The sequence below is a fragment of the Cygnus olor genome, chromosome 4 (genome assembly GCF_009769625.2).
Source record: "Cygnus olor isolate bCygOlo1 chromosome 4, bCygOlo1.pri.v2, whole genome shotgun sequence".
In the NCBI taxonomy this organism is placed as follows: Eukaryota; Metazoa; Chordata; class Aves; order Anseriformes; family Anatidae; genus Cygnus; species Cygnus olor.
In genome coordinates this window covers 27,296,529-27,584,886 of record NC_049172.1, presented here as the reverse complement: position 1 = coordinate 27,584,886, position 288,358 = coordinate 27,296,529, and the positions used below count along the sequence as shown (strand labels likewise).

Here is a 288,358-nt window from a genome sequence, read left to right as displayed (position 1 = left end):
CTCATTTTGTAAGGAAGATTTGTGGAAAAGATGAATGGCTTAACTGTGACTCATAGTTAAAGAGATCATGGCTGGAATTACATGTAATTATCATTTCTGAGAAACAGAGGTTTCTCACCTCTAAGTTTGGACAAAGTGTCAAGGATTCTTGATTAGAAATCTGCCACCTTTACAATGCTGTGGAAAGCAGAGGAAGTAAAGCGGGCAGTCAAATCAACCTTCATTAATCTTGTATGCTTTAAGGTTACAGCTCTTATATAAATAGGATATTAAGATAAATTACTACGAGTCAGTGTTCTGCCAGAAAAACAGTCTCAAATTCTTTTGCTGGCATACAGCTTTGTCTGTTTTAAGCCATAAACAAACTGTGCTATATAGTATGTTTATGTCCCTCAAGCAGATGGCACTCTGATTACTCATATTTGTAATAGACTATTTCTACCCCCACCCCCACCCTTAAGAGAAAGCTAATGATGTGAGATAAATTTTAAGCATCAAAGCAATATTTTAAAATTGCCTTTGGTTGGTGAACTAACTGTGGAGGATTTCTTAACCCCCACTACTCCCATATAATGTGGAAACTGAAAGAAGCTCTTTAGGTCCATTTTCATTGCATAGTATTTCCTCATTATATCATCAGCTGTGTTTTCATTAAGTCTGAGACAGATACATTCAGCTGCACAAATCACAGTCTCCCTCAAATACAATTAGATTTAGAGCAGAAGAAAAAGAAGGAAGATAATGTAATTCAAAATGTCTTTCCAAATTGGGATAAGTGTCTTAGAAAATATCCAGCCTTCAGAGTCAAAAGTTGTTTAAAATGTATTTCTTTAGCATCCTAAATGCTTACCGGTCTTAGAGAATAGTACCAGGAAATATTTTAGATCCAGCAGCATGCTGAATTTGAGGATAATTTGCATCTATAAATACTCTGAAGAAAGGAAGTGTCGTTAACTTTTGAGGGAAAGGTTTCCACATGGACCCTGTAATACTCTATATGTTGGTCTCTTGTGGACACCAAAATCCAATATCTGAGGACTCTTGTGACTATATTTTTGCTTCATAAAATTAGCTTCTGAGGTGTGATGTTAAGTGTAAATCTTTCACTGCCAAAGTCAATGATGCAGAAAACTGAAATGCATGATAGGAGTTGTATCAGGGCAGCTGAACCAAGGAAAATAGTGTCCAATTCCAGTAACAGTTTCTGTTAGCTCTGAAAGTGAGCAAAAATAAAGATTCTTGCATTAGAAATATTAAAACCCTATGGTCCTCTGTGATGAAGGTGGTATATAAGGTATAAAGAATCAGGTGCCATACTGAAACAACATTCAGGTTTAGGTCAATCAGATAGAGTCTCCATTACTCCAGGTAGAACTTATTTAGATCCAGGCAATAGTCACCTATTCTTCAGGTACAGGAAATTGTCAAAAAAGTTTTGGTTTCAAAGTTTCTAGCCAATTTTTTAGAGATTAAAAATAATGTCTAGCAAATGCACTTGATATCTGTGATTAAGAAGATTAACCCACCTGATGCATCAATTTATGGAAGTTCACCACAGAGACAGCCTTAAGAAGAGGTAAGAAGGTCTGGGGGTTGGCTTAAAACTCTGTAGTAATCTGCTCACGGAGAGAAATTATGGCCAAGCAAAAGGTGAGTCAGTGTTCAAGTTTTGATTAAAAAATAAATAAAAAAAATATTAATACAAAATATAAAAGGTATTTGATCAAATCTGAAATGAAATAAAATCATCATGCCTAAGGGCCATAATCATAGCAAATACAAATAAAGGTATGAAAGCGTACGCAATCAGACTCTTACTGCCAAATTTTGGCACCAGCATTGGAATTTCCTAAGCAGTGTTTATCATTGAAAATATTGCCACAGTATTACATTTATTAAAAATACCAAGAGCAATCATTCATCCAATTAATCACTTTTCTTTCTAACATAATAAGGAGTACAATATGTTTAAGTGCAGAATAAGTAATTTAATCAACTGCATGGAGAGTATTCACTGAATCAGACTGGATCCACCAGTCTTATCACGTGTGTTTTTCATTGTCATTTCTTTGGTTGTTTTAATGTACATGTTTTTCTAATGCTTGTACTAAGATAGATACCAAATTAACTTGGTATCTATCTAGGCCTTTATAGTCTTACATACAACCTCAGTAGTTTAACGTTATCTTTTTTTTTTTTTTTTTTTTTTTTTTTTGAAGGCCATTTCACGAGAGTTTACAATATCCTAAGAAATTGACTTTGGTTGATCAAGCACACACACTGGGAAAGAGAGAAAAAAAAAAACAAAACTAACTGTCCCAGTTTTCACTGCAACTATGAAACTATGAAATTCAGAATTCAAACACTCCATGCAATGATCACTCAGAAAACAAAACTCTGAACACAGTTAAAAGTCCAGAGTATATCAGCTGGATAGATTATTTTTTTCAAAACGGCAGAGATGCCATTTTGGATACAAAGTCTGTTCTCTTCCATTACTTACAGCAAGAAAACATGTTCTATATGATTCCAGTAGGTTCAAATTTAGTATATGTTTCAGAATTGTTTCTTAATTTCCAAAATAAAATTTTCCAGCTAGACAGTTATTTTTTCATTGCTTTTTTTTTTTTTTTTTTCCAAATCAAAACATTTTGGAAATATTTTTCCCAAGGAGAACATATATATTATTACAGAATATAATATAAAATAAGTTATGGAACTATATCATGTTGTATTTTGTCTAATGGTAGAGAATAATTAAGCTATAAATACATATTTAGATTATATTAAGTGGCATATTTTCCAGTTGGTGCACAGTAAATTAGCTGTAAAAGTCCTATTAGTGTTAAGTAGAAGCTGCATTACTAAATCTGTTTCCATCACTCCAAGGTTTACCACTTAAGTTAGCAGTATGCAGGAAATTCAATGAGAGGAATTGTACTTCTCCCTATATATAGATTTCAGAGTTAAAAAAAAACTCAGTATATGCCAATACTCATTATTTTCAAGCATGATGTTTAACACCTGTTACATATGTATTGTTCTGTCAAATATAACATAGCTCAAACTTTAAATTCAAGTTAGCAGATAAACTATAGATTGAGACATACCATCAGCTTCATAATGAAAATCCTAGAGGAGGCAGTTTCAGAACCCAAGTCTGCTTGTTATCCCAATTTCTTTTGCAAGATAGATCTGTGCAACCAGACAGGACTTCTGTTTACCTATTACCATGTCAGATGTTATCATAAGTTTTGCAAAAACATCACCTGTGTAGAGGAGAGATCATATAATTGCCCAAAGCAGAACTAAATCACAAGTCTGTGCCAGAGATCTTTCACAAGTCTTAAAGAGCATTTTTGACTTTCATGTAAACCATGGTAAAAGTTTTCACTTCTAAGTCTGTAGACAAGTCTCAACATTAAATCTGGTAGGAAACCAAGTTCTAAGAACTCTTGCAATAGGTACTTGGAAATAGTATATCCATGTCAAGCTTCATACCAAACCTGAGACCAGTATGTACATGTGTAAAGTCAATGTGCATAGATAAAATAACCAGCTGGAGAACTGGTGGCACTGTAGCCACAGCTACATTGAACTCAGTATCAGCAAATTCACAATTGCTTCCATGACTACTGTACTGGGTGTTTTTCTAGGGGAGTATTTTAAAGGAATAATTGCTGTGGTTCCATTAAAATAAGGAAACCTAGTACAAAGACTCTGTCATCTTGGTGATTTACTCAAAAACAACAGATCCAGAATTTTAAAGTATTTTTAATAAGACTTTAAAAATTCAATGAGATTTTTTTAATTAGAAAATTCTGATTTATTTAGCTTTATCTAATATCTAATAGCACATCTGTTGGTTCCACCATAAAATGGAAGGAATCTTCATTCACTAGTTTTACCACAGAGACAATAAAGTCTTCAAAATTGTCAATGTATGGAACAGACTCTGCACTTAAATTAGAATCTATCATCATTTCAGCCACATCAAGACCGACATCAATAATTAACCATACTTTAAAAAGACACAGCAACTCAAGTTCTTCCCCCCCCCCCCCCCTTTTTTTATGAGATATTAGCTAGGAAAACTTTAACATCCTTCCAAACTAGCTATGAATATTTTAATTGCCGAACAGCATGTCCAGTAAACTATTGTGACAGAAAAACATTTTCATTATATGCGTATGTTGTATAAAACATGTAAATACTTCATTTGTTAAGGAGGCTAAAGACTATGTCCCCAGTTCATTACTAGCTGTGGAGTGTACTTGAATAAAAAGACATAAATTATGTGTGACAAGAAGTTGTTGAAGGAAATGCCTGCCATCTCTTTGATCTTGGCCCTGAACTCCACGGAAATATCCTAAAAACTATATAATAATAATAATAAAGAAAGTGTGAAGTAAAAGGAACAATGAACCAGGCTGCGTTATCATTGTTGTGGCACTACATAGGAACAGAAGTGCTGAGAGTCATGACACCACAGCCAGGGTCTCGTACACACAGCAATGCACATGAAAAAGTAGCTGAAGCTTCTGAACTTTCATTCTGGTCCTATTTCTTCATATGCAAAGCTCTGGACTTTGGTTGATCTTATAGGAAAATACAGTTGTATTTTAGTAACATTGTGAGCAACTTCAACTTCTGAAAGAACTTCGTAGATAATAATCTCAGATCACGCAGTTTCATCAAATTTGTATCCATACAGGCTGTGATATGACTCAGAGATTTCAAAAACAGAATTACTGGAAAATGGCAAAGGAATATGAGTATTTATGTGTGTGCGCACAAAACTAAAGCAAATAAATATCATGCAAGGAAATGCACATCTATATCCTTCAGGCCCATAAATGCTTCATTATCTTAAAGCAGGACATCAAAGAACTACAGGTCCCAAACACGACAAGTCAACGGCAATTATATTAATATATCACAACATCCATGTGAATGAAGCAGAAAAGGTATATTTTTTAAGTTTCCATTTAAATACTTTCTATAAATCACCCTTTTATAAAGTAATATCTAAAATGCAAAAATTAAAAACTAACAGTCACAGACAAACAGCAGTATATACAACATTGATATAATGAAATAACCAGCCACAGCCCATGTTATACTTTGCAAACCTAGTACAAAAAATAGTCTTATACTAGTGTCCAAAGTTTAGATTTTTATTTTTAGAAAGATTGAACTGACAGGTCTATAATAAATTCCTAGCATGGAAGCTTGCTTTTAGTTCACTTAAGGGCTGTCTATTGCAAACTTATTGTAAACTTATAAGTCAACAGAAACACAAGTAGATAAGTATGCATTAATATTCTCTTTAAAGAATACTGCAGATTTGTCACAAGAAGATGTACAGAATCTATTTCAAATAATATTTATATTTCTCTTTGTCTATTGCAGATTTTATCTGGAAAACTTGAAATTGCTAGCACTCCACAAGTCTGTGGAGTCTGCCCAAGACATTAAGTCTGAATGTCACCTTGTTAGCTTTTTGTTCTTTTGAGAAATAACGATCAGGTTCTTCCTAACACTACATCATTTGCTATTCAAATACCTTGATGTATTTTTCTGCAGACTAGCAACTACAGTAATGAAGAGACACCTGGAACTGACTTTCATTTACTGGAACAGACAGGCCTTTATGGAAAAAGCCTCAGGGTCTCAAAAGACAGCTATTGCAGGTCTTCCTCCCCAGATGTATCTATTCAGCTATAAATGCTAACTAGAGGCATCTCCTGTGCCTCCCATGACACAGCTACTCCAAGCTTCATACCAAAGCTGTAACCAAGTCCTTTTTGATACACGTTGATTAGTGCTGCTTGTCAGCATCTTTGATGGATATACCCTTGGAGAGAAATGCAGACATATGGCAAGAACATAGATGAGGACTGGAATCACCTGCAGCATATCATTGCTAGGATATGAACCACTGAACATTAGACCACTGAAGAAACTGCCCTGACACACTGACTCATAGCACAGTGCTCACAGGAATGTCACTCTACATTCTTTAAAAATAAACAATGTTCACATATATTTAGTTATCAATTAAAAGGTACATACAAAAAATATTACATACAGTGGGATAATTTTTTCAGGTGGGACTATCTTCTGGGAAAACAAGCAATGATAATTTTAGGCCTTTGTAGACAAGCATATATTTTTATTGCAGGTAAATACAGAAGACTTAAACCTGCTGATTAATATTGATACTTACTAATGAAAATTCACAATTTACATGGAGCATGCTTAAAATAGGCACATTTCTCAGTTTGTTATCTTACCATAAAATTCATCCTTCCAGGTTCTGCAACAAAGGGGAGTTTCAAGCTTCAGGATGTGGAATACAGGAACTTCTTAAAAAATTCTATCTCCTAAAATGTGTCCTTCTGGAGAAGTGTTTCTAGTGATAAGCTGCACTCATTAATGTTTCTCATGATTGTCTCTAATAATGTAAAGATTGTCTCCCTTTTAAGTAAAATGTTGTCCTGTGAAAATGTATTTTACCATTTCTGTTATAGCATTTCAGGGGGTTCTACAGTCCAAGCTTTTAAAAATAAGACTTAGTTTTGTGTTTCCATCGCCAAATTTCCTAATGGACTGAAGAAAATTTTTATTCTTGAATGATTATTCTACCTACATGCTTGCTGTACATTCTTCTATATGAAGAACTACTCAGACAAGGCAGGTATACAAACTGTCAGAATAAATGTCATGTACTTTTGTAAGAACAATAGGTTGAACAGTAAGTACACTTCACTCTTTTTAAACCTAAGGGGAACTTTACATTTAATGAGTAAATATGAAGTCTATAATACTTCAGATTAGAAAACAGATGGAGAATAGCATTTTTGGACTTTACACTGGGAGTTTAAACTTATCACATTGTTAAAAATGAGACTGCACACAGCAATAGGAACAATAGTATTTTTCTTTTTTTCTTTCTGTAGCATATGTAGTGTGCAAACAATCGCATAAATAATGCGTTGCTGGTGATTTCTCATTCAAGAAAGCCTTCCCTGTGCAAAGCTTACTGAGAAAGATAGACTGTAAAACTCTTTGCAAAATGGGAAAATTATAGTTTGTATATTATATACAGTGTTTTGCCAGTAGTGAATCTGTTTTATTTTTTCTGTGATTTTGGTAATTGAGAAATGTTCTGGCTCAACAACACTAAAGGCACCACAATCCTACATTTATCTACATCATGGGGAGACAGAGCACAAACCTTTTCATTCCGCCCTCTTTCATGTCTGCCTCACACTGCCTTCAGTAAAAATGAATCTCAGCTGTAGAAGAGCCCTCTCTGATGAGGTAGCTCCATCTCCAAGTTCTAACGCTAAAAATGACAGAAAAAGCTATAAATACCATTTTCATGTTTAAAGAAACCTTTCACAAAGGTTTGTAGATTGAAAGCAATGCTTCCACTGACAGCAAAGAACCATTCCTCTAAAAAAGATGTTGGTCAGACATCAGGTGGGAACAACTTCATAACATTACCAATAGTCCACATAGTTCAAGGGCTTTAAGAAAATTCTGATTTTTAGAGACATCCAAGTACCCACTATTTCTGAGCCTTCAATAAGTCTCCAAACCTCTACTCACTGAAAGAAAGAAAAAAAAAAAAAGGCTTCATGATTATTTACAGCAAAAGAAATTTTAATATAATTATTTTAAAGTAAATTATATATATATTGATTACATAAATTAGATATAAACAAATTATTTTGCATTCAAGCAATATTTTTAAACTTTGTCTATTTGATGAAGACATATGACACTTTCTCAGTAAGTTTATTGGGATCTATGAGAGCACCATTTTCTTAAGAATCTCACCCTTTACATGTTCTGAGTTGCTTAGATCCAAATTCTTTCATATTTAATATGCATGAAGTTTTTCTGTTTGTTTTCAACGTCTTTGCTTTCAAAGCTGTCCAAATAGTTCTTTGTTCCATATGTTTCCATTTTATGACAAATTAAGAGAGGAGCATAGAAAGTTATACCTATCCTATCTCTGGTCCCTGCTGCAAAAAATGCATCTCAATTACATATCCACTGTGCATATTCCAGCTGTTTCCACACTCAATACTAGAGTGAGAACCAGCCATAAAACCTTCCTCCCTATACACTTCCCATGTAAAGAAAGTCCAGTTCACACAACTGTGATGGAAGAAGTGCTCTAACTAATGCTTTATATGCAGTATTCATACTCAGAGAATCCTAAATTAAGCTGAAGCAGGCAACAGAATATCAAAACACAAGCTAACTGAGGGAGCTGCTTAATTCAGTCCCCTGTTATCACAGCTGACTGCATCATGTAGTCTTGACATAATCATTACTTCTCAGTTCTAAATACTATGAAACAATAGAGTGTCTAAAGATATACCCATAGACATGTAGCAATAGACACGTAGCAGCCTGGCAATTCTATGGGTAGTTTAAAAAAAAAAAAAAAAAAAAAAAAGATTCAACTTTAAAATAAAGGAATACATTTGGTTTCCTAATGAGGTATAACATACTCATTTCTTGGACTAGAAATGCTTTAAGGTTCATGAGGGTATTTTGATATTATTCAAGAATGATAATTTAAGAAGTGGTTTGTCACACTGAATAATTTTGTAAAATCCTTGTAAGATAACTGGGATCATAATAACGTTGCAAGTGTAACTGTAATTGATATTTAATCAGGGATATAAAGCATAATGTCTTGGGAAATATTCATTAGCTGCTTTGGGTTATAAGAGGCAAATTTAAGAAGAGTTTTATACAGCTTTTTTTCCCAAGATGGCACCTTTTACATCTGTTGGACATCTTGTTTTTGTTTTTTTTTTTTTGTATCAAGAAAGTTGTGAGTATTCAAGAAAGTACGGATAATTATCTGACTTTTGTTTCTTTGGTCTTAACGGGAAACTATGACACTTCACTCCTGGTCTTTCTTAAGTCAACCATAGGTCAACTGAACAAAGATATTACATCTAAACTAATCTCAGTCTAATTTGATGGTCAACACTGATACATGAAGTCATTATCCTTGCATATGCATCAGTTCTAAGGAAAGGATGACAGCTTTAATTTTGCTGCATATTAATGATGGTAAAATGTAAGGACTGGGAATAAAGAGAATAAGCATAGTGGGGCTACCTTTACAAATGCATTCAGCTCTGATGCAGAATAAAACATGTCTATTTGCACGAAATATCTACTGCTTCTGATATATGTTGAGAAGCAAAAGCTGTTACATTGCTGTACTGCTTACCAAAACCAAAACAAAAAACAACCAAACAAAAAAACCCTGTCATCTGACATATGGTGAGTGAGGATCTTCCTCTCACATAGTTATAGATATTTTTAGTAAACTTAATTGATACTCCCTGACAAAGTTATACTGCTTCTCCCTTGTACCTGGCAGTAGAATAATATTTTTGTAATGCATTGAGCACTAGATCTTTGCCAATAATTAACTCTTGACTGAAATTGTCAAATAGGAAAGACCAAACCAAGCCATTTTTTAGATTTGCTAACATTTTTTTCCTAGAATTTTCAGCAAAGTCACTTTTAATTAAGAATGTGCAGGCATTTTAGCTGGCTTTACAAATGAAAAGGGAGTGTCACAGCCTTTTTCAACATCCTCACCTCTGCAATAAAGAGAGAAACAGACCCTGGTACTAAAGTCCCAAGTTAATTCAGAGTAGCAGTTCAACAACACATTAATATTGTTGCTGGATTTAGGTCTGTGATTCCCAAGCTATGACTCATAGCCAGTTGTTTGCTCACAGGACCCTCTGATATTGCTTGCATCTTCCTCTTTTCAAATGTATGTGATCCCTTAGGCTGACTGGTAAAGCAACATGAGATGCTGCTCAGAGCATCCTATTAGCATGGAAAAGTTGGAGATCACTTCTTGAAGCATCAGAATTCATCCCAGTTAGCAAAGCAGAAAAAACATTATAATGCTAAGTCGAGATTTTTCCATCACCCAGTAAATCTTGCAGCAGCAGGTTAAAGTATGTTGGTGAAGTATGTTTTTAATGAGTCTTGGAGAATATATTGATGTCTGGCCTTTGTTACCATCACAGCTGAAAATTTTATTGCAACCAAAAATAGAAAGCAAAAAATCAAATTTCAGTTGATTCCTGTACATATGTATTTCTAGCAATTACTGTTGCATTAGTAATGCATTAAAAATTCTCCACAAGTATTATATGTTGCTGAACTTAGTTAAATACTAAGCTTCTCCTCATTGTAATGCCATTAAGAACGGAAGTGTCCTTTGATATGATAAATGGACTCATGCAGATATTCGTGCAAAGCACTATGTTCCCGCATTCCTGGTACTTGCACTTTTTGGTGACATTTACCTTAGTGTATTGTTCTGGGTTCACTAACTAGTGAAAAGAGCTTAACCTGGCCTCAGTAACTTCTAACCTCCTCAGCAAAGAGAATCAGTACCAAACTGCCCAGCACTTCAGTGAACGTATTTGTTAGCTTTTATTAAGCAAAGTTATCCCACTGATAGTACTGCAAATCTACTGACTTATGTTGTGCCCATGGGAGGAAACTGTTCAATTAGTGCAAAGAAAGTGATTCTTGCCTTGATAAACTCAGATCAAAGAGACTGTGCTGTGGTCAAAACCTAACTAATGGCTATGGTGACATACCTCAAAGAAATATACTGGGAAGTTCAATGTAACATTGTTGTGCTTTCATGTTCAACTTTTATTTTAAATCACCTCTGCATTACTTCCTTCCTCATTATGCAGTGGATTTTCCAATTTCTTTTTAGCTTGCCATTGTTTCAAGACTGATTTTTATAGGTTGTCTTTTCTTGTGGGTCCTACTTTCTTCCTGCACTCTCAAGAGATCTATTATGGCATGAAAAAGGCATGGAAAAGTTAAAAAAAAAAAAAAAAAAAAGCTTCCAATGTGAATTTCACATTGGCTGCAAGGTATAGGTGGAGTTTCCAAAAATGTTTCTCTTCAACCTACTCGAAATAATTTGATGTCATGAGGTTTTGAAATTACTGCTAAAGTGGAGCTCCAGTGACCAGAACACAAAGCTGAAAGTTGGTCATTTGGGCTATATACAGGGCCTCCACTTGTCAGGATGCTGCCTGAATGTCCAAGAAAAGCCATAGGAAAATAACAGAAAATCCCAAAATAAAAAACCTTCTATCATTTTCTCCATATACCTCAGTGACTTCCTTCTCTCTTCCACCCCAAGAAATCAAGTTCTGAAAAATGCTGCTTTTCTTCTGCATCAAATGCAGTTCAGGCAGTTTTACTATGCAACCACATGTAAGAGCTCTTGAGGTACTGTGCTATCGTCCAAGTTGTTTGTTACAGCTTTGAATTTGCCAAGACTGTGATTTTCTATGGAGGGAAAATAAATAAATAAATAAATAAAATCTATTGAATGACTATTTAAGACCAGATGGAATTTTTCATTTTTTTCACTTATCTTTTTCTTTTGAACCATTCTGAGAAATGATTTTGCAAAAACACTTCTACCTGCCTTCTCTCTGAGGTGTCCTGCTTAATGTGACATATATTTCAGCAGCTCTCTAACTCCAGGTCTCTTCTGGGATGGGTATACACTTGCCAGTAACAGACCAAATGGCACTTATGCAGGGACCTCAAAAGTGTGCAAACAAAATATGTTCCAGGTTACTGCTTGATCATTTATTTGTCTAAAATGACATTTTATTAATAAGAGATTAGTCACATTTAATTTGAAAACATAAAACATCTGATGTAAGGGTCATGGCAGGTCCTATTTCATATGCATTATTTTTTGACCAGGAATCCAAACTCACAGGAAATAGAGAGTTAGAAACATATATTCAAATTTCCTATTGCAATATCATACTCTTAGATAGCTGTTAATATCTTACGTACCTCAGAGCAAATTCTACTGTTTATATCTCAACCCCCGTTTGAAAATATCCCCAAAATTTTCCCCAAACTTTTCTGGCCTTCAGGTTGTAATAAAGACCTGTGCCACCTTACGCAATTTCTCACCTTCCTGCATGGCTTCCCTAGGACAAATGTCATGAGAAGTTAGTATTTTTGTGTCCTCACCTCCTTCTCCAATAGCTGAAGCATGCTGCTATAAGAAATTTATCTTTACTCAATTGTCTGGTAAGAAAAGCTCAAGTTTAACAGTGTTAATCATTTAGTCAGTAAACGTTTGAATGAAGATTAATGATCCCATATAAAGCTGAAACAATAAGTGCAAACGCTAACAGTTTGCTTCATTTCTTGTTACACTGATGATTTAATAGAACTATACAAAGTTTCAAATTAATTTCTTTTCAGAATTATTGTTTAACACTTTCTGCATTTTCTCCCTTATCCAGCCAAGCCCAGGTGGTGGTGAGTCCTGCCTGCCAAGAGTGACACCAGCTGCCACTCCTACACTTTCAGGCTACCACTGTGCAGTCTGGTGGCGTAAGAGACCACGTCGGTCTGGGGTTTAGACCACTCAATGAAAAGAACCCTCTGCAACTGCTTTGTGATGACATCTCGCATGCAGCTGGACATGGATAATCTTCAAAAATAGTGCTTGTACAAAGTTGTGGTTCATTCAGAAAGTGGATGGAGCCACTTGAAAATATGCTACTGCAACATTTTTTGCTTCAGTTTAACAGTGAAGAATAATATCAAAACTTTATCATGACAAATGCCCTCTAAGTAACAGTGATTAGTTTTCTGAATATGCGTTATTTTGGCTTACGTGGTTGACTTAGTAAAATAACCATTTCTGGAATAATAAATCAGAACTTCTACTTCCCATATCAAGCTGTACTTGATTTTGACATTTATGTTACTTGGAAATAGTTGAAATCAAATTATTTAATTTCCTTCAACTTTTTTTTTTTAATGTCAAGCATTAAAAGATATAAATATGGCTTGCTTGCTTAATTTTGTAGAATGATCAGTAGAAAAGAAAGATCTGCCAATTAAGCAAAATCCTATGCCCTATAAAGACAAAATGCAATAACCAAGGTAAACATAAATATATATGTTTCTTTTTTCTAAGTGGAATTTAGCTATTACAGACAGACAGACTCTCTTCTGAAAGACTTCCAACAGGAAAATGTCAAGTCCTCAATACTGCATGGAAAACAAGGGATTCCTATCCTTACAGAAGAGATGTAACTAGATCCAAATATTGATTTTTTTTTTAAATTATTATTATTTTTTGAGTCAAGACTTACTGTAGAAACTGAGAAACATCAGAATTTTGTATCTGCACCTCATCTCTCATTTCTGCCATTTAGAAAGGATAATGAGTGTCTCAGCAGAAAAAAACAGAGGATCAAAATATTTTAATATATTAATTACTTTAAAAACTAGTTCAGCCAACTTATTTGTGTCTAAGCACATTTTAAACAAAGTGGCTATGAACACACACAATGGAACACATTATCATTATGACAAAAAATCCCCAGTGTTTCCCTGTTTATGTTATTAACGGTGAAAGCTAATCTCTGCTTTCCAACAATGAAGCCCCATCAGGGAACAATCTCTTCCCCATGTAACAGAGGCAATAAAATGATCAGGTAAAAAATCTAGTCAAAAAAAAAAAAAAAAAGAGAGAGAGAGAGTTTTTGCAGCCACAATAATAGGACTGAGAAATGAAAAAAAAAAAAATCAGAAAATAGATTCAATTATTGAGAATTAACTTTAACGTATTAAAAAAAAAAAAAAGTAAAGCTGTCTTGCTTTCCTGCATCAATGGTAGTCTCCTGGAGTCAAAGCACATATCATGTAGAAATCTGTTAACATTTCAGGGCCAGAGGGAAGAAACACAGCATGTGCTCATCAGAACATCTGGAAAGTACAGAGCACAGAGAAACAGAGGTAGTTAGTAGCAAACAGGTATTAAGTATTACTGCTACTAGGGAGAGAGAATTTGAGGCTGTCAGCTTTTAATTTGCTTGATCTTAAACTCACTGAAGTCAGTGAAAATCTCTCCACTGATTTCTGTGGGATCTGGAGTAGTTGGCAACTATGTCTTGGCTGTAGGTTATTGAAAAAACAATAATTTCTTAATTCCTTGTAGACAGAATTTTCTGTATGAGCTTTAGGGGCACTTGATGTTTCTTGAGTTTGAAAGTTGTCACTGAAGAAACACATACTTGTTAAATGTACTGCCTCGGAATATAGTCACTGAACATCAAACAAGAATTGAAGGATTTGAAAACAAAAAAAAAAAAAAAAAAAAAAGAGGAGGAGGAAAGCATACAGGTCATTTTTCCATTCTAATTACTGAAAGATATGTCATTACAATATTTATATTGTGTTATTTATGTACAGTGTATGCAAGGATGCATTATTTAGAAAGACATGGGAATATCACTAGTTATAACCATAACACTTTGCTTATCAGTATTAAACCCTTGCTCATGAATCAACACCTTTTTTATTATATGCTCTGTGTAGGTGTTGCACAGAGAAGCTGTAGAGAGATGTATCAAGCACCTTCCTAGCCTCCAAACATTTCAAAGCCTCCTATACTTTCAAAGTATTTGTATCTGAGAATCAGTTCTCCTTTGAGAGATATTTTCTCCACCACTATTTTGAAGACGTGTTACTTAAATGCTATAAAAGGAAGATATACTGGAGGAAGCAATGAGGAAGTGCCTAGAAAAATCTCTGTGGTGAGATCAAGAATATGATTGCACAAGCTTAGTAGTAATTCTTGTCATTCTTATTTTAAATAGGTATTTCTTCAACAATATGTATATACATGTAATATTTCTCTATTTTTGCCACCTGTCATTTTACACATGTAAAATCATGTTCAGTTATTGGAAGAGCAGCTATATGCAAACCCATGTTTTACTTGTTATTGTTGTTGCTTTTAAAGCTAATTTTTCATAATGAGCTTTTAAAACGGCTTTACAAAGTAGTCAAGATTTCAAGTGAGGAAGAGACTAGCAATTTCCACTTGAAACCAAGAAAAAGAGCATTATGGTTTTACTTGGCATGCATCAGTATATATTTGAAATAGCAAATGTATGAACAAGAGTGAACCTGCAAGAATAAATAAAGCCAATTAATTTCTCAGAGCTCTGCAGAGCACCTGGGATCGCTGATTACATCTCACTTAACACAAGTCACATAAATTTTGGCCATTTCCTTGGCTTAGGCTATTGTGCTTTACTAAGACAGTAGAGAGCATCCTGTGGTTTATTCACTCTGGGGCAAATCTTCCTCTTTAGTTATCCAAAGCTAAAAACATCCTCAAACATACAAAATTATATATGATAATTCTCTTGTCCTGCCTGGACGTTTTGTCTATGGCCTGTGCCAAATTTAAAGTCTTCCTCTGGGTAGCACTTACTAATTTCTGTTATTATTATTTTTAGTACACAAGGAATCTTTTGCCCTCAGCTGGCTACAACCTCATTTTAAATCTCTCCTCTCAGCATCAAGGTTTTCCTGACATTTATTTGTATCGTTCTTTATTGTGCAAGAGAAAGCACAGAAACTTCAGTAGAGGCCACTGTCATTCAGCTGATGAATCCATTATTTCAGAGCTCCTGAGCTTCCAAGTAGTGACAAAGACATGCTGTAGAGAATAATGTAAAGGTGACAAATGTTCACATACAAAAATGAATGATTTCTGCACCTGAAAACTAATAAATCTATTGGATGAAAAGTCTAAATATTTATATGCATAGGGTAGAAGTTCTGAGGACATAAAGCAGAGATAGAATGTGTACAGATACATAAAGTGACATATTTGGTATATACTGTAAAGGTCGCTTGTGTTATTTAGAATTGCCTTTTCTTAAATATGCTTTGAGACCCGCAAAGAAAAACCTGCAGAGAAGTTCTGAATGGAAGATCTGCATTGTTTGCAGAAAGTGAGAAAAAGGATGGGCCAAACAACATGACGTTTCATAGAGAGCTTCTAAAGAATTCATCTGGTATATCCTAATTCTTAAATCGGTATGGCAAAAACCTTTTCCCTAACTTTGAAAAGAATATATACAACAATGTGAAAACTTCATTTTTACATATATATATATATATACATATATATATATAATAAGTGGAAATTTTTCCTTTATCTTTAGCCTCAGTTATGACTCTGGTTCAGGCAATATCTCAGTGTCCCATATTATAACAACAAGAGATTTAAAGCCAGAAGCCCACCCCATCTTTTTTCATGTTTTTTCATTCACACGTATGTGTGCACATGCGCAGACATATGCATACTCACACAGAGTGTAATAAAAAGGGCACCATCAATTTCTTTGTCATTCTCCAAGCACAGAAGTTGCAGATTTCAAGACAGAAAGGCAAGATCTGAAGAACAGAATGACCAAGAGTGTTGACAGAGCTAACAGCAAGAAAATGCCTAAAAATGAGTGACTATGTGGAAATGAATGCCAGTGACTGACTGCAGGTGTACATATGAAACTTAAGACCTTTCCTGGGCCTGAAAGATTTAGAAGCTTTTTCATTCGGTTGTCTGGTAAACAATTATTGATTAAAAATGAAAATAATAATAAAAAATCCTGTTTGGCATTTGAACCACAGAGAAGAGAGAATTCTAACAACATCTTGTATAAAGAAAAGATACAGCCCAAGACCTAGTTTTGCTAATTGTCTGAAGTGGTGACTACTTTTCCTATGTAAGAAACCTTTTTTCTTTCACTTTTCTCTCCTAAACTTTAAACAATAAAGATTAAAAATAAAATAAAATGCTGTCACAGCCCTACCAGGAATTAATGATGAAGAACAGAACGACAAATTTTGTCATTAAGCGTTCACAAACTCAGATGAAGTTATCACTGACCTTAGGTTTTCTGTCTGGTGTTGGTTTACATGGCTTACAAGGGTAATCACAGAATCGTCTAGGTTGGAAGAGACCTCCAAGATCACCTAGTCCAACCTCTGACCTAACACTAACAAGTCCTCCACTAAACCGTATCACTAACTTCAACATCTAAACGTCTCTTAAAGACCTCCAGGGATGGTGACTCAACCACTTCCCTGGGCAGCCCATTCCAATGCCTAACAACCCTTTCGGTAAAGAAGTTCCTCCTAATATCCAACCTAAACCTCCCCTGGCACAGCTTTAGCCCATTCCCCCTCGTCCTGTCACCAGGCATGTGGGAGAATAGACCAACCCCCACCTCGCTACAGCCTCCTTTAAGGTACCTGGAGAGTGCGATAAGGTCACCCCTGAGCCTCCTCTTCTCCAGGCTGAACAATCCCAGCTCCCTCAGCCGCTCCTCGTAAGACTTGTTCTCCAGACCCCTCACCAGCCTCATCGCCCTTCTCTGGACTCTCTCGAGCACCTCCATGTCCTTCTTGTAGCGAGGGGCCCAAAACTGAACACAGTACTCGAGGCGCAGCCTCACCAGAGCCGAGTACAGGGGGACAATCACTTCCCTAGACCTGCTGGCCACGCTGCTTCTTATACAAGCCAGGATGCTGTTGGCCTTCTTGGCCACCTGAGCACACTGCTGGCTCATATTCAGCCGACTATCAACCAGTACTCCCAGGTCCTTCTCTGCCAGGCAGCTTTCCAACCACTCATCTCCCAGCCTGTAGCTCTGCTTGGGATTGTTGCGCCCCAGGTGCAGGACCCGGCACTTGGCCTTGTTGAACTTCATACAGTTGACCTCAGCCCATCGGTCCAGCCTATCCAGATCCTCCTGCAGAGCCTTCCTACCCTCGAGCAGATCGACACACGCACCTAACTTGGTGTCATCTGCAAACTTACTGAGGGTGCACTCAATCCCCTCATCCAGATCATCGATAAAGATATTAAAGAGGACTGGCCCCAGTACTGAGCCCTGGGGGACTCCACTAGTGACCGGCCTCCAACTGGATTTGACTCCATTCACCACAACTCTTTGGGCCCGGCTATCCAGCCAGTTTTTAACCCAACGAAGCGTACGCCAGTCCAAGCCTGAGCAGCCAGTTTCTTGAGGAGAATGTTGTGGGAAACAGTGTCAAAAGCCTTACTGAAGTCAAGGTAGACCACATCCACAGCCTTTACCTCATCCACTAAGCGTGTCACTTTGTCATAGAAGGAGATCAGGTTCATCAAGCAGGACCTGCCCTTCACAAACCCATGCTGACTGGGCCTGATCGCCTGGTTACCCTGCAAGTGCCGCGTGATGACACTCAAGATAATCTGCTCCATGAGCTTCCCTGGCACTGACGTCAAACTAACAAGCCTATAGTTCCCTGGGTCTACCCTCCGGCCCTTCTTGTAGATGGGCATCACATTTGCTAGCCGCCAGTCGACTGGGACCTCCCCTGATAGCCAGGACTGCCGATAAATGATGGAAAGTGGCTTGGCCAGCTCCTCCGCCAGTTCTCTCAGTACCCTCGGGTGGATCCCATCCAGCCCCATCGACTTGCGTACATCCAAGTGCTGTAGCAGGTCACCAACCATTTCCTCGTGGATAGTGAGGGCCACATCCTGCTCCCCATCCCCTTCCACCAGCTCAGGGTACTGGGTATCCAGAGAACAACTGGTTTTGCCACTAAAGACTGAGGCAAAGAAGGCATTAAGCACCTCAGCCTTTTCCTCATCTTTTGTAACTAAGTTTTCCCCCCGCATCCAGTAAAGGATGGAGGTTCTCCTTAGTCCTCCTTTTTGTGTTGATGTATTTGTAAAAACATTTTATGTTATCTTTAATGGCAGTAGCCAGATTGAGCTCCAGATGAGCTTTGGCCTTTCTAATTTTGTCCCTGCACAGCCTCGCAACATCCTTACAGTCCTCCTGAGTGGCCCGCCCTCTTTTCCAAAGATTATAAACCCTCTTTTTTCTCCTAAGCTCGAGCCACAACTCTCTGTTCAGCCAGGCCGGTCTTCTTCCACGCCAGCTCGTCTTTGGGCACGTGGGGACCGACCGCTCCTGAGCCATTAAGATTTCCTTCTTGAAGAGTGCCCAGCCTTCCTGCACTCCTCTGCCCTTCAGAACCACCTCCCAAGGGACTCTGCCAACCAGTGTCCTGAACAGCTCAAAGTCAGCCCTCTGGAAGTCTAAGACAGCAGTTTTACTGGTCCCCTTCCTGGCTTCGCCAAGAATAGAGAATTCTACCATTTCATGGACACTCTACCCAAGACAGCTCCCGACCACCACATCTCCCAGCAGTCCTTCTCTGTTTGTGAACAGAAAGTCTAGTGGGGCACCTCCCCTGGTAGGCTCTCTAACCAGCTGCGTCAGGAAGCTATCTTCCACGCTCTCCAGAAACCTCTTAGACTGCTTTCTCTGGGCTGTGTTGTGCTTCCAGGATATGTCTGGGAAGTTGAAGTCCCCCACGAGAACAAGCGCTGACGATTTCGCAACTTCTGCCAGCTGCCTGTAGAACTCCTCGTCCGTCTCCTCATCCTGGTTCGGCGATCTATAACAGACCCCCACCAGGATGCTCGCCTTGTTGGCCTTCCCGCTGACCCTAACCCACAGGGACTCAACCTTATCAGTCCCAGCCTCAAGTTCCACAACATCAAAACACTCTCTAATACGGAAAGCCACACCACCACCCCTTCTGTGCTGCCTGTCCCTTCTGAAGAAGCCTATAGCCAGACATTGCAGCACTCCAGTCATGAGAGTGGTCCCACCACGTTTCCGTGATGGCGACCAAGTCATAGCCTGCCTGCTGCATGATGGCTTCCAGCTCCTCTTGTTTGTTACCCATGCTGCGTGCATTAGTGTAGATGCACTTCAGTCGGGCCATTGCCTTCTCCCCAGGCCTTGCCACTGTTCCCCCATCACAGCTCCAACAAACCTTATTTCAGCCCCGTCCCCCTTCTTACCTAGTTTAAAGCCCTCTCAATGAGCCCTGCCAGTTCCTGGGCTAGGATCCGTTTTCCCCTTAGAGATAGGGACCTGTCTGTGGCCATCAGTCCGGTTGCTGAGTAAAGCACCCCGTGGTCAAAAAAACAAAATTTCTGTGTTGGCACCAGTCTCTAAGCCACATGTTAATCAGATGGGCTTTCCATGTCCTCTCTGTACCCCCCCTTCCACTGTAGGGATAGATGAAAACACCACCTGTACTCCCGCTCCATCCACTAACCATCCCAGTCTCCTAAAGTCCCATTTGATAGCCTTCAGGCTTCTCTCTTCAATATTATCACTGCCAACCTGGACTATCAAGAGAGGATAGTAGTCAGAGGGGCGGACCAGGCTGGGAAGCTTTCTGGCAGCATCCCTGACCCTGGCCCCAGGGAAGCAGCAGACTTCCCTACAGGTAGGGTCAGGCCGACAAATAGGGCCCTCTGTTCCTCTCAGAAGGGAGTCACCTACAACGATCACCCTTCTATCTTTCTTGGTGGAGGCAGTCTTGAGGCGTGGAGTCGACTTCCTTGCCCTAGGCATCCTCCTGGGTAGACTTTCTACCTCATCCTCACCCACAGGTCTCTTAAGCTCCAGGGCCTCAAATCTGTTGTGTAAGGGCATCTGGGAAGGTGGGGCCGGTAGGGGGGGGATATCGCCTGCGAGGTCAAGCAGGGACCTGTCTCCATTCCTCCTCAACGCCTAGGTCCCCTCCCTCTGCCCGACAGCAATAGGGCAGGGGGTCCACCCCCATTTGGGGTGTCTCACCCTGGTACCTCTCCTTCAGGCCCTGCAGGGAGTTGCTCCACCAGTCTATCTCCTGCTTGCACTCCCTGATAGCGCTCAATCTCTCCACCTCCTCCTTGAGTTCTGCCACGCGGCAGACCAGGTCATCCATCTGCTCGCACCTCACACACACAGTCCCTCTGCCTCCCTCAGATGGCAGCAACAGGCTCAGACACTCCCTGCATCCAGAGACCTGAACTGCCGCATTTTTGAGCAGGCAGTCAGTCTGGGTGGTTACAGACTTTCTAGAGAGAGCACTCTGCCTGGTGTAGACCATTGCAGGTCGACAGCCGTTAGAGAACTTGTTCGTATGGGCGGGGGGGAACGCTGTGCCCTCCCTGCTCGCCCTGCCTGCGCAAACTGCCGCACCCCGCCCTTCTTGACGCGCCACGCCCTGTTCGCCGCGCTCCCTAGGGGCTGCTTTTGAACGGCCGTGGAGAGGGCGCTACTGGCTCCGCCTACGCCTCGTCAACCTTCCTGGCGAGAGCTGCCTGGTCCTGGCGGCTCCCTCGAGTGGCCTCGATGCCGGAAAAAAAGCCCTGCCTGTCCTGATCTCCCGCTCCGCTGCAGACTGCGTCTGCCCCGGAGCCGATCGCCTCGGCAAGTCATAATAATCCCACATATCAGAAAATTGTTCTTCCGTGTGCTACCTGTAACTTCCTGAATGGTTTAACTTTTCCTCCAGTATAGTTAGAAATGAGAACTAATGGCAGGTCTCCTTTGCTCTGAAGGCCATTTTCCACTCATGCATATTTTAGTCATTAAGAAAACAGTGGGGTTCATTTAGCTGCTGAAAAAAAAGCTGCTGACAGCAAAGTCATTCAAATGTGTTACAATTGTGCATTATTGAAGATGGTAGCAGGGTGAGACTAGTGGATTGTCAGAAAATCTCCCACTTCTGCTCTTGGTCTAGCTCTTCTGATTAGCGCAAGTATCTTTTTGCAGTGCAATCGAGAACATCTCAAGAACTCTTGCAGTCAAAATAATTGTAAACACTCAGGTCATTCAGCAGCTTTAAATAAAATATTATTTGGAATAAATTCTATTACAGAATTCAGAGAGGACCCAGTGCTGATTTTTAGGTATATCAAGGGGTTGGAGATGTGTAAGGTAGTGAAACGATAAGGTATCAGATAGTGTTTGAAGAACTACACTATTACTTTTTCCTATCACTGTCTTGTCACTGTTCAGGGAGATTACTGAATGCCGCAGCCACTGTCCATGGATATCTTTGATTACCTTCAAAATCATCTGAAATAGGCATTAGTCTGCTGAGAGTCCTGGCACAGCTTTACAGAAAAGTAATTTTTCTTCAATAAAGACATGAGCTGTCCAGCATTAGTACCATCAATTGATGTATCAGATACTGTCATTCAGTATTTTCAGCTTCTGAGATTTGATTCTACTGATCCGAAATTCTAACAATGATGGGGCAGACAATAACGTCTTTTGATAAAGGTTCTATTTTCCCACCTGCAACAGATTGAAATGCTTTTAACTTTACAAATGTTTCTATGGTCACAGACAATTAAGAGTTCGTTGGTTTTTTTTCACTTTGTGTTTTGAACCCCATTATGTCATATCAAATAAGACGCTGTCCCATGGGTGTTTATCACACTGAATAATCAGGTCTTGATGATTTTTGGATGCTCTCTGTTGTCTTGGGAAAAAAAAATCCCCAAGTTTGTCTTACAGTGACAGATGGTTTGGTTAATAAATGTGGCAACAACTCTAATGGTGTCACAGTCCTGACAGCTGGTACTTCAGGGCACACTGTATGTAACAACATTGAGTCAATCAGCACAGAATTATACATCTATGTACCTGTAATCACCTTTTCTTCATTCTTTCTGAGTTGTCATAGGAACCAATTGCCATGGCCCATTTCACAATAGGTCTGTTTTCTGAAACCCCTTGGTCTGAAGAAATTTCCTTCTCTTCAGCGATATCAGAGAACAAAAGAATTAGTAGCTTATTTAAAGGACTTCTTTTATAAACTTGGAGGAAGAGTAAAGGTTACAAGCATTTCTCTCTCTCTCTCTCCCCTAGTAAAATTACAGTGATCCTTCATGGTCTCTTCACTCATTCTTTGCAAATGTCTTCCTCAGCCTTAATGTTAAGACATTTCCTCAGAGCAACAGCCTCTTCCTGACATATTTCTGAAAAATGAGGAAAGCACAACAATTGGATAAAGAGCGGAAAATGGAAAGAAGTGATTCACAAGTAGACTAGGCTTAACAGAAAGAGACAGGAGAAAACTTCAGGAAGCAAATGGTAAGAGGCTAAAGGAGAAAGAATGTGTCAAAGTTTGAGTTTGGGGATAAGCAGATGGGCAATTATAATGAATTAATTACCAAACACAGAGTTCGAAGACTTCAGATAACAGATCAGAGTTAACCTTAGCTATTTTCAACAACTTTATTTTAAACAGATTTTTCTTAATAGAAGGAAAAAGGTGTCTGTAATGCAGAAGAAAAAGTTTTCTGGTTTAGATTTTTAAAGCCAGCTTTAGAAAAGCTCTGTTTCTTCCTGTCATTTTAAAGCAATAACAATGGACTCTACTTTTCAACATATAAAGTGGGACAAAATGTACACATGGTCTGATAGCATGTGGCAACAACCTAGACACTATACCCTTGAACAAATGTAGACTATAAATCTAAAGGAAGCCTTGTAAAGAATATTTTCCAAATATGCTCCCACTTCTGTCAAGTTCAAAGAGAAGGTGAACAGGAAAAGAATTTGGTAGATTAGGAGCTGGGTTGCACACCAGTAAAGAAAAGTAACAGAGACTGTAGGAGGCTGTAAATATTTGAATACCAGTCTCTCAGAAACAACAAATCATTTCTAAAACTGAATGGATCAATCCTCTCTCCTCACCTCGCCTCGCCTCTTTTCATGATGTCTTTAATTTTGCTTTTTAAGCCATAGCCTTACTGACTGATAAATAAAAACTCTACAATAGCCCTTATATAAATAAAATCGTCACCATTGCATTTCTCTTCAGGTTTCCAATGCCTGCCCACTGAGTCATGACTCCACATGTTATACCACAACATAATCAGTAACTTGGATAAGGAAAAAAACAAACCAAACCAAACCAAAACCAACCCAAAAAACAACCAATACTATCTATGGTCAGGGGATGGCCCAGATGACTTTTAGAGGTCCCTTCCAACCTCAGCCATTATCTAATGCTTTAAAAGAAGCTGTTACTCTTCCACCACTACTATCTCTTACGTTCAATTCCAGTTTGTAATACTGTACATGGATAAAGTGATTGAGGTCAGGTGGTTTTTCTTTTTTGGTAGTTTTGTTTTGTTTTTATGTCAGCCTCCCTTACCTTTCTTTTTGAAACATTCAAAAGTACTCTGAGCAATACAATATGCTTTAGGTATCTTCTGTTTCCTCTTCTCTTGACAGATTTCTGCAAAATGGCCCATTTTCAGGAGTTGGACTGGATTATTTAATAGGGGTTTTCTATCATCATTTCTAACAAAGATACATCATTGTATATCTAGAAAACAATGCCAGTTGTATTTAATCACATTCCCTTTTCTTGCACAAACATTAAATAAATTACATACCAACACTAAGAAAGTCATGAAAAGAATACTTGCACTCATTCACATTTCATGTTCTCATTATATTTCCCAAATCCACAGTGAGAAACTATTGTCATGGAAGATGAAAAAATAAATGAATAAAAAAATAGGTGATCAGATGTGGAACTGCCTGCTGTTTTCTGAGCTGTACCTGTCATTATATTATCTGTCTGAAGGAGGAACAGTTACCTGATAATCCTTCCTGTAGCTGAAAGTGGTCGAAGTTCAAAATGTGTATTGCACAATCACAGGGAGAAATAGCTATCTCTGCTTATTGCACTTCATCTTTCCATTAAAAGTGAAAACTCTGCAAATGCTATAAACGAAATTTTGATATACTATGATTCATTGAAGCCATTTGCTAAGATTAAACTGGAATCTAAATCTATCATTGTTCACAGAAAACTACAGGGAAATATCTCAGAAACGTAGTCCATACCTTACCTGTTCAAGTGATTGAGACACTCTCTAAACCAGCCTCTGTAGCTACTCTAACTCAAAGCTACAACAAATCAGAGGTGCAACACTTTTAGCAGGTTTACAGAGACTAAGTACACCTCGTACACCGGTGGCTGATCCACCTCGATCAAGTTCTGTCAGCTCCCTCCCTCATTTCCAAGCCTTGCTGTAGGATTCTTCACTTCCTTTTCCCCCTCCAGTCTTTTTCCTTTGCTCTTCAGGATACAAAAATCACTGAGGTGAATCCTGAAATATGATTTTAAATTATAGGAAAGCATTTACAACAGATGAAATGGGAAGAGAAAAGGGTTGAGCCTGAAATGAGACACTGGTTAATCTAATCTATTGCTCACCTCACAGGAACTGCATATCTTGGTTAAAGACATACCAGGCTCTGCTGCAATTGCTTTCATTCAGTCATACTCAAGGAACAGGAAGTATCATAGCATATTTACAACTCACTTCTTCATGCAGGGGATCACATAGTAAAATATGCAAGGAGATAGCCTGTATTACTTGTTAAAAGCTGCAGTTCAGAAAGTATTTTCTAGTTTTATTCCTAAAACTAGTCTGTGTAACACTACCTACCTACCTACCTAAAAGGATGCTGATTGTCCTCTTTGCTTTCAGCTGTTAAGTCACATTAAAAGATGCTAAATAATGCAGAGGGTTTTTGTAATATTATGCTTCAAATTGCTGTCATTGTTGCAGGAATTCATTTGGTGGTAAATAACAAAGGATCTCACTCAGAAGAATGCTATTTTAGTCTGTCTGGATGAACATCTGTTGTTCCTCATCCCTCCTACCTGATACAACACTGAACTGTAAGTACTCAATTTACAAATGCACCTTCCGAAACATTCAGGTGTTAACTGATTAGATTTTTCTGAAAGAAATTTGCAGAAATGACTAAAAATACACTTCCCACTCCCCATTCCAACCCCTGTCTCTTTCAGTGCTATTATTTGATGTAGGAACATTTTTTTTTTCAAAGCTCTGTTAGTTTTAATACATATTTCATGTTGGAGAAAATGTGGTTTTGTTCTCTTAAAAATAAAATTAAAAAAAAAAAGGAGAGAGAGCAGGGAAATGACATTTTTGCCATTCATGAGTTAGGGGTCATGGAAAGGCTCCGAAAAGACCAGGCTCTCTCTTTCCTTGACAACAAAAGTCTTGTTCTCAGAGATCTATGATTTTTTTTCTTGCACCCAGAAAAGCGTGGAAAACTCCACTGCAGAGAAAAGCCAAAGCTTTATAACCACATATTGGCAGGTGAAAAGGTGGGGGCTTTTTCTTGCCTGTTAGTCTTGGCAAAGAAATGAAGTGGCTATCTAAGAAGGATCACAGCAGAGTATTGAACCTTTCACACTTAGCAGAGCCATGAGTTTACTGACTGAAGCCACTTCTTTCTTTGTAATACATCTGACTTTGACAAAGATCATGAAAGATTAGCAGCTGGAACAGGATTGAAAAAAATAACAGCTATACATTTTGCTTCATGTTTTTTTTTTGTAACATTCAACTCTAAGGAATGTCTTCCTTTTGTAGTACACAGATGGCAGATGGGTTCTCAGAAGATTTTTTTTCTCACTAAATATCTGAAATAAATAGTAAATAATGTCATTACCATTATGCAAAGTCATGCAAGGCATTCAGGTACTTGAAAGTAAAACAACATAGCACTTTAAAAGCCTTTTGGAGAGTTCACTTTCATCTATACAACATGAAAACAAAATCAATTCTGCTTAGAAATAACATAAGTGATCTAGTAATTGAGGCAATCTTTACAATACAGTTTGTGCAGTGACAGGAGAAAATGCAAGATATTTTTTATTTTCTAGAAAATAGCTTAGAGGCAAAGTGAGCGTAGCCCTTTGAGACCTGCAATAACCTACAACGAGGGCAATAGCCATCACACAGAAAATATAACAGATGGCAGCATGGTTGCCTTACTCTCAGATACAGGTTACTGAACAGATGCCTTTAGGGCTTAATATTAGATTTTTTCCCCTTTCTTGTAGACTATGGCATAGCTTTATGCATATGCTGTTTATAAAACAAATGTAACACAACATAGGGAAATGAATAAAGTTACAAATGGCAAAATGTCAACAGAATTTCAAATTTACGGAGGATAATGGGATTATCAATGTTGCTAGTATAGATTGAAACATAACCTTACCCTTTGCAGTACACTGCATCTATCACACATTATTTTGAGCTATGGTACCATAGTTCAAAAAGCAGACATGTAAAATCTGTTACAAATCCTCCCTTTGCGTCGCCAGAAAGGTCAGCTACCTGACAGGCAAAAAGTCACCTTTTTTGCTTACCACCTTTAAACACTCAAAGCAGCAAGTGTAGAATAGGGAGGAAAAATGTCATACAGATTTAACAAATAGGGAAAAAAGTTGTGATACGCAGCTAATACGAGGATTTCTACAAATATCTGAAACATTAAATCACACAGATAAATAGATCATCCATTAGTGGAAGAGAAAACAGCAGACATAGATTATTTCCATCTTCTCAGGCACCACAGAATTCACAACTGAACCAAGAAATCAGAAATATATGATCAACATGTCAACTTGCTTATTCAGATCAGTCTCCTAGCACGGATTCAGTCTTCATGGATTGCTGGAATACATTATAGGGACCCTAAGGCCATATCAGGTTTTTCAGGTCCTGAGTCTTTTCTCCAGGTGACAAGACAAAACTTCTGTCTTCTGTAAGACCAGAATTTCCTCCTATGTATGTGTACAAAAACATATTTGAGGAAAAATGCATGTCTGTGCTGAGCTTCTTTTGAGACAAATTGTAACCATATCCAGAAAATAAAAGAATCACCTCAAGATAAAACCAATTTTACTTTCACAATGGGATGTTTCAATATTAAAAATAGTGCATTCTTCAGATAGGTCATTTTAGTAAACGTTTCTTAACTAGAACTGCATTTCTTCTACCATAACTTCATTCCTTAACCAAGAAAGAATAATGTTTAACAAAGAAATGAGCTTCCTGGTTTTAGAATGAAGGCACATTTCTTGCAGTAAAGAAGTATTCAGGTGGAAAGCATAGCAAGATGTGGGTATTACTGTCACTGTCACCATGTTCCCTGTAGAAAAGGAAACTATGTTCTTATTGGCCTAATTAAACAAACTGAAGGAAAGACAAGGGGATAGTGAAATATCTGAAAGCAGATATTGTGCGTCAGAATACTTGATGTAGCTTACACTGCTTTGTTGGAAAAGTGGTGTCAGAAAAAAAACACAGGGAACTTTTCTTAAGTTTCACAGAAATTATGACATGATACATATTACTAGGGAAACTAGGAAGACCTTCAGCTGAGGCTGAACAGAAGAGGTTTGCTTTTATTTTGATTTGAAATCTTTTGACCTTATATAAACTATTTTCTCTGTCTGGATTCTCCTTCAGCAGTATGGGTACTTTCCAGAACTTTATGAAGTGGTTGGACAGTGCGGTATTCAAGGTTGGTGGAAATCCATAAGAAAGGCAGATTTCAAAAGCTGTCTGAAAAAAACTTCAAGCTATCTAGGGGTAAGGAAATACTATTAGCAACAGACCATAATAATTACTATATGAATCAACAAAAACAGAATTTTCTACTCCAGTAGAAATCACTCTAGTCAGTTGTTCATCAAGTTTGATTTACCAAAACATTAGCTGCTGCTGGAAGCCAATTTCTTTCCCTGGAAGCAAATGATGGACACATCATTATCATGGTCATCTTACTGGATTTATTAAAACAAAATATTACACAAATGAACTGTAATAACAGAAATTAACTGAATAAGAGAAAACCCATCCAACTGCAGGAAGAGTGGTACGTAGCTACAGATTATGCTTCCTTCTTCCTTTTCTCTTCCACCATCTCCAAATATTCTATTTCCATAGTAAGCAGACTGACACTAACAGACTGAGTTGTTAATAAAAGGCTTTGACTTTAACAAAAGTCTTTCAGATAGATACCCTAGCAGAAAGGCTGCATCATCAGTTGGTTAATCTAGACAGGAAAGGAGGATAATTCACAGAAATCAATATGGTTTTGTGTTCCTCTCCATCTTCATTAATCATCACAATAATGTAATAAATAGCACAGAGTGATATAGAAAGATTAAGCTGAAGTAGAAGGAGATAACAAATAAATAAAAATGAAACAAGAAGACTGATCAAACTGATCTGTGGCCAATCACATATTAAAAAACAAACCAAAAAAAAACACATTAAATTGAATTTTGAAAAATGCAGGCTACTTAATCTTTAGATAAATCAGGAATACATATTCCATGGAAATAGCTTAGAAGTAACTGAATGCAAATGATTAAAAATAACTGACAGCTGAAAGAGTTTTAGTCTGAAGTTGTAAAAGTCCTGTTCAGATATGCCAAAAGAAAGTTTTAATGGTAACAGAATACCATGTTTCATTTCCAGGCATAAAACTACATTAAAAAATAATAATAATAAAAATAAAAAACAGTAATTGGAAGGTATTTAGAGAAGAGAGAAGAGTAACCTGCATGATTATTAAGAAAGAAGGAGAAGGACAAAAGTGGAAAGAGCTGACACTCAAATTGCCAAGTTAGGACTTGATAATGCTCTCAAGGGTGCCAGTTAGGACATTGTAAATATTTGGAAGGTACAAATCCCAAAGCAGTGTAGCAGACCTAGTGGGATGAACAAAAGCCTGTAAAGGGAGTTGAGTTTCCCATGCAGCTGGATTTACTTTGAATGATCAGATCCATAACCAGATTGCTAACAATCCGGACACAGAAAACACAGCTTCCTTCTGCCTCCTTTTGAGTCAGAGGTGTTTTTCATTTGCGTAGCAAATATTCCAAAAGATCTAAAGCTTGCTAAGCATCCCTGTTCTTTCTATGCTTGCTTACAGAAAGCTAAAAAAGGTGCCATCTAATGTAGGAAACTCCTTGATTTGACATTCAGACACTATCCTGCCTTGAGTCAGCAATATAAATAAAATTTGGGGTATATTCTCAAATGAACAAATTCCATGGTTTGTGACAAAACTCATCACCAATTACATTCCTCATCTAGTTGAAGAAAGGTAGACTGAATTTTCTGGAGAAGTGCAGTAGTTGACTTCAGCCTGCAGGGACGACTGATTCTACATTTAAAGTATGACAGGAGGCACATCATAAACTGTAACACAAATTTAAGATGTTTACAAATGATTTTCTCCCATCTACTCACCATCTCCTATCCAAAGCATGTAGTAGATTGCAGATTGCAAATTACTGGGGGGGGGGGGGGGGGGCACACAACATCTAGCTAAAAACGATTGCTTTTTTTCTGTTCCATTTAAATCCACTCAGTTATTTGTTACCAAACTGTTTTAGTGCTCTGCTTCTAAAGAAAATAATCTAGTTGTCTTCTGAATCCATTTCAGCTTTTCAGCGTTAATTGCCTCTTTCCCATATGTTCATTATACTGTGCTTCACAGGTTTTAGTTTACTCTATTTCTCTAGATTTAGGTTGTGTTTACTTCGTTTCTTCATTCATTACTAGCATATAGAAAGTAACATTTTCAACAGTCAGCCCTTCACATAATCAGTGTAGGGGGGTATTATTTTGAAAATCATAAGGTAAATATTAAATGTTTTCTAAAACTACATATTGGACCAATCTTCTATTGGGAACAACAGTAAAGTGGAAAGAGTGTTGCATTTATCTTTGAATTTACAGCATCCTCATAGTGTGGGTACCGTGAAAACTGCACTTGCTATTGCAGCCTGGGTCCTTATGCTTGCTCCTATCTGGCACTCCTTATCTACTGGGTAGGAGTCATGGCACAGGAAACCCTCAAATGTATTTTACAGGTATATTCCAGTAGTAACCATAAGAATTTTACCTACTTCATCAAGATTATGCTCAACAGATCTCATCACTACATATTTTGTAGGCCACACTGCATTTTAGAGGCTATCACTTAAACTGAAATGTGATGACTGTAAAAAAGTATTTGTGCTTATATTGTGTAGGAAAAAATGTAGATTAAGACAATCCACATGCGTTCATATATTCTGGTTTTCTCAGTTTATTACTGCTTAAATGCATTGTTCCACCTATTATTGTTATTATTATTATTGTTGGTGATGTTGTTGTTATTATAAACTAACAGCATTTAACTATTTTATGTTAAGAAAAATACAGAGCAGAACTCAGATTAATAGATTTTTTAGTCCAAAGGGATCTGTATAATCTTTTAGTCTGACCTGAATAAAACAAAACTTCCTCAAATTTCTACCTCTAGTCTAAATCATCTAGTTGAACTGAGCTTCTCCTGAACTGCAGCAGCTATGTAGAAGGACACTTACATGGCCCCTGGCTACTGGTTCCAACAGCTACATCTTTTCACTATTAAAATTCTACAATATTAAACAAGTTGGAGTTTGTATTGTTTGAGCCTCTTGTCATCAGTTCTTATAACTAATTAGTTACAGAACTTAACACTAGTGTTCCCTGGGGCAAACTCGTGAACAGTGATTCTTCTTAACCTATCATTTGCTGCAAGTGCTGATGGCACATATCCAGATTCATTCATCCTACAGATCACTCAGATCACACAGATACACAGATCCTACAGATCACTCAGATACTCAGGCTGACAGAACACCAAGGCCTCAACAGTGTTCTGAAGCCTGTGGCTGAATGCACTACAGCCATGTTATAATAGTCATCTTACTCAATATTCCATTATTTGTATATCCATATTTACATTCGTGGGGTGTTTGGCCAAAATGTCACTCTGACTCATGAATCATTTGCAGACTTTCTGTGCTCTTGGCAAAAGAATAACCAATTACACACACACACACACACAAAAAAAAAAAAAAGGGGGTCTTCCCTAACAAATAACAAAGAATTAATGGAAAGTAAAATGAGAAATGTCAATTAGCTTGAGAATATACCAAATACACATCTATTATCTCTACCCAGTCAAACTTACAATTTCATCAGAAATTATGAATGTTTTGCTAAAAGAGTCACATCATTATCAGTCACACCATTCCCCACATTCCCTTCCCCAGGAATCAATGTTTGGCTGATAGGTCTATAATCAGACAGGTTATACATTACTCTTCTGAAGTGTTGGTTCAACCCCTTTTTCTTTTAATGTTCTGGGTATTCTTTATTGCACAAAGATTTGGTAAGAAGATTGTCACGTGTCTACAGTTTACAAGTCCATTCTTTTAAACCTCTCCATAAAGAGACTTAATTTGTCATGTGTGAGGAAATGCAGATAAATATTCTCCTTAGCTATTACTGTATTATCACCATTTGCATCATTACTCCTTAAGAATAAATAACTTGACTTTTCCCTAAAAATGCATAACAAAGTAAAAGTGTTGAAGGAAGGTTTCTGACTTTTTACAGTAACTGTGGACAGCTCTACTCTTTATGACAAAATCTGCACTATTGTAAGGGTTTGGGTTTCACCAAAAGTATTTTACATAACCTTTTTACATTTTCCATTCCTTTTTTTATATGTTTACATATAAAAAGTGTTTGATACAACAATTCCTTTCAATTCTCCTATAAGGCAGTGTATTTTTATTTTAGTATGATACTGATTTTTTTAATGATACTGAGACCTTGTATAGTTACTGCTACATTTCCCTTTGATTGTTGAATCTTTTAAAAATATACTTCTTGTCTCTCGGGGGGGGGAAGGTTACTTTAAATATGTTATGGCAACTTCGGAAACAAAACCCTCTACTGACTTTACACCCTGTAAAACCGCAGGGACCACCTTCACTGATTTTCCTGAAGCTGTATTTAAGCTGCTGAGAAAAAACAAAACAAAACAAAACAAAACAAAACACACTTTCTGTGGTTTGATAAGATCCATCATTGAAACACATTTTCGGGGCAGCAACTAATCTGACAGTGGAGAATTTTGCTCATTGACTACAGTGGCTTAAGTTAAGATTTGGTCCTAGAGCATTATCTTACATTCTTTGGATGAAAGCAGGAAAAGCTTTATGGTACACTGGTACATAGAAACAAGTGTCAGCTGCTGACCACAATTCAAGTTTTTTTTGATACATCAAAAAAAAAAAAAAAAAAGAAAAAAAAAAAGGAGTGCTTTCAATAAATTAGAAATAACTCTTACTTTTGAGTATATCTCTGAGAGTCTACCTACAGGTATGAGCACAAATATATATATATATATATTTTAATTTATTTATTCTGGGTTCTATGTAAACTCTAACCTGTTTCACTTCAGACTGCACACAGATAAATCATTTTCTGCAGTGGAGGATTTTTCAGACCGGTCTTATTTAAGAGGTGTTATTGAACTTCAGAATAAGATGAATATACCTCTAGTATTGATAACTTCAACAAACACCTTATTCTGCAGTCATTACTGTTGATTCTTTACAGCTTGTGTGCTTGTGCAACCATATATATATATATAAAAATAACCAAAGGAAAACTATGTTCCTTCTTCACACACCCTCAACGTGCAAGCCCTTCTTTTGTGTTTTTGCTTCAGCTGAGATCACTTTCAGGGCAGATAAATGGGGAATGAATCACACAATTCAGCAGCCATTATAAATATTTCACCTATATTTAGAAGAACAAGATACCATCTTCCTGTGCACACAGGCATTTCAGAAGTTACTTTGAGGCACTATCTCAGACAATATATTAGTAGCTGAAACAAAAAGGAGATGAAGTAGATCTACATGTACAGTTTAGCTCAGACTTAGAATGTTCTTTGAAGACGTGCTGATTGTCCTCACAGCTCCTCACTGAGATGTGTCCAAAACAAGGACCTCATCCTGGGGCACACAAACTGAATTTCTTTTCAGTAAATGCATATAACAATATACATTTAAATGTTAGGATCCATGAATTTAGAAAAGCCATCATTCAGACTAGTACAGGTTATATTTCCTCACTACACCTGGAATTATATGTGCAAAATCAGCCATGCACTATACTCAGTGGTCTCAGAAACAAAAAAAAAATTGGAAATATGTCCCTGGACTTCGGTAAGAATCTACTTTTTTTCTTCATACATAAACCCATAAACCTTTTACTTATTATCCTCTATTGTGAGACTAAGCACAAGTGGGGCTGCTATAATCTGGCACAAGAGTCACAGTCATTATTTTCTGGTTTTGCTGTTAGTGTTGGAGAAGGAGCAAGTTTGCCTTCCTGCTCACTAGCTTGGTGTGTTTACAGGGCTCATCAAGACTCATCAAGGCTCATCAAGATCCCTTAGCAAGAGCTCATTAAGAAGAGCACAAGTTAACATTATCAGTGGCTACACATAGGACTACAAACCAGTCTTGAAGGTTTCATGCACCTTTAATGTTATGGACAGATATCTTAATCATATCTATGTTTATTCTGCTTTCCCTTAATATGCCTAGACTAGAAAATTAGTAAAATAACCTGCTAGTGGCATCACAGGTGGACATTGTCTAAATGTTTTTTTTCTTCTTAAGTGAGACACTAAAGCTGTTGAAAAAATATTTGTTAAAGGTTCATCATTCCCCCTTGAGTTGGCATCTGAAGCTTCTCACAATATTAACGTCAGCCTTGTAACTACTGTCATATGTTGCGTTTCCCTATAACAGTTTTAAAGAATTTACATCAGCAATACAGTAATCTGCAATGTTAGGTACCACGGTAAGAACAAGGTTCAGTTTGACATATCCATGTACCCTTCTGTGTTTTCCTTTATGCTGTCCAGGTAAGTACTTCTCACATATGCACCAGAAGAAGTATAGTTTGAGCTAAGACAAAGCCCCTGAAGATTGGCACTATCAATAGTAAATAATTCTGATAAGTAATAAATCAATTACTTAAAATATGGATCCAGGGAAAACAACTTCTGAATACTAATACAGAACTCTCTTGGCGAAACTCATTTTTATCTCCGTCAGACCCATTCAGATTGATGCCATCTTTCCTGTTACTAAAAGGATCCATATATTCTTCTGACCACCAGCTCTGACAATTCTGCTGAGAGCTATTTTTCCCAGTATGTCATTATAAGTTTGCCTTTAAAATGAGTTATAAGTATCTAAGCCTGAAATATGCCAGAACGGCAGTTAAGGAAGTTCAGAGGAAGAGAAAAAGGTGCTAAGCCTGTCAAGCTGAGACAGCAGAGTATTATGAATGCAGCTACCTAGCAAATCAGTCACAGGAGGAAGCTAAGCAGAAAGCAGCACTCTTCTTGAACGCCACAGTAAATCTGAGTGGGGAGTATCGACTGTCCACTAGAAAAAAAGTTTAGAAACTTTTTACTGAGACCATCAAAGAAATTATTACATGGTGAACCCAAAAATACCAAGGTCAGGTAATTCTTTTTTAAAAGTTCCAGTCAAGTTTTCCCCCCACATTTATAAATTTTCTGTAATAGCACAAAATTTAAAGTTGCACAGTGACTCCATTTTGAAAACTAACTGAGAAGCAAGGGATTCAGGTGCATACAAGTATTCAGTACCAAAGTTCAGGTCTAAGTAACTGAAGAAAAAATGCATAAAACTGACATGATTTTTCTATCTTCAGAACATGTGTATCCGAATACACAATCTCTTTTCAGATAATACATCACCTCTGATTGGAAATGGAGGTCTGATTAATGATATTTGTTTATTGTGGGCTTAACACTTGTATAAAATGGGTTGATGACTTCACGCTAAGTTAATGTAAATAGATGATCATGGAAAATTCCTTTCAACAATTTCAAGCAATGTCTTTGCTTATGACCTCAGTAAACCTTCAAAAATCGTCATAACTATAGAAAATAGAAAATTCTTTTACTCTGATAGTGTTTTTCCAGATAAACACATTTATAAATAACAGCAAATTTGGGAAAGCAAGCCTTAGCCTATAGATTAATCTCTTCATCTCCCTGGACTTCCCCAATGGGGAAAGGTCTGGTAGATGTTCAGACATAACCCATTCCAAAGCTCCCATAGTCCGACTTTCTCATTAGATTAGATAGATTTTCTCATTAGAGAAAGTCAGTTAACCAGTCTTCAGAGTTCAGCTATGCATCAAGATTGACCTGCCGAGGCTTTCTTCTTCATCTGTCTTAAAAGAGAAAACCAAACTGATCAGGACCATTGTAGTGCCTACAGCAATTTTAGGTTATGGGCAGGAAAAAAAAAAGAAAAAAAAAAAAAGTACAAAGCTACATGCTTTAGAAAGAGCAGCTAAGGAGATTTGGCTTTCCTACTGATTTTTGTCTACTGCTTCTCTAGCACTAGAAAAGCATAAGTAGAAAGCATGCCCTGATTATTGCTATAACAGCAAGATGCTGGTGTTTTCTTTGTGGCTAAGTCTTCACTTCATACATCCAGATTGAAGAATTCTGAGTGTGAAATATACTGCCCTCCCACCTTTCTATAGACCTAAATGTGATAAAATGGTGCATTAGACCCTTTCAAAAATTTCAAATCAAAGTGCTCTAGATGAGAGATGAATTAGACCATCTGGCTTAGGGGATTTAAATGACTACTCAGTCACATTTGGTATTTAACTATAATTAGACCAATATATCTGAAACTTTTTCCTAGATCAACAATCATGTCACTACCCTCTTCATCTGCATTTCTGTCCTTGCATATCAGTGTTCAGTCCCAGAAGTACAGCTCTGCCATTCCCTTACAGTCAACAGTATAGTTTCCCAGGAAGAATTTATAAGTCTGAAAAGTATTTTCTAAACCTCCTGTTGGCTGCAAAGAGGAATAGGATCAAGCTTCACATGCAGTGCTACTCCATCATCCTGCAGCAGAGCAGCATGGGGGATAAAAAGACCACTGAGTCCTGTTCACTATGGACAGCTGAGGACAACCATGGTGTTGATTTATAGCTGAAGGGTCATGGGGCGGGGTGCCTGTGGACTCCAGAAGTGGCATCTGATAGCAGATGTGGATCACATATATTAATTTCCATTTTTTATTTGATTTTACTGCACAGCCACCTTGTCACAGTGGGAATAAATATAAATCTTCCTGTAATGGATACACATTGCTTCTCTGTATATATTTCAGACCCTTTTGTAAGTAACTTATTAGATAGCATTTTCAAATTAACAGAAAGAAAAAAAGTGATTTAAAAACACTTTTTAGGCCACTTTCTGTATTTTTTAACAGAAATACAGATGTAAAAATGTGAGAACTTGCTAATTCTTGTGTGTTTAGGATTAGCTACAATTCTCTTACAGTGAACTTGCAAATGAGCTCCTCAAGCCTGTGAAGTGTTTAGTGATAAAATGCTTGTTTTCATTAATTTGTTTGGTTTTGGTTTTTTGTTTGTTTTGTTTTATTTTGTTTTTGACTGCAAATCATATGAAAGTGCCTTAGACCCAGTAGGGGATTTTTTTCAGGGTGGTGAAAGAATTAAGAAATTTGCTCTACTATCTGTCCGATGGCTACTCATCAAGCTCCTACGAAGGAGATTTAGGTTTTGACTAGCATTAAAAAATCTCAAGGTGAAGGATTCTGAACTTGAAGCAAACATGAACTTGAGCATTTACCTTACAAGTAAAGTTATTCGACACATCCTGTAATACTGAGGCAATAAGTGAAGGCTACCTTTCACACAGGACAGATTCTTCAGCTCTTTCTCAGAAAAGAATGCCATTTACCAGATGACTAAGAATTACTCGCAAATTGTGTAAAGGCTTCTGCATTTTACTTCTGAATCACAACCAATTGTGGAGAATAGGCAATATATAATAATAATAAATCTGTACGGTAGCCCGTAAATCACTCTTTATATTGGAAATAATACTGAAAGTTTCTTCTTTCGTCCTTGAGCTACAACATCTCATTGTAACTATAGAAATAATCAGAGATCCTGCATGCTGCCAGTACATCTCAGTCCCCGCCATCACTATCAAACATATTTTTTTCTGTCTGAAAAGTGAAGCTACTCAAATCCTGATTCCCTTTATTGCTTAGCCACAATTACTTTTTTTGTTGACATTTAGCATACAATAAATATTTGGGGTACTGCAAACAAGAATCATTCAAGTGTTTCTCTAATGCCTTCCTCAATACCGATTAAGAAGCTGCTATAAAGAGCCCATGTCTAAGAACTGAACTGTGGAGAGGTTTGCTCTCTCTTGTCACTGCATTTCCCAGTGACATTTGCTTCAATATTTCTGGGTGAAATCGAAATTTCTTTTGTAAGTAGCCCAACCTACAATTGTCTGCTCCTGGGTAAATGAAATAAAATGAAGATTTTCATCTCAGAATTATTTTAAGGTCAAATCTGTAGTGAAATAATTCAAGTATAAGGGAAAAGAAGGTAATTACTAAAATCACTAGCAGGCAGGATGCATAGGCAAAAAAAACACAGTGGCAGAGAAGACTTAGCAGTAAACTCGTGTGTCACAAAGATGGAAATATATGTTTTCTAAAAGAGAGAGAGCCACCTCAGCAGGAATTATCAATATAGGAACAATCATGATTCTAAGTAAAGTTCTGTTGGACAATAGTGATACATGGACTGTAGTAACACTCTACAAATGTAGCAGTTTGCTTATATTTTTTGAGTTAAAATTCATAAATGGCACATGCTATATAGACCAGTAGTTAAAACTCAAGAAAGGGATAGAAATTCTGTTTTGTGGGGAGGGAAGTCCATAGGTTCATAACCTCAGTGTCCGCTGATGATGACTCCTCAAACCCATGTTATCTCCCCCATCCCCCTATACTCTTTCTGATCCCACCTAACTGCATGGTCCATCCTCACTGACATGCCCCTTTCCTCACCTCCCATGTACCTCACCCAGGCATCTTACACCATGTGTTGCCATCGTTTCCACCTCCAGGACCTCCAGCACCCACTCTGGCTGGAGGCTCACTACCTACCACTTGGCCATCACTACCAGGCACCCACAGTTTTGAGGGTGACTCAAAGTACAACCACTAAAATAGACGTATGATCTTACATACACCCTCAGCTGCACTAAATGCCATTCAAATAGTTTGACTGAAATTAATACAACCGATATTCCTCATAAACATAGATGGATGCAGGAACAGGTCTTACGCATTTCTCAGGAGCACAGTCACTGTATTCTTATAGCATATAAAACGTGTCTTCTCTTAATACCACTGTGTAAAAGTGACAACACAGTACTGAGCTTATGATCCCATCCAAATTAACTAGTTTTTAAGCTAATTAGACAACTTTTATTTTTGCTGGGACACCACTCTTCTTTTCAAAAATGCAAAACCATTAAATTATAATTTACAGCTCAGCTTTCAAAAAAATCTATGTCTGAATAATGCATATCATTTTCTAATACTCTCATGATATAGGTGGGGAAGAAGGGTTGGCATGTGCTAAAATCTATCGAACAGATCAATGGCAAAGCAGTGAATAGAAAATAGCTTTCTCATTATGATTTCACAGACTCACGGAATGGTTAAGGTAGGAAGGGACCTCTGGAGGCCATCTGGTCCAACCCCCTTGCTCGTGGAAGGCCACCTAAAGCAGCTTTCCCAGGACCATGTCCAGATGGCTTTGAAAAAAGCAAAATATTAACAAAATCTAAAATGTTTCCCAAATAATGTAACTATTTACCAACGTATCTGATAACTTATTTTGCTGTGTTTGTTGTCATTTTTTTGTTTTCAATGCATTCACTAACTTGTTTCCCAGGCTCAAGATTTTAACAAGATTACTGGTCAATACGATCAGGAGTAGAACCCACATACAAAGAGAATATTGACAGGTTTTTCCAAGCTATCAGACAGTGCATATTAAATATTAATAAGCTAACACTTATACAGTATTTTGTATATGTTAAAAGCAAAGCGAGCAGTTATGCAACTACTTAATTTCACCAAAATCTAGAACTTATGCTACAAAATAAAAGTTTTCATTACCAAAATATCACTTATTAATTATTTCTTTGTGTAGAAACAGGGCCTCTCTATTCATGCACTAAAAGGGAGAAATCATATCTCTTTCTTAAGGAAAAGAATCCAAAACTCATCTTCTGACCAGCAAACACATGCAACATTCTGTTTGTTTTGTCATCTAGTGTTTCTTTGAGAGTAATCACTACCACAGCCATTCTAGAATCACCTCTTCATAGAACTAATTACATTCTGAAGTCATGGCATTTTCTTGCTCTACTGAAAATGTTCATTACTCACTATCCTCACAGATAATTTTAATTAGCTGAGAAAGAATAAATCCTAAGAACAAAACAATGTAAAACATCACTGTCATGTAAAATGTCTGTGGTCATTCCTCTCAAAGCAAGCAAGCAGATCAGAAACGGGAACTTAATTTGAAGTGAAGCAGAGATAGATGTAAAGACTTTGAGGTTTGCCTCTAAGAAGTAAAGTTTGGCTGCTACTGAAAACTTTTAGGTCTGGAAATTGTACGAGAAGGATTCCCAGATGAAATTTGCAGTACTTCCTACTGTTGGCAAGGTGAACAATAAACTGAAGCTATTTCTAACATTGCCAGCAGAGTCACTGTAGCATTATACTACTTCCATTATGTGATCTGGCAGATGATGGCAAGTATGGTTACCCACAGACATTTAAAAAATAATAAAGTATTAAATATACATTTTTGGATGTATATATTTTGTCCTATGGAAAAAAAATGGCAGAAAGAAAATGTCATAAAATCTATTTAAATTACTTTAGTTAAAAAGCCTTTTTTTTTTCCCAGAAATAAAAAAGACAAATAAATGAGTTTCAAATAAACTTGTAATATTTAACTGAGACTGTAATAAAAATCCAGGCTGTAAAAGGAGTGGGGTATTAAATGATTTCTCATGAAAAAAATAATGTTACATTAGAACAACTATAAAGGTCTTTTTCTTCACAAGCATGGTAGAGTAAATTATCAGTGACCCCTTTATGCCTGTCAAATGCTATTAATGTCATATAGCTTGGTGAAAGGAAAATTTACTTTTTTATATCTGTTTTTTTAATACCACTGGATGCAATCCTTAAGTAAGATGTTACACAGAATACAAATTCCAGCCAATAGGTCATGTTTTTTTCTTTTTTTCCTTGATTCAGATGTGTCTTTGTCAGTTCTAATATTCAACCAATAAAAGAAAAGGGCACTAAGCCATCTAGGAGATCTTGCCTAACTCTAGGTTTAACTTCCAAGAATTTGTAATGAAGGTCAACAATGGCAAGACCTGATTAATTTGGACTTTATAAAGAATCTGACAAAGTTCCACTCGACCAGCCTTCTTTCAAGAAATAAGCCAGAGGACTAAGCATGAGAGCAAAGAAAAAGTGATGTAAGAGGGAAAAAAATATGGTGTGAAGTACTTGTAAGAACATTTACTTTCTGAGTTAACTGCAAGTTCCTAGGGAGTATGAAGATGGCCATCTGCTTCTGTGAAGGATCATATGGAAACGATCTTATGGAAACTGCAGAAAGAGATCTGTTGAGCTTATGAGATAGTGGAACAAAGAGCAACTAAGGAGCTTCCTGACTGCTGCAGTAATCCTTCAAAAACAGAAAGTATTTAGTGGAAAAATAGATATGGGTAAGGAATAGATCCAAATACATGGAAAATTCACTTGTGCAGTAGGCGGTTATTAGGTATGAGGGTTTTCAACAGATAATAGCCAAAGAGAGCAGAACCACAATGTCTTCACAATGAAAAAGAAGTCTCCCCAGTAAAGTCACATTCAGAAGAGGGAACAACTTGTTACAGTTTGGTGTAGTAAGAAGAGGCATAACTGACAGTCTTGCTTGCTCCCTCTGTAGTCAAGACTATTTCTTCAGAGTATATGTTCATCACTTCCTAAGTCTGCTGAGAAGATGCCACTTGAAGGGTGACTCTTAGAAATCATGTATAGGGGCTCTCCTAGGTTCTTTCAGACAGCTTCTAGGGGGACAGTCAGATCTGCTATATGCTTGCTTAGCTCAGTGTAGATTGGGAGCCATTTACTGGTGCAGGACACATGACTGTTGGCTAGAAGCATTTCTGCAAAAAAGCAGAAATGTTAATGTCGTTAATGGACTGGTGTTTTTTTTTTTTTTTGTGGTGGTGGTGGTTTTTTGTTTGTTTTGTTTTTTATTGTGTACATTTTGTACAACTATATTCTGATTATCCATTTCTGAACCACTAATATTTAATTTAGACCTTGCCATGTATGTGAAATTAGTGTATAAAAAAAATGCATATTTTAGAGATGGAAAAAAAAAAATCAGGTCACACTTTCCAAACATGCATTTTTTAGTGAAAATTTTTAAAGTTACAAGCAGTCTATGAGGTGGATTATGAAAACCTGGAGAGGACTTGGGCCCTGAAGAATAACTATAGCCCACCTGGAATCACATAAATTCACATATCTCTGGGTAACTGTAGCTGACTTTTTTACTAAACACCACTTAACTTTCAGTTGGGATGATTTCAAATTTAAATTTGCCTTGAAACTACATCTTAGCTCATTTCTTAGCAACATAGCTATGAAGAAATTCAGAGCGCTCTGGAAGGTTCACTGCAGTGTTTCAATGCCGTAATCATTCCAAGATCAATATTTTAGCTGCTGGAATAAAGTAAAAGAAGTTACTGGAAGTCATAGCTTTCTAAGGGAAGTACCTGACTAGCTCTAATATCAGCATTCTTAATGAGAAAAAAAAATGTACTAAGTTTAAGACGGTGATTAGAATCCATAACTCGCAATATGTGATTTTTTCTTTTTTTAGTGTTTTTATCACAAAAAGGGTGTTCTGAAGAAGGAAAACAACATTTTTTGACATTTTTGTTTAAACATGCTGCAGTATTGTTTGTTCCATCCCAAGCGATGGTGACTGGAACCTCTTCGTATGTGAAAAATGCAGCTTTGGCAATCGACACAGATCATAGAAGGTTTGCTCCATGAGCAAAATGGAATCTCAGAAATATGGGATAAAGTGATGGCTACTGACTGATGCAGATACAGATCAGGAGACTAACAGAGCCTTTAGAAATCTTGTGGAGGTTTCTTGCCCTCAGCAGATGACAATTCTTCAGATTTCTGCCTTATTTTTTCTTCCCTTTTGTCATTTCTTTATTTTTTCTAACAGCTGGGCCAAGAATATTTGAAAAGTGAAGAAGCAACATTAGAAGTAAATCTCACAAGCACAACATTTACTTCTTTTTGAGATAGACAAAGTGATAGTGAAAATAAGTTTATTCTGTGTTTACAGTCCAACCAGCAGAAATGTTAAGTTGGCATGCCTGACAGAGCAAACGCCTTTTATGAAGATAAAGTAGAGAACCCAGAGAGGCCACAGCTGTGGGACTATCCCGTTTGTATAATCTGACTATGTAAAATGAGAAAAAATCTTTTCCTTTTTCTCATAAGATCCAGGGAAGCAGCAGCAGCACTACCATAAAGCCCTTAGGCTCGTGCAATTCCCCTTAAGCAAATCTTTACTCTGTGACAGAGCTGATCCCTTCATAGTCAGGTGTCAACACAGCTAAATTGGTTGCAGGGATGTGCTGGGGAGGATGGCACACAGATGGGATGTGCTGCTTAGCAGAGGCTTCTGAAAGCCTGCACTGCTCGTGATAGCAGCATTCGCACTGCTATGTCCTGCACGCCACAGAAGATGTGGGACGCATGGCAAGGCTTTTGTCTGCACATAAAAAGAGAAAAGGCCTATCCCTGTAGAGCAGCAAATAATAGGAATTTTATGCAATTTTATTCCTGCTGCTGAAGATTAATAGGCCTTTTTCTCCCCATTGTTATGTAGTGGTATTCAAAGAGCAGCGGAGTGGGAGAGAACTTAAGATAAATTGACCTCTAATTAACAGTAAAAGACATGTATTACAGACTTGAACAGGGTGGGGGGAGAGAAGAGGAAAAAGCTTGTTTCACTCACTTTCTCATAATAACTGAAATCTAAATATGGGCAGAGAACAGTTAACCAGGCAGCTAGTGCTTGTGGTGTAAGTCATATCTGTGAATCACAGGAGTGAACTGTAAAGTCTACTTGTTAGCTGCTTGACCTTAAGACATACCTTGTGCCAGTACTGACATTTCTTTTATCTTTTCAAAACCGATACAGGAAACTTAGTTAGACAGCAATGCTTTTTCTGCAATTGCTGATTGAAATGAAAATTACTACGCAAAGAGATAAAGTCTTAATGTAATTTCTACTACATAATAATCAAACTATCTTAATGGACAAGATATACAATTTTCAATGACATTATTCCAGTTTTACTTCAGAATTTAAGTAAATTACCATTGACATGAACAACAGCTCTGGACCATTCCCTGCACTCAGGCAAGTGTTTGTAATGAATATACCAGAATACATCTGGGCAAATAGCTGCTATAATTTTTTTCTTCTAAGGAACCCTTTAAAGTGTAACATTCTCAGCTTCTAGGCTGCTCAATGGTGTTATTGCCTGCAGATGCTTTCTGCTATGATGCTACTATGGGAGCTGCACAGCTCTCAGCACACAGAAGTAATTTTCGCTGTGAATGATATGCTACAGAGCTACAGAGCCTAACAAAAACGTGTGGGGGCACTTATGAGGGGAAAGAGCAGCACGAGCAATGAAATTAGAATTCTCAGTGCCTTATTTTGTTCTCAGTGACAGAATCAGTCAGCTGTTCAAATACATAGTTGCTGCCAACACCATCTTATTCTAGTTTTTCTCTTGAGCTTCTTTCAGCCTCTTTGCTTTGAATTTGCCCTACTTACAGCATTACTTCTCCCCAGCTCCCTCCCCTTGTTTTTTTGTTTGTTCATTCGTTTGCTTGCTTACTTTTAACTAATAAAATAAACTTCCCATGAGCAAAGTTTATATTCAGGTACATTTTGAACAAATAAATTAAAACTGTAGGTAGCTTTTCTTTGGAAAATATTCCAAGATAATCAGTCTTATTTAAACAGTGCATTTAAAGCTGCTCTGCTTTAAAAGGAGTCACCTTTCTTTATGCTAGCAAGATTTCTATGGACAGACCCTACAGTTCTTGCTACTGAAGGAAGCAGCCTTACTCAACACTTAATTCCCTCTTTTCATTGGAAACTAGTCTACACTTCTGAGTGTTTTGGGAAATTGTGGGAAACAAGGCTAACTAGATTGAATGACTCAGGTGTTTTGGCCTGTATTCACGATGTAGCATAGGTAGAAATTGGTACTAAATAAAAGGCTGATCATAAGCTATGGCTTCACGTTTGAATAGAAAGGATGAAAAGACCAATCTATGAATGTTTTTTGGGACATATCCTTAGGAGAACACCAAAACACTCAAATCCACATTTGATGAGAGCCTTCAGAGACATAGGCTTTTCAGAGAGAAAAAAAACCTTGTCACAAACCCCAGCTGGATCCCCAAGTTTTCTATTCCTGATTAGTACACGCAGGGCAAAGTGAGGCTAAGCTAGACACATCAACCTCCAGCAACTCTTAAGTTGTCTTCCTTCCACACTCCTGAGGCCATGCATCCACACAAGTCCTTAGCTGGTTATGTGAGATAGGCCATGTGTAATGTTTTCAAGCTGTATGCTTAACAGTCATGAACCAGTCACTTATTTTTTCAGTACAGAACGCCATTTAAACCCGCAGAACTACTCACTTGGCTTTTTAGTGCTTTTTCACTCAAGTTCACTTGCACATCAGGAAACAGGTATTATCAGTGTCACTTTACATAGTCCATCCTCTCATTTGAATTTACACTAACATATAAACTTGTAGCATCCATTTGGTAAATTAATTGCAATGAAGGCAAAGCCCAGTGACATTAACTTTGTACAAATCTTTTCATCACGCTGAACAAACATGAAAACTGCCCAACCCAAGACAAATACATACACTTACATATATGTACAACTCTACTTGCCAAGTAGTTGCCACAGAACAATCAGAATTCTTAGTTTTTAACTATTTCATCCTTGGTGGCCAAAAAAAATAAAAATAAAATAATAAAAAAAAGCATACCTCATATGATCCAAGAGTGTTTTTATAGTCATGTTTTGCTTTGGGAGATTTGGCTTGAATTTATACTTGTGACAACTTTAACGTCATCTGTGGGTTTTGTACTCATCAAGAATTAATATTTACACTAGCAAACAGATAAAGAACTTCAACAAAATACAGATTTCTTTTCTTAAAGCTTGTTTCAGTTGCTTATCACCAGGGCAGCACTAAGGAACATAAAGAAGTGAAGTAAAACTGAGCAAGCCCCAAAGACGTTTTGTATGCTATTCCAAAACAATCGATTTTTAATTATCACATGCTGTTAGATAACTGCATTATTCTCTACCAATAAAGAAAAAAAAAATGGATCAGCAGCATCGTGGCTGCAAAAACAGACTCTTACTAAAGAGCTATTTTGTTGTTGCTGTTGATTTTTTTTTTTTGAAAGAAAGCATCAGTAATCTTTGCTAGCTTTGAAAAAAAAAAAAAAGTTAATTATTCTTTTAATCACTACTTCACCACCTCAAACCGCATAAATCTTAGCATGGCCCTCTAGCCCCCTCAGGCACATGGACATACAGTAACAGAAGTGTTACTGTACAGTAGAAGAGATCCAGTTTCCTCTGCTTCACCAGGACTAAGACCAACAGGCAATGCAACCTCACCAAAAACTGTCATTAGGTAAGCATGTTATGTAAACAAACTATGAAATGGGAAAGGAATTTGAGGGTATTCCTAAAAACAGGTATCTGATGCTAATAAAAAGACCTATGGAACACACCTTCAATGCCAGATCTTTTTAAAAATGTTTAGCCAGATCTTTTAAACTGCATTTGTCTCATGAACAGTATGATGGCTCAAATTAGCGATGTGTTTTTGTTTGTTTGATTGTTTGTTTTAATTCAGGAGACTGCAGTTTGCTGGCAAGAATGTTGGTAGTTCACAAAGTAGCCATGAATGGTACTAAATGCTATGGGTAGACAGGGACATGGTGCCATCTCTCTGTCCATCTTTATTTTAACTGATAGATTTCAACTATCATGAGAAAAAATAAACTACCCTAGTTACAGGCATGACAGATTCGTAGATACCATTCTCTGAAATTTTAATCAAAATTTTCTGTGGGTTGATATGGAAAGCTGGTGAAGAGATATAAACCATACTGCTTTATCCAATATAGCACAGAAATTCTTTATCAAAATAGGCACACATATTTTATTTGTAAAACTCACCTTCAGGATGACAGACAGATGTTGTACGGTAGTCTCCTTTCCAGGATGTGGTTCAATTAGTATCTGGAAAACAACAAAAAATTCAAGGCGAGGTGTCACCTTTTAGTGTAGGCAAAACTGTTTCCCATTCTCGCCCCAGTTCCTTAAGTTCAAAGTCATTTCTACTGCCATTTCACCAGTTGAATCAACAAGTTAGCAAAATGCACTCAGCCCGTGCAACAAGCACAACCACATCATGTCAGTGGAGTTCTACTCATAACAAAGGGCTACGCTATTAGTTCAGCATGTACAGTACAGTAATTAATTTCAGGAGTGGGATTTTTTATTTTTTAACTTCTGATTTATCATAAATGATAAAATAGTTAACTAGTTAAGTTGGAGATTCTTCCTTACCAATTCTAATTGTTCTTCATGTTTATTTGGATCTGTTTCTTCAAATGGAAATTTGGTGACGAAGTACTTAGTGTTCAGTGAACTAGATGAAATAAAATTGTGGACACTTGTGGACAATTTTCTACTTCTATATTTAGATCGGTAGAAAAACACTAAAAATGATTACTGTATTTCAAGTAAGCTTGTGCTGCAACAGCTCTAAATCCAATTTTTAAAAACATTTAGTAATAACATATATATTCTTCTAATGAAGAATCCCTGTAAATACAAGCATTTTTAAACTTTCCTATAAAACATAAAATTAATCCACTTTCTGTTATAATTTTATTATTCCACCTGGGTACTTGACTCTTTCATACTTATAAAACTACAGTCCTTGTCTATGTGTAAAAAGCAAGTAAATTTTTTTTCTACTGTCATTTTGTTTCAACTTCCTCAGTCTTGTACAATAACCTAGTTTTTATAGAAGTAAGCTAATGACACTAATTCCTTTGGTTCTAAACTAAGCACATCTATATGGCTTGACCTGAAAAAAATAATATTTCCTTGGGAGATTATATAATAATTAATTTAATGGAATGCAGTATTCCTTACTTTTCAATGAATATGGGAATTACATTTTCACATATTCTCAGTTAAGTACAAAGATTAATCACTGGCTGAAAAATCTCCAAATTTATATCCATATCTTTGCATACTTATAATATATATGTGCACAACTGTAAGATCAAGAAACAAACAAACAAACAAAAAAAAACACAAAATGACAGTGACACCATAAAAATAATGAAGTTTTAAAATCAAGGATTCCCTGCTGCCTTCTGCCTGATTGTATTCATGGGGATACACTGTGCAAATTCTTGGATATGATGGAAAGAAGCTTTTGAATGGCATACTAATTTCATTATATATTTTTCGGCATTGCCTTCATTTGTTCTACCTGCTCCTGATTTCATGCATTTCTTTAACGCTGCAGTGCAGTAGCTCCCAATTCATTTGGTACCACGAAAGCAAATCCAGCTCCATAATATTGATCCACACTTACCTACATTTTCAAAGGAAGTCTCACATTAGTAATCTCTTCTCTAGCTTTTCCTCATGAATGAGAAACAATTTATGTTTTTGGTTTTGCTGCTTTAGATTTTGACCACAAAAATTCTCAAAGATGACCCTGAATCTTCATTGTCACTGTTCTTTAATAAGTTTAGCTATCTAGACTTATTTCGGACTTCTGTGATAGGTAGCTGTCATACTCAAGGACTAAAATCCAAGCCAGTCCTCCTCTTCCAGTTCAATGAGGAATTTTCAGGGAAGAAAGAATACAAACCTCTTTCATGCTCTTCCGCATGACAGTTCACTTTAGAAGGTCTTCGTACTGTAATCCCAATAGGCTAAATAAATTATGAATTCTCTTTTCATACTTTAATTCCCTAAGTCACAGGTTTTAATGAAATGCATTTTAACTTTGTCAGCTAGTGACCATTTGGCACATCAGGAAAGAAAAAAAAAAAAGTATGCTACATCAGCCAATAATGACAACATTTTATCTTTAGGTTCTTTATTTAAAATCAATTTATATATCAGTTAATTTCAGCCATAAGAAACTGTTCTCTGATAAAATCCCATTGTATCAGAATGGTAAACTCTTAACTACTTTTATTTAAGAAAATAATACAACTATGCCCCACAAATTATGAATTAGTTTGAAAGGAAGTATGTCTCCCTTCACTATGTAATGAAGACAATGTCACAAAGTACATAACAAATGTACAGAAAAATACAGAAAAATAAATTTTCCTTATGGGTTTTGCCTTAACCCAAAATTATTTACTGGAAATAAAATATTGATAAATGGTTTTAATACAAACAAATACATATTTTTGTAGGTGAAATGTAACTGAAGCATGAATTCTTCCTGTTTCAAAATTTCAAACCTTGTAAAAATTCAAAATGATGGGCTATGCTGGCAGAAAGTTGGTTACAAGAGTCTTTATTTTGCAAACTATACAGAAACGGTAAAAAAGAAAATGCATTATACTTTTCAATAATACATAGGATAAACATTAAATTTAGTATTTAATGTGTAGAAATTAATTCAAATAAACTGATTTTCCTTCTAATTAATGATGGGAAACCAGTGATCCAGTTTTGAAATTATACAACCTGTAGTATTACATTATACAGGTCATGTCAACTTTATTGTGGACAGAAAGCAATAGATATGATATGAATGAAGATGGTGGAGTCCCAAAACGTCTACACAGTTAATTAACATGCTAACATAAATACAGTGATTAAAGAAATTTTCTCTATAGTCAAATCTTAAGTGCTACTCTACACAATAATTATAATCTAGTCCACGTGGTAATTACGTAACAATAGAAAAAAAATTAAAACAATCCATTTTCTTCATTCCAGCAGCAGTACTTATACTGGTATTAATTTGGTAACTGGGTGTGCTTAGCTATTGCCTAACATCCTATACTGGTATGCATGCTAAAACCTCTCTATCTCTATTTTGCAAGGCACCTTTACAATATGTTCTCTAAGTTTCTGCACTAGTAACAGAAAACAACATGAATTTAGATAAAGATGCAAAACTATTTCCTGAATTAAGAAAATAAAAAGTATAATTATATGCTTCTTAAAAACTATGCTGTGGGCAAGTGTCAATACTCTGACTTACAGTCATGTATAAAGGTAATACAATTTTAAGCATTTTTTCCCCATGTAAAATACTTTATAGTAATCTGATTAGAGAGAAATACAGAGAAACAACAATGGGTGAAGTGATGTTTGAGTAAATAACAATAACGCCTACATGACTTTGACATGAAAGAAAGAAAGAAAAAAAAGAAGGAAGGATAAGAAAATTATTAAATTTACAGAGTTGGTGCTTGTCCATGCTACTGCTTTAGAAAAACCCTTTCAATAACCTAGCCACTTCATATTAAAAAACATAACTACAAATGCAAACACAAACAAGGACTTTGCTTCATTTTTCCCTTCTGTTAATTTTTCTCCATACCTTTGGTTAATTAAAGGCTGGTAAGATGCCACTTGTGCACCAGAGTTTTTCTACCATAATACATTTTTATGTATTAAACAGGCAATTTGCAAAGCCTGCAGGGCCTGACAAAAGTAAAATTAAGTTACATTATTTGTCCTGAAGAGGACACACAATTCCAAGTACGGGCAAATAACTCTTCACATAAGTTTTAAAAAGACTGGTTGTTTTTATAGCGTTTTGCACATTTATAAGTTCAGTAGCACATAACATTTCCTTCTTCTGACTACACTTCCAATGCATTTTCTTCAGCGTAAAGGCATTTAAAAACTCAAAAGCACGTAATATTTCTTATTTAAACAAAAAAAAGTCTATGACTCCAGCTGCAATGTTTGAAATAATCATACAAAATATACACATTTGTTAGAATCCTTTCGATCTTGAAGAGCAAAGGGATTTTATGAAATGTCATCTTGTGAATTTTAGAAAGGTACAATTCATTGACCCTCCTAATATCATCAAATATATCCATCATGATCATCGTCATCATCTACGTCATCATCTCCTTCGTCTTCATCATCATCTTCAATTTCATCTTCATCATTCATTATTTCATCTTCATCATCTTCATCATCTGTCCAGTCATGGAAATCACCAGATGCAAAATCACCTGAAGTCTCTAAATCAATAGCTAAAAAGGTATGATAGTTATACAAAAGACACAAAATACACTACATTATTGCTAAAACAATATATATCATATTTATAGTGTAATATGTATAAGACAGAAGAAAATTTAATTTCAAGAAAATTACTTATTTTAAACTAAACATTGTGACAGAAAGAAAACTTAAACAACATCAATAATCTTTTGTCTTAAAAGAAACCCACTTTAGTAGGGATGAATTTTTCAATGTTAAGAAAAGGAGATGAATTTTATGGATTTGTGGAACTATAATGAGTGCCAGGAAACACTGAAAGAGATTTAAGACCAACTTACAGTTCACAATAAGGACTAGTGATGATATATACCATACACCGTTCAGTTTTTACATATTATCTTTAACTATCTAGAACTGTACATTTATTCAGAAAGTATCCTGGATTAGATGGAAAATAGGCCTGAACAGGTACGCCAAATACCGTGTTAAATCTACCCTATGTTTCAGGCTATGTTCTTCTGTTGCAAAGGAACGGAAAAGGAGTAATGCAAAGAAAAATATTTTATTGCCATTTTTGATGTCTGGGACATAAAATAATGGCGCCATGGGAGTTCCTGGAAGTCATAGGGTATTGGAAGGGAAAAGCAAGGGAAGACTTGGTGTGCTAGGAACTTTTGGCAATTCCTTCAAACAAACTGAAAAAAATGTCAAATTGAATTAGCATCCTGATTACCCAAAGGGATTTCATCAAGCATTCTTGGACTTGTATAATGCTACTCTAGATAATTAATTTTCCCTAGGTTTATATACACTATGCCAAGCCCATATATGAGGTCTATTAACAGCTGACACAGTAATATGAGTTGCAAAAAATAATGAAGTAATAAAAATCACAGATTATATTTACATAAAATTAATGTAGTTGCATCCCACGCCTGTTCTTACTGAAGAAATGTAGCCTGGTTGGAAATCAAAGTAATACCTTTAAACCAAAGTCCATGCAAGGTTCATAACTTACCACATTCTGCTGCACCATTTGTTCTGGATCCTGTTACCTCATTGCCGTATCTGTCAACACACCAACATTGTCCTACAGTTCCATGGCACTGACTTGGTTTGTAATACCCATCTTCATCACATATGGGGATATATTGCCCTGTGATATATAAATATTGAATAAGAATATTAATAACTGCCCCTTGGCCAATGTAACAATCATAGCAGAAAATAACTACCTTTTGCTATTTCCACATTCCAGATTCTCCACTGACTGGCTTACAAGTGACAGATACCAGCCTTGGACTGCCTTCAAGAAAAAGAGTGGACAATCTTCCTTAAAATTTTTCATTGATCCTCTGATACACCTTCCTTACTCCTTGAATGTCTTAGTTGAGATCTTTGCTGCATGCTGGGGAAAGGGACATAGCTCACAACTCTGAATGGGATGTTCTATAATCAGCGGAGTGCAAACAAGTCTGAATAATAAGGATTAGGCTTCCCAGACTAACAAACTATCTGCTACTAGGCTTAGTAGCTTTTTTTTTTTTTTTTTTAATTTAGATATATATGTAATAACCCGTTTAGTTACCCACTAATATTTATTCCACCATAGAAGATAAATGTAGTGTAACACAGCACTTTTCTCAAGAATAAATGTGAAAAAAAAAGGTAAATTTGCATTTTATAGACATAATACCTATGCAAATTAGACTCTAAGCTAAAATGGTCCACCACCAACAGTACTAGAGACACAATCATGAACTTATTTAGTGAGGCAGTGACTTTCCTAAGGCTGAGTTAGTCATGGTTCCTCACTTGAAAGGAACAGAGACTTTTTAAAAGAAACATAATATTTAGACAAATGACAATGTACAAAACATGAATCTGAAAACATTTTGAAGTGCACAGTTATTGTTTGAAACCATCCTTAGCAGAAATACAGTTTTGATTACTTTGGGCCAAGCCTTTTATTGCAGCTTTCATACAGTTGAAAAGGGTAAAATGAAGATTTACCCTACATTTTAGTAATATTAATACAGCATAAACTGATTCACAACAAAGATTTAAATTACTTAAACAATATTACAGGTAAAGATCAGTAGAGATACTAATTTAGGAGTGCCTTAGACTGTCCCCTCTATAACTGTAAAGATCTACGTTCTATTAGGATAATGGAACAGACGTAATATCTTTTGGTAGGTAAGGTAATAAAACCAAGTTTAATAGCTTTCAAAAACTTCATAAATTTTGTTGCTAGAATTTACTGCGGTCTATCTTTGTTGGATTAATATTGATTTTATGTTGCTGTTTCACTAGGGTTATTTATGTAAGCAATAAAACCTTCAAAAGAATGATCTATGGCTCACCTAGGATCTTCTTTCCTCCTTGCTGCTTCTGAATGTTGCTGAGTTCTGTCTGGCAAGGTGGGTCTAAAATGACAAGAAAAATGTTGAACAGATTACACTGTATATGTAAGCATATGATTAGGTTTTCATGGTTTGCTACATTCTAAGATCTGGCTAACTACTGATCTTAAGAAAGGTACAGATCCTGCACTAGTAGTCACATCCTAAACTCTGAAAGAAAAGAATTACTCCAGCTTGTTACAACTCCAAAATTATGAAACAGATCACCATCATGGATTTGTGCTGAAGGCTACTCCCAGTTAACCCATCTGTAATTGGACATCTGGTTACTAGTCTGGAGGACTGAAGAATGCTAGACTGAAATAGTAACTCTATCATACACTACTTCATCAGTCTACAGAAATCTAAGGGTGACTTTGAAGCTTGACTCAAGTATTGGTTAGAAGTGGGATGGCTCTTTCATTCCTTCCCTTTTGTCTTTGTTAGAAGTCATGTTCAAGTTTTGTACTTCACATATTATACTAATAAAATAAGAATTTCTCCACTGAAATTTGCAAGACTGTGGTTCTATTGCAATAATTAAAGACAGAACCCCAGGGGTCCAAAGCCCTATGTTCAGCAAAGTTAAAAACTGACCAGACTTCAGATGTCTGTAAGATGCAGAAGTTATTAAAATTCAGTTATCCATTGTTCAGAGCTATAGCTTAGTTAAATTCTGAATAATTTATTTTTCTGCTCTCCATAAAAGCAAGTCTGACTATGTCCCATGAATGGGAAGGAAATATATATCTTTGAACACTAATACAGTGTACTACATTAGAGTGAGAGATGCTTTTGTGGTAACAGTTTGAATCAAAAGTAATACTATTCACGTGTATCTTTAACTTACACTGTTCCCAGACAACATTCTGATAACTCACTAAAAACTCACATGCTATGAATATTACATTCATTTTTTTCATTTTAGCAGACCAGTTATTTAGAATACATCTTTGCTATGCAAGTAACTCAAGGTTGCCTTCTGAAACTACTTTTGTCTGTGTACACAGGAAAAAACTAAGTTACTTAAAAGATCAGTAAGATTGGCGTAGCTTATTGACTAAGTACACACTTAGACCAGAAATCATTCACTATGTAGGGTAATGCAAAAAATCACTTGAGAGGTGAAAGTTCAAATCAGCCTTTCCTGAATTTTTCTAAAGGAAAACACCATTTAGTCAGATGAGAAAGAATTTAGGATGTAGCTGGGACAAGCACACATGCACAAAGAAGTTCAGGAATGGCAAGAATACATTATAAAACCTGAGGATATTTTTCTTGTGGAAATGCTCAAACACTAGGGACAAATAAGTAGAGTAACTGTGGATCAAAATATATTTCTGGTGAACACAGAGCCTCTTGATTGGCATAGCCTAGATATACCAATAGGCCTTTGGTTTTATTCATGAGCTCTTATCTAACTGGATAAATAGAAACTGGAACACAGTAATAACACCTCACTGAGAACAGGCTGTTAATTTCTTTTGGCTTTATGTTTTAAATGCTATATACATACCCCATACATTTAAAGACATAAAAGTTTAGAGAGCCCTCAACTCTAGTGGACTTGGTTTTCACATTAAATCTATAATTATTGTTTTTAGAGTTAAGGCAAAATATTGTTCACAGGAGTCTTAGCGCCAGAATAAAATTCAAGGAATGCCTTTACAGATAATGAGTAAATTTTCTGTGCATCCCCTTCAAAACAACTAGCACCTGGCATTGTTAGGTGGGTATTGTGTTTTCACTCTGAGTATCTGCTGAAGTTATATAAAGTTATACATTTCTTGGTGTAAGAAGTACTTTGATGATGACTGCGCTCACTATTATGCCAGAAATGTTCAGCACCTTTCAAAACAAAGGTTTCTGTCTTTCCTGATATTTAAAGAGTTAAGATTTTAATTGTGTTTAGTAATGTATTAGTTTTCCACACAGCTGTATTTACAACATTCTAATGATCAATTATTTCTCAAACAAAAAGTATTTCCAATTACTCTAAAATCAAATAATGACAGTCATTCATGCATAGGAGTACCACAGGCTAGAAGGATCTATCAAAGAAGATGGGAAATATGCTGAAGGAGAAGAATTAGTCTAACAAGAAAAATACATGTATTTTGTTCTATGAAAAAAATAATCTTGAATTAGAAACAGAGTTGCATTTATGAGCACTATCATTTAAATGTAAAAATGATGGCCTATGCCTAAACAAAAATCCTTTATTTTCAGCTATAAGTCTTTGTTGCTGTAATTAGAAACAGGAACACCACTAATCAAATGGTATCAATGCAATATGAGGAAGTTACCCAAAATTCTTCGCAGAGGTTAGGTCTTTGAGATTCACATTTAAGTTTTGCTTCTCACGATAAAAGTGGCAAAAAATTCTTAACAATGCTTAAATGAGAGAGTGGCATGATGAAAGCTCAACCAATTCCTTTCGATCCATAGCATATAATTTTTCATCTCTCCCCAAATGATAATTTGTATTTTCCAGTCAGTTCCTGATTTTGGGAAAGCTTTTTTTTTTTTTTTTTTTTGGATTTCTGAACTTACTTCAATACAAAGGCAGCATCACTGGATAACCTTTGGGAGTCTTGAGCTAAGGAGACTGATTCTGTACAAAAATCATTGTTACTGTCTCCCTTGAGACTGAAACGATCCTGACATCAGAAAAATCTTTCTGATAATCTGAATAAGAGACCTAATCATCTCCATCCTTAATTCTACTTAAACAAATCTGGCAGGAATTATATTTCTGACATTATCACTGCATTATTATGAGTGATTCAGGAACCATTTAACAGCCATCCACAGTTCTTCAGTGCTTGAAGTACTGATGCACACCAGAGCATCCCATGTTATTAATACTGGCCCTTGAGACATCAATATTCAGTTGTGTCAAGAGGTGATGCAAGGCTTGTATGATTAAGCTTTGGTTTACCAAAAAGAGGCACATTAAGAGAGCAACGGGAGTAAAACTGGTAGATTTGACAAAGAATGTCTGGAATTTTTAACAGAAATGCCTCAAGGAACTGGTACTCACAACGCGGGTCTCCAGCTTTCACAGGCGCTCCATCTTATTAAATTACAAAACAGTGATTTTTCCATCTATCAAGTAGATAATATTTGGCAGATCCCCTAGTTTTTGACATATGTTCTACTGCAGATAAGGCTGCCATGTTATGTCTTGCCTCTGCTCAGGGTCAAGTATTTATAATTGTTCTAGGACAATGGAGGTTCTAGTTATAGGGATTTGAAGCAGTCAATACTGCACTTCAAGAAATCTTCCTGGGAACTTCAGTCATGTGGCAAGACACATTACACCTTTAGAACCATCTATAATCATATTTAATGCCCTGTGGTCTCAAGAGACTGATGTAACAAATACAAATCACAATAATTATCGTTATTCTGCAAGATGGACTAGTTTCAAAGTCATGAAGTAGTCTTTCAACCCTGATAGACAGAAAAGCCTATAGGAAAAAGGCATCCAGAGAAATGCTAGACTAACAGACACATGCAGAAGCCTGCAGTAAAGAGATGCTTATGTTCCAAGCATTAATATTCCTGGTAAAATTGGTTACTCTCCTACTCTATTTTCAAGCAGTGAGTCAACAAAAACAAGGCTGTAATAATGATGAAGTACTGACAGAAAGAAATTCAACCTATAAAAAGGCCAACAGAGCAAGTGCCTCAGCATTTAGACAAGCACTGAAGTGTTAGGCTAGCATCAAAGACCTAAGAAAATAAGTTCTGAAGCACTTGCACAATTTGTAGGTGGAACTAGAGGGCAACATGGAACAAAACATACAGGAAGACAGCAGAGCACTGGCAAAGTGCAAATTCTGAAGTACTGCAGAAATGTATTATAGTGTCTTGGATATACCTCAGAAATGCTAAGCTACACTTAGAGAAGAATAAGGCCAAGGAAAAATGCAATGAGCACCACTGAGACCTAAGTAAGAATTTAAGCATCAGTCAAGGTGGGACTGTTGTTACAGGGAGATTTTTTGAGCAATACAGATGTGATTTTAGTATTCTAAGAAATTGCTTGTATTGACGAGAAGTTGGGAGTAATGTGCAGTAAGGGATCTAGTGTACTCTAACTCATCACAAGAAACCTAAAGCAAAAAGAAAGAATGAAGAAGAGATCAAATAATTGTCTGATACTGACAGTCTTGATCTGGTAAGCTAAAATCAAAGAGTAAGAGGTCTTTTCAGATGACAACTTCAGCAAATAAAAAACATATTTTAAAAATAGCATAATAGAATTTCTATCCCCCTATGATGCATATTGTTGATTAAAACCTTGTATTCACTTTGAACCTGGTTAATCAACAGCATTTCTAGTAAAACTGTGTATCTGCCAAGAAAACACCTACAAAGTTCGATGAATACAGATAGCTGTCTATATGACATGAAGCTTTCTGTTAATATCAACTTATTTTAGTGTCCATCAGAAAGAAGCCGCTGAATTTCTATACCTAGCCACTTCTTTGCGATTTACAGCAAAGGTCTTGTTAAAGACCTTATTTAGATTATTCAATAAAGTAAAAGCCAAATATGAAGATATTAAAAGATTTAGCAGAATGCTACAATTACGATTAGAGAATTCAGTGGGTCACGCATACTAGGAAGTTTGACAGTTGTGCAAGAAGTCTGACAGTTATGCAAGAAAACAAGAAATAACATAAGACGACTATAAGCATTTTCTCTCTTTACACCTTCAGAAAAAAAAAAAAAAAAAGAAGATAGATTTTGTTGACAGTGTTAATTCAGAGGGATGGAGCTCATGTTTAATGTGCAAGGATTGCCAGGACTTTGCAATGAATAAGATTTCACTTTATTTACAACATTGATGATACTTCTTCACTACACACCCAGAAACACCATGGTTTCAAAAGCTATCTAATCTGTTTTATATCTGTTTTATATGATGGGAAAGACGGAGGAAACAAGAGAAAAGCAAGGAAAAGCCTGACAATTTTGGATTCTGCAATGTGGAGAGTCGGTATCACTGGTAGCATGGTTCCATTTTTTTTAGCCGCTGGAGTACCATTAATATAATACAGTAGTGTTTAGATCAGGCTTTATACCATCATCAGATTGTAGCAGTACACTTGAGAAGGCATTTTAGAAAATAAAAGAATGTAAAATTAGTTGAAGCTAATTTATGGAAGTGTTCTCTTAATATTCAGGTTATACTCTACACACATTGCAAGGATCAGGTAGAACAGCCAACTAGTATTAGAACCCTGGACAGTATTAAACAACATTTTATGTGCTGTACTTTCTTTGACAATTGAAAAGAATTATGCTGTCCTCCAAAGAATAAGGGTGTTTATATATTAGGCTGAAATGATTGTGGGTTGTTTTTGTTTGTTTGTTTTAAAAAGACAACCAAACAAAACACATTATGTTCTTTACTTTAAAAACAATTTTGCTTGGGTAATGTTTGATTGACTAATTCTGGTAGGAGTACACTGCTTATAAAAATGGAAGCCAAAATATTGTGCTACTATAAAACAATGAAGGTGTGTTAAAAGATTAAATGTTAACTTTTAAAAGGCAAAATTACCACATAAAAGAGGGCAGTTAGTATATATCTAGGGAAGTACAGATTTATTTTTGTTCAGATTTACAGATGGTGTAGCATGATAAAATCTTTATTTCCACAGAAATCAGAGACAAACCATAAATATAGAGTGATAATGGGGATTTATTGTGAAAGTTTTAATGTCACATGTGAGATTCAAAAAATTAGATTAAAATTTTCAAATAGGCTGAACTGACTTTGAAACTTTCCACCAAATCAGTCTTATCTCCTCTACTGATTATCAGCAGAACTTTGGTCCTGAGTTGCTATTTATTCCTTTGAAAATCTCTCTCTCTTGTTAGTAAGAAAAATGAATTGGCAGTTCTGTCTAGTTTCAGCCAATATTTGATGAGGAAATTCACTAATTCATTACTACTAGTTTGAATATATAATTCATGCTATGACTCACCTAGATCTAAAATTGGTATATGATCCTCAGAAAAATAATGCTTATATGTTGTGTTACTTTGTTTAACTGAATCACATCAGGACATTTGCTGGAGATTCATCTAGGCAGAAAAACTCAAGTAGTTTTAGGTCCAAATGACTGTTTTTTTTATCCATAATGTTAAATCAGTTATTTTAATAGGTTTACAAAATAGAACATTAAGATGCCCTAGTTTAGCAATAAAAGGGCTTATTTTACAATATAAGCAAAGTAGATAGGGAAAGAAATAACATAAAAGTAATGTTGTTCTTTATTTTGATCTCCTTCCTCTGCATACTTACTCAAAGTTGGCATGAAAAACAATATTGCTGTAAAAGCTTTAGCCACTGTTCTGCACTTTATTTAGAATCTCTGATTTTCTGGCTAGCTTTTCATTTAACTTGTGTTTTTTGTTTGTTTGTTTGACTTCTTGTTAGGTATTCAAGGTAGATCAGAAACCTTTACAAAGATTCATGATACAGCATTTAAAAGCTTGTAGTTCACTGTAATCATCTTACTATGTTACGAAAAAGATAGAGCACTATTAAAAGATCAGTCATATACATATGCGGGTTGTTCCCATCTTTTACCTTGCTGTCTTTGGAAACAGTAGCACCACTCATTGTTAGATATCAAACTGTCCTTGTATGTGTCACAAGAATTGAAGAATGCCCTTGTGCATGGTTCATTCTTGTCAAGGTAAATACTTCCAAGTTCTGACTGGTCCAACAACAGGTCATAGTTCGTATCAAGCCTGTTAAACATCCAGCCAAGGGAGTCCTTGCAAATTGGCAAAATGCTGGTATCAAATCCTAGGAGGCAAAAAAAATAAAAATAAATAAATAAATCAGATAACAGGAAAGACAAAGCATGTGCTGAGCTCAGCCACCATAGAAGAATGCTGTATCATGGAAATTGCTTCAGTCGTACACAGTTAGAGTACATAAGCAGTGCACGCTACTGAAATACTGTGTATAAATTATATGTCGGCTTTATTTAAAAAAATCGTTAAATTAACCTGCTTAAAATTAATTTTACTATCAGCCTCAAAGCATTTAGAAATATGAGTCTTCTTGTCAAACATTATGCCTATAGCACGCATATTATGTACAGTAATAAATGATCCACTATGATTTTCTGGAAAATAATTATGTGATATTATAAATCAGGAGAGTGGAGCGACACGTAAGTGGCTTGCAATGCGTACAGAACTAAGAAAAGAATGAATCCCAAGTAACTCACTGGACTCCACCTTTTTCTTCCTTTTATCTTTACCTGATGTACTGCACATCTCAGGAGACCATAGACAAGGTGACCAATAAGAGCTGCCTCCTGCCATTATCAGATCTACTCAAACAGCTTGCATTTTCCTTAAATTGTTCCTTGGTAAATGGACCACAAGGAACAGGCTGAATTAATTATCCCTGTAGGCAGATCTCAGATCTCATGTCCTGCACCAACTGTAAAGTACAAGCAGACTTGCATATGGACATGGAAGGGAAATTCAGAAACTGCCAGGTCTCTCACACATGCAGATAAAAACTGCATGTAAAACACATTTTTTCCTGTTCATGTGCCACAGATCCTACCATGGGCTTATGGTGCATGTGGACAAGCAGTTGAATATATATCCTAATACAGAACAAGATTTAGTGCTTACTGAATACTACTCTACTAAAATACTGAATACTACTCTACTAGAATAGCTTTCCAGCTAAAACTGAGCAGTTAAAAAATGAGACACGATTATGGCTGTAGAAAAGTTGACATGAGAGTTCCAATTAGTACATATGAATTCCTAGCATCTACTACTGTTAAAATCAAGCCTGCTTTTCTTAGTTGTTGTTCTGAAGACAACAAAGAAATCTGGAAAATGGCTCTATTCCTAAAACAGGTCAAACTGTGTAACTCAGAAATTAGGTTTGGAAATCAATTGATTTTTCTTCATATATATATATGTATGTGGAAATGGCCAGGCTATGGTAGAACAACCATTTATTTCAGAAAAGAGAGTTCCCTGTGAAACTAAGACAACCACATAAACTCCCTGTCCCCAGGAATCCTAAATTAATGATGCCTTTTGCTTAACTTAATCTTGCTCCCTGTTGCATTCATTATTATTTCTGCTTGACAGGAGGAAAAAAAAAATCCCTTAAAGAATCTCTTTAGTATTGATCTTCTTGATTTGTTTACCACACTGTACAAACACTGTCAAGCATTCAACCAAAGGACACTAAGACAAAACAAATTATTTTCATGTGGATTATGAAGAGCGGAGACAGACAGGACCAGACTGAATGGATAAGGACATACTAGTGCATGTGTTTTTCACCTTTATCTGTAAAAGACATCAAAATTATTTAACAAGTGTTTCTGGTTTGAAAAATCCTGGAAGGTTCCTCCACCTTAAAACATTTTTTCTAAGGATGAATGTTCAGTATAACATTATTTTCCTCTAAGGCTCTGTTCCTTTAACACTTAAGAGTGTTAAAGTGCCTCTTAACACTTCTCAGGTACTTCACTTTCCTCTGCTAGTCATGCTTTCAGCTACAGATCCTCCACCTTGGATTCAGAAAGGGTTTGATATCAAACATACTCTTTCCTATCCTGCCTTTTGTGCACCTGTATGAAGGGAGGAATTATTGTTGTGCTCACAAAATTTTTCAGATTTTGGAATTCTGGCCAGCTCACCAAACTTTAAGACAAGTTGCAGAAAAAGAGCAACCATGAGGAGAAGACAGATTTTTTTGAATAAATGGAAGGTAGAATGGAAGGTAAGACAAAAGCCACTTCAAACATGTATTCAGGGATGGATCTTGTGGATGAAAGTAGATAACTGTGCAGAAGAGTATATCAGCATGTGGAATTTTAAGTGTGGGTTTACTGAAAGAGGTAGCACTTTCTTGCTTGAGATGCAGTATTTCTGGTCCTTGTTGGAAGTGCTCAAATCCTTAAGTACCTTGCCTTCTAGGATACTAGAAGCTGGTGTTATGTGTTTAATAAATTCTTCTAAGGAAAACAACAACAAATGAACACTCTGCTTATTTTATCTCTATTTGTCTGGTTCAAATTTTGCCCTAAGAAGAATACATTGATCAGAAGCACAGTGAAGGACCACTGAACATTTCAAAGGTTTCGTGCAACACTAAAGTATAGTTGGAATGATATTATATATCTGCAAAATAGTTTATTCGTGACTTTTTTCTTAATTTCCTAAATTAGCATTATCTACTGATTTAAATTCATTTTCTATTCTCATTCCTCAAAATTTTCTCCTTTCTACGTAGGTTTTAGATTTTAACAAAGTGTCTAGTAGTGATGTCTCACTGGGTTTACAACAAAATTTCATACAACAACCTTCTTGTGTTAGTTCGAAGTCTGAAAAATAAAGTTTACTCATATTAAAGCTGTGATAACCTATCTATTAAATAGCATCATGTACTGGAAAAAAGCATTGTGGTTTACAGGGTCTAGCTTTCTACCAGATAACTGTATCATTTAATCACTTCAAAAACTAATCATGCTTTACCTTGAAAGTAGTGTTTTGGTTTTTTTAGTTGAAAGTTGTTCTTTTTAAATTCTTTCTCTTCTGTGGTATTTACAAACTCTAGTATTTAGTGTTTTAAATAGAGAAAATAGCATCTCTGCTTTTATTTTGAAAAGTGAAACAAGCCAAACTTTCTTGACCGTCAATCACTGCAGTGTAGTGAAGGAAGTCTGAAATCTAGGTCGAATATTATTTTAGGTGAAATAAATAAAAATTGATAAAGTAATTCAGAGGTAGGCCTTGCACGTGTTGACAGAGACAAAAATGACCCTTGTTTGACTTAAAATGGCATTGTCCACCTACTCCAGAACGGTGAAAATACATAAAGGTCATTATCCTGAGTTCCATGTTCATAGTACCAACTGTTAAGAGATTACTGTGTTGAAGTCAAATTTTTGGTTCAACCTTTAAGAACCTTTAAGTAATTGGCCAAACTTAGGATAATCAGTAATGACTTTCTTCCTCAACTATAATATCGAGAAATTAATACACCTCTCACTCTTGAAGGTGATATACTTGAGAAAAAGAGTTAGCAGAGCTCTTAAATACATATCTAGAGCTAAACATCTGCTGACATGTTTTGACACCGTTTCCTTCCAGTACCTAAACAGGGCCTACAAGAAAGCAGAAGAGGGACTCTTTGTCAGGGACTGCACTGACAGGACAAGGAGTGATGGTTTTAAACTAAAAGAGAGTAGATTTAGATTAGATATTAGGAAGACATTCTTTACTGTGAGGGTGGTGAGGCTCTAGAACAGGCTGCCCAGAGAAGCTGTGGACACCCCACCCTTGGAGGTGCTCAAGGCCAGGTTGGATGGGGCTTTGAGCAACCTGGTCTGGTGGGAGATATCCCTGCCCTTGGCAGTGGGGGTGGAATTAGATGATCTTTAAGGTCCCTTCCAACCCAAACCATTCTATGATTCTATGACATGAGAGACAATATCATCAGGTGACCCAGAACTCAGAAATTAATTGCCCCAAATCATAGACAACATATATTATCACTTGAGAGCCAACTAGAATGTTCTTATGCATTTTTCACAGTTGTGACACAAAACAAAATGAAGAAAGTAAAGGGGAGGAAATAATACAGTAAAATGATAACAGTTCATTCCTGTTGATGTTAAGTACCACGACATCACACTGAGGAGAGCAAAATTGCTGCTCAGATATCTGAATTAGGGGAAAGATTTTTTTCTCTCTCATTTTAACTGCTTATGTGAAATCTATTTCCAAATATGCTAATGAAGTGGGCTTTTATGCAGCTATTTCTGAACATTGTTGAAACTCAGTGAAAGTGAATAGAAGAAGTATTAAGGGTTTAGCTGAATTTCACCTAATGCATATACTGCAAAAGAACTTGATTTAGAAAATGTGAAGTACCAGCATAAGTTTCCTTCCTCAGCCAAAACAATCCCAAGGGAAATATTATTGAGAAACACACCCCTCATCCATGGCTTCCATATTAGCATTCAAAACATTACATCAAAAGGAACAGAGAGAAATGCTCCTATGTTTTTGATTATTTTTCAGGGGAGAATTTCAACTCTTAGTAAACATAATATGCTTTTCAAGGTAAAAATATTGTTTGCCTGGTTATTACACTCATAAGTAATAAATCTTTGTGTACGTTGAGGAAGATAGCTTTTGTCATTGTTTATGTGGAAATTGAAATAGCATATATACATACAGTTCACACACTGCTTTATATAAAAGTTGTTTATACATACCAAGAGAAGTAAACAGTGTGATTCTTTCTGCTATCAGCTCACTGTAGAGCATAATGAAAGGCACTGACAAATCACACGTGAATAAACACACGTGTACTCTATGCTAGAGTGCAAACTGCCATCTAGATCATGGCCTTTACTTGTTCAGCTTGCAAGCTGCATAGCAAAAAGGTCTTGCACTTGTGATGGATTTGTCTACCATCTTGGTTATTAGAAAACTTTCAGTTAACAAAATCTCACAGCTGAGGCCTACAGTGCAAAAGCTGGGAAAGACTTTTCTTTCCCAATGTAGTTCTATCAGGACAGACTAGAGCTAGAAGGACTAAACTTTGGGGACGATTAAGCAGATGTGAATGCTTTCTGTCACATTTGCTGCTCACTAAAATGCTGATCTAGCTGAGAGTCATCTGGCTCCATACTACCCCAAGAGATAGCATTAGGCATAGTAGTCTGTCACCTGTCTACTCACTGTGATTACACAGATAGGAGTAGAGCAAGGATTAATGCAAGACATGGGGAAAGTACCAAAGGTCTTACAATATGCCTAGGGAAATTGACTCTCATTTTGCATCAAATTGTGGATGGGAAAGAAATAGAGCACAGCTGCAAAGTCCCTTAAACATTTGTGAAAGGTTGCATCCTGAAGTCTCTCCTTCTCCAGGGGGGAAAAAAAAAAAAAAAAAAAGGTAAAGGTTACCAGTTTGGTAACAGGTTGACAGCATGGATTAAATGTATTCTGTGGAACATATCAGACGGGTCATTTTATTAATGAAGTGATTGTTAAGGAAAAGATACTTGAGGAGGGAGAATTAAAATAAAATGCTAAAATAAGCATCTATGGATGTTTCATTGTGTACAGGGATAATTCTGTACAAAAGAATGAGTTGAAATAAAATGTCAGCCAACAATACAAATTTAGTTCATTCAAATTCTTAATTTTAGGTGAAGGTGGATTAATTTAAAATTCCTGCTCATATGTACTTCTGAGTATGCTAACCTGAAAATTCAGATAGTCATTAGAAGAACCTATTCCTTCCAGAAAAGGTGATGCAGTTCAGATAGTATGATTCAGTCTGCCAGCCTGTAAAACTTTCCAGTAGAGGATATTGGACATTGTCTGAGATAATCTCTGAAAGAAGCCAAATTCTCAGTAAGTCAGGATTTTCAAGACATCAAAAATGATGTTTAAAACTACAATCTTTTTATCTCTTAGAACTATACAGTGACTGTATGGGAGACTACAGAGAGCAGTAAGCAGTAGTTTACTGTTCTGTTTACCAGTTCTGTCTGTACATTGGGGTTTCTATATATGCTTCAGTAAAGACAACCAGGGAAATTTAATTTATCTCTGCATAATGACAGCTGTGTCATGTCTCTTCTTCAATGAGGAACTTCAGATAGTCAGAACAAAGTAAAAACCTCCAAGTAATATCTGAAATTATTGATTTTATTTACACTTTTCTCTACAAAATTAGTCTTTTCTTGCTTCGAGCTTATAAGGATATTTGACAATTCCAGTGTAATAGTATCTCTCCATACTAATTTTAGACGAGCCATTTGCAAGTAATTTTCTTTCAGGCTTATATTTTTTCAGTTATTTACAAAATTATTAGTGTATTTGAATCCAAATAATCATACTATTACCAAGCCATAAGAAGATTCCCTATTATCAGTAGCCTCTGGTCCTTCATCTCTTAACACAAGGAACAGAAGTATTCTTCAGAAATAGACTGCCTGTTAACTGAAATACTTATGGGACTATGGTATCTTTGTGCTTTGCATTTGATGAATTAATTCCCTAGAGTTTTATCACACAAAATTAGTACAGAAATAGAGTAATTATTTTAAATCTTTAAATAGACGAGTAAAATTTCACCTATTTTTTCAACTCTTTATTTTCTCATCCACAAGGGAATAATAATGGGGGTACTATTGTAGAATGGGGGTAAAGTGTTCTTTTCCCTTTTGTGTCATCTAGTTAGACCATAAATGGGTTGAGGACAAGATTTAAGGTTTTATATAGCATTTATAATAATGGTCCTTCTAGAGACATACAATCAGAATACACCTGAGCACAAAAGGGATTTTGGAAATAAAATGCTATTAATTATTAGAAATATAATAGTTTGCATAACTAGTAAGATTCAGACAAAAAAAATGTGTCAGTTAAAAAAACCTGTGTAACCTGGTAAAAACACAACAATGTAGGCACCTTATATTTTTAACTTGATATCAGAATATTGATGCCTCTAAAAGAACATCAACTTAAATACTATTGTTTGGGCTGTTTAGAAATACCAGTCGTGATTGTAACCATAAATGCAGAGCATTTAATAGGTGAAAAAACTCTGAACTGTACTAGCAAGGCACAATCAACTTTCACCATATCTACCTTGGGCAGAAGGACCGAGTCTTTTAATAAATACTGTTCCAAGTGCCACCAGAGAGACTGAAACAGGAAGAAAAATAAATGCAAACAGACAACCAGAAAGGATGTCACAAATTGCTTTTTAAAATGCAGAATGGTTTGTCAGCAAGGAAGGAACTATGACAAGAATAAAAGGCAGCCTGGGAGAAAGGGTGCCATGACAGATTTTTAACTCCCCAACAGGAACGAACAAGTCCAGGGTTCTGTTGGAATGATTAGGACTTTGAATGGGGAAGTTGCATTCAGGTATCTTTTCGTTGTAGCTATTCTTCTGTATAGATCTTTAAGATTCATATGCTAATACATAATTAAGAAGTTATTTGCATTTGTTTCTAGACCAAGCTGTCACACAACCCTAAAAGAGGGGGTGGACTCTGTTTAATCTTGATACACTTAGAAATTAAGACGCCTGGTGTTATGGACCCACTAAGACTTTGGAGACCAACTTTTGAGGGACCAACTTTTTTTAGGGATACTCCTTCAGAGTTAGCTCTTGACAAACAACTGTAAGAATTTATTAATGGTATTAGAAAGGATATTACCATGCTGAATGATTATCATTCTTTTTTCTTCTTTCTTTGTGTTTTTACAGGGATATAGAGATCCAGTATTTTCTTCTAAACCACAGGAATGTTGTTAATTACAGTATTTTTTGCTGCCTCAAAATGAGGAGCTTTCAAGGTCAGAAATGTACAGAAAACAGAAAAAATACAGAGTTGCATTAACCAAATCAGTTTTTAAACAGTTTTTATATCCCTAAATCCAAAAAGGTAATACCGATTGAAATACCAATATTTTACCATGAAATACTGATTGTATATTCATTCAGTCCCTTTCTGTCTACAGAAGGACTGTCAGTTTGCAGTAGACTGTCAAATTAATTAGATCAAGTAAGTACTGGCCAACTATAAAACTATAAATATCAAGCAAATAGGATCATTTATATTTGAAAACATTTGCTTCACAATTAGATATAAGCAATTTGAGTAACTGATTGTAGTACTGAAAAACTACACTCTGAATAGTCATTGTTCAAATGTCTTTGTGAAACTCTGCAATTTTGTCCAAAAGAAGAAAATATTAGGCAATCTGAACACCTAACATGAAAGCATTTTCTTAAATTTGATTTGGCTCATTTTAGTAAAAAGAAAACAAACATGCCAAAGCCTATCATCACAACTCCACATTTCCAACCTAGCATTCCTATAACAATTAGCAAACTTTTCAACATTCTTATAACAATGCTATCTCTGTTTTAAGGTTGATGAGGTATAATTCCTCGAAACAGAAAGCCAAATTTAAAACCAGCTTTGTCTTGAATTAATATTTTGTACTACATTCTAGATATTTGTGATTGATTTCTGGTACCATGTTACAAGTGTTAGTCAAACATTTCTGGCAGTACCATGTTCACAGGGAGCTTGAATACTGTAGTGCAACACAAACAGACTTTTCCACACCTTTTATCTCTTTACCTGTCAAATAAAAAGAGCCCTGAAAAGACTATTCTTAGCCATCCAAATCAACCGTTTTTGCCTCTCAAAAAATTGGTAGGGTGGGATCCAGTCTAAATTGTTCCTAAATTTCAGTTACCTGTAAACCATGTGTGAATTCTTTACAATGTCAAAGGAGAAAAATTCATGACTATGAAGGCTTCCCAAAAGGAAATTCTGAAAACTGGGCCAGAAACTTTTTTTTTCCCTCAATTGCAATAATTGTATTTGAAGATAAGATCCTCTTCTAAAGGCTTTTAATGGCAAATAAATCTCTCTACCTGCCTTAGAAAGATTCCTTTGTAAGATCAAGTCAGGTAGGAAAGATCCCCACAGACACTAATGTTTTGAATTGGATCATAATGTTTGCTACAGAAGTGAATACTCACAGACTTCCCAGACCAAAGTTTTATGCAATTGATCAACCTATGTTAAACACACCCAGGTATCTCACAACTGCTTTGATCTACATAATCTAAGCACATGGTTATTATTTTCTGCATTGAACATAATGTTCTTTGTTCATAAACATGAACATTTAGGATGTACTAGACATAAAATCTAAATTTTACATTAGGTAAAAAATATTCAACCTTCCAAACTTCACTGTTTTATTCTGTGACCACTTAACTTTGAAAACAAACCAACCAGTCTGAACATACAACAGATTCCTAGGTCAAAAACTTCACAAGGTCCGAAAATGTAAAGGACTCATACTTTTAGAGTCACACCTATTAAAAGTCTTAGATCTTTAGTCTAAACACAGTCCATAATTTCGATTATAAAATAAAAATTAGCAAACAAATTATAAAACAAATGTGAGTATAAAATGTACAGGTACATAAAAGTACTCGATGCTAGAGCTGAGCTTTAACTGAGTGATGAGCTAACATTAGCTATATTATTAGATACTTTTTTTTTTATTATTACTACACAGTAAAAGCTTATTTAATGAGCTTTACAGTTTGTATTTCTGTTGATTTCATTACTGGATGAGAAGAACAACACATGGCAGTTATGTGCACCATCCAGAACATAAGCTGGAAATATATTTTCTTAATATGTTTTTCTCAAGATCAAGAAAAAGTAACATCCCTATATTACCACCTAACATTCTTGCATTACCACCATACTTCAGAAAGAGTTTTTTCTCAGTGGTAAGAGAAGTAATTCCCAGATAAGACAGAATCATCTTTAATTCGTTGTGTTTTACAGAATTATAACTTTATCATGAAAAAAATCACAAAAGAAATGATGACTCCAATTAAAACAAATAAATGAATGTGGTGGGGTGGTGGGGTGGGGGAGCTGGCTACGAATAGCAATCAGGCAAAAGCTAAAATGTCTCAAACACTTAAAACGTTAATAATGAAGGAATTAAAGTAATCAGCCAGTGGTGGCCAAGTTCTGTGAAACTTGTTCTCTGGAGGAATTCATAGTTTGCTCTTCATATGAATGTAAGGTAGAGTTTAAGACTTACAAAATCTAATTTGACTCTCCTCCAGAGTAGGTTGTCACTCTTAAAACTAATATTGCACATTTTAAATAAATTTGCTATTTAAAATAAATTTGATAATTATATTTTAAAACTTCAAAAAACTTTTTAAAAACTTTACTGATTTCTACAAAAAAACGTCTGTTTACATATTTGTGATATTTAAAAAACAATCATTCCCCCTACTGTTTCAAATTCATTAGTACTCCTTAGTCTTTTCCAATTCGAAGTACGTCTTTGAAAATTGCTTTTTACATACAAGTTTCTTTTTCATGTGTTTTTCTGTACGAGTACTTACAGTGACATCAACTAGCAATCATGGGTCACACATAATTAGAGCTCCTGTACATTATTTCTCATGGCTAGCCATTCTGCAACTCACTTTTCTCTATGAAAAAGTTGCTCAAAACTCCTACTTGTTTCTTTTCTTTTTTCTCCTTATACAGCAGGTAATTATCAAGCACATATCCACTGTCACTTTTCACAGAATCATCTAGGTTGGAAGAGACCTCCAAGATCACCTAGTCCAACCTCTGACCTAACACTAACAAGTCCTCCACTAAACCATATCACTAAGCTCTACATCTAAACGTCTTTTAAAGACCTCCGGGGATGGTGACTCAACCAATTCCCTGGGCAGCCTATTCCAATGCCTAACAATCCTTTCAGTAAAGAAATTCCTCCTAATATCCGACCTAAACCTCCCCTGGCACAACTTTAGCCCATTCCCCCTCATTTTCTCACATACATAAAGCTTTAAATGATAGCTTTGTGACTGGTAGCTGCCACATATTTTCTATGAGTAAAAGTCTTGCCAAACAGCTTTGAAAGTTTAAAGTTAACATCATATATCCTTACTAAGCCATATGGGTTTGCTTCATAAATACGAAATTAACCTTAGGAAAGCACAAAGGTATGGCCTCTTTAAAACACACATAGGTAAGGCAAGTATTAGCAACAGAAATACAGAAGTATGGAAAAGTTTCAAAGGGATGACCAAATAACATAAGTAGAAATCACTTACTGGTTCTTTCAGGCCTCTGAATAATCCTAGTCTTCTTATTCTGAATTCCACTTTCATGAAGTGCCTTAAACCAGTCTCTCAACCTGTTTGCAACCTCCCTGAATTCGAGGTCACTGCATACTGGAAAACAAAATGCAAAATGTTAAATGTTTTTCCCCTGAGTGCCAAATACAACTTTTCAAATTATGCTTCAAGAACGTAGCACATGTAAAATAATATAAACATGTTTGTTCCACAGCTTGCTTTCCTTCATAAAATTTACTTTCATTACTTAGCTAGGCCTTCAAAGCCCAATTGGGGTCCTCGAAAATAAAATTATGATGTATAATGCAATTATACATCAATATCATCAACAATATCTAAATTAACAAAATCCCTTTCAAACTACTGCAAACAACTAGTTCTAATACAGGTATTTTCACATCCTGCTGTAGAAGAGGTTGCATGACAGAGTCCCAGGACAGTCTTTTAGAGGTTCATTGTTATGTTTATTGAGGCAATAGTACAGTCAGCCCTACCAAAACACATTGGAGATTTAGACAGATAATGCAGGAACACTTCACTTGATTCCCTACACTGGAGTGTGAAAAGAGGAAACAGGGTTGACAGATAAAGTCCTTCAAAAGTGTACTGAAAGCTTATCTGATTGAACGCAGTTTTGCGAGCCAAGGATCATGAGCACATAACTATAACAAGCAACAGTGCGACACATTGGTGTTCAAAAGGATGGCTTTGACCAGAAACAGCAAAGGCAGAAAAAGCACACAAAATTGAAGAGACTATCTGTAGCATCAAGAGCTACAGATAGGTAACAGACTGGCTGAAGTGTTGTACAGTACTGGTAGTTAGTACTGAGGCCAGCAGAAGAGACATGTAGTAGAGCTGTGCAGAGACAAAGCCTACTAAGCTGCTCAAGAAGATGGCAAAGAAAAGGTGTGCTTGGAAATATCCATTCCAGAAATCTGTTTTCCCATTTCAGGTGTTTGAGAGAAGCTGGGAGAAGATGAGAGAAGTAATAGGACCTGGAAGACTGCAAAAGCAGCAGGAAGGCAACTAGCAAAAAGGCACTGGATGAATTGCTTCCCTAGGTAACAAAATACCTCCACCAACTCTTGGCAACAGGTGTAATTTCCAAATGATATCAGCATAAAACTGCTCCAGGGGAGGTTCAGACTAGGACATTGGGAAAAATGTTTTTACTGTGAGTGTGCTCAAAAAGTGGAACAGGCTTCCCAGTGAGGTGGTGCCTCCGTGTTCAGAGGCATTTGGATAATGCCCTTAGTAACATGTCTTAATCTTTGGTTAGCCCTTAAGTGGCCAGGCAGTTGGACTAGATGATTTTTGAAGGTCCCTTCTAACTGAAATATTCTATTCTATAGTCTATTCTAAAACAGGATCATTTTCCGAGTCTGCTAGTAACTGACTAAGCTACAACCTCAGAAGCTTGTAACCTAAGGCAGCAAAGCTTCACAGCAATGCTCTTGAAAATAAATCTCTAGTTCAACTTGCTTTATCTTTATTATGTAGCAATCTATAATGTTTGATGATATTGCCTTCAGCACACTTTATTAAATCGAACACTGTGAAACACCTATTTTTATTTGAGTAAGATTGAAACGTCATTATGTCAACAACTGTCAATGCCTTTAAAACAGCAGGCATCCCTGCACTTGTTTATTCATCCTTTGCTTAAAACATCTCTCTTAGGACTTCGATTCTCTCCATGAAAGACTTAGATGGAATATATACATACATTTGCATATATTACGAACAAACTGACATTTTATTTAAACCCGTATTGTGCTTTTTTCTTGTGTACTGGAACCTTTTTTTTTTCTTCAGATAATTCAATAGAGAACTGAGAAAAAAATTGTTAACGACCCACAGGCATATATATTCAAAACTGTCATACTGTGACAACCAGATGAAAGTGGTCTCCCAAGCCAAGACTCCACATCATAATTCAAACTCATGGGACTTCTACACTTGCTACAACAACGACACCTTCCCTTACCACTCTTGCACCAGCTGACAGGCTAGCATAAAGAATCTGACATTAACTTGGAACACCCTGCCCCTTTTTAATTTCCCCTCTCATTACAGCAGAAATAACATAATGTTGTTTTCTCCTCTAACTACCCTCCCTGGGTTTAACAGAAAGACTTTTACAATTGAATCAAAGGGTTTGGAATAAAGCATAATCATTAGGGGTATCTAGCCTGCTATTTAACCACTTCCATTTATCTACTCTGCACAATGCTGTGTAACAATACCACAAGTCCCAGAAACAGCACAGCTACATTAGTGTGGTGCACTGACCTGGCTCTTTTCATCTTCGTCTAACTTGTCCATGTGCAGTGCTGTGTCGATTAACCTCTGATTCTGAGTTGTCCTACTCAGAGGCAGCATACGAGCATGTTTCTCACAACTCTCTCTCACACACACGCACACACGTATATGCATATAAGAGCACATGAGAGAGTGCCAGCTATAAGTAAAAGCTCAGATTGAACAATATTAACAGAAAGTAGCACATGACAATTGCATGATGGAGAGAATGTATGAATCCTCCATTTTGCAGAACCAGATAGATAAGACATACTGAAGATAATCATCTCCTAAACTCATTAAGCACTAATAAAAGCAAATAGTGTTTCTTTAATGACTATGTCTAAGAATAAGATATGGCTTGCTGTTTCAACATCTGGTACTAGCCACTGCCATGTACAATATGACCTAAAATGTAATTTTCTGTGCTCTTGTGAATTATATTCCTTTCAAAATGGAATGTACCTACAGCACATTTTGGGCATCACACACATCCCATATCAGATCTCAGATTAGGGGCATTCTTCCAACTTCAACTTCTAATAACCTTTTTCCCAAACTTTGGTTGATGCTTTAAATTATGGTTTCTAGATCAAAACAAAGATCGAGAAAACTATCGTATTTTTTGGTTAATTTTAATTATTTTGATAATTTTATCATGGGAATAGATCATTTTCAAAAATCAAGGCAATGCAAAACAAGTTGATTATAACTATCATTTGCCTATTTTACACCTCATAGCTACTCAAGTGCTGGAGTCAGCTCTCGAACACAGCAGGTAATTACATTTACTGTATTACCAGTTTAAATGCACAGTGAATTTTCAGTTCATGACACTTCTAATATGTCAAGTAAAAGCAGATGTCTTCTGTATGTGAAATATACATGAGAAATGCAGCAGAATTACACTGATCTGCACACTTAATAATTTACATGGACAAACAGTGTTCTCATCGAGGAATTAAATCATGGGTTTAGAACAACATCTAATATTTCAATATTTGAGTATCACTTTTTTTTTTAATCAAAGAACATTCATTTCATTTACTAACATCCCAGAGGAAGATTTAAATAGTAGAACCAGCAAGCAAATTATAATTTTTGCCATGAAAATTTCTATCAATCATTTCATTTCCAGGGGATGCTTAAAATATGTTGAAATTTTGAGTAAGTTAAATAACCACTAACCAATCATGCAATTTTACTTTGACTCGAGAGTAAAATCCATTGAATTTTTTTTTTTCTCGTTTTCCCTCCTTCCACTCTCCCCTTTTCTCTACTTTGGAATTTTCCATTGAGAAATTAAATTTCAGATTTCAGTATACTTCCTGTTTTTCAGAACGCTTTTCAAGATCTAGCTATGCTAACACTAAAATAGCAGCAGAAGAAAATTAAGAATGTATTTCTCATTTTATGATGCCTGTTAGGTGGTTTTGGTAGAATTACTTAAGGTTAATTCACTATATCTGCCAGTATTCATTCACTTTTATGGTTACTCCTGCATATGATCCTCTCTAAATATTCTGTTATATTTATTGAACCATTTCAGAAACATAAAACAATCTTATGAAAATAATTCCTATATACATATATATATAAGAATTGTATATATATATGTATATATACACGTATATATACATTAATCACTAAGAATCATATATATAAGAATTATTTTCTTAAGATTGTTTTATGTTTCTGAAATGCTTTTCAATATTTATATATATATGTGTATATATATATATATATAAGAATTATTTTCATAAGATGTGTATATATATATGTATATATGTAGTGCTTGCAGGGAAAAAAGGCCAATACTATCCTATCATGAGAATTAAAAGATTTAAAAAAAAAAAAAAAAAGAGAGACCTTATCAGAACATGATATTTTATACTGGAAAACGACGGAACAGAAAACAGATTTATATAAGTATGTAAGGAACACACAGAATCAATACAATCAGAACAGCCGAGGTTGGAAGGGACGTCAAAAGATCATTGGGTTCAACACAGGGTATTAGTTGGGGGGGAAATATCCTTAAAGTAGTACAGAAATGTCTATAGTTAGAGGTTATCATATCCGTTTGGGAGACAGGATACCAGCCATACATGCACAGACAAACTGAAGATTCCTAATAATTTCTAAAATGCCTTAACCACATTTCAAATTTTTGTTCCTGTTTTGACGTTCTTCGATTCTATGATTCTATGACATGTAAGAACCTTTCTATGATACTGACATGTAAAAAGGAAAGTAGCAGCAAAATAATCTTTAAAATAGTAAAATAAAGAATTCCCACTGAGAAACAGATCAGTAAGGTTTTTTTCAGCTTTCCACAAACATTCAGATGAACAGACCTAAAAAAAACTTCAGTCTAAGAAGTAGCTTTCTGAAAGTCATGAGAAGTGGCAAATAACACTGAGACATTATCACAGTTACAAACAAATATTATTTTTTTTTTTTCAGAGAAGCTGGGCTGCACAAAGTAACCCTGGGCTGTACAAACTAACTCTAAGCTATCCTTAGGTAAAATCTTTAGGTCACAAAAAAATCAGGTATAATTACTGAAAACATCTAAATTGGTTTTGATTTAGCTTGTCTCAGTACAGCACCAGCCACAAGGATGCTTGTGAATAAACGTTGTACTCTCTAGCCAAGGAGATCAGCCTAATGCTCTGTTCACTAGAATGCTATTCGCCAATGAAATGTGCTTGCTCAAGGTTATGCTATATTATGAAAAATTGTATTAATTAATGCACTCTAGAATATGTTTAGGGACTTTTCTTCCCAGTGATCAACTTGAAAAGATACATGTTGCTGAAAACATTGTATGCATTGATCTGTGCTGATTTAAAATAGGTCATGATGAAGTAATTCAGATCTATTCAGACTATTATTTCACCTGATAGACTAGGAGATGAATCTTTAATGGCGAAAGACAGACAGTAAAGGTCATAAAAGGTTAGACAGTAATCAAAAAATGCATATTAAATCACATGAATCCACTCAGGAACCTGCCAAGAAGTACTTCTGTTTTTGTCTAATGCCAATGTAAGGGATTCCTGCTATTACAATCAATTCTAGCAGCCATTAAGAGAATTAGTATGGGGTAAAATGAAGTCACCAGCTCAAAGGTTACTGGAGTCTCCTATCATGTGAAGTAATAAAAACTGACTGTCTTTTAAAAACAACTTACATGGCTATGCAAAAACATGACCAGATCTGAAAACTTGTAGGTACCCAATCCAGAAATGTCTTTCTTTATAATAAATATTATTTAAATGTTAGGTGGAACCAACTGTTCAATTTGTTTTCACATACAGTAAATATTACAATTTGTGTTGGCATTTGAATATAATTTACTGATTGGAAGCAGAATATGTGAAAATGCTAATCAGTATATGTTCTTTCAGTGCCTTCAACTCAAGCTAATTGATGAAGAAGTAAAAATAGTGCTACTGAAAGCTATAAACACATGCAGAACATATTTTGGGACTAATGTAGTGAATTGAATTCTCTAACATATTTAAACCAGTTTTAAGCTTTCTGACATAACAGAAAATAATTTAACAGTATACACTTTTTATATAGGTACATACACACACATAATAAAATTATCTGTAATTCAACAAGTGTAAATCATTACCATGTTGACAAAAGCACATTAAAGAGCACATAAAAAGCACATAATTGCATTATGGAGTAATTTTTGTTAAGTGAAGGGTCAAAACGTGATTTGGAAAAAAAAACGTGATAAACACACCCCACACTATGTAGCATCATTCACAATAATGCAGGGCACCATAAGGTTGGAGACAGAACCTGTGTCTCTGTCTACTTTGGGAAGAGATACTTTCACCTACATTTTCAGCAGCAGACTTCAGTTCAAAATTAAAATCTAAGAACAGAAGGCCTGACAATTGTGAAGGAAGCTATAAAAACCTAAAGAAATTATTAAAATACAATTTAATGGTATTTTGAGTGTAAAACTGATCCACTGATCTATCTTCTGTGTCCCACAGTCAGAATTTTTCTTAAGTCTTTACATAACAGATCATACCATAACTCTCTTCTGCTCCCAAATCTGCTAATGGCCAGTTAGCCTGAAAACTATGATTTACTGACTGTAAAGTTTTAGCAGCCAATGGGATTAAGTTGTGGAAGAAAGATTAACCTTTGTTTCAGAGTGAGATATGAAGAACCTTGCCCTGAAAGAAGGCAGAATTCCAAGACAGAATGTAGTACTTGGCTACCACATGATGTGTTTGTGCTTACCACAACTCCATCAGGTATTTCAAGGTACACATCCCTACAATTGCAAAAAAGTATCCCCAGCACATACAATCTCATGAATTCAGGCAGGACTATATTTAGAGATTCATGTACATAGTAAAATAACAAAAAGTAAACTTACAGAGAACACATGGACAATCCAAAAAACAGGATAACATCAACTCCCTCCTATAGCGAACTAGAAATTACTCCTACCTGAGATGGGTAATTTAACAATCAGTGTGTACTAAAGCAAGACTTCTGATCATCCCAGCTTTCTCTGTGTCTTGGGATCATTACAGATGATCACAGAATAATTTAGGCTGGAATTGAACTCCAGAAGTCGTTTAGCCATGCTAAAAGCAGGTCTAATTACACCAGGTTGCTTAGCGCAGTGTCCAGTCATTCATGTCCTGTGATTATCGTGCCATTCACATGAAGGTTCCTCACTATACAGAAGACTATCCCTCTTTAAAATCAACAATATACTACAATCTCATAACTCTAAACTGTTTTCTCCCAAAAGTACAAGAGCATTTTTTCTATGCTGTAACTTGGAGATTGCACCCAGCTGTCCAGGATTGCTAGACATCCAGATACTGGTTATAGCAGCAATTCCAATTCAATGGTGAGAATGCTTATTTAGAGCACTTCACAGCTTAGAGAGCCTGATGTTCTTTCAATGCATTACCTACCATTCATGTACTACTGTATGGCTGAATCTAATGCCCCTGAGATGCACTGATAAACTGCACATCCAGTAGCGCATATAAATGTATTTCTTTTCCAGAGAGCCCAGTGTGAAAATATGGTAACCCTAATACTGGCATTATAATTCAGTGCTGCCTTTAAACACAGCATCTATTCAAGTAAACTGGAACATTATATAAAAGACACCTACCCAGAATTAGTGCTCTCTAAGTCTTCCATTCTGCACACGTTTGTGAATTTAACCCTACTTAACTGATTCTTCAAACTGAAAATGCCAGGCTCCAGACTAAGGGTTAGTCCTCATCTGGGGACTCTGAACGTCTAAGAATACCAGAAGTAGGCCAATGGTCTAACAATTCCTGCAATAAATAGCAGCGTTTCTAGCTCAGTATCATCTCTGTCACAAATCCAAAGCACAATTTATGGTAAAGATAAATGCGTTTGCCAAAAAACAATATATTTGTCTGAAGGACAAAAAGCCCTTCAAGCTCATAACTAAAGGACGGGACAATCATTTAAGTTATCTTTTCACAGTCCCATGTGTAAAATCCGAACTTAAAAAAAAAAAGTTGTAAATTGAAAAGCTTCATATATATATTTCCATTTCTATAAGCTGATGGAGTTTATTAGCCATCTGTTACCTCTAGGGCCTATGATTTTAGGAAGATACCTTGAAATTAACGAATAAAAGCATTCTGATTTCCTTACTATTTAACTAAACATAATGAATTTTCTACTTCAGTTAGTCTGTGTTATGAGATAATTAATATAAATGCTGTAGATACCATATCAGAGAACTGCAGCTGCTTATTCCTACTGTCTCAAATTAATGTTCCATACAGACATTCTGCGCATGATTAATGTTTCATAAAATTTAAAATGATTTCAATTAAATTACATTTTCAAAAAATAAAACTGATTTTCTTGTGTCCTCACAATTTTAAAGACTCCAGATTTAAATATAATGACCACTTCTGAGTGCAGGAAAAATAGTAGTAACTACAAAATACAGAATTTATGTGCTAAAATACTATTTTCAACTTAAAATACGTAAACTTCCTAAAGCATTGTAATTAAATAAGATGATAGTAATTCCTTAATCTGTCAGAAGTATCCCAACTCTACTGTGTAATTTGTTAATTTATTTTCTAGAGGGCAGTCAATACATATGGCTTCCTTTGCTAACTACTACTAACCTTAAGTGTTGGTTATAATTTCTCATCATGCTCTGCTTTTTTGAGCAATTAACTTCTGAGGATTATATTGTTAATTTGTAAATTGCACACTTAGTAAGCTAGATAGCAAAAACAAAATAGCAAGGGGGCAGTCCACTATAATATGTTATCTTTCAAGATTTTTTCATGCCCATAACTTTTTTTGTATTCCTTTGAATCTAATATTTCATATAATATAAGATACCAAAAGTATCAAATAGGGATAGAACAGCAATCATTTTAGTGGTGAAAGCTTTCCAGCCAACCCATTCCCAAAGATGAGGTAGTTTTCCAAATTCATTTTCAAGGCTTCCTGAAAACATTCTACAGCACTGATATAAAGTCAGGACATTTTCTTCCTTTCAAGATCAAGATTGACAGTGTCCCATAATTATCTCTTTTGTATTTGATAAAAAGTTTTTCCAACCTTGTAGACAACAACAACAAAAACCAGATAATGCTCTATGTAAAGAAAACAAAACTAAATATGAATTATTCGTATTATTCCTATACTTCTAACCAGAAATCAGAAAAATTCTATGCTGATTAGAGGCTTCAAAGGTCTACCACACTGGGTGGAAGGAACTGATGGCCTTCCTATTGTAAGAGAAGATTACCGCTGTGCCTTGATAGGACTGCCCACTGGTTTACACCTTTTTGTCTGCAAGAAAGGACAGCAGAAGTGAAGACTAGACTAAAACACAGAGTAATAGAAGTTAACTAGAATGTGTTCTGCGAGTGTCTGGCATACAGGAATTTTGCATCACATTGGATCCTGGTAATGTCTGACAAATTTAAGGTTGGCATTGAAGCAATTTTCTTTTTGTATTTACATTGTGATCTAATGCTTTAAATCACTTTGTATGTGTTGTTCTCTTGTGTGCTCTTCTTGAATGCTTAACTACTAACATTATCCATAATCACTTAAGATTGTACATTACAGTTTTCTGTGGACCTGTCAGTGAGGTCTGAGAATAGAATCACTTCAATTTACCGAATTATTTGTGCCTTTAAAAGCCATCAGAGGTAGACAAGACAAGCTCTTTCTGTACTACTGAAGAAAACTATGGCAGTCAATCCATTACACTGATAATATAATAGCAGGACCCACTCCCCCGGCACAGGAATCACATGCACCGTGAGATGCAAAAACTACTACACTGTGGCAACAGCTCACTGAAAACAGAACTCTACTTAACTAAATGTAATCTGCAGCTGTGTCTTCACACAAATTTAGTAATCAGAAGTTGAAGGATCAATGAAGAAAGTAATGGTTTTAAAAATATATGATTAGGGTACAAATAACCGAAATGTTTACACATGCATACATGAAAATACGTTAGCTAAGTGCAATTATATTTTGCTAGTCTATGCACTGAACACTAAATGGATTGTTTGTGAATGTCTGATGTAGTTCAGAGAATTTTTATAAGCTATCTATGAATATTCAGAAAGACAGAAATTTATTTAGCCTTGGTGTGTTCATGCCTATAAATCTTTTTAAAACCAAAAATCCTGCACTACCAACAATGATCCCATTGAAATACAACTATTATTTTTGGAGAGGAAAGGAAAATTTTTTGAAAGTGCTGTTTTATAACTACGTAAGAAGGATATGAGAAGCACATACTGGTGTGGCACATAGATATGTGAAAATGTTAGAGGGTGCCTATACCAGTGCACTGGGAAACTTTGCAAGATAAAGAACTATAGTGCTTTTTCATTCAGTCTACAGCAAGCACTTCATGGAGAAAACTATTCTCAGAGGCATACCTGAAAGGGGAACGGATACTTCATGCCAACAGAGAGTCTGTTGATTCTTTAAACACAATCAGTTAAATGCCAGAACCCAGGGCAAACCAAGGACAAGAACCAAGAAGAAAACCAATGAGCTACGATATTTGACAGTTCAAATATACCCTTTATGTGATGGCCAGTATTCATTCACCCGAAGCCTGTAGTCCAGAAATAGAGACTACAGCTTGTTCAGTATAAGAAGAAATAGCTCCAGAGCAAACTAATAATGGTCAGTGAATTATTCTGCAAAGCATGACAACATTCAGAAAAGAAATACGCTTTGGGTGTTCTCTTAGTTTAAGGGATAGATTTAATACCCTTCTTCAGGGGAGATATAGAACTGCAATGCTGAAGATGAACTGGCTATCATAATAAAATGCTTCCTTATAAAGCAGTTATTAAGTAAATATGCAGAAGTTTACCATTAGTAAAACTTCCAACTTTCTACAGAAAAGAAAATGAGACTTCCAGAGGTTGGCATCCTTCTTTCAAGACAAAACTTTCAAGATATAATTAATGAAAAAATGGAAAAATTTCCACCAAAAAAGGTTTCCCTTTTTCATTTTTTTTTAACCTATTCTGACTGATGTGCTAAAATAATACAGGTTTTCTCTGAGCAGACTGGATTCTAACCTCAATGTTGCCTTTTTCCCATTTCAGATCAGAGTCCATGCATGTAGATACAATCCAGTTGAACCTAGCAACAGCATATCCCTTTTGGAAAGTTTAAACTATGTTTCTCTGATGTAAAATACCCTGTCAGTAAGCACCAAAATACAAAGTTCCTCATCTATACAGCCTTTCCAGTTAAACTGAACAAAGTCTAAAATCATAAGATACTTGTCATTTGACCCACTGCAGTGAATAACTCTCCTGAACTCTTTTAAAGTGCTCTTCCTTAAGCATTCACAGAGGTAATAAAAATTTGACAGCTAAGTCACTGAAAAAGAGAAACTAACTTACTTGGCTTGGCAACAGAAGATCCTGTATAAGTTAAAAAAATAAATAAATCAAAGCAAACAGTGAAGTTAATGTGCAAGGCAAGTAGAGACCTTGTAGCTTTCACCATTTGCTGTAACACCAAATATAATTTTGAGGGATTCTACATTTGTAATGTTGGCACTTAAGATTTCATAAGTCTATAAACTTTCTCCAGCAGAATGTATGGCATTTCTTCTGTTAAGATGAATGCTTGGTCTCCAAACGGCTCTGTGCTTTCTTCTGCTACCTGTACACATCCTGCAGCATCTAGGAAGTGTACAGCATTCCTTTGGAATGCTCTAGTAGCCATCAGAACTATGGTATGCATTACAATTTGAGCCCATCAGAAAGGAAAAACAGGCTTCAATCTGATGAAAACCTGAAAGATGAAGGAAAGATGAAGAAAAACTAAAGGACTCAATTAACTTCCTCTTGCAGGGAGAACAAGCTTAGTTGAGACAGGAAGAGGCAGAAGAAAAATTTGACTACAACAAATGCAGCAAAACAGTAACTTCCCATTATTAACAATGCCAATTCTATGGCTGCAGAGTCATGCATAAGAATGGCAGCTTCGGGTCAGACCAAACTCTATCAAGCCTAAAGTCTTGTCTCCACAAGAACCTTATCACAGATGCTGTGGAAAGAAGACAGTGATATTTTTGTGGTATGCTTTCTCCCCATTTGATCCATGAGATGCTTTAGGTTCACTGAATTTAAATGGGTAATGAGAAATCTGACCACTTCTAACTGCACATTTCATGTTTAAGGAAATAAAGACTTTATTTTTATGAAAGGACAAGGAAATAAAATATGCATGATAAAGATCCTCCTGAAATCTATTAATCATCTACTCACATCCCATAAGGGTAAACTTACAATGCACAAGTTGTGAATCCTATTAAGAAGTTGCTCTGTCACCTACACTACACCTACAATAGTAATATTACTATTTATGAGACTCCACTGTTTACTTGAGCCAGGTAAACTGTCATTTTCTTCTTGTGATAGGGATATGGCCTATAAATACTGGAACCAACTTCTTTACGACCTCTGACAAGATATAGTCTGTGCAGGTTATGAAAAAAACTAACAGTGACAACAGTACGTCAGACTCATCTAGCTCAGTACTCAGCCTCCAAGAATGGGCAAAGTGGATGTGTGGTGAAGCACATAAGAACATTTGCTTGATCTCTAAACACATGTGCATGAGGCTTTTTAAAGCCAGATACGAATTTCTGTAGAGAGAAAAAGTAAGAAAAAGTAATCTGGTTTCTCTTTTGGTGGCCTCAGCCCAAGGCAAATGTAATTAAAAAAATCCTTATCTTTTAAAATAAAATCTGAGGTCATGCTTTTAGATATAAAGCAAAAGATTACAATTACACTGAAATGCTAGTTTAATGTTAACCAGCTGTTAAGACACAGGATCCAGATATATTTTCTGATGTTCAGAAAAAATTCTGAAATCAGCTGTAAAATTCTTGCTCATTTCAGTACAGAATTCCATCCCTACTTTTCTGTTGTCTGCTCCAACTACCTGGTCCTCTGAAGAGGAAGGAAATGCTAACGTGATCAATAGACATTGTGGTGGTTGTTTAAACAATTTTGTTGGCATTATTCACAATCAAAATTCATTTTTTCTTTTTGGTTTCAAAAGTGAATGAATGCAGTACTACCTGAGAATTATTCAATCAGGACACTTCATAAACTACAGCCCATAGAAAGAAAATAAAAAATATAATCTTCCTGCTTAAAGAAATATCACATTACTTTTTGAAAAAAAAAAACTAAAACAATAAAATGTGTTACATTGCATACAAAATCTACAAAACAAGAATGTGCATTGTTTTCTGTATGGTGATTGAGGACCTTTCAAGAAAAGAAGCTCATGGACAATGAGAGATGCTAGGCAGTAATCTATTCAGTTATAATTTTGCTTGTTAATCATAAAACAGGAAAGATCTTTGAAGTAAATGGATGCACCGACTATCAGCACCTTTGCCTACAGCTGAAAAGAACTGTCAAATATCATCAGCTATGAACCTTTTCTCCACTGCATCTGAGACTGAAATAACTGTTACCCTAATAATGGCATCACTGTTCTATACTGTTTGCAAAATTCGTGGAACTGTTTACACTGTCAGTGGCATCAGTACTTGGTTAGAAAGAGTCTGAAAATAATGCATCAGTTGCCTTAAAAATAAAAAAATACGTATATATTAAAAAAATAATTATTCAGGTGTTCAGTGATAATGGTTTTAAGGATATTCTAGTAGAAGCAGTGAGAAATATTTACAGTGTGAAATTATGTCAATGTTTTATATATTCTTTTGTCAAAATTCTTTCTTTTTAATATTTTTCTAGTTATCATTCACATAGTGCTATATTTTATGTTAATGAACTGCAATTTCAGGCATGTTTCCCTTCTGCCCTTTGTTGGCAGTGCTCTTAGTATTTTCTATTTCTGAAATAACATCATTAACTACAGATAAATGTGCATAAATATATCACAGTGATATATAAATTTTGGTGGTCAAAAAAAAAAAAAAGTAAAAGAAACTAGAACTCTCAATTCTTCAACAGTGATTACCACCAAGATTAGCACGGTATGGTGGAATTGTGAGAAACTTTTGTATTCCGTTTGGGCCAGCTGGACCACTAGGCTGTTCAGGTAGTTTTTAAACATACTGGTAACTGACAGCCATATGTAACCCAACCATGGTCAAAAAAATGTGGCTTTGTTATCATAGTGCTGAGCTCAGAATGACATTGCTTTCCTGCCTGCACGGCTCATTGCCTTGGTTTCAAGATGCTGATATTGCACCTCAATGACCTGCAGACTACAGCAGAGTCCTGTTCAGCAAGGTAAAACTAAGGCATAGCAAATATGTACAGACAGAGATTACTAGATTCAGTAACAGGTACGACCACACAGAAAATTTCCTTGGAGATGAATGGATTCAAGTTTAAGACTTTTTACCACTGTTCTTCTTTCATTAAACAAGCAGAATTTCAGGTTCCAGTTCTGGGGGAAATTTTGTCACTGACTTCACTATGGCCAGTTTTTCCTTCAATGAATATAAAAAATCTCATTACTCCACTGTGTGAAGCCCACTCTTCTTCCCAGTTTGAGGCCTGTAATTTGGAGAGTATCATTTGCCTATCAGTTGAATACTTGAGTGGACTTGGCATTTATTCAGTTGGTGCTGCCTAGATCTATTACAAATGGACATCATCAGATATGTTGAGAATTAAGAGCCAAGACTGCTATTATTTCTCAAGATGTAAGCTACTTATAAATTGCTGGGTTAGTCTCATTTGATATTGAATATCTCCTTTAGCAACAATAAAAAGATTTCCATGGCTGCTCTTGGAATAATAAGAGTTGGTAACTATGACAAAGAATAAATATATTGTACACAACACAGAGTACCTTTGTTGCAATTTAAAGTCAATCATGAAAGACTAATTTATATTTTTATTGTTTTAAGCAGGCCTGCATATAGTAAGCACTTTGAAAAGATCATTAAGTATAGAGAATAATTTTATTTAAAATATAACTATACAGCAATTACGGAATTACAGTATTAGATCAGCAGGAAATTGCTTTAAGCTGTATCTGACAACCAAAATGTGACTATTCTGGAGCTTTTTTGATTTAACTTGATTTAATGTGCTCAAACTTGACTTATGAGCTTGGTTGTTTCCTATAATGTTAAGATACATGCAGGCTTTATTTATTGATTTATTTAACTTTTTTTTTTTTTTTTTTTTTTTTTTTACTGTAGCTCCTAGAATAAAAATCCAAAATGGATGAATTATTTGATTTTAATCACAGACTGGGATAGAAACAACAGGTCCTTTCAGTGCCCCTTTACCACAGACCAACACTACAGCACGTGCAGCAGAACAAGGCTATGGGTGTTACTGGTCCTTTTCAATGGAAAACTTAGTTTATATTTATTGACACTTTAGTTTAAATCTATCTGACCTTGTACAGAACCAGTTGAAGAGTATAGCATTCATTCTGCTGGCTCACCTCTGACAGCAGCAGTGGAAGGCAGACATATTCAGAGTATCACCACTATTTCTGTGGTGAATTTAGGACTGCAGCGTATGCAAAACAGTTATAGACCCTTTTAAGTTTTTGCCACGATTGACCTGTTAGAATATCAGACAGCTAGAAGTGTTATCTACTGATAATCATACATTAGTAAGCAAAAAAAAAAAAAAAAAAAAAAAAAGAGAAACTACAACTAAATAAATTTGCTGCAGGACATTAGGTAGCATGGCCAACGTTTGCCATTAGCATGATCTAGTTTAACATTCTGTGCAGGAAAATAAAAGTTCAACTCGTAATTTCTGAAACCAGCCAGTAACAAGTTATGGTTGATTTCTTTAAAATATATACATATATATTGAACCCTAATAGTTCCAAGTTGAAATGAGAAATTATAATGTGAACAAAGGCAAACCACCAAACCCAGAGACATTTCATTTGCAATTTCAAATGGTATCGTAACATAAAGTTAAAATATAAAAAAATACATTAAAGTGTCAAAGGTTACAAGAAATTGGTTTTATTTTACAAGTTAATAAGAAAAAAGTATTTAAAAATCACAGAAATTAACTTATTTTTATTACCGCTCAGATAATACAATTACAGGGTGGCCTTTAAATCAGTTCATCCAACAACTTTATGAGTTGTGAACTGTTGATTTTGAAAGAAAATGGGAATTGGAAAAAATGGAAAAAAAAAAGTTCAAATCTGTAAAGAGAGATGGATGCAGAATGATAAAGTCTACCAACATTAAAACTTTTAACAACTTGGTGATCAAAAGAATCAGCAAATTCACCAACTACGAATAAAGACTCCCTTGTTTAACAAAATTGATGTGTTTTAAGAACACGAATTTTTGAAGATTTTTTTCTTTGGCATCTAGAACAGGTAAGTTGTTGAGAAAGCTGGAAGATTCTGTTCATTTAAAAAAAAAAACAAAACACAACTACTTACAAATTAAGAAAGCTGCTTGGGAGAATATTTGTTAATATTCAGTATTTATTGAATAATATTTGTTAATGTTCAGTATCTATTCATCGAACACATCTCAAGATAAATTTTCAATTATTATTAACTATGAACTACGACAAGCAATTCCCTATTTTTTATTGTTATCAATAAGGAATGTCAACATTGAGATATATACAAACAATCAGAGCTAGATCATTTATTATGGTTAGCAAAAATTAGTACTGAAATAATGCTAAAGTTGACTACCAGTGGCTGATCGTAACTAAAAGCCTGTATCTGCTTGGGAAAATAATAAGAAACAACAATAAATATCAAGATTCATACTGATTACTTAAACTGAACTTTTCTAAACATTTAAAATAATAATCATAATAAAACATATATAATAGATTGTTTGAATCATAAGAAATATGATCAAAATATTCCCATTAATTCTTATAAGCCTAAGTGTCTTCTGAAAGTTTCTCCTGGTAAATTAAAAAAAAAAAAAACAATAAGCAAAATAGTCAGACTGTACATCACATAGCTGAGGCTATGAATTGCATATAGCAGCTACCTGCAATAATATTCTCATTATGCTAAGACATTAAAACTTCAACAGAAGGCACCTGGGAGAGGTATCTTTTAGTCTTCTACTGGCCCTACTGAAATACACTGGTAGTTTCACTTTTAATGTAAACATCTCTTTTGATGCAAGATAGTACATATCACATGTCAGAGGCGTACAGCAATCATTCACAAATCTACACTACTGAAGGAGAAGGAGGAGAAAACTTGCTTTGGTTGAAGTAGATTGTTTTCTAGATTGAACACATCGTTCATTGTCTGTAGTTATAACCCAGAAACAAAAAGAACCTAATATGGTACACGTTGTTAAAATCTCTAAAGTTAACTGAGTTTGAAGTTCTGATCTAGTGTCTCTCCTTTTGCAGTTGCACAGATGTAAATGAGTTATGTCGCGCAATTTAAACCTCGATCGGAACAGTTAATATTTAAACTATTTGATCAAAACTACAGAGTAAGGAACATTAAAATTTGATCAACTATTCTTAGAAAAAGTGAACAATCTAGATATACAGAGTCAAAGTCACTTGCAATGTTTTATGGGAAATGTATACTAAAATCTTTACAATAGTAATGAACCACTGTGGACTAGACATGTTTTTTGCATGTTTTCAGAAGGATCTTGTGATTAACATACATAGCCACATGAAAGCAGACTATGAAGAGCAGCAGCTGCTTCACCACATGACGGACTGCTGCACTGAAGGATACAACTATAACATATATACCATATAGAAAAGACTCTTACATCTTCAGTTCTTCACTAATAGTGAATCCCCACCATGAAAATAATGGTTTTTTGTTTGTTTGTTTTTCTATACAGAAAAATGATGCTGTTGTCTAAACTAGAGTGCTCTTTGCTTTTTGTTTTGTTTTGACAAGGTCTAGAGAAAAACAAACTGTTGGTTTTTTGTTTGTTTGTTTTCAACAAAATAGAGAATAAAAATCAAAATTAGAGAAAAGAAAGACTGGTACTTCAATGTCTCCTCTGTTCTAACTACAGAAAAGATATTTGAAGGGGGGAAGCTTCAGAGTAAATTTGTAAATTTTGCTGTGGATGCCTCAAGACACGTTATGCCATATTTGAGCAGATCTATTAAACAGGAAAGCAAGTTGACAGATTCATAAAACAGAATCACAACGTAGCAATCAGATTAAAATAATGCCTATTGACTTAGTAGTATGTTTCTTCCAATATGGGTTAGCATCAGCAATCTGCATCCAAATAGCAGTGTACAACACCTGGTATACATTAAACTTCAAAATGCTCCCCTTCCCACCATGACATTGTTGCATTAAATATCTAACACAAGTCAACAGCCCACCAGAATAAATGATTACTGAATGTCCAGTCACTACTTTCAGCTCAGATATGTCAGAGAGGTAGGCAGGTATCTTAGGAATTATTAAACAAGGAAACATAAAACGTGACATTTTCAAAAAACACGGACACTGATCATCTGTGAAGATGATCTGAGCAACAGCTCCCCTGATTATTCAGTTACTCAGCAGTGATGATAATCAGAGGAAATTTCCTGTGGATACAGGCAGTGGTAACAACCTGCAATTCACACTAACGCTCCAAAACCTCTCTGAGAGTTGGTCAACTAGGTATCTTGGGTATTGAGATTATATTTGTTTCTAATCTACCATCCACAAAAAATACATAGGTAAGCTCTTCAGCAGAAGTTTAGAACATAAACATATGACTGAATCTAGCCATAAAAAAAATATAAAATAAAATAAAAAAAAGAGTCCTGCTCTCCTCCCCTTTCTGCACTAGGCAGCCAAGCACCTGCTTGGTGGACAAAGAACTGGACACCTGATCCAGAAGCACAATTAAAGAAACATTTTCTTCCTGATAATATTTTTTTTTCTCCCCCTTCTAAAGTGTTTCCTTCCTTAATCCCTCACATTTTGAAGTGTTAAGAGCTAATGAGCCAGGCATTTTTGTCTGCACCTTTTCTTCTACAACACAGCTGTCCTCTTTAAGCATTTTGGCCTTGAAAAGTTTTCTGTGAAATTAAATATTTTTCAGTTTGCATGTAATTCTATACCAAAGTACCTCTTACATTTATCATACTATACTCTTACTGAGTAAATTGTGTTCTGGAGCAAAATAACATGTATTCTGTTATGGAAAAAATATTAAAATGAAAAACTTTTTTTTCATTGGCAATTGTACAAGAAAAATGAAGTGAAGGGAACCGTAGCAGAGAACAAGCTTTCCCTGAATTATGAGGATACTTGTAACACCAAAAGACAAAAAAATTACTACCACAATTGAACATTAAAATGTTCTTTGGCAATTATATTTTCATAAATACATTAAATGGTTTTCCTCCACCTTTCTCAAATTAATTAAAAGACTAATTAAACAGTTGCATGAAACTTCTAATGAAAATACCAATATTCAAAATTCTATCATGTATACAGTAAGTTGTAAAGTCGTAATATAGATAATTCTTCCTCTAAAAATTTTCAGTAATAACCAAACTATTTATGCAATCACTACAAATAAAACACGTAGATATGCATAATTTTTAGTTCATGTCTAACCATTTTCCCTTAGAGCACTGGAAGAAGCAATGAAACAGTCTTTAAGACAACATTCATTTTGGATGACCTGCTATTTCATGAATTAAACATATTAAAAAATAAATAAAAACTGCAGTTTAACACTGAGAGACTGATAGTAGAAAATAAGATATCACTGATATCACTAATCTTGAAATTAAACTTTACTATGGATTCTTGTTTGTCTTAATTAGAGTATTCATTTCTATGTTAGACGGTCCCTTCAAAACCTTAAACTCTGTATTTTGATTGCTATACTACCGAAAACACATCAGGCATTTGTACTTTGTTTTCATCATTACTCTTTGTCTTCCACTGCTAAAGGAACTTTATGTCATTCAGAAGAATGCTGATAAGTATTCATAATGTTTGATAACAGTTTTTTATTCACTTTTTGTTTATGTAATGGAATGACTCCTATGTCCACATGATACACTGGAATAAACCACTCAACTATATAGGACATGGGTTACCCCATTTCATTTTCTCAGGCATGTGTTTTTTATTTACCCTAAAACTCTGGGAATAAAAGAGGAATTTTCATAGGATTTCTGAAGATCCAAGCATATCAGAGCAAGAGTAGTAGTTCTAACCAGGCCTTTTTATGTTCAACTGTCCCAGAGGAGTGTAAAATTCAAGTCATAAATCATTAAGTTGCAAGTACCTGGGATGTATCAGACTCAAAGCATGCAAAGTGCAACTAATTTGCACATACACTGGCTTTGTGCTTAGAAAATGCAATCCAACTCCATCAGTGTCTTTGGAAATGTCTTCTTAATAGATATATGCATAAATATTTCCCTTACTTAAGTCCTCAATGGCAAAGGGGGCATTCTTTCAGTCTGAAGAAGTCTTCTTTAGAGGTAAAGTAAAAAGGAATGGCAGATGCAGCGAGTATTATCCTATGACATCTGCAGTAATGAAATTCAGTCTAATCTTATCCATATGCTGTTTGTAGTCACCATTATTCTACATATAAAATCATATGGTTAGCAATTTAATAATTACTTCCAAGGCTCCTTGTGTTCTTCGTCCAAACATCAAGAATAAATCATTATTAACAAGCTTATACCAGATTAATTGAATTTTACATCACAGAGGCTAAAACAGCTTGCAGAACAGCCTTTTCTTTCTATATTCATTATTTGCAAATGCATTTTATGAGCTAATGTTCTGGAAAATATCTTAGATATCTTGGGTTTCTTGACCACTACTAATGATTATACTTTTCAGTATATCTTGTATGTGGTTAAGTTACCTCCCAGAGTAAAACACAATTCTCAGTTCCACAGAATAGTTTCAATGTTCTTGTTGCTACAGGAAAAGGAATACTTGTGTTTGCAAGGTAAAGCTGAGTTTTATATTTTTAACACATATATGAAGCATTATAGACTTTTGCATTGTGTGCTTGTAAGCAAACTTTTTTTCCAACACATTCTTGGAACTCTGACCTAGCTAATATATAAGCCTAGAAGGACTGAAACCCCATAAATATCAAGCTTTCTGGAAAATGCATGGATTTACTTCACCATTTTAAAGATGATGAGCAATTTTTTTTATTTTTTTTTTTTTTGGTGATAAATATATTTTGAGCTTTAAATCACATTTTCATGATTACATTTTATGTTATATGCTAGGCCACACATTTCTCAATTTGTACGTAAAAATGTGAGGTCAGAATGTATTTTTCTGTGTTTTGGCTAAAGGAAGAATATATACATCTGCACACAGAACTACAGTGAACTAAGTTTATTACTCATTAAGTCTCTATATAAATTACATATATACGATACATAATGCTAACCATTTTGATAAGGATTATTATTCAATATGTATCAATACAGGATTTCTTCTGACTTGCATTGCAATCCTCTAAATGGTAAATACAACACTGTTTTTTCTAAAAAAAAAAAAATTGTCAGTACTAATAAATTCCAATACAAATCTGATTTTCAAAGCCACTTGATTTTAGTGGGTAGCTATTTTTTAAAGCTGACTGCTTCTCATTTACTATTCAGACTATCATAAAGGTGCCACATGCTAATGAGGCAGAGCTTACAGTTTGATACAACTGAACAACTGCTGATGCTTGCATACAAGGTGGGTTTCACACTTGATCTTGCAGTATCAGCAGGAACAATGGTTAAAACAGATACCATACTTAATTTCATGGATCTTGGTGCCTTCAGGGAAGAAGTTGGGTTTTTCATTTTCTGTGAAAGCTTTAATGTTTTATTTAGTGGATTTCTGACTTGTGAAGTAGCCCATTTCATGTAATTCTTGAAGCAGAAAAAAAGCAACGCAATTGGGTAATTGTGATAATTGAGCCACAAAATATCTATCTAATCATTTTATTAATGTATGCTTTCATAATGCTGATTCATCAAAGTACACTTTTTTTTTTCTTTTCCAAAAAGAAAATCTGCTTTCATGGTAGTGAAAGTCCTGGAGATACAAAAATACACCCCTTACAGTATATTTAGATTGAAGTATATTTAGATGATGCTGATAATACTGCATATTTGTGTATGTTTTCTTACTAAAATTTTGAGTAAATCTGCAGTAACCTACAAGAAGAGTCAAAGTTGGCAGGATTTGTGGAAAACTGTAAAATGGCAATTAGGCATTAACAACAAGGCTGTTTTTTATTATTATTATTTTTGGAAGCAAGAGGGAAGAGGAAGGTGCATTCTCAAAGACAAACACTCTGTTGCATGTAAGGTTTGCCCTGGCGAGGAGGTATGTTGTTAAATCTCCTTTTAATGTTGCATCATCTTTTCATACTTTTAGAAATTACCACAGCTTGACAGTAAGTAGGATAATCAGATGACATAAATGTGGCCTAAGTGTCATTGAACTTTCACTGCACAGCTAAACTTTTTCAGTGCATCACTGAAAAAATACTAGCCATATAAATTGTTCCATTAGTGCCTCAAAATATGACGCCAACCAAAAGAACGTGTCAGTTCTGAAAATGAGTTAAAATATTTAGGAAATAAAAATAACCATATGAGCTACATATGCCTTGGTAGAGCCATTAATTATGTTTTGATGAGAGAACAGGCTAGGATCAACATAATTTCAGAAGATATTTTAGAAGTATTATATTTCTCAGATATTTAAACTCTTCCCTATCTTAAATGCCATTTGTGACTAAGACAACTCTCAAGTTACTTTTTTGGTTTTTAGGTCTGAAGTTAGCTGCATTTTCACAATAGCAAAACAAAATACAGGATGTTGGATGTTCAAATCACTAGCATTGAAATGTCAGCTTCTTTGGAAACAGTATTCAACAAAATATATTAATTTTGTACCCATGAATCTCTCTCTCTCTTTTTTATTTTATTTTTTTTTAATAGTCAACAAATATACAAGCTTTCCATTAAGATATGTGACATCGTTTTGTGGGCATTTTACCCAAAGCAAATATTACTATCAAAAACTGGGGGCATAAATGCTTAATTACCATATTCACTTGAAATTTATCAGAACAAAATCTACCAGAAAATCTGTGGTGTTTTCCACTAATCTATTTACACACTAACAGTTCACAAAACACTTGCGGAAGACAGGATACATGTAGCTTCCCTTCAGCATTTTCTCCAATACATACTCAAAGTCTTTTTTATGGCATTCTGTCCTTCTTTTAATAACAAAATATTCATTTTTAACCATTTGAGCTACAGTAACTTTAAAATAGAAAATAATTTAAAAAAAAAAGAAATAGTAAGTCTATTTCTCTCCTGTTCACATGCTCAGCAAATGTTCTTTTTTTAGTGAAAACTTTTTTTTTTTTTTGTGGAAGAACTGATTATATTTTAATTATTGGAAGAAAGATGAAATTAGGTAAGTAAGACTAAATAAGGTAAATAAGAACAAGTTGACACCAGGTGAAATTCCTTTCTTGCATAAGTTATTGGCATATTTGCTTAGACTTACTGTAAGTAGAAATTATTTTTCATAACAGAGGTCTGCTTCAAAAATAAATGTTTATATTTTTTCCTGAGATCTAATATGAATCATAAAAAATGTAATAAAAATAATAATTAAGAAAGTGATATCGTATCCCATTTTATTTCTGTCATTTCAGTATAGTAACTACAGAAACATTGAAAAAAAAACAGCCAAAGACATAATTTTTAATCCCTGGCTTTTAAAGGATTTCAAAAAGAAAATGTCAAAATTTTCCCAAATTTCAAAAATTTTCACTTCAGATTAGAGATACAACTATTTAACAAAGAGCATACACAGCCCAATTGAAGTTGTGAAATAAATAGGAAATTAAACTACTAAAAATCCAATTGCTGTTGCTGAGAACTGGTTGCAAATGACACATTCTTTAAACACCAGTGGGTTTACATTTGACTTGAAGACAACTCAATGAAACTCACTGACCCAACACTCCTTCAGAATGCTACTGAACCATCACTCCATGCCTGAGTTTCCTAATGACCTCTTGCAGCTTCAGCATCCAATAAGCCGACATGATTACAGCACAAAATAGATTGGCAGTAGGTTATGATTGCCACCATAAGTTTTAGCTTCCAAAAATAAGCAGGAGGGGTAAATAACCTAGTTTAAAATAATCATCTGATAAAGAATGTATTTTTCTAGCACTTATTTCCCATTGATGAGCAATGAATCACTTTTAAATGGAACTGCATATCGATGGTATAAAAATAGTATCAGTGAAAAAAACATTACAATCACGTCAGTAATAGAGACACAAACACAGCAGCATGTTGTTGGCTTATTCAGACATTGCACAAACAGAAAGATAATGCAAATCCAGATGCTTAGCATATGATCTACATCTCTTTGGTTATTTACTCTGAATAGAACTACTGTGACACACTTGTAAAGCCTTTAATGTATCATAAAACTGGCAAGACCCCTTCATTTACATAATTAAGGCAATTATAGCCATTATAATGAAATGCAACACAATATTAATGGTCTGAACTGTATTTAAGCTTCCAAATTTATAATCCATAAATACTGGCTGGCATAGAGCAAAGAAGTCAAAGAACATATCCAAAAAAAAAAACCAAAACCATTCTCTTATGACTATCTAAAATAGTTCAATAGAGTTTATTGTTCTGCACAGGCTAAACTTTACTAACAATTTGCATGTTTTGGAGACTCTAATACTGAAATTGTTCATGGATTGTTTAATGACCTACATTAAAATTAATGATTATCAAACACAAAATTAAACAGCATTAATTATCTTCTTTCATCATGACGACTTGTCTAATTCTCCTCTCTTAAAATTGCAGCAGCGCACACAGAGAATATTCTTGGCTACAAAACCACAGGACGATACTGCAATATCATCTACTATGAAGATAAAACTTTTGCCTTCTTCAAATACATAATAATCATGAACTTTCCTTTTTTATTTTACACTACAAAACAAAGGGAAAGGAAATTTTAAAAATCAACCAGGCTAATGAAAACTTTCATAGTAAATCAATTAAAAGCAATCTCCTATAGAGTTTGTTTTCCCTCGTGAAAACTATATGAATAGAGCATAGTTTATTTCAAAAAGGAAGAAAGCAACTCTCAATGAAAACTCAGTCTTGTCATTGTAAGACTTTACCTTAAAAGCACCAGAACGTCTAAATCGTTCTGCCTGAACAGTCCATAAAAATTTAGGATTAAAAAAAAAAAAAAAGCCAATAAATCCTAATCCTCAAGTGCATCATCCACTACATGTATGTTAGTTCACTCTCATATACTTATTTGAAATGAACCAAATAGTTTTACCTGAGACAAAGTTTGGAAAGTTCACTCCAAAAGTGTTCCCTATGGACAGCATGGACAAGGCCAAAGAAATCCCATCTGTGTTTCTGTCCTCAAACATAACACTTTCATTTTCAAAGCCTTAGCTGGTACAGGACATACATTGGTGTCCGAGGATGAAAATACCCACACAGTGTGCAAAGATGTAGCACTCACACTATCTTAGGTACTTAGAAATGAGAACAACATATTATTCCAATGCTTTTAACAGGGGGACAGATCCATAATTACATGCCCATTTGCTGGTAACAGAAGAAATATCTCAAAGCACAGCACATGGGAGGCTAGGACTGCTCTTCACAGCCTTGACATCTGAAGAGTTTTCCATTTAAATGTAAATTTGGGTACCTGATATACCTGGGTTTGATAATATGTGTAGATTTGAGTATCCAAAATTTCAAAAGCAGTCATTAAAAATGGAAGGACTTGGAAATAACAAAGCAGCCCTACAGAAAGGCAAAGAGGAAGCTGTTATGGAGAAGGCTGCTGTTGCAAAGAGGCTTGGAGCTGTGAGCAAAGAATTATTTCCAGCAATAGGTATGTAATATCCCAGGTTTCCATTTAGTGTTAGCTTGTTGAAATGTAGACAACACTCAGCAAACAATCTCTTCTAAGGATTTCACTTAATCCTGAAAACAATAAGAAGTTCTTTTTCATAGAATCATAGAACAGCTTGGGTTGGAAGGAACTTTAAAGGTCATCCAGTTCCAACCTCCCTGCCATGGGCTGGAATGCCACTCACTAGATCAGGTTGCCCAGGGCCTTGAACACCTCCACGGATGGGGCATCCACAGCTTCTCTGGGCAACCTGTTCCAGTGCCTCACCACCCTTTCAGTGAAGATCTTCCTCCTAACATCTAATCTAAATTTCCCCTCTTTTAGTCTAAAATCATTCCCCCTTGTTCCATCATTATCTGCCCAAGCAAAAAGTTGCTCTCCAGCATTTTTATAAGACTCCTTTAAATATTGAAAAGCTGCAATAAGATCACCCTGGAGCCTTCTCTTCTCCAGGCTGAACAGCCCCAGCTCTCTCAGCCTGTCTTCACAGGAGAGGTGCTCCAGCCCTCTCATCATCTTTGTAGCCCTCCTCTGGACCCACTCTAACAGGTCCACATCTTTTTTGTGCTGGGGGCCCTAAACATGGATGCAGCGCTCCAGGTGGGGCCTCACAAGGGCTGAGCAGAGGGGGACAATTCCCTCCCTTGACCTGCTGGTCACTCCTCTGTTGATTTAGTTACCGTGGATCCTTTTATTTATATTCCTTATCCCCAAATAGTCTAATGCCTGTAAGAATGGAAACGAAGAAGTTTTTTTTAGCTTAAAGGTCATTTGTTAATGACCTAACCAATTTGACTTATCTTTTTTGAGTTATAAAGGCATTCAAAACAAAATGAATACACCCTTGTTCTTGTCCTGTTCCATGTAAAAGGTCTGAAGTTCTACTCATACCAAAAATAGAGTTTGAAATTACAGGAGAAACTCACACACTTGAAGCAAAAATAATAAATGGAGTAATCTCTTCAACCTAACAACAGGTCACACAGCTACATCTCCATTTCCCCAGCTCTTCAAACACAGCCACAGGCCCTCAGTATTTCTTATACATTTTACCTTCTGGTCTCATTAATCTGACTAAACTATTAGGTCCTTGAGCTTCCCATCTGCCAAGTCCATGTGTGCTTTGCTACATCACACACAGACAAGCCCTGGCAAGCATCCCGTACCCCTCTCATTACCAACCCTTCCCGGGTTACAGGGGAAGGAACCCTGCACACGTGGTTTGCTCAGGCACAAGCTAGATAAGGGGATCAGGGGATTGTGAGCATATAGGTCATAAACACCTTTTCATTCCAAATAAATTCTCTCTCATTTCACACCACACTGCATTAGATTACTACTAATTCAGGTGAAGAAGCCTTTTTTTTTTTTTTTTTTTTTTTTAAGTTTTAATATGGCATTTAATTAATAAAAGAAGATACTGCTGACAACTTTACTTTTCTCAGTGTCACTCAAGCAAAGACAAATTGTATTTAAGAATCAACAAAAGGTTCATAAAGAAAATCTATCTTAACATTGAAGGAATAAAATTTGCTCCATTAAGCTTCTGATATTACACAAACACAGTAATGAATATGAAATAAGTCTTTTACAGATAGAATAATATAGTATTATTGTGCTAGCAAATTCCCTTTATATCACAGATATGAAAATAATTTCTCGATACAAATGAATCCTCACTAATATTATTACTCTCCTATCTTAGAAAAAAACACAACATTTCTAAAATATAATGATACTAAAGCAATAAAATCTGATTAAATAATAGCGCTTCCTATTACAGATCAAGTAAAAATGGTCTACAAGACAACTTATATACATCTTAGAAAGAAAAGAAAATATATTCTTAATGGCCTGACCCAATATCAAAGCATAAAAATCTACAATGCATCAATTTTCTCTTTACTTTCAAATAGCTTTGCTGTACATATAACATATACTTACAGCTCACAATTACTGTAAAAGCACGTGATGAATTAAGCGAAGTGAAAAATAGCATTTCTGCTTGCATGCCTGGACAAATAGAGGTCTAAGATGAACTGCTTTGAGATTTGAAAGTGAATACTATGCATTATAGTATAAAAAGCAATAAAAGCAAAATGGACGTTTACTGCTAAGTCAATATCCTATAAAGAACTAAAATGGATACAATAATACGTTACTTCTGTAGTTTCTTTAAAATCACAAAAGTTTTCAAAAACATTAGCAGAGTAAGAATGCTCTCCTACAGAAAATGTCTTTTCCTCTAAAAAGGTAACTGAGCCACAGAGTGAGAGTCTATCTACATTTAAATAAATAGCAACATTCACACCAACCCCAGTAGTTAAGGCAAGAAAGAAAATAATAGCCCAGATCTGATTTTTGTGGTTAGACCACAAAGTGACATCACTCTCAGACAGTACATACCCAAATGAATGAGACAAATTTCTGGTTTTGAGTGCTTCCACTGGTAGTTGTACACATGCATTTCTGGGTTCATTAAAAATTATTTTGAGGGAAATTATCAAAAATTTTTAATGAAATTTAAGCAACTAAAGAAGTATAGAGAATTTCATTCATTTAATATTGCATTCTATAGAACTGCAGTAGCAATTATATAACAAAGTATTTTTATTGAATTACAAATACATAGTTGAGAAAAACAGTAGACTAGAAAGCTCACTATTACCTAAGGCAAATTTAACTAACGTATCAAATGTTCCTCTGTCTATACCTCCAAACTACTAAGTAAGACTCCTTCTTCCATTTATTGTGCATATTCATCTGAGGCAGTTAACAAGAGAGTAATTTCTCCACGATGAAAAACATCACACTTCTCTTAGTACTTCTTTTTATAGGGAAATCACATTTTCTGAAACAAGTATGGCTTTGTAAAATTAGATGCTATGATTAGATACTTTGTGAAATATTTTAAAACATACTAGTATATTTCTAAATACACCTCAAACATTACAGTGCATTAGTAAAAAGCACTACAAAGCACTACAACCTAACATATATTTCATTTGAAGGGTCACTTTATTTGAGGTTTGATAGTTAAATTTTAACCTTGACCACACAGCATGAATTTCTTCATCTTTGAGATGGGAATTTTGGCTTATTGTCTCTTATAATGGCTCTTCCTATTTCCTTCTCCATAACACAAATGCTGGTTTTGGCCCTAAATCTCTACATTTGTGAACTCTGGAAAATATTCAACATTCTCTTTGCATGCAAAGGGAGCAAAAGCTCTTTTTTGGCGTCTACACCTGTACTATATGAAGCATGGATGAGGTCACGCATTGAGAGGATGCTGGTATGTAAATAAAGTAAGAGGATTTGGGGGAGTGCTGTTTTGCTCTTTGTCAAAAAAGAAAAAAAAAAGAAAAAAAAGTTCCTATATTTGTTTTTCATGCATCGATGCACACAGAATGTAACAGATTCCACAATGTCTTTAATCCTACTGTTACTTATCATCATCTCCTCACAGCAATTAACAATTCGGCAGTATTCAGTGTAAAATAGGATGCAGCTGAGAGAGCAGCTATGTTCTATGATTAGTCTTTCAAATACGCTAACTGAAAATATTTTCAGCATGCAGTGTTGCCTTTTGACTTCCTTCTACCAAAAGTTTAGACTTAAAGAGCATAAACTTTATAGCAGCTTCCTATGTTACCTATATTGTCCTCCCTAGATGATCAGATATAGAGAAGCCCATTCTTTCACAAATATGCCTACCTCTGATACCTTATTGAAAATACCAAGTGATCTCTTACTATAGAATTTATTAGAAATTCACTCAAAATTTTTTGTGAGCAAATTTTTCTATTTCAGTAGCTAATGAAAATTAATATTTAATATATTACCCACTGTATTACACCTTTTTCAGTCTAAACTGCAGGACCTTCAACCAGTTCTGAGCTTTCTCGGTATGAGTGTACGTTTCAGCTGGACCTTGACTGTATATTGGGACAGAATCCCAACCTTGCTTCCATGAAGAAAACATCCAAAACATAAATCAGGAGGAAGCTATAGCACACATCAGTCAAATCCATAATATAGACTATATTAAGGTTCTGGGAAACCAGGAACCTGGGGATGTCGTGACACATTTATCAGCATTACTTTAGCCCTAGAAGATAGACATAGATCACTGGTTTCCAAGCTTTTTGGATTTAAGGAAAATTAATTTTTTCCAACATCAGTATAGCAAATTCCTGTAGAGTAAATTCTATCCAACTGACTACTGATTGTTTTTCTCAGATACCCCTAAAAGCAATTTGTCCAGAGTTAAAGTTGTCAACCATACACTCATCTGCCACCCTGGCATTCAAAACATGTTTATTGAGAACATTCCTGTAAATGCAGAAATGCCAGGTGTATCTTTATGGGGCCTATTTCTTTAGACTTACTGGAATTTTGTCATTTGCATTAGCAAATTTCATATCATATTACAGTGCTGTGAGATAGAAAGACGTATACTAGGAATTTGGTCCAGACAAGAAAAAAAGACAGTCCAGCAAGAAAATCTTACCTTCTGCTTGTTTTTCATATTATTTGTATTATATATATATATATAATTTATTTAGTCAGTAGGCCTCCATATAATCTACATAACAAGTAAAGGAGAAACAGAAGGAAATGTCTTGGCTAAATAAGGAAACCTTACTGATGCAATGAGTGCAGTGAATAATCTCCTTCTATCTCAATTTCTGAATGGATGAGGGACAATTTTCTTTCAAGGACTGACATATTCCTTTCTCTGCATCTTTCTGCAGCTTTTGAGAAATTTTAACTGCTACAGCTGACTCCAGAGGGCTATTGTCTGGATCCTCCTTTTTTATTTTCTGGAGGTTGGGGTGGGATTTAAAATTCAGTCCACCTCAGGGGTGGGGCATCCACAACCTCTCTGGGAAATCTGTTCCAGAGCCTCACCACCCTCTGAGTGAAGGAAGTTAACACAGCACAAGACAGTACAGTGGGCCAAGATACATTTTCAGAGTAATTCCATTATAATTAGAACTGACAAAGTCACTGAATAAAGCTGGACTAACATCAAAGTAGAGAAGTTTGTGCAAATTTTACAATAGCTTTTTTGCCTTCATGTTTTACTCATGCTGTATGAGAGAGAAAAAATGAAACTTTCCATTACGCATCTAGAAGTTTTTGTTAAGAAACATATTGATAAGAATATCTTTATTCATTAAAATGTCTCAGTTTTTGAATTACATCACATATAACAAAAAGTATGAAGTAACACCAACTGTCTCCTGAATGAGGGCCATTTCAATACATATTCAAAAATTAGAAATATAAAATGTAACAGGCTTCAATTTAACGGGTTGTGTTCACTGAATAGATTGTACATACTTATGTGAGAATATGAGTATATTGCTCTGAAGAGACACATTTTACATTTCATCAAAAATTCAAAATAACAAAAGCAACATTAAATAAACTAGAAAGAAAGCCTTAATGCTTCTGGGATCATGGCAAGGTATCTCTGATTTTCTTATGCAATTGCAATGATCACTAATGGTGTTCATTAACATCAAAGGAAATTCACACATCTGAGAAAAGCATTTTGAATATATTAACGTGCATTATAGAATATTACTGCTAAGCATGAAGTTCACTTGTGACTACATACAGTTTGTTCGACTTCTTGTTCTTGCAGTTTTTCATGCCCTTATTAACAATTTATAATTACAAAATGGAATATTTCTTTCTTTTAAGAAGATAGTAGAATTCCTGTAGCAAAGCCATGAAATGAATTAAGAACTTTTGAGAACACTCTCCCATCCCACCTCCTATAATCATATGTTAAAACTTAAATTTTTGTTTTCTTAAGAATGCGATGTTAGCAATATGTACTTTTGTTATACTGTATTTTCTGTTTGAGCATCTAGTCATAGGCTTCAAATCAAATCGATACAAATCAAACATGAATCAGTACTGGACTAGACAATCAGGAGGAATCCAATTAAGAATTTACTGCTACTTAATACTGACTGGGAAAATACATGGCTAAAAAAATCAAAAATTATTAAAAAGTGCTTAATGACAAAAGAGCAGTCAGTAAAACTATTTTTGTTCTAAAAAAAATCAAAAATTTTTTTAAGGAAACACCCTAAGTAAAAGGAAAATCTGTTAATGAGACAAGAAAACATTCTAATACAAAAGCCCTGTCTCCTTTGCCTCTACTTCCTTATTATTAACTAACTTAATTTTTCCTAAGGAAATTTTTCTGTTATTATTTTAACTTCAACTTGGCTGAAAGGAAATGAAGACTTAAGTGAAGTCAAAATAGCCAACTGCCAAGAGGTTCATAATACACTGTAATTTAGTGAAAGAGTAGATGAAGGTTGGTGAGTTGTAAAGTACTAAATGAAACCAAAGCCTCAAATAAATGTGCTGTTGTGGTAGCTGCAAAAAGAGTTTAAATTGTGAACACTAACATGGAAAAAGGTAAGTCTGTGTGTGTGTCTGTGAATGTCTAAAAATCAAACTTTTGAACCCTCAAGCATAAAGCTAGCTGCAATTGGTATGGACTGGCATAAATTCTGATAAAATCTGTACTAAACAGAAGTGGCATGTCACTTATTCTCCATTAAATAAAGAGACATGGGACAGAAATAACAAATAGGAGGATGAACACATGTGCCTTTGCACATAGACTATTTAGGCTGGGAAAACAGTGTGGTAGGGACTGATGGATCCTGATAAGAAGAATAAGTTTCCAGAAAGAAGTGGTCCATGAAAGATCCTGGGTGGTGGAAAGATCCTGGAAATGAGGAAAGATCCTGGAGATCAAAGAGGTGTATTGAGAAGAACGCTGGGGGATTCCCAAAGACCGTGGCCAAAACCACTTGAGATAGGTAACTGCAAGCAGCTGCATAGCAGGAACCGACATGACTTTCTACCTGGCTGTCCTAAGTCAGCAGTGATCTCTCTGCTTGGAAGGCACATTGAGATCTAGTGAAAGTAGCACTGGGTGTGCACGTGGGTGAGTGAGTGAGATGAAATCAAATACAGTGAAAGCTCTAATCTTGATGGTTCTTGAACAATCCTGATATCCAGATGCACTGCAGGTTTCCATTTACTCTATCTCGCTCATGGCAGTTACAGAACAGGTTAAACATCATTGCAGATGCTATGTAGCACAGATGCTAGTGTACGATCTCCTCCTCGTTTTAGATAGTGGAGTATGGAGAATAAGCATGCTTTATACCCAAGAGTAAAGCAGAAAAAGGGTTGACTTGGTGTTTGTTTTCTAGATAGTTGAGGATGGGTGGGAGGATTGACAATGGACTTGCTAGAAGGTAAAGCAGACAAGCTGTGCAGAATTAACAGTATCAAAGACTAATGTGATTTTGTACATCTTAAAAAAACAAGTGCAACATCTACATTTACCCTGTTGAATGTTTTCATCTCCTTATCCTGGTGATAGTTGGTAAGCCTACACTGTGCATCATGCATATTTGCTAGTATGATCATCAGACTGAAGATCAGGACTAGCAAAAACACTGTCCTTTATGATAGGTGAAAGACAGGGCTTAGACTGCCTCAGTGCAAAAGGATCATATGTAATATCTAGAGCAAAAAATGGTGCCCAGGTACTGCCAAGGGGACAGAAGTCTCCCCAGTCTTAAAAAATGCAGACAGTGTCACAGAAGCCTTCCTTGTTTCTAGTCCCACTTAACCAATAGAAAACAAACAAAACCAACAAACAGAAGAGCTTAGGAAAATGAAAACCAGTAGATTCCAGCTCAGTGAAATCCCTACATGCACAAATGTACAAGCCAGTTTGACCTGGATGCACCAAATCCCAAAGGAGTATAGACTTTCATAACAAGAGTATTTTGTGGAAGTTCATAGATATACTTGCTTCCTAGATACACCAAAAAATAAAAAAGGGCAGAATTCATCAATCTTAACAAACAAAATAAAATGTTTTGGAGCAGGGATATATTTTATGAAACCCTCACTTAAATTATCCTTGAAACTGAAGCATTAATCTTACTTTGCCTCTTTGGTTTTGTCAAATTTCTAAGCAATTCACAGGTGCATATACAACCAAGAACACTTAACAGACTTCAATTTAAAGAAAATAACTGGATTCTTAAGCAGAAAATTTGTATTCAGTTACAATTATGGCTGAAATTTCAAGTAATGATAGTCAGCTCACTTTCATATTTCTCATGTCACCTGTCCTTTAGCCTTGTAAAGAAATGATATTGGAATTTCAATATTCCAGTAAAATGTAGCATCTGGAAAAGCCTTGGTTTTTGCTTGCCCCAACAATCTGTTAGGACAGGATTAGTGTTAATTCCTATACTCACACAGGCTTTTTCTTCTTTCTCTTTTACATAACTAAGCATAAGTAATCTTGATCCTTTGGCAAAATAAATCTTCAAGAAGAGTTCATTCCTACCAGTACTAATTAAAAACAATTCCATTTTGCTGAAGCCAATAAAACTTATTTATAGGTTGTTTTCAATGTTAACACAGAGGAATACCAAAAATAGTCTGCTTAAGAAAACACACACCAAGATAAAAAATATCACCCGTAACAGGTGAAACAGCTTAACATAGAGAAAATGCTAATTTTATATTAGTAAAAAATGAGGATAATGATATCATATGCAAAATCTAAAAGAATGACAGACCTACTAATCACAGAGGGATACTTCTCAGCTGATTATCTTAATTTTAGTTCATGCCCACTGTTAAGCAAATATCCCTCCATCACTGCTGGAAAGGCAGAAGTTGTTGCTAGTGCAAACCACAACCTCATTAATACTATGATGTATGTCTTATCCAAGGGGCCACCTTAACTGCATATGAGTGTCTCTTCCACAATGTTTTTAATTCGGGCAGGCAATGAGAGTAAACAACAGCTTATTCTTTATTTATTTACAGTTAGTACATGAAATTGTAAATTAATGTTTTAAAAAATGTCAAGGCTATATCGCTTTGCAGAGAGTTTTCAGCATGGGGAATATTTACTTACGCAAATTTAATTAATATTTATACACAATCAATAATATTACAGAATACCAAGACTGACCTAAAGGGATGTTTCGGAAAAGTTTATTAATTGGCTTGTGTGCACGCAGCTCAATGTTCACAGTGCTCACCTTTACTCCTTGTTCAAAGAACATTCATTCATTTTTTAAACTAGGAGTAAAAATCATTTTGGCAGCAGCTATAATGGAAGTGATAATGATTCTCTGTCAAAATAAATTAAGAATAGTACATCAAGCTTAATAGATTAGCATAATAAAATACCAATGTTAACATAAGCCAGGAATGCAGTCCTGGTTTCTTTTGTCCTTAAAAGGTTGCTATAGGAAAAAAAAAAAAAAAAAAGTTCAAAAACTATGTGTGGTGTATTTCCAATGAAGATACATTGGAAATGTATGAGGATACAATTTGTGCATCACAGGTGTGACTAGACAGGAAGGAGAAAAAAAATACACCTAGAAAAGAAATTTAAAGAAATACAAAATGCTGACCTCCAATCATGCTGTTCTTGGCAAATTCGGGTCCATGGTGGCCTAAAACCTCATGCTATTATGGCTTTCTTTATGAGCACCAAGGATTGTATCTTGTTTTGTTTAACAACAACCTTCCAAAGTCACCTGGGAATCACTGAAATATATATATGCTTAGCCACATATTTTTTTTTCTCTAGCTGCACCAGCGGCTAAGAAGCAGTAGTGCAAAGCAACTGCATTTTTCTGCAGCCTAATCTCATGCATGGTCCAAAAGGAAGCTGATTTAATCCTATCCACTTTTCAAATAACTCACTTTTATATGACAGCCTTTACCAATATTTCTGTAGTTTAAGTGCAACTGCTTGCTCCTATAAGCTTTAATAAGGACTTTTTTAAGTTGCCTTTTTTTTCCTATTACACTTCATTTTATTGAAAATTCAGTTGAAAGCAGTAAGGAGCAAGGAATGATTATTTCTTTGTCTTAAGTGCAGCTACAAGTATCTTGAGGAGTACTAAAGAGTAATAAAAGAACAACAATAAGTCGTACTAAAATAGCTGTACTGAAAATCACAGTGGTGTATTAATGTAGGTGCAATTTCAAAAGCCACTGCAAAGAAAAGACCCTTGCATAAAACTTTTTTTTTAATAATCATTTGTGATCACTGTGCTGTTCTGTGAACAAAATCTTATTTCCTTCTAGAAATTAGATGTTAAAAATATCATACAAATTATCATCACTCACCTCTCCTATCTTTTCTCCCTGTACTTGTGGATTTGTCAGAAGGGCAAGGGCAACGTCCTTCGCATTTCACTGAGATTTGTTTTCCTGAGACACAAGCTTGATAGTCTAATTTGCACTGCAAGGAAAGAAAATCACTATCATTAACATAAACATCTTTTATAATATAAATTAATCCTTAAGTATTTTGAAGGAATCTTTAATAAGGTGCTTAAATGTCAGTAGACATAGATGATAGGAAAAATTCTGCCGTATGTGCTACCTTTGTACTAAGAACCTGATTAGATAAAGGTATAAGGTTCTACTCCCTAACCTGGCTGGAATTTCAGGCTCAATTCAAGTATGAATGCACTTTTGTTGTTAGACTGATTTGGTTACATATATCAAACAGAATTAGACTGTACTGGTTTCATTTTGATTATATGAGCAAATATACAAGGCATTCAATTCATTATTGATAGGAAGCAATTAATGGAGTTACTACAGGATTTATGAATTAATATCTACCTTCAAAATGACAGTATTCTAGTGAAAAGCAGTAAAAAATAAAATAGAAATCTGTGGTTGATGCTATTCTAGACAGTGGTAGTCTTCTCCAATATGGAAACAGATTCATTTTGTGTGGTTCTGATCTGTATATTTATAGCTCTGATTCAGAAACCATACACAAATTAACTAAATCTAACCAGGAAATGGTATTGTTGTTTCAAGAACATAAAACCACTATAGTTAATGTTCATATAAACATTATTAAAAATAACATTCTTATAAACATGGACATTCATATTGAAAAACCGCACTGTTATTCCAAAATAAGTTCTTGATATACAGATCTATCGGTAGGATCTTTTACCAACATACAATCAGGAAAAACACAAACAAAAAACAAAGGAAAAAAAGAGAATTAAGTATCTGCAGAAGGGAAGGAGAAAGGGAAAAGGGGGAAAGAGGAGAAGGGAAAGGAAGATGGTTATAGAGAACATTTCATCTTTGAACAAAGGATTGAAGATGCCTCATTAGTCAGATAAAGGACATAAAATAAAAAAGTGTAGGAGTCAAAACCATTTCAAGTGACCAATAAAAACATGAAAGTGTTTTCTATGCATCACACAACTTCAGAAAAACAATTTCGAAAGAACTTGTGCCTTATATTCCCTGACTCATCTGATGTTTTGCTATCCAATGTCAGTTTAACACAATTCTATTATACAACTATGAGGATTTCTGGTAAACCATAAAGTTTAAGTTTCTCTCTTACCTAAAAATGAGTAACGGGTTGGGGCACACATTACAGTTGCATAAAAGAGTCTGCTGAAAGATCACACAAGGTTTTCACTAGCATGCAGATGTAATTGCCTAAACTCAGCTCCTCCCTGGGATTCTACAGAACTTTATCAACCTTTAATACTGCTGCACTCCTAACCTTGTCACACTGTTATGCAGTTCTCCACCCAGCAGCAGCTGAACTTCACCACTGTGTTGAAATAATACCTTTTTGAACCACTTCCAATACCAAAAAGAAGAGATATTATAAGAGAGAGAAAAGAATACCTGAAAAATTGTGCATTTGCATAAAATAATCATCTCAGCTCAGTTCTGAACATGCCACCTTTTCCCCCAAAAGGCATAGATAAAGGGCAGCGAGGCTAAAACAATCTTTAATTATAATATTGTTGTGGTTTAGCCCGGCTGGCAGTCAAACACCACACAGCCGTTCGCTCACCCTCCCCCCTCCCTCTCCGGGATGGGGGAGAGAAACGGGAAAGTGAAGCCTGTGAGTTGAGATAAAGACAGTTTATTAAGACAGGGAAAAGAATAACAACAATAATAATAATAATAATAGTATTAATAGTAATAATGTGTACGAAATAAGTGATGCACAATGCAATTGCTCACCACCCGTTGACCGATGCCCAGCCTACCCCCGAGCAGCCGGCCACCCCTCCACCCTGGCTAGCCACCCCTATATATTCTTCAGCATGACGTCAGATGGTATGGAATACCCCTTTGGCCAGTTTGGGTCAGCTGTCCTGGGTCTGTCCCCTCCCAGCTTCTGCTGCATCCCTAGCCTGCTCGCTAGCAGGACAGAGAGAGGCTGAAAAGTCCTTGGCTTGGTGTAAGCACTGCTCTACAACAATTAAAACATCAGCATGTTATCAGCGCTCTTCTCATTCTAATCCAAAACATAGCACCCTGCCAGCTACTAGGAGGAAAATTAACTCTGTCCTAACTGAAACCGGGACAGATATATTAAAAAAAAAAAAGGAGAAAAAAGGAGAATAGATCTGTTCCAACTGAAAGCTGTACAAATATGACCGATGTCTCATAAAGGACCAGAAAATTAAAGCAAAGAAACCAGCTTTGCCTCCCCTACAGTAGTTGACTATGAAAAAAATGGCTCCATACAGTATGCCTGACTGTACAGGAAAGTGCTTGACTAGCCATGATGCCCACCAGACCTCTTTCCAGACAGCGCATGACCTAATTCATATTTTAATCCTGAGACAATCTTCAGCATTGGTAGAATAGATCATACCCTGAACTGAATAAATATTTATGTGGAAAAGAGATATCTTCCCTTTTTTAAGATCTGAAAATTTTATTGTTCAATCCTAGTATCTTAAAGAGTCAAATCTACAAATACTTCGCCTTTAGGCTACTTACAAAAAGAGCTTTAGGCATTGAATATTCCTGTTGGTGACTGAACTTAATGAGACCATCATTTGAAACTGGAATTATAAAACTTTTTTTTTTTTTTTTTTTTTTTAATATACTGAGAATCAGAACATGAGGAACTCAAAACACAAGAATACATTTTTGAAACTTAAGATTTTTTTTTTTTAAGACTCTAGTGCTTCTATTCTGTTTCACTCAAATGTTGCTACAGAAACTAGTAAACACTTCAAAGTTGCTCCAGCTAACAAGGTAAGTATGATGTGTGAGTTCAGTCATTCTGATTTATTTTTCTTTAAAGTATCTACTTGGTTCTATTTGAAAGTAACATTGCCCTCTTAAAATGTTAACAAAAACAATGCCTGGCACCTGTCACAGGACCTGATATCCCAGCTAGCGAGTGCAAGGTCAGTACATAACACTTTTAACTCTGTATTCCCATTCACAGCTGTGCTACAATTTTGCATTCACTGAACACATTCTGTGGACAGGCAGCCAGTAGAGTTACGTTCCCCATCTCCAGTAACAAAGCAAAATCACAGTCCTTGCATAAGTCAGAAATAAATCAACAGGTTTTTCTGACAATTTAGTATCAGCAGCTAATGACAGCAGGAATATAATTCTGGATTAAACCTCTTGCCTTTGTTCCACGAAACGACAATACACTGGGATATTGCAAAGGCAGCTCAATTAAACCAAGGCAAGTTAAGATATCCCTCAACATTAGTCTCAATGAACTGGCAGCAAAGTAAGTAACATAAAAAAGCTCCATTAAAAAAAAAAAATTGTGGCATATAGGACACAATGAAAAGTAGTCTTACACTACTAGTAGAGGAAGTGTTGGGAACATGATGAAATCATTAATTTTGTGGGAAAAAATATCGGACTACTTGAAACAGCAGAAAAATACATGAACATACAACTAGCAAGTATAATGCTATATATAGCAATAAAATAATTGCAATTTATTTGGCTTTATTATTTACATAGGGAAAATACGTCATCACAATTTTCAAGGAACTCATCTGTTGGATTTCATAATATTCCTTATTTAACTTGGTTTGATAAACTGTTAACTACTTGTGCTATTTTCACCACAATCCGATATATGCATGAAAAAAAATCCATTTTACTTATGAATATATCTAGTTTTTCTATCTTCTGATTCCTTTTTCCTCTTAGCATATCAGTTTTCTACATTGGAATTACAGCATGTCTCATTTTTATGTTTAATTCTAAGGACATTTCAACTGTTTGAATTTTCACATTTTGCTTCAAGACAGAAGAATAGCTATTTCTGACTTTAAAGCAATATGCTACACAGTGATTAAAAAAATGTTTCAATACAGACGAAGAATATGTACCATGTCAGGGTCTCTTGGCAATGTATTTCAGGATGAAAAGTTCCTCACTTCGGCACTGTCAAGGTTCCCACAGAAAGATGCAATTTGTTTACTTATATTCTGCCTGTTTGAAAACCTGCTCAGTTTTAAATAGACCCAACATTCTGCAACATTTGCCCTAAGTAGATGTTTAGTGAACTAGAGACAAGCAATTAAAATCTGTGGGAAGAACATCAAAGAATGTGTGTCGTCTTTAGACATGACTCATGCAGCTTTACTGTTATTACAGTAAAGATGAGAATAGTTATATTTCTGGAACAATTATGATGTATGTTATTTTGATATACATAAGCTCTGTTCTTCTAACTACTCTTACAGAGTTGGAAAGATTAAATGACAGTAATATATTCATTAAGCTCTGCTACATTCCATTCCAAAGTAGCTACCCTTCAACAGCTGCCAAACTGATCTCTCTACATTGCATGTACAAAGAACCTAGTTTCACCCCAAAATGGAAAAAAATATATAGTATTTTGTTTTCCATGGCAAAATAATGAAAAAAATGAAAATTCAAGGGAAAAAAAAAATGTAATTTTGTGTGCATTTCATTGGCAGGAATAAAAGGGCAGAACACATTTTATTTTTTACAGTAAGTTCCAAAACAATCCCAACTTGCCTTGTATTTGTAAACTGAGCTCCAAGTAAATATCATGCACTTCTATACATATATATTCACCTTTAAGAAATCCCCAAACATGTTCTTGTGACCAATTGATCTAATTTTCAAGTGTGAATGACAGTATGTGTGTGTATATACAGGAGGGACACTGAGAAAACCTGTGACTTGGGAAAACTTTTTGACTGAAAATACACAAGAAACCTCTACAGAAAGGAGTAGTATGTCAGCATGAGTATCACATATACAGAGGTAAAGCCTCTATGTAGAGCAAAAAAAGAATATTCAGAGAATATTTATATAGTCTAGAAGTTTTCAACTTAGAAATTTTCAAATTTCAGATTTTATATTTACACCCTTGTACACTTGAAGAACTGTCTTAGCAAACTTTTAGCCACTGAAAAATTTTAAAGGACAGAAAATGTATGGCTAGACTGGAAATGAATGAGAAAGAAAGAAAATTAATAAGAAAGGAAAAGATTTCAGAAATTGTAGGAAAAACAACTTTTAAGTTTGATTTATGGGAAATCACACAGAAAAAAATACTCAACTTGTGGGCATCTATCTAGAAGAAGAAAGAAGATGAACCATGCTACAAGGTTTTATCAGGCAAATCGTAACAGATCTAGCTTTATCTATTCTATTGGGGCAGTTTTTAGAAAACAAAGATATAACAGATTGCAAGTACCTCTATTTTACCAAGGCTTGTCATGCTCTTTTACACTGCAACCTTGTAAGCCATAGTGGTAAGTATGCTATTTGTATAATTATACTGTAAGTTGATTATAATGGCTCACAGTTAGAATGGAAGGCTGCGCTGGAAGTAGACTTTAGCAAGGGTGCATCACAACCCAGAATGATTTTGTCTTTCATTAATGTCTTAGAAGATGAAATGAAAGCTATCCTTGACATATCCAGACATGTAAGAGTCTAGAATAACTTTAGAATACATGAATAGAATAAAAATACTCTTATTATCGAAATAGGTTTAAAAAAATAATAATATAATTCAATACAGAAAACTGCTGTTCCACTCTCAGGTACACGTAATGATAACCTTTAAAATACAAGCTATGGAACAACTGGCTAGAATTCTGTTCCAAATGAATTTTATATATATATATATATATATATATATATAGAGAGAGAGAGAGAGAGAGAGAGAGAGAGAGAGAGAGAGAGAGAGAGAGAGAGATCATTGTCAACAATTATGACATTGTGATAGTGATAGGACAAGGGGGGAAGAGTTTTAAACTAAAAGAAGGAAGATTTAGATTAGATGTTAGGAAGAAATTCTTTACTTGGAGGGTGGTGAGGCACTGGAACAGGTTGTCCAGAGAAGTTGTGGATGCCTCATCCCTGTATGTGTTCAAAGCCAGGCTGGATGAGGCCCTGAGCAACCTGATCTAGTGTGTGGTGTCCCTGCCTATGACAGGGGGTTGGAGTTAGATTATCTTTAAGGTCCCTTCCAACCCCAGCCATTCTATAATTCTATGAACAATTGCATGGTCTTTAAGAAAAATGCCATATCAGGATATATATCAGGATACATAAACAGGACTGCACCCTACAAAACATGTAAAATGCACACAGCTCTGGCAAGCATTAAAATAGTGCACCTTGTCCACCTTCAGGACAAGGTTTCCAATAGGACAGGAAGTAACTGGAAAAAGTCCAGAAAAAGGAGGGGGAAAAAAATAAAGGAGTAACAGATTAGAGGCCTAAAAAATGGCATCACTGAAAAACATGCTCGAGGAGTGGGGATGTTCAGGCTTGAGAAAAGAGGATTCTCACAACAGCTGTCAAAGAAAAGGTATCTGAAACATTTTTGAAGAGAGTACCATGATGAAAGTTACAAGAAATAATTAGCTTAAATTGCTGCAGAAGAGTTTCAGATTAGATATTAGGAAGACTTTCTAATAATAAGGGTAGTGAGGTATTAAAATAAATTGCTGGAAATGTTTATTGAATCTTAATCATTGGGATCTTTACAAATAGGATCAGATAAGAGTGTCAGGAATGACACCTGTGTAGTTTGTCTTGCTTTGAGAAAATGGGTCAACCAGATGAGATGAAACTTATTGAATGAGAAAGTACAGCATAGACTTGCTCAGTATCAAGAGACTACTGCTTGCATGATGTGTAATGAATTAAGTAGGGAGACCACATGAAAGAGAAGGAAATTAATGCTTATGCTGGCCCAAGAATGTTAGATAACTTACTTCAGCAAAATTCTTCTGTTTGGTACTAAGTCTGTATTTTTGCTTCCCTGAGCTGTTGAAAACCTGAGATGTGATTTGGGAGCATGCTCAACTAAAATTAATAGGAATTGAATATATAAATGCTTTTCTATGTGAAACATGAAAAGATGATCCTTTAATTGGACATCAAATTCTCACAAATAATTTCGTCTTTCATTTATCTGCAACAGTCTTCTATCTGTAAAGCAACACTCCCATATCACATAGAGTGACTGTGATGAGACAGTGTAAATTAGTTACTATTTGCAGACCTCTCAGAAACTACAGGAAATAAAGATATTAAAACAGAAGAGGAATTTAGTTTATTATACAGTAGCCATACAGATCAAAGACATGACTGCACTGAACAGTGCAGAGAAAACAAATGACTGATTAGATAGAGAGATGTATGGCCATTCTGTGTTTTAAGTGAGGAAAGAGAAATGGGAAAGAAACAGTGAGTAACAAATTAAGGTAAGATTACATTATTTGTCTACCTAAGAAGAATAACAAACAGTGCTTGTGTAACATTAGCTTTGGCATTTCACAGTCTGTTACCGATTGGATTTTTCTCATACACTTAATTCTATCCCTTTTTGAGAATGCTACTTCAGTGACAAGGTAAAGTATTCTTCCACAAAGTATTCTTCTGTTTTGCTAGGAATATCTATCAGCTTTTAAATAAACTAATTAAAGCCAAGTATTAAGGATACATGCAATTTCCCTGGCAAGTAAGGAACAGCAGCTCATGCACTAGAGCACACTTCAGATACTCCCTACAACTCCTTTCCTTCACATACTGAGCAGCTAGAGGCAGATCTGGTACACCCTGACAGTACACAAGACACTGAAGAGAGCTGCCAGAGCATTCACCTCAGTCTCGTATACATATTGCATCCATTATGTGCTTCAAGCCATGTCAATATTGCTTTCAGTCCTTGGCATTGAAAGCTTGAAGTTAGGTCAGATATGTCAATGTACCCTTTTCTATGATATAAACATAAATCTGCAGTGCAAGATGGAGTGTAAATTAAAGTCTTCTAGAATTTTTGATGGGCTGAAGTATGTCACTTACAAAAAGGCTTTCCAGAACACCTGTCCCATTTAATGCTGAGCATTTAGTAAACTACCTGTTAGACAACCAGTAACTCATACTTATGCAACTGTAAAAAATATTCAGCTTTGAAAGAGAACTGTCACATTTAATTGTACCTAATCTGAATAATGAGAGCTCTTTAGAGGTCCATGACTTCTCTGTACATTTAAAATTAAACAGGTCATGCTATCCAATTCTAAGAAAAAATACATTGATGAATAATTAAATTCAGACTCAGCTCATAATCATTAGTTCGTATGCTACAAACTCTTAGCTATATACATCCATATAAGGAAAACAGTTAATAGATTTTTTTATTATTATTATTATTACCAACCATGGTAATGGATAATGACTCTCACACTAGTCAGTGAGAGAGTAGAAAACAAGAGGGCCTCTTTTTGATTCCTCAACTCTTTCACACTCGTTTGCTCAGCTCTAATCAAGCTTTCCAGAGTGCAGAAGAGAAGAATAAGGTGAAACAAGGGATATCAGTAGGGACTAAAGAATTCCAAAATCTTTCTACTGTAGTCTACAAGTTGTACATCACAGCCTTCTGCACTACTACTCACCAACTGAATATTCATAGGTTGACCAGAGAAACCTATCTGTTACAGAAAAAAAAAACAAACAAAGGGGCTGAGAGGGGAGAATTTGGAATATTGTCTCAAATTTTTACATATTCCTGCAATAAAAGACTGTTGTTCTTTCTTCCTTATTTTCTAAATGACCATGAATGGGAGATTTTTGTATGATGCAATCAACAGGGTCTCTGAGAAAAGACCTCTCTGCTGGAGGCACCACAAAGAAAGCTGCTGAAAAAAATAATAGCGTTAAATATTTCTTCCAGGATCATTATGTTCCTTACTCATAGTAAAAATCTCTCGCACAAAACTCCACATTAAACCACCAATAGAAATCTCAGTTTTCTCTTCATTTTTAGAACTTGATACCTCTGACAGCTCTCTTTACCAGCACTCAGTATTGTATGTTTTCAACTTCATTTCATGCATTTTTTCTTACCCACATTCCCTACTTTTCCACTTCTTCATTCCCTACTTTTCCACATCTTCATTTCACAAAGACTACATATATTCTTTTGCTCCAAATTTTGCTTTTACTGTACTTTGTGCAAATTGCTACATGAATTTATGGCTTCAGATTTGAGTCTCCTAAAGTAAAATAGGTATGAAATTACAATATGCTTTAATTGGGCTGGTGATTCCTGTCACTAATTGTGTGAGGAGGAAAAAAAGTGAGCATTAATCTGGTTATGCACCAGATCCAGCACTGCTGAAGCACTGCTTGATATGGAACAAGGAAGAGGGGAAACTAACCGCCAGATTCAAGTGGCAGATAGCAGGTAATATTGCTTCTTTTTCCAGTGGTATTGGTTTAGGTTGGTTTAAATTGTAAGCGAAACTATACACAGAGTTTGTGACAATACTATGGTAGACCTTATATGGAAATTATTATGCCAGTCTATAATTCTTAACAAAGAGCAACTGAGAAGACATGAGCAATTGCAATATAGAATTTTGAACTAAAAAACAAAAACAAAAACAAACATCAGCTACACATAATGGCAAAATACCATATTTTCAAATAATTCAAGCTTTAGAAATTAAAAATTAACCTGTCACACGCAGATCTAAAGATGCCCGAACATCCTTTCAGCAACAATTGATCTCTCCTAATTCAGGAACAACCTGTTAAATCACGTGTTACTTACCCAAACAATAGGAGTTTGGGTAAAAACCCTTTCAGCAAATAAATTACTGTTTAAAATGAAAATAACTTTAAAAAATACCAACCATAAAGACAAGCAACTAGCATTTTCACCAGAGAACAAAAGTACATGTGTCTATTGAACCAAGACCTTGAGCAACGGAAATCTTTTGTGGTTGAAAGAACTGATGATACACTGTTTCTAAAGCTATGAACTAGAGAAAACAATTTACATGACAAAATAAAAATCTGTATGCAGTTTTCCTCCTTCTTCACCTCTATAGTTCTTGCTTGTTTTCCACAGCACTGTACAGTGAAACAGCATGCAAAGAAAAGCCTGAAATCAGGTCAACTAACTATTCAATCTCTTTTGGACACCCTAGAAAACACATTAATTCACAGAAAGATGCAGATAGATGCCTACCAGGATTATTTAAATTAGACACCTACCTGTCTTTACTTTCCTACTTATATGCTTTTGAGACATACGTTGCTTAGGAGCTTTTGAAAATCCTTCTAAGCACCCATCTGCTTTATATATCAGCCATCTGAATTTTTAGATACCTATTATTTTGGTAAATACATACTTCACCACTTCATTCTTACATTTTGAAAACAGATAGACACTTACTTTATATTGTAAAATGAGAACATAAAGCTTAATTAATGCTAAATGACATAACTCTGTGATATCCCTACTTGAAATGCACTATTTCCAACAAACTAAAATTCTTTAAAAGTATTAATAATAACGCTTCTAGAAATTTTTGGTCTAAAACAATGTAATATATTACCTCATTTCCAAATTAGTATTTCAATATTCCTTGAAGACAATAACTCTGTAGAAGACAAGATATTTTAAATATATAAAAAAAAAAAACAATAATATTTAGAGAGTTGTGAGTTTTTCTCAAAAAATAGCAAAAGAGATAAAAATATACAGCCGTATTACTTCCATCTATATTGTTCTTTCTGTTCTTGGCTTATTCCCAAATTATAAACACTGATGCAGTTTAAAAATATACTAATAGCCTACTATAAACATGTTCAATATTAATAATTGCTCTTTCTGACATATATACACAGGTATATTTAAGGCTATACTCTAAATATCATCTCTTATTAAGAGCCCTCACTCATACAGCCCAAATTCCAGCACTTCAAGCTCCTTATTACAAAATTCTTCATCATTTTTATCAGAGACAAGATACAGATGCACAGAACATCACCCAAATCTGTACATGAGACCCTTGGTCTACCTTGTTTCTGGCACTCAGTTTTGTAATTTGGAGAAAGTTTCTTGAGAGGCAGAGGAAGGAATAATGCTCAGACAAAACTCAGTTTACATTTCCAAGTTCCCACCTCAAATTTGAAAATGAATATTCAACGAGAAGTTAAAAATGTGAAAATGTTTAATTCTCCTAAATCATCTTAGAAAGAGCGGACTATTTTGGTTGAAAATCTGTCAAGAACTTCAATGCTTTTCAGCTGACATGAAAATTTCTGAGTAATGGCAATGGTAAAATAAGAGTAGAGGGAAAGCTATAAAACCTTACAGTAAGACATAAATGGCTTGTAATAGCATGGAATTTTTTATCACAAAAAAATCTGCTTATGGGTTATTAGCATGCATTATCACTACATATTTTAATATGATATAGTTTCCTAAACCATGCTGGCTGATTACAGTACTAATTAAACAAGTTCAATTTATCTAATTATATCTAAGTTGAAATATTTATAAAATTATATGTGAGCTAAAATATCATCCAAAGGGCATGCTCATTAGTCTTTAATTACAGGAAAAATAATTAAATTAATGTGCACAGACTTGGTTGGTCCATGATAGGTTATACTGTCCAAGTCTAAGATATTTAAACAATACCATGTCAACTGGAAAAAAAATAAATCTGTATAATTATATTCAGGTGAAACCCAAATCAATGCACTACAGAATCATCCCCTTTTGATCAGTAATTAGAGACACCTCAGCATTCTCAGATTTCTTTCCATCACATTGCCTCTACAGATCTCTACTCTTTTTTTGCCCACCTAAAAATGTATGCTAGGATTCATTTAAATTAAAAATATAGGATTTTAATTATTAAAAAGCCTGAAATAGTAGGCTACACAGTGCTATTACTGAAGGACATTTATGAAATTCCATGTTCATAATGGTTTTCATCCTGCCACGGAAGGAACATCCTATTTATTGTACAGGTGGGTGCTAATAGTCCAAAAACATGGCAGCTTTTCTCTATATATATCTCCTTTTGAACTCAAAGAAATATTTCTTGTGTAGAGACACACAGAACCATGCCCAAATCTTTCTGCTAATATATTTATAAGATGTGTGAAGGGTTTCATGTTCTAACTTTGTCGAACATGTGGATTAAAATTAGGTCAACACAAAGCCAATTCTTCATACGTCACGTTCCAAGAGATAGAGGGGCAGATTTTGCTAAGCAAACTTATTTTTCTGTTCCAGTAAGTCCATGGTGGCCTATGATGTTCTATTTTTTCCTGGAACTTTGCTATGATACAAAGATATACCTTTGATGTTCAATCATATTTTTCAGATCCTTGTCTCTCAGCTCTCATCAGGTGTACGTCAATGTCCAGATCTGTCCTTTACATTATTTTACTTTCAGATTTTTATTCCAATTTACTCAATATCTCATCCAAGAGTGCATCTGTTTGTACTCTTTTGAAAAACAAACAAGCAAGTCAGGCAGGCAAGAACGTTTTAGCCTGACATTTGTGGAAGAAAAGTGGTCTATTATTTGCTGCTTGTAAATTTAGCAGAAAACAGCTTAGAAGGCATTGGATATGTAAGTAAGCAGGCTGGTCAGTTCTTCTCTTGCTATAAATGAACTGAAATTAGGTTAGAACACAACCACTTTTTGAAGGTAGGAAGAAGTCAGGTTTCCTGAGGGACTCCATGTTATCAGGAAAACCTTAAGGATTTTGTCTGAGAGCTGGCTAAAATGTTCAGAATGTTTCTGAATATTGTCTGTTCCTTTCTTATTTTCTTTTATATATATATTTTTAGTTTTTTTTGAGAGGGAGGGTAGAGGGTGTTAACTAGTGTTTCAACCAAAGAGTCCTGAAGTAAAGAGGAACTTCACAGTCACACTCAGTGTTGTAAAATTCACATAAGCAAAAAATCTTCTGGATTCATGTTTCCATATGTGGCTTTGGATAACTTAATCTGAAGTTATTTTGTGAGGAATATGAATGTGGTTACTGGGGATTGCAACATCCATACATTAGAAAACCTGAATCTAATACAGTTTTCTGTGGTTTGATTGAAGAACAGTATTACTTTAATGCTATACATTTAATATGCCTGAACTGCAATAAAATGTTAGTTTCACAATGCCGAATGTTAACTGTGTCATATTAAAAACAATTAAATAAGATCGGTACACACAAAAATGGAATACTACACACACATCCTCCTGCTTTCAAAAACAGTTTTAAAATTCTAATTTACAGAGTAATTTTGATCAGATAATCTTTAGTACATAAAAACATCATTCTCATACTAAAGCATCAGCAATACTGAAAATGCGAAGGAATATTTGAATCATGCTAATAGGACTGAATGCATTTTCAGTAGAGTTGTAGCTATATGATTATTGGTTCATGTCCACAATATCTCATTGTGAACTTTTCAAAATCGCAAATACAAAAATAGTGAGCCTTGTAAGATGACTCTCAAATGTTACAGATATTATACCTCATTGAGATATGCCATATGCCAGGACTGAGATTTTTTGTTTTCTCTGGGACAGTGTGACTAGTTCATAGCACTGCTGGTCTAAATTTCTGTTAGGCTGTATGATGTTACTACTTGAAACTTAACAGTCATTTCAGTTTCGTGCTAAGTGCTAATGTGACCTACATGAACAGTGTGTAAAAATATTTTTGTTAGAAGCTGAACACTTTGTTCTGTTTGATTACTAAATTTAATTGCAAGTTCTAATAAATTTTAATTTGAATAATTACACTTTCTCTAGTAATTTTCACTTCATTTGCAGTCCTGTAGCTTTTCAAATGCTTACTGTTCTGATAATTGTCAGTGAAAACCAAAATGGCTAAGTAATGTTAAGTACATTTTCTTTCGTGCTTGCTGCATATATGTTGCTTAAAAACCCTTCTTAGAAGGAAAAATGGAATTAATTTTTAAGAAAATTAAAGATTGTTCAGAAAAGGGAAATAAATTACAGTCAACCAACACTTATTAGGGCTCTTCATAAGACTTTTTTTTTTTTTTAATGATACTACTGTGTAGCTACATATTTTATCCTACAAGATAATTTTAGGAAAATGACCCATTTGAATCTTAAACTTACTTATTTCCATGATACGATCTACAGTAAAATTAGAAACGTATTTGTTGATACATTCTCTTCCATTTCCTCGTATAATTGGAGCACCTGCCTTGTGTAGCAGGACAATTTGGGTAGTCATGTCTCTCCTCCATGGCTACTCCATGTACCACTGGACTTCCTTTCTAGAAAGTGCTTAGATGTACTTTCTATACCATCTACTACACTAGCACACTCCTTGGGGTTTTCTTTCAGAGAATTATTACTATAATATTTAAATGTTTTTACTGGGCCAAGACCTGACACAGTTTTATTGTTTGTCATTTGACACTTTCAATCTCATCTTCTTTAATGCCATTCTTATTGTCTGCTATTAACACTCAAAATTCATTCCCTAGGTTGACACCATACTGTTTCACACTCAGTGCCTTTAGCTGCTCCCTTTTTTCCCTTAAAAATGTTTTTTTTTTTTTTTTAACAAAAATAATACCCAAACAGAAGTCCCCATGATCACAGAAAAAAATCCTCTAATCCCACCTAATTACTTCTCCAATTACTACCTTCTTTATCTTTCTTTCCACTGAAACCAGGCTCACTAATGAGCTTCTACTTGGTAAATCTTAAGACAACCTTTTCTTTTGATCCCGTCCTTACAACTGATGCAATTCATCACCATCTTCTCCACTGCCTTCTCAGGTACCTTAATGTTTCAAATGGCTATGCAAATTTAAGAACATTATTTATTGTCTCTTAATGCTCCAGACCCATCTTTCTGTCGGTTTCTTTTCAGAACTATTACCCGCTCACCACCACCACTCCACCAGAATATCTACACCAGTGGCAACTCCTGTGTTCAGCCTCTATACATTTCTGTCTGCATATGATGTATATATTCGGCTGGAATTAAGCCTTGCGGCAAAATGATTCTGATTATTTCAGCTGTAATTCCAGTAAGAACATTTTGAATACTATTTTCAAAAGATTAACTGCTGCTGGTTAAAAGCCACTCAGAGGAAAACTGTTATTTCATCCCCAGATAACTTTGAATGTCTTCAATGAAACTTAACAGTTTACGAAATCTGAAATCCGAACTGTCTTCTGAACTTCACTTTAAGCTATTTGATTTTTCTTGTTTTACTGGCTGACTATTTTGACAGTTAATATGCAAACTTAGATTTTCATGAATAGATTCTGAATCTGAGTTCTTTCTACATTATTTTTAACAGTATACTGCTGCTGTGATATGAAAAATATTAAACGCTGACAGTAGTTTCACTCTCCCCTGTCAATTTGCCCTATTCTTTTATTAGTTTGTCCTTCCAGCCTAGATTGTTCTGTTGTAGAGAAAACTTAATATTGTGTTAAAAACAATGTAAAAACATTACATAGATCAAGGCTTAAGAAAACGTTTTACAGTCCATAAAGTAGCTTTTTTTTTATTGAAGTATTAAAGTTTACGTATATTTTAATGTAAATCCAACATACAGTTTTACATTAAGCAAACATAGTATTCTGGAAGTGAAGAAAGGGAGCCAAATTCCATTCTTGGTAGTATAAACATGTCATCCTAGTCTAAGAAATACTGATCTGCTCAGAATTTCAAAATATTGAATGTTCTATAAAGTAATTTGTCATCTAAGCTATCATTTCCGTTCCCTACAGCTTTCACAGCTATTTATTTTGAATGCACTTGATAAGGAGAGATCAGTTAATATATAATTTGGAATTTTAGTAGTAGAAAAATGGATTAAATAAAGTGAGTCACCCTTCTGACACTTCTGTCTGATTTTTTATTTGAATATCCTATGCTATCCTATCAATTTAAAGATTCCAGATAAAATTTCAAGCGTTACTGGCAAAATGCATTGCTAGCAGACGCTGGAAAACCAGACAGCTTCACACCTGATTTTTTAGTATTAGTTTTTAAACATTTCAACAATTACCAAAGAGTTTCCATTATTTCTCTAAAGATTCGTTTAACCTGATAAACTATACTCCATGGATCAATGAAGACACATTTTTATCTCACTAAAGACAATCTCATCTGATGTGTGACCATATTTTTTTCTCTTGCACCATTTTCTGAAGGTCTGGTTGCAATATAGTACAATATGGTGAATTGTTCCAAGCATCCCAGCCATCACCTCATCCACAGATACACTAGCTTCACTGAATGCATGTTGGACAGCACTGAGTGCATAGCTGGCTAAAACAATGACAGAAGGTAAGCTTCTACCACAAAACACACCATCTGAGGTGTTTTGCACCCCATCTGCACTCCAAATCCTTTTTATTCCAGGAAAGATGAAGCCAGAAACAGGCTGCATGAGTTATTCTGGCAGTGGTGACCCTATTTCCCATGGAGTATGGATCCCCATGCCAAATATACACAAGTAACAAAGCCCCAAATATACAGGGGTAGCTACAGCACTGTTTGAGAATTCCTGGAGTTAAAATGAATAATGCACTTTCAAATGCCAAAGTTTAGAGAAATACAGAAGGTAAAACTGGACTAATGAAACTTAAAACACATGCATTATTATTTAAAGGCTACTAACTGAAAGGTGTATGATGCCACCCTGTTAAGGAAACTGCAGGATCTCCCGTTATGGTGAATTTCTTCTTACATAACAATTAACGTTCACTTTGAGTACTCAACATTTCAGCAAGTAATATTTTTATTTCAATATTCTTCTACTGCTAATGATACTTGCTACTTTTCCTTTACGCTGACTATATGTGACTAACTGTGGGCTGAAAGCACAGTAAACTTTAACCTGCACTGCTAAAAATCAATGGAAAACAACCTTACCTGACTTGGATAAGCTCAGCTTAGAAGTTAGACTTTCTACAATGTAAAAATATTTCTACTATGTACCATTATAAGTTTTTTTTTTTCCAAAGCAAAAAAAATGTATGAAATATCTGTAGTTATATAATTAAATACAAACGTTTGCACGTGCTTGGCCTGAAAAGGGAGGTCTGTACTCCCAAAGTAGTGTCCATCAGCATCAGAAAACTGCCAGCTGACTAGCTGTGTTCCAAGGCACTATTACAACTTACTGAGTTCTTTTCAGAAAATGTACTGTATACTTTGCCATAGTCATTGACAAATGCATTCTAAATAAAAGAAAATTGCTATATAAACTGCTACTGGAGCTTCATGCCACAATGAAGCTAAACTTTGCCTGGAGTAAAGAAACACAAACATTCATATTTATGTCAATTTTAAAAATGACTGCTCTTGAAATAACCTTGCAAGGACCTTTATTTTGATGCAACTGCAGCATGGAATTTTAAATCATAACACCACTGAAAAAAAAAAATATATAAATATTCATAGTAATGCAGATCTTCTGTTGTCATTAACTTTTTTTTTCTTTTTAAGCATTTTGCTACCATAAACTTACATTAAAATCTACCATTGCAAGGCAGTGAAAGACAAAAGGAAAAGCTCTGCAAATGCGCTCTGCTGTGCTGCATTACCTCTGCATTATGTCCATGCAACAGGCATAGAGGTTGGATAATATGTACTACTGTACTGATTGTAGGTCTAATAATGCACTGGAAAGGAAGCATAGTATACCTATTCATTTCACTCATTTCTCATCATCCTGTTTGAGTAGCACAACCTTGCCTTGCCTTTAACACATGAACTGATGTAAAAATACCTGCATCTCATCATTATTTACAGACTTCTGTACATCTGCTTCAGACCAGACCCGGAGCGGCTGTAAACCACTTATAGGACTATTCAGAATACATGGTGACTGAAGTTATTTGATTCTAAATGGATCGTTTATTTCTGATCAATTATTCCCACATTTCCACACAATATGAATCAATTCTGAGATTTTCTGCTAGTATATCAGAGTTCAACCACGTATAGTTTACCAATATTGCATATATCAGAATAATTCATTATGGACAATGGATTGATTCTAAAAATGAGTGAAAAATTGCTTCACAGCTATAGAAACAATCTCTGTGCAAATACAGAGCTACTGGCTTTCCCTCTTCCCCCCTCCCCTCCCCAGTACAATTACAGAAGTTCAATCTTCAATTAAGAGAAGTAGAAGCACCCAGGCTTGTCTTGGCATGTATTCGTGGGTTTCTTTTTTTGCTTGTTTGCTTGGTTGTTTTTTTTCATTTTACAGTGTTATAGTTTGAGCTTAATTTGTGAGAAAACACTCCTTTCTTTACCTTTCCACCCATTTCACTTCTCCCTATGATTCTTTTTTTTATGAGAGGGAACTGCTTCTGCCCCATCATGTTGGTCAGAGAGAGGTTACAAATAATTTATTTGTTTCTTCTTTCAGACAACCTGCCAGCTTCCAAAGGCAAGGACAGGGGAGCCTGTGGCAGTGGGATAACTAAGGTCTATTTTAATTCCTGTCTTCAAGTCCTCCCTCAAAGACTACTACAGTTCCTCCAGGGTCTCTGTGAGACAGAAAGTTGATAATATACTGAAATAGGCAGTAAGGGTAAAAATCAGCTGCAATGTTTATGTTACATTAGAAAGACAGTAGGGAGAGATTGTAGTGGATAAAGTCAACAATACTTCAAAAAAAAGTTGCTCATTCAGTATTGTGTATATCAAATTATCTATCTTGTCTACTTAAATTAGAAAATAGGAACTACCTTCTGGTTTTTTTTTTTTTTTTTTCTGGTTAGTCTTGGGGATTAAAGACTGGCTCAACCTTCACATGATACAGCAAAAGAAATGGTAAATGACATCTAAAAAGTCATCTAATGTCTAGTAAGATGCAAGAACATTTCAAGCTCTTGATGAAACACAGGAGTTTACTGTAAATCCAAATAAGAACATTTCCAAATACCTAAATTAAACCTTTAAGTTACATTATCACTGGAAAGGAATTATCTTTCTGCTAAGCTAGAGTGTCCAAAATTCATGTAGTGGGCCTCAGATACAGGGTGTAGAGAATGAGAATTATTATAATTTTTAAGGAAAATTAAGATTCTTGCACACTTCCTTAAGTGTTGCATTTTTTTAAGAAAAATATTTTCTAACATAAACAAGGATAAAAGCGTAAGAATTGTCTAAGCTGAGGAAACAGTAGTTATATTCTGATTTTTTTTTTTATTTCTTCTACTGAAAGTTTTAAGAGAGGACGCTAAACAAAACAATTGTTTTCAGCATTACAAAGTCTGTCTCTCCACCTCCTAGTGAGATGTCCCAAGTCTGAGCTGAGTACCGTACTAATGCAGGCTCATGGGTTATGGACTTCAGTGTGACCAAAATCTTTTCTCTACAAAAGACTGGGTAAACTGACAGTACTGTTTTTGAATTATTATTCTGTCTCCAAATAAGTATGACAGAAAAGAAAGGAGGGTTGAGGAATACAGAAGGAAGATTTGATTATGGTCTTAAAATACACAAAATGCTGTTGCAAGAAGTAAAGATACACAACAATTATTTATGTTATTCCATTTTTTATCTGGGTATTTTACATCTATGCCTAAGTTCTTGGAATGTGAAGCATCCCCTCAGTGGTCAATAGGAATATCATGTTTCCCTGACCACAAACTGGGGACACCAACACTCTACTTCCTATTCAAAACCCTGCATTGTTATCTGTAGCAAACAGACCTAATCTGGAGCTCTGCTACACAGTAGCACCATGCTTTTTCAGGTACTGTTGTTTCATGCTGCTTGGCGTTTGCTACCACTTCACCTTTTACTCTTAAGATACACTACTGTGGCTGTAGGTTGCAGTCTGGAACATATTTTAGTCAAAAGAAATAAAAGTTGATTTATGTAACAACAGAGTATTTTATTTCCCAAGAGCTGAAATTCAAGTGAACAACAAAAGAATAATTCAGTTCTTTATTTAATTCTTACCTGAGAAGAATATGTGTGACCATCTGATCCACAAACAGGATTGGTATAAACTACTGGACACTGCTTGCAGTTTGATGAAATGGGAACACCCCTCCACTGTTTATGGCCTAAACCAGCCTCTTTCATACTGTAAGTAAACAAAAAGTAAGTAATTCTGATAAGCAGTAGTAAAAATAGAACATATTCAGGGTATTTTAATGTGCCTTTACAAACAGTAAGCCATACATAATTTCAGCCATTAAATTTTATTTTAAGTAAAGCACTGTCAGTCTATGCTCACTCACTATCATACCATCTATTTGATACACCTGCAAGTTACTTCAATTTTTAAGACATCTTGGTTGAAAAGATGATTAAGATGTTGCTTCGGTGATGGTTACATTTATTGATCAGTAAAAGACGTCTGACTTGTGTGGTATTTGCTCATCTCCGTTCTTATTAAGTAGTATGAACTGAGCTATTATTAATATTCATGTTTAAAGAGACAACATTTAAGCATTATAGAATATATAATATAAATTATATTATATCATAAATACTTCAATAGAAACAGCTGGTCCTTCAGAGTACTGTTTTACCCTACTTTGACCACTGTCAAAGTATAATAGATTACATTTCTTAAAATTCAGACTCCACCACCAAAGGTGAAGTTCAAAGGTAAATAAAGGCAGTCCACTGGAACACAGGGTTGATCTGCATGTGTGTATATGTGTATGCCCGCATGCATCTACCTGAATTATCTAGCTCTGAATCATCTAGCTCTGAATTAACCTTTATTTGATTATTTTTCCAATTGCTCTTTGCACCTATGAAAGCATTTAGTAACCATTGCATCCTTAAAGATCTGTTTTATGAGAGTTGCCTAATTCATAGGCTAGCCTACAACATGCTTTTTATATTAATGGCTTCCATGCAAATAAGAAAATAGAACAATAATGGATAATTTTTATAACATGTTTTCTGCTTTGAATCTTAATCAAGAATCTACCAATAATTATGTTTAGAATACAGCGATGACTTATCACGACACAACAAAGTAGTAAATGTTCACGCTCAAAAAGCTCAAATCAAATCTTTGATGGAGCACAACTGTTTCAGCTTGGTTCAGCTAAAGATCATCAAGAACTGTTCTGCTACTTAGTCATGAATCACCGCTTGAGAAGAACTTGTCTGGAGTAATAAAAAAGATATGAACTTGAAAAAAGTAATCTCTGATTACTGCTTTTCTTCTCACTTGACTGAGAATTTTCCAAGCATCCACATGAGCTCCAGCCTAATGAGACTGTGTTTAGATGGCTGCATCTTTCTCTTACTTCTTGTTTCTTCTGTAGCTCATGATTCCCAGAAGTGTCCCAGTAGCCTGAGATTAGTAACAGGACCAGGCAGTCCCAGCTATCAAGCTACCTGATGGAACTTCTGTTCATCAGATTCACGGTAACTCTAGAACATTGAATAAAACAATTGCAAAAGTTCCAGACATCAGTAGGAAGAATTCTACTGATATCAGCAAAAACTAGAAATTACAAACAGGATTTGTGGGATACACAGAGGCCACTGGTTATAGTTTCTCAAAACATATCAAAGATGATACTAGAAGAAATTGAGATTTTTAGCTTATCTGCCCCCACTATTCTCTCCTTGTACATGCCATAAATGAAGTATACACCTGAGAAAAGATGGGGGAGGGAACACACATGTCCAGACTGAGGAAAAAGGATTATTAAAATCATCTGAAGGAAGGAAAGAGAATGATGTCTAAAGAAGAATCACAAGAAGACTAGACACTAGAACAAGCTGAGGACAAAGAAATCACAGGTCTGTGAGATGACCATTGGAGACATATGAAGAACAACGTAGCCTGATCGCCTTCTCTCAACCAGCCTCAGCTTCATTAGGCTTTTAAATGCATGCTATCCCAGGCCGCTCATTTAGGGCAAAGAGAGTCTTTTCCAAAGAGAGACTTTTCCATTCTACACAGAACTCTGTTGAAACCTTCAGCAAATCACTTTTAAGATCTTGGTTTCCATATAACTAATAAGATTTTTCTATAAAACAAAAGTATCTGTGTTTTCCTAACTCAGAAGGTAAAATGATAAATAAATTATAAATAATGGTGTCAGTCCAGAGATACTGGGTCATACAAATGCTTTGGATGGACGTATGATTGGAAGGTTTAGTACAATAATGCAGAAAAAAAGATTTTGTATAATTATAGCTGACCAACAGCTATTTTCTGATGATCAGTCAATGAGATGACAGGAAAAAAGTAAAATCAATAAAAAACATTTTGAATACCAGTTATGGTACACACATACACTTCATAAAATCTATTAATAGTACCTTAAACTTACATACTCTAACATTTCCTTTCATCATTATTTAATTATATCAAATTTGCTTCTCTTGACTATTTCTATGTTGCCATTATATTGGCATTTCTGTGTTTGTGTTGTTGTTGTTGTTTTTTTCCCAACTAGGCAATGAACTTACATACAAACTATTAGCATGAAAATAACTAAGAAGCCATTATTATTATGGTATAAATCATCTTGAATTAAAATCATTGTTGTATGCCCATGATGTCATTAAATAAGACCCAGAAGGACTGTTTAATGACAATGTAAGTAGTTTCAGTTACAATTTACTTAAGATATACACATAAAACAATACATTGTTACATTCTACATATAAGAGGAAAAGAATTAGTAAACAGACAACAAAAAAAAAGTTACTCCGCTGTAAAATTTCACTTTTTTCTTCCTTCTATTCATTTTTTTTTCCATTTGATAAGCATAAAAAAACCACCCAGATCACTGCAACTCGCAGTTACTAAAATTGTGGCATTTAATTTTCTGATTCCATTACAGTCAGTATAAATGTTCATGTCCATTACTATTTTGCCACAACAAATATATGAAGCCACGTAAAAGTTAGCCTCTTTCACTGACAAATCTTGTACTTCTTGATTTCCTGAAAAGGGTTTTGGGATCTCTCTAGTAATAAAGTAAATTAAGTACTGAATACACAAGCTCCACATTATCTGACATTGCTGACACTCAAATAGTGGAATTAAATCTATGGGTTTAATTTACCAGCAACACTTGTGATTGCATTAATTTGCGTACACCCAATTGTGCATATGCTTTTAGACTGCACATGCAACTGCAGGTCTGGAAACATAATTAGACAATCTGCACAATTACTGTAGCCTATGTACCTGTTTGCATACATAAACTTACCTTTCTGTATACACAATGATCATGCCTGCGAATACTTTAAGAATGCTTAATATAACGCCTTGAAAATTCAGCTACAAGCTACTGACTCTTTGGAAACACGACTTATTTGATGACATATAAAATGCATGAGTGTCCAATTCACTTGATGGAACTTGATAGTTAATAGCTAGATCTGAGAATTCTCAAATACAGGTCTTCAAATGCAGACTGACAGAAACAAATTTGACTTACTAAAGAACTAATGTTTCAAAGAACTCCTGCATTTTTTCTCTGATAACTATATTTGCATTTCTTAGATAGTTTAGAATTATTCTGATTTAGAGACTGTCTGATTATATTTTGCTATGGTCTTTGGGGGACACAATCAGGCTGTGTCAGATTAACATAATTAGAAAAAGCACTTGTATTGCAAAATCTAATTTGGTTTTGTTAGAGTTGACTACATTTCCTTCAAATTTTCTTTTTCATGTGAAAGCATCCTGGAACAAAACTACAGTTGTCAGTATGTTTTTGAGATGTTCCTTTCAAATATCAAAAGAAACCTGGCAGGTAGCTCAGCACCACACAGCCATTCACTCACTCCCCATCAGGGGGATAGAGGAGACATTCAGAAAAAAAAAAAAAAAAAGTAAAATTCATGGGTTGAGATAAAGACAGTTTAATAGGACAGAAAACGAAGGGAAAATAATAACAATAATAATATTATTAAGAATAACAACAACAACAATAAAATACACAAAACAAGTGATGCACAATGCAATTGTGTACCACCAGCCAACCAATCCCTGAGCAGCAGCCCCACCAACCTGACCAACTACCCCCTTATTTATTGTTCAGCATGATGCCATGTGGTATGGGACAACCCTTTGGTCAGTCTAGGTCAGTTGTCCTGTGTCCCCTCCCAGCTCCTTGTGCACCCCTATCCTCCTCGCTGGCAGGGCAGCATGAGAAACAGAAAAGTGGTTGGCTCTCTGTGAGTACTGCTCTGCAACTGCTATAACACACGTGTTATCAGCATTATTCTCATACTATATCCAAAACACGGCACCATACCAGCTACTAGAAAGAAATTAACTCTATCCCAGCCAAAACAAGGCCACATGGCCAGCTCTTGTGTGTTTCTATGTTATTTTGACTTGTTTCACTATTTTGCATTATTCCCATAGAATACAAGAAAAAATTATCTTGAGAAACTAATAATAGTTGAATAAATCTGAGATGAATGAAGCAGAGGTTAAGAAAGTTGCTCTAAAAATATAATAAAAAAATACATTTTTAGCAATTTAAATTAACAGTGTTGTCAAGATGTTTGTATTTATTGATGGACCAGGATAACATTTAGCAGGTGCATGTGAGATTATATAAATTCAGCTATTATTTTTCCCCAGCACGTACACCCAAGAGGTCAGACCAGAAAATTGCATGTGATCTATCATTTTTGTCAGGATCACTAAATATACATACTCAGTATTATTTTAGAATTCAGAGTATTTTTTTCTGTGCATGTAAAATCAAAATGCTATTTACTGATTTGCACATGAAAACAAGCAGATGTTTTGAAGATACAAATTCTTACTCTTTTCACCTACACGTAATATTAACAAAATGCTTTATACTTTTAGATGGTTTCTGAACCTGTTGTCATATAGCTCCATTATTTTCTGCAGTATTCTGCCTACTTTTGTCAAGCAAAGAAACAAGTATTTTTTCAGATGTCTATATAATGAACTAAAACCTAAAAAAAAAAATAGCCCTATATATTCTTAAGAAACAGTTGTAAGTAATACTGCTGAAATTTTCTGGAATAGTATTTCCCTCACTTTGACTGAAGTTAGGTCGTACAGCATTTTAATGGGACAGAAAAGCAAAGAATGCACAGCAACCCAGAAATGAGTTCTCATTATTTAACTTACCTGTAGTTGCCTGAGAGGTGAAAGGGATTTTAATATACAAACTGCTGAATGCAGAACTCACACCAACCTCCTTTGGGTTGGCAAAGTTTACAGGAGTAAACACATTTCTAGGAGTAATGTGTTATACGTGACTATGCAAATTACCAGAAGCTTAGAAGCTTTTTGTTTCGTTTTGGCTTCTTTGGAGGGGAAAGAGGAGAATATTTCAGATTGAAGCATGCAAAGATTTTCACCAAAGCCCCTAATTTCCAGATGGTAGGCTATAGGTACCTGTTGCTTTAAAATAGCTAGTACTTCGTGAGAACTTTATTGCAAACTGAAGGAAAAAATGACCTCTGTAGAAAAGGCTCTAAATACTCTTTCCAAACTATAAGAGATGGTAGCTCTTCTGAACTTAACATATGTCAGTCCTCCCTCCCAGCTGTAGCTTGTCTTTAAAAAGTTATCATTAAAATCCTTTTTAGTTGAAGATCAAAGACAGAAAAAGGATGTTCAAATATTACCTAGAGACAGTAACAGAATATACACTTGTTAAAGGATTAAGATGGCTGTGTGACAAGTTCTTCTATACTATACGAAACAACACCTCAGAGGACAGTTAAACCATGAATTGGTTAATCGCTAGTATATTTATGTATTTTTCAGTTCTTTTGATGTTGGTTGTTTTGTTACATCCATAATTTCTTTCAACTTCCCTCTTAAGTATTGTAAATACTGTAATAACAGTACTGATGCCAAACAGTTACACACAGACTTCACACACAGTTAAGAGGATGTAAAGCAATAACCTTATTTCTCATTTCAAGTGGTAAAATACGCAGGAGGCACATTTAAACTGCAAAGAGAATGTCTTCCTGAAAGCCAGTTCCTCAGGTTTTAAAGGTTCTCTTCTTGTTTCCTAAATGTACTAACTTGTATCTACAGAACACTGCTGTATGTACGGCGAGAAGGTCTCTCTCTCTCTCTCTCTCTCTCTCTCTCTCTATATATATATATATATATACACTAGTCATAAATACTACTCATAAACCTCCCACTGCTGCAGATTCTCTATAGCTGAGCAAAGCATGAAGAACAACTACATTACAGCAGCTTGTAATCCTGAGAAGCCTGCTTGGAAAGAGCATACAATTTAAACATACTGCACTACACAATTTAACCGTGATTACATGGCTCTGTAAATGTCCATTCTAAATTGCTTAAGGCTACTCCTTACACTTCGGAAAAAGGAAACAAAACCAAAAAAAATAAACTAAACTTTCAGGAACAAAACAACTAGTCATAGATGGAAAACTATTAACTTTGTTTTCTATGAAACTGTAGGAAACATCCAATTTTTCTTTTATTTTTTACAGTAAAGGTTCTCATTTCTCCAGAAGCTATTTTCTACACAGGTATCCATTTGGCAGCCCATGAACTTACAGCATGCCCAAATTACTCTGCCATCTAGAGGCCAGACAGAGAAATCTTATCACAGATCATTACTTAGCAGAAAAATGCAACGTAAGGAGGCCAAAAAATCATGTTGACAGATAAGCTGATTTCCTGATTTCCAAGATGACATCATTAGAAGCAGTGTGGCCAGCAGGTGGAGGGAGGTGATTCTCCCCATCTTCTCTGCCCTCATGAGACCCCATCTGTAGCACTGCATTCAGTTCTGGGGCCCCCAGCACAAGAAGGACATGGACATGTGTGAGCAGCTCCAGAGAATGGCCACCAGGATGATCCTGCAATACCCACACGGTTAGAGGCTTTTTTTTTTTTTTTCTTTCTTTCTGATATCTTAGAGAGATTGCTTTCTCCATTGTTCGTATAACACTTACTTATTCAGGCTGGATGTGGCTCTGGGCAGCCTGCTCTAGTGGTTGGCAACCCTTCCCAGAGCAGGGGGGGTTGAAACTAGATGGTCTTTAAGGTCCTTTTCAACACAGGCCATTCTATGATTCTATGATAAATTGTTAGTTTAGTGCAAAGCAAAACCAAAACCTATACAATGATCTAGGCTGATACCTGGTTTAGTAATCATGATAAGTCTTCTAGGTTTGGTAAACAAGAATTACCACAGCAAATAATAATTTCTCACAAAATACATCACAATATGATAGAGCAAAGCTGAGCCCAAAAGGAGGACTTTTTGATGATTCACATAATAGTAGGAACAACCACTACTAGAAGTGTTCAAGGATTAATGTTTTCAGAAACTGTACAAAACATAAACAGACCCTAGTACATGAAGTAAGTTTATTACGATCACGGTTTTCTGCATATTCACTATGCAAAGCAAAATGCCAAAATGCATTTGATAATCCAATTACAGATACAGTTCTCATGAGCATCTTAATGCCTGATTCATAAATGAGTGAAGAAAAATTATAAATATAACAGGATCAAATAACTAATAATCACTGCTACAGCCCAAATAAGAAAAATAATGAAAATATTTTAATTTATACTACCATTTGAATGGCCACTCCTTCCAAATCTACTTATTTTATGTTGAACAGAACAACAGAATAATTTTTTAACTAGAAATAACTAATTTCCATACAGGCCTAGAACACTGACTGCCACTAACTGTTCTTTTACCACTACAGAAGTAAATTCATATTCCCCTCCTAACATCCAGAACCCTAGAGACAGTGATTCTCATGCAATCTGTCTTCCTCATTGCCTTCGAAGTGCAAGTTTCACTCCAGCTGCCTGTGTTCCCAGCTCTTTCCTCCCTCACATGGATCAGCCACAGTGTCTGCTTGAAAATGAAGATAGGAAAGAAGGAAGAAAAGTCTATTTATAAGAATCACATTAATATTTGAAAGAAGGAGTTCCATTTTCTCTATTATCATCATCATATATGCCTTCTGTGTCAATCACCTGAATTCTAGTGCCAACAGGCAGCTGAAAACTTTTGTTTCTTTAAGTACTTAAAAAGTTTGTCTGCATACTTAAAAACGTTATATACAACTCTTCTGGTAGGCTTATTGGTAGAAAATATTTGAGCTAATAATCAGTTTCAGAAGAACGTCTTTTTTATTCCCGAATAGTAAAGATGATAACTAAAGAAACATTACTTCTACAAAGTGACCAATGTGACCCAAGAGTTTAAATAATGTACAGCTTGAACATTTAAATTCATTTTTTCTGTACCTGTTCATTTTCTCTAAAAAACATATCCATTCATCTCGTTTTTTAAATAAAGATTCATTCCTCCTAGTAAACTAATCTGTTATTTAATGGAAGGCATTCTCAAATTCATATATGAATGCTAAAATTACTTCAAGATGATGTTACATTTTCAGGAAAAGCATTTGTAACCTTCTGGAAAACACATCACTCCCCAGCAGTGACATAGCATAAATCCTGAGGCAATGCAATTCCAGAAGATGCAATTCCATGCAACCCAAAAAATAAAAACCAACAACAACAACTATTATATATTCATATATGATCATTTTTTGATAATATGATAATATTTGATCAAACGATGTGATCAATTTTTTAAAAGTCAAGAACATGGAAACAAGCTGAAGATCTCCTTAGCTTCTGAACCTTTGGAAAAATAAATTTTATTAAGGAGAACAGTGCCACTTTAAACATTAGTGGGTAAGACAGAACATTTTACAGTTTTTGTCCACAGAGATTACATTCTCAACATCAAAGGGAGTGAAAGCTGACTAATGCTAGATATACCGAAAAGAAATCAAGACAACTGCTACAGAGGCCATTTTACAGCTATAGATTTTATAAAGGTTCTTAATGATACGTCAGCAATTATGCTTTATTTAAAATGGAAGCAGAAACAAAGTATTGAAAGTTATAGTTAATGCTCTATTAGGAATAAAGGTGTTGGTAAACTAGAGCATTTGTAAAGCCAATAGTAAAACAAAACAAAACAGATATGAACTCGTGCGTTTTAAATCTAAATGGATTACTCAGCTTGTCAAGTGTTGCCATACAGGTATGCCACCTGCATTTCATTTGACTTCTAGGTGATTGATCTCAGCAAGATACTGTACCAAAGTCCCACTGACTAGTCCTGCACAATCTGTTTAAATCTGAGGACAAGTGATACTCTCTAAAAATCCAGGATTTGTGATTTTTTGGATTTTATGGATTTTTTTTTTAAATCAATTTTCCTCCGAAGACTTTAACACCACTTTGTAGCTCTAATATCTTCTTGGTTTTATTATAGATCAAGTAAAGGGATTTTTTTCCTTCTCCCAGAAAGTTTTTGTCGTTGTTGTTGTTCCAAGAAAACTTCTTTGGATTTTGTTCACTTAATATTGTTATCTTAAGGCAGATGTTTCAGAATCTTTGTCCTCTGCTCTATGACAACTCAGAATACATAACACAACTGCAAGAGCCAGCTTTACATTTAAATAGGGACAAATAGTGGTAACATTTGTACAAGTTCCTCCACATTATTTAAGATTCCTTTTTTCAGCAGTTTATGTACACTGCACGTGAACTATATATTTAAAACCAGTAACTATATTAGAATTTAAGAATATATTCCTATCAATCTTCACCAATTTTTATAGAATTGATATTAAAACAAAGTTTCTATTTTTTTCCATATACAACAAAGATTAGTAGATAGAAAAACTCTCCACTAGCTTTAAAATAGTTACAAATATCAATGTGCTTTTATCATATATTACATCTTAAAACACTAATCGCATTGCTAACTTACACTTTAAAATAAGATTTCATAATCAGAGCAGGTAATATTTGAAACTGCCAATTGACAGCAGGAAGTTCTCAGATCTGCTTTATTTTCAAGTCCTGGAATAAGGAAAAACCTATAAGCTTCTTAATTAAAAGACCATAGTAAAATTCAGATTTTTAGAAAGATAAGACAGAATACTAAGTGTTAAGTGCTATACATTATTCTGATAGGGTAGCTGGTGAGAGAATAAAAAGGTAAACACAGAACAGAGGTAAACTCCTAAGGAAAGAATATTTAGCCCTCTCTGAGAATTTCTATTTCATCTCTTAGACAAGTGTATTTGCCATTCCTGGTTTTATAACATCAGCCCTACCTGTTTAAAAGACTCCTATTTCATTAAATCCAGATTCATTTGCAGCACAAGATGAAGTCAAATGCATTCTGATATGGCCCAGGACACTTGTCACTGAAGATATGTAAAGCAGTACAACTCTCTAGAAAATCAAGCTGATGTTTTTCAGCCTGAAGTGGACCTGGTGCAGGGAAATACGGAATAAGCAAGGTGTTTTGTTGTTGTTGTTGCTGGTGTTTGATTTTTAATTTAAAAAGAGCAAATACAGTTCAGGAATAGCGTCATTATGTGTCAGACTGGTTAGCCATACTTTCCTACACTGTTGTCATTCCTTGGTATAAGACACCAATACGAAACTATAATAAGATCACCTTGTGTTCCTTTGAATAACACTGATAATCTTGGTATCCTCACTGTTCGTCAGAAATGTATAATGTACATACTAATATTGTCTCAGTCCTCTGATGTCTCTTCCCACACACAAACAAGTTGTAAGGCTGCTGGAAGGGAACATGAACATACATTTTCCATTTACACAGAACTTACATGAGACTGTCTTCACAACACCACATAATTCAGCAATTAATTTATTATTCCACTTGTTTGCAAATTGTATATTAAAAAAAAAAGCCTATGCAGCCTTTGCGAGAGCTGACATACAATAGCTACAAAACAAAGGACACTTTTTCCCACCTTCAGATTCATAAAAATACCGGTAAATGCAATCCTTGTAAACAAGATTTAATAAACAACTTTTTTTTTTTTTTTAATTTGATTACTTCTAGACTGCTAGAGGAATTGAAATTATCTTTCTTCACTTTTTATCCTGTCTGCTTTAAGGAAGATTAAAAACAACAGTGGAGGCTTATGGACTTATCATCATTTCTGATAAACTCATGTATATGCTATTTTCACAGCATTGTTGTGAAAAGACCTTCAACAGTAACAAAACCATAAGAAACAGCACCACGCTCAGGGGCAAAAGCCCATCTCTCAGAATGAGAAACACTACAGTTAATTATATATACAAATAAATCATAACAATGTATTGCCATTAAGAGCTTGTTGACCACAACCAAGAAGTTCCACTGACCCTTTTCCTCTACTGTAGACTTTGCAATCATGAATTTATTGTAAACTTCAGAGCACACTTGGATGCTTTTCAAACATATTTGGACTTGAAAGATCACCACCAATAACGTAAGCCAGCAGTAAATGGCTGAATATAATACATTATCAGCACAGCTGGTGATAAGGAATGAGGCCCACAAATATTTTTATGATTTTGATTTTCATTTTACAGGGTTCTTTCACAAAAAAAAAAAATCATTCTGGTTACAGAAATTACTTTTAAAGTAGTTTCTATTTGCAAGGCTTTTCAGAAGGGCTAGGCAATCATTTGCAATTGTGGTCAGTTCTATAAAAAAAAATAAATTTAAAATCCAACCCTATAGGTTTTAGCACAACTTACAGAAGCAGGTACAATTACATATTAAACATTTCTTCTAAATTTGCTGTTATCAAGATGTGCTGTCCATACGGTATTTGAACTACACACACATATATCTGTCTGAAAGAAAACCTGAACTGAATACATACTGAATTGGCAGCTGGAAAAACAATCATATGGTAATACTTATTTCAGAATTCGTGATTAATGCATGTACAGGTCACATCATGTGTAAAAACTTGTTGATAAAACTGGCAACATGCCTTGTTCAAAGCAAGTACAGAAAAGACAGTATGACACTGTTTACAGAAGATTACTTTCACGTCTGACTAAACTGATACCCTTTCTACTGTCATCACCTGCTTTATAACAAGGAAAGGTTTTGCATAACACATTAGGAAACTTGCGTACTGCGAAGCTGGAAGAAGGTACCCTTAGACCATCCAATTTGGATTCCTCTGCTAAATCTTAATGCTACTTTGGCAAGCCTGTTGAAAAGTTTGCCTCCAAATAAATTTTCAAACAGTAAGTGCAAAGATTTCTTCCTTTTTCCCATGTCAAACAAACATGCATGATGTACCCTGCTGTCTTTCACGGTAAGGTACATTTTCTGACCTTTGGCTATTCTTGTAGCTTGTTTCTGAATCCCCTCGAATTCTCAGTATTTTTCCTGAATTGCGGGCATTCGAATGGCACAGTGTTGTGGTAGTAGTTACACTAGAACTAGAGATAGTACAACCACTCTACACTTCATTCAGATCAGTGCATTCCCCCACTAATTAGCAATCTTTAAATTTAGAGACAACTCAAGACTGACAGTAGTATATGTAATACCAGTCCTATGATTCTACATTCTCCATTGGGGGAGGGGGGGGCGAGCGTAACAGCTTTAACAGCTTTCTTTCAAGTGGGAGCTCTAAAACACCCAGGTACTGCATCACTACAACATGCCTACATTAGTGTAGTAACTCTAAAATTTTTACTATTTTTACCAGTATTCATAAATTCCTAATTTGTTCAAATTATGTAGCTGGCATTAGCATTTCAGATCCAAATGTCATACTACAGGCCTATTTAAATGGTTTTTCAGCACGTTCAAATGTGGTGGTTTGTTATAGCATGCTTCCTTCTTATCTTTACAATTTGATACATATACAACAATGTTTATATTAATGTGCATTGAGATATACACACATGGACACAAATACATTCAAAATCTGCCCAAGCTCTGTGGCCTTGATTCACTAGTTCCCAGCTTGTGACAATTTCTGAGATTAACAGCAGAACACTATCTCTGTTAGTACACCTTGCTTAAACGACAAGTCACTGATTTGTAGTGAGCCAAGTAAAAGTTGGCTATTTTCCATCACATCCCATGTTTAACTGACAAAATCATGAGACTAAAGGGAAAACTAACACTGAACAGCTGATACCAATGGATGCAGTTTGAGCTTTCCCTTTCTATTCTGCTGCCAGAAACCACCACAAAAATTCCTTAGTTGCCTTTTTTCCCCCCAAGAAGAGACAGTCAAACATGTATTTTAATAAGTGTTTGACTGGCAAACTGATTCTGCACTTCTTATCTTTGGATGTTTTCCTGCATCGACACATTTTGATATGCGTTGATTGTTCTTAACTATATCAGCTTCAGTTTTAGCACTTCAACTGAAAAAGGGTACTGCACAAAATAACTTGTGGAAGTATCCTAAAATCAGCATGTTCTATTTGAGTCTCTTAGCCCTGAATTTAAAACAAATATATACTGCATTCACTACAGTTGCTGTTCGTGTATCTTTCCCCCTTGTTAATTTATACTGATGACATTTACAGAGTTGTCATGTCTTTTCTCACACCAACTGAGACACGGTGAGATAATCCATTTTTAGAGAGTAGAATTTACCTGAAATATTTTTCTGGAAACATCAGTGGAAACATTTTTTTTCTGGAATATGGCAGTGTATTTCATGCTCAGTAGCTTATTTTCTTATGATGTGTATGTAACAGAAGTATTTTGAGCCAATTCCAGAATGCAAGGAGAGGCTTTAGGATCTCTGTCTTTCTCTAGATTGTATTTAGCAATTCCCAATTCCTTATGACACCTGTGAGGAGTAAAAAGCCACTTTTCCAAATAATACATTCAAAATATTCATGTTCAGGGATCTGAGTACCCCTTAATTGCCTGAGTGGATCAGGGTTCCTTTAGAGTCTCTTTACGGCACACACCCTTGCAGCCATTCATTTTAATGAATGTTCCTTGCTCTGTAACACAGCTTTAAAGCAGGCTTTACACTTTTTTTTTTTTAAACCCGCTTTGGTTTTCTTTCTCTGGTACTTAACTCCATTCATCATTGTGTTCCTCTGCCTGGCTGATGCTGCTCCCACCACCTGACAGTTCAACTTGTTACATCTGCCAGTTTTAATTAATCGTTCTCCTCACCTACAGAAATATCACACCTGTTTCACTTAAACAGTAATAATAATTTGCGTGTTTTGTTTTTTCTTACATTAATATGCTATATTACACATACTGTGTAAAACAATTCTACCTACCCTGGACACTTGTTTTAATTAAACACCTTTGAACAGTACTCAACTCTCTTACTAGTCTAAATCAGGAGTACTCCTGCTGAAGAAAACTATGTAATAAACAGAACCAAGCCTCTCTGTATACTATCTACTGCCTGGTGCTGAGGAGCAATAAGGCTTGAAATGAGCCAGCTGTCTCAGTAATTCCAGTGCTAGCATTACTTGTCCTTTATTCTACTGCCAAAATGCATCATCTTCCTCTAATCATTTCAAAAGCATCAAAATATCATGCCTGTAGTTATAGATTCTAAGACATAGCACACAGACAGAAAACTGACTTGTGTGTTGGTCCTCAGGATTACACGTAATCTCTGTATGGAATTTAAATAAAAAATGAAATAGTATCACCTTGAACTGGTTTTGCTAGTGTGATTACATTAACTCACTTTTTGCAAAGGCCATGATGTTTTCAGATGATGCTGTTAATACAGTGTTAGAAGATCCCTTGCAAGCTGCAAACAAAAACTGTTTCACAGCTCATAAGTTTTTATGAGTATAATCTATGTCTGAATATCAGTGCCTTATGAAACTAAACTTCTATGTTCTGGCTCTGGTTAATAGATACGGCATTTCTATGACAAACAGAATTCCCTTAGATGATCTAGCTAACTGACAGCTTACTATAGTGCAATATTCCAACTGCTCTCTAGATAGATGGGGGAGTCACGTATCAGCACCTCTTTTCTCACACCCCTGGTGGGAGAGAGAGAAGGAGGGAGGGAAGGGGGCGGTAGAGAGAGAAAGAAGTTCTTTCATCTTGGCATTATCTTTATGTTAGTATGGTATTTTGGGGATTCATGAATAGTATCTAATAACATCAAAAAATCAGAAGATAAAGCTGGCCCAGAGGTCTGCTCAGAACAAGTATACAGTAACAAGTAAGATGATAGCACAGCAAGATTTATGGTGAAACTCAAACACAGAGAATCATCTGCTGGGTCATACTTAGTTACCCTAATGATGTTCTTTTAGAAAATAAAATAAAATAAAATAAAATAAAATAAAATAAAATAAAATAAAATAAAACAAAACAAAACAACTCTAAGAATATTTTCTGGCCTATTACTGAAGACAGGCTAGATTTCTTGTAGGTCAGGAGTGCTTCTCCTCAGATGTCAGATATGCTAATTCATCTCTGAGTTGACTACACAGTGAAATTCATGCATATGCATGGCAAGCCCAAAGCACCAAAGAGCACCATCTCTATCATACATTCACTGTGCAATTTGTCTGTGGTCACCCACAATGCCAAATATATAGAAATTTCCTGAGCAAGTATTAAAAATTGTCTTGACAAAATCTATGAGCACAAAAAGTCAACTTAGATATATGTAAAATCTAATTCAACAAAGCATAGTACCAGCTAAACATACGAAAATAAATAAAAGAGACAGTAACACAAAGACTCCATTTTGACTCCACATTGCTTGCAATTCCCCTTTTCTTTAAAATTTAATCCTAATATGCAGTTTGAAAGAGTTCCAATAGCTGGTTTTACTTACTAGCCTGCTATTGTCATAGATGCCCCTTCTATCTCTGGGTATCTGTCTGAGTTTAGTATACTGCTGTGTTGAGGGGAAAAAAAAAAGTTTAAAACAAAACCCTATTATTTTCATGGGCTTCTATAAATGAAGCTGTTTTTAAAACAAAATATTATTAGTGCTGTTGCTTGAAGCAAGAAAATCAAAGACCTTAAAAGTGTTAAGTTTTCTTGTCTGCTAACTCACACATAGAGATAAAATAGATAATTTTAAAGATGAAATTTAATACAAAAAATAGAGAGATCCATGATGAAATTTCTGTGCCAGGATATGAAAGAGAAACTAATAAGATTGCCAAAATAAGTTTTTACAAACTACTGGAATGCTGTCTCACATTATTTAGTCTAACATGACAGAAGTTCTCTTATGTATGTTGACACTATTTCCTATTATATCTTTTAAAAAAATCTTTATTCTACAAATTAAGTTGGTAGCCAATTCTTCTATTGTTGAGAAAGTTAAGGTTCCTATTTTTCTTTGATTTTTTTTTCCATTAGTGTACAAACACATGCGCAGTCTACCTTCTTTCTTCCCTTTTCCTTCCCTAAAATGTTAATGTTGCTTCAATAAAATGGTATCTACAGGATAATACATAATCTACCTATTCTCCATTCGAGCCTCCATAAAGTATTTCCAACCAGGTTTTACTTCAGGTTTGCAAGTGTGACTGCGTGAACATTAATCCATGCTGTAAGTGGAAACAAAGTACTGTGAAAGGGCAAAGTAATACATAAAAATGAAGGAGAGTTATTTTCCAAGAGATGAGAATATTAAGGAAAGCTACAAGGAAAATGTCAAGGGATCAAACCCTAAAGAAACAAAAACATGATCTCAAAGATGAAATAGCAATGATAAATATTTATATTACAATATCAGGAAGAGAATTGTACTCTAGACATAAGGATTTTGTTTAAACTTTGACTTTAGTTCCATACTTCATTCTGCATCATGCAGAATTTGAAAAATTGTCCTAAATATTTTGAAAATTATTTCAAGCTCTTCAGAAAAACTGAAAAATAAGATAACTTAGGCCTCAACTATTTCTCTACTTTGTTGCTTCTACAGGGACTCCCTCTCCATGTAACTGGGGTCCTTGCTGGTGCCCCAATTGGTGGACTCTGGTATTATGCTTGCCAAAACACAACATGTATCCTAAGTTAGCTGCCTAATTTAATCTTCAAAGGCATGACTGTACAAAATAACAAAATCACCACTCCCAGCCTCCGAGCTGAATGCATTTCCAAATACTGTGCTTTAAAAATAAAAGACAATAAATCCAGATTTTAAGTATAAAAACTGCAATGTATCAAGACTGAGAAAGAGGCCATGGTTAAATGAGAAAGTAAAACAGTGATCTACTGAGAGATGACGGAAGTGGAAAGTGCAGTGGGACACAGAAAGCATTTCATAATTTACTTAGGAAAACAACTGTTGAGTTAAAACCAACAAACAAAAAAAAACCAACATGATTTTCTGCTTTGAAAGCTCTTGAGATCAGACAGTGGTACTTTTTCCTTCTCTATTTCAATTTCTTTTTATTGCTGCTTTTATTGCTTCAAGTATATATAAATAACTGTATCTTCTGGTATCTGAGTAGCTTTGGAAAAAAATACATTGTGGTATCTAATTGGGCTATTGTCCAGTGCAGTCTGCTGATCAAATGTAGCACCTCTTTTCAGACACAGCCTTACAAAAAAAAAACAACCAGAAAGTGACCATAAAAAACAGGCAAATCCTACACCTCTTTATTGCCAAGAAGAGGTTGCTGCATGTCAGAAAAATGAGTCGTTGCATCTGTATGCTAGCTTAAAGGCCTGTGCCAGCTATCTACACTAATATCTAAACATTTCTTTTAACCTCAGTGCTGACCAAGAACTCTGCAGGAGTAACATCATGTTAGAATTAAATAGGTCCCTGAAATTTGTTTTGAATTTGCTACCTCATGCATTTCTCCTGGTTCTTTCATTATGAGAGGGTAAATGAAAGCAACTGAGCAATAATTCCAGAAATAAAGTCCTATCAGTCTTTCTCATTAATTTACCTTTTTTCTTAGTGCTCATTTTCCAGTGCCTTTTCATCTAGAAGCCTCTCTAGGTCTTTCACCATATTTTTAACAGCTTTGCACTGCTTCTGTTTTTGCTATGTGCATCAAGGTGGCCAGAGATAACCAGGACTTAACACAAATAAATTGTGAGACTGCAATCAGAAAATTATTTTGTAACAGATGATCCCCTTTAACATTCTTAACATTTTGTTTGCTTTTATAAGTACTGCATCTACATACCTTTTCCCTGAGTTAGTCATAATGACACTTTGGGCTTGGTTCTCAGTAGAACATACAGACACTAGTCACTGTAACTTGTGTTACCTCGTTTTACAATTTGAAGATAGGAGAGGTGAACTAGGGAGCATGAAAGAAGCACTGCAACGTAGTTTAAAAACCTCTAGCATTTGTACTTTGAAGGAAATGGTTATATGATATCAGTATACTTCTAGAATATGAAAGGGAATTCAGTTTTCAGGAGATGCCTCTAATGTGTGAGATAGAGGGCTCAAGTCACCTCACAAGTGTTGATATTGGCAGGAGTTGTAAGAACAACGAATAAGAAGGACAGCAAGCCCTTACGTCCTATTTTGTAGCACAGAAGTTTATGACCCCCTTGAGCAAGAGACTGTGATCTAGACCATCTTGCTTGTACATTCATAACTTTTATAGACTCCAACAGCATGCCCAAAAGATTAAAAATCAATCGTTCATATCCTCAGGTTATCTGTTTCCTGTAGTGGTGTGCTTATTGCTCTACTCCGCAGCTTAATTAACTCTCCTCTAAGATCAGCTTTCATCTTATCTGCTTCATCTTTGCATCAACGAGTTTGGGCTTAGAGGGGAGATATTGTTTGGGGTTTACCTGTCCTTGGATGTTCAAATATATCACTGAAGGCCTGTCTTTGAAAGTTTTCCTCAGAGAAATAAAACCAGAGAACACTGGAGTCATGGCTACCATGACTGCTGGCTTCCCCAGATATAACTTATTTCCCCTCATCCAGAAGCTTTGTCTAGATAGAATTTGAGCATTATTCTGAGATTTCTGGACATAGATTCTATGGTGCATGCATTGTGCAGACGATCTGCACATGTGCAATAAACCCAAAGCTTCAATGAAATAACCATACAGATGAATTACACATGTAATTACAGATGAATAACCACACCATCTCAATTAAGAGAGTATATCCCAAAGATTAAGGAAGCTTTAGATCAAGTCCTAAATGTATTGTGACTGTAAGAATTTATGATTATTATTACTACTACTACTATACACTTTGCATAACAGTTTTAGAAAAAGTACTTGTATGTATAAGGATAAATACATAAAAGTTTCTATTTGTATGGGTTAAACCTCAAAATGACAAAATATTTTTTAGGCAATAAGGATCTGATATAATATGCATAGTAGCCAGCAGAAGGAAACATACATGTAAGTTTAATGCTACTCTTCTCTACTAGGAGATTACAACATATTATAAAGAGAACGTACTTTTGAAAATTTGGACACATTAAATGGTTCTTGATGCTTGTTTAAAATGAAAGAGAAATACAAAAACTGACCATGCAAAACAAAGCCAAATATTTAGCAACTCCTGACATGTCTTTATTATCACAAAGCGCACTGAATTATTTGGTTTCCAAAAGCAGTAGTATGTTTTAATGTAAAGCATCAATATATGCACATACTCCATGCTATGATGACAAACATTTCCAGCTGCGATGTATTTTTTGCCATTGGAAACCTTGAAGGTATTGTTTCTCACAAATGAAAATTAGTGGAATGATTTCTGTTCTCTGAACAGTTTTCCCTACTCAATTTCAAACACCAGTTTGAACACCACTGGTATATAAGCAAAACAACGGATGTATTCTGAGCTTCTAAATACAACTCACGAAGCAAGACCTTCACATGAAATGAAATGCATTAGTATTGATGTAAGTTGATAATAAGAGAACCTAATAATCATCAGATCCAAATCCACATGAAGATTTTTAAACTCATAAAAGAAACCTTCACAAAAAATCATCCTGGAGTTTTATTCTTTCCCATTACAGCCGGGCATTTCAGTAACACTGAAGCACAGAACAACAACAACAACAAAAAACAAATCCCAAATTAGGCACTAATTGATTATAAAATATTAGTATCAGACATTTTACAATCGATTACTACAGAACACTGAAAATTGATAGTGACAACTACTTTATAAAGCACTACAAAAACAGAAAAAAAGTGCAAGCTTTCTTTTAGGTAGGTAATTGTAAGAAGGAATACTGAACAGTTCCTAAATTCATTTTGCATGCATTTTCTGATAAAGGAGCATTCCATTACTTTTATTACTTCGCAATATTTCGAGTGTTGATATAAAAGTCCACAGTGAATCTTACTGCTATGGACTACGATTACAACTTGATAGTTAAGGACAGAAAAATCATCTATAAGCACCATCTTCAACAACCCTCCTAATTTTGTCAAAAGGCAATCTTTTTAAGTATCAGATTTGCAGGAATATTGTGAAGGAAAAGGCCAAAGAAAAATAAAATACATGCTCATAAACCATTTCTCATTAATGGGACAGCACATTAACATCCCACTGTCTTAGTCACAAGTTGTACACTCTAACAGCAATGCTTTTCTGGATCAGACTTTACATTCGTAATTCCTTCCTATGCCCTACTTTTTGAAGAAAAACTTACTGCCATTTAGAAGGCGGTACAGCTGAGTGTGCCTTCGATGACTAGCAAGATGGAAAAAAATACAGAAAGCTAGAGCCCGTTGTCTTGCCTATATACATATATATCCTAACTGATAATCTCATTGCGGAAGTGGAAAGTAGGACATTCCTGATCACTGAAAAACTCATCATGCTGACTGATTATCCAGTGAATCCTCTTGCCCCCACAGGCCACTGAGAATCTGAACAAGATTAAGGGAGCAGGTACAACATGAGTAGGCTTAGGACTTAGTAAATTAACTGAAATCCATCTGCATCATTCTAGAGTTTAACTCCACATTTACATTAAAAAAGGCATATCACAGATTTTGAATGGGAAAAAATGTTCTGAGATGTGTTCTACTAATAAATAAAAAGGTTCTGTTTAGGCTTCCTTTATTTCCAGTTTGTTTTGATCTTCTACAAAACATATATTATGTACCAAGAAAAAAAAACTAAAAAATAAAGAAAAAAAATCTCTTTTAGACTTCTATAGACAGTTTTATTTTGTTTTGTTTTTCCTTAAGCACAGCACATTTCAAGTTTAGAAGTTTCGCTACACAAAATTTAAATACTTTATGGGTATCTTAAAACCTTAATAAGCGATAATGCTAACATGGCTAATGTTGGTACTGCAGCATACGTTCTTGCCATCTGCATCCATATCTTCCATTCACATTAACAGAAGTTACTTATAAACTGAGAAATAATACAATTAGAGGGTACCATTTTCCTCTAGCTGTGTATCCATAACTTCCACCAAAATTTATGGAAGAAACACATTAAAACCAAGGAAAGAGAAGTCCCTCACAACACATGTAAAACATAATGCACAGTGTTTTTTCCTTCCCAGTGTAATGAAACAGCTAGCAACAAAGAAGCTTCACTTTTTTCCTTTAATGTATTAAATTGTGGAGCATATGAAAATCTCAGAAACATTCATATTTTCACCTCTTTTTTTAAGCACATGAAAGTCCAAATTATTTTCTCAACAAGTTCAATTAATCTATGACTAAGCAATTTCCTTTTTAGTACCTTGTAGAGTGTAAGTGGGATCACAATGGCATAGCTGTACAATAATTAGACTAATCAAAGGTATATAATGTTAGCATTGTGAATGAAGTAGTGCTGCTCATTAACCTATTACAAAAGAATTACTGTAAATTCAGCCTACGTGCAGCATCACTTCCTATGCAAACAAACACAGATAATGCAACAAGCTTGAAACACTGCCAAGCTGGCAGACTGGCAGCACAAATTATGCAAAGAAACAGAAAACCTTCAGTAGATTCAACAGAGCTTGGAGCATAAGAATGATTAAGTGTTTCTGTATACAACTACAAATCACAGTAATGAATCAGACTAAGATTTCCATTAAGAGACTTAACTGCACCAGCTGGCCTTCTTCAGCAGCGTTATAATGTAAAATGATGACATCCTAAAAGTGTTTGCAACTTTCACACAACATGCCCAAAGCAAATCCTTTGTTTTACCTCAGTTCTTTTGGGAGACCTTTTTTGTAATCATCATAAAAATATGCTGCAGCACCTAAAGATACAGAAAAGCCGCAAAGCTGTACTGTTCCTTATTCTCTGGTTTTTGTTTTTGTTTTCCTTTTTTTTTTTTTTTCTTATTTAAAAGACAGTAAGGCTGTTCCAGGTTGTAATTTAAAAATAAAGCAAAAAGAAACAAACAAAAAAACACCACAGTATCTTCCCCACCAGTTCTAAGACTCTTTCAAAACTGTTCGGTTCACTTCAGGCAACTACAGACTTGCAATTTCAGCTTTTTTATTTTTAAATCAGAAACTTAATAGGCCTAAACTCAACCTCCCCCCCCATTTTTAATTTCATATATTAATGGAAGAGTAAGGTGCTAACAAAGGAATCAGTACATATGAATGAAATAGCAAAAATATTACTTCTTCAGAGGAAAGTCTGAAAGTCTCTAACAAACATTCTCTTCATCACTCAATGCATACGTGGTTCCACAAGGTGCACAGAGAAAGCCTCCAGTGAGAATATTTACTGAAAAAGTACCATTGTCATTATACACTGTTCAAATACAGTAGATTTTATTTAAATCATGGTGTACTGATCTACAAGACCTCTTAGTATTTTCAGAAAGATTGATTCTCATCTGACAAACTGAACCTTTAAACAATTCTTAAACTATTTTTTTTTTGTAAATGAAACAATGCCATTCTGCGTGTTGCAACTACCTCTCAAGCCTAAATGGCATTTTCAGCTTTTTGTATTTTTTCACTTAACATATAATCAAACATATGGGAAACATTTGTGAGCAACCTCAAAATATAAATTGTATTTTTAACCAAGAAGATTATTCCTGAGAATAAGACCTAGATCCTTTGAGATCCTAGAGCCTAAAAATTTTTGAGAATGACCTAAAAAGATCTAGATATTATTGTGGATTAACTCCCATTTTCAAAAGTGATAAAAGCCTCACTGAAAGTTAATAATATGCTCCTACCCTGAAAATCTGGCACTCATTAATTGTTATCTCCATATTCTGATGTTCTGGAAATCTATCATACATATTATATTAACAGAACATACATATGATATGAACAGAAAAAAAAGAAGCATATATGTGGGTACAGATATATTTATATTTACATGTGCATGTATGTGTGCGTGCATAACATGTGGATATGCATGCCTCTATGTGTGTGCATTCCTTTTATCGAATGGGCATCTCTCATATTTGGAATTACTCACTTTTTATGCCTGGGGACACAATCACCTCAGCCATGCAGTAGCACAGCATGGAATCAGAAGAGGTTCTGCTTTCATTTTCGCAGTAGAATCAGTGTTACAGTTCTGTAGCATCTGAAATTTACGCTGGGCTTCTGTCACATCATCCATCACAGGGAAAGGTTAACCAATCTCATGCTTCAGGGCCCAACACTCATCACTTCAAAGCTGAGACAGAACATTTTCCTCATGTTACAACATTAAGGTGAACACAGCTAGGGAAGACGAACTTCATATAAAGAAGCATTTAGATCAAATTTTCATCATTCCCATTTCCCATATTCTTCCAAAACACTGTAAGAGGGCAGGAATCCAAGGCAAGATAATGGACTAGATGACCAATGCTTTGAACCAAATCAGAATTTGGAAATGTCATTTAACTCAAAAGCCTAAAGGGAGTTGTAATAAGATCAAGTGTTGGCACAAAAACTATGAGACTACGTAACTATCTTGCCTTAGTAAATTTCATTAAGTGCTAAAACATTTTTTTTTTTTTTTTTACCATTATTAGCTTCTGTGTTATAATAAAGTGATGTTCTTTCACATGTGTTTGTAGTGAAGTCATGTGGTAACTTAAAGACTACACCAACAGGCAGGAATATCAGAAGCTTCTGCTAATCACTGAATGCAGGTCCTACTCCCCACAAACTTGGGGGCTAGGGAATAGTTCTTCCTAAAACTAACTTCACTCTTTAGAGCAAAGTAACAAGTAACAACAGAGGTAGCATTTTACCCAAATAGCATTCATCACTCTCTCCTTAATTTTTAAAATAATAAATTTTGTATCATTGGGCCCTCTATACTGCTCATCACCTATCAAGCTCCACGTTTTATAGAGGTCCAGTCCACACACTTCTCTGAAACATGCCTTGTAAAGCTCTATTTCAAGAAGAGCAGTTATAATTTTTTGATTTAACTTCATTGAATGCTTGCTTTTTATGACTCTCTGTCCATGACTAGTGAATTGTCAGGACTCTTGACTATAAACTGACCAAGCTTCAAGAACGACTTGGATCGAATGCAAACTTTCCATTTTGGTACTTTGCAGGTAGGACAGAGGTCACTTTGGGAAGGAAAATATTGCACAGAAAACCTACTAAAACAGCTGTATACTGTGGTTGTCCATTCTACCTTTAGGAAGATCCTTAAGTTTTATATTCAATAGCCATCTAGTCTTCTCTTATAAGCTAATACATAATTCTTACCCCTTAACACACTCTTCAAGATGTCCATTTCTTGTCAATTTTGTTCCAAAGATCCAAAAAGCTGCACACCTCTATGGCAGGGCAATCCTAGTCATCTTATACACACCTTCCCTATGTTATTAAAATGATATTTGCATAGGCTGCTATCATAAAAAAGCAAAAAAAAAAAAGCATATAAAAACAAGATAAAGAAGGAACTGTAAATGAGCGCAATGCATAATATGCAAAGAGAAAGAAAATAAATCATAAAAAAACTGTTACTCAAGGAATGAGCCCTTATTTCTAAGTATTTCCCTAGAGATTCCCTATACATAATAGATGTTAAAAAAGTACTGGAACTAGAATACCTGAATTGTGTTACAGTTGTTTCCTGCTCTTGAAATCTAAGAAGTGTTTGGTAAGAAACTGAATAGAAAGAGAAAATATACACAAGTAATAAGTGTGGGTGTGTGGGTCTTTCTGCATTTTAGTTCCATTTTAACAAGCCATGGATGTAACATGGCAGAGAACTGCAATCTGTTTATCCTATTGCATGGAACTGTCATGCTGATCTGCATTTTACAAACAAATCCATAAAAAGCACTGCAGAACCTTCATAATCGAGGGTGGAAGGGGATGCATAATGTATGGATGGGAATTCACAAAACAAAGATATACATTTCCCTAGCAAAATGGCACATTCATTTAATGCACTGACAAATTTAATGCATCCAAGCATTGATGAAGTTAAATTATCCAGTCAAATTTATCCAGCATATTTCTTTAACTTACAGAGGAAGAGAAAGAGATTCTGTTTGATCAGATTCTACTAGAATCAATCAGTGCAAGAATAGTCAATAGGTTAGGTATAACACATCAAGACACTGGTATTTACCAGGAAAATACTTTTGGTTGAAAACTTTCAATTTTCTGTATTTCCAGAGCTATACAAAAATGTATTTCTAAATGTTATTGAACAAGTCATCACTTCACCAGTTTCTTCTAGCAAACATTCAATTCTTGGAATGGAGTGTGTAATGACTCATTCTCAACTGAATTAACCTCACTTGGAAATTGTCTCCTGCAGCTGATTTGAGATAAAAGCAAGGAGGAACATTTGAAGCAAACATTATTTTTTTTTTCATGTATAAGCATTAGGCTTAAATATTTTTGTTTTGATAAATATGCAGTACCAAAAAAAAGAATTTCAGTGAAAGAAATTCAGTTGAATACAAGCTAAAACCACAGGCACTCTCCCATGTATATTGTTATATTTAAATTTGCTGCTGAGAGGCAATTGTCCCATTTTTCATGTTTTCTAGAGTCCTGGTCTTTACCTGCAGCTAACTTGCTTGCTTAGAACTTTACCAAGACACTGCATAGTTTAACACAACAGTCTGTGATTCATGGGATATTATTCTTAAGAGAAAATTGTGATGTATCCTGTCATATTTCAATTATCCATTTAAAATCTATTTAACAGACTATTTATCAGGATCTGCAAAGTTACAATAGTTTGCTGCTAGACTAACTCTTCCACTTTTCCAAGCCCAGTTAGCTATCAGCTTTTCATGGTCTTAATGAGTTCCTATGTGTTGCAGTATCACTTTCTTTGTTCAAAGGAGCAACCACAAGTACATGAAGATTTAAGGGTTTACCTTTACCACCTGCTGCTCTGAGTATATAGAGAGCACATACTCCATTGTAGGTATTCAATAATATCCATTACCACCTACTGCCCTCCTATTTTGACTCACCCCTTTTTATTTCCTGTCCAACTCTCTTCTGGTTTAATATTAAACTTGTTTCCCCTTCCCCAAGATCACAGGGCTGAACTCATTGTTCCCAGCTGTTCTCAGTATAGCAGAATCAAATAATTATATCTCCTGAAAGTGAAGCGATTGAAAACTAAAACAAGTAGGCAAATTTCTATTACTATGATGAATATCCCACTTGTAACCATAACAGTCACACCACTGTATTCACCATATTGGCAATATTGCATTATGATATTCTACAAGCTGTGTTTGTAACTGAATGAGGTATGCTCCAAAGCATTTCATTATTATATGTACAGACATTTTATAGATTCTTTCCCCATAAAGCCTACCATTTAAACAATAAAGATAAATGTGAAAGCATAAAGGGATGGTAAAGTCATCATTTAGGCAAAGAAGAAAAGTTAACATCAATCTCCAGCATTTCAAAGAATCAATGAAAAATTCTATTTCACATCAGACTTTGATTTGCTTCTTACACATTCTAACACAGGCAGCTACTTTTTTCCCACAGCAATCCACATGGAAGCATTTAGATGAATAATATTAATATGTATCCTGCATGTTTTCCCGTTTAAATCTTTTTTTTTTTTTCCTCCACAGGGCACAGCTAAGAACACAACACATACAGAACACAGCTTCCAACAAAGTTATGTCCAGCAGATATGCAAATGCAATTACCTGCTGCCAACAAACACCTGGCATCTGTAATCATGCCTCAGTGATTTCTAAAGCTGTGATACTGCAAACTACACTCATGACCAATGACATACAACACTTATTTTGACCTTTTTGTCAAATAATGTTCAGTGTTTACAGTACAGGCAGCTCTTGCATCAGGATTATGTGGCTTTGTAGAAGCTCGCTAGAAGAGGACTTGCCATCTTAGCAGAAAAGGAAACAAGCCCTGCGTGCAACACCTCAAGACTGAGGGGAAACATTATCTCTGCTGCCATAGAAATTGAAGAAATAGCAAACCGTAGGCTTGCCTGACCCCCAACACCATGAAAAGAACAGTGAGACAGAGTGGCTGGTTTTGAAACCCTGCAAAGGCAAGCATACTGCAGCAAACATCATCTCCCACTCATGTAAGTTAAGGAAAGTGATTCCGCAGGGCCATACCGAAGCTTTCTGTCACACTTTCAAATGCATAATCAAGAGAGGGAGAATGCCTGTAGAAAAACATTGCAGTGAGCTGCAAAGTCAGAACTGCAATTTGAGAATTAACAAATGTTGAGAAGACTATTAATTTCCAGTTTGTGTATCAAGGTTTCACTATTTTTAATATTTTCAATTCAAATATTTGCTCTTCTGCTAAGTTTACAAGCAAAACTGCTTCTGTTGTCAGCCTTACTAAAAATAACATATTTTACATCTTGACTTGTTGTTAAGAATGATTAAAGCTCAATTACAAAAAAGTTAAAACATGAAATTGTAATTCTTGCACTTAATCTGTGACATTTCATTAAAATAATCATTAAATATTTAAGAACTTGCTTTAAGTAATCTCCCCCATTTGAATAAAATATAAATGAAGATTATATAAAGCATAATTACGAGCAATTTTTAAAGTAAAATATAAGCATTTGATTTAAAAATAGTTCTCACTCTGCATATTATCATGAAACTATTTGTGTGATTAAATACTCTTAACAACAAGAAGGAAAGTAAGTATATGTATCTGTTCTACTATCAGAATTAGAAAACAAGGAATCTAAAGGCACCCTTTAGAAAAAAAAAAAAAAAAAAGTAAGCCTTACCTAAGTGCATAAGCTTCTCAGTATTTTTATAAGTCTGCCTTTTTCCTTCAGAGATACTGTAGCAACAAAAGCACTGTTACTAGGTCACACCAGGTGATGTTCAACAGTCTCTGCCTTTATCAGGAAACAGCCTTTCAGCATCTCATACAGACATCATTTCAACCCAAAACTGCTCAGGCAGTTTAAACTGTTTAAAGAGGATCATGGCAGAAGTTGAATATTCCAATATACTGGAAGGAAAAATGTCTCACCTTAGGCAACTTCAAGTAAATTGACTTTTCTTTATTAAAAATACTTTTTAGAAATTATTTTAGAAATGTTGTGACTATTCTATTTAATACAGCAAATCTAATAAAAGTGTTGAACAGCTAGAGAAATACTTTGAGAAATACTCTTTGACAAACTTTGAAACTGAAGCAAAGCAGCACAGCAGCACGATTCAGAATGCCACAATAACCTCCTGAGCTCACCAAAGCTTGTGACCTCAAAAGAGATTTTCTGAATGGTTGCAGTCTTCTGCATCAACACCACTTCAGTCAGTGACAACAGCTATATATTCACAGAAAAATCACTTACCGCTACCTAAAAAAGAGAGGTAGGCAGTAAGTTTCTACATGTTCAGACCTGTCTTGACAGGGTGAGGGAAGAAGTATCCAGAAAGATAACTTGGAAGTCCCATTGAGATCTACAGAAAAACACTCATTGTCATCCCCAAATTCTACAAGCATTTCCAGCTTTAGTGCCAAATTTAGTGCACTGATTGATGTGCTCTTCCGATGTCCAGAACTACTAACATATTAACTGTACAAACTGTTACAAGAGAAGTTACTTCCTGAGCAAATATCAAGAGGTCTTCTCATTCTCTTCCTCACACAGCTTCAAGTCTCCACAGCTGTAACAAAACATGCTTCCTAGAACTGGGGTGCAACTTACAGATCAAAGCTAATCACCAGCAGACGCCTGTTTCTCAAGCTGCCACTTACCTGCACTGACGTCCTTCCTCCCCCTCCCATCACACTGCAGAACAAGTATACCTGAATCATGCAACAGAGCACAGTCTAACATCAACTGAAATACTTCTGAAACCACAGGCTGAGTCAGTACTGAGTATTGTCAAATTAATTAAACCAGTTGGACCATGCCACATCATATCGCTAACACCCTTCCAGATGGCTGGGATATCTACTACTCATCACATGCTTCACTGCAATACTCTCAGCAAGCTATACATGGTTACAATCATTTGGAAATTGTGCTGTAAAGACTTAAAAAACAACCAAACAAAAAAATGGGACAGCACAGTCAGATAAATGTATTCAATAGTAGAATATCCAAGCATAAGCATATTTACTGCAAGTCATTTTTTTAATAAAACAACAAAAATTACTAATGTGAATTTGCCATTTGATACAATTATCAACCTCCCCTAATTATCAACCTCTCTGTCTATGTTATTACCTTAAAGAGTGACAAAATTATTTTACAGAAATTTCTGAACAAAGAAATATTGCTGCTTCAAAACAGTGCTTTTAATAATGGAAAATTTAACTTTTAACTAAGTCAGGGAGTTTCAACTCGATGAGAATAATCTTCAGAATAATCTATTCAGTTGTATCAGTGTATCTCAGGCTTCTATCCCAGAGGTAGCCCAAAGGTGCTCATAAACCTTTCACTTGCCTTGGAGGTATGCAGTTTCCTCTTCCCTGACTTTCTCTTGAGCATAACCTTTGCCACTGTATCAGTTCACATGTTTAAAACTAATTTTCCAGTGTAGGTTTCTTGAGAATAATTTCTGGAACATCTACATAGCAAATATGACCAAATGGAAATCTATTGGCATAGTGCCTATAAAGAGTTCTCAGTAATCCATGAAAAAAGTCTCGACTATTTTCCAGGAGACACCCCCAAGTGCTTAAAAAAATAATTAAATCAGATATTATTTAAATTATCGAATCTTTGAAGAATACCACATGCACACACACAGAGGAAGTGAAGTGGTAAAAGAAAATTATTGGGATGAAATTTTGTGAAGATTTACTCCCATTAAATCATATACACACAGTGGATATATTAGAAATGGACAAAGGTAGATAAAACAACCTGGTGGCTGATAATATAACATGTCTCATTCAGCTTTTACCTAAACATATAACTGAGTTGACCAATCCTTTGGGAAAAAAAAAAAAAAGAAAAAAAGAAAAAAAACAGGTGGCTACGTTGACAATCAACATGCAAATTGTAGGTATTAGTTAAGGGATAAAACAAAAGTTAAGGCCAAAGAAGTTAACAGAGGAAAAAAGACTAGCAGACTGCTTGTGAATACACTACTCATATTCTTGTGCCACCACACTACAAAAAAGTCAAAGACTGCATTAGAAAGAAGGCACAAAGCAATTGATTTCTCCTTGAGGCTAATACCCTGGGAGAACAGGGATATCTACATTTGGAAATCCTTGGCCTGGCTTGCCTGCTTGACAAGTAGGCAGAGAATTGCTTAACCTAGCTTACAAGACTAGACTTGCAGTGCTTATTACAAGGGTTAATCATCAAGTTGTCATTTCAAAGTTTCCCATTATGAGATTGTGCTATATTCAGAAAGGCTTTGCCCCGTAAAATATTACCTTTCAAAAAGAGTGCCAGGGACTGTGGGAGGAATAATACAGGTATGAAGGCAGATGTCAATACATTTATTAATTCAACCACTGCATGCAGTGTCATCTAGAGTAAAAAGTTTTCAGTCTTTACCTGCTGCATGTATACTTAAGGTGGAGGTGTCATTTTTTCCACTGTTTTCAATGATGTGTCTAATATCTCCTCAGAAATTTTGAACAATTGTGTTGTCTTCTCACAATCTACACTGACATATTCCCAGCAGTTCACATGCAGCTGAAATTAGACTACCTGGCTTTCTCTGATAATAATTGTTTCAACTTATTATACATAATACCTTATCAAACCAAAATGACTAGCTCTACCCTGAGATTATTTGATAGAAACAGCATAGCTCTGCAAATAAGTTTTTGTTAATTATCTGCAGCTACAGATCTAGGATAATTTAAACTTTTAATTTCACTATGTACTATCTTGCTCATTTGAAAAAGCTATAGACAGGTATATTTAAACATAACTAGCCACAAGGAAGAACATTCCTTATATCATTCACAATGAGGTACTGGCTCTCTAAAAAGTTCAAAATTATCTTTTTACATTACAAAAGAAAGACGCTGTTTTCCTTAGCTCTTTTCAGCCCCTACTGAGCAAGAAACTTTATCAAATATTTAGTTCAATCATGATACTGTAGTTTAGTGATACTAAGGCTCTATCCTTTCTACTGTGCTCTGTTTCCCACAATGAAGCACAAAAAAAATGAACAATTCCAAGTCAAAAATGCAACTTGACTTCACCTCCTGAGCAAACAATAATCTCATGATTCAACTAAGGGTATCGTTCAGTCCTCCTACCTATCTATGCATTATCTGCCCCAGATAAAACCAGAGAAGTGCAAAATTTTGCCACACTGAGACCTACATAAATAGAGGATCTGGAACTGTTCTTTCCCTTCACCACCACCACCTCCACTTCCCCCCACCCCCACCAAAAAAAAAAAAAAGGGTAAGAATGAAAATAATCTGCATTCTGATTCTGGAATAACTATCATATGTTCCTTATATTTAATAAGTCCAATGCAAAACGAGAATGCATAGAAGAAAAAAAAGCACACTATATAAAAGTTTAACAGACCGTTTTGAATTCTCTAGCCTCATATAAGAAGTGAAAAAGTCAAAGCAAGGCATAGCAGCAGGGTATTACCGCAATCACAATATTTATTTGGTACTGCACAGTTAGTATTTCCTTAAATATAGTTGCATCAGCAGCTTGTGATATTTAAATATCTACGCCCTCTAGCTTACCAGCCTATTAAAAAAATCAAATATTAAACAATCTAATCAAATTATGCATACATAATTACTTATAAAAATCCACTGCTTGTATGTTGTTAAATAACTAAACTAATTATAGTTGACTGTAAACCATAAGTATGTCATGAACACTGTTAAAAATGTCTATAGGATTAACTTTTAAAGTATTTACCTGTGTGTAAGCCTTCGGTGACTAATGCAAACAGCAGTCTGTTGATCCTGCGCAACACAGACCTTATGGCGACTACATTTCATCTTTAAACATGGATCTTTAGCCGGATCTAAAGCTAAAAATAATTTTAGAAAATTGTTAACAATTATCTAGAAGCATGCAATTAAAAAAAGAAATACAGCACACACAAAACCCACCAAGTACATGGGGGAGGGCTGGCCTGATGTTTGTACAGGATGCCAAAAGGAAAGGCTCTGATCTTCATCGGGATAAAATGCAGCATATTCAATAATAAGGCAAAATGAAACTGTACAAAATTCCAAGGAAAACAGATCTTCACGAATCATGCATATTCCTGTATGCTCTCATACAATACCACTGCTATTTATTCATAAAAATAGTAAGTATCCTTCACAACTCTCTCCTTATCAGGGTTTGTAACAAAGGCAAAGGCTGGTGGTTTTCACTGTAGCTAAAAACACTCTTGATATTAGAATTTGCTGAAGACTTTTAGGAATCCTGCACATCCATTTTGTCATTCAAAACACTAATGTCTAAACAAAAATGCTTTGAATTGGATTCTGTTGCCTTCAGTTCTCCATTTCAGTGACGTCACTTCTAAACAGAATTAGGTTTGTGGTTGTTATATTTCTAAAGCTGTAACACATCTGAAATGACAATAAAACAATATGCCAAAAAGATGGGCAAATGGCATTTATCAGGAGTTTGGAACATTTGTTCATTCAGATGTTGGCTGCCACATCTCCCACATACAAAATCTTTGTAAAAGCTGTAAACCAGAATGCTAGTTAAAAAAAAGCGTACTTCTCAATCCTTTTCATGTCATTTCTACCATGAAATAACATGTACAAAGCAACATTGTATAGTAATAATTCAGTGAGACACAAACAGTAATATGCTGGTCCATTGCAAATTAACACAGAGAAGAGGAAAAGCATCCATTGGCTAAGTTTAGCTGCTGTGTAGCTAATAAAATTACTCACCACCATGTTCTTTTTAACAATTGCCACTTTCTCACTGTAACCCCCAAATACTGGTATTTCTACCGTAAAAGTAGTTTCTCTTTCCTGCTAACTAAGATACAGCTGGGTTTTTCCAACTAAGCATTCTAAATAGGTAAACAATGACAATATCTGAATTTACTCAGAACTTATAACTCAGATGAGATTCAAATAAAAGAAAAAGTATATTAAAATATGCGGATGAGTGATTTGTATGAGTACACCAAGTCATGCTCCTGACACTGATCAGCTCAAAGTCTGAATCAGCATTTTCTAACTCCTGAAGAGGTCTTATACTCAATGTAAAAAGCACTGTTAGAAGAAGGGAGGAAAGGTAACCGAGAAGGAGGGAAATCCAAAAGCCTGAAAGCAACAGAAAATGAGACACATGTAATAGGGAAGAAATAGTAAAACCAAGAAAGTAAGAAAGAAAATTAGAAAGAAAATAAAGATAGGGTAGGAATACAAATATGACAACAGCATCAGAGATCTCAGGATGTAGCCCTCTGTAAAAATAAATTCTGCCTGCAATATTCTAGCTTTCTTATTTCTGTTTCTTTTGTAGCTCAGTCTTTGCTCTTTAATACACCCTCAGCTTTGAACTACACTTTAAACTACAAATACTAATTTCTGGGAATAAAACTTAAAAAGTCAGACACTCCTTTTCATTACTTAGTATTAAATTTGCGTAGCTCATTTCTTGACTAATCAAGTCTACATGACAATACAGTAGATTCTAAAATTTCAGCCAATATTCACTCTCACCAGAAAAAATCAACTTTTCCCTTCTTTGATCTCCACAGTGTTTTTCAGGTAGATCTAAATATTCCCAAACTATTTTTTTTATTCCTATGGATATCCTTCTCTTACATGGAAGGCCTTCCCCATCTCACCCCACTTTGTTTTTATTTTATTTGGATTAAACACAAAACCAAAACAAACAAACAAAAACCTAAGAAACAAAAACCTAAGAACCAAACCCTAGCTTAAAGAAAGAGTACTGAAAACCCTAAATGGCAAATTTCAAAATCAAGTAAAAAAGCTGTAAACAACTAATATTCAGTTATCCTGTGTTCACCTTCACTTAAGCAGATTACTGTCCAGCCTTCAGTTATTTTTCAGAAATGCTTTCCCCTTGTTTTTCACATTTGTTTATAAAATGTGTATTTGCATACATATTTTCTGAAGGGAAAGTTATGTTCTTGTGTTCTTCATGATCAAAAGTAAACTTTTAACCACAACTTCATTTTAACTGCTAAGTGATATTAATATAAGGCTGACAAAGCATGCACCCAGTAAACAAGACCAGGCTGACAGTTAGTTACAGTTTTGACATGTAATTTTTTGGGGGCTAAGCAGGATTAAATACAGTTTAAATGGTGAATTTTTCATTTTTATTTCCTTCTTAACAATATATTCAGCTGTACAAAATATATACATTATATTATCAACAAAATAGAAAAGTGGTGGAATCATTAATATAACAGTAATTCAGTGCAGATTGAAAAGAAAGATTTCTTTAATTACAGTTTAAAACATACAGGCAGATAGATGCATTCCTATTCCAGGTATTTTATTTCTGCTGCAAAACAGCCAGAAATTCACAATGAGCCATCCGGCTGTAGTTAATAACTCTGATTACAACAACTCTAAACCAGTGGGAAGGAAATGCAGCGATAAATGACTAGAATGACTGAACTAGAATAATAGAATTGGAGTTCAAATTAACGAAAGCATACTCAGTATCCTTCTCCAACGTACTTTGGGTTTTAACATCCATGGAAAATACTTTCTCTACTTTAAGTCAAGCAGAATGTAATGTCTCTCCCTAATGAACATGAACAAATTATCATTTAATGTACTGCTCAAGCGCCTCTTCCTAGAATGCTCTCAGATGGAGACACTACAGTAGCAATACCTGAATATGACACCAACATAGTTTCAGGTAAATGTTTTGTAAAACTGCATAGGTTTTTGAAATAAAAACGTATTAGCAAGAAGAAATCTGGAATCATACAAGGATGCTGAGTCCAGTATCAAGTAGAAAATGTGTTTCAGGAAAAGGGATGAATGGGTGTGATCATGCAAGTGTTCTTTAAATCAAACATGATTTAAATGGTTATTTCTTTTCCTGAGTTCTTGGGACTCTGAAGATATATTTTGATAATTCTATCAAAATTTATCAAGCTGTAACATGTCTTTCTGGCAATGCTACAGGCAGAACCCAACTTTATAACCAAGAGATGATACTATCACTTGGCCTTTATGACAACATAAAGATGGGTATCAAATTAGGAAAGAAGACCTCTAATTTATTGTTGAAATCAAAATGATTTTATTCCTAGGGGAAAAAACAAAAAAACAAACAAAAAAAAAAAACACCATTTTAAGGTTTTAATATCCAGTGGAAGTCCCAAAGATCTAACCAGGAGATCAAATTAGAAAATGGCCTTGACCACATAGGTGACAACACAGATGAATATGCTAGATTTTGAAAAAAAAAAAAAAAAACAAACAAAACAAAAAAAAAAACACTGCTGGGAAGCAAAAGAGTCTGTATGAGTTTCAATGAGTACTGATACTCGGTTAGTTTCCTTATGTATTTAACAGAGATTTTCCACAAAAGATAAACCAGATTGTTCAGAATTCTGTGTTTAAAAGAAAAACATTTCTGAGGACCACTCAATCACAAACTGCACCTTATAAATTAAAGATAGCAACAGGTATACATTGGTGAGAACCTAATATTAGAAATCAGTTCTGCAGAGGCAGAAGACTGTCCTGACATCTTTGTCTGGCTTCAGAGAAATGAATGATAAGAAACTTCAGACACCACATCTAACAATTAGGCATTGAGGAATACACCATTAACTTCGCAGAGACAGGTCTTTGTAGCTAAGAGTTGACTGGAGAGTCTGATGGAGAGAACTATTTTGGGCATCTCCAAAGTGAACTGTTTCCTGGGCTAGACTGGGCACTCTCCTACCAAAGGCTGTCAAATACCAAAAGGAATGGAAGGCAGGGGATATAACCTCTTCCAGGGCCCATCCAAACCTTACAGTAACAATTTGACCTTTGAGTATTTACTGACTCTGTGTTTATGATGCCCTGGACGGAAATCTTGAGCAATTCCAAGAGCACATTTTGCACAATCACACATTTTTAGTATTTAACGTGCTTTATAAAAATGAAAAAAAAATACAAATTACATTAGTAATTTGCACAGCTGTGAAAGGACTAAAATAAATTGGATGTTTATAAAAGCACAGACATTTCTTTCTGTAAAAACAAACATGAAACAAAATAATTACAAAAACTGTTTTATGTCATATCTGGAGTAGGCAAAGCACACACATGGACATTTTTCATGCAAAGTGAATGATAAACCACAAGAAAAACAGTTACTAAAACAATGGTGTTAAGTTTTTCATGCTGAGTAAGAACTGGACTACCATTACACTGCAGGGACATACCTAAGACCTGTCTCCACATGGAGTCATCCTAAATATCTTAAACTACTATGAAAATACATAAATTTATTCCAGGGATGCTAGAGAAAGTATCATTGATGTAATGTAAGCTTATAACTCAGTCAAGTTAACTCAGAAAATATATGGCATTAAGTCTTTAATTCTTCACTGCATCTTTTAGTATTTGCTGACAAAATGTGCCTGCATTACCCCACCTCACTCCGAATATGCAGTCTTGCACTGGCAACAAACACTGCTTTCAACTTCTGCTAAAACAGGCAGCTATAAAGCAGTACAATGTTCATACTGGAAACACCTTAAGTGTCAAAATCCCACTGTGGAGCAATTTTTGCATCTCTCAGTTATTTTCTTCAGCATGAAACAGACATCAATCTGAGTCACTTTTACTAAATTACCATCATAATCATGAAGACTAGACACCCTTTTTTCGTAACTGAAATGAAAACTTAGATCGTACAGCATATTTATACTGTCACTAAAAACAGGTGATGGCTCCTCTATGATGAAGAGCCTCTAGAACATAGCAATATGTTTGTTTATGGCTTGCCAGAAATAATTTCTTTATTTGTGGCTACAATGTATCAGCTGACATCCTAGAAATCAGATACGACCAGCTTCTAAAGATATCGGTCTGATCTTAGCTTTCTTAACTTGGTAATATTCAGCTTTATTTAGCTCCTAATATTCAGGAAAAAAAAATAGGTTATTTGCCTATATGCATATTTAACATTTGTCCTTATATTTGCCTAAATTAATACCAAATGCAGTGGTAATTAAATTTCAGTAAGTAGAAAAATTTCATTGCCACAAAAACAATTACAAAAGTATAAAATGCTTGTAACATATAATTTTTCTCCAAGAACTTATATTGTTAATTAAAAATAATTTGTGCTCTGCTGAAAAGCTATGGAACAGAATTAGGTTCACTTGGTGACTTTTATAGATGGATATGGATTTGTTATCCTCACATCCTAAGGAAGTAATTAATATTCAGAAAAAATGATTCAACTATTACTAATGGATCTACTTATTTATCATTCAGATTTGGAAGAGCAATGCAGGAAAGCTTCTCTCCATCTCTTCTCTAAGTTAATTTCCAGCTAGTGCTCCCAGAAATTGACATTATCCAGATCATGTTTATTGGGAATATAATAGGAAATCAAGATTAGCAAGACATAACATAGGAATCCTCTTGATTAGAGCTCCATGGTAGAAACCACGGTAAAGTACTAGTATCTTACAATCAGACATATTCCCAATTTTCCATAAACAGCAAAAAGAAATGGGAAAAAAAAAAAAGGTTAAAGGGCAAAGTTTTCAGACCTAAGGTCTATTCCCCTCCTCTGAAGTTCAAGATTTGTTTCAGACAGGCAGAAAAAGAACTAGATGGACTTTTTGGTTTACTAAATTCACCAAAACCTACGTTATGTTTTGAGCAATCAATGAGTGGTTCAATTCCTTTAGTTTAAGAGGCAAGGGACAAAAATATAAATTAGCTAAGTGTTTTAAATAAAATATTAATAATTAGTCATATGCCTAAGCTACAACCCTAGGCAGACAGACATCTAGAACAGATTGATTCATATTACCTGCTTTCATAAGCTACTTATTTCCTGAAGAAACCTAAAGATCAGTACGTTTGGTTTTCCACTTTGAAATATGATGATTCCATAACTCCTAAGCAGAATTTCTCAGAATTGTGTTGGGTCTAGAGAGGTGAGGAAGATCCTGGCACCACAATTTCCAGAAACAGCAGGGGGGAAAGCAGGATAGAGCATATAAACACTCAGCTGACAATGTCAGCTAAAACAGAATAGAGATATTTAATTGCAGTAACAGTGGTCCCTTTTTTTGCCCTAATTGTATGGTGATCTGCATCCAGAATTTGCAGACATACATACATACAGGCTGTCCTCAGACACAGATGGTTTGAATCCATACTGCTTTTCATTCCAAGAGTTTCCAGTCTTGCTATGCAACATACCTGAGAGTAAACATTTTTTTTTTTAATCTTTACATGAAAATGAACCATTGTGCAGCTAACAATCTCAGACACATGAATAATGAGAGAATAAACAAGAAACAGCCTACCTCCGTAACCTGATGGGGATGTTCTGAGAAGAAGAATCTTGAATTTTTGCTTCTTCTCCCAGGGACTGCATTTGCCATTTAAGATTCACTAGATAACATGAAAAGGAGAATGGGTAGCTACAGCTGAACCTTCACAAAAGGAACCTTCCCATGAATCTACAACTCCAGTAAGAAGAGTAGAGAGAAAGTGTTTCTGTCGGTGGCCAAGCAAGTAATTAGGAGTTTAGATTCAAACCCCTGAAGGTTACAGACAGTCTAGAAGTTTGGTTTTCAACTTGTGAGCAAATGTTTCAACAAGTATGTGTCTGTGTGCATGGAGGTTGCATCCACCCAAGAAGTGCCTGCTTTTAAGATTTTTTTCAGGAAGTCTCCATCCTGAGAACCAGGGACAATTGTGTAAAACCTTTTATCATGCTTATTCTCAGATGCTTTGCTGTTCCTAGCATTTTATTCTAATAAGTTCTGATATATTAGTACTGCGTGTGTAGTTGCCTTGCAATAACTGGAGTTAAGCTAGATGAAGTTCTGATAAGCAAAGAAAACATCGAATGGTGAGTTAGAACCATTTGACATTAAATAAGTACTGGCATATTTTCTTTTTGCTCACCCCTTTTGCTGCAGTAAAGTTTCAAAGAACAAGTACCTAAAAATGCATTTATTCCGACTCATAATATTGTACCTGGCAGTCTCTTGTCTTCCTCTGGAACAAGCTCGCTAAAGTTTAATCCTTTTTTTTTTTTTTTTCACGATTTCAAAATACTTTCCTCATACTTTCTCGACACTCCTCAAAACAGTTGTCTTGATTGTGCCACACTTTTTTTTTTTTTTTTGGTCATTCAAGCAGAAGCATAAACCTTATTTATAGATCCTAGTCCACAACCCCATGCTAACTCACAGGGGCATGGATATGAGTGAGGAGGGAAACTGTGTAGGGCACTTTCTGCCAACAGTTCTTTTTCTATTGCAGAAGCCTTCCACAAACTTCAGAAACTTTGCTCATAGCAACCTCAACATGAAATAAAGGGCAAGCAAGCTTTTTAAGAGGGTATATCCCAAGATAAACAGCTATGACAGATAATTTATATCATAAAAATGTGTCTGTTAATGAATGTGCATAAAATAGCTAATAGTAATTGTATTCTTCCCCCTCTTTTCCTTGTAAAACTGTTTCAGTAATTGGACTTGAAGAATATTGTACTGCTGATTGCCAAACGGCTTGTAAACCATTAAGGACCCAAAGCAACTCCTCATCATCCCATCATACATACTCCACTCAAAATACCAAACTAATTGCAAAGCAATAAGCCAGTAAGAAGAAAACATTGGAGTTCTGGTTCTGAAAATTGCTTTCGCTATAACAAATTACTGGACAAAAATGTTGATACATTAAGTCTCATGTCAAAATTTTGCACTGCCACGTTATTTTCAAAGGTACCATCATTAAAAATGCAATCCCTTGGGAAAATCTTTGCCCAAGTTCCACATTTCTGTCCTACATGCTTCATCCCAAATTCAAACTGTGTGCTTAGCAACAACCACTGGTGCCCTCCAACAGCTTTTGATATTGTAGTAGCATTTGTGTAACTTCTAAATTATAAGAAATTCTCCTCCTCACAAATATTTGTGTTTCAATAACATTACCATAATATGTGTTCTCACTGGTAGGTATTCCTTAAACGCTTACAATAGAATATTCTACCCACAGCTCAAAAGTTGATATAAATGAGGAAGTCCACGAAGCAAAAGTCAAATGCTGCCCTTAGTTACACCTACACAAATTCAGAAAAGATCCTATTAATTTAAATTGCCAAAGAACAGAGTTACTTTGGACTCAGACTGATGTAATTGACAGCAGGCTAAATAAATATTCTGCTAAATTATCCCAAACAGGCATGACTCATGGAAATGCATGTGCATACTTGGCTGGTATCATTTAAGATTTCAGCAGTTTTAGTGAAGCACTTTTATTTTTAAATTGCAATGACCATTTCCTTGATTTGGCAGAAAGAAGTAACTGTAGATAAAGTAAAGTAGTAAAGACTACATGAAAGTTCACAATAGTAATGTAGCACTACCAAGTAGTTAAGCATTGTACTAGTTTTCCTAAGAATATTAAATCATGATTTACAGACATTCTGTCTGCATCATAACTGACTTGTTGGTTCAATCAGGAGAAAGAAATGTCTGTATTCATCTAAGAGTGGAAAAGAAACGTTTTGAAAATTCTCCCAACTATTATCTTTAAATGGCAAAATGCTTATTCTTACAAAGCAACGTGAAATAAAATGTATCTTGATTATTTCACTCTCTTGTACAACTGGTCAATTTCTGTATTTATTTCCATCATTTTTATGCTAAAAAATGTTAAAACTTAAATCAGAATGTTTTGACTGTAATCCACTTAATTATTAATTTAGTTTAATTTTTAATGTTTTTTTTTAAACAGCTAAAACAGAATCTAGTATATTATTCACATAAAGTATCCAATACATCAGTAATACATATATATGTGTATTTTAGAGAAGCTTAGCATAACAAAAATAATCAGGAAGTGTACTTGTTATAAAATTCAGTGATGATCTAGACATAAAATATGTTCTCTAACAAGTCACAAAAAATGAAATCACATCCTGCAGCGCAATATACAGAATACAATATTATTATTTTTTTTTGAGTCAGTGAAGCTTTTGCATAAATCCTGGCTCAGCCAGACCATTTATGGAAAGTCCTTTGAGCTTTAAATTACTGAAGTTAAAGGAAAATCCCAACAGGTTCAGCTTTCAGTATTTAAATACTGAAATTCAGTATTTAAATACTGTAGTAAATACTACAGTAAGCAGTAAATACTGCTTTCAGTATTTAAAAATATTTCACTGCTAACAAGCTAATAACCACAAACATACCAAACCTGCAAGAGTTCCAGATAGAACTAAGCTGCCATTTGGAGGGGGGGTGGGGATTATGAATGTAAAAAACAAAATGGACCTACTCCACTAGAAATCCACTTTGTAATGTTTCTTTGCAGGGTTTCTCTTGGATCCCTAGACTCATGTTTGCATGAAATATTTCTGGTCTCCAGAGTAAGTGATCCCTGTAGTTTGGAAATAGAGACACAAGTACAGGTGTTCTGCAGTTACTAGCTTGCAGTAAAGAAATCTGTAACTTAGTCAATTATGAGTATGCATCCGTGTCCTGACTCATAACTATCAATACATGACATAGCACAGAAGATGAAGAAGCTGTGTGTTCCCTGTACATGGATAGGATGGAGTGGACAGTAGCTGGCAAGAACAATTGAAGCTGGGTGGCCTCAGGGAGGCACAGCATGCAGTGCTTCAGGCAGAACGTCCCACAGCCAAAGCTGGCATCTCTCTCCAAAATGCATCTTGACTCAATACAGCAATTTGAAAGTTGAGACTCATTTCTGTATTAGCAGACAAGTACAGAAAAGTGTCTAATGAATACCAGTGATAACTTTACTAATGACCTGGGCTTATTACCATGACAAATACGTTTGGTAGTAATATTACTCATCTTTTATCTGACATACTGATAAATTTTGCAGTTTCAGCTAAGTCCTATTTTGAAATTTTTACAGTTGTGTTTATCTATCTTGCAACATATGTTCAATACACGAAGCAGTCTCCTTGTTTCCATTCATGAACACATTTTTTTTAAAATGTCAGTTTAAAACTCATGACTTGGAGTTGACTGACTTGGAGAAAGTCTCAGTAATTTACAACAAGACCTAGCTGAATAAAATTATTTGTTCACAGATACACAGTTAAATAAATGTATGGACGTACATGTTCCTTTCCCTTTTGCATTGTTGTTTAAAATACTTAATGTATTCTTCTAAAAAAAAAAGTAAAAAAAAAACAACAAACAAAAAACATAAAAATGAGGGAGATCATAAAAACTGGGGAGGTTCCTGACAACTGGAAGCTAGCCAATGTCATACCTACCTACAAAAGGGCATATGAGAAGACCCATGAAGCTACAGACCTATTAGTTTAACCTTAGTCCCTGGAAAGGTTCTGGAGAAGACTGTCCTGGGGGATACTGAAAGGCATTTAAATACCAAAGCTCTTATCAGACATAGTTAATGTGGGCTCATCAAGGGAAAGTTGAAAGTCCTGCCTTAGCAATTCAATCTTCTTCTTTGACAAGGTCACCAAGTTAGTGGATGAAGGGAAGGCAGTGGAGATAACCTTTCTGGATTTCAGTAAGAGATTTGATACTGTCCTTCACGGCATTGTTCTGGACAAATTGTCCAACTGGGAGATGAACAGGTTCGTGCTATGCTGGGTGATGATATGGCTCAACAGTAGAGCTCAAAGGGTTGTACTGAATGGGGTTACATCTGGCTGGCAGACAGTCACTCGTGGTGTTCCCCAGGGGCTCAATTCTAGTGCCAATTCTGTTCAACATTGTTATCAATGATCTGGATGCAGGAATGGAATGCACCCTCAGCAAGTTTGCTGGTGATAATGGTGATTCCCTGGAGGGATGAGAGGCCTTGCAGAGGGATCTAGATACCTTGGAGAACTGGATGACTAGCAACAACATGAAGTTCAACAAAGGAAAATGTCAGGTCCTGCACCTGGGATGGAGTAATGCCAGACAATGGTAAAGACTGGGAGACAGAAGAGAGCAGCTCTGCAGAAAGGGATCCAGGGGTGCTAGCCAACAGCAGGCTCAACATGTGAGCCAGCAGTGCGCCCTGGCTGCCAAGAGGGCAAACCACAGTTTCGGATTCATTAAAAACAGCACAGCCAGGCAGTCAAAAGAGGAGATTCTCCCGCTACATTTAGTGCTGGTGTAGTTCTGGTCTCTACAATATAAAAAGGATGTTAAGGTACTTGAAAGCATCCAGAGGAGGGCAGCAAAGATGGGGAAAGGGCTGAAGGATACATCCTGTGAGGACAGGCTGAGGACACTTGGGTTGTCTAGTTTGGTGAAAAGAAGGCTCAGAGGCGACCTCACTGCTCTCTAAAATTTCCTGATGAGCGGAAGGGGAGATGGAGGTGTCAGTCTCTTTTCCCTGGTAACTGAAAACAGGACACACAGGAAGGGCACAAAACTGCACCAGGGGAAGTTTAGACTAGAGATTAAAAAAAAAAAAATCTTCACTGTGAGAGTGGTCTTACACTGGAACACGCTTCCTAGAGCGGTGGTTGATGCCCCACGCCTGTCAGTGCTGAAGAGGCATTTGGAAAATGCCCTCAATAACATGCTTTAACTTTTGGACAGCCCTGAAGTGGTCAGGTAGTTGGACCAGATGATTTTTATAGGTCCCTTCCAACTCAGCTATTTGATAATTTCTGGATCTGTCCATTAGTCCATCCCGCTGATTCTCAAATCAAATCCACTCAAAGTCCACTTAATAAAATTGTTTTTATTTACTGCTTCCCTTGCAGATTTTTAGAAGAGAAGTCAAGCTGGGTTCTCACAGTTGCATGGATGATAAATAATAGCATGATTCCAATTAGTTCCCAAGATCTTCAGGAGCAATCCTGAAATCTTACACTTCTTTTACAACCTTGTCCAGCAAAATGTAAGAAAAATGCAGGAGTTACTAAAAGGACTTTTTCATGCCAGTGTCTTAGAATACGTAACTTACTTTGTCTTTGGATGTATGTTATTTACCACATTGTAAATTGAAAATCAGTAAAGAGTTATGGATATTTCAACCAAAGACAAACAACACTGCAGAAACGCACAAGAAGCAAGAATAGAACTTAAGTAAGAAAACATTTTTTTAATGAGGTGGCTAAATACAAATGAGTAAAAAAGGCAAATTTCAACATTTAAAATATGCTTTAAGAAGTATAATGCTTTTACTTACATTCAAGAAAAACATATATAGACATTTTCTTTTCTTTTTTCAAACATCATTTACTAGGCTTTCTTTTTCCCTCACCAGTGAACAATAATTTCAGATTTCATATTCTTGATAACTCTGTTAGCCATTTTACATGCTTTCCTATTAAATCCCTGTTGCAAACATAAATTCACTAGACCATTAAATGAGCCTGTAAAAAATAAGCAGTCCTAATACATACCAAAACATTTTCAGGCACACAGTCCTTGGGAAACGATGGCACCTGTGACTTCAAGGCTCTTAGCTGGACATCACAACCCAGTGACAGGAGCAGAAGGACTTTAAGGATGAGTCTTTCTAGGAGGGCTTTTGAAGGACTAAACGTTTATCAGGTTTGTGAAATGTGAGAAAACACTTCCAGATAGCCTTTACTCAGCATAGTGTCGGTTTAAGGAGGTCTCTGCTTCTACTTAGTCACTGCAGCCCCGTGTCACATTTCCACTTTGCTGACTTAACTATTTTGTGGATCTGAATGGTTACCTGAATCTACGATCTAGCTGGATTATAATAATAAAAAAAATCACTTTTTAACTTATGATTATTCAAGATTTGATGGCACTACAGACCTTGCATCAGAACATAAGATGGGCTGTCAAGGGAGCAGTAATAAAGAGTTAAACTGGCATTACTACTGAAGGCAAGATCATCTCATGAGTTGGGTTCAACCTTACTAAAAATCCTTCATATAGCCTTTCTTAAAACAGATGTAAGAATTTAGAATCCATTCAGTGATTCTTTGGAAATAAATACTGAAATAATTTGAGATCCACAACTAGAAAAACATTATCCACTGAACCTGAGTTAAGAGCTCAGACTGTGAACCATATAGGAGAAGCTGCTTTGGCAGTGTTATTACAGTAGAGAAATTCATAAAGGAGAGCTAAAGAACTACTGAAGCACAGCATTACATAACGAAGAAAAACCACCATTAAAAGTGTTCTCCACACATCTGCATAGGATCTTTTCAGTCAAAGGCTGGCTGAAAGTAATAAAAAGCAGCAAGAATTTATAACAGAATTCTGTTCATTTTCCAGATGAACAGAATTCCCAGACATACCTAATACCTGAAACTGGAGACTGCTCACCAGATTAAAATGTTAGCTCAAATAAAGGAATAGTGTCTTTTTAGGAGGACATTCTGAATTTCAAAAAACAAAACTGAGAAGCTGTTAAAAATATTTCATGCTTATTTACTATTAAGGCTAGAGAATACTTAAAGTGCTATGACATTTTAATTGCGAAGAACTGCAATTTCTCTTGAAAGAGATTAATATATACCTCTAGTTTTAAAACGTCAATAGCTTTGCTGCATGCACTCAAGTTCTAGTTTTTGTAGCAAAGTAGCAAAGTTTAAATCTATATCTGTGATTGTTTTCAGTCTTCAACTAATGGATCTTCATTAAACTCCTTTATGATTTACCAGGGCTTACAAATGAGTGAAATCAAATGATTTTATTGAACATGATTCTAAATGTTTTCAGTTCATCATACAGAAATGTACAGAGATGTGAATGCATGTATTCACATATCCTTGGTTACCCAAATTGTTACAGAACTAGGTAGATGAAACATAAATAGCTAAAAGGCAAAGACAGAACTAAAATTTGTTTGAAACTGTTTAAAAATCTTACTGCTTTAAAATGGTATCTACAATATTTCTCCTGTAAACAGATATTTAATATAACCTGATATAAGCCAAAAAAAAACCTCAGTGGAATGATCTACAAGAAATGTTATAAATATATCTACAAACCAACTACACCTTCAGGGTGTTCATCCTCCATGAAAACGTCATTTCATATTTTTCCATTACATGAAAATTCTCCACTGTTCCTCCAAGGTATTTCTGTTGAGCAAAGGAAAACATCCTCCGCACTAAAAAGAAAATTACACCAGTGTCTTTGTGTATGCAACTTTATTCAATAGCTACACCCTCCAAGCTCTACTTCTATCTGCCATCTAAAAATAAAATGTACTAAAAGTACCTTGTATATTTTTGTCTGATATAAAGGCGGTATATGAAGAAAATGTGCTAATATTTTTTGCTTTTTTATTATTTTGATAAAACATACATTAAAGCTACTAAAATGAACTTTGAATAGCCCAAAAAACACAAAACATAATTGTTTGTTTCTAAAACCACTGAAATGACAAAACCCACCTTTTAGTAGCAACTAAATATAAAAGAATTTCAGATTTATTCCACAAATAATACCTGTTCCATATTATTGTCTATATCAACTTCTATATTGATATAAGTAAAAATGTATATAAATATATATGATACACAGTAAAAACATTCATTTAAATACATCTGTCTACCTGTATGTGTCTATAACCAAAAGAAAGTTCAGTGGGATCAAGTACTCTTTGGATGAATCATGTTTTAAGGAATATCACTGGTGGATTGAAATGGAGGTAACAATGTATTTTTCCATCTTCTACAGTAACTTAGATTTTGCAGCAGAACTGAATAATCAGCACTATACATTTTCAAAGCACGGGCTAACTTCCTGGAATGCTTGGATACTTCCATATAATCACTCCTATTAATACCCATAGAACTACACAGATCTGTCTTCCGGAGCAATTTTGACATTTTAGTCATATTAACATAAGAATACATTTCAAAATATACCACACTATAGAAGAGTGAATTCAGACATTATTAAGACACTCATTTATTACCATTTACAGAACTGTATTAATTCCTTGAACCACACCCTTAAAAATATAATAACATACTAGCATTGAGATTTGGGTTCAAATTAAGGATGTATTTGGGGGGGAGTTATATAGGAAATCTATGAAAATCTTAGAAAAGGTTTAGAAATCTTAGAAACAGTCAGAGAAATCTTAGGAAAATAATAACTATGTACAGATCACAAAGATACAAATATATGGAAAGCATTGGTTCCTTAAAAATACTACCTGTAAATTAACACAGGCATCGGCTAAATATAATTTGTAAAGAGTCCAAGTATATTGTTGATTTTAGTACAAAAATGGGCATACAACATAATACATGAATAAATATAATGAGAACCCATAGATATGACTACTGATGATATTGACAAGGAAGTACAGGAGTACCAACTACCCACACCACAGACTAAAAGACAAGGGCAGGGAATAGAGATCAAGTGTCTTCTTAAAAGACAGCTAACAATTTGAAAACCCAGATACAAAGCTAAATATTACACCACCACCCATATAATATATAGGCAGCCTGGGGTTTATGCAGTTTAATGGTCTTCATATTTGGCCATGTATAGATTTTAAAACTTCAAAACATTTATATTTTAATTTTGTAAAGTTGCTATAACTTAAACCAACAAAGAAGTATTTCTGTAAAAGCACAAATAATTCCTATAATCTACTGTTTTCATAGAAAAACAAAACAAAACAAACAAGCAAAAAACACAACTGAGCAGAACTGGCATTCGGAACCTTAATTTCAAAAAGATTTCTTGCTTATTCCGTACTTTCACAGATTTATAGGTAAGTTTCTGTAAAGCCAAATACTGATACAACAAATATAATGGAAAGATGGAAAGAAACAAAAAACAGAGAAGTTTAGAAAATTATGTATTTCTATCCTCAAACAACTTGGCTGCCCAGTGCATATTGACAGACTACCTGCATCTCCATCAGTACTATTACAAACAGTAACACAACAGACTTGGGTGGGAAGTTGTTACTGCTCCTGTTTAGAGTTCAAACATTGTCTTTTAGTGAACAATTTTAGCTTCTTACCAGAAGTTTATCTCTACATTTTAAAAACTTGTCCTTCACTTTGGAGCTTCATAATCTGTTCACTTGGAAAAACAGCTTTTTATGGAATGCTCTCACTTGAAAGAGAGTAGCTGCTGCACAAAACTGAACTGCTGCACAGTAACAGAAGATCAAGGGGGAAGCCTTCGTGAAGATTCTCTACACAGAGAGCTTGCCTTGCAGTCAGAATGTAAATCTAAGACTTAAGCTTACATTTGTAGTCTACCAACACTCACTTCCTCCTATCTCATTAAATAATACTAGGATAAAATTGTACCGAGATTGTCACTGTTCTCTCTCTTTTATTGGCAAACACAGGGAATCCTAAGAGACCTGATTTCTTTAGAGAGCCATGAACAATATATTCATTCCTCATTGCATTCAATCCTAAGGAACTAACTCCTAAGGCTGCCTTACTTTATAAGTATGAATGGTTCCTCCCACAAAATACCACACAATCACTTTTTCCATCTGAAGACACTGAAGTAAAAACAAGTACATAGTACTTGTACAGTTGTATTTTATTTTAATATTTTGCTATGTTTCAAGAAGTCATTTCCCATTATACCCAAAAGTACTTCTCCCAAATGTACTCAGTAATGTTATTTACTTACTTTCAAAACAAAAACAAAATAACAGCATGCATACCTCTTCTTAACAAAGAGTATCTGCATGACAATCAGAGTTTAAAAAGCATTTAATTCTTGAGAAACTGTAAATCTTTTGACATGCAGCTCAATTCAGTATCATTACTAAATTCAGACTAGGTGTTTCCAGCTGAGGTTAAATTCACTGACAAAGACTGTAGTGGAACTATTACATTGTTAAAACTGAACAACAGTATACTGGCAGGTAAACACCTGACGATCTTTATATGACACGTTGACAAATCAAGACAAAATTGTTTATATATCAAACAAAATTTTGGTGTCCTTTTCATTTTTAAAAAATAACCCCAGTTAGCATTACTTGTTCTTCAGTTGCAATTAACACAGTAAAATGTGGATAAAAACTACTCAGCAGAGGCAATTCACTCTTCAATGTTAATTTTCAGTTAACATACATACGAAAATAGAAATGTGAACTCTGTAGGCATTCTTTTAAAATATTCACTACCCAATACACAATGCATTTTTGGTAACAAGGTATGAAAAATAACCCTAAGATGTTTTCTTCGATGGCTTGTTTGTAAATTCAGAGAAGTATTCTACAAGCACTAGCATCAGGATCCCCAAATAGCTCAGAGTAACATAACGATCTTGAGTATTTAAAAACTTAGATCTGGTAGAAAAATCCTATTATAAAATATCTTCTGCAAAACCAAAAAACAGTTAAAAAAAAGCAGAACACTTCAATTATGTGATAACAAAATGAATCATGAGCAAAACCCCCAGTACATTCAACACAATGTCTTCTGATGAAAGATTTTGCCACCAGTAAGTCATTAACCAAATTATAACCTATTCCTATTCTCATACCAAACACATACTTGCACACCATGCCCTTCTATCAAAAGACAAAGAAGAAAAGGCATAAATTAAAAGTATCTTGTACTGAAGTGATAAGACTGCTTCTGAGATGAGGGTCCTTCAATGAAAAGAGGTCCTTCACTAAGAGAAAAAGTTTTTTCATTGAGAAGTCAGAGGACCAAAGTCAAGTACTCTTTCCTAATGCATTAGTATAGAATAAGAAGAGAGGTATGGTCTGTGAAACTGGCAGGTTCAAAAACATTTGGCCTGCCATGGATATAAACTAACATCTACAAATTGCCACCAAAAAGGAACAAAATCACCACAGTTCGCAGAGCAGTGATAATGTAAACCTGTCTTTCTTCCCTTGCTCTCTTTCCTCTCCCCCAACACACTAGCAAAACAAGCCTGATGCATTCATACAGTAATCCTGAATTAAAGCAACAAAGGCACAGAACATGGTGGAAAGTCCATCTCTAAGAGGTGTGGTTGCAACTTACCAGACAGGTGAAAGAACCAATTTGAAATCTACTAGCAAATAATTTATTTTCACTTTATCAGTATTTATTAAAAATAAAACTTTCCACAATGGTATGCCAGCCTTCAAGCTTCTCTAGAACGATTCTAACAGCTCCATGGTGGAATCTTCAGTAGAAGATTCAGAACAATATTTAACCACAACAAAAGAGTACACAGTCAAACAGTATATTTTCTGGGTTTTATTTTCCTACACCATACTGGCATTAGCTAAGACAATTCTACAGAAGAATACTGCCATTCCAATTAATCCAATTAAAACCTGACAAGCAAAGTCTCAGTCTAGTAATGGCGTTCTCCCATTATTCACACACAAGTTCAGTTTCCTTTCATAGGTTATTCTGTGCAAACTGAACTTTGAGCCTCAACTCCTTACTCCAGTAGTTAGTTGCTGGGCAATGTAACAATCATTTGTACTAGAATTTGATTAAACATGGATGAAATACTTACAGAACCACAGAATACTACTGTCCAGTTTCTTTGCAGTATCTGCTATTATATATCACAATTACTCTCCATACTCTGTGTCACCTTCTCATGTTACAAAGCCTTCCAAATTTTTCAGTTGTTTACATTTTCTTCTTGGTCTCTTAGTTCTAACTCTTGTTATAAAATACAATTCTTCATAAATCTCCCCTAAAAGTATCCATCATAGCAAAAATTGTTTAAATTATGTAAACATTATTTTTGCAACATACTTTTATCTCAGTCTCTTGTGTACAAGCCCTACACTGTTTCTTCACTGTGTCTATTTTTGCCATTGATACTACCAGAAAAGAAGACCAAGTCTCTGACGTGGCTCCTTGCAGCAATTCAGAAATCATGATTCTCATTAGTTTCACACCATTAGTCACATACTTTGAAACAACATGCAGGAATTAGATTATTTTGACAGTAAACAATAACTTCTAATGCCTGAGGAGGTGATATTTAATGTCAAAATTGCCTGCATTTGCTCATATCTCTAAGGTTCAAGTTGTGCTGTAGCGCTGTCCACATTCTGTATTTTGCCTCAAGAAAGGGCACATGAACATGATAGAGACTTCCAAAGTTTTCCTAGAACTTCTTTTATGAGACAGAGATTTTCACCATTTTAATGGTTTTTTTTGGTGTTTTTTTTTTTTTAACTGATAAAGACAAATATCAGATTGTACGTCTGCTTTTCTTTAAAAAAGAAAATGCCATTTGTATCATTGAAAATGGCATTTAACTTTAAGTATATACGTCAAACAAAACAAAACCTTCCAAACCCCATGAACTTGCTTAGAGAAGGGAAACTTTCAGCTACTTTGAATGTTTCTACTGCCCCCTGTCTGTCTCTAATCACTAAAAGTTTGCAAAAATCAGAGATATAAAATAATGATTAGTCTGTAAATGAATTTCTGGTCCTCTTTACATCAATCATCTGAAGAGTGAGAAGACAACACAAATTCAGAGAGTTCTGTGATTACTCTAAAACAGGAGCACATTTACAAATACTGAAATCTTAAACCACACAAATAACTAGGAGCAGAATCTTACCTTGATCAAATGGTTTACCCGGACTCCATGTACGAAAATAATCATCCTGGAGAGGGAGAAACAACCTACATTTAGTAAAACATATGAAATCAATGTATTCATGCAAAATTGACAGGATCATGAAAGACAGAAGATGTATACCAACCTCAACTTCCTAGAAAAGGCAAGCAGCAAAAAACAAATGAGAAAAAGATTACAGTCATCATAATGGGACAAATTACACATAGAGAATAAAACTGTAATTCAGAGGCTATTTGCACACATCAAGTAAAAATGTTACTCAATATTACTAGCATTTAAAAATAAAAATGGTATTTCTCAAAGTACTTATGGAGGCAATGTTTCTAATGCTGATTTTAAAACAGTACAGTAGTTTTCTTGTACTTTAAATTCTAAAATATTGAAAAAAAATATTATTTTTTCCCTTAATAATTTTTCAAACCCAAAGCTACAAAGTCACAATCAATAAAATAACAAAATTTTAAAGAACGGCAAATGAATTTTAGGAAATTCTTATGCAGTTTCCAATCGTATCAGTAAAATTTGCCATTAAAAAAATTATTTAGCTCAATTTTCTACAAATAATCTTCCTAAAAATAAAATATCCTCCTAATTACGTCATCAGCTGCATTAGGGTACAAGAAGGAAAGACTTGAATTAAATAAACTGCTTTCAATGTTTTAAAAAAACCGTAATAAATGACAAATTCATAGCTAAGATGTAAATAAATTAATTTCAAATTAATAATTAACCTCAGATAATAGGTGGAACAGAAAGATGACTAAAGAGAATAAAAGCATCTCTTAAATTAAGTAATAATTCTCTAGAACAAAACATTGAAGAAATTGTACTCATCATTTTAATTTATGAATAAATTTGGTTCAGTAACTGGGTGTTTTATCATATCCAGCAGTTCTAACTCACTCGCTAAAATATCACCAAGAAGAGCACAGGAAAACCTCAATTTATAAAATAATTGAACTATGGGAAAAATATGAGCCTCGTACAGTTGTCAAAGCCACATAATCACAACTAAAAGAATAATCAAACATCAAGCAGGTATTTACAGGAACAAAATGCTCTTTGGGTTTTAACAGTTCAATAGTTTTACCTCAAAAGGGGGGAAAAAGTGGTTGCATCCTAAGCTGCCTTTCACTGATGATGTTTTATCAGTAAAAGGTGTTTTTATGGGAATTCCTTCTTTGAAAGAGAAAGAAAGAAATAAGAATCTGGAAGTACAGGATAGAATCACAGTTATGTACCATACTTATGCTTTCCTTTATTCTGATGCTGCACAGATTAACAATATTTGCCTTTTTAATTACTATTTTTGAAAGTAAATAAATCCAAATGGCACATCAAATTAGTTTAAAATGATGCAAGACATGAGTAGAAATGACAATTATGGCAGTGTTTTCCAATTATATTCCTCCTAATAGTAAATATGGAGATGTTACTCCTCCAGTGGTGGTCTGAATAGGTTTGAGACGGATTTAATGCCATGCTGCTCCATGAATCACATACCATATTTCTAAAAATTCCAGTTGCTGAAAAAGCATGATATGTAAATACCTTAACAGGCTAACGTTTATTTTTTTATTTCTTTAATTTAAAAATATGTATTATGTGATGTTACATTTTACAAATAGGCATCACACACTTTATCCACATTACGTAGGGTAACAGAGTGTAAACAGAAAATCCTCTATTTTCTGTTAGTTTTCTTTTGTGATGAAAAATTTATGACCAAAGCAGCTGGTCATAAATTTTACTTTATCTTTAGTTTTGTGTAACTTATTGTTCTCAAAATGACCATATATAGTATCCTCTTTAAGTTCTACCAACTGCTCATTTCTGAAATATATCGAGATCTTCTATGAATAGAAGGTTTTCTGAATTTTTATGCTACATGCAATTCAGCTGAATTTGGGGATAATAGAGAGTAAAGAAATGAAAAATATTAAAATTATTATAATAATGAATATTATAATAAGAATAAAGAAATAGAGATAAATAAGAAATAATAATAAATAAAAAAGCCCCGATTGAAGTGATATTAGAACAGTAAAATACACAATTTACATCATTTTTTCTTTTTGTTTTCTCTAGACTGAAGACTGCTATTAGAAGATTTATTCAAAAAGCACTAATTGTCTTCAAATTTTTAGTAAAGCAGTAATGTTCACCCAGAATGAACTTATTCAGAGATATTGTTTGTCATTAAAATGCTGAAAAATTAGAATAACTAACTAAATAATAAATCTCTGAGAAAAGAGGTTTCACTCGGGCCAACTTGTCTAAGAGCCCTTCTAGGCGAAGCATCCTGCATTATGCCTAGGGAAGAATGCAGAGTTTGGACTTGTATACATTATTACACTTTCCCAAGTTGGCCTCAAACCATTTGCAGCTAAATTACTTCCTAAACAAGATGTGTTTCCTGTGTATTTAATAGTTCTCTCTGCTATTCCATGAGCTTGTCCAATTTCACCTTGAGACTAAACAAGCTTTCAGAATTTAGAGCAGCCCATGGCAAGGTGTTCAACAACTTAAATGCACATTGCATGAAAACTCTTTGTCGTTTTGTTTCAAACCTGGAATACACTCAGATCATTTTAGTAACCCTCATTTTATATTGGAAAAGACAAAAAATCAATTCTCATTCACCTTCTCTATACCTACATGCAACTTCATAGATCCCAAATATATCTCACGGAGATTTCTAGAACTTAAAGTCCTAGCTGACTGATTTCCATTTACAAAGGTACTCTATGTGTTTCTTGTTACGCTTAACTGAATCTTTTCTGAGTCTTTTTGTTTATTTTATTGACGTTGTCCCTGCTACAGAATCTTCATCAACAACATAATACAGAGTATGAAGAGCAATAAAGAAAATTTGACAAATCCGATTCATGAATATCCAGCCACTTTTTAGTTTTCACTTTTTTAATTTTTAATTAAAGTCACAGTAACCATACTCCTTTTTCAACACTACCTACGTAAAGGTAACCAGGGATTTTAAACAGAAAATTCATCCTTACCGATCTTTTTGGAAACTATGTGAAGTTCAAGTAATTTTTGGAAATTTCTGTCTACACCACATACATAGCACTTCTAAGAGCCATATATGATGAATTTCAATTGAGCTAATATCCATGTCTAAAAATTATGCACGTTTAAGCATTATGCCTACTCAGGGTCATAATGATACAGCATTTCTAAGAATTAAAGTTCATGCTGTAATTGCCTATGTTCTTTGAGGCTAATAGACGTGTTTATTTTTTTCCTGAAAATGGCCCACCTTAAGAAAAAAAATATATATATATTCTGAAAATCTGACAGACTTAAGAATTCAGAATGACCAAAAGCATCATACCAGAACATTTTAATCAGAAGAAGGAAAAAAAAATAAAACACTGATAGAATACTAAAATACTTTTGTTGGTTCTTTTTGGACTTTTCTGTTCTTCTTTCTTATTTTTAAAAAGCAGTTGATATATTAAGAAATATATATTTCACTATAGGAAATTTTTTCCAAGTGTAACTTTGCTTCTACAGTGCAGTTTCTACACTTGGGATATTACTATGTGATTTTAAAACCAGCATTTCAAGGAGAAGTCTAACAGTCTCAGTGTGATGGTGTTGCTTCATATACAATGCCTTTTCAAGAAACAAAACTTTTAACAGTTACCAGAACTTTATTCAAGGTCAAACTAAATTCCACCCATACAAAATTTCACTCAAACTTTATACAAGTTATTGTAATGGAAAAAAATACATTTTACTGCCACCCTCCCTATTCCTTACGAGTTTGTTTTTGAAATCATATTTTGATGATTTCAGAAACCAAAGTGTCTCAGGCTGCAAATGCTAATGTAACTTAGAACCTGCAATATTAGATTCAATTGGGCAGATCATTTTTTCCTTGCTGCCACTAGCTATGAGACTATTTTGCTGTTTTTAATTTCATGGAATTCTTAATGGGTTCTCTATTCCATTTCTTATATCTGCATCTCAAGTACATACATCCCTTTCTTATCTAATCTCAAAGCTTTTTTTTTTTTTTTTTAAACCAGTCCTAGGCTAGGTAATTGTTACTCTAATTCAAAATTCCAGTTCAGTAAGCCAGATGAATAGAACCAAGTCCACTACTACAGGTCTTTGCTTGCCTCAAACTCAGCTCTGCAGCAGACTTGATCTCACCGAGTACTTCCTCCTTCATGTCTTCTCACCTCTCCAACAGCAGAGTTTATGAACATGCGTTTATATTCTTGAGTGTTCCCTTATAGCAGGCTAAGCAAGCATGCCTCTTTTCAGCCTCCTAACAACAGAGAAAGTGTCCCAAAGAAGCATCTCTGTTCTTTGTTTCAAGATCTAGTACAGGAATTTGTATTTGCTCACATCACTGAAAACACTGCAGTAGGGTGGGCATGAGTGATGTTTCTGTGCTATGAAATTCTGTAACCTGAAATTTGAATCAGTCTGGAATCCTCATCCAGGAGGCAGACAAGCTCTTTATCAGCATGTGGATACCTGTCTATCAGATGCTGCTTTTTCATCTCTGCTGCCCTGCATAGCCATCCAATCTATCATAGCCAATGTGATCACTCTGTTGTATGGCTGTGTAGTTAATGTTTAGCCAGCTAACTGCAGCGCACTCAAGGGAACATGACCAACATCTACCATGCTCTGTACGCTGTATTTATTATCCCACATCTTATCTGTATCAGCACATCTGAGAGGGCAAGAAGCCTAACACACACAGCGGACCACGTGCTCCTAAGCACCACTTATTTGTTGTTGTTGTTTTGTTTTAAATTGTGCCAGATGTATTCAATGGGTTGCACAACCTTTGGGACAATACATGCATATGTTATGTGATGTCATACAGCTAAGGACCTGCAGCAGAACAAGGAGAACTAGCTCCAGGGACTGTTTGTTTAGTAAGTTTTTGGCACTGTACTTTCTTCTCAACAGGATCCATCTCTCCTCACCAGTTGAAACACCTGTTATGCATCCCATGAAGCCACCTTTGAGGATTCCTCTCCAACTCTCCAAAGGAGAACAGAGCAGGAACCCTGCTTCAGTGAATAAAGGTTTAAAGAGAAAAAAAAAAAAAAAAGAAAAAAATAGGAAAAAAACAACAGATCTATTACCTAGACTTAAGAAATAAAACCACAGTCTTTAAGATTTTTACAGGTTAGTATAGAAAGCTGACCATTGCCAGATTTGACTCCTTTTCCTCAGCTTAAGTCTACTGTTAGAAATACAGTTAGTTTAGCTAAAACCACTACAGGCAGTTCAGTGCACAAAATATCTCAGACACAGATAAAAGTAGTGGCAATTCACATCCAATATTCCTTGGAATCAGGTAATCTTAAAGATCAGTCCAGTAAGTCAAAAGGTCAGCATGAAAAAATAACCTCCAAAATAATGAACAACCACAGAGGTAATACCAACATTGCTCCTCTGGTACTGAAGGAGCTGAATGCCAGTAGGTGAGACTGGATCTTGCTGCAAAACTCCCATTTGTTTGGCATCTTGCCTCGAGTGGAGCACTGGAGTGACAAGTGAAAGGATGTTAGTTTGTTGTTCAGTGCCAGCCTCCGGGGAGGATGCTGTCAGCTTCCTTTGCTGCTCCAGACTTGAGGGCCATACCACCTCAAAGGCCTGTATTCATGGGGCTGGCACAGCACAATCAGAATCCAAAGCTGCTTCTAGCAACTGTGGCACCAAATTCCCCATGCTCAATGTGCACCTCGCTCCTTTTTCTTTGCTTCACACTTCTAGCACTGTTGATGAGGCTGGGCTAAGAGCCACGACTCTTCAGCCCTCTCTGTTTCACAGATCTCATTCAGTAAGATTTCTGTGGAGGATGTCTATTTGATACTAGCGGCATTACTAACAGCAGGTTTCAACAGAACAGCATTGAAATCATTTGCCAGGAAATACCAAGTGCTCATTAAACCTTATATTCACAAATACTGAAAGAATACTGATTTTTTTTTTTTTTAATTTGAATGAATTAATATTAAAGCATGAATCCTCTAGATCCCCATAAAAATTTCAATGCATTATTTCTTTAAAAGAGCACCTTCTATAGATCACTATAAATAAAATAATAAAAACCATCTTTCCACTACAAATAAATACAAAAGTTTTTGGCCATGCTTCTCCTGTTGTGTTGTCAAGATTCAACTTGTAAGGAGGGCCTTACATTGGATTAGCTGTGCTACAAGAGTAGAAGCCCAGAGTTGAGTAAAAAGTTGAAAACAGATGATATGCATGGTAGCAGGCCACCCATGGGACTTTGATGTGCCCATTCAGGAAGTCTTCCTCAGGTGCCTGTTCACTAATGCACAAACCTTTAGTAACAAGGGCAGAACTTATTTTCTGACCTCTGCATACAATTGCACAGTCTGGAGAAGAGAAGTCCAGCCAACAGTGACATAACAATAAATAACAGACTACAGAGAGATCACATCCCATCTATGAGGCTAGAGAGAATTCAACCAACTGTGCTGAAAGAGATGGCCAGTATGATTGTGAGGCTATCATCTCTATCTATGAAAAATGGTGAGCCATACCAGGAAGATCTTTGGGAAACGGAAAAAAGCTAGCATCTTAATCTCAAAAAAAAAAAAAAAAAGTAAGGAGGCAGATCCAGGTAATTACAAGCCAAACAGCCTCACCACAGTCCCTGTACAGACCAATGAAGTGTCCTCTTCGAGTCCATTTCCAGGCACATGAAAGACAAGAATAAATACTCAGTGTAGACCTACCAAGATTTACAGCACTTGACCAACCAGACTATGTTCTACAGTGAAATAACAGTTATGTCCAAATGAGGAAAATGGTCAATGTAGCACGCCTTAACTTGAACCTAGTATCTGTGAACACAATCTGCACTTCAGAATCCGTAATTAAACCAGTGATAGAAGATTCAACATTTTTTGTGAATATCAATACTGGAAGGTTATTTTTATATATATTTATTATAGTCAAGCTTATATAACTTGCATTAGAAGAAAACCATTTCTACTGTGAACTGGGTAGATCCACAGACAGTAAATTCAGGGAAAAAAAGGATATTATTAAAATATATTACAAATTTATATGCACATATAAAAATTTGTTCCAAAATTCAATCATTCTACAACTGCACCCTGGTAGGTGTTATTTTTGTTAGAGCTTAAAGCTATTCATAATGTGGACAAACTATTATTTGATTCAAGATGGGGACTCTCTCTCAAGAGTTATCACCTTAATTTATCGATAAAACGTAACCAACAAGTTCAATGCCTTTTTATGTCCTCTTGTTCTTAGTGGTCCTCTCGCAATTATGTTACTTACAGATGTGGTCAATAATACAGAAGCTTAAAAATATCATATGAACCAGCAAGCCTCATGAATATATAATGCTGAGTTACATAAAAAACAAAAATTGTAGAAAAAGCAGTCATTACAATTGGCTATGAAAAAAAAGTATGAACACTTAACACACATTGTCTGTTACTAAATTCTGAGGAATTTACAAATCTAACAGCAAAGTGTACAAAATACTTCACATAGCTGGATGAATGACCTGAGTATGTTACTAAATTTTTTCCTTTGGTCAGTCTTTCATAGAAATAGAGGTAGATGTCCAAATTTTCCTTACCACTGGCCACAGCAGAGACATAACAACAAAGTATTATACTGAAAATATTATTAGTTCATGTAAAATTATGAGATACTTTAAATGCAGAATACTAACAATACTTAGAATTGTTCAAAATTTCACCATACGACTGAGCAAAGATATTATGGATGACCTTTTACACTGTCAGCATACATGGCATTTCTCAACATACGCAGTTATTTAGCTACAAAATCTGTAACTGGAAAAAAACATCCTGTTGACTTCCTCAGGACATGCTGGGAAAGACTTAAACCAATTGACTCTATTTTCTATGACTCCCTTCTACAGCCAATTTCATATCTTTCTAAAAGCTGAGTTTGTGCCAAATTGGTGGAGCAACATAAGGCAGTATCAGATAACACATGACATAACAGACAGGAAATGTACTTTACTTTCCTCAACTCACAAATGTAATTATGTACACATGTTTACATAGGAAATACATTGAGAGAGAATTTATTATTATTATTTATTATTATTATTATTTACTATATTAAACATAAGCATTTAACTATACAACAGTCATGCATACATACTTTGCTCAAGTTAGATCTAATAGCTCTACTGGTACTTACTTTTTCAAAACAGACTATTAACCATTTTCTCATCCCATGTCTATTCACAGATCAGTATTATTAATATTTTTACCTCTAATTTTTTTGCTGTTTCTATTAATAGTCCATAACTGTATCTGCATGTACACTAGGCTATAATACATAAAAATTTGAGTATTTTAGAAGTGATATCTCAATTTCCAGTAAAGCTACCACAATGACAACAGACTACTAATTTTACAACAGTGCAAGAATGATTATAAGACAATCTGTGTTCTAAAGCTTTAACTAAAACTTTATGTTTCCCATTTAGATAAAATAAGAATGCTGAACTGGAGCGTTTTTAAAATTGAAGTGCTTTAGCTACAAAATCAAGCATGCATTCCCATCTCTCTAAAAATATTAATAAAAATTTAAAAGCTCCTTCAAAAATGTTTTATCAGTATCTGTTCATGAGGAAGAACATGTATTCTTTGATGAAACCTAATCTGTTTCCTGTTAGGTTCATTTATTGGTAGAATTATCTGAAATAAAGCATTCCCAATGACAAGAACCTGTGTTCTTTGGTCTCATTCTGTAAATGAAAAAAAAAAAAAAAAGCAGAGTTCTGCAATAGAAATAATATATTTTTTCAAAAAGTTATTTAAACAGACTGAACATACTGATACAATAAATAACCGCAGAACAGAATCAAAAAGACCATTTCCAACCACCATACTCATTAAGTAACAGTTACTGTTCCCAGGTGATCCAGAAGATGAAATACATCAAGGGGAAGAATGCCCTAAAAAGGATGAAAAATGGACTATAGTCTGTATCTATGCCAATAATCAGAGTCAGCGTTAAGATCTCCCTAAAGCCTATTCCCTTCAAGCATTTATACTGTTAAGTCCGCTGCCTCAAACCTTGAATTCTTTTGAACTCTCCATGCCTCCAAGACACACAACTCTGTGCTGTACTTAGGAACTGACCTTGACACCTGGAACTTGAGCATAAACCTCCTGGGTTAATATTTGTGTTTACTGCAAAGCAGTAAACACAACCAGGCAGCAAAAGAAAAAAAAAAAAGGCAACAACAAAAACCTACTATTTTGCTTCCTTCTGTCTGCAAACTCTCCTACACTTCTCTGAAAACCAATTCAACAGACTGCTTTTCCAATGCTCAGAGCAGTCAGTGTTGGGAGTAGAAGCTTAAGCCAGCACTACATCTTCAACATTCTGGTTTAGACATATCACCACTAAGACTGTATCGTAGGACAGGATTTCAGACTCAAAGATATTGTTTATTGCTATTTAAATGCATCTGAAAAACTAAGCAAACTTATATGCTTACGACAAAGTGAAAAAGCATTGCATAAACAACAGTGAAAAAGTTGGCAATCATTTTTAAGTCCGTAAAAGCTGAAAAAAATAATTTCCCATTTTTGTTATGCAAATTTGATAACCTACCAATAATATTACCGTAACAACAACAACAACTAAGTAGTTACCAAAGCATTAAATTTGTAACATCTCTAAGCATCCATACACCATTATAAACACATCTTCTAATAGGTCACTACTTTCGTAGAGTGAACTATCTAGTGACCCTAGAACAAGGCCACACATGTGACTTAATTGCATTAATAAGCATTAGGCCTATTATCAGAAAACCACAACTTGATGATTGTTGAATAAAAACAAGAGATTGCAACAGAACCCCCAGATGGACATGCAGAAAGGTAACATAAGAGCACTTTCAAGTACAAGCACAGAATGATATCAAATAATATAAAATAATAATAATAATAAACGATCAGTTATTGATCAATAAAAAACGCAGAGGAAGAACTGAGAAGAACCAGTTTTAGAAGCTGAGTTGAACATGCACAGAATTCCCCATGATTGACTCAGGCTGAGATGCCTTTTGACAGCAAGTAACAACTAGTTGCCCAGACACCAGACTTCAGAATGAGGAACCCCAAATTGATCATGGGTATGTAGCAGTACGCTGTAGTATATTATCATTAAAGTGAAATATGTACCCCAACTGCTTCTAGCAGCACCCCATCATTGAGGCATTTGTAATTTGGATGCAATAAATTAAAATGTTACCCTATTTCTCCTACGTTTTGAATTGCAGTCTTTACATGATCTCAGCATTGTGCATCCTAACTACTCAGACAGTATGTATTCTTATAATTTCTCTCTAGATTATGCATATTAAACTAAGAACTTGAACAATAAAGCTTTCAAAACAATGTACACCCATAACACACAAAAGTACACCACCTTATCAAAACCAATAAAAGTCATACAAACTTTTAGTATATTTGCATTTAGAATCGTTGTATTGATATAAACCATTAACCTGCAGAAATCAAATGCTATCTTGATGTAAAACTCTATTTAACACAAATGAACTCTATACCACTGAAACAGCAGCATTTAAGGCCATATCAAAAGAAAAAACATCCAACTCCTAACCAGCCCTGGTACTGTGATAGAAAACCATGCAGATATCCCAGTATCTGTAAGAAAAGCAAAGAAAAGGTCTCGTCAAGCTTATATAAAGTAAGTGTCAAGTATGTCTAAGAAATATAACAACTGCAAAATGGGAAAAAAATGAGATAGTACATGCATGATTCCAAAACCCTACACTAAATGTGCACACATACACATTCCTGAATTATTACTACCTGCTCTTTATGCAAAACCAACTGTGGAGAGCAAGTTATTATCACAGTTCACTATTCCTATCTCTTATTATAGAAGCCTGGGAAAACATTGAGTCTTGATGATGGGAGAACCTTCTCTGCAGCTCAGGCTTAGTAAAAAATACTAAGATTGAACTAGTGTGGCAAGGGAAAAAAAAACCAAAACACAACATTTTTACCAGGAAAAAAAAAAAATCTTTCAGAAGAAAAAGAAACATGCTTTCTATGTCTAAGGGCAGTTGAGTTATCAGGCCAGCATCTCCTTGCACAGTTTACTCCTAAACTGATGCTCAGAAAGTGGGGTTGGTTGGTTACAAGTAAGGGTGGGGGAACAGACTTGTGAGTTTTCTTCATAGGCTTTACCACTTTTAGATCGTTAGTAAGTAGCACCTGTTGATGATTAGCCAAAGGTATGGATATGTGGGTGTAGAGTTGTGAGTACCGTTAGTTGTCATTCACTACTTGAATGTGTTGATAACCTATGTGACTTTTTTCTTCCCCTGCTTTCCAAGGCTATAATTTGCTCACTTTCCCAAAATTTACCACTGCTGTGATATGTGATACAAAACATTGATTTTATCTGAATTAGAACATACCCATTGTGAAGTCTGAGAGTAGTTAAGCATCACTATTCACTTCAGTGTGTTATTGACAGGATCCTAACATAATCAAACCTATTTGCAAGGATGATATAACTAGTTCCAAATATATTGCTTATGATCTGTTGTTTGCATTTTGCTTGGTTTTTAATATATATTTAGCATTATATTAATTACTTGTTAAATTATTTCTGTACATGCACTATAAATATTTTGCTGGTTGAGGTATTACAGTTGTCTTCATTTCTAAAAACAGTAACAGTCTCATCAGTAGATTTCAGATACAGAGAGAGAAATTAATGTCGGTAAGAAGAAGAATGCTGGTAAAAAGCTATGTTACAAATAAGTCAGTTATCCCTTTTGATTTGTGGGATGCAAAAACACCTTTCTCATACATCTTGCCAACATTAGAGAAGAACAAACTTAGCCATTTGGAAAACATAATACAACATAATGGATATCCCTGTAAAATCTGTATGACTTGTATCTTATTCAGTACAATAAATACAATGTACCCTGTGGGTTAGGAAAATTAAGAATATTTCATCAAGTAATACATACTCTATAGCAGTAGTCTTGACACCATTGGAATTGGGTTCCATTATTTGGATAGGTAAGCTTGGAAAAGATAAGTTGCCTCATGGAAAAGAAATAGTTATTCTGCAAATGAAAGAGGAATTTCACACCTACATCTTTGTTTGTTTGTTTAAAGAAAACTCAGTCAGGCTTCATTTCTTAGAAAAATATTTGCAAGCTTAACTATGTCCTCTGTGCTAAAAAAGAAATTTACACTTTTGTTTATCTCCACAGGAAACATACTTCACAGCTACAGCCTTACGTTAAGAACATGCCATTCTTTTAACAAATATCAGTAAGTTTTGGACTCCTTCTTTCAACTTATATTTACAGTCACAGAATATCCTGAGTTGGAAGGACCCACAACGATCAACGAGTCCAGCTCCTGGCTCCATACAAAACCACCCAAAAATCAGACCCTGTGTCTGAGAGCTTTGTCCAAACACCTCTTGAACTACAGCAGGCTGTGTACTGTGACCACTTCGCTGGGGAGCCTGCCCCAGTGACCGACCACCCTCTCCGTGCAGAACCTTTCCCTAACACCCAGCCTGATCCTCCCCTGTCCCAGCTCCATGCCATTCCCTCGGGTCCTGTCGCTGTCCCCAGAGAGCAGAGCTCAGCGCCTGTCCCTCCGCTCCCCTCCTGAGGGAGCTGCAGGCCGCGATTAGGCCTCCCCTTAGCCTGCTCTGCTCTGGGCTGAACAACCAAGGGACTTCATCCACTCCTCATACATCTTCCCCTCTAGACCCTTCACCATCTTTGTAGCCCTCCTTTAGATGCTCTGTAACTGTTTTACGTCCTTCTTAAATTGTGGCACCCAAAACTACACACAGTACTCCAGGTGAGGCAGCAGCAGAGCAGAGCGGGACAATCCCTTCCCTTGACCGACTAGCAATGCCATGCCTGATGCACCCCAGGATACAGTTGGCCCTTCTGGCTGTCAGGGCACACTGCTGGCTCATATTCAACTTGCCGTCAACCAGAACCCCTAAATCCCTTTCTGCAGGGCTGCTCTCCAGCCTCTCATCCCTCAGTCTGTACTTATAGCCAGGGCTGTCCGTTCCCAAATACAGATCCAGCACTTGCTCTTGTTAAATTTCATACAGTTGGTTTCCCAGCTCTCTGATTTGTCAAGATCTTTCTGCAAGGCCTCTCTACTCTTGAAGGAGTCAACAGCTCCTCCCTGTTTAGTGTCACCTGCAAACTTGCTAAGTATACCTTCAGGTCCTGCCTCCAAAACACTCATGAAAACAGAGAATTGGCCCTAAAATGGAGCCCTGGGGAAGAGATAATGAAGCCTAAGTGAAAGTGAAGCCCAAAATTCATACTACCAGTAATTACTTCACCTACTCTGAACTTTGCCTAACCAGAAGTAATTTTATTTGCAATAAAAGTTCTGTATTAGCTAACAAAATTAATGTAGCATTATGGTGCTTCTGAGACTATAAGCACAGTTCTCCATCTCAAAAAGCTTTCTGACTTGCCAATTTCACAAAGGCTAGCTCTAGTATGACCTACATTTAAATGCTTTTACTCATCCCTTAAGAAAGACCTGTCTTGTGACATTTTCCTTTATCCTACTTTGCAGATATTAAATAACATTGCCAACACTGTTCATTCTAGTTACTTTTTACCTTGACAAAAACTATTCTAAAATGGACTAAACAAAAGAGTTTCAAAATTTTCAGATAAAATGCATTACAGTGATATCATATTTACAACTATGAGAAAGACAAATGAGATCCAATCCCCCCCCCCCAAAAAAAAAAAAAAGTTTCAAAGAAATTACAAGTGTTTTCTTCTCTAACACACCATGACATTTTTTTGCAGAATTAAGGTGCCTGGATATCCTAACCACGTGTAGAAAATTCTTATTTAGATATGACAAAGAACACTAAAAATAAAATAAATTATCACAAGAAGTAAACATTGCCTATGATATCTTGTATCCTAAACTTCTAAGACTTCCCAAATTATTTTATAAAATAATAACTTCCATGAAGTTACTTACTAAGAAAATCTGAAACAAGGAGGCTGTAGTGAGGTGGGGGTTGATCTATTCTCCCATGTGCCTGGTGACAGGACGAGGGGGAATGGGCTAAAGTTGCACCAGGAGAGATTTAGGTTGGATATAAGAAGAACTTCTTTACTGAAAGGGTTGTTAGGCATTGGAATAGGCTGCCCAGGGAAGTGGTTGCGTCACCATCCCTGGAGATCTTTAAAAGACGTTTAGATGTAGAGCTTAGTGATATGGTTTAGTGGAGGACTTGTTAGTGTTAGGTCAGGGGTTGGACTGGGTGATCTTGGAGGTCTCTTCCAACCTAGATGATTCTGTGATAAAGGAGTCAAAGCACCCTATACCTAACATGCGTCAGCAGAAACTACAGAATAACTACAGTGGCCTTCCTCCGTCTTTTGAATGGCAGGCATAGATTTACTAACAGCAGAGGAGGCATCAGAGAACAGGGCTCAGAAGGGTCTAGCTCACTCTTTTCTCTGTTAGTAATTCCAGGTATAGCATACAACCTTTTTTTTTTACATGACACATGCAGTTTTCCCTCCTGCTCATTCATTTACAGAGCAGCTGACCTAGCCCAAATTCTAGCTCAAATGCTTTGGAATAGCCCTAAAGCAGTTTCTGTCAGTCAGGCACTACAGTGTTCTCTTAGGCATGTAAATGTGCCAGATACCTTTTCTGGCACTTACATTTTTCTGCTTTATACACATCTTATTTTCATTTTCCTTTCCCTGCTTGTTTAGCTGTCTCTTTCTCCTGCATGTAATACAGATCCTACCCTTAACTTTATCCTTAACCTCTTTATTGAGCAGCAGTGATAGTATATACAAAACCACACTTTGGTGCTGTATACTTTTTACAACTGTCTTTCATCATTAAATGTTAATTGTCAAAGCTGCTGCATAAGAATAGCCTTCTTCAGGGAAATTAATGGCTCCAAAATGGCTATCTTCCATTGTTTCTAAAGAAAATAGAGCTATCAGTCATTTTTGTTAAGAGCAAAGACTGTGACCTCAGCCTCATTGAGAGGTACAGAAGCTATTCAGAAAAAGAGCAATTCAACGTGCAGCTCTCTGTAAGAGAACATTATTTGTCAGCCTCTAAAGAAGTAACTTTCACTGATGAGGCCTAAAGAAAGGCAGCTCAGCAAAGGAATCTGAATTTTAAGCACAAAAGTTTGAAGTATCTGTACAATTCTTTTATTAGATTCATCAAGGATAATGAATCAGTATGTTACCAAGTGCTAAATTTCTTAAAGGAATTACTCTTACATGCAATTTAAGTATTTGACCCATTTCTTTTAGATCATTAGTAACTGCATTATTCAGATACAATATATGACATCTTCATATGCAGTATAGTATGAAGTTCCTGTTTCATATGGGAAACTCCAAACAACTTTGACTGTTGGCACTGTAAGGTGATTGACAATGCATCCGTTGTTGAACAGCAAGACAAAGAGCAAGAAACAGCCCATTCCTAAATGGTTCCCTGAAAGTTGCAACAAATTCTCTCATATTACAGACACTCTGAATATATAAAAGAACAAAATTCTGCAGTGAGAAATTTCAGCAAAGACTGAGCACGAGTAAAGAAAGTCTCCTTCCCTTTGTTGAGATAAGCCTGATTGTGGAAAAACTACCATAAATTTGTGACTGGAATCCAATCTTCTGAAAGAAAAAAAAGTCTATCATCTAGTAACACTGCATCAGCAGCACCGTGCCACTAATAGACACCATCACATTCTCAGAATTTCCTTTACTAATCATCTACTCTCTTTCATAACTTATTCTTAATCTTATGAATTTTCCTGGATTTTTTTTCAGCTTTATTTTAAAAGTGTGTTTTCCTTAGTTCAGTCTTTTGACATACTATCCCATTCTTCAGCTTTGATAATTTTCCTTGTTTCCTGGGAACTATGCTGTCTGCCCAGACAGTTCACCAATCAGGACCATCACAGATGCAAAAATCCCCCAGTTTACTGGCATCAGGAAATTTTCTGAAACACCACTTTTTTTTACCTTTTTTTTTTTTTTGCATTATTTTTAGTCAGTTTAGCACAGCACCATCATCTAGCAAATTTTATTCCCATGGAATGGAATGGTTTCTACTTTCAATTTTTAACAGACAAGTAAGGAGCGTTGCCTAAATTATCTTCTGTCTCACTTAGTGCAGATTCTTTTCCAAAAATCCTATTTCCTTAATGTTTAAATGTTTGTTACTATCTGTGTAGGTCATGGGGGGGGGACCCAGTGAGTCCTCTGGCCTAATCAATAAAAAATATCTCCTGCTCATTACTATCTCAAAATCATTATGAAGTAAAACTGTAAAACTTATTGGTCTAATCCCTGAGCCTCCAGGGTTTCTCTAAACATCAAGGACATCAGCAGTAATATTTTCACTGACAGAGACACCTGGTAAATTTTCAAATGCATAACCCCCCTTCATTGATTCTACTGAAGGATTATTCACATGAAATTATTCAAATGAAAATGAAATGCTAGGTTTATCAATAAGCTTGGTTCTTTCCTGTAAACCAGTATTCCCGTAACCAGTATCAAATTTCTGGTAACACCTTACATCTATTACTATAAAATGCCAGACTTAACATAAATGGTTATTTAACAGCTAAAGAACTTATGTTGTCCTACTTTCACAACCTTATTGCACCCTATCATCTCCTTTCCCATCCACAAAACCACTCTTATCTCAGTCCCTCAGGTCCTATGGCAGGTTATTATTGCCTTCAATCTCAAACCGAGTAGGTTCGGACCTTGCCGGGATGACTGACAAAGGATAATCCCACTTGCTGCAGGAAGCTCTGCTGATGCTTCAGTACATGACAAAGTTAGTGTTGAATTCATATAGGAGCACTGTATTAGAAAGGACTGTGCAGCTAGAAGACTTTTTTCTTCTATGGGATTTAATATTGAAGACCTGACAATTTCACTCTGGCTAAATTCTTGGCAGCTATAATTACAACTGACATGACTCTTTCCATACAAAAAATGGAAGATTAGCTTTTCCGATTTTTTTTTGATGCCCAATTAGGAAATTACATTCTGTATTCTTGAGATTTCCCTATGCTTCAAGTACAGTGAGTGCCTTCAATTTGCCTTAAAATAGAATTATACTGCTGAGCACTACAATCTGCCATATCCTGTCCCAGAATGGGACCGATTTCAGTGTTACCAAATGTTAACCATTTGTACAGCATAAAGTGCAATGTATTTTGGGATCTTTCCAAATAGAAAGCAATTTGTGAACTTCAGCCTTTTCCTACTCTTTCTTCACTGTATTAGTTTCTGAATTAAGCCCTGTTAAAGTTCTCTACACTAAGAATTAAAAAGAAAAAAAAAAAAGCCATCATCCACTCTTCCTCTCCAAACAGTGCTGTCTCTTTTCTGTTCAGAAGTCATCAGTAGGATTTTACTGAACTTTATCTTTAATGCCTAAATTGAGCTAAAAAGAAATAAGACCAAATTAAATGTACTTTTTTAGTATCTATAAACCAGTCTATATACTTATCTCTTCTCTATTACTTTAAGTACCCCTATAGCATTATGCTGAAAAATTCTGTTGAATTCTGTCGAGGATCAAAAGATCCTCACCCCCATTTTTCATTTTACTACATCTGCTTTCACAGCCTTACTTTCAGGAACACTTCCCTATAGACTTGACCCAAAATCCACATAAGCCAATAAAAGTTTTTCTGAAGATTTTCTTCACCTTTGGACCAGACTTCGCCATTAGTTTCATCACTGGCTATTAGACCAAAAAATAAATAAAAAATAAAAAAAAAGAATATGAATGAATAGTTGCACTTAATGTATGCAAGAAAAGAGACTTTGAAAGTACAACTAATTATATCAATTTGCTGAAACAGTGGTTTTCACACATCCAGCATATATTTAGTTACATTTTCCATACCATTCCAAGTTGTAACACAAAAAAATGACTTATCTTTTACTACCAGAAATAGGGTGGATACTATTTACCACTACTTTTGATTCAACACAGACTGTCTGTATCTAGAGTTTGATTCATTAGGAAATACCGAGTAGCAAAATCTATCTTATTAAAAGAAGGCTGGACTTAGGTTATATTTGTATCACTAATAAAATGCATTCCCTGCTTCCCATTGTACACTGCTGTCACTATTCAAAATAAGCATTTTTCTAACCAGCTTTTATTAAAGATGGCACATCAAATTCAACATTGACTGCCAGTAGAAACCTTGAATCCCTGCCCAAGGAAACCTCGGCACTGAGGAGACTGCTCTAGTAGAAACCAGCTACAGCCTACTTGTTCCAAATAGAGAAACCAAAGAGAAAAAAAAACACATTACAGATAACTCATTATCTATGTTTAATTCTGCTTTGATTCTAAAAGCTATATTATATATGTAGAAGGAGAATCAGGCTTTCTCAGTCTGTGCCATCTTTGCATGACCTTTCCTGGAAATGTTGACGTTAATATTTGTTTCTGATTTATCTTACAAATAGCAGTTTTCACAGCTATCAATTAGACGGAAAGAACATAAAAACAAAAGGAAAAAGTAGTAAAAACCTTGTAAAGAATGACAGCTCAATGCAGCAGATACAATGCTGATTTTTTTTTTTTTTTAGCAAATCTTGACCTACCATGAAACTAACCTCTAAAATACTGCACGTTACTTCCTTTCCCTGTTACTTAGGTTCTGCAATAAACCAGTTACACATGAAGACTAGAGATTCAAACCCTTAGTCCCTTTACCATGGGTCTATCTAGAAGCACTACATTGTGAGGTCATCTTAATTATGGTGACAAACAGGCAGGAACAGAATGTCATAGCTGTCAATATGATAGCTACAAAATGAAAACAAAACAATATACCAAATCTTTACTGTCAATTCAATGCTAACAAGAACTAAAGTTAAGATTTAAGACAAGACTGCAACTCCCTTCTTTAGTCTACTGGAAATGTTCAGTAATATTGTACTTCATATATAAATGGCAATCACAGCTGAAGATTGTCAACCATTATTTGTAATGCAGTAGAGATTTCTTTGTGCCACCTTCCCTCTGCTGAAATCAAAACCAACAACCTGAAATGGTACTTGTGTGAATTAACATTTAGGTTAACTTCTTCTTGGTGGTACCTTAAAGACAGACTGAGTTTCCATTTTGGCTACTTATAATTTTGTCAGAATCAGTTGTAAAACACTACAGTGATAAATGATTAAAAATATATATATTTTATTTTTCCAGGTCAACAGCTACCAACTACTGCATTGATATGGTGACCTTCTCCACAAAATACTCCAGAGAACTTGTTTTGGAGTACATGGTCAGTAGGGATCTAAAGCCTTATTCCAATCCTATGCATTTAGGCTCCTGGTTTCTCTATAAAACTTAAGGGTACTCCATGAAAATCACGGTGCTTGTGAATAAAACACAACCTCCCAAATCCTCTACCATATTACCACTCTCAGGTATCAGAAGATATGCCTCAATAATGTTAGATCCAGAAGCAGATGATACTCTACCTCAAAAAAAAAAAAAAAAACTAGGCCTGAGATAGTGTTTTGCTTTCCACCATCTCACTATGAAATAAAATTAAACAAAAATAATAATCAGCTGACTCAATAGCAGCAGAGATAAAGTACTTAAAAGGAAAGAGGAAAAGTACGTCCGTAAGCTGCCCTGCTGGAGAAATTCTAACCAAAGGGTACTGATATAAAAAGAGAGGTAAGAGGAGTCTAGTGTTATTGTGATCAAAAAATGCAAACAGATGATCTTCACTCTCATGAGATTGAGAAATTATAATACCAAACCACTGTACAAAGTGAGATAGTAAGCCAGCCAATAACACAGATAAGGAAACATGCACCAAAATGCTGAGAATAAAAATAAATAAATAAATAAAAATAATGATTTTTAAAAAGGCAGAAACCTAGCAATTAATATGTGATTCTTTCTTCAATGCATGTTTGCTGATAATCATTAAAAATCAAAAGGAAACTGTAATTTAATGATGTTATAGTTTTGCCACAGAAAAATTAACAAAATACTTACTGTTGACAAATGGCACGAACAGAAAACTACTTTTGTAAGATGTAGCCATTTGTCTGTCCTATGTTCTTAATTCTCTCCAGCTAGAGACTTCTAGTCTGATTCTAGTCCAAGCTTCCTAGTGTGACAGAGACACAACTCAAGCAATAAATCTGGATTTGTAAGCTAGTGTACATAACCTATGTATGTGTGAATAACACACACATAAATACACACCTTTTTTCCTAAAGATGTTCTGCAATTTAACTTCTATAATTACATATAATTTCTTGGAAAGAAAGAGACAGAGAGAAGTGGGAAAAAAAATCTTAACATCCTTCTTCATAAGAATTCAAAAGAATTCAAAAAAAATCATCTAATACTGTGCATCCATGCACATTTGTTGCTAAAAACATGTCTGAGAATCTAAGCAAAACTCTTACCTTCACTTTCAAATAAATAAAAAAAAAGAATTACTGTGAAAAATATTCAGTGATTTTTTTGATATTTTGCACCTCTTCACCATGATGTGCCAAAGGGAACTTTCATTAACACAGCATTATCTCGAGTTTTCTTAAAATAGATTTTCCTACGTGACCGTCTTGACTAAGTGAATTGAGATTATGTTGTTAATGGTATACAGTGTGTACGATAAGGTAAAATAATTCACCCAACAACTTAGAAAATTTCCATTCTCAAACAGTAAGTGAAAAATAACACCACTTTTACGCATTTCAGATTTCAAAGAAATTAAAAGTATTTCAAGGAGCATAGAAAACTTCAAAGTTATCAGTGTGTTCTAAAAAATAAAAATAAAATAAATTAAAATAAATAAAAATAAAAATAATAAAATAAAATAAAAATAAAAATAAAATAAATTTGTCATCAAAACCCTTGGGAAAATAATCATCATCTCCTTACATATGTCAAGCTGTCTACTCTGAGACAGCTTCAGAAATGGAATTCTCATCTTGTTTAGTCTAGCTTCCTCTTTTACAAAAAAGGTAAAAGACAATAACAATAATAATAACCACCTCATTTCTCCCACCCTGTACAGGAAACAGAAAGACCCCGCAACCTTTCAGTGTTGTTCCCCGCCCCCCCCCCCCCCCCACTTCAACTTCATAAAATCACCAAATTAAAATCAAAGAGAATTCAGAAATTACAGTTGTTTGAACCAAATTAGTTTCCTATTCTATCATAACTGCAGTCCTTAACTAAACATCCTTGTACTGGAAGTTAGCCAACTCAGAATGCTTTCAAAAAGAAGCTGGAGTCTATGAGAAATTCTGTGCATACATAAATTCTGAGAAATTATGTAGGTGTATCACATCAAGATGAAAAATATCTTTAAACAGAAAGCTTTGAGATACATATTACTTTAATAATATTTGTATTCTTAATAGCATACATGAATAATACATGAATATAATAATATACGAATAACAAAACACTGGATCATCATCACCAAGAAGTTACTGTTTCTAATGTGCAAATATCATGTGGAATTGACAACAGTCAATATTTCTACTTATTCTTCCCAATAAATGAAACATAAGTTTCATCACCTGTACACGCTGGAAGTCAATAGATTCAGTGCATCCTATATATTGAGCCTACTGAACATCAGCAAATTGGCTTCCAGTTTCAGTAATTTCAAGATTTTCTAGTCATTTCTTGTCAGAGTAGCAGTTTACTGCTAAAACTAGATTCTTTCGAAACCAGAGAAATAAAGCTAAACTATGTATTTGAATGGTTAGTTGGCACATGGGAAAAAATGGCTTTTGCAAAGTACTGACAACAAATGCTTTGACTGAGAAGACAAAAAAAAAGCAAAAATGCTGTTAATGTAATGGTATTTTCCTTCTCATTTTGTAATGCTGTCTGAAGGGAATATAGATGTTTCTTATTAGGTCTTTTGAATACTGACTTCTCAAAGACACTACCATGAGAAATACTTAAAAATCAATGGAATCCATACAGTATTGCTCCTAACAACTGCATTTCCAGTCAAAATGTTCTCCTTCATTTCTGGGTCAAAATTCACAATATATGTTAGCCTATTTGAAGAACTATTCATATCTAATCCAAAATACACAATGCCAAGTTATCATTCTACTCCTGATTCTTCCAGAAGTATAAAGGTATTTCCTCCTACTTCCATATGTTTCCATACATTCTGTGCTGGATGGAAACTTCCTGATAAATATCTATTAACATGTTCTACTTGGCGTGAACTGAGGTGTCTTTTGGGTATTCTTGTATTCAATCAGGAAGAAAATAATTAAAATAATTTAAGACAGACATTGGCAATGACTTCATATTTCAGTTTTGGGCAAGTCACCTGCCTGGTCTATACCACTGCATCTTCCATACCTTGTCCAACCAGAAAAAGGGAAAAAAAAAAATCATGGACTGAACCTTCTCTATGCCTATAAAAATGTTAACTATCCTGAAGTCCAAAGTTTAGAATCTATCTGAACTACCATAAAATAAACTAGAAAGAACAAAGAAAAATATTTTGATGTTAATTACATCCACTGTTAACCGCACTAATACTATAGTTGAATACTTTTATGCTACTTGCCAAAACTTGCCTGAAGTCCTTCATAGGTACTTTTTGCATCACTGCTGAAACTCAAAATATATGGAAAAAGCAAAGATCACTTTGCGGTTTAACTCTGACTCCAGTTCATCCAGTAGCTTGCTCATCAGCAGATTTACTTCATGCAACAGAAGCAAAATAGCACAGAATTTGCAGTTGAGGTAAATAAAAGCCTACCTGCTTTTGCTAAGGAATAAATCTAAATCAAACAAGAAACAAATAACATTCACCGTTAAAAATGGTGAAAAGGCTCACGAGGGAACTTATCAATGTATAGAAATACCTGAAGAGAGAGTATAAATAACATAGAGCCAGGCTTTTTTCAGTGGAGCCCACTGACAGGACAAAAGGCAATGGGCACAAACTGGAACCCAGGTGGTTCTGCTGAACATAAGGAATGTTAGGGTGATTTACCTGTGGCACAGGTTGCCCAGAGACATCGTGGAATTCTGCAACCCTGGAGATACTCAAGAGCCATATGGACATAGTCTTGGGCAACTGGACTATACCAATATACAGGGTTGTTATGACTGAAGTGCAGGACCCTGTACCCTTGTTGGATGCCAAGTGATTGGACTCAGTCCATCGATCCAGGATATCCAGATCCCCCTGCAAAGCCTTTCTACTCTCAAGCAGATCGACAGTCCCCCCCTAACTTGGTATCATATGCAAACGTACTGAGGGTGCACTCAATCCCCTCATCCAGATCACCAATAAAGAAAAACGTTGAACAAAACCAGCCCTGGTACTGAGCCCTGGGGAATGCCACTGATGACCGGCTGCCAACTGGATTGAACTCCACTCACTAGGGCTCTTTGAGCCCAGCCACCCAGCCAGTCCTTCACTCAGACAACTGTACACCCGTCCAAGCCATGAGCAGCCAGCTTCTCCAGCCGAGAAGTAATTTGGAGTAATTGATGTCAATTTTATAACGGAATATTTTGGTGTTGTCTTTTGTTTGTTTGTTTGTTTCAGACTAGAATGTGTCTAAAACAGCCAAACGATTAGATTTGGTAAACCATTTGATTGCTTAAAGTGTGCACGTGCACATACACAAAAATTTAAGTAATTGCCTTCTTATCCACCTGTTTATAAAGTATTAAGCATGTTATTTTCCAGGAATATAATGAAACCACTGAAGTCCCATTTAAGAACGATGAGCTGAAATCCATACAGTTCTTCAATACACTTGTATGATGAAGCTTTTCTTTCAATTTATATACTTAATCCTGCAGCAAAATGTGTCAGATCAGGTGATTTTGTTATTAAGCATTATAACTGGAAAATATTCTTCTAGAAAAACTGAATATGAAAATGAAACAACAAACAAATAAGCTCACATATAACCATAAGCAACTATCAACTAAAGAAAAGTTTTTAATTTTTAAGTTTAATTTTAAGCACAAATTGTAGATGGTGCTTTGTTGGTAAGGTTAATGAGCTGTTTTGTAACTTCTCTTTAGAAAAGACCACCACATTTGTACTTGAGACTCAGTAAGACTTTAAAATGGTGCATTACTACCACTGAATACCTATTTCTAGTCATACAATAATTTGTAGTTTAATCCAAATAGATTAGTTTCATTCCATTTCTCTGGAAGTGTAAATTGATGCTATACAGACAACAGAAATCATATCAGAAATAAATGTTGTGCCTGCCACAATTTGATTTATATTGTAACGTAACATATCCATTACATACTTTCCAACTATAGGAAAAAATCTGTTAAACACACAAATAGAAAGAGCAGGAGAAATATGAAGATGCAACAACAAGGAACACAACGTTCGAGTCTTACCCAGATCCTGCTGAGACAAAGGAACAAACTATCATGGGAACCAAAGCCTCTGAATGTAATACTGATTATAAACTGATGATGATTTTACTTCACCTTGAATAACGTATGTCTGCAAAAAAGAAACACTGGACAGAACCCATAGGTATATTTTCCTATTCTTCGCAAGTAAAAGCACTTGCAGGATGCTACGAGGCAGTCAATTGTAAGATTAGTATCATTTCACTATGCGGAAAGCAGTGTGAGGCTTCTGTCAGTTTTGGAACTTAAAGCAAATAGCTTACAAGTTCTTTCGTTGTTTGTTTTTTTTTTTTCATATGCTGTCATTGGACTTGCAATAGAACATTTATAGAACATTTCTAAACTGAAACAAGAATTGCACGTTATCCCTGTAGCCGGAACGCATTAACAAGTCTGTGCTCAAAAAACAACACACACAATCGAACACAGAAGACATTTAAGTATTTATCAACAGCCTACTTTAAGATATAAAGTTGAAAATAATAATTGATAGTTTTGAGTGCTCATTCAGGGAACTAACAGAATCTGTATTTCAGAGAATCAGAGAAAGAAAAGTTCACTTCAAAAGGACCTCTGAATATTGTCTAGTTCAACTCCCATTCAAAGCAGGGTCAAGCAGAGCAGGTCACTCAGGCCATGTCCAATGGGGTTTTTAGTATCTCTGTTCTTCAACATATTACACGCAGCTCCTGCAACATTAGTCAAACAAATCACTGCTAAACAGAGTAGATTTTTTTTTCCATTTCAAAGGAATGAAAAACCTGATTTGCCACATTTCTTTTATGTCAATATATCCACTATATGGAACAACATACTGTTGTGCTATCTAAGAACTTCTGATTTTCAGAACCTTCCCCCGTCAATTCATCAGCTTTTTTCTAACCATGACACTTTATAAACCACATGATGCCACAATGCAAGTTCACAAGAAAATAACACTATAAAAATGATGATGCTCATTCACGCTGTGTTTAAGGGACAACATCTTTTAGTGTATCATTAAAATGCATGTTTAAAATCCCACTGGCCTGATTCAGAACTGCTTTATTGCAGCTATACCAGAGAAGGATCAGAAGAATGCAAGTGTAACACTTTATAAAGTAAACTCTAAGAAAAAAGGAGAAAAATAAATCACCCAACACAGGCTTCAATACTCCCACTCCATCTCCATTAAGAGGCAACATCAGCTCTCCTACGTACGCCATCAAGCAGATATGAATCAAGATGCCAGAAACATTGCAGACTTTCAGCCTATTATTTCTGCAAAATCCTTTAAGGGCATTTAAGAAGGAAAGGAGAAATTATGGTGACATATGACCCAACCTCATTTAAAGCAAAAGGAACAAAGCTACTTTTAAAATATCTATGTAACTATGTATGTAATACCCATATATGTTCTAGAAAGCAATATATATGAGGAGCAGCTGAGGGAACTGGTTTGTTTAATCATGAAAAAAGGAGGCTGAGGGAAGACTTCATTGCTCTCCACAACCACCTGAAAGGAGACTGCAGCAAAAAGGGCATTGGTCTCTTTTCTCAGATGACAGGTGATAGGACACAAGGAAACAGCCTCAAGTTGCGCTAGGGGAGGTTTACATTAAATGTCAGGATGAATTTCTTCACAGGAAGAGTAGTTAGGCATTGGATCTAGCTGCCCAGGGAAGAGGTAGAGTCACCATCCCTGAAGGTATTTAAGAGACACACGGATGTGGCGGTTAGAAATATGGTTTAGTGGTATATTTGGTAGCATTACGTAATGGTTGGACTTAATCTTATGGGTCTTTTCCAACTTAAATGTTTCCATGACTCTATGATATGCAGCTGAATTTCTGTAAGCAATTATTTATTTATTTAAAAAAAAAAACACTTATTGCAGAATTGTTACAGCCACAACAAAGATTAAGTTGTATATGGTATCACTGAAATGACTGCTAAATGAAACAGTCATACATTTCACGTGCTCAGATCCTCTATGGCAGCCAACTTCTATTTTGTGAATTCAACTTACTGTCATATCTGAAAGTTTCAGGCATTTGTGGGGCTTGGGTCAAATGTACTCTGATTCTGACTGTGTAATTCCTGTAAGGACAAAACGTGAATGCTTTGACTGACAAAAACAATTATTCATTCAATTATTGTGTCTATTTCAGGCAAGTGTACTTGCAAGAAATTAATTATTTGGGCAACTTCTATAATTTATGCCAAGTACCAGTCCTCTATTCCACAGCAATGAGCTTCAGTGCTCATTGTTTAGACCCAGTTTTTGACAGTGCACTCAAACTTAGCTCTGCCATGATGAAACATCTGCCAGGCATGATGATTCCTGGAAGACTTTCTCCAGAATATTTTTGTATTTCTCTTTCTTGGGTATCTTCTAAAAATCTTTGACAGCAACAAGGTTAAAAGGATTGTATTTCAAACGCATTGCCGCTTGCCTTCCCAAAATGCAACGCCCCCTCCTCTAGTCATACCTTCCCAGAAAAATCATCATAAACTAAGAAGAGTAAGAGGAGAAAAAAATAAAAATAAATAAATAAATAAAATCTTATCTAGTGAAAGCAAAGAGTCACATCAAATCCTACCCATACCGTATCAAAGTCCTGAAAAATACTGAGATATCTCAATAAGGACAAACCGATCTGAAATCTCAAGTCTTCCTTAGCCATATGAGTCACCAGAAGCTAGTAAGTTTTTTTTTTTTTAAATCAGTCATTCCACAAAGAAAAGTGAGTTCAATGTTAAAGCAGTGATATTCTATAGTAAAGATTATTCCGATCTTTTTCCTCAATAACTGAAACCTACAACAGTTCTATTCATAGAAAGTACAGCGATAAAGACAGGAGACATGAATTTCCCTAGGTGAGGGAGCTGTGTTGACAGCACTTTTTGGTTTGTTTGCTGTTTTAAACTTCAACAAAAAAATAAAAAGAGAAGAACAGATTACTATAAAAACTGAAGGAAAAGTGACAACTGTTTTCTGTTAGCTTGGTTTGCTGGGATTTTTGTTTGGTTGTTTATCATCTTTTAAATTGCCATCTTGACTTTCAACAAGTATCAAGAAAAATTACATTATGAACTACATGTTAATTTTCTTTTGAATGCACCGGAAACTGATCATGTTTTTACAGAGGATGATTGTTATTATGAAGTAATAAGTACAGCAATAGAGTTCATAAATACATCAAAAATATCATCACATATTTTTCAGGATTCTTTTTGATCACCAGTAGTAGTATTGTCACTGGTGTTAGATTAAACAAAAAAATCACGATTGTATATTTGCTAGGGCTGGCCTAAGTCATGAAAAATAGATTTTTTAGTGCCCCTGTGACCCTACGGGTTTTTCCAATGAAGCAGAGTTCAGATTAAATGAGAAGTGTTCTGTTCTCAAAACGTACAGTCCCTGTTAAGATTGAAAACCCACTAATGTGAGCAGAAGCATCCCATGACTTATGCCGTATACATCTTTCATATTTTGTCAAAACTATTCTACTGTCTTCTATTTTACAGTTCAGATGATTCTGACTCCTATTCCATTAGATTTCCTGTGTGTTTAAATACTTCAATTTACATATGACTATCTTTTTTAAATTTATGGTGTTATGTTGAAACATCTAAACCCTCTCCCATGGAACCACCACCCTTCCATTCATCTACAATCAGATCCAGGAACTGTGATCTGTTATTGAACAGATACAGATAAAATAGCAGACTTATATTAGTCTGATAAACAGACTATTTAAATAGATAAACACAGGTTTTTAGAGGGGGGAAAAAAACAGATCAACATCTCTTCCTTACCATTTCTGCTCCCAACTGGAGAATCATTAAATTATTAAGTGTTTCCTTATGAGAATGCCTTTTTTTTTTCCATACTGTGTATTACTATTGTTGCTCTTTTGAAATTTTCTTCTCATTCTACTATATCCTGAGGAGAGCAAAGAGGGAGAATGACAATATGTACAAGGTGACACATAGAATTACACAGGAACTTAACTAGGTCTTCCCATTTGTTTTTTATTGCTAATAGTTGCTACTGTATAGTTAGACTTTTTTTTTTTTTCCTTCTTTTTAGCTGGCTCCTAAGCTATAAATTAATACACAGTTCTTATAGTAACTTTAATCTTTTATTAATTTTGGAAGAACTCTGCCCAAGAGAAAAGTCACAGTTGTTAGAAAAGCTTTTTATTTTTCTTTTACTTAGTACAAAACTACTATTCAACAAAAGCAGTGGGAGAAAAATGCAAAAACTTTTTTTCTCTTCAGCATCACTTTATATTCAACAGCTTCTTCATAAAAAGCTAGTTTCACTTTGTCCTTGAAGTACTAATTTCTTCCTTGCCAGTTTTAAGTGTTCAAAAACATAAAAGTACAGCCTTATCCAAAAAAAAAGTTAAAAATTCTATTTCCCCTGTAAAATAAAATCACCAAAAAAAATGGAAAAAATGAATAAAATAAAATCATGCTGATGCTATCTTATCTATGGTTGCTTTTAAAAACATACGAGCTTTGAGACACGTTATTTCCATAAAGTTTCGGTAACGACACAATGAATGTGTGTAGATAGTAATGGCAATGTTCTGAATCCTCTGAATTTTTGGGTGCATATTTGCATATTAACTGGACTACTTGCAGAAAAAAAAACACACTACCTAACAAAGTGAAGCAGAAACTTTATTCATAGGAATAAGTTGTTCCATCATTTTCCCTCTCTCCTCCATTCAGTGGCATTATCCCACAAGGTAACAAGCAAGAGAAAGGAGAGAGCAAATTCAAGAGAATGTTTGAACATAACTTCAACAGCATTGTGATGTAACTGCTGTAAACAAAAGTTGTAGGTCTCCACTGTTTACGGTACACTGACAAACAGCAACTAAAAACAGAATTATTAATACAATGACACAAAAATCACAGCTAGCAGTGAAGAGAATAGTCTTCAATATTGCAATCTTACAAGGATTGCATCCTTGGCAAAGAACCAGGGTACGCAATACTTTTAATACACAAATACATGGTAAGGACGAATTCCTGAAGCTGGTCACACACAACTCTGCGACATCATTCATTACAGTGAAAGTTTCATAGTACAAGTTCTGTAACAAAGTTTATGTAAAGCAAGTTCCACCGAGTACTGGGAGGAAAAAAAAAAGTCCCCTCCTATACCCTATGCAGTGAAGTGTTAAAAACTGACAGTACATGTGGTACCTTAACTTTCCAGAAAATTATGAAGGAAAACAAAAACTCATGAAAAATCTTCATGCACACCTTAACCAACAGCATAATTCCAAAACCCCTTGAAGAGTTTAATCAACCATTCTCAATTCAACACCTGCAAGAATTCAGCAAGTTTCCATACAGAAATGATGTATTTCATAGTGTTTCTTTATTTTGGTTCATCAGGACTCAAAACAGGACACAGACATTTTAATTTCATCAATTTGCCAAATCAAAGTGCTTATTTTGCATTAGGGAAAGGACAGTAATAATTTTTAAAAGATGAAACCTATCAAAAACAAGTTTTATGGATTTATTTAAGTACATACAAAATGAATAAGCTATCTGCCTTGACCCCAGCTGTCTTGGTCAAAAAAGACTGAGAATATGCAGTGAAAGAACAAAAAAAAAACAAACCAACAGTAGTCCAAACTGAGTACTGGACTGCAAGTCCAGAGGACTGGAAGCACTCACCTCAGAAAACACTGATGAAGTGAGTAATTGTCCTTTTAAGACAGCAATAGATGTGGGTGAGCAATTCTGAAGTATTCATCACCTAATGCTTCTAAATTAGAAGCTAAATTGGTGTCTAGAAGAAACAGCAATCTTTGGCTTCAGCCATTTATGAGCAATGTATGATTACAGCAGCAAATCAAAATTTGGAAAGTGCTCTTAAAGACAGAATGAAGGAAAATTGTGTGATAAGTCTTGTCTCTCATAGCAGGTTTCATATCAGAATGGCAGTGGAAGCAAATATGGAAGAAACAAGGGGAGATAGAACACTTGCCAGTCCATTCTTACAAGACAGACTCAAACCTTCAGAAGTTCTATTTCGTTTTGAGGGAAGCCATTTAAGTTATGAACCAGTAACATGGAGTTTGGATGGGATGGAATTCATTTTCTTTAAAGTAGCCCACATGGTGTTGTGCTTTAGATTCATGACTGAAACAGCATTGATAACACACCAATGTTTTAGCTATTGCTGAACACTGCTCACAGAGCATGTTAGTCCCAAAACTCTGCCATGTGCCTAAACACTCGATTTTGTCATCACCATTTCCCAAATGATATTCCCTACTTTATTTTTTACTTGGTATCTATGAGACAGCTCTGTAACATCAGTTTCAACTATCTCTGTAGCAAACCTAAATGAGGTATAAACTCAAAATTTTTTGGAATGTAGCCTTCAAAGAATATGTTTCATTTACTTACCCTCTGGATAACTCCAGAATTACTGAAAAAATACATATTGCCTTTTGCTTTATTTATTTCATAGAATGGCTTGGGTCAGAAGAGACCTTAAAGATCATCTAGTTCCAACCCCTCCCACCATAGGCTACCTTACCTGAATTGTTGCGTATGTCTCTCCTGATTGTTGTAAAAGTAATATACCAATCAAAAAGTTTGATTCCAAAAGTACAAAAGAATCTATCTTATAAAAATGCTTAAATATGGGAGCAAATTGTTAATTCAGTCCTGACTGCGACAATACACTTAAAAAAAATAAGAAAAGCTTTCAAAAATGCAGCAATATCACATTACAGAAACATAAAAAGACACCATAACAGTACAGATTTTCATAAATTAGTATTTTTAAGGAAATTTTTAAGAACTGGAGCATTGAAAAGCTATTTTAAGGATCTTTACCTACTTCTCCGCATTCATTTGCTGTTCTACATGTCAATATTGCCAACCATCAAACAAGTTAGTTACTGGGCTAGAGGAACATTTAGCTCAATTTGTGTATTGTTCCCACATATTTAATATGGATAAGTTATTACCATGTATGTGATATGAGACAGACTTAACTGAGGTATTGCAGTAGTACAAGAGCAACACAGCAAACAATAGTAGTATACCAACAGCAAATTACCAATATAGAAATTCAACTACATATAGGAAGCCATCAGGTTTATTTCTTGTAGGATGTTATGGACATTATGTTCCTGGCCATAAACAGTTTTTTTTAATCTTTCCAATATTTATAAACAAAAAAAAAATTTAAAAACAACTGAAACGAGCAAGAGAGAAATAATGGAGAAGGCACACAAGGTGACACACAGCTACAGAGATAGAAGCTGGGTGCAAGGAGACAGCATACACTTCAATCAAGTTACATACAAAACCATGAACCTACAAATAAGTAGGGTTCTACTCACACAGAATAGCTATCCCTAAATATAATTAAAAAAGGGAAGCTAAGTTGTAGGATAGGGGTCTCAACTTGCTCATCTGTAATGCAGACTACAGAACACTGCACAATATTCTAACAGCTGTCTTGACAAGCAAGAGTTGATTGATAACACAGGAGAATTTCCACAGACAAAGCAAAGCAGTAACACAAGATTTATAATTTGCTTCATACCACACATATTGGGAGCTTATTTTGGTGACTGTGGTATGAGGGAAAGCTAGACTGCTGGCTATTAAGTGCTTATGTAAACTTAGTGACTGACCAATGAAGGTTACAAGCTAGGCCAAATAATAACAAATACTATTCATAAATGAACAGTATCCTAAATTACAAAAAGCCTCAAAGCAGTCAATGTTTTAAGGAAAACGTTCTAAAGACACTGAAGTGTTAATTCAATCTCTCCATTTGGCAGTAGTTTCAGAAGCACAAATGATATTCAGATTTCCCATTTGCAAATTAAAATTTGCTTTTCAAACTTCTCATGTGTTGCTTGTCTTAAGAAAAAGTTCACATTAGGACTTGAGGTGGGATGTAGCTGCCTAAACACTGTGTTACCTAGGAGATTCTACGCATTTGCACAGGGCTGTCATACATGACAGAGCATCTAAGGGAAATCTCTGCTCCAGAATTGGCAGGTGGAAAGCAGACAGAATAATTTACAGCAACTGAACTGAAACTAGATACCTGTGCTTAGGTAACTGAGTTGTACTCTAAATATCTTAACTGCAGTCATCCATCATTTGCCTTTTCCCTACTTTTCCCTTTAAATATACATAGGTAAACAGCTTTACAACATGAATGTCATAGCCATTTTCCAACATTGATATCTTGTGCTGCTGTTGTTTCAGAGCCCTTCAATACCACATATTTAAGTCATACACTTTATTTAAAGCCTCTTAACTGATTCCTCTTATAATTCAAATAACTTGTTTATAAAAAGAAAATACTGAAAGAAAAAACTGAAGTACAGAAACTTGCATGCAATCTGATAAGGATCTAAATGTTTATATATAAAAACATATGAAAATATTATATATATATATATATATATATATATAGTTTGATAAATTGATTGAATATCTTGGTTCCAAACAGCCTTACTCTTTCCTGACAAAGAATAATTAATCTTATTTCTCCTCTCAACTCTGCTACATTTGTAGAAAATATTCCAAAGACATCACTTTAGTTACCTTAGATAGTATTCTGCAGAAGGATTAGGTGCAATTATGTTTTATTAGAAGATCAGATGGCTGCTAAGTGACCCCTGAACATCTCCAGATTCAATTCAAATGTGGAAGAATTACAAAACAACCTGCTGATAGCCAGCATCATAAAAGTAACAGGCAAGTTTGCACGTGAGGGTTTGTCTATCAATGAAGGGATTTTTTTTTCCTTCTACAAGACCTTAATCTTTAAATCTCCAACATATTTACAAGATCAAATAGTCCAAATAGTTTATATATAAAATGATCCTATTTGAAGACTGTAGAGAAGAGAGACAATAGCTGAATGGTTATAACTACAGATTTGACTACATTAAGAAGCAAAAGGCAATTATGAAGTGGATGCACTCTTCTTCCCATAATAATTACTCATTACGGTGCAGTCCATAATTCACTAACTGCACATTACCAAAACAAAAACCTTGAACGTAAGACAGCTTGTTAAACAAACAAAATTACCTTCAGAAGAAATGCTGTGTCACATAAACATATGTTCACAACGACAGAAGAATAAATAGCTCAGGATTATCTGAAAATGTCAGGTTTTTAAAAGATTTCTACCACAGAGAGAAAACACGCACCCTAAGACTTTAAGGTTCAAGTTGTCAACATCACACTCAAGGCAGTTTTGATTATAAACTACAGTAGTTTATGGAATAAGATTATTGAAAAGCCTTTCTTCTCCTCCCTGTCCCTGCCCCCCTCCTATTCCATCCTTGAACTGTCACTCATCTCATCCAGTGGCAGCTAGCATTCCTTCTACTTGGAACAGAAAAGGCAGAGAAAGACATTTATGTCAGTTCTTCTGACGCATCTGGAAATCCTGCTGTTGGTATGTGAACAGAACATTTTGGGGGATTTAATTTGTCTCTGTACTTTAGTTGCTACTCACGTTATTAATCATCTCCCTTGAAATTAGAAGTCGTTCACTATACTCTATTCCTGAAGCACAAGAAATATACTAACAAATACAGCAAGTTCTCATTTTTGCGGTTACCTTCCAAGCTACTTTTCTTCTCTAGAGCAATTTCTTTTGGAGATGTAGGAGACATTCCTACATCTGTTCAAGAATAAAATGAACAAGCAGACCAAGACAATTTCAGGGAAAAGATGGTATAAGGAAAAGAAATGTGTATCATTAATGCAGACTGGAGTTCAAACCAGAGATGGCATTAATGCCACGAAAATAACAATTTCTAAGTTAATTCTAAATTAGATTTCAATAATCTTTCAGAAAAGAATCTTGAGTGATTCCATAGATATACCACTTTAATTGGTACTTACCAAAACCACCCTTTCAGTTTTAAGCAATTGAAATAGTAATATAAGTGACTTTTTTTCCTAATACTGCCAAATTTTTAGTAGGCATTATACAATTATCACCCCCGTTAACATTGTAAACTTATAAAAACTTATGCAGATTATTGTTCCAATTTGTAATGTAGTCAATTCCTTCCTGTAATGCAATCCTACATGCTGTGGTGGATTTCATGACAATTCATTAGAAATTCTTAAAGAACTATCTCAAATTCATATTAAATAAGGTGTCAAGTTTTTTTTTTTTTTTAAATAAGCATATATCTTTAATACACAGTATTTTCATGTGTTCATCTACTTCAAAAAAAGGAAAAAAAACAAAATGTGCTGAGTTGCAAATATATCATAACTCACCTTTATAGCAATTTCCAAAATAATGCACAGTTGTTTGACTCTTCTCATGCTTACTCTGTTTTAATTCAAAAGGTAAAGGGAAGGTAAGACTTAGTTTTAGATTATCTTCAGCTGAATCTTCTTCAAATCCTATAGAAATTTGTTATGAGTGTATTGGGTTTACATGGCAAGGTTTTGATATCAAAATGCTATTGGATTTGAAGGGAAAAAAACCTACTGCACAACAACAGCTGGGAGAGCAAGGAGTGAGAACCGGCTCTGCAGAGACTGGATGGGGGGGGAAGTGTTTTTAGTTTGCTTTTAGTTTCTCAGTGCTCTAGTCTGTTAGCAATAGGCAATAAATTACATTAACCTCCCTGTACTGAGTGTGTTTTGCCTGTGATAATGATTGTTGAGTGATCTCCCTGTCCTTATCTCAACCCTTGAGCTCTTTTTAATAGTATTTTCTCCACTTGTTTTTTTGAGTCAGAGAGTGGTGTGGTGGAATTTAGCTGCCCACCCAGGTGAAACAACCACACTGAGATAACGTAATCCTCTGTAAGATTAGACCTTCTCACTTGCATGCAGTTGAACAGACTGACTTAACTCTTAAAGTGGAAAGTAGGTGAATAATCAGTTTTTGTTTTTTTTAACAGTTAATTAAATCTTGACTAATAACAGTTTTGCCTTACAAGCTGCTATGCATCATCTAAAAAAGTTACACAATTCAGATCACTTTTTCTCTGCCTACTGACTTCAGGTGCCTCCTTCTCCTCTACAGACTTATGAGAGATTGCTCCTTCCCTCAACATTACATTGTACTGCTCCAGAACATCAACCAACCTCTTGAGTCACACAATAAAAGAAATGCAAAACATTGTTTCTGAAATAGCCTTAGAGTCGGTTCTGAACACATGAGAAAGTGAATGTACATCTTTTCTTTGTGAAACAAATGCTTGAAGCTTGTAATTGTTTCTGTTGTAAAAGATTCTAGTCTTCAGTTTGTTTTGTTGCATTTTTAAATTACTTGGGGACACACCTCCAACACAATAACATGTTCATCTAGCCCACTCACTCTTTCAAAAGAAAAGCATTGTGAAGTGTAATGGATATGGTCAAGATGTTATGAAAAAGTATCAAGCTCCCACGGAAGAAACAAACTATAATAAATGCATTACATATAATTTTCCAAACTTGCATTCATTCTGCTTTAAATTATCAAACATTCCATGCCTAAGTATCATGCCAATCCTAATATACAAATTAATTGGTCAAAAAATGATTCTATACTGTAACACCTGTTAATATGTACATATATGTACGCTGTTTTAAATAAAATTCTTAGCCTCTAACGTAAAAGTTCAAAGTGCCCCTCTACCAGAAGGAGCCAAATACCTAATTATGTTACAACTTACTATCTATAAAACACACTCACTCAAAGCTGTGAAATACTTAGTTCACTCTGTCAGGATCATTTTCCAGCTGTTAAGTGGTCTCACTATAAAATGAGCAATTCTAAATGAACCAAGTCCAAATTTTCTAGAAGATCATTTGAATACCAAACAACATAAGAGATATAATAATTTCAGAAATGTTGACAAAGAATGACACAAATTGTATAATAAGCATATTAGCTACATTAATCACTGTTTTGCAGAGAGCAATGAAATTCACAAGAGGTTTAGAAAATCCAAAATTCCTGTAAGTCAAAGTTACTCAATACAAAACCTGTCACAGCATTTTTTTTTCTATCCTGCAATATCTCATCTATTTACAGTGGTTTGATCCAGGCCATACTGGTTTTCATGAAATAAAATTGACCATGTTCAAGAATCCTGAATTCAAAACAGAAATATGCCAAGTCATTCCTTGATATTGATAAACACTGGGAAGAATGTACACTCACCTATTCTAAAACTGATGTATAAATTGACACCAAATTCCTACTGTAAATAATATGTATAAAGAAAACAGTATGCCACTAACTTTTCATTCCGACAAGAAAGGCATTACATATATCATTTGATCTGACAGCTTTAGATAATGTCAAATAGGAAAGATATTCTTTCAAAGAGAATGAAATGAAAACTAAAATACATCTATTAGTAGACAGTAACAGAAGACAATTTAAGCTGCTATATATAGTGACTATACAGAATTGCCTTCTTGGTTAAATAGTTAAAACATTCTTTCAGACTAGATTTGGTTACATATGTCACCAAAACCCAGTCAGCAGTAAGATGAACAGTGTAGTTGTACATGTTTTGTATTATTCCTAGAGAACAGTTACTTGCTGTTTCAGAACGGTTCTTTCAGATTACTGTGGCCATATAATGAATCAAGACAACAAAGACTCCCGAACAAAAAAAAAAAAAAGAATATTTTTCTTGAGCAATTATCTGCAATTACTATATGGAAAAAGCAAATTTTATTGACATGAGCAATTGCAGCCGATTTTCAAGAACATGTAGAGGACAGCGTGTATGTTTGGTTTGCCCCCTGGTGGCCAACTCCAGCCTTGGCTACTTTTAGATGACAACAAGAACACATTGGTTTCAGTGAAATTAAAACACAGTAAATACGTCACTATAATTTCTGCAGTTCTTCATTTCACCCCTCATTTACGTTTTACACAACTATTATGTACACAACTGTAGCTGTTCTCTCGGTATTCCTTATATGGTTTCTGGTTACATACCTTAGAATATCTACCAGACCACTGGTAGAGATCCAGACTTTGGCCAGATAAAAGGCATTTAAAAAAAACTGCAAGAGTGTAACTTGTTTAATCTTCTGTAAAGAGAAAAAATGTACAGAATGAGGATGGACAACTTTGGAAGACAGAAATAACAGGCTGGTTTATGCCACTGGACTTCAGCAAATCAGAGCAGAACAAAATGGAACTGAAAGAAAATTACTGGAATTTCACAAAAGCACTTGTAAGATTGTGTGTCATCACCGATAAGTGATAACTCCAAAGCAGATTGTCGTCACTACACCTCTAAGCATACAAAATTTGATTTAGTATGCTGTTTGGGAACATTTTTTTGGTAGACTTCGATGAATAAAGTCACAACAGGACAGAACAAAAATGAAGTAAACAATCACTACTGAAATGTCGTATGAGGAAAAAAGCCTTTTTGCACCTTGAATCAGGCTGTGCTGCATGGAAATACCATATTTTCATCATTTTCAGTTCTAGGTAGATACTGGTCAGCCAAGCATTATTTGAGAATGTGATTCTCAGATTCTGATGAGCAAAACACCAAGCTGACCACCATGCATCAGGACACCAAGTTATTAAAAAAAATAAAAATAATCCTTTCCATTCTCTCTCTCCCCAAAGGGCTGAAACAAGTATTTACAACAACTGGATGCTCTGTTCATCAAACCCAGGAGTACTGCCACCCTTTTTTTGAAACCAATTAGCTTGGCAGAGTCTCAGATGGGCTTTCTTTAGCACAGAGTTCCAAGCGTAGCAAAATTAAAAAGGACTTAAGACTTCAAGAGTTAGCAAATAAACCTTGTATTTTCAGCAAATGACGTTGACACTAACAGTTTATCACAACGAAGATTCTAGCAATCCCACAGTCCCATTATTGCCATGTTCGACAAAAGTACTCTGAGTGCAAACACTCAATAAGCTGCCAGTTCTGCCTGACACAAATACATGCATCGAGGCAGCTGCTTGAACTTTTGGAAAGACTAAAAGCAAGATGAGAATGTCTGTTATGCTCTAATGATCACCTACCAACTAAAGCAACAATTTTAAATATTTGCTTGTTGTATTCTGTATAATATAGCCAAGAAAAGGGACTTTTACATGCAATTAAGTGAAAAAAATAAGACTTGCAGTGACTTTTGCATAACAAGACATATTATTGCACCTGAGCCAACTACTTAGTGCAATACAGCCTGCAATGTGCATACTGCCAAAATTAAGTCTTTCTGAATGTGCTTTATAGATGAATTGGGGAGTTGTCGATAGAGCAATGAACTAATTATCTTCTTTAGTTGCAGTCATTCTAACTATATCAGAGATGAATAGCATCTTTACCCTGTATCATTTTGTCAAGTATCCAGTTATTTTGATTTGTATAGTAGAGAATTTTATGAAGAAAAGAATTGATGAAACGCTAAGAATGTCTGCAACATTATCTGCTGTACTTGAGTGCCTTTGTAATATTTTAAAATGACCTGAAGGCATAATGGCCTTTGTGACTTTTGCATTTCTATCTCAAGCAGTTTTGATACCTGAATATATGGTAGAATAAATGGACAGCATTCTGTCATTAAAAAAAAAAGATTTTGGATACTCAAGTTTCACAGTTCCCTTTTCCATGTATATTTTTACTACATGCAAACAAGATCATATATATATATTAATGTGTCTGTTTATGTTTCTCTATAAGTGTGTATATACCTATATATGTATAAGTTACTGGGAGGAAAAAAAAAAAACACACAACCAAAAATATATCAAGTTTCTCTTCAGACAAATCCATACTATGAAGACCTAACCAGTTATCAGTGAAGTTATTCCACTAGTCCTGAATTCAAGGTTTCTTTGTAAGTGTCATGAATTCTGGCATCAAAATAGTTTTGTTCTTTAAACTACATGCTGAAATTACCCATTTCTCTCATTTCAGGAGAAATTCAGCATCATTTTCCTTCCTTTGTATACAAGTTTGTGATGTTCTTTTAGAAATCACATCATCTTCTTGAATAGATACATACCTTTAAAGAAAAGCATACCTCCACATACTGCTTTAAATTCATATTCATCTACAATAATCTAGAATAATAAATAGGCCAGTGACATGAGACACAAATGTAGTATTGAAATTTATCTTAGCAATGATGATTATCTGGATATGTTTTTAAGAGTGCAAAGTCGAAATTCCCTGTAAATTTGGTCAAAACAGACAGAAGGCTGATACACATGCCGTGTGTTCATTTCATAAATTTCAAAACTTTTTTTTTCCCCCCAGAAAATTTATCTGTGATGTTGTGGGAGCATATAATGAAATTATAGTCATGGCCAGAGCATTCTCAATTCTGTTATCTAAAAATAAATAGTCCAATTTGCAAGTAAATAATAAGTAATACTAGCAAGCTCTTACTTCAGCTGTTAAGCCACTTCATATGCACCAGGATTATTTTCTTATGAAAATTTTCAATATAATGAAACACAATTGTAAGCAAGAAAGATGTGTTGTGTCTCCTCAGTCATTAAATTTGTTTCTGTCAGTAAAACTGAAGATACTCCTTGTTTCTAGATTTCAGAATGCCTTTGTCCTTTACAAGAAGCAACTGAAACATTTACTGAAAAGAGAAATAATTTAGCTCTGTATTACAAGGGAGTAATTATGTCTAAAATAATTAGGGAATTGGTCCTGTTTATGATCTCTTAGAAATTTTAGATTGTCCTATAATAGTTTTATACCAGCCCAGTTATTAGTGTACTTTCAGTATAATTATATTGTCTTAAGAGGAGGCTTCCTAGAAAGGAAAAAGAAAAAAAAAAGTAGACTGTTACTAAGTGGCTTAATTTGAACAAAACCATCATGAGCAAAAAAGTAACCATACTAGACTGCTGGCTTTACGAACACACTGAGTTCTAATGAGGCTGCAAGATAAACATTTTTCCTCCGAACTAGTGAAGACAAAATGCACAAAGGCAGTTACTTACTGGTCAGTATACAGAGAGAAAGGAAGACTTCCTGTCTTAAAGTAAACATTTGCAGGTTACTGTTAGAGGATAGGCGCATTCTAGATAAAAGGCACTTCTAGAAGTCTTCAGAACAAAGTTAATTACTTCCAAAAGGATTAGAAAGTATTTAGACTCAGTGGACAAAATTCCAGAAGGAAGAGAAAAAAGAAAAAATACCACAGATGCCTGAACTCTGGTGACAAAATGAACGCTGCAAAAAAGAGCTCAGGGCTTGTCAAAAAACAAAAGAACCTGTCATTAGACTACACTAATATAGATGAATTCACAAGTTTAAGGCCTGAATTCATTCAACTTGACTAAAAAGGAGTCAGACTTGAGAGTAAAACTACTTTGCAGTAGGACACTAGAACATAGCAAATGCGCACAAGAACTGTTTTCTTATTAGAGTGGATTAACTATTCTCTGTAAAGACAATGACTGCACTTTCAATTGTTTTTACCAAGAAACTGTACTGGAGGTTTTAAAAAATAAATACAATTTCAGAAACAAATACCCACAAATACTGCCTTTTTTTTTTTTTTTTAGCTTCACTGAAGAGAATAGGAAATGGAACTAAACCTATTTAGAACCTCCTCTAAACTTGTTCTCAACAACTGATGTTCCAACAGAATCAAAAAGCAAATGACACCAACTTCAAAGTATCAACTGTAACCAAACCTCATATAGACTGAGGGATCAGGCTCTGGAATTAACACCACCTATTCCAGTAGGATTTTCTTAAAAGGTTGCTGGAACATCCAAAAAATTGAAGCTATCTGGCTTATCTAAATGAACACTAAAGAAAAAAAAATAAAAAATAAAAATTCAAACTTTAAGGCTTTCTTCCAGTGTACAGTAACAGCTATTCTTTGCTTTGAAATTCAAATGCAGTGATGATTGTGTCATCATTATCTTAATTCCTCTGCATAAAACAGACAAACATTTCTAATTCTCAGGAATTTTTATGGGCATTACTCTGTGTTCCAAACCAGCACTTAGTTCTGTTAGAAACCCAACTGTTCAAAATTTCTTTTTTTGTTTTACTTCATTAAATAGAGTTTCCATTAAATGCATTCAAGTGACTTTAAAAAGGTATTTTATGTAGCCCATTTATATAGAAATAAGAGTCAAAACTAGACTTTGATAAAATTTTCTTTAGCCTATCCTGTAACCTGAAAATGAAGACAAGAGTTTTTACACTTCATAATAAAATCATTTTTAACTAGCTAGAAAAAAAAAAAAAGAAAACAGATTTGATCAGTACATATTTCTAGTAGAAATGCTTGCAATCATCTACTGACAGAGAGCTGCCTCTTCATTTTTTGGCTGTAAGATAAAGAATGCCTTTAGTCAGGAAGTTTCAGGTGTTGATGAGCCACCAGAATCCTTTCAGGCCTTATGCCCCATTCCACAAAGTCCCTTAGGTCGGATCTTACAGTCAGAATATTTTCTCTTTGAACTCTCATTGCCTGTCAGGCTAAGGATTTGTAGGACCAAAAAAAAAAAAAATATTTAGCATGAAGGTGTTTCATTTCTGAAAACATGCTAAAAATAGCGACTATATCCATCCTCTTAATGTTTTGAGGCATTTTGGGGTAAGTCCCAACCTTTGTCTCTGCACAGGTAACTGCATGTACTGTGCCATACTGTTTTTCTTTGGATTCAAAAATAACCAGTTGCAATACAAAGATTACAGGTTTTGAAAATTTTTCTTTGTATGCAGAGTAGCAACATTATAAAAACATGCAATGTATTCTTAGATAAAGTATGACATCTTGTACGTGAAAACATGGTTTGCTTCATTTCTTGTTCTCAGATTTTTTTCTTGTTGCTGAGCAGGTTTACCTACACATGGATACCCATGCATCTTACCACTCATGTTTGTATCATTTTATCATTTTATAAAGCTTTTGTTTTTAACGTCAACCTCATCTGCTTTCATTACCATATTCTCTACAGAATTTACTACTGATCCCTCAATTTGTTACTCTGATCAGCAGCTTTTGAAAGTTCTCCCTGAAACCACAGAAAATGAATGGATGTGGTTTAGCTGAGTGATAGGAAAGCAATTCACGGTTATACTGCTACACTTCCTTAAACTGTATCACTTCTGAGAATGTTCTTTGTATGTCTCCCTGAAGTGAATAGTACTTTGCCTTCCAGGTCCACTGAAGTACTCCACAGATTTCCAAGAACTTCAGGCCATACCCTTTACCAGTTTTGCACCATACAGAAAAAAGGCTGCAACATTTTGCATTTAAACAAGCTCATCTGTAAAGCAGTCACTTCTGTGAAAAATCTGAGAAATAATTACTTAGAAGTATACAATATATCTTCTCCAACACAAATGTGGTCATAAAAGGGCACCTATTCACCAACAATCTTATCAAAATCAAAAGATAGAAAAGAACAAATCCTGAGATTTCCCTGCAGGGAATAACTTTGGAAGTCTGCTTTATTCTTGGGGAATAACCATACATCTGTCTGAAGTAGAAGAATGTTAGAATATTTATTTTCACGTTTCAGTAGATGCTTAGAATAATAGGTTTTAGAGAAAGGTCAGCTAACTACACTATAACCATCATACATATCAGGTGTTTTTTTTTTTTTTCAAAGTATAATGCTTCATTAAAAAAATAGCCTACACATAAAGCAACTCTTTAACATGCAGGGTTTGTACAGAACACCTACAATTTGGGTCTCAGTCTATTCCATAAATTAATCTAATGCAGAATAACTACATCTAATTTCAGTCATTCAAAAATAAGCTGTTTGATCTACACAGAATCTAGGGCAATTAGCTTTCTTGAGAGAAAGAGGTGGTACCACCTTGAAAAGGTGACTCGATCATACACAACATTACAACAAACTGTTTAAAGCAGATATCTGTCTCAACTTACTATGAAGGAAGCCTACAGAAAATCAGCTTATGCTAAGCATATAACTTAAACTATTACTGGTTAAGAAAGATGAGTCTTATATGAGACTTAGATGAGATGAGTCTGAATATGTTTCACTTCCCATTTTTCAGTGAAGCAAGGAAGCCCTGATCACTCCCAAGACACACAAAACCAATAGTTCTCGATCTAGGGTAATGAACAGGTTTTCTTTATTTATGTTTTACAAAATTTAAGCAAACAGAACTGAACTTCTCCAAATTAACTATTTCAGGGGAGAGAATGAGGAGGGTGGGTCCTTGAGACTTTTTTTTCCACCCTAGATACAGCATTATGGTATTTCTAATCTAGGCTGCAACATTAAGGAACTCCAAACAAAAATGAAGCAATACACTGCTAGCACAGTTAATTCAACCTCCATCCAAATTAGATTTTTGCAAGCTAGTAGAAATAGCTTGTTGTTCTAAACAAGAGTAATTTACATTTGTTCCTTTTCCCCTAAAACAAGATTTCTAAAGTATTTTTAATGCTGATATTTTTCTAGGCAAACGGAATCAATGTTTTCACTTGTAATATGGCAATATCTAATTTACATTATCCACTATTCCAACAGAAAGACAATTTACATGTCTAACCTCAAGTCTTACATTAGAGTTTTATTTTTGGCTATTTAGTCTGGTGAAAATAGCATTCATAACTTGGAAGACTTGAAGAAGAGAAATATCAGAAATGTAAGGAAAGAAACTAGGTGAGGAAAATAACGGGAAAGAAATTTCTGATGGTCAAAGGAACCAGGATAAGTGCTCTGGCACTGAAAGGCCTTCCCAGTCTAGCACAAGCCATGGAAGTCATATCCTAGTTTTATTTCTCACCCAGATATAGTTTTAACATAAAAATGAATACATAAAGATATATGAACTGTACAAGGCAGGTCTTTCCTCATGGGTCGTCCACTAATACCTGATTTTCAGGGTAATAGATTTAAAAGGCCATGAGGAACCACATGGTATCTTTCCTGACATTGTTGAGAAACAGTATTTACTTTTCATGACATGATTGTTTTTCATGTTTTTCATGTTCTCAAAATTTGTATCCCAATGGCAAAGACAAATTATGACAAAAGTATTTTTGGTATTTTTTTTTTAGAGTGAGGGATGATGGAATGCAGAAACTGAAATATCAGCTTTTTTCTTCACTTATTATTTCCTCTAACAAAACTATTCAGAAATAAAAGTAAAAATCTCCTCTTGCTCTATCACAGGACACTTTTCTTCCTAACACAGAAATACAATGAAGTTTTCAGGTACTTGACATTTGGATCAAAGCAAAATTCATCCATGAAAACTAGGATTGCGGCAATGAAGAAAAGCAACACTAGTACTACAATAACAATCTGCACTGTAAGTGATCCTGATAAACCCTACCTAGAATTATTCAGTGCTGGAAAATCTCACACACAATATGTTTCTGCTAAATGACTGTTACCATATGTAATCAAGCAAATAAATAAATAAATGAACTCAACACCATTCCACAGCACATTTCCTATCCTCGTAAAGCAGAAGCAAGACAAGCATTTACTGTTTGCAGCTCAAACAATGTACACAATTATCAGATCAAGCTACTGAGGTTAGCAGTGAACCAGTACAGAGGACAGACCTGGCACACACCACAGCTTCTTAATTAAGACAGGTTAACAGACGGTCAGCAAAACCAACACGGTCATCTACGCAGCCTGAAGGCTTTTCGTTCCTCTGATGATCATGTTACCAATTTACCTCTGCCTGGACTGTATTCTCAGTCTTTAGGACAGAGGGAAAAAGCATCCTACACAAGGTTCTAAAAGGCTCCTATGGGGGGAAAAAGGAAAAAGGTCTCCTGAGAAGGAAACCCAGGCACTTGGGAAGTAGAATTTGTACTGATAGCAGATTTGCCCTTTTAATCAAGCGTAGTATCCATTAAACTCACTCCCCTTTTAAACAACTCTTGCTTCTAATTACAAATCAAATTATGTGGAAAAGGTATGACCTTTCAGTAGATGGAAAATTTTGCAATGATTTCTCCCTTTTCAACTGTCACGTTAATCAAAGCTGGAAGGCTTAAAAGATAAAATGTCTTACTTAATTCCTCCATTTCTAGTTAGTCTTATAATGGAAAAAAAAAGACAGGAAATAGAGTCTAAGGTACGGGAACACGTCTAGCAGTAGAAAGGTTACTGTAATATTAATTGGTAACTCCTATTAAAATATCAATTCTACCATGAGCATTCTAAACACACTTAAAGAGTCTGAAACTTGTCTTAAATATTTTCATAATCATAAAGCTGACATGCAACAGCAATAGCAGTATCCAGTATCAATCACATGCTTTCCTGCATTTGTATCATCTTATTCCAGTACTTTGGAGTCAAGCTCCTAATCCGTCCTTACAGGAAAAGAGAAGATGCAGTAGTCTAAAATAAATTAAATTATACTTTTAAAAGGAATTTGAACTCATGTCTTCATTTCCCAGAGGCTGTTTTATTGTTAAGAACCCTGAAGCAGCATGTGGATAGAAAGAGGCTTCTCTCACTTGGCTGCTAAACAGGCAAATTACCTAAATATTACGTGCATACATAGCAGAGGACATAAACAACTCAAACATATTGGCTTCGCTCTGTTTGAATTTTTCTCTTTTCTCCAGTCACTGTCTGAAATGGATATACAGAAAAAAAACATCTTTCCCTTCTATTCTAACATTTACAATGTGCATATTCTCTTATTTTCCTCAGTCTAATTCTTTTTATTGCTCTTTCTCCTTTGGTTAACAGGTCAGGTTAACCATGGCTGGAGGAACACTGAAGAATTTCCCCTATACATGAGGACGCTCTCCTTCCCATACCCAATTCAGTCGCTACAACAAAAGAAATTCAAGAAAGCATAGACTCTTAAAAAAAAAAACACTTCTAAATCTTCAGGTGGGTCCTGAATTGAGTCTCAGCTGAAACATCAGAAATGCTATAGCAGTACAGTTGATTTACGATCAGTAACTGTAAACAGAGCCACTGATCTCCATGGGATCTTTCTCTGGTTCTCTGGTAAGTGTTTGGACAGCTCGCAAGTATTCTTGAAAGAGAAAGCAAAATTCATGAAATAAGCCAATTATGCTTTAAAAAATTATTACTTTGTCTTCTTCTCTTGAATTAAAATGTAGTTACCAACTCAAAAAAAACAGGTACACAACTGAAATAATTTTTCAAGTTTCAGGTTTAAAAATTCATAAGCTAATTAAGTATCTTACTGAGAACAGTGATTTGCAGTTGACTCAGTCACTGAACATCAATAATCTGCTTTTATATAACATTGTCATTGAACTTTTGTTTAAGAAAGCAATGTTAATAAATATCCTGCTAGCCACAACAGGTACCTTTATTTTTATTTTTTAATTCCCATCATTCGAAAATAAGTTTAATGAACTAACTGCTGCATACAGGCAAACATACTAACTGTTCTGCAAAAAAAATCTCAACTGGAGTTGAAAAAAAATTACTTTTACATTTTATTACCCCATATAAAGGCACTCTTTTGTGTAACCATGTAAATCAAGCAAAGTAGCACGTGGAGATACCCACATCATTTCTGCATATGGAGTTCCAATACCACAGTCAATAAAAGTGTGAGCATATAGTGCTTTTTGTAGACTTTACTCAACAAAAACAGGATAAAATTGCTTGCTTGCAGCTCTGCATTATTAGAGCTATACTATTTCCATATTTTCATGATTACTTCTATCTCTTCATCCATTACACATTTCTTGAGAACACTTTGTAGTGCAGACACACCTTAAGTCCCTCCACAGGAAGATATCAGAAGGAATAGTTAATGCATCTGCTTTAAAGAAAAGGAATGGGATGTCCCCCTTCCCTACTTATTATACACTGAAGTTCATACACATTTATCAGTTGTTGATAGCAATTTTGTAATCATGATTCAGCAGACAGTTCGTGACTCCAGCAAAATATTATCTGAATCTGTAGCTTATTTTACTTTTCAAGGTAAAACTGCAAGACACTTCCACCACTGATAGAAAAAGTGCTCAGTAGAAATTAATACCCACAGGCATTACTCATGCTCTGCTGACGTTCTGAGCAAATGACAAAGATTTGCAGTAAGATCTTCCATTTAATTCAGGGATAAAAGTAATTCCAAGCTTCTCTTACTAAATATGAGCTAGCAAGGATGGCATATTGTCCATTTATCACAAACTGATTTAAGTCTTCCAAACCTTCCCAACTTTAAATGAGTAATCCATATATGGAAACAAAGGTTTAATTGTATACACAGCAAACCTAACAAATACATATTTTTGCAAGAGTCCTCTTAGAATTGTAACAACATAATGGAAATTTTATCTGCAAAATTGAAAAAAAAAAGCTTTTAATTTTCCTACAGGCTTAATCTATGCTATGCCATATATGGCAAGGAATCCAATGAAAAGAATCCAGAATATCCCTTCCTCAAGCTTAGCTCTGTAATCAGAATTAAAGGAAAAGTAAAATGAACATCTGGTCTCATCTGCTTTTCTTCTTTTTTCCTGTAGACTACAAAATCCTATAGTTAGCAGTCACAGGATTTCTATGCTGGAAAAAATCTACCATTTTCATACACATATACGATGTATGCTATATATGAATATACACTATAAATGTGCATATTAGTGTGATGTGTACACACAAAACCTGCTCCTGCTGCAAACAGCCACACACTTACCCTCTTGCTTTACTCCTGAATGAATCTAAGACACAGCACTGTCTGTAAAAATCCAGTTGTGAAGAAATTACCATACTGCTGCTATAGTTCTCAAGATCAGCGAGAAATACCCTTTGACAGCTTATGTTGTATATTTATCAACATTTTGTTTTGCTGTTTCCCCTAGAAAACCTGTTAGATTCCTTTGTTCCATTCATTACCTAATAAAGCAACAGAAAAGCAGCCACAAGACAAGTCTATATGAAACACCTGAGAGAGCAACAAAAGCAAAACAGGAAAAGTATACAGAAATGCCAAGCACATAAATTACTCCTTAAGAACAGACAGAAAATATTAAGCACACTTTGTTCCTCTAATCAGACTACATATGCTAAAGATAAATAATTATTCACTAATCAAATCCATTAATACTAACTTAATAACCAGAAAAAAATAAGTTGTATACATTAGGTTGCTTTGTTGTTGTTTTAATACAAATGTAAGAACTATACTATATACACACATATAAAGAATACCAAAATGTAACAAGAAATATAATGCCTATCCTGAAACCATACTCTAACATGATGTTCTATACTTTCGTACTAAATCAGTAATACTTGAGGGGAAAAAAATAGAAAGCACACTGACAGAAACAACCAAGAAATGCATCAACTACAAATAAATTCTAGAATGGCCAAAAAACTGTAAGAATTGGGAGTGCAGCATAAAAAGCCATATATCATACACCTGGTTTTCATTCAAGTTCTCATTGTGTATTTTTCAGTATTTTTTGATAGTTTGATAACTACATAACCTGTGAGTACTTTTCATGTACAAACAATGTGTCTGGTGACATTTTTTCAGATGCTGCTACGTAACACTGAGGCCTTTGAGCAAGCAACTTTTCCTACCAAGTATATCAGCTAATGTTACTTTGCTTCCTACAGCAAGTATATTAACTAACATTGTTTCCTACAGAAAATCTCTTAATGAAGATAAATTGATTGTTTACAATTTTATATATTTCAGTGCAGATCACATGATTTGATGAAAATAATCAATTTTACATACAAACAAATGATTTTTTTTAATTTAAAAAGGCAAGACAAATCCCACTGGATACCTATATTTTCTAAAAAAAAAAAAACTATCTTCTACATGCACTCAACTTAGCTGTTTTCAATGAATTCATCAATAGTCCTGTGAAACATGGAACATGTAAATGAGTCAATTATTTAGTAACACGAAATCAAAACAGTCATGCTATTTAACCAATGGTGAATATATTGCTTCAAAAATGCATGTAGCTACTTTTCTGGTTAAAAAAAATTCAAATTTCAATTCTTGAACTTCATGTTGAGATTGATGTACCAGCACACACACACACACAAAAAAAAAAAAAAAAATCAAGAAAAGACTGAGCTGCCTTTATTAAATTAATGACTAGCATTAGGAGGCATTATGTTTGCATTTTTTCTGTTTTGGAAATAACAGTTTTGAAGTGTCAGACTTGTATTTGCATTGTATTTTTCATGTCTCTATATCTACTTTGGGGGAAAATGAAGAGGGAGACTGAAAGCATTCAAGTAAGCACAGTCATTTCATTATTATTCCAGACGGCAGTGCCTAGCAGGACTGCATCCAGAACACAACTTCCTTGCCATTGGGTAGTTATCCACATCCCACAACATTGTACCTTCAGTGAAAGTGCAGTTTTTGGATGGTGATTGTCCCAGGTGCAGTCTGCGTTCTATGTAGGTGAATATTATTCTTCTGAAGCAGTCTCCTCTGATTAATTTGACTACTTCTCTCTTCTGTGTCTTGTTCTTACTACATTTTGGGGCAGAGTCAGTTTAGAGACTACAATTCTACAACTACAATGCTGCTCAGCCCTCCCTTCACATCTTGCAAATAGGAGTCAGCAACCATGTCTCCAAGAATGGTTCCTTGATGTCATAGATTAGAATAGAATCATAGAATCATTAAGGTTGGAAAAGACCTCCAAGATCATCTGGTCCAACCATACACCTATCACCAATGTCACCCACTAAGCCATGTCCCCATGCACCAGGTCCAACCTTTCCTTGAACACCCCCAGGGACGGTGATGCCACCACTTCCCTGGGCAACCCGTTCCAATGCCTGACTGCTCTTTCTGAGGAGAAATGTGACGGAGGAGAGTAGGAAGGGATCTGAATGTACCCTGTGCCACTGGCCGTGTTACAAGAGGCTGGCACTGCCTTCATATAGCCTATCAAGGGAGGAAGAGAGGCTGTCACTATCCTTGTGGAGCATGTTCAAGGAGGGACATCTGTCATTTTGCTTCATCCTTCTCTCTAAAATGCTGAAAGCTACGCAGAGGAATATCATTTTATGAAAACAATTTATGATCTCAAATATTTTTCTGTGCACCTCTAATTCTGTCCTTTCAAAACCTTCTCGCCAAAGAGAGAACTTTCTTCTAAACACTCCTCTTGCAAATATGACCCATACCACTATATGTCCTCGAAATGGTTGATTACATTATTTTTGTACCCACAGCATACTCTGCAACAGTCAAGGAGAGTCTGTCCTCTGCATATGTCAACTGACAGCTGATGCATGTCTAAAGAAATTCCTCAGCAAGCCAGGAGTGCAGAATCCACCTTCCAGTGCTCACAGCGCTGATGCTTTTGTGATGGCACATGACCAGTGCTCATTGGTATGTACTTAAATTAGTTTTGCTGCACAGCTATCAGCTCCAGAAATCATCAATGACTTTTTTTTTGGGGGGGGGTAAGAGAATGAGGAAGAAAGATTTCCCAGAAAAGTCAAATATCCAGAAAACAAAATGAAAGCATACAAAATATGGGAACTGTCTGGTAAAGAAAAACTGGCCCACAGACTTTTTCATGATATTCATATTACAATCCATATAGTAAGTGCTCCCCAGGGACAGGAAAATTGATATCATGCCCTTGATTTCTGCTGCGCTTGATTAGCTACTGCTTACTCTTCAGCTCAGTAAGTTATTGTAAGAGATCTGCAACACACAAACAGTTACAGAAGAAAACTTCTTAAGGAGGTTCATAAATACAAAAAGTTAATAAAACCCATGTCCTGGAAGCCAACATGCAAAATCAAGTTAAATGTTTCTGTAAATACACAAAGTGACATTTAGTTTTAAGTATGGGGGGGGGGGGGGGGTGTTAAAAATTTGAATGTAATCTCCCTTTCAGGCTTATTTTTAAACATTAAAATCTCAAAGCTGTCCCAAATAAAATGACCCATGTAAACTACTGAAAAGACATTTACTTTGTGTTTATAGAAGTATATTCTTCATGAGTAAAATTTAAAATACTGAAAAGCACAGCGTTTACTCAGGATAGGTATATCTAAAAATGGCTATCTCAAAATTAATCTAGACGTTTCTACACACCTGTTCTGATATTACCAGGACTAGATCAGTATTTGCCCCTGCACAGCAGATCCCTCCACAGATTCTACATTTTGGGTAGTTATACCATGTATATAAGTGAATTTAAAAGAAATTTGCAAGTTTCATTGGTCCCCAAAAGCAGTGATATTAACATTTTCCAGTAAAAGAACCAGAAAATGGAATTCAGTCAGTGTATTTCAAGTTGTTTGACAGTTTATAGTGTTTTGTTTTTGTATCACACTAAAATGCGAACTAGACTGTCAAAAACACTGGCGCTACAATTAATCTTTCCAAAGTAGCAGAGTTTTACTTTCTGAAGTGTCAGAGTAATCTTCTTGTATCAAGAGTGTTTTACACAACAAACTATACTACACACACCAAACAGTGCAGAAAAATCTTATGTCAGAATCAGAAGAAAAACTTAATTTTGAGTATTTCTGTTGGTTCCGTTAAATTTAACATCTGATTTTACATGCAACTAACATCTATGGCTAAAAATGTTTGTTCTTCAGTAGAGCAAAAATCCTTTAGAAGTCAAAAGAAGAAATGCAAACATTTATTTTAAATGCTAATTAAAAGCTGATCTCTGAAAAGTGGTTTCAGAATCATGTGGATTACATCACAGTAGTACCATAATTGGATACACACTGCAATGTATCAGTCTTTTCTCCCACCAAAATATAATGACTTAGCTTGTTTGACCACCTCAGAATTAACGCCTCCAACTTTTGTTTTCTTTCTGCTCTACAATTAACAGAGACTGTCATTTCTCATTTGCCATTTAAGAAGTTTATGGAACAAGACATGAATAATCCAATTAAATTACTCATTTTTTTAAAAATATTTCTAGGAAAGTAAGGCATAGAATGTTTCACTCTCCACATTATTTCCTTTTAATTATAATTTACTTATTCATTACACATTCCACAGAGCTGTACTAACCATTAACCAAACTAAGGGGTACACTTTTAACCTAAATGGAAAAAGAAAAGTTTTTAGTCAACACAGTAAAACAGTTTAAAGGTTTTGCATATCTTACTCTAAATATTAGTACCAACTAAACACATATTTTGGAGTTACTAAATTACATAATAAATGAACTCTTGGCTGCAAGGGGAAAGAAAATATCTTCTGAACTCAGGAAAAAAAAAATTAAAAATACCAACAGGAAAATTAAAAGTTTCATCCAGTGTAGCCAATGCAGTATTATCTTCATTCCAGCTTCTATGATGGGCATTCACAACCAAGGTGTTAGGAAGAGTGTTTAATAAAGGAACAAAGCACTAACAAAGGAACAATAACACTGTAGCACATCTTTCTCCAATAATGTGTGCAAGAATTCACAGAAATTATCCTAAAAATTTTGCCATTTGAAGAAAATACATATTTTCATTAAAAGTTACCTATTTTAAACAAAATTGATTTTAGAAAAAAAATACGAAAAATTACAAATAAATTTCAAGCCCACCAACAGCAGACTTATCTATACTAAAAGCAAACAAACTCAACAACTATCTCTGAAAATAACTATTTAAATGAGCAGCAAGGAAAAAAAAAAAAAAAACTGGCCAGACAGTAACAGTCTTAACAAAAAGAAGAGTCTCACTTACCTGAATCATAGCAACTGATTTCAAATTAAGCCTACATATAAGGCTTATGCTAACCATCAGCCTAATCTTTTTGCTGGATAGGGCATATATGTGCGCTTAGGACATGAGAAATTAAAATTCGTCGTGTGGAAACATCTATAAGCTCAGTAGAAAGTAACTAAGCATGACTGCACTGTCTTACTCAGGTTCACCTCAGAAACCCCATGTCAGAACCCCTCTAGGACTGATGTCAGTCACACCAACCAATGGCACTGGACTACAAATGAATCTATGTTTAAATGCTGTATTAACAGAGCAGCCTGTCAGACCACCTGCTCCTTCATAGCAAAGGATGCAACAAACTCATGTGTTCAAACATTATTGATCATTGTGACAACTAAGACTCGGAGTATATAAATTGCTTGGTCTGATTTTCATTACATTATTCAAAGCTTTTAAGGAAATAAATGAGTCTCTTTTTCTAGTGTTTTAGAAGATGGACTCCTAGAAATAAACCTGGAATCTGACAGATATGAGAGACAGATAAACTTCATTTCCCCAAATAAGCACACATAAGTAAGTAGGTTGTCTAGCTAGGAAAGCCAGACGTCACTGAGATAAGAACTCTGGATACCCTGGTGCCTTTGGGTAAATGTTCCATGTTCTGACAAGCTGGGCTGTTGCACACTCACAACAAATCATCAAACACCATATTCTGTTCTTTTTATGCAAATGTAAATCATGGTATTTTTTTTTCCTTTAAGAGCCCCCTATTCTCAACCTTTCTCCCTAGGGTTCTGATTTAACCGCTGTAAGAAAAAAAAATAGAGAAAACTGAGCAAGCTGAATATGTACATCAAATTAGGAGAGAAACAGTAAATCAAAGGACAATTACTTCATATTTGTATTATCTATTTTTAACTTTAAAGCCAAGGTTATTGGGGTTGTTATTAAGTTATTATTATACTATTTTATATCCAACAAATAAAACATTTACTTTGTTGTTCCATAAAACTCCATGTATTTGCTCCTAATTTTCTTAGGAAACTAAAACAGGGTTTGCAGATCATCTCAGGATTCTCCTTGGCCCTAGAAATCTATTGGCAGCAGAGCTACCAGCCAGTCATTACAACTGTTCCTAACAGCCCAAGCCAAAATCACTCAGAGCAACACTACACAGCTAAATCACACTATCTGGTCCTAAACTAATTTTATGCCACTGGAGTGAAGCCCTTAACCTCCCCTGAATCACAAATAACTGGAACATTTCTTAAATCCTTTTTCCGGTGATCAACCTACAGTGTCTTCAGGAGGTTTTCCCTGCCATATTGTGGCTTGTAAAAGAAACACTAGAACTCCTAAATGTAAAAAATTAAAAGAAAAAAAAAAAAAAGGAACAAACTATATTTTGAAAAGCAGTAAGTGTTAAATTTTATGTTAAAGTCACAAAGTCCACAGAATACACACACAAAAAGAACAATTTTCTATTACAGACATTTCACTTAAACAAGCTCAACATTTCCACATTCATTCAAATCCTTATTTAAGATTAAACTTAAATTTGCAGAAGGCAAGGAAAAAGTCCTCTGGATTTATACTTTCTACCGTCAAAAAGGACAAAATATTCCAGTTCTGAACTCCAGTTCCAATGAAGTTAAATCTTGAACAGAATGATAGAAAACTCTTCCAAACTCATGGTATAAGCGATGATAAGATCCATAATTCTGGTCTGAATTGATGCAATTTTGTCACACTAGATAAGTGTTCTATTTCCGATGATGTAACTACACTGAGCAGCTTTCTACTAATATATGTTTACAGAGGAAAAGAAGTTACATGTTTAGTAACTCTGTCATAAAGTGTTACATGGTTGGTGCTGCTGACCTTCAACTGCAAAGTTTATAGTCTCATGCATTTAAGTGTTAAGAGTTAAAATAGAAGAGATCCTGAATATCTAGATCCAGGGTGAAAGAGAAACGAGTTACTTCTTCATCCATGTTTTTTCAATTCCTTTATACCACATAAAAATAATTTCAACTGGTTTAAAGCAGCACTAACATTCATTGGCCATTGCCTGCAGCCTCTGAGCAAAAATACTGTCACTGAAGTTAATAAAACTATTTTAGATTTAACTTCATGAAAAAACATCACCTCACCTGTGCTTTTCTAGTCATGAAAATATCTATCTTAACAGAGTCCCCTCAGAGCTGAACTGAGCTATTTCTGACTGCTGCACACCCCATTAGATGAAGATCTAATCTCTGATTAGATCAGAGATCATCTCTAAACCTCTGATCACAGGTACTCAGAACAAAGACCAAATGGTACCACAGTTACCAGAACTCTGAGCTGTAAAACCTCACGTGCCTTTTTGGGGGTTACTTGTTATGTCTGAAGGAGATCACAAGAAACGATATACATAAAAAAAAGTTTATGGGAGTGATCAGGGACATGAACCTGGTGTAAAGGGACATCTACTAGAGTAACCTGTATCAAAGACGCCTCCATCCAAAGAATGTACATGCTGCAAATCCCTATAGTTAACAAAATGGCAATACAATTTTGATTTTCATTTCATTTTCTCATGAATCTTATAAAAGGAAAGTGGTATAAAATGTTTTGGCTTTAGAGGAAATATTTAAAGATAACATTCTCTGTGTTTGTTTGCCTACGTAGAGGAGGTTTGCGGGGAATGGCTTAATAGCTTTCTGAGTAAAGATAAGGAAAAATACAAACACTGGAAGCATCAGGTGACACAGCTACCTTGTAAGAAAATAAAGCTGAGACAGGTGTAACAGAGCTTCAGAACTCATAAGACAAGTGAAGTAAGTACTATGCACCATAATAAGAACAGAAAATAGACTACAGATTTCCAAAAAAATTATTTCTTGAATTATACTGTGGTATTTCATACTTAATCCAGGTTCTAATTTTACTCTAGATCACTGATTTCTCTGTACTCTCCAGCTTGCTCAAGAAAGATTTCTGACACAAAAAGAAACACCATATATTTGTCAAAACAAGTTAAAGCACTGCCTACAGATTTGTGCCTTACTTCTGACATCTAAGAATTACTACATTAGATAATCAATCTAGTCCATTATCAGATCTCAAAAAAAATAAAATAAAATATATCAAAAAATCCAGTTTCAGATAAAAGAAACAAATAGCAAGTAAATCCATCCCACTGCTTAGCTTTACCATAAACTCTAATAACTTCCCAGAGAATTAAGCTGTGTAGCAGATGCTTTAATACCTCTCACAAATAGGTTATTCAGCTTTAGTTTTAATAATATTATCTATATAAATGGCCTTTCTAATACAGCCTGAAAATCTAGCCTCAGTAATATTATCTTGCTATGCATTCCAGAGCTTTTTTATGCTTGTCTGATTTTCTTTTTTCTACTTAATAATTGCCACCCTCCCATTTAATTGAATCTCTGCGCTGTTTTGCACACTGCAACATGGGATTCATCTGGAAGGGAAAGCAGAGGGCATCACACAGTATGTAATTCACCATAGAAGCCTGGCATGTAGGGCAGCACAGAGGTGCCTACCTACAACTCCAGGAAGCAATCCAGCAAACGAAACAGACAGAGGCTAAAAATACACATGCAGAGATCATCTCAGATGAATTAGCCAAAACAAAGTATTTTGATTCAGGTCAGTGAAACTGAAAGATTGTTTTCTACCCTCCCCTCAGAAATGGAGGGAGAAGAATAAAAACCAAGTGAACAACTTACTCAAGAAAACAATTTGTTTAAAAACAGAACTAAAATCCCAATCGGACCCAGTGGCTTAAGAAAATAAAGGCACTGTTTTCACTGTGTTCCAAGACATGGCAACAAATTAAGAATTCCCTTATACATGATAAAGCAAAAAGGATTTTTTTTTTAAATCCCATTGATATGTATTCTAATTTAGACCACCAGATAGGATTTCCTAATGAAATAGATGACTTAGGTTGTTCTCCAGCTCAAGTTCATCTTCTATTTTTCCAAGCTGCAAAATACATTCCAAAGTCTATTTTTATAGACTTATTTAAAATCATTATTTGAACAGTAAGTAAACCGGCACAATTAAAGATAGAGACCACCTCTCACAAACATCAGTGAACATGTTCTCGTTGACCTCAATTGAACAAGAAAAAATTCCATACAAACTGGATTGTAGTCCAGTTTAATAGGATATTATCCTAGTAAAATCCACAATGAAGGCTCAAAAAAGGTGGGAAAAAATTACTTCACAAAAAGTGATTCACTTTCTGCAAAACTCCTTAAAAATACACTGTTTGTAAGATTTTCTACAACAATTCAGGAAGTATAGGGTTAGCTGCCTGCACATCAGTGAGGTTTTCAACTTTTATGATAGTAATTACTTCAGCATTATGAATATTTTTTTTTCATTTTTCCTTTTTTCTACCCTTCAATCAAGCACTTCTCTTGATAAATGCCAAGCATAAAACAGTAAATCACAATGTCTTTTGTTTCATCCCTATGCTTGATTACTCTTGGCAGGTTTTTTGGTCTAATGAGCAAGCTGTTTGGCTAAAGCTACCTAAATAAAGCAACTGAAAAATTCAGTTGTCAAAACTGAAAATAACTAAGCTTGAAAATCAAGTAGATGTATGTTTTGGAACCAGTATAAGTAAAAGCTGAACACTGATATATTTTAAACCTGTTGTATAAACAATGTGCGTAATTTTACAACTATAGGAATTTTAGCTGCCACTAGTATATTTATTTAGTGAAATGTTCTTTCAGATAACCAACAGTAGGATCTGTAAATGTATACAAATTACTATCCTTCATCTGCATTAAACTAAAAATTTAAAAGCAGAAATATCTGTGAAGAGAAGCTTTAGTATTGCTTGAGAGTAATTTGCAATGTTTTAAAATAAAGGTTTCCTAATATTCATACTGTCGAATAGTCCAGCTACACCCGAACCAGGCTTTAACGTCACAGTCCAACTCTTTCTAACTCTAAAGATTCACTCACTTTCAAACTAAAAGAATATCTGTTTGACAAGCAAGATTGTTTTAAAACATCAACTATGGAAAATACTATCACATTTTAGGAAGAGATAAGCACTGCTAAAATCTAACTACAGTTTTGCTTCACAGAATAACGAATTCCATTAAAATATTTTTGATACCTTCCACTACGTTTCCTGGGCAAAACGGAGTTTGACACAAACATTTTCTTGCAAATCTCTAGATATCTGTAGTCATACTTGTCACGTTCTGATGTGATACATAATGGCACGTAACAAAAATTGGTATCTCTTCCAGCCAGTTAACTGAAACTGTAGACAACTGCCTCGCATAGCTGAAATATGAATTCATAATTATCATTTTATTCTGCATTCCACAAACATAGTTAAATCCATGTCACTCTCAGTATATACCAAAAAATGCTCTACAGTGGATGGGACATCAAAATCTGAAATTAAGACAGGATCAGCAGACATGATGAGGTTGGACCTATGAAATACTTTGAACATTCTGAGTACGTTGCTCCCCAACGGGAAACTGAATAAAACTCCTTTCAGTTGTTACCAATCTGGGATACCAGTTAGCGTATGCCTATGTGGAGTACATGTGCACACACACATGCACATAGCATGTATTCATATTTATTCTAAAAAACACAAGAACTGAACTATTCAATGTGCTGAACTTCAGATGTTCCATAACATTAGTATTTTCAAGTCTCCAGGGGAAAACCACTATTCATGTCTTAAAATTCAAGAAGCTATGCTGCAATCCACATCTAGAAAACTCAGAGGAAAAGAAGCAAGAATTACACTAATAAACAATCATCTTCATGTAGGAACAGTAAAAAATAGGAACTGTAAACATTTAGTGTATGAGAAAAAGGAAGGAAAGACAAAGATATAGTAGCTTTTGACTAAAAGCAACGTGGAGGTCCCTGAAGACCAGCTAGCTAACCCCTACTACGTTTACAGACTTACACTCTGGATTAAGACAACAAATACAATCTGATTTTTATACCACAGTGAATATCCTAATGGAAATTCAGAAGCCATTTCTCCATCTTTCTTAGGATTTAAATTGGCTTCTATTCCAACATTCTTTGTTATTTTTTCATTAAAGTAATGGGCCACAATTACTGGCAATATACACAAGACAACGCCTTGAAAATGGTAAGAGAATTCTTTAAAATGAAGTGTAAGAAAGATTGATCAAGTCCTACTCATTGCCATATTGGGGCCAAAGAAGTAAATACCCCCAGATCATGTTCACATGAGCTTAAACATCATTCTTCCTTATTCTGCTGCAAAACAGCATAGATTTGCTGCCTACATCATCTGGAAATATTGCAGCTAATTACTTTCCTGACACCAAAGGCCTTAGAAATCAAGTCTTTCTTGATCTATGCCAGTGACACACAGCACAACCTCCTGAAGCCTGCAATGCTTTTGCCCAACTAGAATTTTCAGGTTTAAAACAACCTGTACTATCTTCACGCAAGCATATCATCAAATCCAACGGTCCCTTTGGACCCTAAGCAAAGAGTTCCTTGAGTTTCACATGGGCTTCCTAAATCTGACCAAACTGGTTAATGTATTCCTCTGCTTAAGGCTGGAAGAGCCTTATACAATGGATTCCTGGCTTTGATGCTCTGCATACGAACAGATTGATTCTGCTTACAAGAATCATTGTTTGGGTTTTCTGCAAGAGTGATCACTTAGTCATGAACACAACCACCAAATCCTTAAAGATACATGCATCAATAAATACATCTCCTACACTCTTCATACTAATAACTTTCCCCAGTTTTACTAAATAGTTGTTAAAACACAGGGCATTGTCCATTCTCGGAAGCATACACTGAGGAGTAAGTTCTGCTCTTATCACCGCTAGACAGATCTAACAATAGAATGAACTTCGTCATTAATGCAAACTCAACAAATGTCAAAGGAGTGTATTTTCAGCTGGAGGCAGGCCCGATTACAAATGCAATACATAAAGTTATTTAATAACTTGCAGACTTTTTTAGAGAGATGCTGCACAAGCTGAGAACTGACAGTCTACTTTGACCCAATGATTGCACATCACATGAGAAAATAAAAAACTAGGTCATGAGGATTTTCTGCAGAAAAACAACAAGCACTTGATAACTTTTAGTAACAACGTATTAAGAAAATAGCTTCCATAAAAGAAAAGGCAAATCATCCAAACTTTTTGGTATCTTTTCAACGTATTATCTTACCTTGTGAAGATATCAACAGAGTAATAAAAACATCCTCACTGAAATGTGAAAACTTTGTACTGGGTTAGAATTTCATGCCAGGTCTCCTTGTGTCCTATCCAAGACTCCTACCTCACCCTGCACAACCTTAGATAAATCAATAATTCAACTGGTAATTTTTGCTACTGTAATGTATCAGTGTGAAATGGGGTGAGTTGGGAAAGCAAGAGTGAAAAATCATCAAAAGAAATACCTATCAAGTAACTAAAGATAATTCACGTTAAGTAAGGATGCTCAGTGGAGCTTTGAACACCACTATTACTAACTACAAGACTCTTTTAGAAATTTAAGACATATGAAAATAACATTTAATACCATATAATACGTTAGCATTTACCATTGTTGCCTTCATATTTGTGTCTACAGCAAACAAGGCAGATTTTAGCATTAAGCATAGTCAAAGTGAGACTGGTAACTCCAGATTCAGAAAAAGAAGCTGTTCATCCATGGTCACTAATGCATTCAGATATCAGAGAATCCCAGAATGGCTGAGGCTGGCAGGGACCTCTGGGTCCACCTGGTCCAACCGCTGCTCAAGCAGGGCCACCCAGAGCAGACTGCCCAGGACCATGTCCAGGTGGCTTCTGAAGATCTCCAAGGAGGGTGATTATGTGAGATTAAAACACATATACAATAGTAAAAACATGACTGTACACTTTTTTTTTTTTTTTTTTTAAATGTCTACATTAGAAAGATACCCATAAAGAGAAATTGAAGCTATGTTACTAAAAAGTATCTTTCATGTACTGGTAGGAAAGAAAAAGAAATCCATTGGTTAGAACAAGTTTCCTTATACTTGAAAATATAGGAGTTGCTCTAAAGTTATGCATGAAAAAAAAAAAAAAAGAGCTGTTCCTGGAAGGGGATTTCCTTCCTTATTTCCTGAATGGAACTGTAGGCACCCAGCACCTCTTGGTGGCAGTTAGTGGGAGGGAAACTATTTAAACCTAAGCATCTATTTAAAGGAAAGAGTTAAGCCTGAAAACTGGCCAAGAACTACTAAGAAATTAAACCAAACTATTACTTCTTCCTTCCATAGCTAGTTATTACAAATGCTTCAAAGATTATCAAGTAACAGAGATGGAAGACATGGGGGGAAAAAAGAATTGATGGTGTCTAAAAACAACTTATTCTAATTGTACTCATATTGTTTTTTTCTACATTCAACTTCTCGTGATAATACACCTCTTGCTCCAGACGTCTTTCCATTCTGATTATAAATCCAAGACAGACCATGCAATTTCTGTTACTGTTACCACCTATTAGTGTATTACAAATCTATTTATACTACACTATAATAAGCACAGATGTCTAGAGTCAATCCCAATAAGATTTAACAGTAAGACAAGAGAATACTGGGTATCCATATCCACTAAACAACCTACAGCAAATAAAATAAAGATTATTCTTCACAGAAAGGAGATAAAGATAAGATGAAACGATGTTATCAGCTTTCCTTTAGATTATGAGGCCAATCTAAGGGAAAGCACATTACAGTCTACTTAACTCCTCGGCGTTAGCTATATAAAGAGCTTCCAAGCTAATGCCTTCCAAGAGACAGCTAAGAGTTCAGTATTAACAATAGTTTGAGGTTAGCAGACTGTCTCCGCAGACAAAAAAAAGTATTTGTTACAAGAAACACCAAGCAAAAACAGACTGGAGGAAAAGCAACCAGGTGAAAGCAAAAAAGAATCCATATTTGAGAAGAAAGTAGAAGTACATATAAAAATCAGAAGCCTTTACCCACAATGCAAAAGGAATTAAAAGTTAAGGTTTCCAATACAACTTACCGTGTTCAGTTAAAAAGTGATAGACAACTAAATAGCTTTTTTTAATTTCCATAATTTTAATACAAATTCTTAATATTTTCCTATATTTCAAGGTTTAAAATACAGTTATAATAACTACATTAAGACTCGACCACTGTAAGTATAAAATACTCATTCTTCCTGTCAGGTATTCTGGGTTGCAAAGTTTTTCCTCCTTCACCATATTAATAAAACTAAGATTATACAAAGTAAAAGTCACAATGAAAAAAAAAGAGAAACACTGACAACACTTCAGAATAGCTGATAACCAATTGTCAAATAATCAGCTGGCATGTGGAAAACTGAGATTCGGTGCCCTTATCCAGAAAGAAACTTGAAGCTTTTTCTTGCTCATCCTTTTCTTCTTGCTCTAACTTAAGCCTAGGACAACTTAATGAAGAATTCGATCATTCTTGTTCTGCAATTCCATTTTTCCATAATCATGATTTTCTATCATGTATGTAGTAGAAGAGCTGCCGCACCCACTAATAGGGAAAGAAATATTTTTATTTAACCTGAATGGTAAGAAGTACAAGACAAATAAGCCTAATGAACCAATTTTGACAGCTAATGACAACCTCAGCAATGAAAGACTGATGAGTGCTGCGCTTTCCAATCCTAAAGACTTTAGAGAAAGTACTCATGATCCTTTTTTCATTCCCTTTCCTTCTATCATGTGCATATTAGTGACCTACTTACTATACACAATCCTTTTCTTTTTAAGCAAAAGCTCACTTTAAGATCACAACTGGCTGCTGGCTGTATTTTAGTCCAAGATGATTTTGAAGCAGCAAAACTACTTCTCAAGATCTACTTTAAACTGAAAAAGAAAAAAGCCTACATCCTAGTCTGTCATTAAACAGACTGCAAAGTAGCTAGTTTCACAACAAAGTTCAGCAGTATGTACCTTTAAAGAAACTACATTTTTTTGTATAATGACATAACCACATTTTGCATTAATTGTATATGGACATTATGAAAAGAGAATGATCTGTCAGTTCATAGACAGACTGGAAAATATCAAGAAAACAAGCAATAGGAAGAAAAATTATAGACAAAAACTGACCTGGACCAAAGAACAAGCCACAAACAAAGCCTACACTCACAAGTAATATATACATAGCCACTAAGTAATACATAAGTAACATTAATCACTGTCCACAGTGAAAGAAAAGTGAGCGACAGCATTCAGCCAAACTGTAGTCTTTGGACTACACAGGAAAAAAAAAGATTTTATTATTGCCACAGGATTCCAGTAAAAGTTTCTTAGGAAGTTTATTATTATTATTAATAGAAAAGAAACTTCTTCAGAGGGTAAACCTAAGTCAACTTTCAGTTTTCACTGGTCAACTAAATAGCACAGCACGTACCAGTCACCCTGTGTAACAGCATTTATTTAGAATCATGGAATACCCTGAGTTGGAAGGGAGCCACATGGATCACTGAGTCCAACTCCTGGCTCCACACCAGACCACCCAAAAATCAGACCATATGTCTGAGAAGTGAAAATATTTAAGTCATATTGTAACAATATTTAAGTGATATTGTAATAGTAATATAAAGTTTTGATCCAAAAGGCTAAAGTAAATGCTATACTGCTGTAACTAGAATGGAGACCCTCCGGATGATTATCACTCTATAGTTTTAAAATGGGTATTTGATGCCAATCCCATTATCGTGCATTCAACAAAAACATAACTACAAAAACATAACTGCTCCTCTGACTTTAGACTGTCAACCTTCTCAGCCTTAAAACAAAAAATTCATTCATTTAGACTAAACATAGCTATCTGCAAAATCCTGTTAAAAAATCGAAGAAATATACAAAATAAGAGGGATTCTAGCCAAATCAAAAAAAAAAATAAAAATAAGAAAAAACTTGTTTAGCAGGAGCCCTTCTTCTCACCAAATCAGGTTATCAGCACTCCACTCCAGAAACATGAAAACCTTCCAAATATTTGCATGGTGATCACACAGCAAAGTGCAAAAAAACTTGTGATTAATCCTTTTTTAAAACAGCCCTCGGCCTTTTTAGTTGCAGTGAAATGCAGTCATACGGCTGAACAATCATGCAGAGATGTTCTGCTCACAACACTAAAGAAACATCACATGTAGAGGTGGTGGGGAGCTTAGGTTGGCGGGGAGGCGGGTGGGGGGGAGCATTTGTTTTTAAGAAGCCTTAAGCCTAAAAACAGACAAAAGAGTAATGAATACTAACAATTACACAATCTGTATGGAGACTTAGTATTTGTTTCACTTCTTTTCCAAACACCAAGGCTTAGATTTCACCGAGGAAAAACATTCTTCCACTTATCTCCAAAGGATGCATCTGGGAAGCCAACATGAGTTGCCCAAACTTGCCAAGTGTTTTAGAATATATTTGGAGGTGAAGGCACAATGAAGCAGAATAAAAGCTAGCATTAACAGTGCAAACTTCCCATTCACATCCGATACAAGGTTTTAAGGTCTGTTACTTGAATTTTGTCCTACATTTTTTTCCTTCGATAATTGTATCAATGCAGCAGGATGACAGTAACGCTATAGGATGATGCAACTGATCATACTGATCAACAGATCACACCATTTCAAAACAATGCTATGCCATAGTTGAGTTGTTTGGAGTTCATTCATATGCAACAAGCATGTTTCCTTACAAAGTTCCTAACACATCTTAGATTTACAAGTACAGGAATTGTTTAAAATTATCACCTTGTTGAAGTGAAAAAGTAAAAATCACTAATAAGCAAACCAGATCATCAGTAATGCTCTCCTTAAGCACCAAGTCAAATTTAGCATGTAAAACATATTATACAACCTTTTTAATTAACACACATGGACATGTTGCAAATATCAATACTTAAAATCAGGTATGCTAAAGAATGTTGTTTCATGGAATATAAAAAAAAAAATTCTGAAAGGCTTTCAGATAGCAATATAAAAGACAGTTGTGTGAAATTTTGTTAGACTGGTCGTAAAGACCACAAAAAAAACAATGAAGTGATTATAAATGACAAAGACACTATGTTTGGTTTTAACATTAAAATTAATATCATTATTTGGAATCGCATCATAAAGAAAATAAACTATTCCTATATTTTGTTTTCCTCCACAGATTCAGAGCATTATAGGTAATGAATGTTTAATATGTAAGATTTAGGATGTGAAAAGTTGAAGAGTGTAAGTGTAACACCATTATTCGATTACATTTTTTTAAAGGAATAATCTTCATTCTAGACCAAGTACATATTTTTATAAAATGTATCTATTAAAATATAAGTCCAGCTATCATGGATGAGACCCTTAGCACAGAACAACATAAATATAGCAAAATATGAAATAAGAAGATGCCCCCAACTTAGTGTCTACTAAAGAACCTCAATTCCCAGCCATGAGATAAACAAGGGATATGAACGCGTGGGCTAGGACATCCCAGCATCACGGCTGCTGAAGCAGCCTAACCAGGCAGCTTGAAAAAATGTAAGAAACACATCAACTCCAAGACTTACTTAGTGACAAAAGAGCTGCTGCTACTCAGCAACTGGACTACAGGAAGAAGCAGAGTGAGTTAAAATCTCTTCCTCCCCAGCCTTGTACATAATCACACGTATAAGGTGGGAGAGCTGATCTCTGCCATATGAAGAACGTTTCCCCTATCCCCATCCCACCAAGTCTCATCTCTAAGAGCCTATTCTCAATTTTTGCACAAGAAAAGATGTGAAAAGAGCATCTGATGTGCACTCAACTTCCCACTGTTCCACATTTAGGCAAAGTAAAGTAAAGTTCTTTCCTAGATTTGTTTCATCATTTTCAACAGAATTGTTGGTCAAGATCTTTCAGGAGAACTGAAGAGTCATTACAGTTCTGACTGTACAAAGTGCAACGTACTGAAACGATGTCAGCTAATATTAGTATCATGTTAATAACAAGCTTTACAGACAAGCATGACATTTTAGAGGTTGGTAAGATTGTTTTTTTTATTTAAAACAGAACAAAATCTCAAAGTCATATTCTGGCTTAGGCTTTGTAGGTGTTCCCTTTCTCAATGACTATGTTCTTTCTCGCTGTGACCTAAAACTCTTAAGAAACTGAGTCAATGACCAGAGTCAGGGTCATTATCTTCCACATTAATCAGTCTTGTCAGTTAAGTCTAAAGCTAAGCCTTTAAATACTTCTTTTCACACCAGAATTCAATCTCACCCATATATCAGTAGGGTATCTAAAGCCTACAACAAATGTATTGCTCTGTTCAGAAAACATAGAATTAAGTTACAAATGTATGCAAGGCCCATGTTTATTTTAACTCTGCAAGACAGTTACCCCTCCATATGTTTAAGGTGTATTTGCGCTGTTCCGTAACAGGGGGGAAACATTTGAATCATTAATCAAATTGCTAATCACAAATTCAAGACCCACAAATTACAGTCAGTCATTCAAGTAAATTTGCTAATTATATAAAACTGGAGGATGTTAATAAAACTTCTCCAGTGTTATATTTAAGGATGATAATTGATCAGCTGATCAGTGCATCTTACAAGATATTTTTCTATAACTCATGATTGTGCAGGTAGATTAACTCATAATTTATTTTTTCCAGCTATGAATTACTGAAAGCCATCCATGCTTTAAAGGGAGAGCCTTGTCAAGCATGAGGCTCATCCATAAATATTCCAGATCAAGTAACAATCAATAGGATATAACCATTCTGCACAAGAAGTAAAAGCAGACTCCTCTCTGAAGAGCCAGTCTTATAAAACTTCAACAGCATAAAAATAAATAAGCCAGCCTATTTGTAAGCTGCTTCAGGTGAATCAGTATGCAGTACTTTCTCAGAGCATCACTCCTAAAACCCTTGGGGACACCTACTTGTCACAGAATAAATTATCTGGCTAATATCCAATATTACAGTATATGTGAGTGGGCACCCAGGAGACAGGCATTAGGCAGCACTTAGCTTCTTCAGCCTCGCAGGGTAGTCCTTACATAGACGACTTTGCCCTATTATAGAACATAACTGATGTACTTATTTTGGTGCTTTCCAGCAGCAGCCTTTCATCCTAAAACATTTATATGGCACTGCGCATTTTTTTCTAAAAACGCAGGTCCCAAGGTACAGTACACTGAACATTTTTCACGTGACTATTACATTTTAAGCTGTTTCAAGTAAACAAAAACATCTGAACACTAACGTGAGTGTTGTCACACGCTAAATTAATTCTGTTTAATAGAAGCTATTGTGGAATTAAGTTCTCCCACAATTCTAACAGTAACTCTTCCTCCCTAGTTACTTAACGTAAATAGCCAAGTTTGCATCCCACATACAGCATATATATAAAGCCAAAAACCACATGCATGGCAAGTACACTATAGCTCTCATAAAAATACGAGACTCCTTATAAAAATACGAGACTTTTTGGAGCCCTCGACTTCAGCTTGCGATGGCAAACCCATCACTGGCAAGCTGCAGCACGAGGAACCTGTTGACACCGAAGTTGTGAACCAAATCAAAGAAACCCAGTAAGCAATGCAGTGAGGCTAAGGAGAGATTGATTTTGCCTGCTTGGAATTCAGGTTATTAAAAGCGACATCAAAGACCACAGGACGGCCTCGTGAAGACGCATTGGTCTTTGCTAAACTTACAACAAACTCCTCAGGAAAGCGAGGCGCTCCCAAGGGGGACAACCACCGACGGGTTTCGTAACGGGAGAGATTGGGGTCGGGGCGGCTCGGGGGCTCTGGCACTGCCTGCCAGGCGCTCCACGCCCCGCCGAGGTGAGGACGGCAAGGTGAGGAGCCGCCCTGCCCTGCTCTGCCCGCCGCCAGCCCACAGCGGGGCGACCCCGGGGCCCAACGGCCGCCGCGCGACCCCTCCTCAGCCCGCCCCCGCTCCAGCGGCCGCCCCACGTCGCCACCAGCCGCGGGCGAGGAGCGGCTGCCGCAGGGCCCCGGAGGTGCGAGCAGGGCGCCCGGCACACCGCGGGGCACAGCGGGCCCGGGCTGGCCGCTCAGCGGCGGCATCGCGCCGGGAACTGCCCGGCGACACCTCCCTCCTCCTCCTCCTCGTCCTCCTCCTCTCGCAGCGCCCGGGCACCGCCGGGGATTTAACGAACCGGAATGAAATCGGGGGCGAAAATAAAGTTGCGGTTGCCCCCATGAGGGGGGCTCCCAGAGAAGGGCTGAACTTACGTCTCGGAATTTGTTCCACTGCCCGACCTCCTTGTCGTACTGGGAGATGGTGGTGAGCCACTGCTTATCGTCCAGAAAATTGCCGCTGTCCGGTCTGCCCCCGGCCGCCGCCGCCGCCAGCGCCGGGCTGCACCAGGCTGCCGCGCACACGCACACCAAGGCTGCTACCTTCAGCATCTGGGCGAGAGGAGACACGGCAGGGTGGGGAGGGCGGGTTACCCACGCCGCGCCCGCCCGGAACGGGCAGGGGTGCGGAAGGGGCAGGGGGAAAGGGAGCCCGGCGCGCCGCATTGAGGGGGAAGGGAGGCGAGGCGAGGGGAAGGAGAGGAAGAGGAGGCTGCCCAGCCCGTCACCTTGCCGCGAGCTCCGCAACCGCGCTCCTCGCCGCGGCCGGAAAGACGGCCCGCTGCCTGCCCGCTGCCTACTGCCTGCCCGCTGCCTGCCTGCCCGCTACCTCCTGTCCGCTGCCTGCCCGCGCCGCCGCCCGCAGCCCCCCGCCCCGCTCCCCGCCCGCCCCCCGGCCCCGCCCCGCCCCGCCCCGCGCCGGGGCTAACGGTCTGGGGGGGGGGGGATGACTGCCGGCCCTGAGGTGCCCGAGACCGGCGCTCGTCACCCGGGTGGTGGGCCTCGAAGCTGCGGCGGCCGTATGGCAGCTCAGCCCTCGGTGACAGCCGCCCTCCTTCCTGAGCTGGTTAAATGTGATTTAGAAACGGGCGAGGTGCGGAGCTGGTTCGGTTTCCTCCCTGGTGTGGCTTGCTCCATATTTGATTTCGAGCTCTGTCAGCCCGCCTGGTGACCCAGTTCACCGAGCGCTGCGATGCGCGCCTTATTCCCCAGACTCGCACTGCTCGCGTCTTTTCGGGCGTGCATCAGGTGGGTGCCCATGGCACAGTGGCTGGGGGAGGCTGTGGGGGGAGGCAAGGGGCTGCCCCATGCCAGCCCCGCACCATGGGCACGGCATACAGGCCACAGCCAAGCCCAGTGGGCCGGGCTGGTGGTGCCTCCAGGAAAGCATAGTTGGGGCAAAAAGTGCTGTGAGGAGCTGGGGAGGGAAAGAGCAGCAAAAAGGGCCAACGCCAAAGTTGGGGGAAGCAGGAGATGCGCCGCCATATACACCGCAGCCCACCACACCAGAGCCAATGGATATACCTAGGGGAATGGTGGCCTGTGGAGAACCCACACCACAGCACGTCTTCCTGAAGGCCTGCAGCCCATGGAGAATTCATGCCAGAGCAGAGGAAACATGAGAGAAAGAAGGAGCAGCAAAGAGAAACCCTTTCTCAATGACTGGACCCTGTCACTCTCCCAAACCCATCATGCTGCTTGGGGCATGGGGAGAAGTTGAGCCTGGGTACAGGGGGAGGAAAGGTTGTTCTAATGTTCATCTTCTCGTTTCCCACTATCCAAATTAGCAGTTACATTAGTAATTGGCAATAAAGTAATTTTCTCCATGTATTTTTTTTTTGTCTGCAGCAGTAACTGCTAAGCAGTCTCCCCACCTTTCATCTCAATCCACAAGCTTTCTCATTCCTGGTCTTTCTATTCTCTCTCCCTGCCCAGCTTGTGAAGCAGGCAGTCGGGCTTTTAGTTCAGGCTAACCCACCAGAAGGCTGCTAGGAGGTGTGTTAAGAGAACACAACACTCCTGGTGCATTACCTGAAACTGTACTCCATGGTAAAACACAGTTACCCTTGGAGTTGAAACTAGGCTCAACTCTGTCAGACATTTGCAGACTCAGTAAGGAGAAAAATGCCACTTTATGCAAAAAGAGGTGTGAATATGAGATTGTGAGCGATCCTAGCAAATTTTGAGTTTGGTCATAAACTGTAACTATAGACAGATACCAAAGTATGAATTAAGTCCCCTAGCCCACATCTTACACCACATAATACATACCATTCTGTTCCTAAACCTGTATCACGAAAATCAATGAGAATCTTGTCACCAGTCTGATAGATACAGAGGATGACTGCAAGATTAAGATTTATGTCCTGACTGAAAATGCAGCCTACCCAGAATAATACTATATTCTCTAATAAATGAATCAAAAAATTCAAGGCAAAGGGATGGAAGGACTGTACAGAGGCTAAACAAGAATCAATATCACAGCCATGTTATTCTCAGCAGGGTTATAGAGTCAGTCCCTTATACAATCACTTTCTGACAATCCGGTTTGTGTTTGTCAATCTTCATGTTAATTTCCTACAAGCCCCTTTGCCCTTTGGCAAAGAAGAAATTTCTCTATAAAACTAATGATCTTCTTTTTTTTTTTTTTTTTTTTTTTCCCCTTGGTAAAAAACACTTATTTAAACTTAAAAAACACCCCAATACCCAATTTTGTGGCTTCATTTACCTAGCAATCGAGGTAATTTGTTTTGATTTTGCTTCATCTGTATTGCACTTTTTCAGCTATAATAATATTATTCAGTACTTTAAGTTATGGTGCATCTTTCCATAATTGGAGAATAGGAATAAAAGTGGCTGGGATTTGTTTTCAGTAAAAATTCTTAGAAAAGTGAGCTCTGATGTGGTTTGGGTTTTACAAAAGTTTCACTGCGATTTGTCTAAAAAGTGATCTTCCACACTGATGACTACAGTTTCTACTGACAACACATACTAAATGATCAATTATATGTACTTTTGCCTGAACCAAGCTATTTGAAGCCTTTAATAATTCTAAATGTATTCCTCATAACTTTAAGCACTCTGATCTCCACATAATTGGTTTAAGAGCCTCATTCTGATCAAGGACTTTACACAAGTTGGTAATTCCATTTCTTCAAGCACACAAAAAATGATGCTTGATTGAAATGGCATTTTGAAGACAAAACTAAGAAGTTTTCTTTTTTTTTCCTCAATAATTTCACCACTCTTCAAAGATCTAATTTTCGTATCTTGAGAATTATTCTTTCCTTTATTTTAAATATAAGTACATTTCTCACAGAAAGTATATGTGCATTCTTACATACTTATGTGCCTAAAAATGGTATCGTTAAGATGCGTCAGGGAATCCAGTACCGCTGTAGTGGTAAGAGAATTGAATTAATGGTAACAGGTACATAATTTTAAACTGAGATCATAGAAACTAAGCTATAGCTCTTTTCATCATTGTCCTGTTAAGAAATACTGGTATTATTATTAAAAATGTCTTTCTTCTCAATTTCAAAATTCAAAATATGATATGTTTTCCAAGCTTTCAGTAAGACAGATTTTTCAAATATTAAAGCTGACTAGCTGATGGAGTCAGGGGGATAGCAGAAAAGATGGTGTAGCTGGTAATATACACATACACAATACACATACAACGGTAGTAGATTGTCATAAACAATATGGATGTTGCTTATGGAAAAGGATGGAGAGAGAAAAAAAGGGAGTATATATGTAATTATGTATGTTGTATGAAAGGGTGCTGGAATCTGTAATAGAGATGCCTAGAGCTGCACTGGAAGAAAAGTTTATATGCATAAGTTGATAATGAAACAGAGGGGACATGCTGAGAAATTATTAAGAAATACAAAGAAATTTACGCCCTGAAAACAGTGCCTCAAAAGTGCTTTACCCACTTTGTGCAAATAAAGAATATGTTCATTTAAGGCACTAAAGCATGAAGTTTATGCAAATACAATAATATAGTCCTTGCAGTTAAAAATATTTTTTTTTTTTTTTTTTCTTTTTTTTTTTTTTCCCTGAAGGAACTCCCAAGGGAACATGTAGCCATTCCATTGCCCACAAGCAAAACCAGCTATATTTTGTCAATCCTGGCAGATGTCAATCTCAATCTATTCTTAGACCACCACTGAGTTCCAGTCAGTGATGGAAACTGCACACTTAATCTATGTCAGTGACTTTTACAAGTCTGGCTCTGGAAGATGTTTCCAATACTTGAGTTTTTCTTGTTTCAGTTTAAGCTTACATCTGATGGTCAATCATCTTCACCATAAACATGAAAAACAAATTACTATCTTCCTCTGTTCTGTAGTCTTTTCTGTATTATCAGATTCCCATTCCATATTTCCTCTCTGTGATGTTTTTTATCATATTTTTACCCTATTCTTTCAAGCTTGCGCCATGGCTTTGAGACCTCTGATCACTTTCCCTACCATCCTGTTGAATTTTTCAAATCGGTCTCCCTGTTTTTTCATCATCAGTGCTTTGAACACTGGAACACCTTGTTTATACCTACCCAGTGTTGATCAGAGCAGAAGGATTGCTTCATAAAAATAAATTAGTTTGGCTTGATATGATTTCTTGTGTCAAATCTATGCTGTCTGCTATGCATCTTCTTGTTACCATCCAGATGCTTAGAACTAGTGTACTGAATTATCTTTTCCTGTGTTTTCTTGAAATTGAGAGTTGGACAACAGAAATTTAATTTTCTGATCCCTTTTCGACACACTGTCATTTTGAAGGTATTTTTCTTAAAACCCTTTTCATTTACTTCTTCTACAGTCATGTGTTACCCTACTTGTTCTCCACAGTTCTCAAAAGCAACTGCTAGCAAATCTGACACTTTCTTTCAAGGAATTGTATAAATATTCAGGGGGAGAGTTCATAATATGATGAAAACTATCACATTTTTCACAAAAATTATAAAACAGAGTTGTTACAAAGTCTTATCTAAGCTGCTTCCTTGTCACTGCTGTGACAGCTGAGTTAACCAGCCACATGGTACATTGGTACACATGGACCATGGTACACAGGTTTTAAATACTTGTTCCTTCCATTTCCCTGCTTTCACCTTTTCTCTACATTCCACCTGCACAAAGGCCATTTCCCTTTCTTTTGCCCTCTTTATACTAATACAATGTTCATAATGATTTCTCATTAACCTTGAAGTCTTTTGCCAGCTGCATCTCAGATTCACCTTGGCTTTTGATACTTGTGTCTTGAACTGTGCTTTGAAATATTCATCTCTAGTAATCTTCTTTGACTTTCATCTTCGATTTCAGGCTGATGCAGACCTCGAGATTTAATAAATTTGGTCTTCTATGACTTTCCCTATTCTTCTGCTGTTATTGCAATTTAATCCTTAATATTTACCCTGTTGGGTAAATGCTCTGAGATGCTCATTCTTCAGGAATGTAATTGGATTGCTAAACATCTGCGCATCTCTGCTGACACAACTACTGTCAGAAAGCCAGAAAGCACAAGCAAGGATCCAGACAGCACAGGAGCTCAGGTGATCAGCATAAAGCACACATCTATCTGTGCTTACTGACAGTTTATACACCCATCAGAATAAGGCATGATAAATGGGCTTGTCCAGGATCAGGGGCAGACAACCATCTCAATGCAGGGCTGAGCCAAGTCCTCACAAGTTTAGAACTGAAAAACAGAACGGCTTCCTACTGGTGTGACATCTCTGCCTGACATCTCACCTAATCTTTCTGCCATTCTATACAGCTGCGGCTACCTCAGCAGATGAAACAGGAGCTCACATAGATAAATCCTGGAACTCAGGCCTGCGCAGATAGGAGAATTTCATGGGTTTTGAGTTCTTCATCCAGAGCTTTTAAACACACAGGAATCTGACTTTTCATAAAATACAAGCTGCAGAAATGTATCCTTTAACTTCCACACCGACCTCAGCAGCTGTTTGACCAGAGTCTATTCAAGATAAGCCTCTTCTCTGAATATGAAATCTTTATTTTTCACTTTCAGTACGGGGTATTTTCAGCTATTGTCACTGTTAAAATTAAGTTTGTATCTACAGGAAAGCATGTAATAACATTTTGTATTTCCTGATGTTCAAAAATGTAAAACTCTCTTCATATCCAGTGAACAATTTTAACTATATTTTAAAATTTAGAACACAGTGTCTTGATGCCAAGAGCAATCTTGTATGTCTGCATGTCAATTTTCTTTCAATGATATTTATTCATTATAATCTGCAAAGTCTTCTCACCTAACTGTTTTCAGTAGTTCTGTAAAAAAAAAAAACAAAATCTTTTCCAACCCAGGTGTAGGAAATAATAATCTGAGTTATGTTCAGAAAAAGGTACTGTGGATGAAACTATGAGGTGAAAAATGTATTATTGCTGGGTTCATTTAAAAAATAATAATAATTATGGATTTGGGGATCTGAAATAAGCTATAAATTGCTTGGAAAAACGGGCCTGGAGTGAGCTATGTTACTGCAAATCCACTTGTATAACTTATCTGGACAAGTGTTTCTAGTACAGACAAAACTAGAAGATGAAGTACATAAAAATGAAACTCTTTTTGACAGATCCCAAGCTAGATAGGTACTATGCAGGCTAAGTCTTCATTCTTTTGAAGAAGAATGAAAACAAAATAAAAAATGAAAAAATCCATGTGACATACCTACAGAAAACTTTTTTTTTTCTCTCCTCTGAACTACTCTGAAACAAGCTCTCCTGTTTTTCCTTCCTATGGAGCTCACCAGCATCTCAAGAAATGTCTGTTCATTGTACAATTTGAAAAATCCATGAATTATTCTAATCATTGTGGTTGATTAAACAGGTAGGGGTCCTTTTTGATTCTGCATTTACCACTTTTTCCTCCTTCCTGATAGTTCTGCACAGCTGGAGATTTTCAGCCCCATTGTAGCCTCCTCATCTTAGCAAAGATCTTTTGGCATGCTAATTAATCTCCTTTCTAATGTTTACTCTCCCTGACCACAAGCCATTGTCTGCTTTTACATCTTATTTTGACGAGACAGGGTTCTTAAAATTCTTAAACGTCTCTCTTAACAATGGCTCTAGCCTATACATAATGTAACAAGCAAAACAATGATTTGATGGCAAATAAAATTCTAATATTAAGGCATTTTTCATTTTTCAACATTCTAAATGATTCTTTCTACTTTTTTCTGCAAAATTGAGTTTAGTTTTTTCTATTTTCCCAAAACACTAAAATGACAATGTTTAATCAAATTGATTAAACCAATTTTTGATCAAATTTATGAAATTGAGAAATATTCTACTTTGTATCAGTTCATATTTTAAGTATTTTTTGAAATCCCTCTTATTGAGAAAATAATGTTTTTCCTATGAAACATTTGATGCATGCTATTCAAAGCACCAGATACAGTACAATGTTTGGATATTGTTTGTTGGATACAGCCATTTATCAAGGCCTATCTTCTGAATATAACACATATTATGACACATCTAATGTAGACATTGACATATTACCAAGACTGTTACAGAGGATTTCACCAAATCCAGAGCATTTTAATCATGTTTTAAAATGTTCATATAAAGTTTCATTTATGAAAAAAAAAAAAAAAAGTTAACTTTTGTTTTGCTTAATAAAAGAAACCGGGACTATATATATAATTTAGAGTAAAAATGGGTAGCTACAAAAATAGTTACTAATTTGGCCTAGCCTTGTCCTTTTGAAAGACAGAAATCTTTCCAAATTCAGAAAGTATAAAGATTTAAGGGAAAGATTTAAAATCTTGGGAAAAGTAAAAGCTTAGCTGATCAAACATAATCACCTTTTCTTTTGCCAGAAACTGGGCAAAGGCTTTCCCCAACAAGTATCATGTATCTTGTAGTGATGATTCGTTGACGTGGAATACTTTATTGAGTAACTGTAGGCTGACAAATTAAACTATGGAATTAGATAGCCACAGTGATGCAATTTTCAGTCTGGTTGAACCCACCATCCACTTAAAACAAAGCTTTACCGTGATGTAAAGTGGTTGGACCTCGATTTAAATTGTAATGATTGAACTTGATAATCTTAAAGGTCTTTTCCAACATAAATGATTCTATGATTCTAAATCTGGAGGACTACATGTATTCAAGAGAGTTTTGCTCTGTAATTTACTGGGATTTAGGGAGTATCAATAAGAAGATTTATTGACACAACCATAATTAAAAAGCAAATGAAGACGTTTAGTTATTGTGTTAGATTTAGGAGCAAGTGTAAACATTAAAGGAATCTGTACGGCAATGGGAGAAGATGAATCTTACTTACTTTACAGTCAGATCACAAACCGCATCTATTCTTTGGCTCTGTTTCTATACCTGCAGAAGATATTACATAATTACATGGTTTTACTTTACTGGCATATTTTTCTTCTTCAAAACCACATCTTCAATTGGAGCCAAGTCCATTTCTAATCAAACACCTAATTTAATGAAAGTACACATTTGAGCCTATTACATTAATTTGTTTCGGGCCTGTAGGCGCTATTACACATGCTGTACGTCTTACCTTGTTACCAAATCATTTAGAGACAATAAGGGGCAATTATGTGCAATTCCTTTACAAATAGCCTTGATATGCAGTCTAAGTCTTTGAAACTATTTTTTTTTTATAAGCGTGTGCTGTAATCATTTAACTTACTGTGTAATTTAAAATTAAATAAAGTGCATCATAAATCTTGCAAAGAATAAAGCAGGATTTTCGGGATATAACTCAGAAGAGGTTCTGCACATTTGTGCCTGATTTTGAAATATGAAACTACGAAGTTTGGTGTGGGACACCTTTCAATGGCACATTGCCTGCTTAGAGAAATGTCATTTATTAAGACTACCTTTTTTGTCTTTGTCACTCACTGCCTTTCAGAATCACTCTCTTCCAATTCATTGCCTTTTCTGTGATTTCCAGAATACAAATATCCAGTTTCTCTTTTACTCATTTTTTTCAATCTTTTTCTTCTCCTCCTCTCACTTTCTTCAGTTGACTGCTTTGTCTGCATTGTTACCTTAACAAATAATCATATATTTGGTCTATTTCAGAGGTGGAAAATTGATGTGAAACAAGAAGGACACAACACAAACAACACTGCTGTAGACTACAGCCCCCCTTCCAGATTACTGGCGTTGATGAAGCTATTCGGAAGACTGGTACAAATTTGTAAATTATTGCAATGTCCAGCCAAATCTCTCTATACTGAGCTGTTAATCTGTTCATTTCGAATGGTCAGCAGTGTTTCACGATTGGCATTTTGTCTTAATCAGGATATGTAGGAACTAAATATTTTGCTTTACGATCATTCTTGTTACTATTTTAATCTTTTTGGCACCTTTGATACATGAAAAATCAGAAGAAGGATGGTTGAAAGGAGGAAAAAGATGGATGGATGGATGGATGGATGGATGGATGGATGGATGGAAGGAAGGAAACCTAAAGAATTAAGAAAAGGAAGACCTAGCTGCAGAACATGGTACTCCAGTTAACAGATAATCCTGTTAAATGGTAAAGAAAAAAAAAATCTGCAAGATCATTGTTCCCCCTATTGGATGATGCTTCTACTTATACAGTGTGGATTTTCACATAGCAAGATAAAAATTAACCACTTTATTTAACCAAATCGAAAGATTCAATTTTGTCAAAAAGTAACTGAACAGTAAATTTGTGTGTTTGTCATAATTAATTAGCTGCAATGTGTAGTTGCTGTATTTCAAAGACTAAGTTCCTCATATTCCCAATCTCTGTGGGCCAGATGTATGTCTAAACCTCAAAGGAGACCATGATGGATTGTAGAAGCTGTAGTTCAGCCACAGAGCCTGCTCAGAGACCTGGAAATTTCTTACCATCTGGCTTCTTAGGTAGACCATAGGCGAGGAAAAGAACCCAAAGTGTTTAGACAATAAAGAATGAATTTAGTCAAATTACTTCTATTGCTATCTTAGACTCAAATTCTGAATATTTGGATTAAATTAAATTCAAATTTACACTTCATTTCAGTGCTATCAAAGCATGCACACACATACACAATATTTAAAAAGTTTTGATTCTACAGAAAGATTTAGGACAACAATTTTCCTTGTAGATTTGACATGAAAGAAGATGTGAAAGGCATGAAATTTTTTACACATGAGGAGGAGTTTGGAAAACAATTTACAAATCTGCTGGAAACTTGCAAAAACTTTCCAAAATACTACATAGCATCTAGCCTTGTGTTTATCAGAGCTCTGTCGAAGAACCACCTGTTCCTAATAACAGGGTCTCTCAGTTTTCAGAATTACATAATAGGAACAGTTTTAGTCACGGGATAGAAGACATCCTTTTAATCAAGGATGAGGAACAGCCCCATTCTTTGTCACTCCCCATCATTTTACATTGCTGACCACCTACAGCGCTAGTTCACATCAGAGTCATGACGCTGAGATGACTCAAGCCTTTCTTTCTGTGAGAGACTCACAATAAGCAATTGCATTGTCATCTGAAGTGCTCCTGGCAGAGGGAGGGAATCATGCACCAAGAGAAGCTTGAAAACCAGCAGTGAGAGAAAGACATAGAACTTTCTAATTTTTGACATCAAACTTGTAACTATCTTAGTAGCATGAGAATAAGTTCAATGGTTTTTGAATATATATTAGTTCTCAGACTAAAATGGAAGCTATGCTGATAAGAAATATTTTGATGGACATTGCAAAGACATTTTTAGACAGTGCCATAGAACTTCTGCGTATGAAATTTTCATCTTGACATCTGCTGTCCAGAAATTGTTCTGAAAATGGTACATAGAATGACAGAAGCAAACTATAACTGCCACGTAAAACACTAAATGAATAGACTACATTGACCATTACATACCGGGTCATGTTAAGTATGCCAGAAGTCTGCCCTAATCACTAAAGACTTAGAATTATGTTTGAATCTGATTATCCCTGATCCTAGGCCATGTACACAGAGGGTATAAAGAGACAGGCAGTTACAGAGCATGCAATTAATGCTTTTTCTCTTAACAACAAACTTGGTATTTAAAATATAACTGTCCTTTCTATAACTTGTTCACTGCACTTTTCCCAGCCTGAAAAAGCATATGTGTATGTTGACTAATGTGACCGTTGTTCTAACCCTATATTGCATTTTGGGCTGAGTTTTGCTAAGAGGTTATAGCAAACTAAACTGAAGAAACTTAAGTACTGAAATCGACTAGTTCTGACTTGTAATATTGTTTCATGTTTTATAGTGACACTACTCTCTTTTTTTTTTTTCCTTCTTCATTCTTGAGACCAGTACTATTTAATATCTTTATCAATGACAGAGACAACAGGATTGAGTGCACCCTCAGCAAGTCTGCAGATGACACCAAGCTGAGTGGTGCAGTCGATACAACAGAATGAGGGGATGACATCCAAAGGGACCTGGACAAGCTGGAGAAGCACACTTGTGAACCGCATAAGGCTCAAGTCCAAGTGCGAGGTGCTGCACCTGAGTTTGGGCAATCCCAGACACGAGCACAGACTGGGAGAAGAACTCATTGAGAGCAGCCCTGCAGAGAAGGACTTGGGGGTTCTGGTGGATGAAAGGCTCAACATGAGCCAGCAGGGTGTGCTTGCAGCCCAGAAGGCCAACTGCATCATGGGCTGCATCAACTGAGGAGTGGCAAGCAGGTCAAGGGAGGGAATTGTCCCCCTCTGCTCTGCCCTTGTGAGGCCCCACCTGGAGTGCTGCATCCAGGTCTGAGGCCCCCAGCACAAGAAATTTGTGGACCTGTTAGAGCAACTCCAGAGGAGGGCCACGAAGATGATGAGAGTGCTGGAGCACCTCTCCTATGAAGAAAGGCTGAGCTCCAAATGTCCAGCCTAGAGAAGAGAAGGCTCCAGGGTGACCTCATTGCAGCTTTTCAATACTTAAAGGGGTCCCATAAAAAAGATGGAGAGCAACTTTTTGCTTGGGCAGACAATGACAGAACCAGGGGGAAAAGTTTTAAACTAAAAGAGGGGAGATTTAGGTTAGATGTTAGGAGGAAATTCTTCACTGAGAGGGTGGTGAGGCACTGGAACAGGTTTCCCAGAGAAGCTGTGGTTGCCCCATCCCTGGAAGTGTTCAAGGCCAGGCTGGACGGGGCCTTGGTCAACCTGATCTAGTGGGAGGTGTCCCTGCCCATGGCAGGGAGGTTGGAACTGGACAACCTTTAAAGATCCTTCCAACCCAAGCCATTCCATGATTTATTCCTTTCCCTGATCCTATGTTGATTGACTTACTTACCAATTGTCCTATGCACTGTGTGTTTTTTGTTTGTTTGTTTTGTATTGTCCTATATACAGTGCCAAGGTACTTGTAGGGAATCAAAATACACTTCTGGGTTAAAGGTCTGAAGAGTTCTAGTTAGCAATGATCACACACTGAATATTTGGAAAGCTTTCATATTTTGTTCTTTTAAGTCAAAGAATATTAAATTATAAATTTCTTCAAAAGTATATGGATAACGAATAAGGGAAGGATTAACTAATGTTAAGTTAATGATTACAAACTAACAATGAAGATTAAGAACATGACAGTCTTATGCAAGCATTGTTGAGTTCTAAGCAGGAATAAGATATTTAATAATAATCTTCATAAACAGACAAGAAATCAAGGAGAATACATTAAAAGTACTAGTTCCTCAAGAAACACTCCTCTTTTTTTAAAAAGAAACCAACATTTCTAAATTCCATTTTAAATTGAAGTTAGTCAGATTCATAAATTTGAGGAATGTGACACAAGGGCAATTACCAACATATTTTTACCTTTTAGCATTTACTCTGAGAAACAGAAAACTTTTAGCAGACCCACGTTCATATTCCTGTCACTGAGAAATGTACTGTCTGGTCCTTTTTGGTGATGTATTTAGGAGAGGAGTGCCCCCTAGTGATTACTGAAAATCACATTTTCTTATTTTTTTTTAAACATCAGTCAAGATGTAGTAACTCATCTGGCATCTCTTAAACACAATTCCTGTACTTGCATCATCTTAGCAATATTTTTTCCATTCCTTTTCTACTTAAACTATTAATAGTAAAAGTGGATATCACTTGACAATGGGTGTGTTTCTCTGTTTCTTACAGTGTAACTAGATCATAAAAACTCTTGATCCTGGAAACTTTGCAGACACTAGAACTTACGTCCTTAGAGTTATAGTGAGCTTTTCTGGCACTTCAGTGTGACTGCTGACATGTTTTAGGACTGCTGTTCTTTGAGAAGCATCCAGAAGAGTGTCAGTAAGAGCCATGCACCCTTTTGATTCTACAAGCAACTAGCATTTGTTGCTATAAAAACTAGAAGTTTTTTGTGCCTGTCTTTAGAATTATTTTTATTTCCTCTTAGCACCTCATTTCCCTCCTACAGTACTGCAGTAAGAAGGCAAGTAGTGCTATCACACTGCGCTAACACTGTGCTAGATATGCAAGTCCCAGAGCCTTCCTTGCAAACACGTGCTTCCTTAGAAGACAACAGAAGCTGGAATTCAAGTGAGCCACATGAGCCACTCATCATCTTCTCAGGGCACCTGAAAAACATCTGCAATTGTTCTATGGATACTGAGGAAATCAGACAATTTCTCACACTGTAAGCCTAAATTAATAGATCTATGTGTTTGTGCCTAGTAAACCAGATTATCTGTCAAAGGAAAGGTCTTCTCTTGTTAATGAAGAGCATATGTGGCCCATATAATCAGACATTGCTACTGCTGTTTTTAGGAAATTTCATGCAGAATGGCTGAACACTTATTATTTTCCTAGAGGTAACAGTTTGTGAAAAAAAAAAAAAAAGAAAAAAAATCATTGTTCATCATAAACTCACTTTCAGGAAAACAAAAGGAAAATTCATGCATGGGTCATAATTCTGAAATAGCAAAGGAGACATGACCAAAATAAACAGTTCCTGGAGAAAATAGCCCAGCCCAAAGTTGTAATGAGAAGTGCAAGGGGATAGTACGTCCTTTTCAGGCAGCAAACAAATGCTACTAAAAGACCCACAAAACCTCCACATGTGTGCAACTGTTTATACTTCCTAGGCAGCTCAGTGTATTTCCAAACACCAAAGCCATCCACCCAGCCAAGACAGCAGTCATATTATGATCTCGCCACTTTGAAACCAGCACTAAAGGTCAGATATAGTAAAAGATGAAGCAGAAAGCTTGTACTCAACATTTTTAGGGTACAAAATTTAGTTCCTTTTTTTTTTTTTTTTTTTTTGATAAGTTTTGAATGTTATTCTTGGTGTGTCAGTTTGTGGTAAAGTGCTCTAACATAGTTCTAACAAAATGCTGCATCACAGCCCTAATTTAAAATGGGCCTTTGCAGATCCTTTAAAACCGGTGTTTGAGCCAACTACAGCAAACAATTGCAATAATTATCCACTGTTGACCATGCTAGCGCTGCACCACAATTTATGATGGACAAATGGCACTCTAAGGCATTCTTTTAAGTCTTCCTCAGCCAAGGACACTGGACTTCTGTAACTCGTCTAGCTGTGGAAGAGACAGCTTGCTTTCAACTTTTTTTCCCCCCATTTCGTATTTATTCTTTTCACCTAATGCTTTCAATTTCTTTTTTATCATTATTATTTTTAAACCGTGCCATACTCCAGGATTGGGAAGCATTATTTTCCATTAAACCAGTAATAATATCGCAGAACTCTTCCAGTGATTCACTGGTACTCCCAAAGGTACTTTGTTTACACACCCACAACACATCAAGGAATGACATGTTGAGGCTATTCATGTTGAGGCTCTGTTGTCTCTTTTCTCTGCATTGTTTAGAATCCCTTCTCTGTAAGCTTCAGTATAATCAGTGTACATAACTGACTGCCATCCCTGTTGTAAACCACTTTTGCACTGACATACATCAGTAGGGAGGTGGATGTTTCCTTTGTACTTTCAAGGAAGCCCTCATATTTTTGTGTTTCCATACCAGTTGCCAAGGTGCAGAACTAGTTGGCAAGTGGACAAGACATCCTAAAACTATTGTGTGTTTTCATTACCTTCATGTTTCTCATTTTCAAGTCAACATAGTAGTAGCTATAATTCTATAGAAATTATGCCTACTGTTTCTAAAACAGTGATGGGAACACTATTGACTGTACAGGATCAACCTTTGAGAAAAGAATAAGAGTATAGAGCAATGTTGTAGGACCACTGGATTAGGGGGAAAATGCCCAAATTACATGGGATAAGATCATGACAAGAAAAGGAACAATGGCTTCTGGAGTATGAGCACACTGATTACTCTATGTGAAGTGCTTCTACTCTACAAGTTAGGTCAAAGTATGGCACACACAGGAGTATCCACCCACCTGTTGACAGTTTCTCTCAAAAAGGACCTTTTTAATAAGAAATGAAATCAAGTATAACATTTAGATCAGCACATGCTGTTGTTACCTGTCTACTGGCAGAAGTCCCCAGTGTAGACACAGCTGCAAAAAGAGGATTTTTATAACCAGGGAGATATTTTCACATTCCTTGTTTGGTGTATCCTGACTGAAGGACACAGACTTTGACACAAATAGCAAGCCTGTATGTACTATGTTCTGTCATTCTGCGTGTTTGGTTTGGTTTAAAACAGCTATAGATTTTTCATCACAAGAAACCAATAGTATAACAGATTTTGCTTAAACGTGAAGTAGCAGTCTAAAGCAATTTCTCTTCCACCTCATACTAGCGTTTTATTCTGTCCTTCAAGCTGCCAGAAGAATATGAGACTTTTAAAAGTGTATTTTAATGGCAGAAAGAATCCTGTTATCTATCAGTTTCCTTGTCCATCAGTTTCCTTACATAAGAAAAAGTAGTACCACTTACACCTATTTGGTAAGCTTATTATGAGTGCACACTTTTCCCAAGGGCCATTGGACACGAGTACAGTGAAAAAGTGTCCTTTCCCTCCTCCACCCTCTTTTTGCCTCAACAATAGCATGCTTCACAGAATCTATAAGATTGTAATAAAACATTCAAATTGGCCCTCAAGAAACTACTCTTTCTTCAAAGCATTCACAAAATGCAAAACATTTACTACAAGTGTACAATTTAGCTTTTGCTACAAAGCATTCCAAATTTCATCTTTGCAGTTATATATATTTTCAAGAAGCTTCACTAGATTGTTCATAAAATGATTCTGCAAACACAATACTAAAGTATATATTTTCAAACTTACACATTTTTCTTTCTTGCCAGTAAAAAACAAAAGGGAAAAAAAAAAAAAAAAAAAAAAACAACCAGGAGTTCAACTGGGCAGTGCTAAATTTAGATTTTGTGTATTCTGGATGCAGTATTACACACACAAGTAACAGGCCCCATCCCCACATAACATAGTACAGCTATTGGAAACAGAGTCTGTAACAGACAGAGTTCATCCTGTAGAAAAACACTTGTAATGCAAGGAGATTGAGTGCACCTTTGTTTCTCCACTGAGGCACAGCAAAGTATTGGCCTTTTGTTGAACTTCTTTCTGGAGGTATTGGTCTCAAACAGCTTTTGGATAGCAAAAAATAATACATTGGCAGTACTAAGCTGCTTTTCCATCTCCCAGACCAGCTGTGCTCTACATATTCTTCTCTGTTCCCCTAAATCCTTCAGCATCCCACCGAAAGGAGTCATCGTGGATTGAACTTTGTGAACAGCCCTTGCAAATGAACACCAACAAAACTATGCAGGGCATAGTCATCTGTGAGCAATAATATCTTATCTCAATCAGCTTTGTTGAAGCAAATTAGGTGAATTAAGAACTTTTGCAAAAACATCATTAAAATATGCTTGTGCCAAGGTACCAGACCTTCAAGTTCTCCCATTAATCAAAACTTACAGTCTAACAGATCTTTCCAAATTTGACCTAATAGAGCTGAAAAACAGCGTATCTCCAGAAGTGCTCATCCACAGCAAAAAGGTTTAGCCTTCTTTCCATTAGCCTTCCTATAAGATCAATTTCAGCAGCTGCAGTCTTGCCATTCAGTAGTTTCATGCCTGGACAGTTAGACAGTTCATAAGGCATGCTACATCAAGATCAAAAAAGAGAGAAAAAAGATACCTTGCAAAGCAGTAACAGCTTAAAGAAAGGCCACCGTATTTTATTTTTAATGTTTACTCACTTCATCTTTCATCACTTTCTCTCTTTGATATAGGATTGCTTATGTTTTCCTTCCTCTGAGAAATTCTCTTTTTAAGATGAAGATATTCCAGTCTTACCACCCAATTCAGGTGGAGTGATCTTTACTTTCATGGGCAGCCCCATGCATGTCATAACTGAGTTATACATAAGGCAAGGACAACGTAAGTTAACTTCTTTAACGAGCAGTGGGCAGAGATAGAAGAAAGGAGGCCTAAAAGTTGTCAGCAGAAATAAGACATCTGATTCCTTCTAACATAACTGAGAAAAAAAAAAAAAAAAAGTACTTACTCAAATGGTGAGAAACATTGAAAGAGCATTACTCTCTACAATGACTATTATTTAAATTTTATGACAATTTTCATTATCTGTGTTTTCCTTTTTCTGTACCATGTTTAGAAATGGCTTAAGGCATTAATAAACACGGCTAGCCAGTTTGATTTTCTAGTTTGGTTAAATTTTCTCCTTCAATTTCACTATTTCATTTCAAAACATTGTGTGTTTTCATCTGTATTAATAGTATGTGAACTAGTCTGATAGTCAAGGTATGGATTTAGATGTTTCAGATTTGTAACTCACTATGAGGTCAATAATGTACATATAAAATGTGCATATTACTGTTAAACAGGTGCTCAGCTTTTCCAGCTAATAAGAATACTGCTAAAATCTATGCTGCATGTGTTTCCCTATCAAAATAGACTTCAAAAAAACAGTTTTCAGTGTAAAGTTGGTGGGATTTTACTACACACAATCTTTTTCACTTTTTTCATGATAACATCCCTCAATCTTTTGTTGTATTTTTTTAATCTAACATTTGCATATCTGTTTTAAGAGAATTTTATCACATCAGATTGAACCCAGTTAGAACCATAAAGTCTAACTTCCAAGTGAGGCCTAGGGATATACTTTTTTATTCAGACCCTGGTAAGCACAACACATGGTAAAGGCTGGGAGAGGTAATTACATTGCTTTGCCATTCATCTGACCTGTTGTATGATTAAAGTTAAATTAAAATTAAATGATTTCATGAACATTGCTTGGTCAGTTACAGTCTTCAAGGCTTTTTCTTGTTCCACTTCTGGTGGGCTGTTTATACAAGTAGTTACTTTTATAAGTACAGCAGCTAGAAAACTTGGAGTTCATTTCCATGGTTACAACCACCTTTTCACTGGAAATATCAGTTAGTTTGAAAAGTCACATATCTATTTTCTCTTCCACCAATTTTCCATATACGTATAATTAATATGGAGGTATGAAAGCATTTACTGTTGTTTTATTAGGATTAATATAGGGTGATTTTACAGTGATACATAATTAATATACAATAATATTTTGAAAGACAATCAATTTGTAGGCAAGAGTAGGAGTAATTCAGGTCTAAATCCCATTACTAAGGCTATTTAATTTCTGACTAAGATAATTATTGCTAAAGGATGCATTCATGGCAATAGTCTTCTGTGATTATTTCTTTTGGAAAGACTAGGTCATTACCCTATTCTAGCACTGGAAAAATGAATCAAATCTTTCACTAATTAGTGGGCATATATTGATAGACAATTCATACAGAAACCTTCAGAATTATATATTTTGTTTGCTCTTTTCTTTAGTACAGTGAACCTAACTTTTCAAATTAAAAGATCCCTTATAAACAGTTCTATAGACTATCTTCATCTCCAAATATGTATTGAAACTGGTATAAGGCTTCTAGTTCTAATAGAACAGGATCTAATTGAATAGCTTATAATCTTTTTTTTTTAATTATTATTATTTATTCTTTTATGACATATTTTCCTATTAGCCACGGTATTTCACTCCTGTGTATTTTTCTTTAAAGTTTTATACAGGCAGGAGTTGCCAGTGGGCAACACAGCATCCCTTCCTGAATAGGTTGCCCAAGTGAAATTAAGTTATGAGTTTCAGTACTCTATTCACTACGTACACACCAGTACTCCCTTTAAAATTATTAATCTTCATTGTCACTTTAGAGTATTTATTCAAGACAGTTTGTTTAGGTCACTCTTTAAATTACATTCAATACATTTATTTTGTATTGTATTTATGTCTTGCAATATTTCAGTAATCCTGCAATAGGTTCAAGTTGTCAACTAACTTCCAACACTTAATATACTTTGTAAATGCTACAATTTTTAAAAGTACTCTTGTGAAAATCCAAGCAGTTTTGATTTTCAATGTCTGGTAGACTGGTTTTTGTAAGAATATGTTCATGTTAACAAATCTTAATTTTTCTTTAAAAAAACATAGAAAACTATTATTGGTCTCTAAATTACAATTTAATCCATTGACTTCAATCATCATTAGATATGACCTTGCATTCCTATAAAAGATTTATAAAGCTAAGGTCAATTCCAAGCAAACTAGAATGTTTATTTAACATTATTTCACCTGTACTTTTTAACAAGGCATGTCTTTTGACAGTCTGTGTATGGCCCAGCCATATGTACACATAATGAAAGGAAATCACGAAAGATGTAGGATGCCAAAATATGAATTATTCTAGGATTATATGTCAACTCAGAAGAGATCATGAAGGAGCAAGGCAGGACATAAATTTTAACTCTGGATTTTTATAGTCATTATAGTGACAAAAAAAAAATAGAATGACAAAAAAAAAAAAAAAAAACAACTAGCCACTGCCACCACCAAAAGACCAAATGAAAGGACTCCAAGCAATCACAAGAACTGCTACAAGAAAGTGAATACTTTGTTGGTCTTAAAAAAATCGCTTGTTAGCAAAAGTAAGTCTATAAGATACTAGTGCAAGAGAGTCACCAAAATAAGTGAGAATTATTCAGAATTCTAAAAGAAATAAACAGAAGTTTAATGAATAACTTTTTCTTCTACCATAAGCTGCTTGAAAAAGTTTCCTACATGTCGAGCATTTCAAGTACCTCATGGAACATTCAAAATACACACATCAAAGGTTGTAGCTTTCCTAACAACAAAGCCAAAACTGAAAAAGAAGCAAAAAACATTGTTGTGTAAAATAACCCTTAAGATGAAAGATGGGACAGATGCATGAAGAAATAGGACTATTTTGGAGAAATATATTTCAGAATATTCTGAAAGCTGGAGCACCTATCCTATGAAGAGAGGCTGAGGGAATTGGGATTTTTCGGCCTGGAGAAGGGAAGGCTCAGGGGAAACCTTAGAGCAGCCTTCCAGTACCTAAAGGTGGCCTACAGGAAAGCTGGGGAGGGACTCTTGGTCAGGGTGTGTAGTGACAGGACAAGGAGTAATGGCTTTAAACTAAAAGAGGGTAGGTTTAGATGAGATATTTGGAAGAAATTTTTTGCTCTGAGGTTGGTGAGGCACTGGAACAGGTTGCCCAGAGAAGCTGTGGATGCCCCATCCCTGGAGGTGTTCAGGGCCGGGCTGGATGGGGCTTTGGGCAGCCTGGTCTGGTGGGTGGCATCCCTGCCCATGGCAGGGGGGTTGGAACTGGGTGGTCTTTAAGATCTCTTCCAACCCAAACCATTCTATGATTCTGAGAAAGAATATAAGAACTTCAGCATATTGTCTCACACAGAGTATATGCTCTCAAACTTTCCCCAGATTGTGCAGGATTTAAGTCAGATTTTCATTCATACTGCTAATTAACTGCTTTGTTTGATAGCTATCCAGGTCATAATAATATCCCACAGTCCAGTCAGTTCTAGAAGTCCTCTATGCTATATTTCTTTCTGCAAATGAATGGCCAATAGCTCAATACAAAATGGATTTTTCAGAGCAGAGGCTGTGTATGGCAAACAATGAATACTGTTAACTGGTGCACGACTGGAATACTCATTTTGAAATAGTTTTTGGGATACCTGGTGAGTAGGTTATGGTCCCTAAAAGCCTGAAGGAGAAAGTATGTGGAATTTCTCACCAAGGCAAACAAGCATGAAGTTTAGCCAAACAGAACAAGCTAGCAGTGAGATCAGTAAATCATTCTGAATTGGTCCACTCAAGATGTGGAGGCAGACTAGATCCAAAGCAATTTACTTTTCTTCAGGGACCTAGAAGGCAGCTAGGGAAATAACTATGATTTGCAGAGTGAATAGTCCCATCTTTCTCCATTCATAACAGAATTTAAACTAACAATTTGATCCTAAATGTTTTGTTTAATAAATAGTTATAGGATGACGTTCTATACAAGGATGTTTATGAGAAGATTTGGAAGCACTGTACTGAAGAGGCATTGTGTAGCACTTTCCAGTATGGACAGTTACCTGGCTATGTGTACCATCTCTTTATAAGCTATCATATTCTGACTTCAATTCCTTTCTCCATTTTTACAGCTTTTCTGTGCTTTAGTTCCTTTCTTACAACAGAGCAATAGGAAGATAATAGAGCATAGAGTGTTTAATATGATTTTATCTTTTACTTTTTTTTTAACCTTGCTTTGCTCTACATGTGACTTTTCATTTTCTTCAGTTAAAAAATAAAGAACTCCCAAGAGCGTAAAAGACAATATTTGACTCTAGTCTAATTTCCATATGCTACTGTATATCTAAGCAGAAGTAACTCCAACTAAATCAGGGAATCTACATATGCATTAGACTGATCTATTTGAAAGATAAATCACATCTGTTCCATCTCATGCTGGTCCTAGTTTTCTATTTTAAGTGGCTAATTTTAAGTTTGCTAATTTAAATTAGCAAATCCCTCTCTTAGTCCATTTTCTAACAGCACAGTCCTGATGATGAAGGTTTACAGTCATAATTTACACATGCAAGATTAATATCCATGTTTTAAGCCCATAAAACTTTTTTTTTTTTTTAATCTTTAATGGAAGGCTGTGATCTTGGGGAGGGAGGGGGAAAGAGGGAGAAAAAGGTTGCCTTCACTTTCAGAAGGTAAAAATTCTATATTGAATATTGTGAAAGTAAACTGATAAATGACTACACATAAGCTCAAAGTAACCAATTAGATACAATCAAATTTAATGTTCCTCCCTTGCCAAACAACTCTGTATAAAAATACTATATCAATGACCTAACTTGCGAAAGCTAAAAGCTTTTAAAAATACAAAATGCATTAAGAAACTGTTATTCCTAAAATTCCTATAGATTTTAATCTCAAGACCAGTAGCCATTCACAAAATTTATTACATAGCTGTTTACAAATGTAAAGTTCGTGTTATATGCATACCAGTGAATCAGCTCTGAATGAGAAAATCCAAAATTCAAGGTGAAAGAAAATTATAACTCACTAGGCTTGTGCAGTTTGTTTTACCCTTTTGAATGGGACATTATTTTCATATTTTTTAGTGTAATTGTCATTTTTTGCCTGTTCCTATTTGAAGGAAATTCATAATCTCCATTTAACAGTTGAAACACTCATCATTTTTTTTCAGAAACCTGACAGAGCCCTTATAAATGAAAGAAAATAATATTGACAATTGTTGTAAGAAGAGTCAATACATGGAGAGGCAATACAGGTGTCCAAATCAAGTCTTCATTTTTAGTGTATGCTAGAATGATGAAGAAAAAAGGTTTAAAAAACAACATTTAAGAATGCCAAAACATGCCCTTCAATTACCAATTATACGTACAAGAGCTCACTTATACAAGGTATTTGTAAATGTAGCTCTAACTACTCCAACAATGTGACTGAATAGAAAGGGAGTGGGCAGGAAAATAAAACAAACCTAGAATCATAGAATCATTAAGGTTGGAAGAGACCTTCAAGATCATCTGGTCCAACATAACTTCTTTATGTCATCTAGTGTTTGGGACAGCTGCTGGAACCCAGTGGTATGGGCTGTGATGGCGAGCACGTGTGGAAGCAAGCATGACTAAAGGACCCACAGGCAGAACAGATGTATTGGCAAAAGCATCACAGGCAGGTCCTTCAAACTCCAGGAGCAGTTCCTATGATGTGCTAACGTCTCCCTGTTCTGGTGTCTGATCTGAGTCTTTTGTATTTGCTTTAGCAAGGCTGCTGTGGAGCAGAGAGATTCCTGGCGTGCGTGCCACACAATTGCACTGCTTTTAGCCTGCTTGGAGACAAATGAAACAAATCCATAAACCTACGAGATTTCCATCAACCATAGAGAAGTGACCGCATGGTAATGAAGAGAAACTGAAAAATCTGACAAGTTAAGGATGAGTTCAGAATAATGAGGTAACATTCCCATTTGAGTTCTTTGAAGTAGTAACTGTTAATATAGATAAGGGAAATGAAAAAAAAAAAAAAGTTATTTGAAATATTCAGATAGCCTTTCACCACCTCCTTCTACATCCGAATGAAAAATAGCTGAAGCAGAGTTACTCTGATTGATATGTAACAGCCATTGGAAAAAAAAAAAAAAAAAAGCCAAACCGAAGTAGCAAATGTAAATTTCTGATAGTTCCACACTTAAGGTTGAACCCTGAAATACTTCTGTACCTATCTGAGCATCATCCAAGGTAGTTGCTTTGTTTTTCCTTGCTCCCTGGGTTTCTTCACCCCTACCCAATTTAAAAAAGAATAAATAAATCAGACACACACGTTAGAATCAACATCTAGCTTGAAGCTTGTTAATCAGATGTTCCCTTGAAACAGCAGACATGGTAGACAGCAATCTTGTTGCCCTGTGTCCCGAAAAGGTTTGCATGTCACTAGAATATATCCTATTAGCAAATGGGCTATGAGAATGGGACAGGTCACCATTTTCATCACTAAGAAGCAAGCCTTGCTTGCCGTAGGTCAGTGCTAACTTACAAGCTCTGCTTTTTTGTTCAAATGTGAGAAGCATTTCACATGGCTCTGATAGCAAAATTTCACACAGATGTACTCAAAAGATCACATTCGCAGTCAGTATCTGATACTGCTAGCCATGTATCATCACAGCAGATGAATGATACTGTTCTAGAGAATGTACTGCTCCTGTCACTGCATTGAGGTATGTGACTTAGCACCTCCATCTAATACTTAAAAGGCACTGATGCATTTGTTTAATTAAAATTAAAAGAATTTATCCCAGATGAAGTTACCATAAAATTTGCTTTATCTTGCTTATTCCATCAATAAAAAGAAAGGTTTTGAGCCATAGTCCTGAAATATGAGTTTTCCCTCATTTTCTCAGGGGTTTTCTTTGTTATGTAACTCTCCAATTATTATTTTTTATTATTTTTAAGTTCTTTAATCTTCTGCATTATATTTTTGTACTGAAATGATTTTTCCTTCTGTGATTTATTTCTACATATTTAGAGAGCGATTTGGTGTTCAGTACATGAATTAATTATACAGATTAAGAGATTCTTCTGTTAGTGATGATCAAGGATTCAGGGACAGGTGAAAGTCATAATATTAGATTGGATTACACTGGAATAGATTCAGTTCTGAACTTCTAAAATGTACAAGGATATTTGGATCTCTGTTTTTATTCTGAACAATTGTAATTCAAAGGCTACAAAGCTTAACTAATATCCACCATCTCCCAAATGCTGCAGGAAAAATGAGTGCATACTCCCATCTCTCTATGCATATATACATACACACACTAACCCCAAGTATTTAACCTTATTTACACCTCTCTTACATGTTTACTCTTACATGTTTAAAATGTTCATCTTGCTTTGTTACCTCCGCTTTCACAGAACCACAGGATGACTGAGGCTGTCAGGGCTCTCTGGGTCTATCTGGTCCAACCCCTGCTCAAGCAGGGCCACCGAGAGCAGGCTGCCAAGGACCACATCCAGGTGGTTCTCAAAGATCTCCAAGGATGAAGACTCAGCAACTGCTCTGGGAAGCCTGTTCCCATGCTCAGTCATGTGAACAGTGAAGAAATGCTTCCTCATGTTCACAGAGAGCCTCCTGTGTTTCAGCCTGTGGCTACTGCCTCTGGTCCTGGCACTACGCTCCACTGAACATAGCCTGGCTCCATACTCTTTTCACCCTCCCTTCAGGTATTTATAGATATTGGTAAGATCCCCCGAGTCCTCTTCTTCTCCAGCTTGAACAGCCCCAAATCTCTCAGTTTTTCCTCATAGGAGAGGTGCCTTCATCATATTTGTGGTCCTTCAATGGACTCTCTCCAGTATGTCTGTGAAGGAGCTTAATACCTTTATTTCATGGAAGGGAAAATAAGAAACCCCGTTGACCTGATACACAACTAACTTTCCCAGCTTCCATATGCTGATCATTCATCTCAAATGCTATACACTCCTCTTACCTACCTCAACTCCTTGGAGAGTATATATATCATCTATATCATTCACTTCCATTTAGCAATATATTATTTTCTAGAGAAAGATCCCGTCTCATTTAATCCAGTCACATACTAAAGAGTCTGGAAAACACTGCATAACCCTTGCAAAGTTTATACAGTGGAAAGACCTACGGTTTAATGCAACACAATTTCCTGAAGTATTAAAGCAATCAAAAGGTGTAGAAGGAAGGAATACAAATGGACAGAAGACAGGAAGCTCTCCCTTATCTACTTCCTGCAGACACTAGGAATGGAAGAAGATGGTCTTTCACTTTTCTTTACTGAATTTGGGAGATTTAATTCTAAATGAGCTCCTCTTGCTCCCTATTGCTTTATGTAATAGATGGTGATATTTTAATGGACTTACTGATGATGTCCCAAAGTAATTTAGTCTCCTGGTGTTCCAGCTGAATATATTTCCAAACTGTTGAGATCTCTTAAAACTCAATTTTGATATTTTTAAACTCTAGCAGTGTTTAATGCTCTTATTTGTTCTATAAAGACAGTAGGGAAACAGGTAGGACACCAACCTTTCTTCCATCTAGGTAGGGAAGAAATTTCTACTCAAAATGCTTTCATTAGTGGATCTCTTCTTTATTTCCTGTAGCACTTAGCTAGAATCAAACTCCACCATTTAAAAAGTACACGGCATGGCTCAGGAAAACACATGGTGCATTCAGAAATCACATATATACTCTTCTCAACTTCTGTTCTCTCAAACTGTTTTTACATTTTTGGTACCTATATCAAATTTGGTGACAGATGAACACTGCCAACAGCGTAGCAGCATCAGATGCGTCACAGCCATTTCATGAGTCACCAACTCCAGTAAAATGATGAAGGAAACAACAATATTTGTGTTACCTATCAAGCTTAAAGTAAGAGTTATTGGTACCTCAAATGCTGAATGAAATTATGGAAAAATTATAGAGCAATATTGACTTCTTTTTGCAACATGGAATCTTAAAGGTTAAGCAAGAATCGGTTCTTAAGAAACCAGTAAGTAGTACTAAAATGACAAGAGTTTAATCCTTCTAACCCTTTCCCATGCATTTTTGCAGGGCTGAAGGAAGTTTCACCTTGCTTTGACTTAAAACTACATTCTAGTACAAGTCCTGTATCATATTGAAATGTATATGTGATAAAGCAGACTGTCTATAGTGTATAGGGGATACTGTTCTCAAGGTATAATGCTCCTCAAATGCAATAGTAAATCTGACTCTGTATAAATATAAAGTGATTAAAAGAGATTTTCGCTTAGTCCAGATATTACTAATCCTAAATCTGTAGCTGACTTGTTTTATGAATCACCTCACTAGTACACCACGGGAACCCACAAAGAACAAAGTTACAGAGCTGCCAAACTCATCTGATGATTAGTACCCTTACAGAGCTCTAGACTCTTAGATTACATCCCCAGAGTTCTTGCTGCATGAAACTTCAGTATAAAGAGATGGTTTCCTCAAAATTATTTGCTGGATTCTTTAGGGTTATATTGTCATATCAGCTTTAAGTCACTGTATATGGCTTGAGACCTCGTTTCTGAAGGGGGAAAGTTACTGTTCTTAAAGTGCCCTTGAAATATTAAGCAAGGTGTGTTATGATCATACACACCACTCAGCAGAACTGTTTTCAGGTATACCTGCTTACGTTTCATATCTGACAATAAAAATTGAAGTATAAAAAAGATCTTACTCTGCATCTTCTTCGTTTTGATAGCATAGAACAAAACCAAGGGCTTATAGCAGAGTTTGGTAAGACAATCCACAAACTATTTTTTTCCTTTACACATTATAAGGTGTTGAGTGCAAAGAACCTCCCGCCTTGACTGTTACATAGCACTGTTGATAAGTTTCCTTGCTGAGTAAAGAAATATCTATCAGGTTTGATGAAAAGTATCTAGTGATTATTCTGAACTGCATTTTAACATCAACTTCATTTTAAACATCCTGGTTTTCATTGCCGTGTCCTGTTTTCATTAAAGCCTCCTGCTGCACCTCATTTTCACCACTTTGAGCTTCCTTATTCTCTTTCGCAGAGCCTGCCTCTCTCCTGCAACACTCCATTTCTAGGCAGATACCGCCACCACCACTATGAAAACCTCAAGAGGCTGTTGAATTTCTTAGCTTCCCCTTTTGCAGGGCAAAATCCCCAGATCACTGCATACAAAGCAAAGCAGGCTCCGTCTGTTCTCTGTTCCAGGCCACACGTACTATCTGTGTTATGCATTGACCTAATTCAAGGAGATCGTTCCAGGACATAATGATTTTCTCTGTGTGTCCAATAGGAGCACTACGATACAGAAAATACCGGCTCTTCTGGGTTTTACATTAGCGCATTCTCCTAGTACTACATGTAGTTTTGTACTTGTAGTGAATCAGCCACTCAGTGTCACTAAACAAGATGTCTCTTGTACTCAAGGGTACCACGACGCACCACGATACCAGCAGAGGATGATGGCTCACAAGGATGTTCGCTGGCAGGAGCTGACTCACAAGTAGAAGCTCTGAGCTAAGCCACCCTGCCCGACCCAGCTTGGACTCTAGCTAGGCTCCCTGTCCTGGCACTGAGATCAGGAGCTCTCTGCATTCACCTCCAGGCAGGCTCACACATCTCAAGCCTGTCTCTAAAGGGCAAGCTTCATATAATTTATCAATTTCTTCAAACAACTTCTTATGAACATACCTTGGTTACTGTGAAAATGTCAACTAAAAATCTGAAAATGAAAAATCTTATTTCAATAACTTAAAACAACAACAACAACAACAACAACAAAAAACAGCTAGTCATGGAAAAAGTTAACCCCTCTCCCAACAAATCCAGTTATTTATTTAGCTTTGAGAGCAATGGACTGATGATCATTTTTTTTAAAAAGTAATTCAGATGTCATTATTGTAAATCAGAATGTGAAGTTGTGGTGGATTTTAGCATACGAAATCTGGCCCAGATTCAGATATCACTTTTGTGGCTATCAACGTGCAACAAATCTGATTTAATAGTCCAGAGTTGCACTAATGACCCAATTGAATCTCACTGTCCACAGCTGAAATGCTACATTATACACACTCCCAGCAGCAATGCCAGAAAATCTTTGAATGGTTCGTAACTGAATCAAATTAGGTATGTTATACAATCACGAACTATAATCACCTTTTATTTCAACTTCTTGTTTGGTGTTACTGTTGAAATCTCAGGTACATTTCCATCAGCAGGAAACACCAAGACATTTTAAAAGCTTTGCACATAATTGCCATTCTATACCATTCTGCGTGCTTTGCCTAAACAGTGTAATTTTTTCCCCCCTGATCTACACTAAACACCATGAAATGAAAGATATTGTAAAACACGATTTCCCATATGAATTATCACGTTTCCTGTGATTAAATTTTGGGTAGTTATAACATTATCTGTTTCTTTTGACAAGTACAATTATTGTTGGCATGTGCACCCAAATTGTATTTCATTTTCTGAAGCTGCAGCTCATTACGATCAGTGAAGTCTCTAGTAAAAGGAAGGCATAGAAGAAGTACTTTATAAATATTGACTTACTCTTAGTACCTGTCAGCAAAAATGGAAATGGCCACAAATCACAGCTGCAAAAGAAATGCAACAAAAAACAGGAACAGATACTACACAGACTGGCAAGAGTAAAATGACTTCTAAACACTCACATATCTGAACTGAGAACACTTCAAATAAACAAGACAGATGCTGTAGATGGATATTTTGGTCCATAATTAATGTTATACCTAAATACATTCTGTACCCTTACAGGATACAGTTGTTTGTTTTGTTTTTAATGTTAACATTAGTTTTAAGTGATCTCGTAAAAGTAACATATAGTTCATAGTTGTCCTAGTCTCTCCCTTACCTGGCCTATGGTATGTTTGACTTAACATATCTGAACTCAGTAATATATCTACATTGTCTTGTGTGCTCCAGGATGTGATCCTGGTAAAAACAACAAGGATTAACCCATGTCCATATTGTTTACGTTACATTAATTGCGTCCATACTACATACTGTCTGGAGTGCACAATGACACTAATTCTGTAGTGTTTGTTCCTGCAATAAATACATAGCTGCAGCATGCAGTGTGCTCTGTGCTCAGACACTTTCCACCGTGGGCAGCTAACATGTTCTATTTGTGTGTCCAGATCTTATGCCTTTTTAAAATAACTTATAACCTAAAGATGCAGCCTGATTTCCTCCCACTGTTGCTGCTTGTCAAGAAGCAAAAAACTTTTCAGGGATGACACTGAGCAGTTAATAAATGGATACTGTCCTCTTAGATGCACTAGTGTTTCTAGGCCTTCAGAGAACCTCCATACAAAGTAGTTTTTATTTTCCTGAAGCCTTAGAAATGAAGTTACTCTTCCAGCAGTGAAACCGGTAGCAAGGAGTCTAACTTCTGAGCCCATTGCAGAATTGAGTTCCTTTTAAACTCAGAATTTGAGTTTATTAGTATAGCATATCTATGGCCAGTGCAAAAGACTGTTGATCTACATATAATATCCATTCAGACCTGAATATCCTTCCTGCAGAGCAAACCAATATTTTGAATGGTTATTGTTATCACTGTTTCATTGGTTACAAAAATCTAACATCTGAGAAATTACTCACTGCCAGCTCCAGGTGTGTCCCAGGACAAGCAGGAGTGATACCTGTCTCCTCAGGTGAAATCCTGGCTCTGCTGAAATCCATGAAAATTTTGCGCTTTACTAGGATCAACTTTTCCTTCCCTGTTGAGCCTCTACCTGCCACATTTTGCACTTCTGCAGCCAATCAGCCAAAGCAAGCTAGATGAGGATATGTTCTGCACAATGACATTTTCAAGTATATATAATGATAGTTCCTATAGAAATCCTTGAATTAATTTATAATTCCTTGTAACATTTTCATATCTCAAGTTAGTTTCTTCTTTGTTAAAAAAAAAAAAAAAAAAAAGTATGAAGTAGTTCATAGACATAGCACGTAGGAAAGAACCATTTCAAACTACTTTGATTCCTCTGCATTATACCCCAGCTTCATGTTCATTGCTGACACCTAGCAATTTAGGTCACTTCCCAGAAACGTATTGTTGTCACAAGACAGAAAATAAAATGGATAAGTTTTATATTTTTATGCACAGAGGTTTCAGGTTTTTACTGTGGCCATCATTGCAGAAGCATAGTCTCATTATCAACAGACCTAAGATTTTTATTGTGAAGTCATTTATGTTTTATCTACAGACATAAGCCTTGTTATACTGATAGCAAAGACTAGCTTCCCTTTTCTCCTCTATGAATGCATTTAGAAAGTGCTATTACTTGAAAACCAAACAAACAAAGCAAAAAAAAAAAAAACAACAAACCCCACCCACCTCCATCATCCTTCCCCCTCAAATATATCAAAGATTGACTGAAGGATAAATGTTACATAGAACTAAAAACACCAGAATGCCTATTTTATCAGATGGATAGTAACAGTGCAGAAAAAGCATCAATAATAATGGTAAAGAACAATATACTTAAGAAATACAGAAAAGTTATTCGCTTTGTCTTTTTGATGAATCATGCATGCTGTTCTACATCTGGAGAAGAGCAGGAGAGGTTTCAGGTGACCTGTGAAAAATGCAAAGGTAGTGTTTGGGAGAAGAACTGCAGCTTTGGAACATGGAGATATGTCCAGGGACATCTACAAATAGTCTCAGTCCTTCCCAAATAAATCAGGAGGATTTCTGTTTTAAAATAGAGTTGAATTCATACTTCTGTTTGCTGACCAGGCAACATGGAAAAAAGGTATCTAAGAAGAACTTGCATGCCAAATGAGAAAAAGTAAAACAGGTAAATTTGAAATTAGGGAACACTTGGCTAAAGCACTGTCATTCAACAAAAAACACTCGCAAGAACCAAAGTTATTTCTTATAATACAAGTAGCTTTGAAAGAATGTAAAATACTCTAAGGAAATGCGATCAAACTTCTACAATGGAAAGGAAATCTTGTAAAGGGGACTGCAAAGGGAATTTGAGATAACTCAAATTCAGCCAGGCTGAAGCTAAAAAGAGATAGGGCAGTAGAGACCAATTTTATCAAGTAAGATTGAATAATCCAGAACAATAGAAGCAATGAATTTTTTTTAAATTATTGAAGTCTGAAAAATGGAAAGGAATTAGAGGCCCCCAGATGAATCAGAATCAAGCTAAAAGAATAACAAAGAGACTGTTATTGTGTTATAGGAGAGGGACATATGCACACAGCAATCTCACTACACTAGGACCCCTGATTCTAGTTGGTGTATCTAGTTCTCCAAAAGAGAGTAAACTAACTGCATGTGGCCTTCCCACCTTTCAAGCAGCAATTCTATCACAAGTCTGGATTTAGTGTTCTTGTTTGTAAGATCTACAGTTTTAGAATTTGTCTTTCCTCTGTACAGAACACATTTCTGTCTCTTGCTGTGCTTGTTTGTCAACATTAAAAGTATTTTGTTTCAAGATCCGAGGTAGCCTCTCCACTTGCATCCAGTGGGTGTTGGACCACACACCCCAGGAAGCCTGATTCATGTCTCACACCTGCCATTTGATCCTTTTTATGTATGAAAAGGATTATGCTGTAAGATCCTATGAAGAAATGTTTAAAGCTGTCTTAGTTATGTTTTCCATTATTTTGAAAATGGAAATGATAAAGCAGTAATTCTTCCACTGTACATTCCCATATGGACCTGTGCTCTGTTAGGAATTAAATCTCTTAGGTTCCATATAGCACAAGCAAGACTGGACCTGTGTGTTACACCGTGCTTACTTTCTTTAAAAAAAAAAAAAAATAAGTTTTTCCACTTGCTTTGGCACTTGACTCAAAATAAGCGATTTTACATTTTTTCCTAGATTTTGATGTAGACTGTAATAGTAGCAAGCAGCAGTACCTTCTGACAGTTCTATGGTAGTCCTCCGCAGGTTTCTTTTAATATTTTTAAGTATTAACAAATAACTAAATATTGTCCCCATGTTTTCATTATTAAAATTTCTTTAGGAGTACAGGCAATCACTGTCTTGACTTGATGTCATTTCTAGTTTGCTTTTTAAAGTTTCTCTTTATTGCTATGTATTTATGCCAGGAAGGGCAACATTTTTGCAAGAGAGGATTTTTGCAAGATTTGTGAAAGTCCCAGCGTATTTATTCCATTGTCTCAAGCACAGCCTTAAGAGATTTATGGTCATCAGAAATGAGATGTAATCCTATGTAGGAAGTTGCTTCTTGCAAATTCTCAGAGTCTTTACGCCGCAGTTTTTAAAGATCTTTTAGATGTCTGGGGACTCATACTCAAGATAGAGACAAGGATCTTGAACGTGCTTTGACATTCTCACCTAAGCCTGAGGAGCAGAGTGGTTAGGATGTATCAAACATGTTAAAAACCTGTTTTGCTAATGAGATATGCTTTAGGATTCTGCCTCAGTTCACGCTTCCTAAATTCTGAAAATGTTCATTATCAAATCTGAAGATCTTTTCAACAGAAACTTCAGTTCAGAAATGGCAGGCAGCACAGATAAGCAAGACCAGCAATTGATGTTTCCTTGCAAATCCTCCCCAGCACAACTCAGACAGCAAGTTCAGAAGCCAAACAATGAACAGAAAATTAAACTTCAGTTAAGTAATGGAGTGTTCTTAAGCTTCTCTGATGCAGTACAGAATGTGGTGTAAAACTAAAGTATGATAAACAAACAAGCTGGAAGCCTTTGTGTTTTTCCTTTTTTTTTTTTCTTGACTAGAAATTTTAGGTTGTTTCAAAGCAAATAATTCTTGTCAATATACATAAAAAACTAGAATCACTAAGATCTATCTGCTTTCAGATCCTCTGCTAAGCATGTTGTCTCTACTGCTCTAGCAGAGTAGTAAGAGCCCACCTGGTGAACCTGTCATTGCTTTAGCAGGAAATCAAAAAGAATTCCCTGCACCAATAATATGCCACTAACAAATCATTAAAAATTTGGAAGTCCTTTTGACAAAGAGTTGCTAAAAATCACAGGAAAAGCCAATCTTATTGGAATTCATCACTGAATTTGTTGCCAATTTTTTTGTTGAAATGCAGGAAATATCCTTGCCTCACAACCCTGAGGCAAACAGAGAATACACAATCCATCCCATGTACCCAACATTAGCTCTGCAGGGGCTGGAGCTTTGTATGACATTAACAATTCTATCAAGATTTAGTACCCGTTATTAATAAAAAATATTAATTCACCATAGAATCCTATTGCTTTTTGTACTATAAAAGTTAGCTATCATCCTGTCTTGGTTAGATGACCAACCAGCCCTAAAGATAAAACTACTAAAAATGCAAATAGAGAATTGGAGACTGAGATAAAGAAATGGCAGATTTATTAAGCAATTACTATATATCTTCTGCCTTTAGATGAATAAAGAGGATTGATGGACTGCTGGATACCATATTCCATGGTATAATACAGCTAGCAATTGTAGTGCACAGATAGCAGTGGAAATGGGTCCGAAAAGATTATTCACATATTAAAGTAGACAAAGTACTATGTCTAGCTATACATTGCTATGAGACTGAAAGGAAATGAAGATGGAAATGAAGAACGTTTTTTGACATGAGTCAAAAGATTAAAAAATATTAGAACATTACAACTGTTCATGAAATAGCCATAGAGAAGACTCGGGTCACTTTACCCGGTTTGACATAAAACTATCATGACAGCCCCTCAAATCAGGGCTAGGAAAAAGAACAAACTTTTGGGAGAATAAGGCTCCTAGCACTGTCTGAAGTCACCGTCTGAAGTCGCACGATAAAGTGTGCATTTGTAATATAGCTGATAGAGGCATGCAAAAATCAGAACCCTCGTTCATGTACTAGCATTGTGTATGCTAACTTATCTCGCTACTAAGGCAGACTTTGGTGCATCCACTCGTCTCTAGCCTGCAAAACCAAAACTTTTGGCCTACATTCAAAACCACAGGTTGCCTTAAAGGAGAAGCAGAAGAAGGAAAGCTCTTGGCTTAATTTTCTTTTGCCTTGAACTGTCAGTATTGATTTTGCCTTCCTATTATTTTGACTGCAAAGTAGATGGAGGTTAGGGGCATTTAAGTAGTAGAAGATCAGGTCATGTATGCTATGATCCTCTTTGTACAGAAAATAATGCCTCTCTCCCATAAATGGCTGAAGATACCATTTTGAAAAAGAAGTGTTCTCAGGAGGATAATGTAATTTTCACCTTACCCAAACAAGCTCAGTGTTTCTATGAAATAGCTGAGCAACACTGAAGGACGATAGATTGCTATTACATAGCACACAGTTATGGACAAGTTAATTTAATATCAGCTTTCAGCATACAGAATGTATGACAAACTTCACAGTGAGTGACGGTCTTGGAAAATGCGCTTTGACAGAGACTCAGCAAGGATCTAAGAGATAAAGGTCTCTTCACTAACTTGCTGGGGGTCTTCTAAGATCTTACACACAGAAGGCATGTGAAAATATTGTATACTTTGATTTTTCAGAAGTAATAGACAAAAGCCTGAAGATCACCTAATAAAAATTAGAGCAGGAAGCAAGCAAAACAAATGAGCCCCGAACAAGTGCACACCCATGAGAGCGTAAGAGCAGAGCTAAAGTGAACAGAAGCCAGTGTCTGGGCTGTGGGACAAGCCACACATCCTCCTGAGGAAGCAAAGGAGATGTTCTGCTGATCTCTTGAACTGCTCAGAGCAGGGAGTGCCAGGTTCTCTGTACGTGAAGCACAGGGCTTCAGACAGCTTTCACTTCTGCTCCCAGACAGGGAGGTAAAGGATGAGCTGAAATGAACTAAGAAGGGAGGCACAGGATACCCCACAAACAAGAATGACAAAATTTACTTCCCCTCTGATGCTAAGCAATAAGTGAATTGTGATTCTAAGTCAAAGTGTGATCCCAGCTCTGTGCCAGGAGCTCCGCGCTCTCCTCCCTAGGTTCAACAGGTCATCAGATTTCTGTACAGAGCCACACCAGACTCACCAAAGTTGGTAAAAAACACAAAAGAACACAGCTTGATGCTTGTACTATATAGCTTGTACTATAATTATTTTTGAACTACAGTGCCTTTTGTTAAACTGATTGTCAAAGTAGGGCAATTTGTATTTCCAAATGCACTGGAAAGGTCTAACATTTCACATCCTTTTAGAGAAACATTCCTGGATTTGTTTTAGCCTATTAGGGAATGAGGGCAACTGCTGGGCAAAAGACAGGATCTATGTAAGAAGCATACAGAGAGAAGACGGCGTGAGCAAGAAGGCATTACCACAGTAAGCAGTGGAGTAAGCAGATTTCAGTAAGAAGAGGATTAGAACAAGAAATAAATCATGTGAGAGGGATCAGAATTTCCAGGCTGCGCATTTTTCTCCAGAAACCCCACCAAACAAGGTCAAGATTTTCAAATCAAGACCCTTTCACAAAATGCACGAAAACTAAATCTTTTAAAAACTTGCTTTGCATTCATTTACCCACAGTGTTAAATATGCAGGTGGACCTGCATCTATCAGATCTTGCATTGTTGCAGGGGTCAGAATGTGCAGTGAACAAAGACAAGGGCTTTCACAAAGACAGAAGCTACCCCTATGAACACGGAAGTTAAATGGCATCATGCAGAGCTGGATTCTGCTGCTGCATCTGACACAGGACACATCTGCATAGCACAATGCAGTACTGTGCTGAGTTACTTAAGCCATCTCACATCGAGCTCCACTGAGGCTAAACAAAACATCTTATGAGCCAGAGTGGGAATGTAATACTAATGTGGATCTGCTGGTTTCAGTATTTAAGCAAGCAGAGACATAACTGTACAGCAACACACAGCTGTGAAATGTAATACATCTCTGATGTCAGACTAGTTATTTTAATTAAACTCCATAATCGGTTACCAATATATATTCTACTTATAAGCATTCATCCTGAGACTACAGATTTGGAGTTGCACGGGAGTCACCACTGTGACTAAAGCCGACTAGCACTGTGCTTTCAATGCAACACATGAAGTTTGCAATGCTCACTGTTGGAAAAAAAAGTCAGAAGCTGCTCCACTAGTGGTTAACTCTGATGCTATCCCGAGTGCAAGGTCTTCTATCTGTAAAATGGAACTAATGGAAAAATATTCCTTCTCTCAGTCTTGTGAGAAATTACAGTTTAAGCACTTGGATATGATAATGAAGGTTTACAGAAACACCCCCAGGGAAAATAGTTTTGTATTTGTAGTAGTGCTAGAACAATGAACAGTAGATAAAGCTGAGTACCTTATACTGAGTAATAAGATTAAAGGTAGTAAGTACGGGGCATGAGAGATGTACATTCTGCACGTTGAATAAGCCAGGGGTCTGGTGCAAGGTAAAAGCAGTACCATGTCAACCTTGTTGCAATTTACATCCTTAAAACAATCCTGACATTAATGACTTGAGTATTTGACTTTGCAATCCTAGTAATAATAAGTTCTTATAAGAAGGCTCCAAGTTAGGCCTTGACAGATGCAGAGAAGCCGATCTGCTTTATTATACATTTTTATGATACTCTTTTCCTCATCCTATACCCTTGAATTTTCCAAAAGGGCAGAGACTTCCCCTCAAGGCCAAAATAGGTCAATAACCCAAACACAAAAACAGTCACCATGCAGACATATAAAAGACTAAAACTGCATCACTGCAGGCTTCCCCTTCCAGGCAGTCATGAAGGAAGAGGCTCTGCTGATGAAGATCCAGCTTCCACATGGACTAGACCCGATGTTGTTTTACCACAACTACTTAAGAAAGCAGTCACGTTAGTGCAACAACTGCACATTTGTGCTTCGGAGAGAGTTACAAAGACAAATCAATTTCAATCAAACTTTCAGTCCAGTAGGTTCTTACTATAAAGAGATAATAACACGATTATGCCCCGACAATTTGAAGAGTTTATGACCATCACTCATTTATAATGTTAGGATAGCCTTACTCACTGACAGCTGACTCTGCTTTTGTAATCAGCTTAATCACATCAAAATTATAATATCACCCATCAGTATCAATAGTGCATTATGTCAGATCAGTTTGAAGAAATAATTAGTTTCTGTACTGGGATTCCCCAGATAGAGCTTATTAGCATACGTGTACATAGTTTTCATTTAAACACAAATCATGTAAAATCATAAACATCTGAGAGCCCAACTGAAGAGTACAATATCCAGAAATAATTGAGAGGCTTTATATATATCTCCAGACCCTTTAATTACCCTACTGGCAATCTACCACAGAAAATGCACACTTCCTCCTCTTTCTCCAGTGGAATTGTCTATATTATCTGCTAAACTTCATTTCAGGATATGAAATCTTTGTAGATTCCCCTGTGAACTTTGTGAGAACACAGGCAAAGCTGCAAGTTAGACTCCCTGGGACGACTCTTAATACACAGGGAAAACCCTGGTCATCAGACCTGGAATCCCAATGGAGGTATCCACCCAGATCCCCACAGGAACAGCCTCTTATTTGGGTGACTGCTCTGACTACTAAAGTGCAACACCATCTCTTTTCGTCTGCATCCTGTCAAGTATGGAGAAGGAAGAAGGGCCACCATGGTCAACGTTGAGGGGCATGCCTAGAGCACAAGTAGCAGAAAGGTCCTCTGAAGGATTTAGGCATCACTAGACCTAGTTTCCGGATCTTTGTAAAGCTTCAGAAAGCCAACTGGCAGCTGTGTGGGTGTATAGAGCAAGAACTTATACAAGTGCCTGATCAGGTAAAGAGGGGATATTGGATAAGTTAGCCAGTTTTAGGGGAAGGTAACTACTGAATGGTTTGTGGTGTTTTTTTTTTGTTTTGTTTTTTTTTTTTTGAACTAAAGTGCTGGAAACTAAAGAACATTAAAACAGAATTTAAACAGACATGTCCTGCTATATAACTTTAGACTTTTAGATGCCTATGTATTACCAAAATTCAATGAGAAGGAAGCTTGGAGTCACTGCGGAACATTTTTCTATATTGTTCTTTCCATTACTCAGTGTGATATTATTTATGTCAAATACCACAGAGAGATTTTTACAGCAGAGAATCCAAGACTTTCATATTGACATTATGTGAAGAAAAATACAATGTTGCATGAGTTTTATGATCCCAGTAGAAAGAGGAGTTAAGTATTCAGGACCCTTGCTGCCATCCAAGCTAAATGAGAATATTAAATTCAGTGATTAGTTTGCAATATCTCTTACTTTTTCTGTGTACATAATTACTTTCGGGGAAGCAACTGATGTGATTTTTTTTTTTTTTTTTGCTACGCATCTTTTGTTCATTATTATTTGGCTTCACTCAGGAAAAAAGGATTTGTAAACCACAATTGTACTTTGAAGTACATCCAAGTTAATTACACGACAATACAAAAATAACAATTTAAGTGATTTTTTAACACAGACTTTTTTCTTTATAGCAGCTTTCCTATTTGTATTCTGAGAACACAGCAGCAGTCCTCTGCCTCCTACAGACTTTATCTTAAGTGGTATTTAAATGTTGGCATTGCACACTTTGGAATATAAACCAAGACATGCAGCTAGCAATTGGCAGCACACAGAGTGACTCTTGTTCTGTGCAAGCCCCACCACTGATCAGAGATGCCACTTCAGTGCTAGAGCCTTGGTATTGCTAATTGCAGGAGTGCACACTAATAAGCTTGGAGACCCTGCATTTCAGATGTACATTGTCTTTTTTTTTCCTCCTTACTTCACTTGCCAGTGAAGAGGAACTGCTGCATTGAACTATTTTCTCTACTTTAGAGCTAACATGAAATGCACACTGTGGTATCAAGCATTTCCTAGATTTTTGGCTAATAGCACAATGTTTGGAACAAAAGAGGTTTCAGATCCTCCTCCTAAAACAGAATCTATGACAGAAAGAATCAGCAAGCAAGAGGCTGTGTTGCAGAATCATGAAATGCAAAGGACCCAGCACTGAGTTTTTGATGACAGTGTAAAAAGTGAGTTCTGCTCAGGAAAAACTTAATAGATATGAAAGAGCATATGGACAGGGATGATAGGAACAGGGAAGGTGGCAAACTGGCCAGTTGGCTTGCTCAATTCAAATCTCTCAGTCTGTCTTTCCCTCTGAACCCAGGCAGTGCATGTACAGTTTGCCACCCGGTAGTTTTCATAGAAGGCAGATATCCTGCTTTTCCACTGCGAGTACTTTGCCAACCATAAGCTCAGATGCCTCAGAAAGCAGCCCCTCCTGGGGCGATGCCACCGCCCTCTGTTACAGGTGGACACCCACTCAGGAGCAGCTTCCTTGGAGGTACTTTACCCAGGAGCAACCTGCCAAAGAGATGGGCTGCACAGAGGCTCATCTGGCATGCCAGCCCAATACATCTGCTACCTGGTTCCCAGGTCCTGAAGTCCAACCCCACATCAAAGCCTCCTGCCTCAGCTTTAAGGTAAGCTGAAAGCCCTGGGAGGGACACACACCTCCTTTTTAACAGCACTGTATTCAGCTCTCCAATGTACAGAGAAAGTACAGAGAAAGACTGAGCCTCGCAACAGTAAAAATGAATGGATGAGTTGCTTGCATTTGCAGCATGATCAGTACCTTCCTTGGTCATTAACACACGTTCTTTGCTAATTCTGTTTTAGCTTGTATTGGGTAGACAGTATCAAGTCCCTCCCATTGCCTTTATTATCAATCAAAATAAGAAGTAATCACAAATTAACATTTTCAGAGGCAATCACGTACTGATGTATTTCAGCAGCACCACAAAGACAACAAAATAGCTAACGTCTGTAAAGCCCTCTGCAGAGATATGAGCGTAGATAGGAAATTGAGATGGTTTGGATGTACAGAGAGATTTGTAAGACCCTTCACATATCTAAGTGGATCCCAGCGCTGACCGGCAGAGATGAAACTATCGCTGTTCCCCTGCAAGCAGCAGGTCGCACGCCGACAGCCACCTCTGCCAACTTCCCGCGCGCTCCGCTTGTTACACATCTGCGGTTTCCTTAGCAGCATGGAGGCAGCTTGACAGCATAATAGACAAGTCACACTGAGCTGAGGAGCAGTACATCCTCCACTAATGCATTAAGTATATCCTAAGGCTTAATGCGCTCAATTTAGAGACTCTACAGGTGCTCCAGCACCTACCACAGCTGCCAGGTGATCGCAGAAATTGCCGGGCAGCTTTCCCACCCCAAGGTGCTAGATGCCAAGGGGAGGGCAGCTGCCATTTCTTCAGCCTCTATCACCTCTTTGAGCAGAGTCCACTCCAGCTTGGCACGGGGAAATAAGGAACAATTTTACCTTGCAATTGTAGGACAATTTAAAAGCATGTCTACCACTGAGAATAAATTGTCTGGAAAAGTGACTGAAGGCCATTAGGTTTGTCCTGTTTATCATTACTGTTTTTTGCTCTGTATTACCCCGGTTTACACTTTTGTTTTATTTATTCCGTTGAATAGATTTTTGTTTGCATCTGGTTTTGAATTTTTGCCACTGTTGTCCTTTTTACGTAATCTATATTCCTCAGTAATTTAAAATACCTGAAACCAGAAAACAAAGCACTTTGAAACAGAGCAGGCTACCTTTCAATACTGTGTATTGTAATTACACATTCAAGGACTAGCGTGCCCAGTTAAGCATCTAATCATGTTGATCCATTGTCCATTTAAATACACGTGTCCAGAGTGAGGTCACTTTCCGTCTTTTATTTAGGTACACAGTTACTGATTTCTTAAAGACTTCATGAACTGCATGTGATATTTCCCTCTGCTTTCCTATTTTCTTAAGTACCTCCACTAATATTTCTATTTTCCTACATACCAAGTACTGAAATCATTTAAATGCAGAGAACAATTGAGTGCTCAGTTAAGTGCACCATAACCCAGGCAAGCACACACTTGCAGATATCTTTAAAAAACTGTATTTCTAAGTAACAGGCATTATATTTATAAATTACTGGTCTGATAAAATGACTTTGTCAGTATACATTTCCCTGTGTTTT

General features: G+C 35.7%; 1 protein-coding gene and 1 long non-coding RNA gene across 6 annotated transcripts; one reads left to right on the top strand and one right to left on the bottom strand.

The window, feature by feature from the left end:
• Positions 1–48,785: 48,785 nt before the first annotated feature.
• On the bottom strand, positions 48,786–247,934 carry SPOCK3 (SPARC (osteonectin), cwcv and kazal like domains proteoglycan 3). 5 transcript variants are annotated; one of them, XM_040555879.1, is made up of 13 exons: positions 247,862–247,934; positions 247,761–247,817; positions 247,408–247,584; positions 179,085–179,093; positions 178,940–178,985; positions 159,151–159,265; positions 127,052–127,178; positions 107,102–107,216; positions 71,045–71,164; positions 59,918–60,139; positions 53,266–53,328; positions 51,918–52,055; positions 48,786–50,928 (listed from the first exon to the last, which is right to left on the bottom strand). In XM_040555879.1, the coding sequence occupies exons 3-13, from the start codon at positions 247,582–247,584 to the stop codon at positions 50,756–50,758; spliced, it is 1,305 nt and encodes a 434-aa protein (XP_040411813.1). In that variant the 5' UTR covers positions 247,761–247,817; positions 247,862–247,934; the 3' UTR covers positions 48,786–50,755. The 5 variants fall into 5 exon arrangements, with proteins under 5 accessions (XP_040411813.1, XP_040411816.1, XP_040411814.1 ...); XM_040555882.1 differs by having other exon boundaries at positions 247,793–247,817; positions 247,862–247,900; XM_040555880.1 differs by lacking the exon at positions 247,862–247,934 and having other exon boundaries at positions 247,761–247,852.
• Positions 247,935–247,973: 39 nt separating this feature from the next.
• LOC121069572 lies at positions 247,974–270,368 on the top strand. Its single transcript, XR_005819494.1, has 3 exons — positions 247,974–248,280; positions 256,122–256,229; positions 270,133–270,368. It is a non-coding gene; the product is annotated as an uncharacterized LOC121069572 (long non-coding RNA).
• Positions 270,369–288,358: the final 17,990 nt, after the last annotated feature.

Excerpts from the sequence above, each read along its gene's own strand:
- SPOCK3 (XM_040555879.1), bottom strand. The coding sequence starts at position 247,584 with ATGCTGAAGGTAGCAGCCTTGGTGTGCGTGTGCGCGGCAGCCTGGTGC. Across the intron at positions 107,217-127,051 it reads GTCACACATATTCTTCTCAG|TGCAAATTAGACTATCAAGC; the intron begins GTAAGAATTAAA and ends CTTTCCTTGCAG. Across the intron at positions 53,329-59,917 it reads CTGTTTCCAAAGACAGCAAG|ACCCACCTTGCCAGACAGAA; the intron begins GTAAAAGATGGG and ends TTGTCATTTTAG.